A 272,359-nucleotide genomic window follows, 5' to 3' on the forward strand; every position below is an offset into this window, starting at 1 on the left:
ATATGTACTGTAGTCATGATACCAACTCATCTATTCATATGTACTGTAGTCATGATACCAGCTCATCTATTCATATGTACTGTAGTCATGGTACCAACTCATCTATTCATATGTACTGTAGTCATGGTACCAGCTCATCTATTCATATGTACTGTAGTCATGGTACCAACTCATCTATTCATATGAACTGTAGTCATGGTACCAACTCATCTATTCATATAAACTGTAGTCATGGTACCAACTCATCTATTCATATGTACTGTAGTCATGGTACCAACTCATCTATTCATATGTACTGTAGTCATGGTACCAACTCATCTATTCATATGTACTGTAGTCATGGTACCAACTCATCTATTCATATGTACTGTAGTCATGGTACCAACTCATCTATTCATATGTACTGTAGTCATGGTACCAGCTCATCTATTCATATGTACTGTAGTCATGGTACCAGCTCATCTATTCCTGCTACAATTGTGATATCTTGTTATCTTGTTATCTTTCTACCTTCTTGCCCTTTGTGCTGTTGTCTGTGCCCAACAATGATTTTACCCTGTTTTGTGCTTCTTCCACGTTGTGTTGCTACCATGTTGTCATGTTGTGTTGCTACCATGTTGTTGCCATGTTGTGTTGCTACCATGTTGTCATGTTGTGTTGCTACCATGTTGTCACCATGTTGTGTTGCTACCATGTTGTCATGTTGTGTTTCTACCATGTTGTTGTGTTGCTACCATGTTGTTGTGTTTCTACCATGTTGTTGTGTTTCTACCATGTTGTTGTGTTTCTACCATGTTGTCATGTTGTGTTTCTACCATGTTGTTGTGTTTCTACCATGTTGTTGTGTTTCTACCATGTTGTTGTGTTTCTACCATGTTGTTGTGTTGCTACCATGTTGTTGTGTTGTGTTGCTACCATGTTGTTGTGTTGCTACCATGTTGTTGTGTTGCTACCATGTTGTGTTGCTACCATGTTGTGTTGCTACCATGTTGTCATGTTGTGTTGCTACCATGTTGTTGTGTTGCTACCATGTTGTCGACATGTTGTGTTGCTATCATGTTGTCGCCATGTTGTGTTTCTACCATGTTACGTTGTGTTGCTACCATGTTGTTGTGTTTCTACCATGTTGTGTTGCTACCATGTTGTTGCCATGTTGTGTTGCTATCATGTTGTCGCCATGTTGTGTTTCTACCATGTTACGTTGTGTTGCTACCATGTTGTTGTGTTGCTACCATGTTGTCGCCATGTTGTGTTTCTACCATGTTGTCGCCATGTTGTGTTGCTACCATGTTGTCGTGTTGCTGCCATGCTGTGGTCATGTGTTGCTACCATGTTGTCGTGTTGCTGCCATGCTGTGGTCATGTGTTTCTACCATGCTGTGTGTGTTTTGTCCTATATTTCTATTAAATGAAATAAAACAGTAATCCCGTCCCACAGGGGCCTTTTGTTAGGCCGTCATTGGAAATAACAATTTGTTGTTAACTGACTTGCCTAGTTAAATAAAGGTTACATAAAACATGTAAAAAATACCAATACACACTATTAAAATGACCATTGTAGGCCTTTAAATCTGACATGTCTGTTCAGTCTAGTCTGTGTTGTCCCCATCTCAGCAGGATGTATTAGCTGCATCTTGAGATGCTGGAGGAAATTCAAACCCTTTTCCTTTTTCCTGCCGATTCAGAGAAACTCCACTGTTTACCGTACACACGGTCACACAGGCCAGCTTTTTCCATGTTGCCTTGGCAGCGAACTTTGTTTTGAAACTCCCGACAGAGGTCTTGTGGTGTGTGGGTGACTGACGTCAATGAGCTGGGGATGGGCTACTCAACTTCCCAAACCCAGCAGCCAGCCCATCACCAGGGGTTGAAGCATGTGGTGGTGGAGGGGCCTGTGGAGCTAGGCTCCCAGCTGCCAGTCCTCGCTACCCAGGCTCGGGGCCTCAGGGGTCGGGCCAAGGGGGTGGGGATTGGGGGAAGAGAACCACTTCCAGCAAAACAAACTGTGCATTCTCTGGTTCCACATATGAAAATAAATGTCTTCATAGAGCTCGCCTTGCTAATTGAGATGTTAGCTTAGAGTTAGCTTGACAGGAGAGGATCAAGTCCGCTGTAGTCAGGCAGTGGGACTTCATTGGAATGACTGGCTCAGGAAATGAGTCAGAATTCAACTGAAGGTTTTGACTCAGAGGAACATCCCTTTCATATAAGGCAGGTGTGGGTACTTTACCCCTCTTTACACTCAGATCCAGGTACAAAGAATAAGATTTCTCCCTCCTCACATCATCAGAGCTATCATACTGCAATTCCACCTAAGACTTACACCACACCAGTGTTGTTTCCAGTGGTTTATGTTAATGTCAGCTCCAGTGTTGTTTCCAGTGTTTTATGTTAATGTCAGTGTTGTTTCCAGTGTTTTATGTTAATGTCAGCTCCAGTGTTGTTTCCAGTGGTTTATGTTAATGTCAGCTCCAGTGTTGTGTTTCCAGTGGTTTATGTTAATGTCAGCTCCAGTGTTGTGTTTCCAGTGGTTTATGTTAATGTCAGCTCTAGTGTTGTTTCCAGTGGTTTATGTTAATGTCAGCTCTAGTGTTGTTTCCAGTGTTTTATGTTAATGTCAGTGTTGTTTCCAGTGGTTTATGTTAATGTCAGCTCCAGTGTTGTTTCCAGTGTTTTATGTTATTGTCAGTGTTGTTTCCAGTGTTTTATGTTAATGTCAGCTCCAGTGTTGTTTCCAGTGTTTTATGTTAATGTCAGCTCCAGTGTTGTGTTTCCAGTGTTTTATGTTAATGTCAGCTCCAGTGTTGTTTCCAGTGGTTTATGTTAATGTCAGCTCCAGTGTTGTGTTTCCAGTGGTTTATGTTAATGTCAGCTCCAGTGTTGTTTCCAGTGGTTTATGTTAATGTCAGCTCCAGTGTTGTTTCCAGTGTTTTATGTTAATGTCAGTGTTGTGTTGCCAGTGTTTTATGTTAATGTCAGCTCCAGTGTTGTTTCCAATGGTTTATGTTAATGTCAGCTCCAGTGTTGTGTTTCCAGTGTTTTATGTTAATGTCAGCTCCAGTGTTGTTTCCAGTGGTTTATGTTAATGACAGCTCCAGTGTTGTTTCCAGTGGTTTATGTTAATGTCAGCTCCAGTGTTGTGTTTCCAGTGGTTTATGTTAATGTCAGCTCCAGTGTTATGTTTCCAGTGGTTTATGTTAATGTCAGCTCCAGTGTTGTTTCCAGTGGTTTATGTTAATGTCAGCTCCAGTGTTGTTTCCAGTGGTTTATGTTAATGTCAGCTCCAGTGTTGTTTCCAGTGTTTTATGTTAATGTCAGCTCCAGTGTTGTGTTTCCAGTGTTTTATGTTAATGTCAGCTCCAGTGTTGTGTTTCCAGTGGTTTATGTTAATGTCAGCTCCAGTGTTGTTTCCAGTGGTTTATGTTAATGTCAGCTCCAGTGTTGTGTTTCCAGTGTTTTATGTTAATGTCAGCTCCAGTGTTGTGTTTCCAGTGTTTTATGTTAATGTCAGCTCCAGTGTTGTTTCCAGTGGTTTATGTTAATGTCAGCTCCAGTGTTGTTTCCAGTGTTTTATGTTAATGTCAGCTCTAGTGTTGTTTCCAGTGGTTTATGTTAATGTCAGCTCCAGTGTTGTTTCCAGTGGTTTATGTTAATGTCAGCTCCAGTGTTGTTTCCAGTGTTTTATGTTAATGTCAGCTCCAGTGTTGTTTCCAGTGGTTTATGTTAATGTCAGCTCCAGTGTTGTTTCCAGTGGTTTATGTTAATGTCAGCTCCAGTGTTGTTTCCAGTGTTTTATGTTAATGTCAGCTCTAGTGTTGTGTTTCCAGTGTTTTATGTTAGTGTCAGCTCTAGTGTTGTTTCCAGTGTTTTATGTTAGTGTCAGTGTTGTGTTTCCAGTGGTTTATGTTAATGTCAGCTCCAGTGTTGTGTTTCCAGTGTTTTATGTTAATGTCAGCTCCAGTGTTGTGTTTCCAGTGGTTTATGTTAATGTCAGCTCCAGTGTTGTGTTTCCAGTGGTTTATGTTAATGTCAGCTCCAGTGTTGTGTTTCCAGTGGTTTATGTTAATGTCAGCTCCAGTGTTGTTTCCAGTGGTTTATGTTAATGTCAGCTCCAGTGTTGTGTTTCCAGTGGTTTATGTTAATGTCAGCTCCAGTGTTGTTTCCAGTGGTTTATGTTAATGTCAGCTCCAGTGTTATGTTTCCAGTGGTTTATGTTAATGTCAGCTCCAGTGTTGTGTTTCCAGTGGTTTATGTTAATGTCAGCTCCAGTGTTGTGTTTCCAGTGTTTTATGTTAATGTCAGCTCCAGTGTTGTGTTTCCAGTGTTTTATGTTAATGTCAGCTCCAGTGTTGTTTCCAGTGGTTTATGTTAATGTCAGCTCCAGTGTTGTGTTTCCAGTGGTTTATGTTAATGTCAACAAACAAAGTCGTACCTGCTGGGCTGGTCTGTCTCAGTGTCTATGCTATTGGATAGAGAGCAATCACTGCAGCTGTTCACCCCATGTTAGTTGTGAAATGGACATCCTCAAATCAAAATCCAGCCTTCATTTACCCGTTGTGACGCACAGATGTTTCAAACTCAGTTTTGGACGAGACTGACTTCATGACCAAAATTATCCTATTTAGACTTTGTAGTCAATTTTGACATTAGAATAAGTGTTTCTGACTCATATCGATGCCACACAGGCTGTTTCCAAAGGGATTAGTTGCTTTTTAAAGGCAGTCCTCTTTAACCCCTAGAGTCTATTGACGCACCTGTGTGTTACAAGGTGACATCATTTTGAATATTTAATAGCACCATATGTGTTTATGGTAGAGGCTTGCCGTTTCCATGGGCTACAGCAGTAAATATCAAATTCAATGTTTTATCAAATATATATATATTTTTTATACATACAGGTGTCCTAAAATTCCAAATCAAATGGTAAAATTATACATTTTATGACCATCTTAAAACAATTCCATATGTTAGCTTAGTAGATATTGTAGTCTAGGGGCTTAAACCTACTTAAAGTTCACATTTAGCTGTTGTTATGGAAATGCCAGCTGAAAAGTATCAGTGGCCTGGCTTTGGCCCCAAGTGTGAGCAGGTCCGTCGGAGCCATGGCCAGGGAGACACGGGTGCCGGCCCACGTAGACGGAAAACAAAAGGTCTGAGCTTTTTGGGTAAAACTCTGGGGAATCATAGAAAGCTTGTCTGTCTGTAATGAATGTCTCTGTGCACATGGAATAAAGAGAAGATATCCATGAAAATGAGATACAGGAAATAAAACTACAAACAATCAAAACGTACACAAGGCCTGTTCTGTTGCACCAAGCAAAAATACTTGATTGAATGGCTTTCGAAGAATAGTATATTTGATTCCCATACTAAAAAACATATAGCTGCAATATAAACAGTCTATCCATCCATCAATGGCTCAAAGCTAGGCTAGATGTAGCTAGTAGTAGCCTGCACTGGAAGTGTGCAGTGTAATAGTGGATTGTGTCACTTCAGTACACTCATTCTTTTAGGTTATTGCACCAGTTTGACAGTTGGAGTTTCTTAGGGGCTTCCTGTCCTCAATCGACGGAGAGTCTGGATGTAGAGAGAGAACATCCCTATGAAGATAGAGCAATAGGCGCGCACACACACACACACACACACACACACACACACACACACACACACACACACACACACACACACACACACACACACACACACACACACACACACACACACACACACACTGTCATGGTCGATCAACGAGGACGTGACAATGAACATCACCTCTGGGTTTAAGCATATTATGTACACACACACACACACACACACACACACACACACACACACACACACACACACACACACACACATACACACATAAACACACACACAAACACACGTACAGTAAACACACACACACATACACCTAAAAGGTCATCAAGATCAACAACCACCTGAGCCACAGCCTGTTCACCCCGCTATCATCCAGAAGGTGAGGTCAGTACAGGTGCATCAAAGCTGGGACCGAGAGACTGAAAAACAGCTTCTATCTCAAGGCCATCAGACTGTTAAAAACAGAGAGGCTGCTGCCTATATAAAGACTTGAAATCATTGGCCACTCTAACAAATGGATCACTAGTCACGTTATTAATGCCACTTTAATAATAATGTTTACATATCTTGCATTACTCATCCCGTATGTATATACTGCATTTTATACCATCTATTGCATCTTGCATATGCAGCTCTGTCATTGTTCATCCATATGTTTTTTATGTACATATTCTCATTCCATCCCTTTAGATGTGTGTGTATCGGGTAGTTGTTGTGGAACTGTTAGATTACTTGTTAGATACTGCTGCACTGTCGGGAATTAGAAGCACAAGCATTTCGCTACACTCGCAACAACATCTGCTAACCATGTGTATGTGACCAATAAGATTTGATTTGATTTGACACACATACACACACACATGGAAAATGGAGATGATTTGTGACATATGAGGCTGAAGATGCCTGTTCTTTGTCCTTATAAACTATGGGCAGATTCAGAGAACACAGAGTTTGCTGACAAACATATACTCAGTAAATACTGGCTAGGTTTTAAGTGAAAGTATTGTTTTTTTTATAGCACAAAGTATAATCCCTATCATGCATTCATGGTAAAATTTTACTTGGAATTGCAATTTCTACTTACTCAATTTATTTGAAATATGTTATGAAATATTGCCTTGGCTTTGCGGCTAGCCAGACCTGTAAATCCTACCATTTTTTATGACACTATGACGCTTTTGGCAATCACTAGCAGATGGATGCTTGTTTCACATTAGAAAGAGAGAGAGAGGTACTCTGTGTGTGCAGGACATATATATATACATGGCGTGTGTACGCGTGTGCCTTCGAAAATTATTCAGACCCCTTAACTTATTCCACATTTTGTTACGTTACAGCCTTATTCTAAAATATATTCATTCGTTTTTTTTCTCTCATCAATCTACACACAATACCCCATAATGACAAAGCAAAACAGGTTTTTAGACATTTTTGCTAATTTATTAAAAGTAAAAAACTGGAATTTTACATTTACATAAGTATTCAGACCCTTTATTCAGTACTTTGTTGAAGCACCTTTGGCAGAGATTACAGCCTTGAGTCTTCTTGGGTATGAAGCTACAAGCTTGGCACACCTGTATTTGGGGAGTTTCTCCCATTCTTCTCTGCAGATCCTCTCAAGCTCTGTCAGGTTGGATGGGGAGCTTTGCTACACAGCTATTTTCAGGTCTCTCCAGAGATATTCGATCGGGTTCAAGTCCAGGCTCTGGCTGGGCCACTCAAGGCTCTGGCTGGGCCACTCTGGCTGGGCCACTCTGGCTGTGTGCTTATGGTCGTTGTCGTTTTGGAAGGTCAACCTTCGCCCCAGTCGGAGGTCCTGAGCACGCTGGAGCATGTTTTCATCAAGGATCTCTCTGTACTTTGTTCCGTTCATCTTTCCCTCGATCCTGACTAGTCTCCCAGTCCCTGCCACTAAAAAACATCCCCACAGCATGATGCTGCCACCACCATGCCTCACCGTAGGGATGGTGCCAGGTTTCCTTCAGACGTGACGCTTGGCATTCAGGCCAAAGTATTTTCAATCTTAGTTTCATCAGACCAGAGAATCTTGTTTCTCATGGTCTGACAAACTCCAAGCGGGCTGTCATGTGCCTTTTATTGAGGAGTGGCTTCCGTCTGGCCACTCTACCATAAAGGCTTGACTGGTGGAGTGCTACAGAGATGGTTGTCCTTCTGGAAGGTTCTCCCATCTCCACTGAGGAACTCTAGAGCTCTGTTAAAGTTAATATCGGGTTCTTGGTCACCTCCCTGACCAAAACCCTTCTCCCCCGATAGCTCAGTTTGGCCAGGTGGCCAGCTCTAGGAAGAGTCTTGGTGGTTCCAAACTTCTTCCATTTAAGAATGATGGAAGCCACTGTGTTCTTGGGGACCTTCAATGCTGCAGACATTTTTTGTTACCCTTCCCCAGATCTGTGCCTCGACACAATCCTGTCTCGGAGCTCTACTGACAATTCCTTCTACCTCATGGCTTGGTTTTTGCTCTGTTCATGCACTGTCAACTGTGGGACATTATATAAACAGGTGTGTGCCTTTCTAAATCATGTCCAATCAATTGAATTTACCACAGGTGGACTCCAATCAAGTTGTAGAAACATCTCAAGGATGATCAATGGAAACAGGATGCACCTGAGCTCAATTTCGAGTCTCATAGCAAAGGGTCTGAATACTTACGTAAATCAGGTTTTTCTGTTTCTAATTCTTAATACATTTTCTAACATTTCTAAAAAGTTGTTTTTGTTTTGTCATTATGGGGTATTGTGATGTCATTATGGGGTATTGTGTGTAGATTGCTGAGGATTTAATTTTTTTTTAATCCATTTTAGAATAATGCTGTAACTTAACAAAATGTGGAAAAAGTCAAGGGGTCTGAATACTTTCCCAAGGCACTGTATATGAGGGCTTGTCGCCTATGGAGGCGACTTCACTAGGTAACAGTAAACTTTCTCACTGTTCAACCAGAGTTTCAGCTTTAGTGTAAACTTCTGATGCCATCAACATGACATGCTCCAAAACAAATATGGTATGTAAAATATTATGATGAGATATTGTCTTCTACATGTTCACTGGTGTATTTTCACAGTAAATTATTGAATATGGAGTTACTTCTTTGTTTTTGGTCATACAAAGGATTCACAACATGTTATAAGCCTTTATAATGCCTTGTAATAGAGTACCACAGTATGAGTCATAATACCTATAAAACCTAGTGGTCAAACAGGGAAATGGTTAATTTTTCCATAGGGGATTTTAGAAACACTTAAAATAAGGGCTGTGTTTTGTGTAGGCTTACCCTGGCGTGACATTTTGATAACCGTGTAAATCTCTCTAGGACAAGGTGACTTTTTTTCCCATGTCACGCCAGGGTAAGCCTACACGAAACACAGCCCTTATTTTAAGTGTTTCTAAAATCCCCTATGGAAAAAACGATTGGAACCATTTCCCTGTTTGACCACTAGGTTTTATGGGTATTATGACACCTCCACTGTGGGGCTGTATAAGGCTTATGTTATGTCTCTACAGTGAGGGAAAAAAGTATTTGATCCCCTGCTGATTTTGTACGTTTGCCCACTGACAAAGAAATGATCAATCTATAATTTTAATGGTAGGTTTATTTGAACAGTGAGAGACAGAATAACAACAAAAAAATCCAGAAAAACGCATGTCAAAAATGTTATAAAATTATTTGCATTTTAATGAGGGAAATAAGTATTTGACCCCTCTGCAAAACATGACTTAGTACTTGGTGACAAAACCCTTGTTGCCAATCACAGAGGTCAGACATTTCTTGTAGTTGGCCACCAGGTTTGCACACATCTCAGGAGGGATTTTATCCCACTCCTCTTTGCAGATCTTCTCCAAGTCATTAAGGTTTTGAGGCTGACGTTTGGCAACTCGAACCTTCAGCTCCCTCCACAGATTTTCTATGGGATTAAGGTCTGGAGACTGGCTAGGCCACTCCAGGACCTTAATGTGCTTCTTCTTGAGCCACTCCTTTGTTGCCTTGGCCGTGTGTTTTGGGGTCATTTTCATGCTCGAATACCCATCCACGACCCATTTTCAATGCCCTGGCTGAGGGAAGGAGGTTCTCACCCAAGATTTGACAGTACATGGCCCCGTCCATCTTCCCTTTGATGCGGTGAAGTTGTCCTGTCCCCTTAGTAGAAAAACACCACCAAAGCATTATGTTTCCACCTCCATGTTTGACGGTGGGGATGGTGTTCTTGGGGTCATAGGCTGCATTCCTCCTTCTCCAAACACGGTGAGTTGAGTTGATGCCAAAGAGCTCCATTTTGGTCTCATCCTGACCACAACACTTTCACCCAGTTATCCTCTGAATCATTCAGATGTTCATTGGCAAACTTCAGACGGGCATGTATATGTGCTTTCTTGAGCAGAGGGACCTTGCGGGCGCTGCAGGATTTCAGTCCTTCACAGCGTAGTGTGTTACCAATTGTTTTCTTGGTGACTATGGTCCCAGCTGCCTTGAGATCATTGACAAGATCCTCCCGTGTAGTTCTGGGTTGATTCCTCACCGTTCTCATGATCATTGCAACTCCACGAGGTGAGATCTTGCATGGAGCCCCAGGCCGAGGGATATTGACAGTTCTTTTGTGTTTCTTCCATTTGCGAATAATCGCACCAACTGTTGTCACCTTCTCACCAAGCTGCTTGGCGATGGTCTTGTAGCCCATTCCAGCCTTGTGTAGGTCTACAATCTTGTCCCTGACATCCTTGGAGAGCTCTTTGGTCTTGGCCATGGTGGAGAGTTTGGAATCTGATTGATTGATTGCTTCTGTGAACAGGTGTCTTTTATACAGCTAACAAACTGAGATTAGGAGCACTCCCTTTAAGAGTGTGCTCCTAATCTTAGCTCGTTACCTGTATAAAAGACACCTGGGAGCCAGAAATCTTTCTGATTGAGAGGGAGTCAAATACTTATTTCCCTCATTAAAATGCAAATCAATTTATAACATTTTTGACATGCGTTTTTTGGATTTTTGTTGTTGTTATTCTGTCTCTCACTGTTCAAATAAACCTACCATTAAAATTATAGACTGATCATTTCTTTGTCAGTGGGCAAACGTACAAAATCAGCAGGGGATCAAATAGTTTTTTCCCTCACTGTATGTATTAGAATTTCATCTGACTCAAAATGGCTGTTATTCATTTAATTATGAGATGTATAAGATTAGTTGGAGTTTTATCATTCTGGTTCTTCCCCCTCCACCAAGTCTGCTGACGTCCGTATCCAGCACAGGCTCTAAACGTGGCCCTGGCTGCCCGTTGCTCCCTGGAGTCGATGAGGGATGCAGATTAGATGGCTTGCTGTGACTGGTTTACTCTAAACCCAAACAGATGGGGTCAGATAACTGTGTGACTATTCATTCTGTCGTGTGTATGTGTGTGTGTGTGTGTGTGTGTGTGTGTGTGTGTGTGTGTGTGTGTGTGTGTGTGTGTGTGTGTGCTTGTATCCGTATGTGTGCGTTGTGTGTTTAAGTGTGTGTGTGTGTGTGTGTGTGCTTGTATCCGTATGTGTGCGTTGTGTGTTTATGTGTGTGTGTGTGTGTGTGTGTGTGTGTGTGCTTGTATCCGTATGTGTGCGTTGTGTGTTTAAGTGTGTGTGTGTGTGTGTGTGTGTGTGTGTGTGTGTGTGTGTGTGTGTGTGTGTGTGTGTGTGTGTGTGTGTGTGTGTGTGTGTGTGTGTGTGTGTGTGTGCGCACGCGTGCACAAATGTATATGTGTGTGTGTTTGTGCACATATTAATGTGTGTCAGTTGCTGGGTGTCAGTGGGTAGACTGGCATACCTGGCTAGCCTGCGTGAAGTTCTGAATGCCACTGGCGATGCCATGCCCTGTCTCTCCACTCTGACACAGCAGTCTCGTTAGATGACTGGCAGCTCTCTCTCGCTCTCTATCTTTCAGTATTTTTAGGGGGTTTTCACAGTAATTACAAGCTTATTTTTCCTGCTCTGATGCAGTGGGACCAAGCCCATGTCTGTCAGCTTCTTTGGAGTCTGGATCACTGGCCCCTGTTCCCTACCCTAATGTATATTACACAAAAAATTTAATTATTATTTTTGGGACGTTCCAAATATTACTTCAATATGGCCTCAAGTCACCCAAAACAGATATTTGCATTGAATGAATGTAATTCTAGTCCAATGAAGTTGACATGGGGAAATATTTTGAGCTTTTTTGTTTCTTGGAGGCCAAAGTGGAACGCATTTTATAATGTCTAATGTATAATGTTACTGCCCACTAAGTTGTTTTATAATTACAGTCAGCCTTTAATACTGCTGTAACACTTTGGTAAAGGTCTCACCGTAGATGACGCAAACTACTTTGATCTTGAGGAAATTCTCAGATATTTGGTGCCACCTTGTGGCCAATGAAAAAATGTCATGAAATGGACCCAACGAAGAAAAATGTCCTTCACGCCGCTAAACTTTTCCATTTCTCATTACCGAGGCAAATGTGTTTTCAAATAAGTAATGTAAAATAAACTGTGTTGAAAGTCACAACCGAGACAGAAAAGGAATCGCCTCAAAAGTGATAGGACGAGAGCAACTGGCCATGTTAACCAAAGTGGGCACGTTGTCTGCTACCTACAACAACCTAATCAAACTGCACCCACCATCTCTGGCTTACTACAACAGAGTAGACCTATAGGCCTACCTCAATTTGCCAATAAATTACATTCCTCATATATTTACTCAGGGGCGCAACTTTGGTTTTAGAAGTGGGGGGGCATAATATTATATATACTGCTCAAAAAAATAAAGGGAACACTTAAACAACACAATGTAACTCCAAGTCAATCACACTTCTGTGAAATCAAACTGTCCACTTAGGAAGCAACACTGATTGACAATAAATTGCACATGCTGTTGTGCAAATGGAATAGACAACAGGTGGAAATTATCGGCAATAAGCAAGACACCCCCAATAAAGGAGTGGTTCAGCAGGTGGGGACCACAGACCACTTCTCAGTTCCTATGCTTCCTGGCTGATGTTTTGGTCACTTTTGAATGCTGGCGGTGCTTTCACTCTAGTGGTAGCATGAGACGGAGTCTACAACCCACACAAGTGGCTCAGGTAGTGCAGCTCATCCAGGATGGCACATCAATGCGAGCTGTGGCATGAAGGTTTGCTGTGTCTGTCAGCGTAGTGTCCAGAGCATGGAGGCATTACCAGGAGACAGGCCAGTACATCAGGAGACGTGGAGGAGGCCGTAGGAGGGCAACAACCCAGCAGCAGGACCGCTACCTCTGCCTTTGTGCAAGGAGGAGCAGGAGGAGCACTGCCAGAGCCCTGCAAAATTACCTCCAGCAGGCCACAAATGTGCATGTGTCTGCTCAAATGGTCAGAAACAGACTCCATGAGGGTGGTATGAGGGCCTGACGTCCACAGGTGGGGGTTGTGCTTAGAGCCCAACACCGTGCAGGACGTTTGGCATTTGCCAGAGAACACCAAGATTGGCAAATTCGCCACTGGCGCCCTGTGCTCTTCACAGATGAAAGCAGGTTCACACTGAGCACGTGACAGACGTGACAGAGGCTGGAGACGCCGTGGAGAACGTTCTGCTGCCTGCAACATCCTCCAGCATGACCGGTTTGGCGGTGGGTCAGTCATGGTGTGGGGTGGCATTTTCTTTTGGGGGGCCGCACAGCCCTCCATGTGCTCGCCAGAGGTAGCCTGACTGCCATTAGGTACCGAGATGAGATCCTCAGACCCCTTGTGAGACCATATGCTGGTGCGGTTGGCCCTGGGTTCCTCCTAATGCAAGACAATGCTAGACCTCATGTGGCTGGAGTGTGTTAGCAGTTCCTGCAAGAGGAAGGCATTGATGCTATGGACTGGCCCGCCCGTTCCCCAGACCTGAATCCAATTGAGCACATCTGGGACATCATGTCTCGCTCCATCCACCAACGCCACGTTGCACCACAGACTGTCCAGGAGTTGGCGGATGCTTTAGTCCAGGTCTGGGAGGAGATCCCTCAGGAGACCATCCGCCACCTCATCAGGAGCATGCCCAGGCATTGTAGGGAGGTCATACAGGCATGTGGAGACCACACACACTACTGAGCCTCATTTTGACTTCTTTTAAGGACATTACATCAAAGTTGGATCAGCCTGTAGTGTGGTTTTCCACTTTAATTTTGAGTGTGACTCCAAATCCAGACCTCCATGGGTTGATAAATTGGATTTCCATTGATTATTTTTGTGTGATTTTGTTGTCAGCACATTCAACTATGTAAAGAAAAAAGTATTTAATAACATTATTTCTTTCATTCAGATCTAGGATATGTTGTTTAAGTGTTCCCTTTATTTTTTTGAGCAGTGTATATATATTTTTATATTCTTTCCCCAATACATGTTCCTTTATTATTTTAACCTATCCCTACAATCCCTCCCCTAATTGGAGTAAACTAATGACAACAACACTTAGGCTTCTACTTCCACCTTATACATACTGTATACATTTTACGGACAAAGTATATTTACAATAGTTATCTTTTGATTGTTTTTAGTCCCATCCTTCAGCTCCACTCAACCCCTCCCATCTTTTTCTGAACACAATCCAGTTTTGATTTCTGTTTGCCATATATTTTTCGTAGATTAAAAAAACAGTGCTGTGATGTTTCAGAAAAGTTCTGAACCTTTCTATTCTCATAGATTCTACATTTTGTATAAAAAAAAATTGACAAAAATTTGCTAAGAGTATTATTAGATTATTGATCGATTGACGATGACTTTTTAAATCACCGAGCAGTGCTATTTGCAGAAGGGGACATAACTTGGCAGGGGGTCTGAGGGTCCTCCCATTTTTGGGGGCATCTAAAGCACATTTCCTGCATTTCTACACAATCTAATATGACCTATGACCCATGACCCTTCTAGCCATCTATTTAGAACAACAAAAAGTAAGCAAAAATATAGCGAACACGGAAAAACAATAAACAAAGAACGACAGCTAACAGATTTGCAGGCTATAACTACAAGCAGTGCAAATACAACTATCCACAAAATAACCAAACCAAACACACACCTCTATATAGGACTCTCAATCAGAGGCAACTAGAAACACCTGCCTCCAATTGAGAGTCCAACAAATCTTAAACATAGAAAACTAAACTAGACAGACCATAGAAATGCATACACAACACAAACTCTCTGCCACGCCCTGACCAAAACGAATACAATTACTCCCTCTGCTGGTCAGGACGTGACAGTACCCCCCCTAAAGGTGCAGACCCTGAATGCACCTCAAAAGAAAAACACAGAAAACCCCAAAACAAACAGAAAAATCCCCCTAAACTACAGGGAGGGAAGGGAGGCGCTCGCCTGGTTGCTGACCCTGGTGGCTCCGGCCTGGCTGGCGACTCCGGCCTGGCTGGCGGCTCCGGCCTGGCTGGCGGCACCGGCCTGGCTGGCGGCTCCGGCCAGGCTGGCGGCTCCGGCCTGGCTGGCGGCTCCGGCCAGGCTGGCGGCTCCGGCCTGGCTGGCGACTCCGGACTGGCTGGCGACTCCAGACTGGCTGGCGGCTCTGGCGGCTTCAGACTGGCAGGCGGCTCTGGCGGCTCCAGACTGACTGGCGGCTCCAGACTGGCTGGCGGCTCTGGCAGCTCCAGACTGGCGAGGCTGGGCTGGGCTGACGCACTAGAAGCCTGATGCGTGGGGCTGGTACTGGACGTGCCAGCCTGGAGACACGCACCTCAAGGCTAGTGCGTGTAGCGGGAAACACTGGACCGTAGAGGCGCACTGGGGGTCTCGAGCGCAGGGCTGGTATCACCCCTACTGGCTGGATGCCCACTTTCCCCTGGCACATGCGGGGCGCTGGTACTGCGCGTACCAGCCTGAAAATACCAGGCCTCACCACAGCACCCACCCCAAAGCATGGGCCCTTCCAGTATGTCTCTGCCCAAAAAGGGTACGGGGAGCTGGCCTGGGGCTCCATTCTCGCCCCGCCAAACTGCCCTTGTGCCCCCCAAATTTTTTTTATTGGGGCTGCCTCTCGGGCTCCCTTACCAGCCTTGTTCCCCGGTCCTCGCCAGATTCCCTCCGCTGCTTGGTCCTGTTGTGGTGGGTAGTTCTGTCACAGGTGTCGTAATGTAGAGACCAAGGCGCAGCGGGTTGCGTGCTCATAATTATATTTATTATAGCGAACACGGAAAAACAATAAACAAAGAACGACAGCTAACAGATTTGCAGGCTATAACTACAAGCAGTGCAAATACAACTACCCACAAAATAACCAAACCAAACACACACCTCTATATAGGACTCTCAATCAGAGGCAACTAGAAACACCTGCCTCCAATTGAGAGTCCAACACCCAATCCTAAACATAGAAAACTAAACTAGACAGACCATAGAAATGCATACACAACACAAATCCTCTGCCACGCCCTGACCAAAATTAATACAATTACTCCCTCTACTGGTCAGGACGTGACAGATACTGTACATATACTACCGTTCAAAAGTTTTGGGTCACTTAGAAATGTCCTTGTTTTTGAAAGAAAAGCATTTTTTTGTCAGTTAAAATAACATCAAATTGATCAGAAATACAGTGTAGATATTGTTAATGTTGTAAATGATTATTGTAGCTGGAAACGGTAGATTTTTGATGGAATATCTACATAGGCGTACAGAGGCCCATTATCAGCAACCGTCACTCCTGTGTTCCAATGGCACGTTGTGTTAGCTAATCCAAGTTTATCATTTTAAAAGGCTAATTGATCATTATAAAACCCTTTTGCAATCATGTTAGCACAGATGAAAACTATTGTTCTGACTAAAGAAGCAATAAAACTGGCCTTCTTTAGACCAGTTAAGTATCTGGAGTCACAACAAGACCACAACATATGCAAATATGTCCCCTTTACACCTCCAGTAGAATAATACAATTTCTGAGTGCCTGATATTCAGTTTCACTGGCATATAGTACTTTCTATGGATGGTCTTAAACTGTAGTAATTTATGTCTAAGATTATATGAACATGACTGGGGCATTTTAACATTACATTTACATTACATTTAAGTCATTTAGCAGACGCTCTTATCCAGAGCGACTTACAAATTGGTGCATTCACCTTATAATATCCAGTGGAACAACCACTTACAATAGTGCATCTAAATCTTTTAAGGGGGGGGGTTAGAAGGATAACTTTATCCTATCCCGGGTATTCCTTGAAGAGGTGGGGTTTCAGGTGTCTCCGGAAGGTGGTGATTGACTCCGCTGTCCTGGCGTCGTGAGGGAGCTTGTTCCACCATTGGGGTGCCAGAGCAGCGAACAGTTTTGACTGGGCTGAGCGGGAACTGTGCTTCCTCAGAGGTAGGGAGGCGAGCAGGCCAGAGGTGGATGAACGCAGCGCCCTTGTTTGGGTGTAGGGCCTGATCAGAGCCTGAAGGTACGGAGGTGCCGTTCCCCTCACAGCTCCGTAGGCAAGCACCATGGTCTTGTAGCGGATGCGAGCTTCAACTGGAAGCCAGTGGAGAGAGCGGAGGAGCGGGGTGATGTGAGAGAACTTGGGAAGGTTGAACACCAGACGGGCTGCGGCGTTCTGGATGAGTTGTAGGGGTTTAATGGCACAGGCAGGGAGCCCAGCCAACAGCGAGTTGCAGTAATCCAGGCGGGAGATGACCAGTGCCTGGATTAGGACCTGCGCCGCTTCCTGTGTGAGGCAGGGTCGTACTCTGCGAATGTTGTAGAGCATGAACCTACAGGATCGGGTCACCGCCTTGATGTTAGTGGAGAACGACAGGGTGTTGTCCAGGGTCACTCCAAGGTTCTTAGCACTCTGGGAGGAGGACACAAGGGAGTTGTCAACCGTGATGGCGAGATCATGGAACGGGCAGTCCTTCCCCGGGAGGAAGAGCAGCTCCGTCTTGCCGAGGTTCAGCTTAAGGTGGTGATCCGTCATCCACACTGATATGTCTGCCAGACATGCAGAGATGCGATTCGCCACCTGGTTGTCAGAAGGGGGAAAGGAGAAGATTAATTGTGTGTATCCATTCATCATCATCAATAGCGTCTCCCAGGTCTTCCTCACATTTTTGTTTTACATGTTTTGTGTCATTGGGAAAAGCCTCTATCAACCCTTGATACAGTTTGGAAATCAACTTTGGAGGTTTGTCAGACTGTCTTAAAATAGCATCTGTCTTGTCCAGTGTTTGCTGCACAGAGAAAATAAAGTGTTCTATCTACAAAAATTCACCTCACCTCCGTCACAGATTGGTCTTCCCTGGCTGCCTGACTCTGTTGAGACCCCTGTCACCATCTGACCCTCCTAAAATGAGGCATGACAAATAATTACCTTGGTGTATATTTATACATTATATTATCCAAGAATATAATAAATTGTTAAATAATTGAAATGACCATTATTCCCAGATCCCAGACTGTAGCTTTAAGCTTAAACTGCTGTCATGTAGCTACTGTAGGTCTAGCCATCAACTCAAGATCATTGTGTCATTCACTGAATCTACTGCAAAATTCACCTGAGCTCCGTAGACTGGTCTTCCCTGGCTGTCTGGCCCTGCTGGAAATCTTCCCACTCCTAAAAGGTAGGCTATAAAAATTGCTCAAGAGAAAGTGCAAGTCTCTCCATTTCAGAACTCAGAATACGACCCAGATGCAGACAGTTAGAGTTACAGATGTTTATTGACCCAAACAGGGGGCAGGCAAAAGATAGGTCAAAGACAGGCAGAGGTCCGTAATCTAGGGCAGTCAAATACACTGGGGATAACGAGGACGATGGGCGACACCTGGAGGGAGGTGGAGACAAACGGCGAATACAACAAGTGTAGACTTTACCCTGAAATGCTTACTTAATAGCCCTTTCCCAACAATGCATTTAAAAAGTAAGAACATTTACAAATGGATAAAAATAAAATAGTAACACAATAAATTAACACAATAAATATTTTAAAAGGACTTTTAGCCAAGTCAGTCTCAGAGCCCACAATAAACTTGACAACATCCCTTTCACTGTGTTGCTGTTGCTCTAGGACCCCTATAGCCTGCTAATCCTAGCAGATACGACCTGTGACCCCAACTTGGACTCATGGATAGACGTAACATAGTAAACTTAAATCCGGGACACTCCATTTAGTATATGTTATGTTTTGTATGGTATGTATTCATTTGTGGATGTCCATCATCCATTTTGTATGATATGTTACGAATTGCAATTCATACAAGATGTTGTGAATTTGCTAAACGTATGATACGTTACAAATTCCAATTTGTTGTGGCTAATGTCAGCTAGGTGGCTAGGTGGCTAACGCTAACATTAACTAGGTGGCTAACATTAGCTAGGGATTAAGGTTAAGGTTAGGGGATGGGTTAGCTAACATGCTAAGTAGTTAAAAAGTATTAAGTAGTTGGTAATTAACTGAAACGCTAAAGTTGTCCTTTAGGAGATTCGAACGCACAACCTTTGGGTTACTAGACCTACCCATCCACCCTGACCAACGACCCAACTTTCGTTTTTGCCTTAAGTAACCTTCAGTCTTATGTAACCATACCAAACCTAACATATCATACTCATTTGAGTCTATGAGCCCAGGCTGGTGACCCAAGGATAGCCTGAGATTATAGCCTGGTCTTCCTTATGTAACCAGGTGGTTATTAACAGAGCAGAACCAGTGGCCCGTTGCCAGTCTGTGATGTCTTACGGTAAATTGAATAATCCCTTTAACATGTTACTGAGAGGCTCAGCTACAACATTGTTTATGACCTGACCTGCCGGTAGTGGAGAGGTGAGTGCTGGGTTGTATTATTTATTAAGGCACACTGTTTTAAAATGTTTCTTAACGGAAAGCGAAAACAATCTGTTTATATTGGACAGGTCCAGGTAGTCTCTTCCTGCTTCAGTCCGTTTTCTTCCATTTGGTGCCTAATGAATACCATCTTGGTGAAAGAGTGAGAGAGAGAGAAATGAGAAATGTCCAGTCCCATCCCAGCAGTTTCTCCCCTTGGGTTCTTCATGGGGTCTTCCTGCTGAGGGGTGGGATAGAGTCTCCTGCGCGGGAGGTGGGGTGAGGAGGAAGGTCCGCGGACGGGGTACACCTATGGCATAAATCTATACAAGTGGAGGCTCCTCAGAGGAGGAAAGGGAGTGCATTTCCTCAGTGAAGTGAATTTCATAAAAGTTAAAATAGTGAAACATTAAAAAACGACATTTATTATTCACTTCACCAAATAATTGATTAAAATACAAATAAAATTGCAATGAATGTCTACAGTAGTCACAACAGCACACCTGGGGTAGAACCATGGTGTAGCCAGAGGACAGCTAGTTTATGTCCTCCTCTGAGTACATTGACTTCAATACAAAACCTAGGAGGCTCATGGTTCTCACCCCCTTCCATAGACTTACACAGTAATTATGCGAATGCAGCTAGCTAGTTTAGCCTACTCAAACACCCAGCTCAAACAGAGAGGGATGCTATGTTAGCTAGCTGGCTAAGGCTATCCAACACTGGAACTCTTCCAAGAAAAGGTATTCATTTATTGCCACCGGGGTATTTATTTATCTAGGCAAGTCAGTTAAGAACAAATTCTTATTTACCATGACGGCCTAGGAACAGTGGGTTAACTGCCTTGTCCAGGGGCTGAACAACAGATGGTGGGGTTTGGCTTGGTTATGGCTTGGTTATGGTTTAATTATGGTGGGGTTTGGCTTGGTTATGGTTTGATTATGGTGGGGTTTGGCTTGGTTATGGCTTGGTTATGGTTTGGTTATGGTGGGGTTTGGCTTCGAAAGATTTATTCGCCTGGTCACAGACAGCTGTTGTGTTGTGCACTGAAGTTCACAAGTGAAGGGAAAATGTGAGAGGAGGAGAGCGCGTAGACGCGAGAAGGAATCATGCAATGAGGCAGAGGGAGAAAGAAAGAGGGTCAGAGAGGGAGTGACTGGCAGAGGGAGAAAGAAAGAGGGTCAGAGAGGGAGTGACTGGCAGAGGGAGAAAGAAAGAGGGTCAGAGAGGGAGTGACTGGCAGAGGGAGAAAGAAAGAGGGTCAGAGAGGGAGTGACTGGCAGAGGGAGAAAGAAAGAGGGTCAGAGAGGGAGTGACTGGGAGAAAGAAAGAGGGTCAGAGAGGGAGTGACTGGCAGAGGGAGAAAGAAAGATTAAAATGCAAAGTGGACCAGTTAGAAGGAAAACTGTTCTGTTTGTCAGTCATTGAATACCCCTTGACCTATGACCTCTCTACTCCAGATACCCAACACCCCAGATGACCTGCCCCATCTGTCTCCTCAATACCGCAGAACAATAAGGGTCCCCCCACTCCCCACTCTGCACCTGTCATATAGTAGTTGTCTGCTAGGACCCAGTCAACTGAAGATTAGTAATGTGGGTCTTGGTTAATAGGGCAGGTCTTGGTTAGTAGGGAGGGTCTTGGTTAATAGGGCAGGTCTTGGTTAGTAGGGAGGGTCTTGGTTAGTAGGGAGGGTCTTGGTTAGTAGGGAGGGTCTTGGTTAATAGGGCAGGTCTTGGTTAGTAGGGAGGGTCTTGGTTAGTAGGGAGGGTCTTGGTTAGTAGGGAGGGTCTTGGTTAATAGGGAGGGTCTTGGTTAGTAGGGAGGGTCTTGGTTAATAGGGAGGGTCTTGGTTAATAGGGAGGGTCTTGGTTAGTAGGGAGGGTCTTGGTTAGTAGGGAGGGTCTTGGTTAGTAGGGAGGGTCTTGGTTAATAGGGGAGGGTCTTGGTTAATAGGGAGGGTCTTGGTTAGTAGGGAGGGTCTTGGTTAGTAGGGGAGGGTCTTGGTTAGTAGGGAGGGTCTTGGTTAATAGGGAGGGTCTTGGTTAGTAGGGAGGGTCTTGGTTAGTAGGGAGGGTCTTGGTTAGTAGGGAGGGTCTTGGTTAGTAGGGAGGGTCTTGGTTAGTAGGGAGGGTCTTGGTTAATAGGGTGGGTCTTGGTTAGTAGGGAGGGTCTTGGTTAGTAGGGAGGGTCTTGGTTAGTAGGGCGGGGCTCTTGGTTAGTAGGGCGGGGCTCTTGGTTAGTAGGGCGGGGCTCTTGGTTAGTAGTGCGGGGCTCTTGGTTAGTAGGGCAGGTCTTCGTCAGTAGGGCGGGGCTCTTGGTTAGTAGGGCAGGTCTTCGTCAGTAGGGCGGGGCTCTTGGTTAGTAGGGCAGGTCTTCGTCAGTAGGGCGGGGCTCTTGGTTAGTAGGGCAGGTCTTCGTCAGTAGGGCGGGGCTCTTGGTTAGTAGGGCAGGTCTTCGTCAGTAGGGTGGGGCTCTTGGTTAGTAGGGCAGGTCTTCGTCAGTAGGGCGGGGCTCTTGGTTAGTAGGGCGGGGCTCTTGGTTAGTAGTGCGGGGCTCTTGGTTAGTAGGGCAGGTCTTCGTCAGTAGGGCGGGGCTCTTGGTTAGTAGGGCAGGTCTTCGTCAGTAGGGTGGGGCTCTTGGTTAGTAGGGCAGGTCTTCGTCAGTAGGGTGGGGCTCTTGGTTAGTAGGGCAGGTCTTCGTCAGTAGGGCGGGGCTCTTGGTTAGTAGGGCAGGTCTTCGTCAGTAGGGCGGGGCTCTTGGTTAGTAGGGCAGGTCTTCGTCAGTAGGGTGGGGCTCTTGGTTAGTAGGGCAGGTCTTCGTCAGTAGGGCGGGGCTCTTGGTTAGTAGGGCAGGTCTTCGTCAGTAGGGCGGGGCTCTTGGTTAGTAGGGCAGGTCTTCGTCAGTAGGGTGGGGCTCTTGGTTAGTAGGGGACCTGATCCTAGTTTCTGTCTGATTCTGTCTACTGTATCCACTGAAAAGCAGCTTCTATGTTTTTCCATGTGAGTATTTCAATGGTTATTTTCTTTATAGATGGCCTCTGAACTAAAATGTCCTATGACAATTACCCAGATACCACATAAGAACCCTTATCACTACCTTCACACACATTTTAATCCTTCTTCTATAGCACCTAATTTGTCCTATTTAGCTAGCTTGCTGTTGCTAGCTAATTTGTCCTATTTAGCTAGCTTGTTGTTGCTAGCTAATTTGTCCTGGAATATAAACATGGAGTTGTTATTTTACCTGAAATGCACAAGGTCCTCGACTCCGACAATTAATCCACACATAAAACGGTCAACCAAGTCGTTTCTAGTCATCTCTCCTCCTTCCAGGCTTTTTCTTCTTTGGACTTTATATGGTGATTGGCATCTAACTTTCATAATTAGTTAGATGTATTACCACAACCGACCAACCGACCTCAGTTTGTCTTTCAATCACCCACTTGGGTATAACCAATGAGGAGATGGCACGTGGGTATATGCTTTGAAAAGCCAATGAGGAGACGGGAGAGGCAGGACTTGCATCGCGTTCGACGTCACAAATAGGAGCAACTTCTATTTTAATGCCTGGCAACGCAGACAGTCGTTGGCGCGCGCGAGCAGTGTGGGTGTAATGATTGAATAACATGTATGTGTACATTTATTTTGCAACGCTCGTGCACGCAACGCACCCAGTTTGGGTAGCGTGTTAGATGCATGTAGAATTGTCCACATAACAGTAGACATATTTATAAGCATCCCTGTGCTATGTTGCTGTAGCAGGCACAAAAGGAAAAACCATGCAATGAGTGCGCAATTAATCAATAAGGCCTGAGGGGGTCTAGTATATGGCCAATATACCACGACTAAGGGCTGTTCTTATGTATGACACAACACAGAGTGCCTGGATTACAGCCCTTAGCCGTGGTATATTGGCCATATACCACAAACCCTGAGGTGCTTTATGGCTATTATTAAAATATACCAAATTAACCTTTATTTAACTAGGCAAGTCAGTTACCTGGGGCGACAGTAGTTAGAGCGTTAGGCCAGCAACCGAAAGGTTGCTGGATGGAATCCCCGAGCTGACAAGGTAAAACTTTGTCATTCTGCCCCTGATCAAGGCAGTTAACACACTGTTCCCCGGAAGGCCGTCATTGTAAATAAGAATTTGTTCTTAACTGACTTGCCTGGTTAAATAAAATAACAAATTCTTACTTACAACAGCAACCTACACCGGCCAAACCCGGACGATGATGGTCCAGTTGTGCCCCGCACTATGGGACTCCCAATCATGGCCGGTTTTGATACAGCCTGGATTATAAACTGGTTACCAACGTAATTAGAGAAAAAAAATACATGTTTTGTCATAGCCCTGGTCTGATATACCATGGCTTTCAGCCAATCAGCATTCAGGGCTCGAACCACCCAGTTTATAATTACGCAATAATAAAGCAATAAGGTGTAGTATATGGCCATTATACCAGGGTATATTGGCAGTATATCACAAACGCCTGAGGTGCCTAATTGCTATTATAAACGTAATTTGAGACGCAAAAATAAATGTTTTGTCATACCCGTGGTCTGATATACCACGGCTGTCAGCCAATCAGCATTCAAGGGCTCGAACCACCCAGTTTATAATTGTGTGTATAGTACAGTGTGTCTGCTAACGGACCAATCTGAGGGCACAGAGTTTCTAAGCCCAGATGCGCAACTTCACGAAACTTCCGGGAACCCCTGCGAAACGGACCAGGCCAGGTTTTGACAAGTCAATGAGAGAAGTGAAAAAATATTCCTTAGTTGTTCATTTTCTTGAAATCTAGAGGCACAACCTAGATTCGAGCCAATGTCTTATGTTGTGGAACACGTTATTACTACAACCTCGTGAAAGTGACAAACTGACACGTTTTCAACTTAATATCGAAGGAGTGCCTTTTTTTGCACATGCGCAGTTCGGCGCCAGACGACTGTTAGACCCGATGACGTGTTAATAAGCATGAGCTTAGCAAGACAAAGTCGCCATGACATCCCCCAGAAGTGTGATCGTGGATTTCTATTGGAGAAGCAGTTTTAGCCTACCTTCATACTGTACTTTATTTGGTAAGGCTAAGGCATCAGGGTACAGAAGCCATAGGACAAAGCAGATGATTACCGGAGTGCCGGGATTGGCTCTGCTCAGGTGTGACATCAGCAAGCTTCCGACTCCCTCCTCCCTTGCTCTCTCTCTCTCTCGCTCTCTCTCTCTCTCTCTCTCTCTCTCTATTCAACGGGCTGTATTGGCATGGAAAACATATGTTTACATTGCCAAAGCAAGTCTGCCTCTCTCTCGCTCTCTCTCTCTCTCTCAGTTTTTTTCTCCTTTGCCTTTCCTCCTCAGCATCCACTTCTGATGCGGTGTGTATGTGCTGTTGGGGCGACCGGAGCCTAACGCGCAGGGCCCTTCACCCGATTCGCTGCACCTTCCCTGGGTCTCTGTCTCTTCCACTTCCCCCTGCCTGTCAGCCTGCTTGGATACCTCCCCCACCCCCCGTAGGGAGAAACGACGGGCTGCTTCACTGGGGAGCCGTTCGGGAATTAGCAATGCCCAATCCCGGCATCCTTTAGCCACTTGGAATATCTCGGATTTCTACATCCGTCCGTCTGTCTCGCTATCCATCTGTCTCCGGTCTCCCTCCATCCGTGGCGGGGGACAGAGGAATGAACATCTGCAACCATGATGCAAGGTAATTATTTGTACCCCCACCCCATCCCCTCCTCCTATCCTCCTTTTTATCCTCGACATCCTCCCTCTCTTCTCCTACCCTCTTATGTCCTTCTGAAAGGCAGTATGTTGGGTGCTAGTGCTTGGTAATAAGCTGTTGTGGGTATGAAGGCAGTATGTTGGGTGCTAGTGCTTTGGTAATAAACTGTTGTGGGTATGAAGGCAGTATCTTGGGTGCTAGTGTTTGGTAATAAGCTGTTGTGGGTATGAAGGCAGTATGTTGGGTGCTAGTGCTTGGTAATAAGCTGTTGTGGGTATGAAGGCAGTATGTTGGGTGCTAGTGTTTGGTAATAAGCTGTTGTGGGTATGAAGGCAGTATGTTGGGTGCTAGTGTTTGGTAATAAGCTGTTGTGGGTATGAAGGCAGTATGTTGGGTGCTAGTGTTTGGTAATAAACTGTTGTGGGTACGAAGGCAGTATGTTGGGTGCTAGTGCTTGGTAATAAGCTGTTGTGGGTATGAAGGCAGTATGTTGGGTGCTAGTGTTTGGTAATAAACTGTTGTGGGTATGAAGGCAGTATGTTGGGTGCTAGTGCTTGGTAATAAACTGTTGTGGGTATGAAGGCAGTATGTTGGGTGCTAGTGTTTGGTAATAAGCTGTTGTGGGTATGAAGGCAGTATGTTGGGTGCTAGTGCTTGGTAATAAGCTGTTGTGGGTATGAAGGCAGTATGTTGGGTGCTAGTGCTTGGTAATAAGCTGTTGTGGGTATGAAGGCAGTATGTTGGGTGCTAGTGCTTGGTAATAAGCTGTTGTGGGTATGAAGGCAGTATGTTGGGTGCTAGTGTTTGGTAATAAACTGTTGTGGGTACGAAGGCAGTATGTTGGGTGCTAGTGCTTGGTAATAAGCTGTTGTGGGTATGAAGGCAGTATGTTGGGTGCTAGTGTTTGGTAATAAACTGTTGTGGGTATGAAGGCAGTATGTTGGGTGCTAGTGTTTGGTAATAAGCTGTTGTGGGTATGAAGGCAGTATGTTGGGTGCTAGTGCTTGGTAATAAGCTGTTGTGGGTATGAAGGCAGTATGTTGGGTGCTAGTGTTTGGTAATAAGCTGTTGTGGGTATGAAGGCAGTATGTTGGGTGCTAGTGCTTGGTAATAAGCTGTTGTGGGTATGAAGGCAGTATGTTGGGTGCTAGTGCTTGGTAATAAGCTATTTGGCACATCTGTGTGTTTGTTGCTTAGGCTAGCATATGGGGTTATTTGTAAGGGGAGGATAGATGTTCACTTCACAGCTGTCTGTCTCGGCAGGGTTTCTTGTGTGTGTGTGTGTGTGTGTGTGTGTGTGTGTGTGTGTGTGTGTGTGTGTGTGTGTGTGTGTGTGTGTGTGTGTGTGTGTGTGTGTGTGTGTGTGTGTGTGTGTGTGTCTGGTGATGGTTGTGTGTGTACTCAATATTCTTGTCTCAAGGTTATTCCCATTATTGTGTCTCAATACTAAATGTTCTAGAATTCTGTGAGCTCTAGTGTGTTCTGTTGTAGTCTAATGTGTTGGCTGAAATAATGCATTCTGTGAGCTCTAGTGTGTTCTGTTGTAGTCTAATGTGTTGGCTGAAATAATGCATTCTGTGAGCTCTAGTGTGTTCTGTTCTAGTCTAATGTGTTGGCTGAAATAATGCATTCTGTGAGCTCTAGTGTGTTCTGTTCTAGTCTAATGTGTTGGCTGAAATAATGCATTCTGTGAGCTCTAGTGTGTTCTGTTCTAGTCTAATGTGTTGGCTGAAATAATGCATTCTGTGAGCTCTAGTGTGTTCTGTTCTAGTCTAATGTGTTGGCTGAAATAATGCATTCTGTGAGCTCTAGTGTGTTCTGTTCCAGTCTAATGTGTTGGCTGAAATAATGCATTCTGTGAGCTCTAGTGTGTTCTGTTCCAGTCTAATGTGTTGGCTGAAATAATGCCAGCTCATTTCAGAATGTGTGAATCAGTTACTCATTCTCCGATGATCCTACCCATCATATCAAGAGGACATTATCAAACCATTTGTATTTATTTATTCATTTATTCTCCCGAAATTCATGGTATTCAATTGGTAGTTACAGTCTTGTCTCATCGCTGCAACTCCCGTACAGACTCGGGAGAGCCGCACTGCTTCTTGACACAATGCCTGCTTAACCTGCTTAAGCCAGCCACACCAATGTGTCAGAGGAAACATCGTACACCTGGCGACAGTGTCAGCGTGCACTACACCCGGCCCGCCACAGGAGTCGCTAGAGCGCGACGGGACAAGGACATCCCTGCTGGCCAAACGCTCCCCTAACCCGGACGACGCTGGGCCAATTGTGCACTGCCCCATGGGTCTCCGGGTCGCGGCCCGGCTGCAACAGAGCCTGGACTCAAAACCAGGATCTCTAGTGGCACAGCTAGTACTGCGATGCAGTGCCTTAGACCACTGCACCACTCGGGAGGCACCTAAAACATTTTAATTAGTGTTTTCATTGTGACATTGGTTGGTCTATTCTCCATTTGTTACATTTCTATAACCCAAGCTATCATGGTAATGATAATAAATCATAGATATTGAACAATAGAGTTGCATTCATTCACCATCAACTAATGCTAATACATCTCTTTCAGATCAGACATAATGTCAAGATGGTAGGCATTGCTAACAAAACACATCCATGGTCTAACATGGCTGACTTGCAGGTTTCTTAGGCCTGCTGAATGAATGGCCAAGGAGTGTAAAAGGCTTCATTGACAAATATTATTTGTGAAGCATGCCATCGATAACATGACATGTCAGTGACGACTGAACCATTTGTAGACTTGCATGCCAAGCTGGCAGCTCCTAGGCTCTAATACAATTGAGATTTGAGGCTTTCTTGCCATTCATCAATGAGAGCTATGGTAGTGTAAGCCTCAGTGCCCATGTGCAAGGTCTTAGGTAACAGATAGGCACAATGGACAGAAATAGAGATGGCTGTGAGATACTATCTCTAGTAGAGAGAGGGAGGGCTCATGGCTGTGAGATACTATCTCTAGTAGACAGAGGGAGGGCTCATGGCTGTGAGATACTATCTCTAGTAGACAGAGGGAGGGCTCATGGCTGTGAGATACTATCTCTAGTAGAGAGAGGGAGGGCTCATGGCTGTGAGATACTATCTCTAGTAGACAGAGGGAGGGCTCATGGCTGTGAGATACTATCTCTAGTAGACAGAGGGAGGGCTCATGGCTGTGAGATACTATCTCTAGTAGACAGAGGGAGGGCTCATGGCTGTGAGATACTATCTCTAGCAGAGAGAGGGAGGGCTCATGGCTGTGAGATACTATCTCTAGTAGACAGAGGGAGGGCTCATGGCTGTGAGATACTATCTCTAGTAGAGAGAGGGAGGGCTCATGGCTGTGAGATACTATCTCTAGTAGACAGAGGGAGGGCTCATGGCTGTGAGATACTATCTCTAGTAGACAGAGGGAGGGCTCATGGCTGTGAGATACTATCTCTAGTAGACAGAGGGAGGGCTCATGGCTGTGAGATACTATCCCTAGTAGACAGAGGGAGGGCTCATGGCTGTGAGATACTATCTCTAGTAGAGAGAGGGAGGGCTCATAGCTGTGAGATACTATCTATAATAGAGAGGGGGAGGGCTCATGGCTGTGAGATACTATCTCTAGTAGAGAGAGGGAGGGCTCATGGCTGTGAGATACTATCTCTAGTAGACAGAGGGAGGGCTCATGGCTGTGAGATACTATCTCTAGTAGAGAGAGGGAGGGCTCATGGCTGTGAGATACTATCTCTAGTAGAGAGAGGGAGGGCTCATGGCTGTGAGATACTATCTCTAGTAGAGAGAGGGAGGGCTCATGGCTGTGAGATACTATCTCTAGTAGACAGAGGGAGGGCTCATGGCTGTGAGATACTATCTCTAGTAGAGAGAGGGAGGGCTCATGGCTGTGAGATACTATCTCTAGTAGAGAGAGGGAGGGCTCATGGCTGTGAGATACTATCTCTAGTAGAGAGAGGGAGGGCTCATGGCTGTGAGATACTATCTCTAGTAGAGAGAGGGAGGGCTCATGGCTGTGAGATACTATCTCTAGTAGAGAGAGGGAGGGCTCATGGCTGTGAGATACTATCTCTAGTAGACAGAGGGAGGGCTCATGGCTGTGAGATACTATCTCTAGTAGAGAGATGGAGGGCTCATGGCTGTGAGATACTATCTCTAGTAGAGAGGGGGAGGGCTCATGGCTGTGAGATACTATCTCTAGTAGACAGAGGGAGGGCTCATGGCTGTGAGATACTATCTCTAGTAGACAGAGGGAGGGCTCATGGCTGTGAGATACTATCCCTAGTAGAGAGAGGGAGGGCTCATAGGCTGTGAGATACTATCTCTAGTAGACAGAGGGAGGGCTCATGGCTGTGAGATACTATCTCTAGTAGAGAGGGGGAGGGCTCATGGCTGTGAGATACTATCTCTAGTAGACAGAGGGAGGGCTCATGGCTGTGAGATACTATCTCTAGTAGAGAGAGGGAGGGCTCATGGCTGTGAGATACTATCTCTAGTAGACAGAGGGAGGGCTCATGGCTGTGAGATACTATCTCTAGTAGACAGAGGGAGGGCTCATGGCTGTGAGATACTATCTCTAGTAGAGAGAGGGAGGGCTCATGGCTGTGAGATACTATCTCTAGTAGAGAGGGGGAGGGCTCATGGCTGTGAGATACTTCTCTAGTAGAGAGGGGGAGGGCTCATGGCTGTGAGATACTATCTCTAGTAGACAGAGGGAGGGCTCATGGCTGTGAGATACTATCTCTAGTAGAGAGGGGGAGGGCTCATGGCTGTGAGATACTATCTCTAGTAGAGAGGGGGAGGGCTCATGGCTGTGAGATACTATCTCTAGTAGAGAGAGGGAGGGCTCATGGCTGTGAGATACTATCTCTAGTAGACAGAGGGAGGGCTCATGTCTGTGAGATACTATCTCTAGTAGAGAGGGGGAGGGCTCATGGCTGTGAGATACTATCTCTAGTAGAGAGGGGGAGGGCTCATGGCTGTGAGATACTATCTCTAGTAGAGAGAGGGAGGGCTCATGGCTGTGAGATACTATCTCTAGTAGAGAGAGGGAGGGCTCATGGCTGTGAGATACTATCTCTAGTAGAGAGGGGGAGGGCTCATGGCTGTGAGATACTATCTCTAGTAGAGAGGGGGAGGGCTCATGGCTGTGAGATACTATCTCTAGTAGACAGAGGGAGGGCTCATGGCTGTGAGATACTATCTCTAGTAGAGAGGGGGAGGGCTCATGGCTGTGAGATACTATCTCTAGTAGAGAGAGGGAGGGCTCATGGCTGTGAGATACTATCTCTAGTAGAGAGAGGGAGGGCTCATGGCTGTGAGATACTATCTCTAGTAGAGAGAGGGAGGGCTCATGGCTGTGAGATACTATCTCTAGTAGAGAGAGGGAGGGCTCATGGCTGTGAGATACTATCTCTAGTAGAGAGAGGGAGGGCTCATGGCTGTGAGATACTATCTCTAGTAGAGAGGGGGAGGGCTCATGGCTGTGAGATACTATCTCTAGTAGACAGAGGGAGGGCTCATGGCTGTGAGATACTATCTCTAGTAGAGAGAGGGAGGGCTCATGGCTGTGAGATACTATCTCTAGTAGAGAGGGGGAGGGCTCATGGCTGTGAGATACTATCTCTAGTAGAGAGAGGGAGGGCTCATGGCTGTGAGATACTATCTCTAGTAGAGAGGGGGAGGGCTCTGCCTAGAGTTTCTCTGAGGCCAGTTGACTGCTATTCAGTGCAGTGTTAGTGTACAATGTTTCATTAAGTCGTCCATTAAAGAGTTTGGAGTGGAGAGCGAAAGGGAAAAACTGGGTGCATCTCAATAGTCTAAAGTAGGTTCATCCTCAATAAGTACCCTCTGCATTTGTCACTGTCCAGCTCTTTCACATCAGTGCAAATGAAGGAAAAGAGACAAAGAGAGGAAGCCATGGGAGACTATTGAGATGCGTCCCACCAAGGCTGTTTTTGTCTGCTCGTTGTGCTTGGCGTAAACTAAAATATCAAAACAGCTGAATAAAATTCACCCCAAGAGGTTCCCCAGTAAACATCCGGGGCTGCAGCGCACCATAATTACTATATAGCTAGTTAGTTGGCACAAAATGACAAGTTCCTCTTTCTTGATCCAACCAAAAAATGTAACAAACGAGTTACATACACACATTGCCTTGTTGCTACCTGATCCACTAAACAAAATCACCAGACAACGTTTATTTCCTGTTTATTATTCCTGTTTCCTCTGCTGGTGTTAGCTACATTTGGCTAGCACATCAAATAACCACAGAGTTAGCGTGATGTGAAGGTAGAGAAAGATCAACTTACCTTGTTAACCAGCTAGATAGATACATTTCTCTCACAACAGCCAACAATATAACTAAACTAAATGCAACTGCCATACGAATCCAGTGTTTGATGGCCACATTGTTTACATTCAAAGTTAGCTAGCAGCAGTAATTACCCTGCTATTAACCTTTCCCCCCTCACCAATCTGTCTCTCCTAGCTCTTCTACTGCTTCCTCCAAGAGGCAATTATATTTTACCCAGGTGTATTGCCCACTTAGTTTCAATTAAGAAACATACTGTCATTTTAATGAACCTCTAGCTTGTGCTAGGAATGCATTATGAACCTCACATTACAAGACCTAGCTAGTGGCTTGTTTATATCTAGTAAAGCTAGACTATAATACAAATACTAGCGTTGACACCTTGTGGCTCAGTTTGTAGAGCATGGTGTTTGCAATGCCAGCATGGTGTGTGCAATGCCAGGGTTGTGGGTTCGATTCCCACGGGGGGCCAGTACAAAAGAGCGTCTGCTAAATCGATAAGAGCGTCTGCTATATGACTAAAATGTAAAAAATCATGTTGCACTGCACATTAATTACACCAGGATGATGCATTGACGTTTTTGTCATTTAGCAGACGCTCTTATTCAGAGCGACTTACAGTAGAGTGCTTTTTTATCTTTCATACAGGTCGGGAATCAAACCCATAACCCTGGCGTTGCACGCACCACGCTCTACCAACTGAGCCACACGGGGCCTATACATAACTTTCAAGCAACATGTATTTTAGAAATGAAATCAAAATAACCTTCAATTCCTTTCTGCACATCCTCATGATAGTGATATTTGCTAATACCGTCTGTCTCCTGTGCATGTCATCCTTAATAAGGCCTACCTTCATTACAAGGGTAGTAAACTAAACTACACTCCATGGTGAAGGAAGTTTATGATGAAAGTGGAGTTTAGTCCGCCAGGGTAGGGCTTGTACTAATACATTTCATGATGGCATGTAAAGTACTGTAGTGTATCTGTAGAAGGAAATCTGGTATCCTTCAACATGGTTAGTGTCATTAATTGTCTAATGAAAAGGAAAAACCCACAGACTGATCCAGTATCAGCCTTTTGTTTTCTTTCACGTTATTAGCAAGTGATTCACACACACACACACAAGTTATCTCAGACGTATTAGTGCTTTTCCTATTTTTAATAGTGTCATTTCAAGTGGAGAAAACATCTCAACCAAATGTAAACAATGTGGGAGGATTTGCTAATCCTGTTTCAGTATTGAAATGACAAGCCACATGTACAAGTGCATTGAACATGCCCACGAGGCCAATACTAATCCCATCACATGTCTGCATTGGGCATGCATGCCATAAATAATCTCACATCCACTGTAATCAAGAGGGTAGAGCATGGGTACTGGAGGCAAGAGAAAAATATCCTGGAGAGTGACCACAGTGAAAGGTCACTTTCACAGTATTACTGGGCTGGAATAACAGACTGCACATCCACACACGCCCAATGGGTCCCCAGCCCACCCTATGGGTCCCCAGCCCACCCTATGGGTCCCCAGCCCACCCTATGGGGCCCCAGCCCACCCTATGGGTCCCCAGCCCACCCTATGGGTCCCCAGCCCACCCTATGGGTCTCCAGCCCAACCTATAGGTCCCCAGCCCAACCTAGAGGTCCCCAGACAACCCGATTGGTCTCCAGCCCACCCTATGGGTCCCCAGTACTAGGTTTGTCCACCTGTGCTCCAAAGTCACCTCAAACAGGACTGTACCCAACATGGGTGCCCTCTGGGGGACATATGCCCTGAGTTCTGGGCTGTGGCTGTGTCCACACATTAAACTGTATCAGGGTGTTGGTTTTTCCACTTTGATTACAACACTGTATGATGCCAACTGCCAACCCTGGAGGGGGCTTGGCCTCCGTTTTGGCACAGAATAGCTAGATTCCCCCACAGCACTGGCTCAATGGGGTGTTTCCATTGATCTCTACTGGCTTTTCTTTCCATTCCATTTTGTCTTTGGTTGTACAAATGTGGTGATTGTGTTCCCGTGTCCCACACCCTCATATATATCATCCTGACCAACCTGCCCTCTAAATACACCTCTGCTGTCTTCAAACAGGATCTCAGCGATCACTGCCTCATTGCCTGCGTCCGTAATGGGTCCGCGGTCAAATGACCACCCCTCATCACTGTTAAACGCTCCCTAAAACACTTCAGCGAGCAGGCCTTTCTAATCGACCTGGAAGGATATTGACCTCATTCCGTCAGTAGAGGATGCCTGGTTATTCTTTATAAGTGCTTTCCTCACCATCTTAAATAAGCATGCCCCATTCAAAAAATGTAGAACCAGGAACAGATATAGCCCTTGGTTCACCCCAGACCTGACTGCCCTCGACCAGCACAAAAACATCCTGTGGCATTCTGCATTAGCATCGAATAGCCCCTGCGATGTGCAACTTTTCAGGGAGGTTAGGAACCAATATACACAGGCAGTTAGGAAAGCAAAGGCTAGCATTTTCAAACAGAAATTTGCATCCTGTAGCACAAACTCCAAAAAGTTCTGGGACACTGTTAAGTCCATGGAGAATAAGAGCACCTCCTCCCAGCTGCCCACTGCACTGAGGCTAGGAAACACTGTCACCACCGATAAATCCACCAGAATTGAGAATTTCAAGAAGCATTTTTCTACAACTGGCAATGCTTTCTACCTGGCTACCCCTACCCTGGTCAACAGCTCTGCACCCCCCACAGCAACTTGCCCAAGCCTGCCCCATTTCTCCTTCACCTAAATCCAGATAGCTGATGTTCTGAAAGAGCTGCAAAATCTGGACCCCTACAAATCAGCTAGGCTAGACAATCTGGACCCTCTCGTTCTAAAATGATCTGCCGAAATGGTTGCAACCCCTATTACTAGCCTGTTCAACCTCTCTTTCGTATCATCTGAGATCCCCAAAGATTGGAAAGCTGCCGTGGTCATCCCCCTCTTCAAAGGGGGAGACACTCTAGACCCAAACTGTTACAGACCTATATCTATCCTACCCTGCCTTTCTAAGGTCTTCGAAAACCAGGTTAACAAATAGATCACAGACCATTTAGAATCCCACCGTACCTTCTCCGCTATGCAATCTGGTTTCAGAGCCGGTCATGGGTGCACCTCAGCCACGCTCAAGGTCCTAAACGATATAATAACCACCATCGATAAGAGACATTACTGTGCAGCCGTATTCATCAACCTGGCCAAGGCTTTCGACTCTGTCAATCACCACATTCTTATCGGCAGACTCAATAGCCTTGGTTTCTCAAATGACTGCCTCGCCTGGTTCACCAACTACTTCTCAGACAGAGTTCAGTGTGTCAAATCAGAGGACCTGTTGTCCGGACCTCTGGCAGTCTCTATGGGGGTGCCACAGGGTTCAATTCTTGGGCCGACTCTTTTCTCTGTGTACGTCAATGATGTCGCTCTGCTGCTGGTAATTCTCTGATCCACCTCTACGCAGACAACACCATTCTGTATACTTCTGGCCCTTCTTTGGACACTGTGTTAACTAACCTCCAGACGAGCTTCAATGTCATACAACTCCAGTATCACTACTCTGGACGGTTCTGACTTAGAATACGTGGACAATTACAAATACCTAGGTGTCTGGTTAGACTGTAAACTCTCCTTCCAGACTCACATTATTAAGCATCTCCAATCCAAAATTAAATCTAGAATCGGCTTCCTATTTCGCAACAAAGCATCCTTCACTCATGCTGCCGAACATACCCTCGTAAAACTGACTATCCTTGATCCTTGACTTCGGCGATGTCATTTACAAAATAGCCTCCAACACTCTACTCAGCAAACCCCAAAGCCAATTCCCCCTTTGGCCGCCTTTCCTTCCAGTTCTCTGCTGCCAATGACTGGATCGAATTGCAAAAATCACTGAAGCTGGAGACTCATATCTCCCTCACTAACTTTAAGCATCAGCTGTCAGAGCAGCTTACAGATCATTGCACCTGTACATAGCCCATCTGTAAATAGCCCATCCAACTATCTCATCCCCATATAGTTTTTTTTTTCTTCTCCTTTGCACCCCAGTATCTCTACTTGCACATTCATCTTCTTCACATCTATCACTCCAGTGTTTAATTGCTAAATTGTAATTACTTCGCCACTGCGGCCTATTTATTGCCTTACCTCCCTAATCTTACCTCATTTCCACAAACTGTATATTGACTTTTCTATTGTGTTATTGACTGTATGTTTGTTTATTCCATGTGTAACTCTGTGTGGTTGTTTGTGTCTCACTGCTTTGCTTTATCTTGGCCAGGTCGTAGTTGTAAATGAGAACTTGTTCTCAACTGGCCTACCTGGTTAAATAAAGGTTAAATAAAAATACAATTAAAAAAATCCTACCTTTAAAATGTATTGACTGCAATTGAATCTTCCTCCTTAGTAATTCATTTTATACAACTTTGTAATGATTACGTCTGACATGGTTTGTTGTACAACACTCCCTTCCGAATGTATTTGGACAGTGATGCTAAAATTGTAAAGCACGGCGCTATACTCCACCATTTTGGATTTGAGCTCAAATGTTTCATATGAGGCGACAATCCAGAATGTCACATTTCATTTCAGGGTAGTTTCATACATATCTGTTTTACCGTTTACAAATGAAAGCACTTTATGTATCTAGTCCCCACATTTAAAGAAGTCATAAGTATTTGGTCAAATTCGCTAATAGAGTGAGCTCCAAAAGTATTGGGACAGTGACACATTCTGTTGTTGTTTTGGATCTGTACTCCAGCACTTTAGGTTTGAAATGAAACAATGACTATGAGGTTAAAGTGCAAACTGTCAGCTTTCATTTTAGGGAATTTTCATCAACAGCTTAGAAATTACAGAACTTTTTGTACATAGTCCCCCCCAATTTTAGGGGACCAAAAGTATTGGAACAAATTCACTTAAAATAGTAAAAATGAGGTATTTGGTCCCATATTTATAGCACGCAATGACTACATCAAGCTTGTGTCTGATTGGTAATGGTAAATAATGTATTGTGTCCTTTTGGAGTCACTTTTATTGTAAATAAGAATAGAATAGAGAACCCCCTGTTATTTTAATGATGAGAGGTTAGAATGTCTTGGGGGTATGATATTTGTGTGTCTGTAACTTTCTTAATCATCATTATTCACGGTTCATTCAGGATTATCCGTAATCATGCTAGCATCCACATAAACGTAGAAGTGTTTAAAAACATATTCTATTGTTATTAACACTAAAAGTGACTCCAAAATGACACAATAGATTTATGCAACTCAATATGAGGAAGGTGTTCTTAATGTTTGGTCATACTCAGTGTATAAGTGAATTTGTCCCAATACTTTTGGTCCCCTAAAATGCATAATTCTGCCTCAAATTTACCCCCCACCCCCTCCACTGTAAAACATTAGTTAAATCAACTCAAATGTAACTAATGTTTTACAGCACTTAATTAGCCTACTCTCGCCAACTCACTTTCTCTCCTGCTACCCTTCATTCCTTCTCTTTTAGGACTGAAGAAACGCACCAGGAAGGCCTTTGGGTTACGAAAGAAAGAGAAGGACACAGACTCCACGTGAGTGTTCTCTAGTAGACAGTTTAATGTGAGTGTTCTCCTGTAGACAGTTTATTATGAGTGTTCTCCTGTAGACAGTTTAATGTGAGTGTTCTCTAGTAGACAGTTTAATGTGAGTGTTCTCCTGTAGACAGTTTATTATGAGTGTTCTCCTGTAGACAGTTTAATGTGAGTGTTCTCCTGTAGACAGTTTATTATGAGTGTTCTCCTGTAGACAGTTTATTATGAGTGTTCTCTAGTAGACAGTTTAATGTGAGTGTTCTCTAGTAGACAGTTTAATGTGAGTGTTCTCCTGTAGACAGTTTAATGTGAGTGTTCTCTAGTAGACAGTTTAATGTGAGTGTTCTCTAGTAGACAGTTTAATGTGAGTGTTCTCTAGTAGACAGTTTAATGTGAGTGTTCTCTAGTAGACAGTTTAATGTGAGTGTTCTCCTGTAGACAGTTTAATGTGAGTGTTCTCCTGTAGACAGTTTATTATGAGTGTTCTCCTGTAGACAGTTTAATGTGAGTGTTCTCCTGTAGACAGTTTAATGTGAGTGTTCTCCTGTAGACAGTTTATTATGAGTGTTCTCTAGTAGACAGTTTAATGTGAGTGTTCTCCTGTAGACAGTTTAATGTGAGTGTTCTCCTGTAGACAGTTTATTATGAGTGTTCTCCTGTAGACAGTTTAATGTGAGTGTTCTCCTGTAGACAGTTTAATGTGAGTGTTCTCCTGTAGACAGTTTATTATGAGTGTTCTCCTGTAGACAGTTTAATATGAGTGTTCTCCTGTAGACAGTTTAATGTGCGTGTTCTCCTGTAGACAGTTTATTATGAGTGTTCTCCTGTAGACAGTTTAACGTGAGTGTTCTCCAGTAGACAGTTTAATGTGAGTGTTCTCCAGTAGACAGTTTAATGTGAGTGTTCTCTAGTAGACAGTTTAATGTGAGTGTTCTCCTGTAGACAGTTTATTATGAGTGTTCTCCTGTAGACAGTTTAATGTGAGTGTTCTCTAGTAGACAGTTTAATGTGAGTGTTCTCCAGTAGACAGTTTAATGTGAGTGTTCTCTAGTAGACAGTTTAATGTGAGTGTTCTCCTGTAGACAGTTTATTATGAGTGTTCTCCAGTAGACAGTTTAATGTGAGTGTTCTCTAGTAGACAGTTTAATGTGAGTGTTCTCCTGTAGACAGTTTATTATGAGTGTTCTCCTGTAGACAGTTTATTATGAGCGTTCTCCTGTAGACAGTTTAATGTGAGTGTTCTCCAGTAGACAGTTTAATATGAGTGTTCTCCTGTAGACAGTTTAACGTGAGTGTTCTCCTGTAGACAGTTTAATGTGAGTGTTCTCCTGTAGACAGTTTAATGTGAGTGTTCTCCTGTAGACAGTTTAATGTGAGTCTTCTCCTGTAGACAGTTTATTATGAGTGTTCTCCTGTAGACAGTTTAATGTGAGTGTTCTCCTGTAGACAGTTTAATGTGAGTGTTCTCCAGTAGACAGTTTAATGTGAGTGTTCTCCAGTAGACAGTTTAATATGAGTGTTCTCCTGTAGAGAGTTTATTATGAGTGTTCTCCAGTAGACAGTTTAATATGAGTGTTCTCCTGTAGACAGTTTAACGTGAGTGTTCTCCTGTAGACAGTTTAATATGAGTGTTCTCCTGTAGACAGTTTAACGTGAGTGTTCTCCTGTAGACAGTTTAATGTGAGTGTTCTCCTGTAGACAGTTTATTATGAGTGTTCTCCTGTAGACAGTTTAATGTGAGTGTTCTCCTGCAGACAGTTTAATGTGAGTGTTCTCCAGTAGACAGTTTAATGTGAGTGTTCTCCTGTAGACAGTTTAATGTGAGTGTTCTCCTGTAGACAGTTTATTATGAGTGTTCTCCTGTAGACAGTTTAATGTGAGTGTTCTCCAGTAGACAGTTTAATGTGAGTGTTCTCCTGTAGACAGTTTAATGTGAGTGTTCTCCTGTAGACAGTTTAATGTGAGTGTTCTCCAGTAGACAGTTTAATGTGAGTGATCTCCTGTAGACAGTTTATTATGAGTGTTCTCCTGTAGACAGTTTAATGTGAGTGTTCTCCTGTAGACAGTTTAATGTGAGTGTTCTCCTGTAGACAGTTTAATGTGAGTGTTCTCTAGTAGACAGTTTAATGTGAGTGTTCTCCTGTAGACAGTTTAACGTGAGTGTTCTCCAGTAGACAGTTTAATGTGAGTGTTCTCCAGTAGACAGTTTAATGTGAGTGTTCTCTAGTAGACAGTTTAATGTGAGTGTTCTCCTGTAGACAGTTTAACGTGAGTGTTCTCCAGTAGACAGTTTAATGTGAGTGTTCTCCTGTAGACAGTTTAATGTGAGTGTTCTCCAGTAGACAGTTTAATGTGAGTGTTCTCCTGTAGACAGTTTAATGTGAGTGTTCTCCTGTAGACAGTTTAATAGGAGTGTTCTCCTGTAGACAGTTTAATATGAGTGTTCTCCAGTAGACAGTTTAATATGAGTGTTCTCCTGTAGACAGTTTAATGTGAGTGTTCTCCTGTAGACAGTTTAATGTGAGTGTTCTCCTGTAGACAGTTTAACGTGAGTGTTCTCCTGTAGACAGTTTAATGTGAGTGTTCTCCTGTAGACAGTTTAATGTGAGTGTTCTCCTGTAGACAGTTTAATGTGAGTGTTCTCCTGTAGACAGTTTAATGTGAGTGTTCTCCTGTAGACAGTTTAATGTGAGTGTTCTCCAGTAGACAGTTTAATGTGAGTGTTCTCCAGTAGACAGTTTAATATGAGTGTTCTCCTGTAGACAGTTTATTATGAGTGTTCTCCAGTAGACAGTTTAATATGAGTGTTCTCCTGTAGACAGTTTAACGTGAGTGTTCTCCTGTAGACAGTTTAATGTGAGTGTTCTCCTGTAGACAGTTTAATGTGAGTGTTCTCCTGTAGACAGTTTAATATGAGTGTTCTCCTGTAGACAGTTTAATATGAGTTTTCTTCTGTAGACAGTTTAATGTGAGTGTTCTCCAGTAGACAGTTTAATGTAAGTGTTCTCCTGTAGACAGTTTAACGTGAGTGTTCTCCTGTAGACAGTTTAATGTGAGTGTTCTCCTGTAGACAGTTTAATATGAGTGTTCTCCTGTAGACAGTTTAATATGAGTTTTCTCCTGTAGACAGTTTAATGTGAGTGTTCTCCAGTAGACAGTTTAATGTGAGTGTTCTCCTGTAGACAGTTTAACGTGAGTGTTCTCCAGTAGACAGTTTAATGTAAGTGTTCTCCTGTAGACAGTTTAATGTGAGTGTTCTCCTGTAGACAGTTTAATGTGAGTGTTCTCCAGTAGACAGTTTAATGTGAGTGTTCTCCAGTAGACAGTTTATTATGAGTGTTCTCCTGTAGACAGTTTAATGTGAGTGTTCTCCAGTAGACAGTTTAATGTAAGTGTTCTCCTGTAGACAGTTTATTATGAGTGTTCTCCTGTAGACAGTTTAATGTGAGTGTTCTCCAGTAGACAGTTTAATGTGAGTGTTCTCCTGTAGACAGTTTAATGTGAGTGTTCTCCAGTAGACAGTTTAATATGAGTGTTCTCCAGTAGACAGTTTAATGTGAGTGTTCTCCTGTAGACAGTTTAATGTGAGTGTTCTCCAGTAGACAGTTTAATGTGAGTGTTCTCCTGTAGACCGTTTAATGTGAGTGTTCTCCTGTAGACAGTTTAATATGAGTGTTCTCCTGTAGACAGTTTAATGTGAGTGTTCTCCAGTAGACAGTTTAATGTGAGTGTTCTCCTGTAGACAGTTTAATGTAAGTGTTCTCCTGTAGACAGTTTAATGTGAGTGTTCTCCAGTAGACAGTTTAATGTGAGTGTTCTCCTGTAGACAGTTTAATATGAGTGTTCTCCTGTAGACAGTTTAATGTGAGTGTTCTCCTGTAGACAGTTTAATGTGAGTGTTCTCCTGTAGACAGTTTATTATGAGTGTTCTCCTGTAGACAGTTTAATATGAGTGTTCTCCTGTAGACAGTTTAATGTGCGTGTTCTCCTGTAGACAGTTTATTATGAGTGTTCTCCTGTAGACAGTTTAACGTGAGTGTTCTCCAGTAGACAGTTTAATGTGAGTGTTCTCCAGTAGACAGTTTAATGTGAGTGTTCTCTAGTAGACAGTTTAATGTGAGTGTTCTCCTGTAGACAGTTTATTATGAGTGTTCTCCTGTAGACAGTTTAATGTGAGTGTTCTCTAGTAGACAGTTTAATGTGAGTGTTCTCCAGTAGACAGTTTAATGTGAGTGTTCTCTAGTAGACAGTTTAATGTGAGTGTTCTCCTGTAGACAGTTTATTATGAGTGTTCTCCAGTAGACAGTTTAATGTGAGTGTTCTCTAGTAGACAGTTTAATGTGAGTGTTCTCCTGTAGACAGTTTATTATGAGTGTTCTCCTGTAGACAGTTTATTATGAGCGTTCTCCTGTAGACAGTTTAATGTGAGTGTTCTCCAGTAGACAGTTTAATATGAGTGTTCTCCTTTAGACAGTTTAACGTGAGTGTTCTCCTGTAGACAGTTTAATGTGAGTGTTCTCCTGTAGACAGTTTAATGTGAGTGTTCTCCTGTAGACAGTTTAATGTGAGTCTTCTCCTGTAGACAGTTTATTATGAGTGTTCTCCTGTAGACAGTTTAATGTGAGTGTTCTCCTGTAGACAGTTTAATGTGAGTGTTCTCCAGTAGACAGTTTAATGTGAGTGTTCTCCAGTAGACAGTTTAATATGAGTGTTCTCCTGTAGACAGTTTATTATGAGTGTTCTCCAGTAGACAGTTTAATGTGAGTGTTCTCCTGTAGACAGTTTAACGTGAGTGTTCTCCTGTAGACAGTTTAATATGAGTGTTCTCCTGTAGACAGTTTAACGTGAGTGTTCTCCTGTAGACAGTTTAATGTGAGTGTTCTCCTGTAGACAGTTTATTATGAGTGTTCTCCTGTAGACAGTTTAATGTGAGTGTTCTCCTGCAGACAGTTTATTGTGAGTGTTCTCCTGTAGACAGTTTAATGTGAGTGTTCTCCAGTAGACAGTTTAATGTGAGTGTTCTCCTGTAGACAGTTTAATGTGAGTGTTCTCCTGTAGACAGTTTATTGTGAGTGTTCTCCAGTAGACAGTTTAATGTGAGTGTTCTCCTGTAGACAGTTTAATGTGAGTGTTCTCCTGTAGACAGTTTAATGTGAGTGTTCTCCAGTAGACAGTTTAATGTGAGTGTTCTCCTGTAGACAGTTTAATGTGAGTGTTCTCCTGTAGACAGTTTATTATGAGTGTTCTCCTGTAGACAGTTTAATGTGAGTGTTCTCCAGTAGACAGTTTAATGTGAGTGTTCTCCTGTAGACAGTTTAATGTGAGTGTTCTCCTGTAGACAGTTTAATGTGAATGTTCTCCAGTAGACAGTTTAATGTGAGTGATCTCCTGTAGACAGTTTATTATGAGTGTTCTCCTGTATACAGTTTAATGTGAGTGTTCTCCTGTAGACAGTTTAATGTGAGTGTTCTCCTGTAGACAGTTTAATGTGAGTGTTCTCTAGTAGACAGTTTAATGTGAGTGTTCTCCTGTAGACAGTTTAACGTGAGTGTTCTCCAGTAGACAGTTTAATGTGAGTGTTCTCCAGTAGACAGTTTAATGTGAGTGTTCTCTAGTAGACAGTTTAATGTGAGTGTTCTCCTGTAGACAGTTTAACGTGAGTGTTCTCCAGTAGACAGTTTAATGTGAGTGTTCTCCTGTAGACAGTTTAATGTGAGTGTTCTCCAGTAGACAGTTTAATGTGAGTGTTCTCCTGTAGACAGTTTAATGTGAGTGTTCTCCTGTAGACAGTTTAATAGGAGTGTTCTCCTGTAGACAGTTTAATATGAGTGTTCTCCAGTAGACAGTTTAATATGAGTGTTCTCCTGTAGACAGTTTAATGTGAGTGTTCTCCTGTAGACAGTTTAATGTGAGTGTTCTCCTGTAGACAGTTTAACGTGAGTGTTCTCCTGTAGACAGTTTAATGTGAGTGTTCTCCTGTAGACAGTTTAATGTGAGTGTTCTCCTGTAGACAGTTTAATGTGAGTGTTCTCCTGTAGACAGTTTAATGTGAGTGTTCTCCTGTAGACAGTTTAATGTGAGTGTTCTCCAGTAGACAGTTTAATGTGAGTGTTCTCCAGTAGACAGTTTAATATGAGTGTTCTCCTGTAGACAGTTTATTATGAGTGTTCTCCAGTAGACAGTTTAATATGAGTGTTCTCCTGTAGACAGTTTAACGTGAGTGTTCTCCTGTAGACAGTTTAATGTGAGTGTTCTCCTGTAGACAGTTTAATGTGAGTGTTCTCCTGTAGACAGTTTAATATGAGTGTTCTCCTGTAGACAGTTTAATATGAGTTTTCTCCTGTAGACAGTTTAATGTGAGTGTTCTCCAGTAGACAGTTTAATGTAAGTGTTCTCCTGTAGACAGTTTAACGTGAGTGTTCTCCTGTAGACAGTTTAATGTGAGTGTTCTCCTGTAGACAGTTTAATATGAGTGTTCTCCTGTAGACAGTTTAATATGAGTTTTCTCCTGTAGACAGTTTAATGTGAGTGTTCTCCAGTAGACAGTTTAATGTGAGTGTTCTCCTGTAGACAGTTTAACGTGAGTGTTCTCCAGTAGACAGTTTAATGTAAGTGTTCTCCTGTAGACAGTTTAATGTGAGTGTTCTCCTGTAGACAGTTTAATGTGAGTGTTCTCCAGTAGACAGTTTAATGTGAGTGTTCTCCAGTAGACAGTTTATTATGAGTGTTCTCCTGTAGACAGTTTAATGTGAGTGTTCTCCAGTAGACAGTTTAATGTAAGTGTTCTCCTGTAGACAGTTTATTATGAGTGTTCTCCTGTAGACAGTTTAATGTGAGTGTTCTCCAGTAGACAGTTTAATGTGAGTGTTCTCCTGTAGACAGTTTAATGTGAGTGTTCTCCAGTAGACAGTTTAATATGAGTGTTCTCCAGTAGACAGTTTAATGTGAGTGTTCTCCTGTAGACAGTTTAATGTGAGTGTTCTCCAGTAGACAGTTTAATGTGAGTGTTCTCCTGTAGACCGTTTAATGTGAGTGTTCTCCTGTAGACAGTTTAATATGAGTGTTCTCCTGTAGACAGTTTAATGTGAGTGTTCTCCAGTAGACAGTTTAATGTGAGTGTTCTCCTGTAGACAGTTTAATGTAAGTGTTCTCCTGTAGACAGTTTAATGTGAGTGTTCTCCAGTAGACAGTTTAATGTGAGTGTTCTCCTGTAGACAGTTTAATATGAGTGTTCTCCTGTAGACAGTTTAATGTGAGTGTTCTCCAGTAGACAGTTTAATGTAAGTGTTCTCCTGTAGACAGTTTAACGTGAGTGTTCTCCAGTAGACAGTTTAACGTGAGTGTTCTCCTGTAGACAGTTTAACGTGAGTGTTCTCCAGTAGACAGTTTAATGTTAGTGTTCTCCTGTAGACAGTTTAATGTGAGTGTTCTCCAGTAGACAGTTTAATGTGAGTGTTCTCCTGTAGACAGTTTAATGTGAGTGTTCTCCTGTAGACAGTTTAATGTAAGTGTTCTCCTGTAGACAGTTTAATGTGAGTGTTCTCCTGTAGACAGTTTAACGTGAGTGTTCTCCTGTAGACAGTTTAATGTGAGTGTTCTCCTGTAGACAGTTTAATGTGAGTGTTCTCCTGTAGACAGTTTAATGTGAGTGTTCTCCTGTAGACAGTTTAATGTGAGTGTTCTCCAGTAGACAGTTTAACGTGAGTGTTCTCCAGTAGACAGTTTAATATGAGTGTTCTCCTGTAGACAGTTTAATGTAAGTGTTCTCCTGTAGACAGTTTAATGTGAGTGTTCTCCTGTAGACAGTTTAATGTGAGTGTTCTCCAGTAGACAGTTTAACGTGAGTGTTCTCCTGTAGACAGTTTAATGTGAGTGTTCTCCTGTAGACAGTTTAATGTGAGTGTTCTCCAGTAGAAAGTTTAATGTAAGTGTTCTCCTGTAGACAGTTTAATGTGAGTGTTCTCCTGTAGACAGTTTAATGTGAGTGTTCTCCAGTAGACAGTTTAATGTGAGTGTTCTCCTGTAGACAGTTTAATGTGAATGTTCTCCTGTAGACAGTTTAATGTGAGTGTTCTCCTGTAGACAGTTTAATGTGAGTGTTCTCCTGTAGACAGTTTAACGTGAGTGTTCTCCAGCAGCTACAGCAGGATTTACTTTGGTGACACTTTGGTTGTAAGTCCATAGACCTGCATTTGGTATGTTGCTCTATGTAGAACATCAATAGAGGGGACATCTAAATAAAGTTTGTTTATTTTTATTCGATAACTATTTGAGCTGTCATTGAAAACATATTTTTGACCTTATCGCCCATATTTTCTAAGTAGTCTGATGATTGTGATCTTTCCTCTCTCGTCTCTCTGAACAGTGGCTCCCCTGACAAAGATGGAGTAAGTACGAGAAAGGTAGACTATGGGGTAAAGCATCGATCTGATGTCATTGATACTCTTATCCTCGCTCTTCTTTGTTTGTTTACTTCACTGTAGTTGAATGTATCCCATTCGTGAATAGTGCTGTTCTTGTTGTTGATTCAAGCTGTGGATATACTGTTGAAGTCGGAAGTTTACATACACCTTAGACAAATACATTTAAACTCAGTTTTTTCACAATTCCTGACATTTAATCCTAGTAAAAATTCCCTGTCTTAGGTCAGTTAGGATCACCACTTTATTGTAAGAATGTGAAATGTCAGAATAATAGTAGAGAGAATTATTTATTTCAGCACATTCCCGGTGGGTCGGAAGTTTACATAAACTCAATTAGTATTTGGTAGCATTGCCTTTAAATTGTTTAACTTGGATTAAACGTTTCGGGTAGCCTTCCACAAGCTTCCCACAATAAATTGGATGAATTTTGGCCCATTCCTCCTGACAGAGCCGTGTAACTGAATCAGGTTTGTAGGCCTCCTTGCTCGCACACGCTTTTTCAGTTCTGCCCACACATTTTTCTATAGGATTGAGGTCAGGGCTTTGTGATGGCCACTCCAATACCTTGACTTTGTTGTCCTTAAGCCATTTTGCCACAACTTTGGAAGTATGCCTGGGGTCATTGTCCATTTGGAAGACCCATTTGCGACCAAGCTTTAACTTCCTGACTGATGTCTTGATGCTGCCACTCCCGTGCTTCACGGTTGGGATGGTGTTCTTCGGCTTGCAAGCGTCCCCCTTTTTCCTCCAAACATAATGATGGTCATTATGGCCAAACAGTTCTGTTTTTGTTTCATCAGACCAGAGGACATTTCTCCAAAAAGTACGATCTTTGTCCCCATGTGCAGTTGCAAACCGTAGTCTGGCTTTTTTTATGGCGGTTTTGGAGCAGTGGCTTCTTCCTTGCTGAGCGGCCTTTCAGGTTATGTCGATATAGTACTCGTTTTACTGTGGATATAGATACTGTGGATATAGATACTAGATACTAAAATTATGTCAATTAGCCTATCAGAAGCTTCTAAAGCCATGACATAATTTTCTGGAATTTTCCAAGCTATTTAAAGGCGCTGTCAACTTAGTGTATGTTAACTTCTGACCCAGAGTGAATTATAAGTGAAATAATCTGTCTGTTAACAATTGTTGGAAAAATTACTTGTGTCATGCACAAAGTAGATGTCCTAACCGACTTGCCTAAACTATAGTTTGTTAACAAGAAATTTGTGGAGTGGTTGAAAAACAAGTTTTAATGACTCCAACCTAAGTGTATGTAAACTTCTGACTTCAACTGTATAAAATGCTTGATGGTATGAGAGTTTCTCACTGACACGTTCCATTATCACAGAAAAAGACCAACGGGGCTCCAAATGGCTATTATGGGGAGATTGATTGGGAGCGATATGTAAGTAGATATGTACAGCACAGTGCGGTACGTGATCCCTCTATAGTGTCAGTGATTAGTAGTAATACAATGGGTTAGGGAATAAGCAATAACAGCTATAGGGATAAAAGAGGAAGTGCCGCCCTGGTTGTCAAAACTCAAACTCATGACGTGACTAGTGACTAATGTCTAGTGACTAATAACTAATGAATAGTGACTAATGTCTAGTGACTAATAACTAATGAATAGTGACTAATGTCTAGTGACTAATAACTAATGAATAGTGACTAATGTCTAGTGACTAATAACTAATGAATAGTGACTAATAACTAGTGACTAATAACTAATATATAGTGACTAATGTCTAGTGACTAATAACTAACATCTTGTGACTAATAACTAATGAATAGTGACTAGTGACTAATAACTAATGAATAGTGACTAATGACTAGTGACTAATAACTAATGAATAATGACTAATATCTAGTGACTAATAACTAATGAATAGTGACTAATGTCTAGTGACTAATAACTAATATCTAGTGACTAATAACTAATGAATAGTGACTAATGTCTAGTGACTAATTACTAATGAATAGTGACTAATATCTAGTGACTAATAACTAATGAATAGTGACTGTCTATTGACTAATAACTAATGAATAGTGACTAATGTTTAGTGACAAAAACGAATGACTAATGACTAATGTCTAGTGACTAATATCTAGTGACTAATAACTAATGAATAGTGACTAATGTCTAGTGACTAATTACTAATGAATAGTGACTAATGTCTAGTGACTAATAACTAATGAAGAGTGACTAATAACTAATGAATAGTGACTAGTGACTAATAACTAATGAATAATGAATAGTGACTAATTACTAATGACTAGTGACTAATAACTAATGAATAGTGACTAATGACTAGTGACTAATAACTAATGAATAGTGACTAATGTCTAGTGACTAATAACTAATGAATAGTGACTAATAACTAATGAATAGTGACTAGTGACTAATAACTAATGAATAGTGACTAATAACTAATGAATAGTGACTAATGTCTAGTGACTAATAACTAATGAATAGTGACTAATTACTAATGACTAGTGACTAATAACTAATGAATAGTGACTAATGACTAGTGACTAATAACTAATAAATAATGACTAATGTCTAGTGACTAATAACGAATGAATAGTGACTAATGTCTAGTGACTAATAACTAATGAATAATGACTAATATCTAGTGACTAATAACTAATGAATAGTGACTAATGTCTAGTGACTAATAACTCATGAATAATGACTAATATCTAGTGACTAATAACTAATGAATAGTGACTAATGTCTAGTGACTAATAACTAATATCTTGTGACTAATAACTAATATCTTGTGACTAATAACTAATGAATAGTGACTAATGTCTAGTGACTAATAACTAATGAATAGTGACTAATGACTAGTGACTAATAACTCATGAATAATGACTAATGTCTAGTGACTAATAACTAATATCTTGTGACTAATAACTAATGAATAGTGACTAATGTCTAGTGACTAATAACTAATGAATAGTGACTAATATCTAGTGACTAATAACTAATGAATAGTGACTAATAACTAATGAATAGTGACTAGTGACTAATAACTAATGAATAGTGACTAATATCAAGTGACTAATAACTAATGAATAGTGACTAATAACTAATGAATAGTGACTAATATCTAGTGACTAATAACTAATGAATAGTGACTAATAACTAATGAATAGTGACTAATAACTCATGAATAGTGACTAGTGACTAATAACTAATGAATAGTGACTAATGTCTAGTGACTAATAACTAATGAATAGTGACTAATGTCTAGTGACTAATAACTAATATCTTGTGACTAATAACTAATATCTTGTGACTAATAACTAATGAATAGTGACTAATGTCTAGTGACTAATAACTAATGAATAGTGACTAATGACCAATAACTAATGAATAATGACTAATGTCTAGTGACTAATAACTAATGAATAGTGACTAATGTCTAGTGACTAATAACTAATGAATAGTGACTAGTGACTAATAACTAATGAATAATGACTAATGTCTAGTGACTAATAACTAATGAATAATGACTAATGTCTAGTGACTAATAACTAATGAATAGTGACTAATAACTAATGAATAGTGACTAGTGACTAATAACTAATGAATAGTGACTAATGTCTAGTGACTAATAACTAATGAATAGTGACTAATAACTAATGACTAGTGACTAATAACTAATGAATAGTGACTAATGACTAGTGACTAATAACTAATAAATAATGACTAATGTCTAGTGACTAATAACGAATGAATAGTGACTAATGTCTAGTGACTAATAACTAATGAATAATGACTAATATCTAGTGACTAATAACTAATGAATAGTGACTAATGTCTAGTGACTAATAACTAATGAATAATGACTAATATCTAGTGACTAATAACTAATGAATAGTGACTAATGTCTAGTGACTAATAACTAATGAATAGTGACTAATGTCTAGTGACTAATAACTAATGAAGAGTGACTAATAACTAATGAATAGTGACTGGTGACTAATAACTAATGAATAATGACTAATGTCTAGTGACTAATAACTAATGAATAGTGACTAATGTCTAGTGACTAATAACTAATGAATAGTTACTAATAACTAATGAATAGTGACTAGTTACTAATAACTAATGAATAGTGACTAATATCTAGTGACTAATAACTAATGAATAGTGACTAATGTTTAGTGACAAAAAACGAATGAATAATGACTAATGTCTAGTGACTAATAACTAATATCTTGTGACTAATAACTAATGAATAGTGACTAATATCTAGTGACTAATAACTAATGAATAGTGACTAATAACTAATGAATAGTGACTAATGTCTAGTGACTAATAACTAATGAATAGTGACTAATAACTAATGACTAGTGACTAATAACTAATGAATAGTGACTAATGACTAGTGACTAATAACTAATAAATAATGACTAATGTCTAGTGACTAATAACTAATGAATAGTGACTAATGTCTAGTGACTAATAACTAATGAATAATTTTATTTATTTATTTATTTCACCTTTATTTAACCAGGTAGGCAAGTTGAGAACAAGTTCTCATTTACAATTGCGACCTGGCCAAGATAAAGCAAAGCAGTTCGACAACATACAAAAACACAGAGTTACACATGGAGTAAAACAACATACAATCAATGATGCAGTAGAAAAAAAAATAAGACTATATACAATGTGAGCAAATTATGTGAGATAAGGGAGGTAAAGGCATAGATTTGTAGTTTGAAGAAAGTTCAGAGATAAAATATAAATAACATGGTGCAAAGGAGCAAAATAAATAAAATAAATAAATACAGTAGGGGAAGAGGTAGTAGTTTGGGCTAAATTATAGATGGGCTATGTACAGGTGCAGTGATCTGTGAGCTGCTCTGACAGCTGGTGCTTAAAGCTAGTGAGGGAGATAAGTGTTTCCAGTTTCAGAGATTTTTGTAGTTCGTTCCAGTCATTGGCAGCAGAGAACTGGAAGGAGAGACGACCAAAGGAGGAGTTGGCTTTAGGGGTGACCAGAGAGATATACCTGCTGGAGCGCGTGCTACAGGTGGGTGCTGCTATGGTGACCAGTGAGCGGAGATAAGGGGGGACTTTACCTAGCAGGGTCTTGTAGATGACCTGGAGCCAATGTGTTTGGCGACGATTATGAAGCGAAGGCCAGCCAACGAGAGCGTACAGGTCGCAGTGGTGGGTAGTATATGGGGCTTTGGTGACAAAACGGATGGCACTGTGATAGACTGCATCCAGCTTGTTGAGTAGGGTATTGGAAGCTATTTTGTAAATGACATCGCCGAAGTCGAGGATTGGTAGGATGGTCAGTTTTACGAGGGTATGTTTGGCAGCATGAGTGAAGGATGCTTTGTTGCGAAATAGGAAGCCAATTCGAGATTTCACTTTGGATTGGAGATGATTGATGTAAGTCTGGAAGGAGAGTTTACAGTCTAACCAGACACCTAGGTATTTGTAGTTGTCCACAAATTCTAAGTTAGAACCGTCCAGAGAAGTGATGCTGGACAGGCGGGCAGGTGCAGGCAGCGATCGGTTGAAGAGCATGCATTTAGTTTTACTTGTGTTTAGGAGCAGTTGGAGACCACGGAAGGAGAGTTGAATGGCATTGAAGCTCGTCTGGAGGGTTGTTAACACAGTGTCCAAAGAAGGGCCAGAAGTGTACAGAATGGTGTCGTCTGCGTAGAGGTGGATCAGAGATTCACCAGCAGCAAGAGCGACATCATTTATGTATACAGAGAAAAGAGTTAGCCCAAGAATTGAACCCTGTGGTACCCCCATAGAGACTGCCAGAGGTCCAGACAGTAGGCCCTCCGATTTGACACACTGAACTCTGTCAGAGAAGTAGTTGGTGAACCAGGCGACGCAATCGTTTGAGAAACCAAGGCTACTGAGTCTGCCGATGAGGATGTGGTGATTAACAGAGTCAAAAGCTTTGGCCAGGTCAATGAATACGGCAGCACAGTATTGTTTCTTATCGATGGCGGTTACGATGTCGTTTAGGACCTTGAGCGTGGCTGAGGTGCACCCACCAGCTCTGAAACCAGATTGCATAGCGGAGAGGGTGCGGTGGGATTCGAAATGGTCGGTAATCTGTTTGTTGACTTGGCTTTCGAAGACCTTAGAAAGGCAGGGTAGGATGGATATAGGTCTGTAGCAATTTGGGTCAAGAGTGTCACCTCCTTTGAAGAGGGGGATGACAGCAGCTGCTTTCCAATCTATGGGAATCTCAGACGACACGAAAGAGAGGTTGAACAGGCTAGTAATAGGGGTTGCAATAATTTCGGCAGATAATTTTAGAAAGAAAGGGTCCAGATAGTCAAGCCCAGCTGATTTGTAGGGGTCCAGATTTTGCAGCTCTTTCAGAACATCAGCTGAATGGATTTGGGAGAAGGAGAAATGGGGGAGGCTTGGGCGAGTAGCTGTGGGGGGTGCAGTGCTGTTGAATGCAGTAGGGGTAGTTAGGTGGAAAGCATGGCCAGCCGTAGAAAAATGCTTATTGAAATTCTCAATTATAGTGGGCTTATCGGTGGTGACAGAGTTTCCTATCCTCAGTGCAGTGGGCAGTTGGGAGGAGGTGTTCTTATTCTCCATGGACTTTACAATGTCCCAGAACTTTTTAGAGTTGGAGTTGCACGAAGCGAATTTCTGTTTGAAAAAGCTAGCCTTGGCGTTTCTAACTGCCTGTGTGTATTGGTTTCTAACTTCCCTAAAAAGTTGCATATCGCGGGGGCAGTTCGATGCTAATGCAGAACGCCACAGGATATTTTTGTGTTGGTTAAGGGCAGTCAGGTCTGGGGAGAACCAAGGGCTATATCTGTTCCTGGTTCTAAATTTCTTGAAAGGGGCATGCTTATTTAAGATGGAGAGGAAGGCATTTAAAAAAAATAACCAGGCATCCTCTACTGACGGGATGAGGTCAATATCCTTCCAGGATACCAGGGCCAGGTCGATTAGAAAGGCTTGCTCGTTGAAATGTTTCAGGGAGCGTTTGACAGTGATGAGTGGAGGTCGTTTGACCGCTGACCCATTACGGGTGCAGGCAATGAGGCAGTGATCGCTGAGATCTTGGTTGAAAACAGCAGAGGTGTATTTAGAGGGCACGTTGGTTAGGATGATATGTATGAGGGTGCCAGTGTTTGCGGCTTTGGGGTTGTACCTGGTGGGTTCATTAATAATTTGTGTGAGATTGAGGGCATCAAGCTTGGATTGTAGGATGGCTGGGGTGTTAAGTATGTCCCAGTTTAGGTCACCTAGTAGCACGAGCTCTGAAGATAGATGGGGGGCAATCAGTTCACATATGGTGTCCAGAGCACAACTAGGGGCCGAGGGGGGTCTATAGCAGGCGGCAACGGTGAGAGACTTGTTTTTGGAGAGGTGGATTTTTAAAAGTAGAAGTTCAAATTGTTTGGGTACAGACCTGGATAGCAGGACAGAACTCTGCAGGCTATCTCTGCAGTAGATTGCAACACCGCCCCCTTTGGTCGTTCTATCTTGTCTGAAAACGTTGTAGTTAGGGATGAAGATTTCAGAGTTTTTGGTGGACTTCCTAAGCCAAGATTCAGACACAGCTAGGACATCCGGGTTGGCAGAGTGTGCTAAAGCAGTGAATAAAACAAACTTAGGGAGGAGGCTTCTAATGTTAACATGCATGAAACCAAGGTTATTACGGTTACAGAAGTCATCAAAAGAGAGCGCCTGGGGAGTAGGAGTGGAGCCAGGCACTGCAGGGCCTGGATTCACCTCTACATCCCCAGAGGAGCAGAGAAGAATAAGTATGAGGGTACGGCTAAAAGCTATAAGAATTGGTCGTCTGTGACGTCCAGAATAGAGAGAAAAAGGAGCAGGTTTCTGGGGGCGATAAAATAGCTTCAAGGTATAATGTACAGACAAAGGTATGGTGGGATGTGAGTACAGAGGAGGTAAACCTAGGCATTTCGTGATTATGAGAGAGATATTGTCTCTAGAAACATCATTGAAACCAGAAGATGTCATAGCATGTGTGGGTGGAGGAACTGAGAGGTTGGATAAGGTATAATGAGCAGGGCTAGATAATAATGACTAATATCTAGTGACTAATAACTAATGAATAGTGACAAATGTCTAGTGACTAATAACTAATATCTTGTGACTAATAACTAATGAATAGTGACTAATAACTAATGAATAGTGACTAGTGACTAATAACTAATGAATAGTGACTAATGACTAGTGACTAATAACTAATGAATAGTGACTAATATCTAGTGACTAATAACTAATGAATAGTGACTAATAACTAATGAATAGTGACTAGTGACTAATAACTAATGAATAGTGACTAATGTCTAGTGACTAATAACTAATGAATAGTGACTAATGTCTAGTGACTAATAACTATTATCTTGTGACTAATAACTCATGAATAGTGACTAATGTCTAGTGACTAATAACTAATGAATAGTGACTAATGACTAGTGACTAATAACTAATGAATAATGACTAATGTCTAGTGACTAATAACTAATGAATAGTGACTAATGTCTAGTGACTAATAACTAATGAATAGTGACTAGTGACTAATAACTAATGAATAATGACTAATGTCTAGTGACTAATAACTAATGAATAGTGACTAGTGACTAATAACTAATGAATAATGACTAATGTCTAGTGACTAATAACTAATGAATAGTGACTAATGTCTAGTGACTAATAACTAATGAATAGTGACTAATGTCTAGTGACTAATAACTAATGAATAGTGACTAATATCTAGTGGCTAATAACTAATGAATAGTGACTAATATCTAGTGACTAATAACTAATGAATGTGACTAGTGACTAGTGACTAATGAATAGTGACTAGTGACTAATAACTAATGAATAGTGACTAGTGACTAGTGACTAATGAATAGTGACTAATATCTGACGTGACTAATAAAAATTAAGAAAATATATTACAATTTCAGAACCGCTTATGCAATACTTTGCTTATGAAGATGTTTCAACCACAATGGGGAAACCACATTCTAAACTTTACTTCCCACAACCAGACGTCACTTCCACTTCTGCTCCCAACAACTGTCCTGATTATGGCAATCAATCATCCTCGTGTAACATTGATTTTGGAATCAAAACGTGATGTCTCTTTTCAGAATCGTACATTAAGTTTGTGTGAGTCTTAACAAACAAGCATCTTCAAACCTCTCCAGCTATAAAAACACAGGACTGCAGTTTTTTTATGTGTGCGTTTCTTTCCCCACTAGCAATGAGAGAAGTGAATGTATTTGTTGTTACACGATGTCACAAACAGTCATTTTACCACTTACATATTTACTTCCTGTTACAGGCCGCTCCAGACGTGGACGCTGAGGGCTTCAGTCTCAGACCCGGAGAGGAGAGAGAAAATATCCTTTTAGATGATCAGATGTAGTCCATGTGGAATGGCTAGCTAGTTAGCAGTGAGCTAGTAGCGGGCATAGTGCAAGTGACGTCACCTGCCCTGGGACCTAGAGAGGTACTGTTGTCCTGCCCTGAGACGTAGAGAGGTACTGTTGTCCTGCCCTGAGACCTAGAGAGGTACTGTTGTCCTGCCCTGAGACCTAGAGAGGTACTGTTGTCCTGCCCTGAGACCTAGAGAGGTACTGTTGTCCTGCCCTGAGACCTAGAGAGGTACTGTTGTCCTGCCCTGAGACCTAGAGAGGTACTGTTGTCCTGCCCTGAGACCTAGAGAGGTACTGTTGTCCTGCCCTGAGACCTAGAGAGGTACTGTTGTCCTGCCCTGAGACCTAGAGAGGTCCTGTTATCCTGCCCTGAGACCTAGAGAGGTACTGTTGTCCTGCCCTGAGACCTAGAGAGGTACTGTTGTCCTGCCCTGAGACCTAGAGAGGTACTGTTGTCCTGCCCTGAGACCTAGAGAGGTACTGTTGTCCTGCCCTGAGACCTAGAGAGGTACTGTTGTCCTGCCCTGAGACCTAGAAAGGTACTGTTGTCCTGCCCTGAGACCTAGAGAGGTACTGTTGTCCTGCCCTGAGACCTAGAGAGGTACTGTTGTCCTGCCCTGAGACCTAGAGAGGTACTGTTGTCCTGCCCTGAGACCTAGAGAGGTCCTGTTGTCCTGCCCTGAGACCTAGAGAGGTACTGTTGTCCTGCCCTGAGACCTAGAGAGGTACTGTTGTCCTGCCCTGAGACCTAGAGCGGTACTGTTGTCCTGCCCTGAGACCTAGAGAGGTACTGTTGTCCTGCCCTGAGACCTAGAGAGGTACTGTTGTCCTGCCCTGAGATCTAGAGAGGTACTGTTGTCCTGCCCTGAGACCTAGAGAGGTACTGTTGTCCTACCCTGAGACCTAGAGAGGTACTGTTGTCCTGCCCTGAGACCTACAGAGGTACTGTTGTCCTGCCCTGAGACTTAGAGAGGTACTGTTGTCCTGCCCTGAGACTTAGAGAGGTACTGTTGTCCTGCCCTGAGACTTAGAGAGGTACTGTTGTCCTGCCCTGAGACCTAGAGAGGTACTGTTGTCCTGCCCTGAGACTTAGAGAGGTACTGTTATCCTGCCCTGAGACCTAGAGAGGTACTGTTGTCCTGCCCTGAGACTTAGAGAGGTACTGTTATCCTGCCCTGAGACCTAGAGAGGTACTGTTATCCTGCCCTGAGATCTAGAGAGATACTGTTGTCCTGGTCGGCGTTATTATGCTTCTTTTGGTGATCAGTGTTAATGTGTGCAGAGGGTCCCTGGTTCACGCCCAACTCAGGGCAGACAGGGGTGGAAGCTAAGCTGTTACACAGGCAACCGTCTTGGGACACTGACTGCTAAGCTATCGACCTGTTTAGCTAGCTGAGTGACATATTGGCCCAGTGGATCTCTATGTTAAATAGGCCAAATCACTCAGACACCCTCTCTATCTTTATGCTCTACATTTGAGTGAACCTGACCTGCAGGACCAAAAGAGTGAAAACAGTCTAGAGTCACATAAGAGTGTTTCCCCTCGCTATCTCTGTTGCATCCTGCCTAGAACGTTTTTAATACCATTGGTTTCAATTGAACATGTAGGTTTGTGTAACCCCTAATCACTGGCCTAGGATCAAATCAGCAATTGAGCCTCATGATGATGTGAGATATTCTAGTTTTCAGCAGTGAGATACACTACCGGTCAAAAGTTTTAGAATACCTTTCTTTATTTTTACTATTTTCTACATTGTAGAATAATAGTGAAGACATCAAAACTATGAAATAACACATATGGAATCATGTAGTAACCAAAAAAGTGTTAAACAAATCTAAATATATTTTATATTTGAGATCCTTCAAATAGCCACCATTTGCCTTGATGACAGCTTTGCACCCTCTTGGCATTCTCTCAACCATCTTCACCTGGAATATTTTTCCAACAGTCTTGAAGGAGTTTCCACATATGATGAGCACCTGTTGGCTGCTTTTACTTTACTATGCGGCCCAACTCATCCCAAATCATCTTAATTTGGTTGAGGTCGAGGGAGTGTGGAGGCCAGGTCATCTGATGTAGCACTCCGTCACTCTCCTTCTTGGTCAATTATCTCTTACACAGCCTGGAGGTGTGTTGGGTCATTGTCCTGTTGAGAAACAAATGATAGTCCCACTAAGCCCAAACCAGATGGGATGGCGTATCGCTGCAGAATGCTGTGGTAGCCATGCTGGTTAAGTGTGCCTTGAATTCTAAATAAATCACAGGCAGTGTCACCAGCAAAGCACCCCCACACCATAACACCTCCTCCTCCATGCTTTACGGTGGGAAATACACATGCGAAGATCATCCTTTCACCCACACCGCATCTCACAAAGACACAGCGGTTGGAACCAAAAATCTCAAATTTGGACTCATCAGACCAAAGGACAAATTTCCACCGGAAATGCAAACTTGTAATGTATTCAAGATTGAAAAAGGCTTCTAAAGTTTGTAATTTCCACTTTAAAATGACAGACTTGATTTTCCCTAACGAAAAATGTACGAACCCCTACAAAAAAATATACATTTATTATAATCCACATAATAATTCACATTTCCTTTTGCTGCAGGATTATTTTCCTTCTGTAGCAAACTGGCTCAAATTAAGATCCTACATCTGTATGTAAAAGATCTTCTTACTTAATGAGTGTTCACCAGCTCCCAAAGGCAAGCAGCACTTCTCCTCCAGCGACACTGAGGATGAGGACGACAACAGGAAGTTCAAGATCAAGATCAAGCCGTTGCCCTCCGACACTGCCAAGTGTGCCGTCCCCTCCATGGATGAACTGAAAGCTTCCGTTGGGGGTTTGGCTCTATCTCCCTCTTTGGTGAGTCCTTGCTGTTCTAACTGTATGTAACTGGAGTAGGGTGAAGTTGTCCCTAGACGGTGATTTTGGGTCAGTTTAGCATTTTCCCCACTAATTGTTAAGGGAATGCTGACCCTAGATCTGTACCTAGTGAAGTAGGATAAAGTGCAATGTCCCTGACTGAACTTGAACTTAAACTTGGGTCATTGTAACTGCTACTCCAAGAAAGCTAGCTCTCTCTGGTGTTATATTAAGTATTATATGAATCGGTTTGTTGAAACTGGAGACAGCTACAGCTAATTCTAGCCAGTGATATGATCTGGAATGTACTAAACATCTGAATATCTGTTCCTCCTCTCACTTCCTCCCCCTCTTCATCTCCCCCTCTTCCCTTTCTCTCTCCATCTTCCCTTTCTCTCTCCATCTTCCCTTTCTCTCTCCATCTTCCCTTTCTCTCCATCTTCCCTTTATCTCCCTCTCTCTCCATCTTCCCTTTCTCTCTCCATCTTCCCTTTCTCTCTCCATCTTCCCTTTCTCTCTCCATCTTCCCTTTCTCTCCATCTTCCCTTTATCTCCCTCTCTCTCCATCTTCCCTTTCTCTCTCCATCTTCCCTTTCTCTCTCCATCTTCCCTTTCTCTCTCCATCTTCCCTTTCTCTCTCCATCTTCCCTTTCTCTCTCCATCTTCCCTTTCTCTCCATCTTCCCTTTATCTCCCTCTCTCTCCATCTTCCCTTTCTCTCTCCATCTTCCCTTTCTCTCTCAATCTTCCCTTTCTCTCTCCATCTTCCCTTTCTCTCCATCTTCCCTTTATCTCCCTCTCTCTCCATCTTCCCTTTCTCTCTCCATCTTCCCTTTCTCTCTCAATCTTCCCTTTCTCTCTCCATCTTCCCTTTCTCTCCATCTTCCCTTTATCTCCCTCTCTCTCCATCTTCCCTTTCTCTCTCCATCTTCCCTTTCTCTCTCAATCTTCCCTTTCTCTCTCCATCTTCCCTTTCTCTCTCAATCTTCCCTTTCTCTCTCCATCTTCCCTTTCTCTCCATCTTCCCTTTATCTCCCTCTCTCTCCATCTTCCCTTTCTCTCTCCATCTTCCCTTTCTCTCTCCATCTTCCCTTTCTCTCTCAATCTTTCCTTTCTCTCTCCTCCCTTTCTCTCTCCATCTCCCTCTCTCTCCTACATCTGTTACTCTTGTAGAGGAGAAGTCCGGTAAGCCAGTCTTTTTTAAATGTAATTTCTTTATCTGTTTCAGTATAAAGAAAAGGCATGGCATGGATTCACTTGGCTGTGGATTCTTTTCTCACTTGGATTCTCTTTCCCCTGCTGTAGCTAAAAAATCCCCAACGGGCAAAATGTTGCATGTGATGTGACGTCACATTTTTGTTGTTGTTATAAACAGATTCTCTGTCATATCACCAGATTAGAACTAAACAATCATTGTTTTCACGACGACATAAAGAAAGACATCGTATTTTGGTTGTTATCTGGTCAGCTATAACCCGTATTACAACCAGATGAAGATGTATTTTTCTGGTTGCTAAAAAGATATTTACGAAATGTTTTTTTTACAAACCATAATGATGTCAGTGATGTCATTACAACCAGTTTGGCTGCTGGGATAGGCTCTTCTATTTGAGATGTTTAGCTATTCCTCCCTCTGCATGTCATGTATGCTTTATGGTACTAACTCATTCACACTGCATGCCTTTAACACATTTTATTTTGCTTAATAACTTTAGTTGAATCTCCCTTGCAAAAGCTTGCATCGTATATAATGCACAATCCTTCGCATAACACCTGTTCATAGCCTATTGATTCTGTTTGACCAAAGCTAATTGGCGCTGGCGTAATGCAGCATCTCTGGACCCCCTCCCCCCCCCGCAAGGTCGGAATACCCCCCCATTTAAAAAAAGACAAACGAATGCGTCAGCCAGATAGCCACTCAAAAAGTATAGACTACCGATCTCTGCCCTTGGTGCTGAAATTGCAACAAGTTGATGTGAATCGATTATAGAGTTTCTGTGGTGCCAGGGCATGTAGCCTATAGCTTTGCTTTAGCTAATGGATAAATGTTTATTAGGCCTAATTGATTGTAATTTTCTCATGTTAAGTCAAACATTTCACAAAGCTATCCACAGTGTTACAAGCCTGCCATTTAGACTGCTGGCTGGCAGCAATAATGTCATTATTTGTTCAGTAATTCAAGTTGGAAATTCAAACATTGCAGATTTATGAAATACATGTTCGATACAACAGAATACTAATAACAAACCAATTGCTAAAAAAAATACAACTGTCCTGTATAGCCTACCTGAACCTGCATGACATGAGCCGTCCTCGCACTCTCCCAGCTTGGATAGAAAGTTGTGCGTAAAACCAGTCTATTAATGCCAAATAATAGTCAGCACACCCTCAAAACACCAGCTTACGTTGTTTCATTATGCAGTGTAGCCTACTATCTATAGCTATATACAGTATTTAGCTACTATTTAGTTGCTATTTAGAAACTCTTCATAAAAATTACACATCAAATAGCCTAAACATTTTGGAAAAAGGTAGTCGGCTTTGGTAGCTACAGTATGAGCCTGGCCTCTAGCAGCTACAGTATGAGCCTGGCCTCTAGCAGCTACAGTATGAGCCTGGCCTCTAGTAGCTACAGTATGAGCCTGGCCTCTACTAGCTACAGTATGAGCCTGGCCTCTAGTAGCTACAGTATGAGCCTGTCCTCTACTAGCTACAGTATGAGCCTGGCCTCTAGTAGCTACAGTATGAGCCTTTTCTCTAGTAGCTACAGTATGAGCCTGGCCTCTAGCAGCTACAGTATGAGCCTGGCCTCTAGCAGCTACAGTATGAGGCTGGTCTCTAGTAGCTACAGTATGAGCCTGGCCTCTAGTAGCTACAGTATGAGCCTGGCCTCTACTAGCTACAGTATGAGCCTGGCCTCTAGCAGCTACAGTATGAGCCTGTCCTCTAGTAGCTACAGTATGAGGCTGGCCTCTAGTAGCTACAGTATGAGCCTGGCCTCTACTAGCTACAGTATGAGCCTGGCCTCTAGTAGCTACAGTATGAGCCTGGCCTCTAGTAGCTACAGTATGAGCCTGGCCTCTAGCAGCTACAGTATGAGCCTGGCCTCTACTAGCTACAGTATGAGCCTGGCCTCTAGCAGCTACAGTATGAGTCTGGCCTCTAGTAGCTACAGTATGAGCCTGGCCTCTAGCAGCTACAGTATGAGCCTGTCCTCTACTAGCTACAGTATGAGCCTGGCCTCTAGTAGCTACAGTATGAGCCTGGCCTCTAGTAGCTACAGTATGAGCCTGCCCTCTACTAGCTACAGTATGAGCCTGGCCTCTAGTAGCTACAGTATGAGCCTGGCCTCTAGCAGCTACAGTATGAGGCTGGCCTCTAGTAGCTACAGTATGAGCCTGGCCTCTACTAGCTACAGTATGAGCCTGGCCTCTAGTAGCTACAGTATGAGCCTGGCCTCTACTAGCTACAGTATGAGCCTGGCCTCTAGTAGCTACAGTATGAGCCTGCCCTCTAGTAGCTACAGTATGAGCCTGGCCTCTAGCAGCTACAGTATGAGCCTGGCCTCTAGCAGCTACAGTATGAGACTGGCCTCTAGTAGCTACAGTATGAGCCTGGCCTCTACTAGCTACAGTATGAGCCTGGCCTCTAGTAGCTACAGTATGAGCCTTGCCTCTAGTAGCTACAGTATGAGCCTGGCCTCTAGCAGCTACAGTATGAGCCTGGCCTCTACTAGCTACAGTATGAGCCTGGCCTCTAGCAGCTACAGTATGAGCCTGGCCTCTAGTAGCTACAGTATGAGCCTGGCCTCTAGCAGCTACAGTATGAGTCTGGCCTCTAGCAGCTACAGTATGAGCCTGGCCTATAGTAGCTACAGTATGTGACTGTGTCGCCTTGCATGTTTGTGTGCTAATGTTTTCACCACGGCCTGTAGATCCAATTTGCGGATCCGACTGTTTTCTATACCGAGTATTGACAACCCAGTCTTTCCTGAGACATTGTACATTATATGTCCATTGGGCTGGACACAATATAAACTCAGTCTTGAATGATGTATGCCAAGTTATACCAGAGATAAGACTTGATATTGTTACCACACAACTCAAACGCCGGTTCACCGGTATGAACAAAATCACAAATCGTTTTTTTTGTTGAGCCCCCAAGAACTGTTAATCTGTTAATCTGCTAAAGATAATGAGTTTGAGTTTATTTATTCTTGCTCACAGATGAAACTTCAAGAAATGCAGACTTTACATTACTAATAATAAAACACTCATTTAAAATACATAACACATAATACGTGACATAAATAGAATATTGAACAATTGTAAACATTACAGTACATTTTTCATGATGGAAAGAAATGTAAATATTGAAATGTGATTAAAAAAAATAGAATTTTTGGGAGAACCATTTAAGGGTAGAGTTATTATAGAGTGATAGTAGTGGGTAGAGTAGCGTTTCACAGGTGGTTCGTACGGGCAGTTATACAGGACAGTTTGTGGCTGTTTCTCAGGAGCCTGGTGGTACCTCTTGTTGGAGGGAGCAGGTCATTCAGTGGATGGTCAAAAGTGTGCATGTCCTTCACCAGATGCACTGCAGCCTGCTCTCGCCTGCTCTGCAGTGAGGGGAGCTGTGGTTGGACTGCTCCACCTCTGGAGATGTTCCTCAAGGACCTCCTCTGCACCCTGCATAGTTGGACCTGCTGCTTTTTACTGCATCCAACTTCACTTCACCGTATTCCAGACAAGGCTTTACCAGTGTAGTATAGATTGTGACCAGATTTTCAGTGGGTATGCCTTTTCTGGCAAGAACTGTCAAAAAGTGAAGGTGTTTTGAGGCCTTTCTCACTGACTGCTCCACATGTGTGTCACCACTGAGGTTAGAGTCTAGATGAAAACCAAGATACTTAGTTGTTGTTACCACTCCAAAAAAACAACAATGGTGAGGGTGTTACTGGCTGATATGTCAAAGCCTTTGATTGAGTAGATCACGCAAAGCTCCTGCAACATCTATCTGACATTGTGTCCAAGGTTACTAGCCTGGCTCCACAGCTACACCACAGGAAGAAGACAGAGGGTGATGGTTACTAGCCTGGCTCCACAGCTACACCACAGGAAGAAGAAGACAGAGGGTGATGGTTACTAGCCTGGCTCCACAGCTACACCACAGGAAGAAGACAGAGGGTGATGGTTACTAGCCTGGCTCCACAGCTACACCACAGGAAGAAGACAGAGGGTGATGGTTACTAGCCTGGCTCCACAGCTACACCACAGGAAGAAGACAGAGGGTGATGGTTACTAGCCTGGCTCCACAGCTACACCACAGGAAGAAGACAGAGGGTGATGGTTACTAGCCTGGCTCCACAGCTACACCACAGGAAGAAGACAGAGGGTGATGGTTACTAGCCTGGCTCCACAGCTACACCACAGGAAGAAGACAGAGGGTGATGGTTACTAGCCTGGCTCCACAGCTACACCACAGGAAGAAGGCAGAGGGTGATGGTTACTAGCCTGGCTCCACAGCTACACCACAGGAAGAAGACAGAGGGTGATGGTTACTAGCCTGGCTCCACAGCTACACCACAGGAAGAAGAAGACAGAGGGTGATGGTTACTAGCCTGGCTCCACAGCTACACCACAGGAAGAAGAAGACAGAGGGTGATGGTTACTAGCCTGGCTCCACAGCTACACCACAGGAAGAAGACAGAGGGTGATGGTTACTAGCCTGGCTCCACAGCTACACCACAGGAAGAAGACAGAGGGTGATGGTTACTAGCCTGGCTCCACAGCTACACCACAGGAAGAAGACAGAGGGTGATGGTTACTAGCCTGGCTCCACAGCTACACCACAGGAAGAAGACAGAGGGTGATGGTTACTAGCCTGGCTCCACAGCTACACCACAGGAAGAAGGCAGAGGGTGATGGTTACTACCCTGGCTCCACAGCTACACCACAGGAAGAAGACAGAGGGTGATGGTTACTAGCCTGGCTCCACAGCTACACCACAGGAAGAAGACAGAGGGTGATGGTTACTAGCCTGGCTCCACAGCTACACCACAGGAAGAAGAAGACAGAGGGTGATGGTTTCTAGCCTGGCTCCACAGCTACACCACAGGAAGAAGACAGAGGGTGATGGTTACTAGCCTGGCTCCACAGCTACACCACAGGAAGAAGACAGAGGGTGATGGTTACTAGCCTGGCTCCACAGCTACACCACAGGAAGAAGACAGAGGGTGATGGTTACTAGCCTGGCTCCACAGCTACACCACAGGAAGAAGACAGAGGGTGATGGTTACTAGCCTGGCTCCACAGCTACACCACAGGAAGAAGACAGAGGGTGATGGTTACTAGCCTGGCTCCACAGCTACACCACAGAAGAAGAAGACAGAGGGTGATGGTTACTAGCCTGGCTCCACAGCTACACCACAGGAGAAGAAGACAGAGGGTGATGGTTACTAGCCTGGCTCCACAGCTACACCACAGGAAGAAGGCAGAGGGTGATGGTTACTAGCCTGGCTCCACAGCTACACCACAGGAAGAAGACAGAGGGTGATGGTTACTAGCCCTGGCTCCACAGCTACACCACAGGAAGAAGGCAGAGGGTGATGGTTACTAGCCTGGCTCCACAGCTACACCACAGGAAGAAGGCAGAGGGTGATGGTTACTAGCCTGGCTCCACAGCTACACCACAGGAAGAAGACAGAGGGTGATGGTTACTAGCCTGGCTCCACAGCTACACCACAGGAAGAAGGCAGAGGGTGATGGTTACTAGCCTGGCTCCACAGCTACACCACAGGAAGAAGACAGAGGGTGATGGTTACTAGCCTGGCTCCACAGCTACACCACAGGAAGAAGGCAGAGGGTGATGGTTACTAGCCTGGCTCTACAGCTACACCACAGGAAGAAGACAGAAAGTGATGGTTACTAGCCTGGCTCCACAGCTACACCACAGGAAGAAGACAGAAAGTGATGGTTACTAGCCTGTGGCTTTCACAAGGGTGGTAGTAGTGCTGGACTTTGGTAGGTAGGCATACTGATTTGTGCACTGTTGGCATGAGTTTTTTTGTTGTTGATGAAGTTCTCCTGGATTTTTCCAAGGCATGAAGTTAGAGAGATGGGCCTCCAGTCGACCGTTGTACATGGGTTTGACACTTTAGGTATGGGGACACACATTGTCAGTGTTCCAGGCAGCAGGAACAGTCTCCTGCCAGTAGGTGGTGTTAACTATGTGTGTGATGACAGGGGCTAGATCTTCTGCATGCTCTTTTAGTACTGTTGGGTTCAGGGTAAACTTTGAACATTGAGATACTAAAGGCATGATAGATCAGAAGCATAGTATATAAAGGAGTGAAAGATACAGGCTTTTACGTCAGAAGTGAATGGTTCTCTGTAGAAAGACAGATGGCTGTGGAATGTGTTGGGTGGACAGGAGGAAGTCACAGGATTGCTATAGGGGAAGCAGATGGACATCTGTGGATTCGGCGAAGGAGGGGTTGAGGTCAGGAGTTCAGGTCAGATCCCCTGAAGGGAGTAATAAGGGTTTAGTATCCTGTTACCCTCTTCCTGTGGAACCATAAGATGTAAGGATTGGAGAGAAGGAGGAGTGCCTAAAGTGGAGTATATACAGTCGTGGCCAAAAGTTTTGAGAATGACACAAATATTATTTTCACAAAGTCTGCTGCCTCAGTTTGTATGATGGCAATTTGCATGTACTCCAGAATGTTATGAAGAGTGACCAGATGAATTGCAATTAATTGCAAAGTCCCTCTTTGCCATGCAAATGAACTGAATCCCAAAAAAACATTTCCACTGCATTTCAGCCCTGCCACAAAAGTACCAGCTGACATCATGTCAGTGATTCTCTCGTTAACACAGGTGTGAGTGTTGACGAGGACAAGGCTGGAGATCACTCTGTCATGCTGATTGAGTTTGAATAACAGACTGGAAGCTTCAAAAGGAGGGTGGTACTTGGAATCATTGTTCTTCCTCTGTCAAACATGGTTACCTGCAAGGAAACACGTGCCGTCATCATTGCTTTGCACAAAAAGGGCTTCACAGGCAAGGATATAGCTGCCAGTAAGACTGCACCTAAATCAACCATTTATCGGATCATCAAGAAATTCAAGGAGAGCGGTTCAATTGTTGTGAAGAAGGCTTCAGGGCACCCAAGAAAGTCCAGCAAGCGCCAGGACCGTCTCCTAAAGTTGATTCAGCTGCGGGATCGGGGCACCACCAGTACAGTGCTTGCTCAGGAATGGCAGCAGGCAGGTGTGAGTGCATCTGCACGCACAGTGAGGTGAAGACTTTTGGGGGATGGCCTGGTGTCAAGAAGGGCAGCAAAGAAGCCACTTCTCTCCAGGAAAACATCAGGGACAGACTGATATTCTGCAAAAGGTACAGGGATTGGACTGCTGAAGACTGGGGTAAAAAAAGCTTGTCCGGAGAAGACAAGGTGAGCGCTACCATCAGTCCTGTGTCATGCCAACAGTAAAGCATCCTGAGACCATTCATGTGTGGGGTTGCTTCTCAGCCAAGGGAGTGGGCTCACTCACAATTTTGCCTAAGAACACAGCCATGAATAAAGAATGGTACCAACACATCCTCCGAGTGCAACTTCTCCCAACCATCCAGGAACAGTTTGGTGACAAACAATACCTTTTCCAGCATGATGGAGCACCTTGCCATAAGACAAAAGTGATAACTTAGTGGCTCGGGGAACAAAACATCAATATTTTGGGTCCATGGCCAATAAACTCCCCAGACCTTAATCCCATTGAGAACTTGTGGTCAATCCTCAAGAGGCGGGTGGACAAACAAAAACCCACATATTCTGACAAACTCCAAGCATTGATTATGCAAGAATGGGCTGCCATCAGTCAGGATGTGGACCAGAAGTTAATTGACAGCATGCCAGGGCAGATTGCAGAGGTCTTGAAAAAGAAGGGTCAACACTTCATGTAATTGTCAATAAAAGCCTTTGACACTTATGAAATGCTTGTAATTATACTTCAGTATTCCATAGTAACATCTGACAAAAATATCTAAAGACACTGAAGCAGCAAACTTTGTGGAAATTAATATTTGTGTCATTCTCAAAACGTTTGGCCACGACTGTATACTTGTAGTGGTGGAAACATGTCTTTGTCTGAATTACAGCTGTGTCGACCCTTTGGGAAGAATTCAACTTGGTTAAGCTTCTCTAGTGTCCGTGTGTTATTTACTCGGAAAAAGAAGAACCTAACAGTACCCAGGCTGGAATGACATCAGGCCCACACGCTTTACGTGGGCTCAGTCTGGTCAGAGCTTGCTTTATCTGGCCAATGCTGCACAGCTCAACCTGCCTTGTAGGCACGGGCAGGGGGAAGATGGCAAGAGGTGTGTTGCTTGTCCATGCTTCAGCAAAAAATACATTAAAAACATCAGCCACATCGTTGTCTTCAATTCCCTCCACCTGTATTCTCCCTCCTGATGTTTTCTTTCGTCCCAGTCCTTAGTTAATGAAGTCCCGTCATTCCTTAGGGCTTTTCTTCTTTAGGTCCTGGATTTCAGTTTTGTAGTAGTTTGTCTTTGTGTAAGGCTCGGGCGTAGTGGCGGAGGAAACAGACGCAGGAAGCAGCGAGAAGGGTTATAGCTTTTAATGCTCGAAAAGCAAAACACCTGCCAACCCAACATGCGAACTTAGCGCACACAAAATGAAAGTGCCCCAAACACAGGGGACAAAATACAGTGAGCGCAACACGATGCACTAGCGCAAAATACAGACAGCGCTTACCCAAGCAACACACAGAGGAAACAATCCCGCACAAAGAGCAGGTGGGCCAGCTAGCTCATATAGCCCCGCTAATCAACCCAACTACGGACAGGTGCAAACAATAACAGAAAGGGGGAAAACAAAAAAGGAATCAGTGGCAGCTAGTAGGCCGGTGACGACGACCGCCGAGCGCCACCCGAGCAGGAGGGGGCGCCACCTTCGGTGGGAGCCGTGACACTTTGCTTCTTTGATAAACGTTTGCAAATACTTTCTGTATTTCCTCCATTTCAATGTTTTCTGTTGAAAATCATCTGTCTTTTCCTGATGGTGGTCTTTATTCGTTCAGTCATCCAGGGCTTGTCCAGTGTTGCTGTTTTCTTATTTCTTATTGGCATGTATACATCAAGTGCAGTTTGAATGCAGGAGTTGAACATCTCCACCTTTGCATCAATGCTCTGAGCCTCATATTTGGCAGACCAGTCAGTGCTGGCCATACATCGTGCCAAGGCCTCCTTTCTGTTCAGACGTTCTTTTTTCCGCTGCACCTCGCTCCTCCCTCCTGATGTTGTGTTTGGGGAGAACAGCAGACATTTGTGATCACTGGATCCAAGAGGAGCAAGTACAGTGGGGGTGTTGTAGTGATTCTTCATATTTGTAAGGATCAGATCTAGGATGGAGTCCCCTCTGGTCTTGTCTTTGACCACTTGTTTCATGTCTGGATGGGAGTTTGTCAGCATCTTGATGGGCAGGTGATTAAAGTCTCCACACAGGATGAGCCCCATTTGGGGATAGGACACCCTGATCACATGGACAGTGTTGATGAGATAATTCACAGTATTCTGCTGAAGTGTTTTCTCATTTGCCCATAGTGGATGGTAGAGTTCTCCCACTAACAGAGTTGAAACTGAGCTGGGGAGTCGTTTAGGACGGAGCTGAAGCTACATACACTCAAACTCCTCTTTCTCTAGGTCAGTTCTTCTCTTTGCCTGCATACTGTGGTTCACATACATAGCCACGTCCCCACCTCTCATCCCCTCTGGACCTGTCATTTCTCAACAGCAGATAGTTATATATGAAAAGAGATTCATCTGGGATATTTTCATTGCGTCCAAAGTTTCAGTGACACATCCAATGTCTGCATTTACTAATTGAAGAAGCAGTTCAAATTCATCCACTTTGTTTATCAATGATCTTGAATTACAAACAAGCACATTTGGAGTCTCTGGGGAATTTTTGGACAAATTTGCGACATCACAAAATTCAGTTAAAACTCTGCATTCACGTGAGCAATTGTGTTTTTGATGTATTTTAGGTCTGTTACCTTCTATTGTCAGTATTTTCCTCCGTCTGCCCTTACCAGCTGTAGTCCCTGTCACCCGATTTCTTGCACGCATTATCCCGAAGCACTGAAGTTTGTCTCGGATATGCGGTGCCAGTGAAGGTGCGTGTTTTTGTATATCTGTTAGAAAATGTGATGAGTATTCCACAACGGTTGTACAATTCATCATTGTCAAAGCCATGCTTGATCCATTAAAAGAGCAGGGAAAAGTATGCAGTGTGACACAACAACAAAAACAACACCAACAAACATTTCAAACGTTGTAACACATGTTACTCTCGAGAGGCTGCCTGTCAATGACAACAGCTCCGAATCGTAAGTATAATCTGTTTGCATCTACCAATTTATTGGCTGTCCGGTATGCAGACGACCTGTCTCCAGAGCTTCCTATACAGTTAATCTCTTTCCGGAACATCTTGAGGCCGGCAATTAAGGATAATGAGAGGCTCAATTAAAGATGTTGCAGAACTGCTGTATTTGAAGCACCACTCCCTTCTGCACAGTTTCCCTGATGTTACTACGGCAATCAAGCTGTTTTTAACCATCCCTGTAACTTTTGCTTCTACCAATTTATTGGCTGTCCGGTATGCAGACGACCTGTCTCCAGAGCTTCCTATACAGTTAATCTCTTTCCGGAACATCTTGAGGCCGGCAACTAAGGATAATGAGAGGCTCAATTAAAGATGTTGCAGAACTGCTGTATTTGAAGCACCACTCCCTTCTGCACAGTTTCCCTGATGTTACTACGGCAATCAAGCTGTTTTTAACCATCCCTGTAACTTTTGCTTCTACAGATAGTTTGTTTTCTGAACTAAAACTCATAAAGAACTTCCTAAGAAGCATTAGGCTCTCGGTCTGATTTGAGCTTTAAAACATCTGAGTAAGCTCCACTCATTGTACTGGCACCATCGTAGCCTTGACCACTGCATTTATTCACCGATATCTCTTTACTTTACAATCAGTTCAATTCTTATTTTTCAAGGCCTGAGGCACTTTGATCAGTCACATTCTTGAAACCCAAGACACAAATACTTAGCTTCCTAGTACATATGGAAATTAAAAAGGTTTATGAATTACGTTTTGGAGATTTACTGTCAAAATGCTTAATTAAATGTTTAAAAAAATTATAAAAAGTCTGATTAAAAGGTGCATGGGCCCCCATAGCTGTGTTGACAAGCTGAGCTAATGTAACCTACCAGGTGCTATGTTGTGTTGACAAGCTGAGGTAATGTAACCTACCAGGTGCTATGTTGTATTGACAAGCTGAGGTAATGTAACCTACCAGGTGCTATGTTGTATTGACAAGCTGAGGTAATGTAACCTACCAGGTGCTATGTTGTATTGACAAGCTGAGGTAATGTAACCTACCAGGTGCTATGTTGTATTGCCAAGCTGAGGTAATGTAACCTACCAGGTGCTATGTTGTGTTGACAAGCTGAGGTAATGTAACCTACCAGGTGCTATGTTGTATAAAGTGAGGTAATGTAACTACCAGGTGCTATGTTGTGTTGACAAGCTGAGGTAATGTAACCTACCAGGTGCTATGTTGTGTTGACAAGCTGAGGTAATGTAACCTACCAGGTGCTATGTTGTATTGCCAAGCTGAGGTAATGTAACCTACCAGGTGCTATGTTGTATTGCCAAGCTGAGGTAATGTAACCAACCAGGTGCTATGTTGTATTGACAAGCTGAGGTAATGTAAACTACCAGGTGCTATGTTGTATTGCCAAGCTGAGGTAATGTAACCTACCAGGTGCTATGTTGTATTGCTGCATTACTATATGTAGGCTTTATTGCACAGTGTTGAAGTAGAGGGGTGTTACATTCTTTTCGGTTCTATTTGCCTGATATGTCACTCACTCTCTGACCAGGTCTGTTCTCTCTTCCTTTTTGTTGGTCTCAGAGACGCAGCCCGGTAAGTCGCCACCTGGTGGCTCATTTTAAAAGTGTCTGCACCCAAAGCACTTGCAAGGAAATAAATGAATTATGAATATTATTGTTTGGAGTGCTGTTCATTTCATTCTTTATACACCCAAACACTCTATTTTATTTCAATGCCAATGACATTTACTGATGGCCTCACAAAATATTGTAATTTTCCAGTTTCTATATATACTTCCAGTTTCACTCTTCTTTCACATTAGCAATTGTACAGGGAGACTAATCTAGGACCTATACTGTAATTATTGGTTGAACTGTTTATATTCATGTTTTGTATGTTAGGTTACGAATCCTTTTTACTGGTATACTGAAAAGCACTTTGTTTTTGTTGCAGGGCTCGATAAAGAGACACCTGTCTTGTAAGTACATTGTTTGTGGATGTAGTGTGATGCTATTTGTAATTTCTTTTAAAGTCTGTCAGTGTAAACTGCATACATGTACAGTACAGTATCTTGTCATAGTTCTACACCATCAGTTAAGCTAATTGTTTGAGGTTGGGATGCATACTATAGTTTCAATAGTTTGAGTTAAGATGCACATTCAGTGGCTGTCAGTATATATAAATATTATATTATGATATATAATCTAATATCACTGGTTGTTCTTTCCAGGTGAGGAGATCGCCAGACCCAGACGCTCCACCCCTACGCCAAGCCCCGCACCCGAGACACAAAGGTCAAAACTCTGCTAAGGCTAACATTGCTAACAGGCTAGCATATTTTCTATGTACAGTATTGATATAATTTGTGTTGGGTCTGCTAAATGTTCTGTTTGGGGAAAGAATAAAGCTTTTATATTCAATTCAATTACAAAGTATAAGTACATTGCTGAAATCTTGATTATCAGAGTTGTAAAATCATATTTACATATCTTGACTTTACTATCTCTTGCAGTGAGAGAGTATCCCAGAATCGTAGGGCATCCCCAGCTTTCTTCGGGCTTCCTCCTGAGACGACCTATGAGACACACAGATACGATAGTAACAGAAATGATGGTAACTCTCACAAGATTAGTCTTTCTGACAGAATGTGTGTGTTGCATGGGTCTTAGCTATGTGTTAGTACAGTCAGGGGTATGTTGGTTGGTTGCTCCTAATCACAATAATACTATCTGTAGCTGTATTATCACTATACTATCTGTAGCTGTATTATCACTATACTATCTGTAGCTGTATTATCACTATACTATCTGTAGCTGTATTATCACCAGTTCTTGACTTGGACTGAAATAGGTGTCGGTGCTCATTTTGAGTGCTGGTACTGTTTAAATACCCCATTAATGACAAAGTTGAAAACATGTTTTTAAATGTATTGAAAAAGAAATACAAAAATATCTAAATTACATAAGTATTCACACACCTGAGTCAATACATGTTAGAATCACCTTTGGCAGTGTTTACAGCTGTGAGTCTTTCTGGGTAAATCTCTAAGAGCTTTGCACACCTGGATTGTACAATATTTGCACATTATTATTTTCAAAATTCTTCCAGCTCTGTTAAATTGGTTGTTGGTCGTTGCTAGACAACCATTTTCAAGTCTTGCCATAGATTTTCAAGCAGATTTAAGTCAAAACGGTAACTCGCCCACTCAGGAACATTGTGAAAATTCTATGCAACTTCTGGCGCGCATTTACTGTGAAGACTGAGGCTGTACCCGCTTTAAGTTAGTTTTAACAGTGGTCAAGTAGGCTACTGTGGGTATTTGATCATAATGCAGGCCTACCTCCTGCAGCAAAGCACCCCCACAACATGATGCTACCATCCCCGTGCTTCACGGTTGGAATGGTGTTCTTCAGCTGGCAAGCCTCCCCCTTTTTCCTCCAAACATAACGATGGTCATTATGGCCAAACAGTTATATTTTTGTTTCATCAGACCAGAGGACATTTCTCCAAAAGTACGATCTTTGTCCCCATGTGCAGTTGCAAACAGTAGTCTGGCTTTTTTATGGCGATTTTGGAGCAGTGGCTTCTTCGTTGCTGAGCGGCCTTTCAGGTTATGTCGATATAGGACTCATTTTACTGTGGATATAGATACTTTTGTACCTGTTTCCTCCAGCATCTTCACAAGGTCCTTTGCTGTTGTTTTGGGATTGATTTGCACTTTTCGCACCAAAGTACGTTCGTCACTAGGAGACAGAACGCGTCTCCTTCCTGAGCGGTTTGACGGCTGCGTGGTCCCATTGCAACGTTCGTCGTAAGGATTAGACCAAAATGCAGCGGGAATGTGTATGCTCATCTTCTTTATTGTGAAGAAAACCAAAATAAATACTTCAACAAAAACAACGATGAGAAACAGTCCTGAAAGGCACACAGCTACACAAGGAACAACTACCCACAAAAACCCATGGAAAAACACCCCTACTAAATAGGACCTTCAATTAGAGGCAACGAGAAACAGCTGCCTCCAATTGAAGGTCAACCCAAATAAACTAAACATAGAAATAGAAAAATTAGAACGAACATAGAAATATACTAACATAGAACATTAACAAAAAAAAAAGAAACACATAAAACAAACACCCCCTGCCACGTCCTGACCAAACTACAATTACAAATAACCCCTTTACTGGTCAGGACGTGACAGTACCCCCCCCCCAAAGGTGCAGACCCCGGATGCACCTCAAACAAAAAACACAAAAATAAACCCCAAAACCAAAATAATCCCAAACTAAAGGGAGGGAAGGGAGGGTGGCCACTGTCACCGATGGTTCTTGTGCTACACCCCCTCCCCAATCCTCCACAATGGAGGTGGCTCAGGCTCCGGCCTTAGTCCCCAACCTAACCTGTCCACCCCCGCAGAAGGCTCAGGGCTAAGGCGCGTCGCTGGAGACCTCGGGCTGATGCGCATTGCTGGAGACCTCGGGCTGATGGGCGACTCTGGGAGCTCTGGACTGAAGGGCGACTCTGGGAGCTCCGGACTGAAGGGCGACTCTGGCTGCGCCGGTTCCGGACTGTCGGGAAACTCTGGCTGCGCCGGTTCCGGACTGTAGGTCGACTCTGGCTGCGCTGGTTCCGGACTGTAGGGCGCCTCTGGCTGCGCCGGTTCCGGACTGTCGGGAAACTCTGGCTGCGCCTCTGGCTGCGCCGGTTCCGGACTGTAGGGCGACTCTGGCTGCGCCGGTTCCGGACTGTAGGGCGACTCTGGCTGTGCCGGTTCCGGACTGTAGGGCGACTCTGCAGGCTCCGGACTGTGGGCCGTCTCTGCAGGCTCCGGACTGTGGGCCGTCTCTGCAGGCTCCGGACTGTGGGCCGTCTCTGCAGGCTCCGGACTGTGGGCCGTCTCTGCAGGCTCCGGACTGTGGGCCGTCTCAGTCGGTTCCGGACTGTGGGCCTTCTCAGTCGGTTCCGGACTGTGGGCCATCTCTGTCGGTTCCGGACTGTAGGACGTCGCCGGAAGCACTGGACGGGGCACTGTCGCCAGAAGCTCTAGACGGGGCACTGTCGCCGGAAGCTCTAGACGGGGCACTGTCGCCGGAAGCTCTAGACGGGGAACTGTCGTCGGAAGCTCTGGACGGGGTACTGTCGTTGGAAGCTCTGGACGGGGACTGCGCACTGCAGGCCTGGTGCGTGGAGCTGGCTTTGGAGGCGCCAGACTGGTAACACGCACCTCAAGGCCAGTGCGAGGAGCAGGAGCAGGACGAACTGGACTGGGCTGAAGCACTGGAGGCGTGGTGCTGGTACTGGAGGTACCAGACTGGAGACACGCACCCCAAGGCTAGTGCGAGGAGCGGGAACAGGACATACTGGACTGGGCTGACGCACTGGAGGTCTGGTGCGTGGTGCTGGCTTTGGAGGCGCCAGACTGGAGAGACGCACCTCAAGGCTAGTGCGAGGAGCAGGAACTGGATACACCGGGCCATGAACAAGCACTGGAGGTCTGGAGCGCACAGCCTGCACAACCCGTCCTGGCTGGGTGGTAACAGTAGCCCTGCACGGGCGGAGTGCTGGCACAGGGCGAACTGGGCTGTGCAGAGGCCTGATGGCTGCCGTGCGTAGAGCAGGCGTAGGGTAGCCTGGGACCAGGAGACGCACTGGTGGCCAGATGTGCTGCACAGGCATACTCCTACCTGGCTGGATGCCCACTCTAGCACGGCACTTGCGAGGGCTGGGATCGCTCGCACCGGACTGTGCGTGCGCATGGGCGAGATCGTGCACACTTCCGCATAGACCGGCGCTCTCATGATCCGCTGCTCCCCATAATAAGCACGGGGAGTTGGCTTAGGGCTCACCCTTGGCCCAGCCAAACTACCTGTGTGCCCCCCCCCCCAAGAAATTATTATTGGGGGTGCCTCTCGTGCTTCTGTCGTTGGGCACGCTCTTCGTAATGTCGCCGTTCCTCCCTCGCTGTCTCCACCTGTTTCCATGGCAGGGTCTTGTCCCCTGCCATACACTCCTCCCATGTCCATGACGTCCTCCACTCCCTTCTTTCCCTGGCCCAGGATCCTTGCTCCTCCTGGGCCTGCTGCTTGGTCCGTTGGTGGTGGGTAGTTCTGTAACGTTCGTCGTAAGGATTAGACCAAAATGCAGCGGGAATGTGTATGCTCATCTTCTTTATTGTGAACAAAACCAAAATAAATACTTAAACAAAAACAACGACGAGAAACAGTCCTGCAAGGCACACAGCTACACAAGGAACAACTACCCACAAAATCCCATGGAAAAACACCCCTACTAAATAGGACCTTCAATTAGAGGCAACGAGGAACAGCTGCCTCCAATTGAAGGTCAACCCAAATAAACTAAACATAGAAATAGAAAAACTAGAACGAACATAGAAATATAGTAACATAGAACATTAACCAAAAAAACCCGAAACACATAAAACAAACACCCCCTGACACGTCCTGACCGAACTACAATAACAAATAACCCCTTTACTGGTCAGGACGTGACACCCATGGTGTTTATACTTGCGTACTATTGTTTGTACAGATGAACGTGGTACCTTCAGGTGTTTGGAAATTGCTCCCAAGGATGAACCAAACTTGTGGAGGGCTACAATTTTTTTTCTGAGGTCTTGGCTATTTTTCCATGATGTCAATCAAAGAGGCACTGAGTTTGAAGGTAGGCCTTGAAATACATCCACAGGTACACCTCCAATTGACTCAAATTATGTTCAATTAGCATATCAAAAGCTTCTAAAACCATGACATCATTTTCTGGAATTTTCCAAGCTGTTAAGGCACAGTCAACTTAGTGTATGTAAACTTCTGACCCACTGGAATTGTGATACAGTGAATTATAAGTGAAATAATCGGTCTGTAAACAATTGTTGGAACAATCACTTGTGTCATGCACAAAGTAGATGTCCTAATCAACTTGCCAAAACTATAGTTTGTTAACAAGAAATTTGTGAAGTGGTTGAATAACGAGTTTTAATGACTCCAACTTAAGTGTATGTAAACTTCCGACTTCAACTGTATGTATTAATATGAAGCACATATTCAGATTAACTTCACAGTACAGAACAAGTTTGTAAAGGAAAAAGATGTTCCTACCTTAGTTTTTCAAAACTTCCCACAACACAGCCATTTCCTGTTGCGTCTTTTCCTCCCCATTTCTGGTTTTGTTCCTGTTGTCTGTGACACATCTGCGTCCTTTAGCAATCCATGACCTCACATAGGGGACTTGGTTGAATTTGGTCAGAGAGGCGCGGGTTGAGGTGCAAATCAGATTAATTTGAGAAAGTCCCCGCTCGCATTCTGCACTGTAGATGGGGATGGTGCTGAGCGCCATCAACAGCTCTTTACGTCCATCTGTAAGGTTCTTTCATCATTACCATCAGTGTCCCTGTACTGCCTGTAGGTCCGTATAACCTTACGTGGACTGTCAATGCCAAACCGCTGCCAGAGAGATTCTATTCTACACCTTAAGCTCCTCTATGAACTGGCTGTTTCCTGTATTGTCCACCGCTCGTCCTCCTTGAGAGAACATTCCAGCCTCCATGTTCCTCGCCAAGCTCTCGAAAAAACTCCCTCTGATTAAGGACTCTGGGTCACTGGGTCTTCCACCATTCAGTTTGACACCTTGGAAAGAGTTTACGGACAATTCCAGCAGATAAATTCTCCAGTTCCACAAGATCAAGAAAAATGTTTGCTGGTACATCCATATCTGCCAGCTGAAGTCTGGTGTATACAATCAAGGCACTCTTTTTATTCAAACTAGTAGCCTCATTAAGCATTAGGCTGATTTTGGGAGATCACTGTACTATTCTTTCAAATAGTTTTTGCTTCATTTCGGATTAAATATGTTGCTGTATGTTGGAGCAAGCAACATTGGAAATCGAGAATTCTCCCCATGTCAAGTCCATTTAACTCCTGACAGTCAATTTGTTGCTCAAAACTGTGAGCGGGCCTGTGACGTTTAGTCTCCTTCTGAAGACTCTGGCTGTAGTGTCTATGTTTTTATTTGAAGTGTTAACTACAACCTGTGTTAAGGTGTCCTCTTTAACCTTGTCTACAATGCGTGCTGCTGCTAAATGGGCCTTGGATTGGGCATGTTCAGAAACCTTTTTTCTGAGGGCTCTTTGTTGCTTTTTTTACGGCAGAGGATGTTACTGTACATTTGCTAGTTTCATCCCTCCAGTCTTTTCTGGGACCCAAACTCTCTACCTTTTTGAATGTTGTACAACCCAGCTTTGAATTTTGCTTGACAAGCCAGGGGTTATAAATTTGCTTGGTCTTGAACTGAGCCTCCGTCCAAATTGAACCTGCTCTGGGCACTTTGTCGGTGGATGCTCTGTCCCCCTGCTCCCTGACCGCCTCTCCCAGCAAGTCTGACTCGCTAGTAGGCCTACTAGCTAGTGGAGGTCCCGGTTGTGATGCTGAACTGGCGGGATAAGCAGCCCTGCTAGCTAAGACAACGCCATCAGGAGCAGTTTGCTTCTCAATCCTCTCATCCGGCACTGACAGTTCTCTGGCTTGTTTCGGGTTCGATTCATCATATTTGTAAGGATTTTTGGACATGAAAAACTTTATCAAAGTTGATTCCCTTTTCTTATTCATTTCTGATTTGGCTTTCCCTCAGTTTACCTACAGACCTCTTCACTAGCTGACCACCACTGCCAAGACCTGTTTCAAGATCAGTTACTTACCCCGCCGGCCCGCCCCAAACCTATATGTACAAATAAGAGAGCAGGTCTGAAATCAGTGTGGAAGGATTAGGATGATTGCACACAAGGATCACCGCGCATTTACATGATGGTTTTTCTGGAAGGCAGGAGAAATAACCAGGAGGCAACTTGATTTAACTCTGGTTGGTGACCACTGCTCTAGAAAGTTGAGTGTTCAATCTCGTGCTTCTCTCTGTGGGCTGATATTTCTGTGAGGCAGTTCTGGGGTGTAAGGACCAACGCTGGAGACGAGAAGCAAGTACAGGGAGTGAACATTTAATGGAAAACGGACATCAAACAAAACACGGACAGCATCTGGACAGGGGGATTAAAACGACATTACGACAATAATGCTGACACAGGGAACAAAACAGAGGAACAGACAGATATAGAGGGGGCAATCAACAACATGAAGGAGTCCAGGTGAGTCCAATGAGCGCAGATGCTCGTAATGATGGTGACAGGTGTGCGTAATGAAGGGCAGCCTGGCCCCCTCGAACGCCAGAGAGGGGAAGCGGGAGCAGGCGTGACATGGGGAGCTGCACAGCAGCCTCGGGGATACTGAGCTTAAGCGCAGCTTGGAGGGAACATTGGTACTCAGTAATGTGTTGTATTGGATTTTCCGCGAACATAACACTTTGTATTCAGGACAAAAAGTTAATTGCTTTGCCTAATTTTTTTGCAGTATTTCTTTAGTGCCTTGTTGCACACAGGATGCATGCTTTGGGAAAAAAAAGTGTTCTGTACAGGCTTCCTTCTTTTCACTCTGTCAATTAGGTTAGTATTGTGGAGTATCTTCAATGTTGTTGATCCGTCATCAGTTTTCTCCGATCACAGCCATTAAACTCTATAACTGTTAAAGTCCCCATTGGCCTCATGCTGAAATCCCTGAGGGGTTTCCATCCTTTTGTTTTACCCAATGGGTGGCCTTCTTTGCGTGGCATTGGAAAACTTCCCTGGTCTTTGTGGTTTAATCTGCACTATTATTCCACGCAGAGTGAGTCCATGCAACTTATTATGTGACTTGTTTAGCACATTTTTCGTCCTGAACTTATTTAGTCTTGCCATAACAAAGGGGTTGAATACTTATTGACTCAAGACATTTCAGATAAAAAAAATTTATGACTTTGTAAAAATTCTGAAAAACATTATTATTCCACTTTGACATTATGGGGTATTGTGTGTAGTAGTTCAGTGACCAAAAAAATCTAAATTGAATCCATTATAATTTCAGGATGTAACACAACAAAATGTGGAAAAAGTCAAGGGGTGTGATTACTTTCAGGCATTGTACTTAGGTGCAGAAACTCCACAATACTTTTGAGATATTCTATAAGAGATGAAGAACTCAAGCAGTGAAGACCTCAGTATAAGGATATTAATATAGGATACAGTATAATATGATGATATACTGTATATAATTTAATATCACTGGTTGTTCTTTCCAGGAGAGGAGATTGCCAGACCCAGACGCTCCACCCCTACGCCAAGACCCGCCCCTGAGACACAAAGGTCAGAGTTCAAAACTGTGCCAACGCTGACACAACAAACAGGCTACCATATTTGCTATGTACTCTATTGATAGAATTTGTGTTGGGTCTGATAAATGTTTTGTTTGGGAAAACAATTAGGCTATTAAATTCAATTAAGTAACAAAATACAAGTACATCGCTGAAATCTTGAATATCACAGTTTTAAAATCACATTTACTTACCATCTCTTCCAGTGAGAGAGTATCCCAGAATCACAGAGCATCCCCAGCTTTCTTCGGGCCTCCTCATGAGACGACCTATGAGACACACAGATACGATAGTAACAGAAATGATGGTAACTCTCATAAGATTAGTCTTTCTGACTGGATGTGTGTGTTGTGTGTCTTTGTGTTTTTACATAAGGGTATCTGAATGTGTGTCAGTTGTTTGTTACCACTGAGGTGTGATTAACCATGTTTATATCCTTTCTTTGTGTATCATAGTAGTCTATATAGAGGCTGATGCATGGTGTGACTCCAGACCAGACTCTGACTCCCCTTTGATCAGAAACTTTCCAACAGGAGGTAAGCCCCCACTATATCATTTATATCAGTCATGATTGTGGTATTATATGACATTTGCTAACACAACGGCGTGCCGCATTTAAATCAGCTTGTTGTCCGCATATGGCCCACAGGCCACCAGTTTGAGACCAATGTTATAGTCAATAGTGTGTTACTAAGTGTTAACACCCTTTAGTGCCGTAGTACTGTAGACTAACTGTTGTACAAAATGCAAGTCGTTTGACCAAGTCAAATCAAATCAAATTGTATTTGTCACATGCGCCGAATACAACAGGTGTAGACTTTACCGTGAAATGCTTACTTACAAGCCCTTAATCAACAATGCCGTTCAAGAAATAGAGTTAAGAAAATATTTACTAAATAAACCAAAAAAATCTAAAAGTAACACAAGAAAATTCCATAACGGAGGCTATATACAGGGAGTACCGGCACCGAGTCAATGTGCGGGGGTACAGGTTAGTCGAGGTTAATTTGTAAAGTGACTATGCATAGGTAATAAACAGTTAGTAGCAGCAGTGTAAAAACAAAGGGGGGGGGGGGTCAATGTAAATTGTCCGGGTGGCCATTTTATTAATTGTTCAGCAGTCTTATGGCTTGGGGGTAGAAGCTGTTAATTAAGGAGCCTTTTGGTCCTAGACTTGGCACTCCTGTACTGCTTGCCATGCGGTAGCAGGGAGAACAATCTATGACTTGGGTGACGGGAGTCTTTGACAATTTTTTTGGGCCTTCCTCTGACACTGCCTAGTATATAGGTCCTGGATGTCAGGAAGCTTGGCCCCAGTGATGTACTGGGCGTACGCACTACCCTCTGTAGCGCCTTACGGTCGGATGCAAAGCAGTTGCCATACCAGGCGGTGATGCAACCGGTCAGGATGCTCTTAATGGTGCAGCTGTAGATCTTTTTGAGGATCTGGGGACCCATGCCAAATCTTGTCAGTCTCCTGAGGGGGAAAAGCTGTTGTCTTGCCCTCTTCACAACTGTTTTGGTGTGTTTGGACCATGATAGTTTGTTGGTGATGTGGACACCAAGGAACTTGAAACTCTCGACCCGCTCCACTTAAGCCCCGTCGATGTTAATGGGGGCCTGTTCGGCCCTCCTTTTCCTATAGTCCACGATCAGCACCTTTGTCTTGCTCACATTGAGGGAGAGGTTGTTGTCCTGGCACCACACTGCCAGGTCTCTGACTTCTTCCGTATAGACTGTCTCATCGTTGTGTCATCAGCAAACTTAATGATGGTGTTGGAGTCGTGCTTGGCCACGCAGTCGTGGGTGAACAGGGAGTACAGGAGGGGACTGAGCACGCACCCCTGAGGGGCCCCAGTGTTGAGGATCAGCGTGGCAGATGAGTTGTTGCCTACCACCTGGGGGAGGGAGTCCAGGATCCAGTTGCAGAGGGTGGTGTTTAGTCCCAGGATCCTTAGCTTAGTGATGAGCTTTGAGGGCACTATGGTGTTGAACGCTGAGCTGTAGTCAATGAATAGCATTCTCACATAAGTGTTCCTTTTGTCCAGGTGGGAAAGGGCAGTGTGGAGTGCAATATAGATTGCATCATCTGTGGATCTGTTGGGGAGGTATGCGAATTGGAGTGGGTCTAGGGTTTCCGGCATGATGGTGTTGATGTGAGCCAGGGGGTGGTAATCATTTAAGCAGGTTACATTTGCTTTCTTGGGTACAGGGACTATGGTGGTCTGTTTGAAACATGTTGTTATTACAGACTTGGTCAGGGAGAGGTTGAAAATATCAGTGAAGACACTTGCCAGTTGGTCCGCACATGCTTTGAGTACACATCCTGGTAATCCGTTAGGCCCCGCGGCTTTGTGAATGTTGACCTGTTTAAAGGTCTTGCTCACATTGTCTACGGAGAGCGTGATCACACAGTCGTCCGGAACAGCTGATGCTCTCATACATGCTTAAGTGTTGCTTGCCTCGAACTAATTATAAAAGGCATTTAGTTTGTCTGGTAAGCTCGTGTCACTGGGCAGCTCGCGGATGGGTTTCCCTTTGTAGTCCGTAATATTTTTCAAGCCCTGCTACATCTGACGAGCGTCAGAGCCGATGTAGTAGGATTCAATCTTAGTCCTGTATTGACGCTTTGCCAGTTTGAAGGTTTGTCTGAGGGCATAGCGGGATTTCTTAATAGCGTCCGGATAGTGTCCCACTCCTTGAAAGCGGCAGCTCTAGCCTTTAGCTCTGTGCGGATGTTGCCTGTAATCCATGGCTTCTGGTTGGGAAATGTACATACGGTCACTTTGGGGACGACGTCGTCGATGCACTTATTGATGAAGCCGGTGACTGAGGTGGTATACTCCTCAATGCATTGGATGAATCCCGGAACATATTCTGTGGTAGTGCAATCTGTGATAGTCCTGTCTGTGACAATCCAGACAGTCCTGTAGCGTAGCATCCGCGTCATCTGATCACTTCTGTATTGAGCGAGTCACTGGTACTGCCTGCTTTAAAATTTGGCTTGTAAGCAGGAGTCAGGAGGATAGAATTATGGTCAAATTTGCCAAATGGAGCGCAAGGGAGAGCTTTGTATGCGTCTCTGTCTGTGGAGTAAAGGTGGTCTAGAGTTTTTTTTCCTCTGGTTGCACATGTGACAGGCTGGTAGAAATTAAGTAAAGTTTTCCTGCATTAAAGTCACGGGCCACTAGGAGCGCCACTTCTGGATGAGCATTTTCTTGTTTGCTTATGGCCTTATACAGCTCGTTGAGTGCGGTCTTAGTTCCAGCATCAGTTTGTGGTGGTAAATAGACGGCTATGAATAATATAGATGAGAACTCTAGGTAGATCGTGTGATCTACAGCTTATCATGAGGTATTCTACCTCATGCGAGCAATTCGTCAAGACTTCTTTAATGTTAGACATCGCGCACCAGCAGTTATTGACAAATAGACACACACCCCACCCTCGTCTTACCAGACGTAGCTGCTCTGTCCTGCCGATGCACGTAGAAGCCAGCTAGCTCTATATTATCCGTGTCGTCGATCAGCCACGTCTCGGTTAAACATAAGATATTTCCGTTTTTAATTTCCCGTTGGTAGGATTGTCTTAATTGTACATTTTCCGGTTTGTTTTCCAAGGATTGCACGTTGGCCAATAATACAGAGAGAACTAATGGTTTACCTATTCGTCTGCAAAATCTTATAAGGCACCCCATCTTCCTCCCCCTTTTCCTCCGTCTTTTCTTCATGCTGATGACGGGGATTTGGGCCTTGTCTTTGCAAAGCAATAAATCCTTCGCATCGGACTCATTAAATAAAAAATATTTGTCCAGTTCAAAGTGTGTAATCGCTATTCTGATATCCAGAAGCTCTTTTCGGTCACAAGAGACAGTAGCAGCAACATTATGTACCAAATGAGTTACAAACAATGCGAAAAAGCATCAAAATAGCACAGTTGGTTAGGAGCCCGTATAACGGCAGCAATCCCCTCCGGCAACATTATATAACAGTGTCACTCTCTTTGTAGCTCCTCCTCCACTTCCTCCCAAGAACGTCCAAGCAGCTAGTCAAGGCTATTCTTCGTCTGATTCTTCCGGTAATATTATTTTTTCTAGTAACCATAATTCCCATATGGAAGCAGATTCATGCCAAAACCTCAATGGTTTTATTTGTATTTGTTTTGGCATGAATCAGCTTCCATATTCCCATGCCTCGTGCACACTTGCCATTGTTCTTTGGACAGCATTGATAGAAGTGAACTCAGGAAGATCTCTGAACTTTTATTTTCCCACAGCTGATTTACACAATGGGAGAATAGTCTCAAGCCCCGCCCCCATCTACCTGAACGTCCAATCGCCAGCCTCATACAGAGGTTCCCCCTTGCCTGACCTGGAAGATGTGTTCGGCCCCATGGAATCCTCCCGGATCAATGAGGGCAGGGCCTCGCCCCGATGGGTCAGCTTCAACAATGAGAGACCACCCCCACCGGACGAACCGGCCCCGCCTCCGCCCCCTGCCTATCCTCCTCCTGACTCGCCCAACTCCCTCTCCTCCACCCCAGACTCCCCCTGCCTCTCCCCGGGCCCTCCTCCGGATGAGCCTCCCCCCTCCCCGCCGCCCTTTTCCTCTCCCCCCGACTCGCCCATCTCCATCATCTCCATTCCCCCTCCAAATGAACCCGTTCCTCCCCTGCCTCCCGACTTCTTGCCCCCAGACTCACCGCCATGCATCGCCATCAATCCTAGTCTGTTTTTGGATGATGATGAGATACTGGAGTACTCCCTGCTCCCTCTGCCCCTGCTGCCCCATTGGAGTACTCCCCTGCCCCTACCAGTCCCATCCCTCCCCCCCTGCCTGCGGAGCGCTCCCTTCGGGCAGGCATCCCTTCCCCTCTGGTGTTCCTTAGGGAGGAGCAGCCTGACTTTATGTCCTGGCCCGTGGTGCTGAACCCGGGCTTCAGGGGCATGCCGTCCCCCCTCCTCCCGCCCACCTACAGGCCCATGGTGTCTTCCCCCGGACCATGCCCAGGCAGTGGTGAGTACATAGAAATAGAATGGGTAGATTACCACTGTAGGAAAACATAGAAATAAAATGGGTAGATTACCACCATAGGAAAACATAGAAATACAAGGGGTAGATTACCACTCTAGGAAACCATAGAAATGCAATACAAGTAGAATGGGTAATGCCATCATTGTGAAAATGGAATTTGTTGACATCGCTCTATTACAATTGCTATTGGATCTAGAGGTCATAGCTGGTCATAATCTTAATAGGGGTCATAGGTCCTCCCTTTTCCTTTTACAGGCCCCTCCTCTCCACCTCGCCCTGCCACGCCCCTGTCAGGAGGTAGTCCAATCCCTCCCCCTCTTCCTACAAGGCCCTCCTCTCGACCCAAACTGCCCCCTGGGAAACCAATGGGAGACCTGGTATGGCACACTTTTACATGTGTTAGACTTGTGATAGATACTATTAGAATGTTAGTAATGTGATAGATACTATTAGAATGTTAGTAATGTGATAGATACTATTAGAATGTTAGTAATGTGATAGATACTATTAGAATGTTAGTAATGTGATAGATACTATTAGAATGTTAGACTTGTGATAGATACTATTAGAATGTTAGTAATGTGATAGATACTATTAGAATGTTAGTAATGTGATAGATACTATTAGAATGTTAGTAATGTGATAGATACTATTAGAATGTTAGTAATGTGATAGATACTATTAGAATGTTAGTAATGTCATAGATACTATTAGAATGTTAGTAATGTCATAGATACTATTAGAATGTTAGTAATGTCATAGATACTATTAGAATGTTAGTAATGTGATAGATACTATTAGAATGTTAGTAATGTCATAGATACTATTAGAATGTTAGTAATGTCATAGATAGTATTAGAATGTTAGACTTGTGATAGATACTATTAGAATGTTAGTAATGTGATAGATAGTATTAGAATGTTAGACTTGTGATAGATACTATTAGAATGTTAGTAATGTCATAGATACTATTAGAATGTTAGTAATGTGATAGATACTGTTAGAATGTTAGTAATGTGATAGATACTATTAGAATGTTAGACTTGTGATAGATACTATTAGAATGTTAGTAATGTGATAGATACTGTTAGAATGTTAGTAATGTGATAGATACTATTAGAATGTTAGTAATGTGATAGATAGTATTAGAATGTTAGACTTGTGATAGATACTATTAGAATGTTAGTAATGTCATAGATACTATTAGAATGTTAGTAATGTGATAGATACTGTTAGAATGTTAGTAATGTGATAGATACTATTACAATGTTAGTAATGTCATAGATACTATTAGAATGTTAGTAATGTCATAGATACTATTAGAATGTTAGTAATGTGATAGATACTGTTAGAATGTTAGTAATGTGATAGATACTATTAGAATGTTAGTAATGTGATAGATACTATTAGAATGTTAGACTTGTGATAGATACTATTAGAATGTTAGTAATGTGATAGATACTATTAGAATGTTAGTAATGTGATAGATACTATTAGAATGTTAGTAATGTGATAGATACTATTAGAATGTTAGACTTGTGATAGATACTATTAGAATGTTAGTAATGTCATAGATACTATTAGAATGTTAGTAATGTCATAGATACTATTAGAATGTTAGTAATGTCATAGATACTATTAGAATGTCAGTAATGTGATAGATACTATTAGAATGTTAGTAATGTCATAGATACTATTAGAATGTCAGTAATGTGATAGATACTATTAGAATGTTAGTAATGTCATAGATACTATTAGAATGTTAGTAATGTCATAGATACTATTAGAATGTTAGTAATGTGATAGATACTATTAGAATGTTAGTAATGTGATAGATACTATTAGAATGTTAGTAATGTCATAGATACTATTAGAATGTTAGTAATGTCATAGATAGTATTAGAATGTTAGTAATGTGATAGATACTATTAGAATGTCAGTAATGTGATAGATACTATTAGAATGTCAGTAATGTGATAGATACTATTAGAATGTTAGTAATGTCATAGATACTATTAGAATGTTAGTAATGTCATAGATACTATTAGAATGTCAGTAATGTGATAGATACTATTAGAATGTTAGTAATGTCATAGATACTATTAGAATGTTAGTAATGTCATAGATACTATTAGAATGTCAGTAATGTGATAGATACTATTAGAATGTTAGTAATGTGATAGATACTATTAGAATGTTAGACTTGTGACTCTTATTAGTTTTCTTCAACTGATTTACACAAAGTTAGAGATACTACTAAACCTAACTGTGACTGCTTTGCTAACATTACATTGTGTTGGGAAAATGTGTGGTACAGCAACAGGCTACTGATATTCTCCTCCCCCCCAGGCTCGGCCCTTCAGCCCCCCAGTCTCCGGCAGCCCCCCTCCCTTCGCCCCCCTGGCCCGAGCCGAGAGCTCCTCCTCCATCACCTTGCTGAGCGCAGCCTCCACCCCCACCCTGGGGAGAGAGCTCACCGTATCCACTACAGGTACTACCATCCTCCATAACACCTGATTCACCTGTGTATGCCTCTGGGGTTAACACATTCAATGGTAGTATGCACACATTTGAAGCCTGTAATAGGACTTTTGTGAAACAGGTTTTTTCACCATCAAATCAAATCAAATTGTATTAGTCACATGCGCCGAATATGCGCCGGTGTAAACCTTACAGTGAAATGCTTACTTACAAGCCCCTAACCAACAATGCCGTTTCAAAAAAATATGGCTAAGAATAAGAGATAAAAGTAATTAAAGAGCAGCAGTATTGGGACAAACTGGTTAGTATGATGAATACACACACCTCTCTCGTCATTTTTTAAATTGTTTTTATTTAACATTTATTTAACTAGGCAAGTCAGTTAAGAACAAATTCTTATTTTCAATGACGGCCTAGGAACAGTGGGTTAACTACCTTGTTCAGGGGCAGAACAACAGATTTTTACCTTGTCAGCTTGGGATTCGATCCAGCAACCTTCCGGTTACTGGCCCAATGATCTAACTACTAGGCTACCTGCCGCCCCGTCATCTTCACTCTGCTAAACACACAGTCATCTACACTTCCCATGTTCCAATCAGACACTACAAGGCTGCTTTCTTTCTATCCATCCATCATGCTCCCTCTGGCCTTGCCCTCTGTCTTGTGATGGGGTTATACCTCCATTAACTATCCACCTCTCCTCTTCTCCTCTTCCTCTGCTCCTGCCTGCCTCTCATCCCCCTCTCCCTCCCTCCCTCCCCCTCTCCCTCCCTCCATGTCCTCTACCCCTCTCCACATGAACAGAGGAAAAACTGACAACCATGGTATGGTTTTACCATGGCCGGTTTTATTTGTCTTTTGAAGGTGAGTCGTACCAGGGTCGTATTCATTAGGACACAATGCGGGAAAAAAACGTTCTGCAGTGGAAACGGAAAATTAGCATTTCTTATTGGACAAGTTCAGGTAGTCCCTTTCAGTCCGTTTGGTGCCTAACGAACATGACCTAGTACCAGTGCATGGAGGCTATCGTACTGTACTGCACTACCCTGGCTGTCCATGTTTCTCTGGTCTCACTATCTATGATCTCTCCAATCTTCTATCTTGTCATTTCTATGCTCTTCCCCACTCCCTCCCTTACGCATGTCTGCTCATCTGACCACGTCTGTAGGCCGTTACAGACACAGGAAGGGATGTTGCTACTGAGATAGTGCCTTTTATGTGGTGATCAACCTTGTGTGTGTGTGTGTGTGTGTGTGTGTGTGTGTGTGTGTGTGTGTGTGTGTGTGTGTGTGTGTGTGTGTGTGTGTGTGTGTGTGTGTGTGTGTGTGTGTGTGTGTGTGTGTGTGTGTGTGTGTGTGTGTGTGTGTGTCAGGATGTTCCAGAGGACCCAGCCCACTGACCATGGGAGCCCAGGACACTCTGCCCGTGGCGGCTGCCTTCACCGAGACCATCAACGCCTATTTCAAAGGAGCCGACCCCAGCAAGTAAGGCTAGCTATTCCTATCGATGCTAGGCTATTCCTCTCAATGCTAGGCTAATGCTAACACAAGTAGAAATGTTGATATTGATATGAATAACAACATTGATGTCAAATTTATATCAAAGTTAATACTGATGTGAATGCAAATTCATGACAACATGATGTTTCAGCCGGCAAAGCGACCCTCATCAGAATAAATGCAACAAGTAAGATGGCTATGATATTGTTGATATATATCATATTGCAACTACTGTATGACTATTTCATTTCAATTTCAAACTGTATTGTCTCCTTTTGTTGTCCCCACAGGGAAATACAATGTGCCTAGGCTATATATTGTTCTGTGGATATTTCTGTGGGAAATGTAGTTTGTTTGTGGCACCCCTATGGATTCTGGGTACTGTAGTTTTTCATTTCTGAAAAACTGAGCTGGCTCTGTTCTCCATGATCCAGGTGTGTGGTGAAGATCACTGGGGAGATGGTGCTGTCTTTCCCAGCAGGCATCACCAGGCACTTTGCCAGCCACCCGTCTGCCCCCGTGCTCACCTTCAGCATCAGCAACTACTACCGGCTAGAGCAGGTCCTCCCCAACCCACACCTACTGTGCTGGTAAGGCTGATTATACAGTACACTGACTCAATATTGTGTTTTTGGGCATGTTCCAAACGATGTCCCATAGTGGCCAGGATTGGAGCTACACATTGACTCTTGGTGGATTCCCCTAAACATAGTAGACATTCACAGGACCAATAGCAACATGTTTTAATAATTACATTTAAGCAATAAGGTCTGTGCTTTATCATGAATGTAGTCACAGGTAAATGTGTTGTTCAGCCTGACACGCTGGCTCAGATTGGTTAGGGAGAGACACCCCTGGGATTGGTTAGAGAGAGACACCTCTGTTATTGGTTATGGAGAGACACCTCTGTTATTGGTTAGAGAGAGACACCTCTGTGATTCATTAGGGAGAGACACCTCTGTGATTGGTTAGGGAGAGACACCCCTGTGATTGGTTAGGGAGAGACACCCCTGTGATTGGTAAGGGAGAGACATCCCTGTGATTGGTTAGGGAGAGACACCCCTGTGATTGGTTAGGGAGAGACATCCCTGTGATTGGTTAGGGAGAGACACCCCTGTGATTGGTTAGGGAGAGACATCCCTGTGATTGGTTAGGGAGAGACATCCCTGTGATTTGAAAACCTGGTTAAACCACTTACCAGGATCACCAAACAAATTCTTGGAAAACATGCACGATAATGTGAAAATATACCTGAATCAGATAAAGTCATTGTAATATTGCACCATCAGCAAACCCAAAATGCCCATGTCATGTATTTGTTTTTAGTGACACCACCATGTCCAATGTGGACACCAAGGAATTCTGGGTAAATATGCCAAACCTGATGAGCCACCTGAGGAGAGTGGCTGACCAGAAGCCTCAAGCAACCTACTACAATGTGGACATGATCAAATATCAGGTGAGACTGTCTGCATAGTACACATTATTACATGTAATTCCATACAGTGTATACTGTATAGTCACAATGGCATGTAATTCCATACAGTGTATACTGTATAGTCACAATGGAATGTAATTCCATACAGTGTATACTGTATAGTCACAATGGAATGTAATTCCATACAGTGTATACTGTATAGTCACAATGGAATGGAATTCCATACGGTGTATACTGTATAGTCACAATGGAATGGAATTCCATACGGTGTATACTGTATAGTCACAATGGAATGTAATTCCATACGGTGTATACTGTATAGTCACAATGGAATGTAATTCCATACAGTGTATACTGTATAGTCACAATGGCATGTAATTCCATACGGTGTATACTGTATAGTCACAATGGAATGGAATTCCATACAGTGTATACTGTATAGTCACAATGGCATGTAATTGTTAAACAAATGCAATGAAGTGCGTGCTTACGTATGTGTGTGTGTGTGTATGCTTATGCGTGTTTACATGTGTGTGTGCTTATGTGTGCTTGTGTGTGTGTCTTAGGTGGCAGCTGAGGGGATCCAGTCTACTCCCCTGAACCTGGCGGTGAGTTGGCGTGGCGACACCACCAGCACGGACCTCAGAATAGACTACAAATACAACATGGAGGCCATGGCCGCCACCCCCTCCCCCCTCCACAACATCCACTTCCTGGTCCCTGTGGACGGGGGCGTGGCCAAACTCCAAGCCATGATCCCCACTGCCACCTGGTGAGGATAATTAATTGCTGACTTAGATTGTTTTTAAATGTATTTAATCTTAGTGTCACTGAAATAATAAAGGCAACTATAACTTTATTTTATTTTCTCTGTAAGGAACCCAGAACAGCAGAACATTCTATGGAAGATATCAAGCCTTTCCCAAAGGTCTGAAAATGGAGGTAGGTGATCTTCCTCTTTCACTTTTCCTGTGACTTCTTCCTCCTCTTTCTCCTCTCCTTCCTCATCTGTATCCTCCTCCTCTTGTCTTCCTCCTATTTCTCCTCTCCTCCCTCCTCTTTCTCCTCTCATTCTTCCTCTTTCTCCTTATCTTCCTCCTCTCCTGTCTTCCTCCTCTTTCTCCTGTCCTTCTTCCTCTTTCTCCTCATCTTCCTCCTCTCCTGTCTTCCTCCTCTTTCTCCTCATCTTCCTCCTCTCCTGTCTCCCTCCTCTTCCTCCTCTCCTGTCTCCCTCCTTTCTCCTCTCCTGTCTTCCTCCTCTTTCTCCTCTCCTCTCTCCTCTTTCTCCTCTCATTCTTCCTCCTCTCCTGTCTCCCACATCTTTCTCCTCTCCTGTCTTCCTCCTCTTTCTCCTCTCCTCTCTCCTCTTTCTCCTCTCATTCTTCCTTTTTCTCCATATCTTTCTCCTCTCCTGTCTCCCTCCTCTTTCTCCTCTCCTGTCTTCCTCCTCTTTCTCCTAATCTTCCTCCTCTCCTGTCTCCCTCCTTTCTCCTCTCCTGTCTTCCTCCTCTTTCTCCTCTCCTCTCTCCTCTTTCTCCTCTCATTCTTCCTCCTCTCCTGTCTTCCTCATCTTTCTCCTCTCCTGTCTTCCTCCTCTTTCTCCTCTCCTCTCTCCTCTTTCTCCTCTCATTCTTCCTCCTCTCCTGTCTTCCTCATCTTTCTCCTCTCCTGTCTTCCTCCTCTTTCTCCTTCTCTTCCTCCTTTTTCTCCTCTCCTGTCTTCCTCCTCTTTCTCCTCTTCCTCCTCATCGTCTTTGTTATCATCTGCCTCAACTTTGTCATCATCTTCATCACCATCATCATTATTCTCTCTCCTATAGGAGTGGGGGCTCTACTGGGTAGGTTCCAGTTGACAGAGGGTCCCAGTAAGCCGTCCCAGTTGGCGGTGCAGTTCACCAGCGAGGGCAGCACTCTGTCAGGCTGTGACATCCAGCTGGTGGGGACTGGCTACAGGCTCTCGCTGGTCAAAAAGAGATTTGCAGCAGGTCAGTGTCTGTGTGTGAGGGAAGCATGAAAATACTAGCCTGGTCCCAGATCGGTTTGTGCTGTCTTGCCAACTTCCATGGTCATTGTCACACGTTCTGGGATCATGGGCCCCGTTTGAAACTGAACTGAAATTGTATTGATTCTAGCCCTGACAACAACACTTTGCAAGACAACAACACTTTAGCAATAGCAAACAGTTGGAATTCCCCTGACTGAATACTCTGCTTGTGTTTCCGTTACAGGGAAATATCTGGCGGACAACTAGTCACCACTGTTGTAAAATGGAACCCTTTCAACCATATGATGGCTTTTGACTGTGAGGATGATGATAGACTTTTTATGGATTGTTCATTCGATACAAGTTACCAACTGAGAAACGTCTGAAACCTAACGCTTAAGCAGGGAGGGGTAACTGATGACATAGCAGCAACAACAGGATGTGATGTAATACGCACTGTCCACAAGGGTTCACCAGGGTATTGCTTTATGTTTTAACACACTCAAATACAGTAGTCGCACTGTTGGAGTTTATGCAAGTAGTCACCGCTTTTTTTTCGTTTTGTGCACCTTGAGGGTTGTTGAGGTCAATTGTAAAATCTTTTGTCTGTAATGTTTTCGTTATGTGTCGGACCCCAGTAAGACTAGCTGTCGCCATTGGCGTCGGCTATTGGACGTCCTAATCAATAAAACATTTAGAAATCATAATGAAAGATAATGGATTCAACACATTTACTCCCGTTTAGCAAAGTCAATTATCATTGGCAGCACATACAGTAATCCAGCCTTATTTGTGAGAAGAATTCTATGTGAATGGGTGATGGATGGAAGATGCACTGGACAGATTTATGTGAATAGATAGACACTGTTATCATTCATTGATAATTCAATTGATTATGACAAGAACAATTGATTATGACATAACAATTGATTATGACAAGAACAATTGATTATGACATAACAATTGATTATGACAAAAACAATTGATTATGACATAACAATTGATTATGACAAGGACAATTGATTATGACAAAAACAATTGATTATGACATAACAATTGATTATGACAAAAACAATTGATTATGACATAACAATTGATTATGACAAGAACAATTGATTATGACATAACAATTGATTATGACAAGAACAATTGATTATGACATAACAATTGATTATGACAAGAACTCCACGTGCAGGGTTAGGATGACATTTTGATGTTTTTCTTTTATTTATTGGGTTGATTCAACTGATATGGTACCAGCTGGTACTGCACCAGCATGTTGAGGCCCACAACTTGGAGTTAACGTACAGACAACGTTATTATGTATGTGGTGGTTGTGTGTTTTGCTGGGAGGTCAAGTGGTTCATGTAATGTAATTGTTCATATTGTTTTCCTGATTTGTGGATGACAAAAACAAAGCAGTTGACCTTACAGGCTGAATAGCAGAGTTGCCTTGGACCAGATTACATTTCTTTCTGGATTCTGTTTGTCCCTTAGAGTTGTTGTGTCCAGGAGTCCTAATCAAGAATAACTGGTTGAAATGACATCATTACAACTGGTTAGGGTGGCAGGTAGCTTAGCGGTTAAGAGTGTTGGGCCAGTAACCGAAAGGTCACTGGTTTGAATCCCTAGTCAACTAGGTGAAAAATCTGCAGATGTGCCCTTGAGCAAGGCACTTAACCCTAATTGCTCCTGTAAGTCGCTCTGGATAAGAGCGTCAGCTAAATGTAAATGCTAGAATTACATCAATTACTGGTTAGAAGTAGGTCTTTATGAGGTCATTTCAACCAGTTTTGCCCGCTGGGAAGTATAACCGGGGGACATCAAAGAAGATGGAAAAGTGCTTGAAGAATGATTTATCTAAAATAGAATAATAATGAATATTTATCGATGGCCCCTAATGTTATGTTTCTTGTTTTTCCACCATGTGGAGTTAATAGATGTTTTATCATTTTCTAATAGCAGTATATTGAAAATCAATTTGTAAAAAAGTGTAAATATGAAAGAAGCGTCTTCATATATCCCTTTGGACATATGGGTGATTCTGTGTACTGTCAAATCAGATTTATGTTATACGGTTGGTGATAGCCTTTACAATACATTACAGAACACATTTTTGTTTTGCTTTTATTTCTAATGTGGATTTCTTGTAAAATACTGACTGTCCAAATCTGCGTTACTCAAAAGTATAATTTTTTTTGGTTACCTTTTTTTACTCTACAATGCTAGTTCATTTATTTCAAGACATTTAGGATGTCCAGCAGCACACAAAAGAGTCCCCCCTCCCCTCCTAATCCAATGCTATTCTGACCAAGACTGGGTAAAGAAAACAGTAGTGAGTGTAGAGTTCAGTCTAATGTAACCAGGTTCATTCAGACCTACGTCTGTTATAGTACGTGTGCTATGTGATTGTTTTTACTGTAACTTCTAGTCATGTCATCGTGTTTGACCTTTCACCTGAAGATTTAACCTTTAAACCTTTGACCTTTGGCATGAATCCACAACAACATTATCACACTTCCATGATACTATTGCGGTAACGTCCTCCTATGTTTCCTCCCGACTTGCACACCAACAACAAATAGTTTTGTGTAACTGTAATTGTTTTGCTCCTGCCCATCTCTCAAGGAGAAAAATGTTTGTGTATTATTTTCACTTTATGACAATGGTAATAGAATTACCTCACGTTTTGTTACTTATTTCCAAATCAGTATATTCAAAATGAGTCACGACCAATGACAAAAGAGCCTTTTTATCCTTGATATTATCAATAACTATGGTAAATGTATTTCAACTTTACTTTTTTAGTCCTGGTTGCAATATTTAATTTATTTGTTTGAGCCTTACTGGTCCTTTAAAAATATTCACAAATACAAATGAACGTTTTTTCTGTCAGTATTTTATTCACTGCATAGGACACTGAATATGCAAACATACCATGTACATTTCCCATCCAAAGATTTTAAGAGTAAATATATAAAAAGTTAATATAATGTAATACCTGTTTTACTTGGTAATAAAGAATGGGAGAATATTGGAAATGAAAATGGATGTCTTTATTATTATTTTATACATTTTCCAATGTTACAGGCGCAGATGAATATACACTACTCTTTTGGATAGTCTATTGAATGTGCATTGCGTTGTTGTTGTTGTTGTTGTTGTCAGTTGTATTGCGCGCGCCAAACTGTACAGGGTCCTTTTAAAACCCGATGAATGCAGTTGGTGCAGGATAGGAAACCCCTCCTCCAAAACGGACGGTTGTCAGGACAACACAATGCGCTGGATCGCTACAATGTTTCTGCTTTGACTCGTGAATTCTGAATAGGTAAGAGTGTTATTTTGAGTGTTGTTATTTTCAGCTGAACAAAAAGGTTTCAATGTTTCTGCTTGTCGAACTTTGGAATACACAGGTTGTAACATTCTGCTGCTGTCGTGTAGCTGGGCTAAAGGGTGAAATGTTGCACTTGGGGGTGTATTCATTACGACGATTATGTTGCAAAAATATATATATGTTCAAAACGTTTTGTAGCAAAAACCGTTTACGCCAAACGGAAAACGTTTTGCAACGAAAACGAGAGTTTATATTGGACAAATTCGGGTAGGTCCCTCACCGTTTCGGTTCGTTTGTTCTCCTTGCTTCCATTTGGTTTATAACGGTGTGTTCGGAAATTCACTCTGGCTATCTACTCCGATTTCAGAGCACTCTCGTCTGAGTGTGCCAGAGCGCAGACTAATTTACGAGTTGACGAACCCCTGTTGAATATGGCCGGTGTTAGTAAACGTCGGCAAAAAAAGCGTAATGAATCATTGCTGCAAGCAGCACAGTTAGTCACCGACGCTCTGGATAACATGAAAACAGCCTAAACAGCTCTGCTTAGGGCGAGTAGAGTAAAATGGTCAGAGTGAGATGTTCTCTCATTCCTGTCTGGAAGTAGCTCGGATCAAGCGTCCAGTGTGCGCTCTGAACACTCCGAGAGAGAAACGCTCTGAAATTACAAACGGACAATATGACAACACTCTGAATTTTCAAACGCCCAGAGCACACTCTGAGAGCTCTCTGGTACTCCAGATTGAATTTACGAACACACCCTTAATGGTTAGACAGTAAACGGTTTCCGTTGCAAGTCATAATGAATACACTCCTGATCAGTTGTCGTACAACTGAGCAAGTTTGCCCATTTTGGGAGAAACCATTTTCCAAGTAGGCACAACAGTAGGTCTGTATTGCCCTGTTCAGTGCATTCTGCATTACATACATTCTATCAGGAGACTGAATTCTCCTAATGTCTCATTTAAGCCTATAGCTACTATACTATTTACTTAGTTGGAACTGATAAATGTCTTGTATGTGTTATTATTTATCTGTTTGTGTTGACATGGTTACCATCAACCACACTATAAGATACACAAATCTTTTTAGCCTTGAATGTGCTTAGGTGCTTAATACAAATCTTCTCCCTTATAATGATTAGCTAGACAACAGGCAGAGCCATGTCTGATTTAGCTAAAGAAAAGGCAGCTCGTCTTCTGAAGAAGAGAGGTAGTGTGTCATCCCTTGGCAGCCATGATGTCAGAGCCAAGGAAACAGGGGGCAAGATCAAGGAGTGAGTACTCTTTTGAAGTTGAGCATTTAGCACAAATTATTGAAGAATTTTCGACTTCTTTTATTTATCCAGATCAATTAGTTATTCAATTTTTTTCTGATGGGAGATTTTTCCTCATGATATTAAAGTTGCATTGAAATTCTTGAGGTAGAAGTTGCCGTAGCCAAATATCTAGGATCAGATCAGTAGATGCCCTACTCCCAGTCCTAACCTAATTCAACCTTCAGGGAGATGGAAAACTATCTGACCCTCTATCAGTGGTTGAGGACAACTTCTCAAACACAGACCTTTTGATGTTCTTCCACTGTATCTGAATACATATCGATCTTGACTCGCAGTTCTATAAGCACCGTATCCTATATCGATGAGCCTGGTCACCATGACGATAACCCTCGACCCGCAGTACAGATGGAGAACACCTTCCAATTGGGTGAGGCCTTTATTTTCACCACATGTTAACCAGTGCTAGCCTGGTCCCAGATCTGTCTCTGTTCGGCATGACAATGACCATAGGAGTTGGCAAGACAGACTTGGGATCAGGCTAATAATGACATTCCTATTTGAAGGAGTTGTTAGCCTTACATTACCATAATTCCAAGTCTCGTTCATCACTCGGTGAGGAAGCCTGGAAGCTACTTGGATTATAATTGAGTAATTCCATTGTGGTTACTCAGTAACTACATGGCATTAGTGTAACAGTGTATGAAACGTTATGCCCCCCCTCTTGAATAGCACCACATAGACGCTTCCCTGTTCTCACGGTCAATGACATCCTGAAGGATGTGCTCGCCAGTTACCTGCAAGAGGAGAAGTATGAAGCTGAGCTCTGTCGGCAGATGACAAAGACCATATCCGAGGTAATATTGATTGTCATTAAATAATGCCTTTGCTTATGCAGAGGAATACATTAAATTATTCATGAGTTTTTATTTTGTTATTATTTCAGACACGAGTGGTATCGGTACAATTTGGTGGTAACTGGTAGCCTAAATGCCAGACTGCTTCTACATTCACCAACCCCTATATCATTGCCCTAGCCAGATCTGCTATCTTGCCAACTCCTATGGTCATATCGTAGCAAAAGCTAAAACCGTTGCCCTACCGTTGCCCTAGTGGTTGGAGCGTTGGGCCAGTAACCGAAAGGTTGCTAGATCGAATCCCCGAGCTGACAAGGTCTGTCGTTCTGCCCCTGGACAAGGCAGTTAACCCACTGTTCCTAGGACGTCATTGTAAATAAGAATTTGTTGTTAACTGACTTGCCTAGTTAAATAAAACAATTATGACAAATTGTCAGGCACCAGTCTTGCATCTTTTGGCTTCAATTTTCATGCAGTTTCTTTATTGTCATGTATGGTTGATCTTAACATAGAAATAGAAATAGCTTAATCAACAGCTCTCTGATAGTGTATATGGCCACAGTCATGCCACAAAAAAACACCCGCTTATGGCCACAGTCATGCCACATAAAAACACCCGCTTGCCAAAAAGTGTCCGGCTGAGATTTAAATAGCTGCTAGAGTTCCTTTTTCCCTTTCAGTCTGTGACTCTTCCTTGTCCTGTAGGTGATCAAAGCCAGGGTGAAGGATCTGATGGTTCCCCGTTATAAGATCATTGTTCTGATCAGCATCGGACAGCTCAGTGACCAGAACATGCGCATCGGGAGCCGCTGCCTGTGGGACTCCTCCAACGATACCTTCTCCTCACACTCCTTCAAGAACAGCTCTCTCTTCGCCGTGGCCAACGTCTACGCTGTTTACTTTGAGTGAGTCATCACCCATGGTCACAGATGACTGTCTTGGACTGTGGGTACTCAAGTCCTATATAGTCTTATGTAGTCTGTCATAAGGGCTACATAACAGTGTTATAAGCATGACATAATAGATTTGATAAAAAATCACGACTGTTGGTGTCAGTTTATGACAACTGTGATGACACAAATAATGTTTCGATCAGCTAATTGGGCAGGCTTAAAGCTAGCCAACTGGCTTGTGTCGTGACAGTGTTAAGTCAATTGCCATAAAGTGACACCGGCTGTAATGTCATTGTCACGACAGTCTTATGTAACCCCTATGGCCGAGCTTTCAAATAAAGCGTAACCAAATGGCCTATGTTCTATTTCTGTATTTGTACCATAGACTGTGGGTATTCTAAATGGTCTATCATGTGTATGAAGTTAATTTGCATATCATGGAGAATGGTTGTGTGGAAGTGCTGGGAAACCTTCAAATGAAGGTCATGCCTAGAGCATTGTGATAAAACATCAAACATACTGTACGAATCAAGGAAGTATCAGAGGCAATAAGAATATAATCTCAGGTAAAAGGAAATAAGTTCATACCATAGTCTGAATATCTTTCTGGGAATTATTCATTTTGGTTACATATGTTCTTGTCTGTGTAATAATGTACAAATACTGTATAATACAGCATTTCCTGATCATTTAAATCTCAAATAGATTTTGCAATCACTGTGGCACATCGTCACACACTGTCTTGTCTTCTAGCATATTTTGAATATTGTTCTCAGATTTTGTAGAGCATGTTTTATATTTTTAAGAAACTTAGACTAAAGAAATAGTCTAAGTTTCATCCTGAGAGGTAAAGTCTGTTCAATTCTCATATAGACCTAATTTAGTGGAAATGTTATTGAACTGATGACCCATATGGGTTTTCAGTGTCATAAATTGTTGAAATAATTTGCTGGTCTTGTCATAACTTGCTGAATAGTTTATTGATTTTGTACAGTTGTCCAGTCAAATGTCTACTTCCTGAATGTAACCCATTCGCTTTGGTTAGCTAAAATGCCCCATTTGTACAACATGTATTGCCTCTTGTTGAATGAATAAAAGTCAGGTCAACCGTAATAAAGAAATCTGAGGAGATGTCACAATGGTTACAAGTCCAGTGTTTATTGCTAATAAGATCAATAAGGGAATTTAATTGAAAGTAATGATAAAAGTAAATGAAAGTAATGATATCTTTAGCTGACATCCATTGAAGCCAACCAACTATATTGAATAAGGACTATTTTCCAACAAACATTAATGCCAAGTCGCCAATGCCTGCACATTGGCCCCTAGCACATGATTGTAAGGTCACTCTTCCGACAGCCCAGTTGACAGCACACGGTGGTCAGGGCTTCGTTCAAGTCTCGTCGTCTCCGGTCCATCACAGGCTCGGCCCCCCATGGTTTCAGACCATTCTGGTCCACCCTTCCTGGACAACCAGAACACCAACTGTTATCAATGTTTCAGAATATTTTCTAAACTGTTAATGTACATATTGCAATGGGCAACCAGTGTCTGTTCTTGCTTCATTCTATGGCAAACTATTATAAAACTTCACAAACATCTACAAGCACACATCATAGCTGCAGGTTGTATGATGATTTATCATTCAAGTTTACATTATGGCATATAGCAAAAGACTTGAGATATATTTCTAATCTTGTAACAGATCCTACTACTATACCACTGATTTTCAAATAATGAGTACAACCATAGAGATACAATATCATGCAGTTCTATGTAATTCTGTGATACTGACCATTTATGTCCTCTACTGGAAGCCTTCTCCACCTTGACCCACCACAGGTGTACACTACGGCCCTCAGGAACTCCCGTCCACAGAGCCGCACAGCTCTCACAGTCGCAGCGTCCTCCATTTGAACCTCCCCTACACACAGCACACACAGCAGCAGCAGAGAGAACAACTGGGACTTCATGGTGGCTCCGTGGATCAAGATGCTGTAGATTGTCGATTCACTACACACCGTTTCTGTCTCTCTGACGACACCTGTGTGGTCTCCCTTTTTATATAGGCTCTCTAGTCATGCTTTCCTACAGTCTTTTCAGATGTGTCATACGTACTGTGATGGTGACATGCCTCCTATCTGGTAATCATTATCTGCAGATGAGATTTTGTTTTTTGATAGTGGGAGACAGTTTATTGCCATGCTCTGGTAAAGTGTTCCTTAATGAGGGTATCTTGATATAGATACAGATATAGATATCCGGCCATCGTAAAAACAGATTCAGGCAATGTCCTTCCACATAGCAACATAGTGGTATTTGTGGCAATTTTCTCATCACAATGTCAACACTTCCAAGAAAGGACTTCACAGCATTTTTGGATCTCACAATATTTGGTCTGTTTTCTGAGTTACTCATGTTTGCTCCTCAATTATGGTAAATTAAATGCAGGTAATTGTAGGCAATTACCTTTTCCTAGCAATAAGAAACATAGGTAGAACTATAATGCCTTGAAATTATGACAACCACACTTCTGTGAAAGACGGTCCCCTTTACCACTATTTCACAGTTTTTTCAGTTTTAGTTAAATCAAGTTTCAATAAAAACAAAAGCAATAAACTTGTATTTCTCCTCCAAAAAGGTAACAGTCTACGTGAAACCCTATGAGTATAACATCAAATTATGGTCTGCTAATTTTGTTGATAGCTAAATTACACCAACATTTGTAGCTACATTATTTTTCTTATACTCTCTCGGGAAGAATATTGTAAATCAAGATAGTAACCCTAACTCCTACCCTTACACTAACCTTAACCATTTTAAATTCCAACTTCAATGGAGAATGGATTTGTGCGGCACAAGTCTATCCGGGAAATCGCTGACCCCCAGTGTGACCCTACAGGATTTCAAACATGGCGGAGGTAGGACGCAAAGTCCAATAAATATTCGGGAAAATAAGAATGTTTTTTAGGTTTATAGAGTTGATTCTGTCGGGTGCACAGGCCCCAAACGAGAAGCGATAAATATGTACTAAAATACGTAGAAGCGATATACATTTAAAAATATTAAACTTGTCTCATTTCCATAAATTCTATTTTGCAAACTTCAGTTTTAGCAATGATGCCTGGCTAGTTAGCGCGATGGCTATGCTAAGCTAGCTACGTAGCTATTGTTGGGAAAGCTTGGCTGACTACGAGCGTTAACATTACCCGCTCGAAAAAGATTAAAGTTCATATTTTAGAATGCTATTGCATTTTTTGTTGTTGTTGACCTGGTGGTATTCTGCGTACTGAAAGCGACATTATGTAGCTAAGTAATTATGTGATTAGTTAACTGAGGCAGGGGGCTAGCAAATAGCTATCTATCATTCAAAGTGTTCACATTGTGAGAGAACAATCCATTTGATTATCGCTCACTTGAAATGTATGATTTGACTTGTTTCAATGCTGGTCTGATCATCAGAGGTCTCCTTGTTAGAACCACAAAAAAAAGCTACTGTCACTGATATCAATTTTTACGTCGGCGTTAGCCAACAAGGAGCCAGTCGTAAGTTTCAGGCGCGCTTTTACTTTGCCTTCCATCCACTACCCTACTAACGTTAGCAGACGGATGATCAGTTTACTGTATGGTACTTCCTATTTATGTTTTTGTTCAGGCCTTTTGTCTGTAGACGACGATTGGCCTCGTCCAGAAAAACCGCACAATTTACTAAAAGTATCTCTGAACCGAAAAGTTATAGCAAAGTTACAGCTACGTGTGTTGTACTTGTGTATGTGGTTCTGACTAATCTTGAGTGTTTTGTTTTAGCCCTCCGTTGGGAGTACGAGCCCAGGTAAATATTATTGTGTGTTTTCTAATGAATGTGCCATTTTTTTTTATCCCTCATTAGAACATTAACACATATGAAGTAAAATTGGTCCGAACAAATCCCACTGTCATAATAATATTTTCGTTATAAACCATGAAGCACTATATCATCGACTATCTCCTCTTAAAATTTCCTGGTGTGTTTTTCCTCAGGAGGTTCAGCAGAGGACCATGAGTTTGGTTTTTCAGCAGATATCCTCGTCCACGACTTTGACGACGAACGTACACTGGAAGAGGAGGAGAGGCTCGAGGGAGAGACCAACTTTAGCAATGAGATCGACGACCTTGCCCGGGTGCGTCTCAAAATCATTTCATTTAGTGGTTTGAAAGTTATCCTGGGTTGTATTCATGCACTGGAAGAAGATGAACTGAAACAGGGAGAGACTACCTGAATTTGTCCAAGATGAAACACTTTTTGTTTTACGTTGCAAACCTTTTTGCTACAGTATTCATGTTCTAATGAATATGGCTCTGTGAACAGTAACCTGTTAGTTATATACAGTACCAGTCAAAAGTTTCCACACACCTACTCATTCAAGGGTTTGTCTTTATTTGTACTATGTTTTACATTGTAAAATAATAGTGAAGACATCACAACTATGAGACAACACATGGAATCATGTAGTAACCAAATAAAGTGTTAAACAAATCAAAATATTTTAGATTCTTCAAAGTAGACACCCTTTGCCTTTGACAGTTTTGCACACTCTTTGCATTCTCTCAACCAGCTTCATGAGGTAGTCACTTGGAATGCTTTTCCAACAGTCTTGAAGGAGTTCTCACATACTATATGTTAAGCACTTGGAGGCTGCTTTTTCTTCACTCTGCGGTCCAACTCATCCCAAACCATCTCAATTGGGTTGAGATCGGGTAATTGTGGAGGCCAGGTCATCTGATGCAGCACTTCATCACTCTCCTTGGTCAAATAGCCCTTACACAGCCTGGAGGTGTGTTTTGGGTCATTGTCCTGTAGAAAAACAAATGATAGTCCCATTAAGCGCAAACCAGACGGGATGGTGTATCGAATTCTAAATGAATCACAGACAATGTCACCAGCAAAGCACTATCACACCACCTCTATGCTTCATGGTGGGAATCACATGTGGAGATCATCCATTCACCTACTCTCAGGCATGCAAACTAGTCACTATTCAGTGAAATTCGTGACCTACGTGATTCATGTAGATCCGATGAGAAGTTTTGGGGGGGGGTTGGATCACTACTGGCTGTATGTGAACGAGTGATGGCGTTTGGAGCAATACTGGCTGTAAGCGAACGAGTGATGCACGCTTGTATCCAAGGCTCAGCCAGTTGTTCACATAACAGAGAATGCAGCACGCGACTGAAGAGAGAAGAGACAACCAACTTGCTAGTTACAGCATCAGCGCGCGCTCTGGAAAGACAGCGGGAGAGTGGAATGGCAGTTTCCCAGCTACAGCAGCGCGTCCCCTGAACGATAATGAAGAGGTAGCGTAAGTGAGAAGCGTGACCACGGAGACGGGGGCTAGAAGGTGATGAAGCGTACCTCATGAGCTGTAACCGAAAAACAACTGGCTTTTGGAAAGTTTGAGGTGAGGGAGAAAGTGTGGTGGAACAAGTATTGTTAGCATTGTTAAGTATCTTGCTAGCTGGATCTAATTCTTCATTACCTAGCCAGAGAAATGTTGAGCAACATTATCAAATCAAAGTTTATTTGTCACGTGCGCCGAATACAACAGGTGTAGACTTTACAGTGAAATGCTTACTTACAGGCTCTAACCAATAGTGCAAAAAAGGTATTAGGTGAACAGTAGGTAGGTAAAGAAATAGGCTATATACAGTAGCGAGGCTATAAAGGTAGCGAGGCTACATACAGACACCGGTTAGTCAGGCTGATTGAGGTAGTATGTACATGTAGATATGGTTGAAGTGACTATGCATATATGATGAACAGAGTAGCAGTAGCGTAAAAGGGGTTGGCGGGTGGTGGGCGGGACACAATGCAGATAGCCCGGTTAGCCAATGTGCGGGAGCACTGGTTGGTCGGCCCAGTTGTGGTAGTATGTACATGAATGTATAGTTAAAGTGACTATGCATATATGATAAACAGTGAGTAGCAGCAGCGTAAAAAGAGGGGTTGGGGGGGGGGGGGGCACTCAATGCAAATAGTCCAGGTAGCCATTTTATTACCTGTTTAGGACTCTTATGGCTTGGGGATAAAAACTGTTGAGAAGCCTTTTTGTCCTAGACTTGGCACTCCGGTACCGCTTGCCATGCGGTAGTAGAGGGAACAGTCTATGACTGGGGTGGCTGGGGTCTTTGACAATTTTTAGGGCCTTCCTCTGACACCGCCTGGTGATGTACTGGGCCGTACGCACTACCCTCTGTAGTGCCTAGCAGTCAGAGGCCGAGCAATTGCCCTACCAGGCAGTGATGCAACCAGTCAGGAAGCTCTCGATGTTGCAGCTGTAGAACCTTTTGAGGATCTCAGGACCCATGCCAAATCTTTTTAGTTTCCTGAGGTGGAACAGGCTTTGTCGTGCCCTCTTCACGACTGTCTTGATGTGTTTGGACCATTCTAGTTTGTTGTTGATGTGGACCCCGAGGAACTTGAAGCTCTTAACCTGCTCCACTACATCCCCGTCGATGAGAATGGGGGCGTGCTCAGTCCTCCTTTTCCTGTAGTCCACAATCATTTCCTTAGTCTTGGTTACGTTGAGGGAAAGGTTGTTGTCCTGGCACCACCCGGCCAGGTCTCTGACCTCCTCCCTATAGGCTGTCTCGTCGTTGTCAGTGATCAGGACTACCACTGTTGTGTCGTCTGCAAACTTAATGATGGTGTTGGAGTCGTGCCTGGCCATGCAGCCGTGGGTGAACAGGGAGTACAGGAGGGGGACTGAGCACGCACCCCTGGGTAGCTCCAGTGTTGAGGATCAGCGTTACAGATGTGTTGCTACCTAACCTCACCACCTGGGGGCGGCCCGTCAGGAAGTCCAGGATCCAGTTGCAGAGGGAGGTGTTTAGTCCCAGGATCCTTAGCTTAGTGATGAGCTTTGAGGGTACTATGGTGTTGAACGCTGAGCTGTAGTCAATGAATAGCATTCTCACATAAGTGTTCCTTTTGTCCAGGTGGGAAAGGGCAGTGTGGAGTGCAATATAGATTGCATCATCTGTGGATCTGTTTGGGCGCTATGCAAATTAGAGTGGGTCTAGGGTTTCTGGGATAATGGTGTTGATGTGAATCATTACCAACCTTTCAAAGCACTTCCTGGCTATGGACGTGAGTGCTACGGGTCTGTAGTAATTTAGGCAGGTTGCCTTTGTGTTCTTGTGCACATGGACTATGGTGGTCTGTTTGAAACATGTTGGTATTACAGACTCAATCAGGGACATGTTGAAAATGTCAGTGAAGACACCTGCCAGTTGGTCAGCGCATGCCCAGAGCACACGTCCTGGTTATCCGTCAGGCCCCGCAGCCTTGTGTATGTTGACCTGTTTAAAGGTCTCACTCACGTCGGCCAACTTAACTGATCAAATAATTTAGTTTAGGGTGTGAAAATTAGCTGGCTAATAAAGTCAGACAGCTAACGTGAGCTAGCTAACGTTACAACATCAGATGAGCTAACATTAGTAACCTAACCATTTCACTATAGTATTCACTGGTATACGACTCCTTGCCGTTCCTCAAGTTATAACGCGTTAGTAGCTTACTGGACCCTGGGAATCTGTGTGAAATGTTAACTAGCTAACGAACTAACTACTATCTGTGAACTAATGTTTTCCCTCTACAGTATGTGGTTAATATTCGTAATGAGAGAATTAGGTGAAAATCAGGTGTTGCTTGTTAAACAAGTGGATTCATGGATGAAGTGTAGCTGGAGCTGGGCCTGGTTTAAGCTGGATGCCACCATGTACTCTCTGCCCGAAAGAGATCAATTATGCCAACAAAGGGTATCATGCTCTGCTGGCACATTGTAGAACAGATGTCCACAGGTAGAAAGTGTAATAATGTGCCGTGTAGCCCAAAGATATTGCTTTTGTTGCATTGAACTTGACAGTAACACATGTGAGTAGGGATTATTACATGTTTTACTCATTGGAACGTTTTTGCACACGTGTAGCCTTGTGCACTTGATCGACGTCTACTTTAGTGGCCACTATAATAGAGCAAAAATAGAATGCCTGTTTGTTTCATTCTATTTGAATATGTTTTTTTCCCAAGTGCAATATTTAGATGTGTGTGTGTGGTCACAAGTATTCTATATTAAAGGCTGTCATGGCTAACTGCAATATTAGTGTATTGTTTTTTTTCTCAGGACTTAATTAAGTGTCATTTGCAGTAAAGTTTAGGCAACAAATAACATTGGATTGCTTTCTTTAAAAATTTTTTTTAGCTGTGAGTTTGGTTCACATGAACCACTTTTTATTTTTTACGCACAGACTGATCATGTAGATCATATTTGTTGTTGTTTTAATTAGTTCAAACCTGCATTTTCCCTTAGCAGGGATTTTTTTGCATGTTTCAGTGGGGGGAAAAAAGGCACCTTTTTGGGCCCTCAGCAGTTTGCATCCCTGCTACTCTGCGTCTCACAAAGACAGCGGCTGTTGTAACCAAAAATCTAAAATTTGGACTCATCAGGCCAAAGGACAGATTTCCACAGGTTTAATGTCCATTGCTCGTGTTTCTTGGCCCAAGCAAGTCTCTTATTCTTCATGGTGTCCTTTAGTAGTGGTTTCTTTGCAATGGATATCATAAGGTGAATGCACCAATTTGTAAGTCGCTCTGGATAAGAGCGTCTGCTAAATGACGTAAATGCAATTCGACCATGAAGGCCTGATTCACGCAGTCTCCTCTGAACAGTTGATGTTGATGTGTCTGTTACTTGAACTCCGTGAAGAATTTATTTGGGCTGCAATCTGAGGTGGAGTTATTTGCTAATTTCTGAGGCTGGTAACTCCATTAACTTATCCTCTGCAGCAGAGGTAACTCTGGGTCTTCCTTTCCTGTGGTGGTCCTCATGAGAGCCAGTTTCATCATAGCGCTTGATGGTTTTTGCGACTGCACTTGAAGATACTTTCAAAGTTCTTGTCATTTTCCGTATTGACTGACCTTCATGTCTTAAATCTTTTTGCTTATTTGAGCTGTTCTTGCCATAATAATATGGACTTGGTCTTTTACCAAATAGTGCTATCTTCTGTATACCACCCCTACCTTGTCACAACACAACAGATTGGCTCAAGGGCATTAAGAAGGAAATAAACTTTTAATAAGGCACACCTGTTAATTGAAATGCGTTCCAGGTGACTACCTCATGAAGCTGCAAAGCTGTCGAGGCAAAGGGTTGCTACTTTGAAGAATATAAAATACATTTTTATTTAACATTTTTTGGTTACTACATGATTCCATATGTGTTATTTCATAGTTTTGATGTTTTCACTATTATTCTACAATGTAGAAAATAGTAAAAATAAAGAAAAACCCTTGAATGAGTAGGTGTGTCCAAACTTTTGACTGGTACTGTATATATAGACTATTTGATCCCTATTATTGCAAAGTTTTACCGGTGATTTATGTTAGTCTATTTTTAAGTGAAATCCACTAAATTCAGTGTGTAACAAAAGGGATTTTTTTGTTGTTGTTCCATTTGTGCCATAGGAGGGAGAGATGCCCATTCATGAGTTGTTGAGTATGTACGGATGTGGCGGCGGTTCACCTGCAGATGGAGAGGATGAAGAAGAGGATGAGGAAGACTTTGAGGATGAAGAGGAGTTGGAGGATGAGGAAGAGGAGGAAGAGGAGGATCTGGACAATGATGAAAGCAGTAGAAACACTGGCGAGCTGAAGAGGAATAAGGTGGGTGCCATGAATCTCCTGAAATAACAGGATATTAACCAACACAGTCATAAAGAAGGAATGCTTGTTTGCACCTTACTGTTGTAATTTGATTGTTATAAAGCTACACTACATATTCTACAGCCAACATGGTTGACACATTCAGTCAGAAATGTATAGTTGTTTCAAATTTGCTGATGATAGATACATCTAGTCAGCGTTGATGCTGATGCCGCTATTTCATTCATGAGTAATGAATGTTGATTTTGTTGTTTCAAAGGTAGGATGTCCAATCAAAAATGCATCTTTTGACCAATGGGTAATATAATGTTAGTTATATACATTGTCTAAAAGACAATGGTCCAAAGCTCATGTCATAATCCGTTCAAAAGTGATTGGAGTTTTTAGCCTTGTAGGATGGCCAAAATTGGGGTGACTAAATCAATGGAGGCCAGAAAAACAAAATAGTCAAAAATCAGGAAAATAGCATTGTGTCAACTAGGCTGGATGCTGTGCTACAATTAAGGCCAACTGACAGGCTCACCGTTGAACTCCTCATTCTTCTCAAATCCAGAGGATATAAAAAATTATCGGATGTAAACTCAGCAAAAAAAGAAACGCCCTCACTGTCAACTGTGTTTATTTTCAGCAAACTTAACATGTTTAAATATTTGTATGAACATAACAACATTCAACAACTGAGACATAAACTGAGCAAGTTCCACAGACATGTGACTAACGGAAATGGAATAATGTGTCCCAGAACAAAGGGGGGGTCAAAATCAAAAATCACCCTCCACTCCAGCAGGTCCCAGACGTGCTCAATGGGATTGAGATCCGGGCTCTTCGCTGGCCATGGCAGAACACTGACATTCCTGTCTTGCAGGAAATCACGCACAGAACGAGCAGTATGGCTGGTGGCATTGTCATACTGGAGGGTCATGTCAGGATGAGCCTGCAGGAAGGGTACCACATGAGAGAGGAGGATGTCTTCCCTCTAACGCACAGCGTTGAGATTGCCTTCAATGACAACAAGCTCAGTCCGATGATGCTGTGACACACCGCCCCAGACCATGACGGACCCTCCACCTCCAAATCGATCCCGCTCCAGAGTACAGGCCTCGGTGTAACGCTCATTCCTTCAACGATAAACGCGAATCTGACCATCACCCCTGGTGAGACAAAACCGTGACTCGTCAGTGAAGAGCACTTTTTGCCAGTCCTGTCTGGTCCAGCGACGGTGGGTTTGTGCCCATAGGCGACATTGTTGCCGGTGATGTCTGGTGAGGACCTGCCTTAGAACAGGCCTACAAGCCCTCAGTCCAGCCTCTCTCAGCTTATTTCGGACAGTCTGAGCACTGATGGAGGGATTGTCCGTTCCTGGTGCAACTCGGGCAGTTGTTGTTGCCATCCTGTACCTGTCCCACAGGTGTGATATTCGGATGTACCGATCCTGTGCAGGTGTTGTTACACGCGGTCTGCCACCGCAAGGACGATTAGCTATCCGTCCTGTCTCCCTGTAGCTCTGTCTTAGGCGTCTCACTGTACGGACATTGCAATTTATTGCCCTGGCCACATCTGTAGTCCTCATGCCTAAGGCACGTTCACGCAGATGAGCAGGGACCCTGGGCATCTTCCTTTTTGTGTTTTTCAGAATCAGTAGAAAGGCCTCTTTAGTGTCCTAAGTTTTCAAAACTGTGACCTTAATTGTCTACTGTCTGTAAGCTGTTAGTTTCTTAATGACCGTTCCACAGGTGCATGTTCATTAATTATGGTTCATTGAACAAGCATGGGAAACAGTGTTTAAACCCTTTACAATGAAGATCTGTGAAGTTATTTGGAGTTTTACGAATTATCTTTGAAAGACAGGGTCCTGAAAAAGGGATGTTTATTTTTTTGCTGAGTTTATTAGGTTATGAAATCAGACTTTTTGCATATACTATTAATGATATGTTAGAAATTCAGGTCATGAAGAATCATATTTGTCTTGGTAAAATTTATTTTATAATAGGATAAAAAAACAAGCTGGCGCCCACCCAGAATAATGACTTTGTGTGGAGGTGCTGACTAATGGCGAATAAACGATAAAAATAGTCGCACTCTCCATATATAAACTCCCAATCATTTGTAAATCACCAACGTTTCAGCATCACTGTGCCTTTTTATAGTTTATAACATAAGGAAGGGAAAGTGTGTTTTCTCCCACTCTGGGCAGAGTGGGTGGACACCCTGCAAAGGGGCTTCTTTCAATGTACCATTGGGGGAAAAATTATGTGTAATGCTTTGGGGTGTGTGTTCAGACTGAGAGGGTGAAGATCTCGTCAGGAATGGGGAACGAGAACCAGTTGTCCAGCGAGGGTCGCACGCGCTCAGTCAAATCCCACGGCACGGCAGAGCTGATACGCGGATCACAGACGCTCAAGTACTTTGAAAGTATGCACCTTTGCCTCCATCACCGAGACACGCTTTTTATTCAAAATGGACTAAATAGATTTTCACCCATCTACACACAATACCCGATAATGACAAAGTGAAAACATGTTAGTAAATGTATTGAAAATGAAATGCATAAAGTACCAGTCAAAAGTTTGGACACACCTACTCATTCAAGGGTCTTTATTTTTTTAAACTATTTTCTACATTGTACAATAATATTGAAGACATCAAAACTATGAAATAACACATATGGAATCATGTAGTAACCAAAAAAGTGTTAAACAAATCAAAATATATATATCTTTTTTTGAGATTCTTCAAAGTAGCCACCCTTTGCCTTGATGACAGCATTGCAGACTCTTCATTCTTTCAACCACCTTCATGAGGTAGTCACCTGGAATGCATTTCAATTAACAGGTGTGCATTAAAGTTAATTTGTGGGATTTCTTTCCTTAATGTGTTTGCGACATTTCAGTTGTGTTGTGACAAGGTAGGGTTGGTATACAGAAGATAGCCCTAGTTGGCAAAAGACCAAGTCCATATTATGGCAAGAACAGCTAAAATAAACAAAGAGAAATGACAGTCCATCATTACTTTAAGACATGAAGGTCAGTCAATCCGGAAAATGTCAAGAACTTTGAAAGTATCTTCAAGTGCAATTGCAAAAACCATCAAGCGCTATGATGAAACTGGCTCTCATGAGGACTGCCACAGGAAAGGAAGACCCAGAGTTACCTCTGCTGCAGAAGATAAGTTCTTTAGAGTTACCAGCCTCAGAAATCAGCAATTAACTGCACCTCAAATTGCACCTCAGAGTTCAAGTAAAACACATCTCAACATCAATTGTTCAGAGGAGACCGTGTGAATCAGGCCTTCTTGGTTGAATTGCTGCAAAGACACCACTACTAAAGGATACTAATAATAATAAGAGACTTGATGGGACGAAGACACATGAGCAATGGACATTAGACCGGTCAGTGGAAATCTGTCCTTTGGTCTGATGAGTCCAAATTTTTGGTTTCAACCGCTGTGTCTTTGTGAGATGCAGAGTAGGTGAACGGATGATCTCCGCATGTGTGGTTCCCACCGTGAAGCATGGAGGAGGAGGTGTGGGGGTACTTTGCTGATGACACTGGGCTTAGTGGGACTATCATTTTTTTTTCAACAGGACAATGACCCAAAACACACCTCCAGACTGTATAAGGGCTATTTGACCAAGAAGGAGAGTGATGGAGTGCTGCCACAGATAACATGGCCTCCATAATCACCCGACCTCAAACCAATTGAGACAGTTTGGGATGAGTTGGACCGCAGAGTGAAGGAAAAGCAGCCAACATGTGCTTAGCATATGTTGGAACTCCTTCAAGACTGTTGAAAATGCATTCCAGGTGAATGCAGCTGGTTGAGAGAATGCCAAAGTGTGCAAGGCTGTCATCAAATCAAATTTATTTGTCACATACACATGGTTAGCAGGTGTTAATGCAAGTGTAGCGAAATGCTTGTGCTTCTAGTTCTGACCATGCAGTAATATCTAACAAGTAATCTACCAATTCCACAACAACTACCTTATACACACAAGTGTAAAGGAATGAATACGAATATGTACATAAAAATATATAAATGAGTGATGGCCGAACGGCATAGGCAAGATGTAATAGATGGTATGGAGTACAGTATATACATATGAGATGAATAATGTAGGTTATGTAAACATGATCTAATATAAAGTAGCAAGTGATAAATTGATTACATCAATTTTCCAATTATTAAAGTGGCTTGAGTTGAGTCAGTATGTTGGCAGCAGCCACTCAATGTTAGTGATGGCTGTTTAACAGTCTGATGGCCTTGAGATAGAAGCTGTTTTTCAGTCTCTCGGTTCCAGCTTTGATGCACCTGTACTGACCTCGCCTTCTGGATGGTAGCCGGGTGAACAGGCTGTGGCTCGGGTGGTTGCTGTCCTTGATGATCTTTTTGGCCTTCCTGTGACATCGGGTGGTGTAGGTGTCCTGGAGGGCAGGTAGTTTGCACCCGGTGATGCGTTGTGCAGACCTCACTACCCTCTGGAGAGCGTTCCGGTTATGGGCGGAGCAGCTGCCGTACCAGGCGGTGATGCAGCCCGACAGGATGCTCTCGATTGTGCATCTGTAAAAGTTTGAGTGTTTTTGGTGACAAGCCGAATTTCTTCAGCTTCCTGAGGTTGAAGAGGCGCTGCTTCGCCTTCTTCACCACGCTGTCTGTGTGGGTGGACCATTTCGGTTTGTCCGTGATGTGTACGCCGAGGAACTTAAAACTCTCCACCCTCTCCACTACTGTCCCGTCAATGTAGATAGGGGGCTGCTCCCTCTGCTGTTTCCTGAAGTCCACGATCATCTCTTTTGTTTTGTTGACATTGAGTGCGAGGTTATTTTCCTGAACACCACACTCCGAGGGCCCTCACCACCTCCCTGTAGGCCATCTCGTCGTTGTTGGTAATCAAGCCTACCACTGTAGTGTCGTCTGCAAACTTGATGATTGAGTTGGATGCGTGCATGGCCACGCAGTCGTGGGTGAACAGGGAGTACAAGGCAAAGGGTGGCTACTTTGAAGAATCTAAAATATATTTGGATTTGTTAAACTTTTTTTGGTTAATACATTATTCCATATGTGTTATTTCATAGTTTTGATGTCTTCACTATTATTCTACAATGTAGAAAATAATACAAATAAAGAAAAACCCTTGAATGAGTAGGTGTGTACAAACTTTTGACTGGTACTATAAGTATTCACACCCCTTACTCTGTACATGTTAGAATCACCTTTGTCAGCAATTGCAGCTAAGAGTCCTTTTGGATCTCTAAGAGCTTTGCACACATGGATTGTACAGTATTGGCACATTATTATTTTTCAAATTCTTCAAGCTCTGTCAAGTTGGTTGTTGATCATTGCTAGAAATCCATTTTCAAGATATTTTAAGTCAAAACTGTAACAATTAGGCCACTCGGGGAACATTCGATGTCATCTTGGTAAGCAACTCCGGTGAATATTTGGCCTTTGGTTTTAGGTTATTGACCTGCTGAAATGAGTCTTTCGGAAAGCAGACTGAAACAGGTTCTCCTCTAGGATTTTGCCTGTGCTTAGCTCTGTTCCGTTTCTTTTTATCCTAGAAAACTCCCTAGTCCTTGCCGATGACAAGCATACCTATAACATGATGCAGCCACCACTATGCTTGATAATATGGAGAATGGTACTCCGTGATGTTGTTTGATTTGCCCCAAACATTTGTATTCATGACATTAAGTACATTTTTGTGCCACATTTTTTTGCAGTTTTACTGTAGTGCCTTATTGCAAACAGGATGCATGTTTTGGAATATTTTTATTCTGTACAATATTCCTTTTCACTGTCAGTTAGGTTATTATTGTGGAGTTACTATAATGTTGCTGATCCATCCTCAGTTTTCTCCTATCACAGCCATTAAACTATGTAACATGTTTTAAAGTCACTATTGGCCTCATGGTGAAATCCCTGAGCGATTTCCTTCCTCTCCGGCAACTGAGTTAGGATGGACGTCTATCTTTGTAGTGACTGGGCGTATTGATACTCCATCCAAAGTGTAATCAATAACTTCACCATGCTCAAAGGGATATTCAATGTCTGCTTTATTTTTTTATTTTACTCATCTCCCTGGTTTTTGTAGTTGAATCTGTGTTTGAAATTCACTGCTTGACTGAGGGACCTTAGAGATGATTTGATGTGTGGGGTACGGAGATGAGGTCGTCATTCAAAAGTAATGTTCAACACTATTATTGCACACAGTGAGTCCATGCAACTTATGTGAATTGTTAAGCTGTTTTTTTTTCACTCCTGAACTTATTTAAGATTGCTGTAACAAAGGGCTTGAATACTTATTGACTCCAGACATTTCAGCTTTTCATTTGTTATTAATTTGTAAAAAAAAATCTAAACATAATTCCACTTTGACATTATGGGGTATTGTGTGTAGGCCAGTGTCACAATTTCAATTTAATCCATTTAAAATTCAGGCTGTAACACAACAAAATTTGGAAAGTCAAGTGGTTCAAAATGAGAACTGACGTGTGGAAAAAGTGACAGTCAAGCTGCCAAATGTTGTTTCAGATAAGGATGCAGAGGAAGAGTCAGAAGAAGATGAAAATTATGTCCCTTCTGAGGATTGGAAAAAGGTAAATATATTGTTTAATCATTCGTTAGATATGGTAGTTCCAGTGGCGATTTTAGCATGTAAATCTCGATGTGGCGAACTCAACTTTTTGTTTTTAGATGCATGCCAGCAAAGCCAATACACCAATGTTCCCACCTAAAAAAAAAATTGGGCACTGAGCAAATTTCAGATCTGCTGAAGACAAACTTAAACGTTGTGAAAATCCTGTGGAACTTCCAGTGCGCGTTTACTGTGAACACTGAGGCTGTAACTGCTTTTAACAGTGGCCAAGTAGGCTACTGTGGTTATTTGCTCATAGTGTAGGTCTACCAGAGTGGCCTACCATAAAAAAACAATGTCTGGATGCCTTATATGGAATACAGTATGACGAAAGGAGTCTGAATTGAAAACATGCCGACGGCAATCCCTAGCTGCTTGGCTGCTCAGTCCTGGCCCTGGGGGTCTGCTGTACTGTTGTTACTCTGGCCTTGGCCTAACACACCTGAAACCAATAATGAATGTTTCTCTAAGATCCTAAAGCTGAGTGGGGCAATCCAGCTATATTGTGTGCAAGTAAAAATAGCTCTACAGTACCATTAGGTCTGAGATTTATTATATGTAGGGTTTACTGTGTCTGTGTGTTAATGTGTAGGTGTATGTGTGTTTTCATTTAACTTTTGTTAAAAAATACATTTAAATACATTTAAAAAAAGATGGGAAGGAAGTTGTATTGGGGGGAGAGTTTAATTATTGACTAGACTGGTGGGGGTTGGGCGTGTAGGCGGCTCGGGTTGGATGGGCAGTCTTTTTATTATTATATTTTTTTTGTACTTTTGTTTCCAAGCCTTAAAAAAAAAGCGGGGGGTGTTGGAAGAGTTGAGTTATGTACTAGACTGGTGGGGGTCGGGCGTGCAGGCGGCTTGGGCTGGCTGGGTGTTCTGGCTGAAATTTGATATCGAGTAGGTCTTTAATAAAACCTATCAATTTTATTTTTAGAGTTCATTTGTTAGGCTATTCGTTAAAGGTGTAACACAATATTGATTATTGAATTACATTTGATCTAGTTCAGTCTTATCAATCACTTAAACATATTTAATAATGACCTCTTACTAAGCTTGATGACTGTGGGCATTTTTACTTACTTTTTGTTGTTCTAAATAGAGATGGCATAATGGATTGTGTGGAAATGCAAAAAATTTGCTTTAGCTGGCCAAAACAATTCTGGGGGTTGACCCCCAGACCCACCGCCAGGTTAAGAGCTAGGCTGAAACACCTGTATTTTGGTGCTGCTTTACTCAAGAGACCATGTTTGTATGCGGCTTTATTAACTCAAGGGATTATTTCATTTTAGCTAAACAGGTGGGGCTCTGCCCTGAATGATGGGTCGCCACAACCTTAAAGACATGCTATTCATTTGAAGCACACTTTTGATTTTTGAAACTAAGTGAAGTGTGTGTTTTGATCTGGACAGGAAATCATGGTTGGGTCCATGTATCAGGCTGAAACACCGCCTGGCCTTTGTAAATATAAAGACTATGAGAAAGGTAAGGTGTTCTATTTGCAATTGCGATGCACTAATGAAGTTGAAGTGAAATATCTTACAATCACAGAGGTAAATAGGAAATAAAATGACTTTCTCTCTCTGCTTCCCCCCTCTCGCTCCTTTTTCCTCTCTCTCCTTCCAGTATATGAAAACGATGACCAGCTTTTATGGGACCCCGAGTTCCTTCCCGAGGGCAAGGTTGTGGAGTTTTTGTCTCAGGCGTCAAAACGAACAGGAGAGGAGAAAGGAGTGGATGCCATCCCTGAGGGATCCCATATCAAAGACAATGAACAGGTATGAAGACCACCACAGTCGAGCAGATCAGTGTTCAAACAGACTGGCGTTCAGGGTTGTGTTCAGTTAGCCGAGAGGCAGTTTAATGCAATATTTGCTCAGAAATTGTGCGACGGGTTTGATTGGTTCTCTTGTTTTTTCCTTGGGGGTTGAGAACTCGTTGTTTTGGATTTGAAAATCCAACCATTGTATAATGGAAGAGGGTGGCGCTCGGGGGCTTTGTGTGGCTGTAGGTGTTCGAGTGAGAAAGACAGGAGAGTCAACCAGTAAAAGCACAGCCCCCTTCATTGTGCCGCATTATCAAAGAGCCATTCCAGACTCTGAAGTCAGAATGACTTTGAGAGTTAGGTATTACTTGTTTTCATATGCTCAAGTAGTACCTCCACATTTCACTGTTTCAAAACGCATGCCACCTACTGAACACAAGCCATTACCATAAAGACTGTAGTATGCACTTATGTCTGTAACCGTCTTCTTTACAATCTCACCGTTGTCTTTCCACAGGCACTTTATGAGTTGGTCAGGTGTGAATTTGACACAGAGGAAGCTTTAAGAAGACTGAAGTTTAATGTGAAGGCAGCTAGAGGTAACACCTGCAGTGAACTAGTGTTGACTTTCGCTCTTGATTTCACTCATATATCTGGCATATTTTCTCTCAATATCTAACCAGTCATGTTTGGTGTATTTGAAATATTTTGATGATAAAAGCTGTCCTTGACTTATATGGGTCCTGGTTTGTGTCTGTGTGTTGTTGATGGCGTCTGAGACCTGTAACATGGTCATAGTTGAATTATATTTTATTTGAACGGAGCAGTGGTTGTGGTACTTAATAACCCTTTGCCCTCTGTCACAGAAGAGCTGTCTGTGTGGACAGAAGACGAATGTAGATATTTTGAACAAGGACTAAAAGGTTATGGGAAAGACTTTCATTCAATACAAGCCAACAAGGTAAGCAATGTCTATCTTATACAGTGCTTCCCCTATATTAATGTAGCAGCGGCAGGCCTCGGGCTGCGAAATCATTGCCGCCACTCCAAAATATATGTAAAACATACAGTGCCTTCGGAAAGTATTCAGACCCCTTGACTTTTTCTAAATTTTGTTACGTTACAGCCTTATTCTAAAATGAATTAAATCAATGTTTTTCCTCATCAATCTACACACAATACCCCATAATGATGAATAAAAAACAGAAATACCTTATTTACATAAGTATTCAGACCTTTTCTATGAGACTCGAAATTGAGCTCAGGTGCATCCTGTTTCCATTGATCATCCTTGATGTTTCTACATTTTCATTGTAGTCCACCTGTGGTAAATTCAATTGATTGTAAATTATTTGGAAAGGCACACACCTGTTTATATAAGGTGTAAGGAATTGAGCTCTGAGACAGGATTGGGTCGAGGCACAGATCTGGGGAAGGGTGCCAAAGCATTTCTGCAGCATTGAAGGTCTCCAAGAACACAGTGGCCTCCATCATTCGTAAATGGAAGAAGTTTGGAACCACCAAGACTCTTCATAGAGCTGCCCGCCTGCCAAACTGAGCTATCGGGGGAGAAGAGCCTTGGTTAGGGAGGTGACCAAGAACCCGATGGCCACCTTGACAGAGCTCTAGAGTTCCTCTGTGGAGATGGGAGAACCTTCCAGAAGGACAACCATCTCTGCAGCCCTCCACCATTCAGGCCTTTATGGCAGAGTGGCCAGACAGAAGACAGTCAGTAAAAGGCACATGACAGCCCGCTCGGAGTTTGCTAAAAGGCACCTAAAGGATTCTGACTATGAGAAACAAGATTCTCTGGTCTGATGAAACCAAGTTTGAACTCTTTGGCTTGAAAGCCAAGCGTCACGTCTGGAGGAAACCTGACACCATCTCTACAGTGAAGCATAGTGGTGGCAGCATCATGCTGTGGGGATGTTTCTCAGTGGCAGGGACTGGGAGACTAGTCTGGCTCGAGGGAAAGATGAATGGAGCAAAGTACAGATAGATCCTTGATGAAAACCTGCTCCAGAGTGCTCAGGACCTCAGACTGGAGCAAATATTCACTTTCCAACAGGACAACAACCCTAAGCACACAGCCAAGACAACACAGGAGTGGCTTCGGGACTCTAAATGTCCTTGAGTGGCACAGCCAGAGCTCAGACTTGAACCTGATCGAACATCTCTGGAGAGACCTGAAAATAGCTGTGCAGCGACGCTCCACATCCAACCTGACAGAGCTTGAGAGAATCTGCAGAGAAGAATGGGAGAAACTCCCCAAATACATGTATGGTTTTTCAACGCCGATACCGATTTTATTGGAGGACCCAAAAAAAAGCCGATACCGATTAATCGGCCAATTTTTTAACAATATATATTTGTAATAATGACAATTACAACAATACTGAATGAACAATGAACACTTTTATTTTAACTTAATATAATACAGAAATAAATGTAGTCTCAAATAAATAATGAAACATGTTCAATTTGGTTTAAATAATGCAAAAACATGTTGACTGTACCTACTTTTTGAAATGTGGTCACGGGATTTAGGGAATGTAATACATATGGAAAGATTCTATACAATACCGCCAATAGAAGTCCAATGTTTTACAAAATATGGCAGCCGATACTGGATAAATGGTCTAGTCCCGCTTCATAACTGGGTTGATGATCTGCTGCTACTCTGTACTCTACTCCACTCAATATTTATTTTTGGCTTAACTACACTGCTTGTAATGACTATATGCTGTCTTCTTATACATGTACCACCTAATAGGATTTAGTTTTATTTTGTGTATGTGTGTTTTGTTAAGTTTTGTTTTGGTCCTCTAAATTGGCCATCCCATTCAACAGTGTAGTGAATGTCAATGTTTGTATCGCTGTCTTTTTAAATGTATTTTTTATTGGAAAATAATAAACATATTATAAACAAACAAATAAATAATGCAAAAACAGTGTTGGAGAAGTAAGTAAAAGCGCAATATGTGCCATGTAAAAAAGCTAAAGTTTAAGTTCCTTGCTCAAAACATGAACATATGAAAGCTGGTGGTTCCTTTTAACATGAGTCTTCAATATTCCCAGTTAAGAAGTTTTAGGTTGTAGTTATTATAGGAATTGTGACGCGTCGACTATTTATCTCTATGCCATTTGTATTTCATATACCTTTGACTATTGGATGTTCTTATAGGGACTTTAGTATTGCCAGCCTAATCTCGAGAGTTGATAGGCTTGAAGTCATAAACAGCGCTGCGCTTCAAGCATTGCTAAGAGCTGCTGGCAAACGCAGTAAAGTGCTGTTTGAATGAATACTTACGAGCCTGCTGGTGCCAACCACCGCTAAGTCAGACTGCTCTATCAAATCATAGACTTAATTATAATAAACACATAGAAATACGAGCCTTTGGTCATTAAATCCAGAAACTATCATTTCGAAAACAAAACATTCATTCTTTCAGTGAAATACGGAACCGTTCCGTATTTTATTGAACGGGTGGCAACCCTAAGTCTAAATATTGCTGTTACATTGCACAACCTTCAATGTTATGTCATAATTATTGAAAATTCTGGCAAATTAATTACGATCTTTGTTAAGAAGGAATGGTCTTCACACAGTTCGCAACGAGCCAGGCGGCCCAAACTGCTGCATATACCCTGACTCTGCTTGCACTGAACACAAGAGAAGTGACACAATTTCCCTAGTTAATATTACCTGCTAACATTAATTTATTTTAACTAAATATGCAGGTTTAAAAATATACTTCTGTGTATTGATTTTAAGAAAGGCTCATGGTTAGGTACATTTGTGCAACGATTGTGCTTTTTTCGCGAATGCGCCTTTGTTAAATCATCACCTATTTGGCGAAGCTGTGATTTGATGATAAATTAACAAGCACCGCATTGATTATATGCAACGCAGGATAAGCTAGTAATATCATCAACCATGTGTAGTTAACTAGTGATTATGTGAAGATTGATAGTTTTTTTATAAGATAAGTTTAATGCTAGCTAGCAACTTACCTTGGCTCCTTGCAGCCACAAGCTCCTTTTGATGCTGCACTCGCGTAACAGGAGGTCAGCCTGCCACGCAGTCTCCTCGTGTATTGCAATGTAATCGGCGTCCAAAAAGACCGATTATGAAAACTTGAAATCGGCCTTAGTTAATCGGCCATGCCGATTTAATCGGCCGACCTCTAGTGCCAAGCTTGTAGCGTCATACCCATGAAGACTCGAGGCTGTAATCACTGCCAAAGGTGCTTCAACAAAGTACTGAGTAAAGGGTCTGAATACTTATGTAAATGTGATATTTCAGGATTTTCTAAATTTGCAAAAAATTCTAAACCTGTTTTTGCTTTGGCATTATGGGGTATATTGTGTGTAGATTGAGGGGATTCTTTTTTTTAAATCCATTTTCGAATAAGGCTGTAGCGTAACAAAATGTGGAAGTCATGGTGTCTGGATACTTCCCGGATGCACTGTATATATTTTATATTTTGAAAATGTCTCTCTGCCCATGGCAAAATGTGTAGAATTGCAGGAAATTAGCTTTAAAACGGCAAGACCACGACATTGGCCATGCCCACTACCAAGTCCCTCCCCCACTAACTTTGCCACCGCTGCTGAAAATAATCCTAGGGGAAACACTGTATTATATATCAGATTGTATTAAATACTATGGTATCTTATTTAAAAAGTATGTTTATTTTCAGAATATTTATCTTCATGTTGATTTAGCATGTGTTTTGAAGTGGTCAGGGTTGGGGTCAGTTCCATTTTAACCTCCAACTCTCGTGAGGATTTGAAATTCAGTTCATGAATTGAAAAGCAAAAATAAAAAGGCTTGTATTTTCAATTCACAAATTGCATTTCGACTCATCCCTCGTAGACTTGACTGGGGAGTTCAAATTGAATTGAGTTCAACTCTGGAAGGCGATGGTAATAATGTCTCTCGTTGTCTGCTGATATTACATTTTTCAGGTGAGAACTAGGTCAGTAGGAGAATGTGTGGCCTTTTATTACATGTGGAAGAAGTCTGAGCGTTATGATTTCTTTGCACAGCAAACCAGGCTGGGGAAAAGGAAATACAGCCTTCACCCAGGGGTCACGTAAGTCTCTTTTCACCAGACCAAGCTAATTGTTTTGAATATTGAATTACGTCGACAAATGTGTTTATGTTATACAAATGTTTTTTTTATATATAGAAATTATATATATTCGAGATTTTTGTTTACCTGATTTTGAAATGTATTTTAAAACGCCAATCAGCAGTAGACAAAATGAAGAGTACTCCCCGCCCCGTTTCGGTAAAAGCTGAGGGATGGGGCTGAAGAAATGTAACCCCTCTCAAATTCATAGACCGAGCTATGCATGCAAACTGACCAGCCATGATACCAGATGTATAGTTCTAACCATGTTTTGAGGCTATACAGTGTTTGGTTACGTTGTTTACAAACATTGGCGTAAAACAAGCTTATATTTGGGGTTCTGGTGGGACTGTTGAACATCGGTTATATTCTTAAAAAATCAATGTGTACATATCATTAATTTATAAGTCCAAAAAACGATGTAGCAACTGCTGATTGCCCCTTTTTTAAACATATAACGGAAAATATTATTTGAAATGAAATGTAACTTGTCATGAACGGGTATTCCCTGTGACCAATACACACTCAGTATGTGTGATCACCTTAGTTTTGGGAACCATTGCTACTGTTGACACTATGTTCCAGGGGTGTGAATCTAATACCCTTTTATCACAATCTTGCCAAGCTCATCTGTACTATGTGGTCTTGGACGTTTCTTTTCACATGTTCCTGGACGCGTAACCAGGCCAGCCCAGTATGGCTTAGTAGTGTGAAAGGGGTATACAGTGGGGGGAAAAAGTATTTGATCCCCTGCTGATTTTGTACGTTTGCCCACTGATAAAGAAAGGATCAGTCTATAATTTTAATGGTAGGTTTATTTGAACAGTGAGTGACAGAATAACGCATGTCAAAAATGTTATAAATTGATTTGCATTTTAATGAGGGAAATAAGTATTTGACCCCCCTCTCAATCAGAAAGACTTCTGGCTCCCAGGTGTCTTTTATACAGGTAACGAGCTGAGATTAGGAGCACACTCTTAAAGGGAGTGCTCCTCATCTCAGTTTGTTACCTGTATAAAAGACACCTGTCCACAGAAGCAATCAATCAATCAGATTCCAAACTCTCCACCATGGCTAAGAATGGGCTACAAGACCATCTGGAATGGGCTACAAGACCATCGCTACAAGACCAATGGGCTACAAGACCATCGCCAAGCAGCTTGGTGAGAAGGTGACAACATTTGGTGCGATTATTCGCAAATGGAAGAAACACAAAATAACTGTCAATATCCCTCGGCCTGGGGCTCCATGCAAGATCTCACCTCGTGGGGTTGCAATGATCATGAGAACGGTGAGGAATCAGCCCAGAACTACATGGGAGGATCTTGTAAATGATCTCAAGGCAGCTGGGACCATAGTCACCAAGAAAACAATTGGTAACACACTATGCCGTGAAGGACTGAAATCCTGCAGCGCCCGCAAGGTCCCCCTGCTCAAGAATACATATACATGCCCGTCTGAAGTTTGCCAATGAACATCTGAATGATTCAGAGGACAACTGGGTGAAAGTGTTGTGGTCAGATGAGACCAAAATGGAGCTATTTGGCATCAACTCAACTCGCCGTGTTTGGAGGAGGAGGAATGCTGCCTATGACCCCAAGAACACCATCCCCACCGTCAAACATGGAGGTGGAAACATTATGCTTTGGGTGTGTTTTTCTGCTAAGGGGACAGGACAACTTCACCGCATCATTTGACGGGGCCATGTACTGTCAAATCTTGGGTGAGAACCTCCTTCCCTCAGCCAGGGCATTGAAAATGGGTCGTGGATGGGTATTCCAGCATGACAATGACCCAAAACACACGGCCAAGGCAACAAAGGAGTGGCTCAAGAAGAAGCACATTAAGGTCCTGGAGTGGCCTAGCCAGTCTCCAGACCTTAATCCCATAGAAAATCTGTTGAGGGAGCTCAAGGTTCGAGTTGCCAAACGTCAGCCTCGAAACCTTAATGACTTGGAGAAGATCTGCAAAGAGGAGTGGGATAAAATCCCTCCTGAGATGTGTGCAAACCTGGTGGCCAACTACAAGAAACGTCTGACCTCTGTGATTGCCAACAAGGGTTTTGCCACCAAGTACTAAGTCATGTTTTGCAGAGGGGTCAAATACTTATTTCCCTCATCAAAATGCTAATCAATTCATAACATTTTTGACATGCGTTTTTCTGGATCTTTTTGTTGTTATTCTGTCTCTCACTGTTCAAATAAACCTACCATTAAAATTATAGACTGATCATTTCTTTATAAGTGGGCAAACGTTCAAAATCAGCAGGGGATCAAATACTTTTTTCCCCCACTGTACATGTGGTGTGATTAGTGTAAGGGCTGAACTGGCAGGCTGTAGTTAGTGCTGACTGAATTGTTTAAAATAATGTTATTTATTTTATCCCTGTGTGTCTCAGGGACTACATGGACCGGCTGCTGGACGAGACGGAGAGCGCTACGTCCAGCCGGGCGGCCTCGCCCCCTCCCACCACCTCCAACAGCAGCACCAGCCACTCTGAGAGGGAGGATGGCAGTAGCAGCCACAATGGTAAGGGAACACACACAATCCCTGAGCGATTGTGGAAGGGAGAAATACACTCAGGGAACATCAATTCAAGTAGCTACATGAAATGCTGTTACAATGACTGAGAACATTTCTCATGTGAATTCTAGTGGAGACCCTTGTGTGCCTCTATATTGACAGACATGATTCATGATGTCTCAGCTCACTCGGTTTATCTTTCCTCCAACAGGTTTAGTGAGTCACAGCTCTTTATCTTTCCTCCAACAGGTTTAGTGAGTCACAACTTGGGCTCGGGAGAAGCTTCCCAATCATCCACAGGGGCGAACGAAGTCAAAGCAGAATCCGTCCAGTTCAACGGGCTCACCTCCCCCCACCCCTCTCTGGATGTTCTCCCTCCTCCCACTGACCCCCACCCCTCTCTGGATGTTCTCCCTCCTCCCACTGACCCCCACCCCTCTCTGGATGTTTTCCCTCCTCCCACTGACCCCCACCCCTCTCTGGATGTTTTCCCTCCTCCCACTGACCCCCACCCCTCTCTGGATGTTCTCCCTCCTCCCACTGCCCCCCACCCCTCTCTGGATGTTCTCCCTCCTCCCACTGACCCCCACCCCTCTCTGGATGTTCTCCCTCCTCCCACTGACCCCCCACCCCTCTCTGGATGTTCTCCCTCCTCCCACTGACCCCCCACCCCTCTCTGGATGTTCTCCCTCCTCCCACTGACCCCCACCCCTCTCTGGATGTTCTCCCTCCTCCCACTGACCCCCACCCCTCTCTGGATGTTCTCCCTCCTCCCACTGCCCCCCACCCATCTCTGGAGGCTCTCCCTCCTCCCACCACCTTGGACAATGAGTCCAACGGCTGCGAGGCAGTGGCCGCCACTCCAAGCCACGACAGGAACGGCTCCCTGGAGCCCCACTGTGGCAACGGTCACTACGATGACAGGCCGGCCAAAAGGTGCCGGACACAGGCGGAGCCACCGGAACCCTCCAGAACATTGACGACCCTCCAGCAAGAGGACAAATGATAATGATGACCTCTTCTCAGAGAGGTCAAAGTGCACAGAACCAAACCTAAAAAAAATAACATGGTTGTATTCATTAGTGCGCAGCAATATGTTTTGCAACAGAAAAATGAAACTAGATTTTCTTATTGGACAAGTTCAGGTAGTCCATCCCTGTTGGTCTGTTTTTTTTCTCGTTTCGGGCCTAGTGAATACAACCTATACCAACCAACCAAACACGGCTGGGCCACACCAGCAAACGGAGGGAAGGCAGCGGCCTGATTGTAACGGGGCACAACATACAGCCCTGCCTCATCCCCCATCCAACAAAACCTTGTCCCCCATCCAGCAAAACCTCCAACGCTCCACACATCCAAAGTACCACAGTTTCTGAACCCCTCCCTTCCCCCTACCTGCTACCACCTCATTATAATTCATACTGATTCTTGTACTCATTCACTTTTTTGGAGACCGATCTCGAAAATTTCTACGGAAATAATTTTTGCCCCCCCTATTTGTATTAGAATAAAAATCGGCTGTGGTATTTTTTTACTTGAAAAATATGTATATATTTTTTCAATAAATGTACTATGATTGATGGGTATTTTGCTTTCCAAGCCATTTGAAACAAAGAAATGAAAGGGCCGATGTTGAGGGTTCTTGGTCTTCGAAGGGACGATCGATATGCAGGCAGATTGGCGCTGTTGCAGGCACACTAATGCCTAGTTTTTACCTAGCGCTAACATACATTCTTTATTCTTATCTACACATAGTATTACAATGGGATAATGATTTAAATGTTTTCACTGTCCAGATCTGTCTACACTTTTTAAGATATACAAACACAATGGGTGCCTGACTATCTCCGGAGGTGGTCAGAAAGATCTGATCACAATCTGTCTTTTAATCATCTACAGCTGTCCAAAAATGTGGGCACAATCATAATGTGGACAAGAACACAGCATACCACCCTGCAGCCCACTGCTGGCTTACCTCTGAAGCTAAGCAGGGTTGTTCCTGGTTGGGAGACCAGGTGCTGCTGGAAGTGGTGTTGGCGGGCACTCTTTCCTCTGGTCTAAAATATATCAACGCCCCAGGGTAGTGATTGGGGACATTGCCCTGTGTAGGGTGCAGTCTTTCGGATTTGACGTTAAACGGGTGTCCTGTCTGGGGTCACTAAAAATCCAATGGCACTTATCATAAGAGTAGGGGTGTTAACCCTGGTGTCCTGGCTAAATTCCTAATCTGACCCACATACCATCATGGCCACCTAATCATCCCCAGCTTCCAATAGGCTCATTTGTCGTCGTAGTCCCCCCTCTCCCCTCTAACTATTCCCCAGGTTGTTGCTGTGAATGAGAATGTGTTCTCAGTCAACTTACCTGGTAAAATAAGGGTTAAAATTAAAATCCGGACAAAGGACTGATTGTGATCTGAGAACCAGGTATAAACGGGGCTTATGTTGCACTTTCATCCTTTGTGTTCTTTCTTTGGTGATAGAGTGGATAAAGCAACACTGCTGCATGACATCATTGCTTATTTGAAACCTGTGGTGTGTTCAGTTCGATTGAAGTTTGCTATGTTGCGTAACGGTTTGTACTGAACGACACGTTTCCCCAAAACATTCCAATGTTCTTTGAATGGGCTTTGAGGTACGTTTGCTCCGTTTGGTGGGTGTGGCTTGAAGCAATGGGGGACATATTTAACGAGCAGCGGCCATGCTGATCCCCAACCTCTGGTTTTTTGAGCTGGCCGTTCAGAACAGCACCGTTTCTGTTTAATTGAATGTTGCACTGTTTTTTTTTTCTGTACTGAACGTAGCCCTGACCATGGAAACATTTTAATTGCAAGAAATGAACTAATGGGAGTGTCTGTCCCTGAGGTTTGTGTAAAGCGTCTGACATCAGTGATGTCCTGTATTATAACTCATTGGTTAGAACGCTGTATTTTTTTATTAGTCAGCGTTTTCCTATTGTTTCCTTTCTCTTGTTTTTGCTAGACAGTACTTCTGTGACTTTGTGTAAAGTTTGTAAAGATTTTCTTATCTTGTACACTTCTTACACTTTTTGATAAGTCTCTTTAATCTGTGTATTTTACCATCTTTCTTGTAAGCTTTTGTTAAGGATTTATTTCCTAGGCGTTCCGAGTGGAGCTGTTCTGAAAGTAGTCATTCCTATTTCTCTGCATTTCCCTGACCCGTTTGGACATGTATTTGCAGCAAAAAGATGTTTGATTACTTGATCATGTTTCCATCTAAAAGAGAGATGCAGTGTAGTGACACTTGTCTTTTTAGGTTGAAAACGCTTTTCGAAATTGGAGACAATGTGTTACCAGTAACGTTTCTTGTCACCTCTCGTTATTAGGAACCGTAAGCTTCAATGTGAAGAACCTCCATTAGTTCCAGTGGAGGCTTAATAACGCATCGTTTTGTGTTACTGTAGCTTTTTTCATTTTTGTCTCAACATTTTACTTTGTAAGCTACTCCTGCTTTGGTCTACATTCACAAATGGTTTGTAAAACAAAAAAAAAAGCAGTTTTTTTTTGTTCTTTAAAAGCACAGCCTCGAATAATGTTGATTCAAGTAGTTTATTTGTATTTTTTATTACGTGCTGTAAGTAGTCGTCCGAAAATGACAACATTAATTAAAGTGAAGCGTATACCAAGACTGGCTGTGAATGAATAATGGTGACTATATTTAATAAATTTATTCACACTGATGTTCTGTGTTGTATTATGTCATGTTTTAGTGTGCCCTAACTGCAAAATATGCACTTTATCAATGATTTGAGGGCGGGTTAATGATTTGAAATGATTTTACTGTCCAGATCCGTCTACACTCGTATCCAAACACGTGCGCCTGACTATTTCCAGAGGTGGTCTAAAAGAACTGATCAAAATCAGAATCCATCTTTTAATTGCCCCCTGTCTAAACATGGGGCACAATCTGAATGTGGACAAGATCAGGACAAATGAGGCATATTAACACCAGGTATAAACAGGTATTTTGACACAATGTACTGACATAGTTTTACATAATTATGTGAGGACAAATTGGTCATTCTTACATTGGACAAGGTAACTAACAATGGTGTAATTTTCATACATTTTTCATCAGTATGGCAGGAAATGAAACCTAGACCATATTTCAACAACTTACATTTGAGGTTGAAATATTGGGCCTTACAAAATGTTGAACAAATGATTTTTTTTTTTTTAAAGAACTTTGCTTAGAAATTAGATTCACAAAATAAACAAAAAATAATCAAATGCATAAAACGACTCATTTCCATTGAAGAATTAAAATATGTGAAAACGCCAGGAATCAGAGGCACATTGTCGACTGCGCCTTTTAAAGGCAATTTCCACAACATTTGCAGAGATTGCATGAATTCATGGTAAGCGCTGCAGATGGCTCAAGTGGAAATAACTTTTACAGCGCTTCAACACACCTTTGATTTAATTGCGGCCAGAGTTACTGTAGAATGACTTGATTAGGCACAAATCTTCCGAAACACTTGATCCAGTCTTATGATTGTATGATTAAACAGTGGCCTTCAAATGTTTGACATAGAGTACATGTTTTACATCTCAAGCTCCAACCTTCCAGTGCACTCCCATTTAAGGCTTCTCTGTTGAAATTACAAGTAAACATTTCAGAGATGTTTATTCAGTCCAGTGAAATGAGGATAAACAGATGAATGTTATTATGCCTTGGACATAGAATGGGTCACTTTTCACTGCCATTTTGCGAAGCCAAGTATGAGCCAATGAGAAAGTTGAACAGCTGTTATTACACAACAGTATCATATGAACATTTAGATTTTTACAAGTTCTGTCAAAAATGAAGAACAATACCCCCAAGTTCATCTGTTTTCACCCTCACACACAATGAATGGCACACGTAGGATTTGCAATCCCAATTTCCTGGCTAATCTTTTTACTTTGCTTACTTGATTGTTCATCTGTGAACGTGATTATAAACACGTAGCCTTGACGATCTAAGGCCAAATCACTGCTGTAAAAAGACCAAGTGAGAGATGTTTTTTTCTGTCATGTAGTTCCGCACTGGTGGGGACCATTTCCTTTTCAACAGTTTAACTTTCTACTAAAAACTTTGCAATGGTAACAAACTGAACCTGCTTGGCGAGACACGTGCTTAACCTTAGAGCCCGACACGTTGTGACCCTTGGTGTTTGTTCCATCAATCACAGTTTATTCAGTAACCTGACCTAGACCCCAAAAGACCATCAAGCAAAACTTACCTTGCAACTACAAAAAATGCTCCAAAGATCATGGCAAACCCTGTTGCCTCGATAGGCCCAGAGAATGGATTTCTGTGGGGAATGAATGATATCCACAAAATGAAACATATTATGTAATCTAATTTTCAAAAATTATATTGGTTTCTAACAATTGAAGAGAACTTACTTCAGTAGGATTCCATCAGCCAAAATGGTTAACAAAATAGAGAATCTTCTTAAAAGTGTAAGCATGGCATAGACTGGAAGAGATTAGAGGATGCACCATACATTGGACATAATAGCCAGGACATGACGTACAATCATACCACTGTGATCTCTATGATTCACATGCATTGATCATAGAAATAAAGTGGTGAATATTCAATATCGCGGTCAATGAACAAGAAAGAGGTCATACTTGAGTCGTTTGGTTCCTAGAAGTCTTGATAGCTGATTCCGAACATACAGAAGAGGTAGGGGAAAAATCTGCAAAGACTATAGACATATATCATGTTGAAACAGGCATACTGTTTTCATTGCCTGATGCAAGACTCAGTGTACATTCCACTCCCGTTGAATACAGCTTGGGGATCCCCATTCCATTTTCACTAGAGGCCTCTTTACCATTCCCTAAGGGTTTTCCCTTGAACTTGCACATGTTCACGTTTCAGAAATTTGATGTCGGAGGGGTTGTCTTCCAATGATTTGCTACAATGTCTCCACCTTGTGGGATGCAGAAGTACACTACATGACCAAATGTATGTGGACACCTGATTGTTGAACATCTAATTCCAAAATCATGGGCATTAAGATGGAGCCCCCCCTTTGCTGCCATAACAGCCTCCACTCTTCTGGGAAGGCTTTCCACTAGATGTTGGAACATTGCATATTGTTATTTTTTTGCTCCTTTGCACCCCAGTATCTCTACTTACACATTCATCTTCTGCACGTCTATCACTCCAGTGTTAATTGCTAAATCGTAATTATTTTGTCACTATGGCCTATTTATTGCCTTACCTCCCTAATCTTATTACATTTGCACACACTGTATATAGATTTTTCTATTGTGTTATTGACTGTACGTTTGTTTATCCCTTGTGTAACTCTGTGTTGTTTGTGTCGCACTGCTTTGCTTTATCTTAGCCAGGTCGCAGTTGTAAATGAGAACTTGTTCTCAACTGGCCTAGCTGGTTAAATAAAGGTGAAATTTAAAAATAAAAAAAATAAAAAATTGCATCAGGGACTTGCTTCCATTCAGCCACAAGAGCTTTATTGAGGTTGGGCACTGACGTCGCCGTTCCAATTCATCCCAAAGGTGTTCGATTGGGTTGAGGTCAGGGCTCTGTGCAGGCCAGTCAAGTTCTTCCACATCGACCTCAAACCATTTCTGTATGGACCTCGCTTTGTGCACGGGGGCATTGTCATGCTGGAACAGGAAAGGGCCTTCCCCAAACTGTTGCCACAAAGTTGGAAGCACAGAATCGTCTGGAATGTCATTCTATGCTGTAAGATTTCCCTTCACTGGAACTAAGGGGCCTAGCCCGAACCATGAAAAACAGCCTCAGACCATTATTCCTCTTCCACCAAACTTTACAGCTGGCACTATGCATTGTGGCAGGTAGTATTCTCCTGGCATCCATCAAACTCAGATTCGTCCATCGGACTGCCAGAGGGTGAAAACGTGATTCATAACTCCGGAGAACGTGTTTCGACTGCTCCAGTGTCCAATGGCGGTGAGCTTTACACCACTCCAGCCGATGCTTGGCATTGCGCATGGTGATCTTAGGCTTGTGTGCGGCTGCTCGGCCATGGAAATCCATTTCATGAAGCTCCCGACAAACAGCTATTGTGCTGATGTTGCTTCCAGAGGCAGTTTGGAAATCTGTAGTTAGTGTTGCAAACGAGGACAGACTATGTTTACACGATACGTGCTTCAGCACTCACCGCTCCTGTTCTGTGAGCTTGTGTAGCCTACCACTTTGCGGCTGAGCCATTGTTGCTCTTAGACATTTCCACTTCACAATAACAACACTTGCAGTTGACCGGAACAGCTCTACAGGGCAGAACTTTTACGAACTGACTTGTTGGAAAAGTGGCACGTTGAAAGTCAGAGCTCTTCAGTAAGGCCTTTCTACTGCCAATGTTTGTCTATGGAGATTGCATGGCTGTGTGCTCGATTTTATACACCTGTCAGCAACAGTTGTGGCTGAAATAGCCAAATCCACTCATTTGAAGGGATGTCCACATACTTTTTTCATATAATAGCACTCACAGCTTTCAAAGAAAACAAAATCTGAGACATTATTGTCTGTTCACATTTTCGATTATATTTATACTGAAAATGTGTATAAAACCTGTATAAACAATATTTATTATTATATGATAATATTTTAGGTTGACTACAACTGATATAATCACATGCTTTACTTTTATTTTCCTGCATTTAGTGAAATCAGGAAACGCATCACCTATGCCTCCATTGCCATTCATTCCAACTAGACTGGTTTATGATTTCTCCCTGACCAAGATGGCTGCCATTTTGGCCCCATTATGGAACTTTGAGGGTTTATAACATAGATCCTATTAAATTACTGTAGGGGCTCTATGGACATAACATTGAAATAATGCCAACGTCACACAGCTTGAATATAGAAAAGCAATACAGTTCGTTCTTTTTCCTTTTAAATCACAGTAATGATTTCACACAACTCACTTCCGTGGGCAGAATACATTTAACACCTCTTAAGTAATTTATTAGAACAGGGATGTTTGCAGAGAAGTCTACCATCAAGTGGCTCAAACAGTACTACAAAAGGCTTGCGCCAGTCACCTGTGTCCATGCATTACCAGCAAGTCTTTCCAGAGCATTGTAATATAAAGCTTTCAGTCTTTCAGCCTTAAATGTACCTCTTCCCCAACCCAAATGTGTGAAGCACAGGAGGTTGGTGGCAGCTTCATTGAGGAGAACGGGCTCATGGTAATGACTGGAGCGGAATCAGTGGAATTAAATACATCTAACACATGCTTTCCAGGTGTTTGATGCCATTCCATTAGTTCCGCTCCAGTCATTATTATGAGCAGTCCTCCCATCCTGTGGTGTGAAGTATACCCACTTCGTTCAAATAAATCCTCTACTGGAAATGCTAGACACAGACGACTATACGCAAGGTTAGCAGTCATACATTCTGTAGCACTCGATTGCTCCACATTGAACGGTCCATTTCTTTCAGACAAATTATGCAGTAGTGCTGCTGTAGTAATGATAATAATAATAATAATAACAATAATAATAACAATAATAGAACAGTAACAGCAAAGATGATCACCAGGGAAAAAATAAAATACAAATTACGTTTCAGAGTACTGGTGCTGATAGAAACAAGATATGTCCACAGTCGACCATCTTCCCTAGTATGAAACAACGATGTTCTCAGAAATAACAAGTACTTCAGGCAAGATAGAGCTGCTTTTGAACTTGTGGTCAAGTGCCCGGAAGATGTCAAGGTCATGACAGGGGAGTACTTTAAGTCCTATAAGTAACTATTGTTCCCGTTTACAATGAACCCAATCAATTTCACATGCACGCACACACACAAACACACACAAAGATTTGGTCACACAAAAAATACAATATATTCGTATAGTGGTCCTAAGGTTACTAGTAGTAAAGCCTGTACGACCTTCAAGGACCAGCCTAGAAATACATTTGGGCCATGGCTGCCCTGAAGACACAGGCAGTTAAGGACCAGGGACAAAGCACATGAACCACTGGTCAAGAAAAATAAGAGCTTATCAATAGGAAAATAAAGGAAATTCCCTTTCACTGCATGACAAGCAGAAGAATATTAAGATCAAGGGGTCACTCGAATACAGGTACATTTTTAAAACACAGTAAAAGATTTAGTACAAAGGTACTCAAATGTATTGAGTTTAACATCAGAGTAATACATGACTTAAAAGTCACCCCTTTCAAAATAAAAGCTCGTCTAAGATGACCCCAAAATAGTCAGATAAAGTCATGAGGAAAACCAGCCAAAGCCTCGGGGTTAAAACACACACACACACACACACACACACACACACACACACACACACACACACACACACACACACACACACACACCTCTGAAATGCATTTTTTCAAGCAGCAATACAAAAACAATATCCATGAAGTACGCATAATATCTGAAGAAAAAAAACATACTGTATGAAAACATCCCTGCTATCATGTCTCTAAATACAAAACTTTTACCAATAATTTGCTTCAGTTCAACAAGAAGTCCATTTTCCGCTTTTTTTTTGTCTTTTATCTGTCATTTTAAAACAGGTACAAATTTCAGTCCTCAGGTGTGATGACAGTCTTTTTTTTCTCGTATACTTGAAGAAGTTGTAAGCATGCAAGCCTCGTAGAGGAGGGGCCCGGAGGGGCTGATGGGGCGGGCTAGTGGCGGTGCTAGAGTATTAAGCCAGGGCCGGGAAAGCCTCTGGGTCGTCGACATTGGGAACGGACACTCCACCTGGCTGGGGACAAAGAGAGAGAGAGAAATCAGAGAATACTGGGTCGTGTTCAGTAGGGATTGGGAGGTACTACATGAACAACACAACTCAACAAGTAGAAGAACAATGATCACAGTCAACTTGAGCACCCAATTTGACTTTTTGTGGTCAGTGAAAACAGCTTTTTATGGTCACTAACCATTAAGGTTGAATGGTGGGAACCCGGTTACCGAGATTTACCAACCAAAACCACTCCCTTTTTACCCAGGATAAATAACAGAGAAACTGGTATATTCTAATAAATTATTTATATGAACACCATGGCGTGAAACAGAACTATTAAAATATATGCAATGTCTAAATCTGGCTTCTCTATGGACTGTGCATGATGAATCAGGGTGGGGACAGACAGCCCATCTCAGCATGGAGCACAGTTCTCAATGTTTGTAGACCTATCATCTCATCTTGGTAACTTTTTGTTCTTGTGACCTAGGCCTAAATTTGCTGCAGCATACTACAGTAATATTAAGACCGAATGCATGTCTAATTTACCCATCTTCAGCTGGCTTTTGGGGGTTACCTTGTTTTAGATGTGTAACGATTATCATTTTTTCAATTCTCCAGAGTTTTAAAAACAGCCCATCACTCGAATATCGTTGCTTTAAAATCAGTGCATGCATGAGCATTCACTAAGTCTTTCTCTCTCTCTCTCTCTTCATCAACTCCATTCAAATTGCATCCAAAATAGATAATCCTGAATCTAGATTGATATATAGCCCTATATATAGGATGTCCTAGCCTACCTCTTTCAGGTACATTTAATGCAGTATTAGCCTTATATTTAGCTAATTACTGATTACTGACTAATTACTAACAAGCTTCTAACTTATAGCCTCTGTCTCTTGCTCAATATGCAACCACCTGTGCTCCGCTGGCCTCTCCTTAAAAAAAGTTCCTTAGCTCTTGGAGTTCCATGCAGGAAAAGCTAGACTAGAATAACTTGTTGGACATCATTTCTTTTTAGAGGAGCGCAAGCTCTTTTTTGTTTAATGTTAAATACAGCAGCCAAGAGAACTCACGGATAGTTTGAAATAAGGGCGAACGTGCGATGGTGGTTGGCTATAGAAGTTATTTATTCAGACCCATAACCATTCAATCATTGTGAAGAGAAGTGAAAGCCTTCTACATCTAATTCTAGTCCAACATTATTAAAAGACGACATTAGAATGATGACGATAATTTAACCGTTGAACGCGAGGAAGGAATGAAGCAATAGAGAGAAAGAGGATGTAGGCTAATAACATTAGGGGAAATATTATGAAAGGTATATATGCGTCAGCCTACTAATTATACAAATAGGCCCCATTATATTTCAAACTTAAAATCAAATTCAGTAGCTTGTAACTTTGTAGACAGCTTGTGCTGCACCAGAATCGCAAGTTCTCTTCTGCTTTATCATGGTTTAACGATGTGTGTAATTCCAGTCCATGTAATATAATACAGTACAGTAATACAGTTCACGCTCAAAAAGATTAGCCTACTGGTGCTAGATTCATTTATTTACCCAAGAGAGCACATAGCTAGATACATCTATTGGTTTTTATGTGTTTCTGTCATGCGTAATGTGCAATAACCTATATCATATATGTATTGGATAATGGCACAATCATTTGGGCTTTTTTGTGCTTGGGTTCATTAAATGTGGTTAATGTAGGGCTCATAAAATGCATTTAATATATGTCTCATCAGGCTCAGGTAACATCAGGTTTGAATTTTCATGCTGATCAAAGCTATAATCAAATCCAGATTTATAATGCCACTCCCGGTTTTGGAGGGAAATACCTGGTTACCTGGGAGAAAAGTGATTTATTCTCGGGATGGAACATTTGTACAATACCGGGAAAATATTCAACCCTAGTAACCACAGCCTTTTGTGATCAACATTTACATCTATTTGTGTTCAGTGACAACAGTCTCCATTAGCGTTACCTTTTCAGATCGGCCTCCTCCCGCACCGCGACCTCCCCTTCCTCCACGGGTTCCCCCCCGCCCGCGCCGGCCCAGGTCTCCGAAGTTGATCTCCAGCTGGGCTGTAATGTCGTTGGCGGGCTTGCGGAAGTGGTGGTCCGGGCCAACTTCGTCAGGATTTCCCTGATGGAGGAAGAGTTGACGTTGTTTACATTTAGCCAGAGACCACTGATAGCAACCATCTCAACTAGCCAACATGCTAACTACTGTTTGACAGAATTTAACTCTTGATATACTATGCCAATGTGTATGAGTGTGTAGATAAAGGCTTGTTTTATCAGAATTGTATAGGGGTGAATATGTGAAACAACAGGCACCTTGAACAGAGGGGTTGTGTCTGCTTCAATCTCTGGAGCATCAATCACAGCCGGTCTCTGTAACAGCCAAGAGAAAGGACCAACAATAAGGATGAACACTTCAGTCACATTTGTAATGACATAGCCTCTTGGAGAGGGTTGTTAGCTGGTTAACATTACTATCTGGCTTATATCAGCCCTTTTGTTGGTAAATGCATAAAAAAGACCACCACAGTTATTAACAATCTTTATTAACCTTAAAGATTGTTTAGTATTGATCCGTTGACAGGAATCAATCATCAAACTTCTTTCTAACTTAAAACTTTTTTCCCAAAACTTGAAATGACACAGTTCACCAATATCACTTGAGTAGAGTACTGTATATCTGAAAATGTTCTGTAACTTAAATTGAAATCAAATTTATTTGAAATTAAAAACAAATTATTTAATTGAGTCGGTCACATCCTAAATGTAAATAACACAGAATTTTCTCAAATACGGCATGAAAACATAATGAAATATGCAAAACACAACTAGGGCTGTCACAATTACTGTATAACTGACGGTAATGAATGAAGACCGTCATAAAAATAAAATAACCATATATATATATATATATAACATAAATATATATAACATAACATATATATGGTTATTTTATTGTCATGACGGTCTTCATTCATTACCGTCAGTTATACAGTAATTGTGACAGCCCTAGATGTTTTTTGGGGGGAGGGGGGAATGAACAGCTGATTGAAGACTTTCTGCGATAACATGGACTCTTAACAACGTGATAAAACTTTGTTGCCCTTGCTGGAACAAGCAAGGTGTTGTAGCAAACTATGAATATAAGGAGCTTGGAACCTCTAACCCTGGCAATAGATGCAGTAAAGAGGTCAATTGAACTCGACCAAAACAATGGAATTGCCATGGAAACAAGTAGGGGGAAATGCCGTGGGAGAAAGATCCCGAGTCTCCTCATTGCCCCCCAGCAAAATTAGCCTACATTTAGGCTATTGTTTACACGTGTATTTTTCACTATGTTGAGGTAAAAATCATTTTATAATGCTTGTATGGATGTCAACCCAAATACATGTTCATGTCATCGTTACTAATCAACTGCATTACAGTTAAAACTACCACCACTTATTTCTGTATGCTAGCTGTGCTAACCAGCTTATATGAACAGGAGTTAGCATTTAGCAGTCACTTCTTCTAAACCTAAAAAAGGGACAACCTCTACATGTTTTGCAGCGAAAACTGCAAAATATATCCACATAGGACTTAAGTAACCACAGTGGCCTGTTCCATGACATAAATCATGAAGTATTTGACAAATATCCACTTTGTTATATCAGATTTGTTGAACTTGCGCCAATCTGGTCGTTCAATTGACTCCTTCACCCCATATAGCTGAATGGTAAACTCATGGGTACACTGGCAATGGATGTCTGCTATTGTAATGCAATCATTTCCATGGTAATGTAGAATGTTCACTCAAATGATAACTGAGGTGGCTCATGCTATGGAATGTATTTTTTGTAATGTAAATTGAGTTTAATCAACAAATCACAGCACATATTGATGGGTACACTTCCTGTTTTACTCCTATGGCTACACTTGTAATGGTCAGTCCACTCATTATGCCTTCATTGACTTGAATGGGGATGCCTGTTCTATTAATTCTATTTCTATGTCAGCCATGCAGTCAGGAGCGGAGGAAAGCAGAAAATGTGGGTCCAAATTTTTTTTCAATAATAATAATAATAATTTTACATTTGACATTTTAGTCATTTAGCAGACGCTCTTATCCAGAGCGACTTACAGTAGTGAATGCATACATTTCATACATTTTTTTCCCATACTGGTCCCCCGTGGGAATCGAACCCACAACCCTGGCGTGGCAAACACCATGCTCTACCAACTGAGCCACACGGGACCATAATAATACAAAAATATTCCTATTCGAACGGTTAATACGGAGACCCTGGTCATTTGGCTGGACAATTACGTCACCCAGAATTCCATGACCATCACAGTCCTAAACTACAACCAAATACAATGGCAAAACATCTATATACACACCTAACAGTGCACTGCACAACTACAGGTAAGCAAAAAGCAACAACAATTTTTTTTTAATATAAATTATATATACACACACACGGCTTGTGTCACTTACGTCTTTCAGCTTCTCGTCACTTACATCTTCGCTCTTGGACTTGTGCAGAACGTAGCCTTTGTTCCACTTGCTGTCGGCGCCCTCGTTGGGCTTGCGGATGTTGAACTCCACTTTGGCGCGTTCCTTGTCCTGCATGGCTTTCCATTCGTCCAGGGTCATCTCCTTGGGGCCCTCCTCCTTTGGTTCCTCCACCTCGTTCTCCCTGGAGGAGACAGAGACGCATTTGTTATTGAAAGCTATTACCATACATTGTCTGCTAGCTTTCACATTTCTGTTGTTTTGGATTTCTTCTAGATTGACTGTAGGGCTGCTTGCATTGTGGACCACGGGATGATCTGAATGTTGAGAACAGCACAAATCAGCATAAATGCAGCACCATAGAGAACCAGTACAGTGTGATGTTAACTCCAAGAACAGGTCTCCCTGGCAAAAATTGGACTAACCTGTGTGTGTGTGTGTGTGTGTGTGTGTGTGTGTGTGTGTGTGTGTGTATGTATGCATCTCATGCGTCTTGGCATGCTCTCCACCAGTCTTTCACATTGATGTTGGGTGACTTTATGCCACTCTTGGCGCAAAAATTCAAGCAGCTCAGCTCTTCCTCTTGATCACATTCAAGAGGTTTTCAATGGGTTTCAGGTCTGGAGATTGGGCTTGATTCAAGTGTCCTTCACAAAAACAAATCTGCCCGATTCCAGCCTTGCCGATTCCACCAAATTTCACAGTGGGTGTGAGACCTGGAGAGGCCTACAAGCCAGTGTGAAAATCAGGGTTATTCCATCAAATATTGATTTCTGAACTCTTCCTAAGTTAAAACATTAGTATTGTGTTGTTTAAAAATGAATATGAACTTATTTTCTTTGCATTATTCAAGGTCTGACAACACTGCATCTTTTTGTTATTTTGACCAGTTGTCATTTTCTGCAAATAAATATTTTTATTTGGAATTTAGGAGAAATGTTGTCAGTAGGTTATAGAATAAAAAAAATTAAAAATAAATAATTTTACCCAAACACTTACCTATAAACAGTAAAACCAGAGAAACTGATAATTTTGCAGTGGTCTCTTACTTTTTTCCAGAGCTGTATATGTACAGTTGAAGTCGGAAGTTTACTCCTTAGCCAAATACATTTAAACTCAGTTTTTCACAATTCCTGACATTTAATCAGAGTAAAAATTCCCTGTTTTAGGTCAGTTAGGATCACCAATTTATTTTAAGAATGTGAAATGTCAGAAAAATAGTAGAGAGAATGATTTATATCAGCTTTTATTTCTTTCATCACATTCCCAGTGGGTCAGAAGTTTACATACACCCAATTAGTATTTGGTTGCATTGCCTTTAAATTGTTTCACTTGGGGCAAACGTTTCGGGTAGCCTTCCACAAGCTTCCCACAATAATTTGGGTGAGTTTTGGCCGATTCCTCCTGACAGAGCTGGTGTAACTGAGTCAGGTTTGTAGGCCTCCTTGCTCGCACACGCTTTTTCAGTTCTGCCCACACATTTTTCTATAGGATTGAGGTCAGGGCTTTGTGATGGCCACTCCAATTCCTTGAATTTGTTGTCCTTAAGCCATTTTGCCACAACTTTGAAAGTAAGCTTGGGGTCATTGTCCATTTGGGAGATCCATTTGCGACCAAGCTTTAACTTCCTGACTGATGCCATGAGACTCCAACCTAACTGTATGTAAACTTCCGACTTCAACTGTATATGTATAAATAAAGGTTAAATGAAATGGAGCGAAATGGGTTGGTTGTCCCGTTTGGGGTTTGGGGTGTTTTGCACCGAGGTGTGCAGGGAAGTTAACTGGACAGGTCCAGGAAGGTGCTCACTTGTTCTCAGAGTCAGCAGGGGGGTGTGCCACTCCCTCAGGGGTTCCCTCGGGTGCAGCAGTCTGTTCAGCATCACCACTGGGAACAGAAATTCAACACAGCGAAGGAACAAACCAGTTAATATCAACAAAGGACCTGTGTCCTTGCCTACACATAATGGTCATCTCATTTAAGGGAGTAGGTAATGATTGTTTGAACACCAACCTTGTTTCGTCCTTGGGGTTCCCCCAGTTGTGAGAGCCACTCCCGCCACGCTTCTCCTCGGATTTCTGACTGTTGAGGGGAAAAAAATGGAAACCAAAAGCTCCACCATACCACTAATCACAGAGCATCTGAAGATCTAATCCCTCCAAAAGACCATCACTACCACTAATCACAGAGCATCTGAAGATCTAATCCCTCCAAAAGACCATCACTACCACTAATCACAGAGCATCTGAAGATCTAATCCCTCCAAAAGACCATCACTACCACTAATCACAGAGCATCTGAAGATCTAATCCCTCCAAAAGACCATCACTACCACTAATCACAGAGCATCTGAAGATCTAATCCCTCCAAAAGACCATCACTACCACTAATCACAGAGCATCTGAAGATCTAATCCCTCCAAAAGACCATCACTACCACTAATCACAGAGCATCTGAAGATCTAATCCCTCCAAAAGACCATCACTACCACTAATCACAGAGCATCTGAAGATCTAATCCCTCCAAAAGACCATCACTACCACTAATCACAGAGCATCTGAAGATCTAATCCCTCCAAAAGACCATCACTACCACTAATCACAGAGCATCTGAAGATCTAATCCCTCCAAAAGACCATCACTACCACTTGTCCTTTAAGGACTCTGAGCAGAAATTACTCACGGTTTGTCACCGCCGCCACTGTGTCTGTCGAAGTCCCGTTTGCCCCGGGAGTCGAAGCTGTCACCCCGGCCCATGCCCCGGCCCCGTCCACCACGCCCACCACGGCCGCCGCCACGCCCTCTGGGGGGCCGGTCTCCGAAAGGTCTAAGGAGGCACACACACACACACACACACACACACACAGGCTCAGCATCAAGCAGCACAGATACAGAATGAGCAGCTCAGAACTACGAATACTACTTCATTGAACGTTTTAAAAACATGCAAGGATATATACCTTGCCTTCAGAAAGTAGTCATATAGCCCTTCACTTATTACACATTTTGTTGTTTTACAGCCTGAATTCAAAATGGATTAAATAAAATAAAAAAATCTCACCCATCTACACACAATACCCCATTATGACAAAGTTGAAAACATGTCTTTTAGAACATTTATTGAAAATGAAATACAGATCTAATTTACATAGGTCTGTATTTCATTTTCAATAAATTTGCTACAATTCCTAAAAACATGTAACAAGTACTCACACCCCTTTGCTATGCCACTACACCATGAGCTCAGGTGCATCCAATTCATTTTGATCATCCTTGAGATGCCACTACAACTTGGGAGTCCACCTGTGGTCAATTCAATTGTTTGGACATGATTTAGAAAGAAACACATCTGTCTATATAAGGTCCCACAGTTGACAGTGTATGTCAGAGCAGAAACGATACCATGAAATCCAAGGAACTGTCCCGAGATCTCTGATAGAATTGTAATGAGGCATATATCTGGGATATAAAACAATTTCTATAGTATCGATAGTATAGAGAACTGTGATCTCCGTCATCGGGAAATAGAAAAAAATATGGAACTACCCAGACTCTGCATAGAGCTGGCCTTCCGACCAAACTGAGTAACTGGACAAGAAGGACCTTGGTCAGGGAGGTGACCAAGAACCCAATGACCACTCTGACAGAACTACAGAGTTCCTTGGCTGAGATGGGAGAACCTGCCAGAAGGACAACAGTTTCTACAGCACTTCACCAATCTGGACTTTATGGGAGAGTGGCCAGACAGAAGCCACTCCAGAGAAAAAAGGCACTTGACAGCACGCCTGGAGTTTAAAAAACGCACGTGAAAGACAGAGGCAAAAGATTCTGTGGTCTAATGAGACAAAAATTTAACTAAATGTAAAGCACAATGTCTGGAGAAAAACAGGCACAGATGATCATCCGTCTAACACCATCCCTACATTGAAGCATGGTGGTGACAGCATCATGCTATGGGAATGCTTTACAACGGCAGAGACTGTGAGACTGGTATGGATAGAGGGAACAATGAATGGAGCCAAATACAGGCAAATCCTTGATGAGAACCTGCTTCAGAGTGCAGAAAACCTAAACTGGGGTGAAGATTTACATTCCAACAGGACAAGCATACAACCAAAGCAAAACTGGAATGGCTTCAGAACAAGCATGTGAAAGTCCTTGAGTGGCCCAGCCAAAGACCAGACTTGAATCCCATTGAAAATCTGTGGAAAGACGAAGATTGCTGTTCACCACTGCTCCCAATCTAACTTAACAGAGCTTGAGAAAAATCCGCAAGGAAGAATGAGAGAAAATCCCCAAATCCAGATGTGCAAAGCTGATACAAGTCGACTCAAAGCTGTAATCGCCGCCAAAAGTGCTTCTACAAAGTAATGACTCAGGGGTGTGAATACTTAAGATATTTCTGTATTTCATTTACAATAAATTTGCAAAGATTTCTAAAAACATGTTTTCACTAATTTTATCCATTTTGAATACAGGCTATAACAACAAAATAAGTCACGTTGTATGAATACTTTCTGAAGGCAATGTTGGTTATAGGTTGTGAGGATAATAGGTGTGATTTTGACAGGTTTGTTTGCATTGCTTTAGCTAGTAGTGAGCACAAACTACAGTCAACGGCAAGAGAGAAGTGTCATCTGACACTTAGAAATAACGAACTGAAGCATACAGTGTGTCCCGGACATCTGTCTATCCCACGATTCCCAGACGGCCAGATTTCATCAACGATAATAATTATAATTAACAAACAATGTCTCTAAGCATTGTCATTTAGTACAGCAACTACTCACTTGTCTGCAGAGAACTCTCCTCTCTCTCCGACGTCGGGCTTGTCCTCGAGGGGTTTATCGAAACGGCGCTCACGTGGGGGTCTCCTGTTGTCTGGCCTCCTCTCGGCGGCGGGCCGCCCCTCGCCCTGCCCGGCCTGGTGCTGGGAGCCAGGTTGGCCCTGCTGGTCCGGCCTCCGGTCCACCCGCCTGATACCTGCCACCACAACAACAACACATGGAGGCTTTAGAGGTGGACACCGATATGACTACAGACTAATTAGGAGGGCGGTGCAGACAAAACCCACATGAGCACCACTCTTTCAATAATACTTTTTGATCAAATGTTATTTATCACATGCGCCGAATACAACAAATGTAGACCTTACCGTGAAATGCTACTTACAATCCCTTAACCAACAATGCAGTTCAAGAAATAAAGTTCAGAAAAGATTTACTACATAAACTAAAGTATAAAATAAAAGTTAGACAAAATAACAATAACGAGGCTATATACACAGGAGGTACCGGTACTGAGTCAATGTGCGGGAGTACAGGTTACTCAAGGTAATGTGTACATGTAGGTAGGGGTAAAGTGACTATAAACAGAGAGTAGCAGCAGTTTAAGGGGGGGGGTGTCAATGCAAATCGTCTGGATAACCTTTTAATTGTTCAGGAGTCTTATGGCTTGGGGGTAGAAGCTGTTTAGAAGCCTCTTGGACCTAGACTTGGCGCTCCAGTATCGCTTGCCATGCGGTAGCAGAGAGAACAGTCATTGACAAGAGTGGCTGGAGTCTGACAATTTTTAGGGCCTTCCTCTGACCTGGTATAGATGTCCTGGATGGCAGGAAGCTTGGCCCCAGTGATGTACTGGGCCATACACACTACCCTCTGTAATGCCTTGCGGTCGGAGGCCGAGCAGTTGCCATACCAGGTGGTGATGCAACCAGTCAGGATGCTCTTGATGGTGCAGCTGTAGAACATTTTGAAGATATGAGGACCCATGCCAAATCTTTTCAGTATTTCACATCTGATGAGCGTCGGAGCCGGTGTAGTACAATTCGATCTTAGTGCTGTATTTACGATTTGCCTGTTTGATTGTTCGTCGACGGGCATAGCGGGATTTCTTATAAGCTTCCGGGTTACAGTCCCGCTCCTTGAAAGCGTCAGCTCTACCCTTTAGCTCAGTGCGAATGTTGCCTGTAATCCTAGGCCTCTGGTTGGGGTATGTACGTACAGTCACTGTGGGGACGACATCATCGATGCACTTATTGAATGTGGTGTACTCCTCAATGCCATTGGAAGAATCCCGGAACATATTCCAGTCTGTGCTAGCAAAACAGTCCTGTAGCTTAGCATCTGCTTCATCTGACCACTTTTATATTGACCGAGTCATTGGTGCTCCCTGCTTTAATATTTGCTTGTATGCAGGAATCAGGAGGATAGCATTATGGTCAGATTTGCCAAATGGAGGGCGAGCTTTGTACATCTCTGTGTGTGGAGTAAAGGTGGTCTAGAGTTTTCTTTTCCCCTCTGGTTGCACATTTAACATGCTGGTGGAAATTTGGTAAAACGGATTTAAGTTTCCCTGCATTAAAGTCCCCGGCCACTCTGGCCTGCTCGCCTCCCTACCTCTGAGGAAGCACAGTTCCCGCTCAGCCCAGTCAAAACTGTTCGCTGCTCTGGCACCCCAATGGTGGAACAAGCTCCCTCACGACGCCAGGACAGCGGAGTCAATCACCACCTTCCGGAGACACCTGAAACCCCACCTCTTTAAGGAATACCTGGGATTGGATAAAGTAATCCTTCTAACCCCCCCCTTAAAAGATTTAGATGCACTATTGTAAAGTGGTTGTTCCACTGGATATCATAAGGTGAATGCACCAATTTGTAAGTCGCTCTGGATAAGAGCGTCTGCTAAATGACTTAAATGTAAATGTAGGAGCACCGCCTCCGGATGAGCGTTTTTCTGTTTGCTTACGGCGGTATACAGCTCATTGCGTGCGGTCTTAGTGCCAGCTTCGGTCTGTGGTGGTATGTAGACAGCTATGAAAAATACAGATGAAAACTCTCTAGGTAGATAGTGTGAGATACTCTACCTCAAGCAAGCAAAACCTCGAGACTTCCTTAGATATCGTGCACCAGCTGTTGTTTACCAATATACATAGACTGCTGCCCCATGTCTTACCAGAGGCTGCTGTTCTATCCTGCTGATACAGTGTAAAACCCGGCAGCTGTATGATGTTCATGTCATCGTTTAGCCACGACTCGGTGAAACACAAGATATTATAGTTAATGTCCCGTTGGTAGTTTAATCTTGCTCATAGGTCATCGATTTTATTTTCAATTGGTTTTACACGCTCGCCTACGAATTCTCAGAAGGCAGCCCGACCTCCGCCCCCTTTTTCTCCGTCTTCTCTTCACACAAATGACAGGGATTTTAGCCTGTTCCCGGGAAAGCAGTATATCCTTCACGTCGGACTTGTTAAAGGAAAAAGCTTCTACCAGTTCATGGTGAGTAACCGCTTTTCTGATGTCAATAAGTTATTTTCGGTCTTAAGAGACAGTAGCAGCAACATTATGAACAAAATAACTTACAAACACACACACACACACACACACAAAAAAATAACACAGTTGGTTAAACAAATCAAAATATATTTTATATTCTTCAAAATAGCCATCCTTTACCTTGATGACAGCTTTGCACACTCTTGGCATTCTCTCAACCCGCTTCATGAGGAATGCTTTTCCAACATTCTTGAAGGGGTTCCCACATATGCTGAGCACTTGTTGGCTGCTCTGGGTCTTCAGTTCCTGTGGCGGTCCTCATGAGAGCCAGTTTCATCATAGCACTTGATGGTTTTTGCGACTGCATTTGAAGAAACTTTCAAAGTTCTTGAAATTTTCTGGATTGACTGACCTTCATGTCAAAGTAATGATGGACTGTCATTTCCCTTTGCCTATTTGAGCTATTTGAGCTGTTCTTGCCATAATATGGACTTGGTATTTTAGAAAATAGGGCTGTCTTCTGTATACCACCCCTACCTTGTCACAACATAACTGATTGGCTCAAACGCATTAAGGAAAGAAATTCCACAAATTAACTTAACAAATCACACCTGTTGATTGAAATGCATTCCAGGTGACTACCTCATGAGGCTGGTTGAGAGAATGCCAAGAGTGTGCAAAGCTGTCAACGCGGGAGAAAGTGCATGTTATAAAATAATATTTAATAGTGTTGCACCATTATTCTTACTAGAGGTCGACCGATTATGATTTTTCAACGCCGATACCGATAATTGGAGGACCAAAAAAAGCCGATACCGATACTTGGAGGACCAAAAAATCCGATACCGATTAATCGGCCGATTTTTTTAATGTATATATTTGTAATAATGACAATTACAACAATACTGAATGAACACATAATACATCAATAAAATCAATTTAGTCTAAAATAATTAATGAAACATGTTCAATTTTGTTTAAATAATGCATAAACAAAGTGTTGGAGAAGAAAGTAAAAGTGCAATATGTGCCATGTAAGAAAGCTAACGTTTAAGTTCCTTCCTCAGAACATATGAAAGCTGGTGGTTCCTTTTAACATGAGTCTTCAATATTCCCAGGTAAGAAGTATTAGGTTGTAGTTATTATAGGACTATTTCTCTCTATATGATTTGCATTTCATATACCTTTGACTATTGGATGTTCTTATAGGCACTTTAGTATTGCCAGTGTAACAGTATAGCTTCCGTCCCTCTCCTCGCTCCTACCTGGGCTCGAACCAGGAACACATCAACAACAGCCACCCTCGTTGCAGCGTTACCCATGCAGAGCAAGGGGAACAACTACTCCAAGTCTCAGAGCGAGTGACGTTTGAAACGCTATTAGCGCGCACCCCGCTAACTAGCTACCATTTCACATCGGTTACACCAGCCTAATCTTGGGAGTTGATAGGCTTGAAGTCATAAACAGCGCAATGCTTGAAGCATTGCGAAGAGCTGCTGGCAAAACGCACGAAAGTGCTGTTTGAATGAATGCTTACGAGCCTGCTGGTGCCAACCATCGCTCAGTCAGACTGCTCTATCAAATCATAGACTTAATTATAATATAATAAAACACACAGAAATACGAGCCTTAGGTCATTAATATGGTCGAATCCGGAAACTATCATCTCGAAAACAAAACGTTTATTCTTTCAGTGAAATACGGAACCGTTCCGTATTTTATCTAACGGGTGGCATCCCTAAGTCTAAGTATTGCTGTTACATTGCACAACCTTCAATGTTATGTCATAGTTCGCAACGAGCCAGGCAGCCCAAACTGTTGCATATACCCTGACTCTGCATGCAATGAACGCAAGAGAAGTGGCACAATTTCACCTGGTTAATATTGCCTGCTAACCTGGATTTATTTTAGCTAAATATGCAGGTTTAAAAATATATACTTGTGTATTGATTTTAAGAAAGACATTGATGTTTATGGTTAGGTACAAGTTGGAGCAATGACAGTCCTTTTTCGCGAATGCGCACCGCATCGATTATATGCAACGCAGGACAGGCTAGATAAACTAGTAATATCATCAACTAGTGATTATGATTGATTGATTGTTTTTTATAAGATAAGTTTAATGCTAGCTAGCAACTTACCTTGGCTTCTTACTGCATTCGCGTAACAGGCAGGCTCCTCGTGGAGTGCAATGTAAAGCAGGTGGTTAGAGCATTGGACTAGTTAACCGTAAGGTTGCAAGATTGAATCCCCAAGCTGACAAGGAAAAAAAATCTGTCGTTCTGCCCCTGAACAAGGCAGTTAACCCACTGTTCCTAGGCCGTCATTGAAAATAAGAATGTGTTCTTAACTGACTTGCCTAGTTAAATAAAAAATTATTATAATAATAATAATAAGAATAATCATCATTCGGCAAATCGGTGTCCAAAAATACCGATTACCGATTGTTATGAAAACTTGAAATCGGCCCTAATTAAATCGGCCATTCCGATTAATCGGTCGACCTCTATTCTATTGTTCTGTGAATGATTGGATACAGCCAGTATTGCTCCAAAGGCACATCACTTATTCGCATACAGCCAGTAGTCATCCAAAGCCCCACCCCCCTCGCCCAAACTTTTCTCATCGGATCTACACGACTCACGTAGGTCACCTATTTTGGATTCAAAACGGCGAATTTCACCTAAAGGTGACTAGTTTGCATCCCTGTAGCTAACGTCAGCTAACCGGCGAAAAAGCTTGGGGTAAACAAACAGTGATGCAAGTATTGTGCGACAGCTTTACTAACTTCACTGTCAGTCTTAGCAGGTCGGGAAACAAATTAGAGTGACAGAATAAGTATCACGCAAATAATTTGTTGTTGTGACAGCCAAGTATGTTAATAACGACAAGTGAGGCTGCTGAAAACATTTATTGAAACAACAAAAAAGTGTCAGTAGTTTGCTTTGGATGATGACAAAGTTAGCCTAATTACATGGGAGTAACAGGGATATCCTATGGCTGTACCCTGTACCCTGCAGAAATATGCAGAAATTGCTCAACCATTTTCTGGTTACTAAAATTGTAATAGTTTGCCTAATTTCAATATGTGACAAAACAAGCAAGTATGTTTTAGAGAAACATTGTGGCATCTAAACCATTGAGAAATATATTTTCCATAAACAAAAATATTGTTTTCAGCTGTTTGAAGCTAGTGTGCAAAACCGAAAGTAAAAGGAAGCATAGAAAAAGCATAGAAATAAAGCACATTGAAATCAAGTCTAAGAAGCCGTAGATATTTTCTATGTAATGACAGATCTGTAACTAATATTTATATGTGAATTTGTTACAAAAAGTTACATATAACAGCTAACAACATGAACTATGGGCCAGCTGTCAGTAAAGGTGTTAGGGTTACTCCAGAGGAAGTTGCTGAGCTAGTTCATGAGGGTGTTGTGTTACCCTGTCATTCTTACTTTGACAGCATGCACCTTTGATTCCAGGCAGACACGCTTCGTTCAATGCATTTAGTTAGTGATAATATTTAGAGGGGCCTTAGCTAGCTAATGTTACTTTGGTTGTGGTGGACATCTGGCCAGATGCACCCGTTCACAAAAACATTGCGCATGCACTTCGAGGAAATAACAGCTTGTTAGCTATAAAGTGAAGTACAGTAACATCTGTTTAGAAAAGCGGATGCGCAGATGAAAACAAACGCCAACACGCTAGTTCCACTGTCATAACACTTCACGGAATAAGCTACCTACATGAAAACAGTACTATGCAATAACTTGATAGTCAGCTTGTACCGTTTATCCACCTGCACCGGACTTTGGTTGGCTAGGTCGCGCGAACTACCTAGCTTGCTAATGATGCAGGTGCAGCATCACGCACGGGCCTCATTCAACTCGATATTTCTGACAGTTCAGTAGCATCACTGTTGTTTTGAAGAATAGCTAGTTAACTACGCAGCTTGTCCCGCAAATCCCTAGAAGAGACAGATAGCCATCTTCTTTCTTAGCTAAATACAAAGCTAACTAGCTAGCTATATTATGAATATGTGCACCAAGCTCAAGCTGTTTCACAACAAAAACATTAACCTGCGCAGCAACCACAGCGCCATCATTTACAACGTCCACATCCTGCAGGTGGAATGGATTTCAGCGAGAGGCGGGCCAGAGTGCACAGGTGGATGCTATCCAATGCATGATTAACCCGTCTAATAATGCATTGGATATGTGCATGTTTGCAATGGGTTCTTCTGTTGCCCTCTAAATTGATCGCAACAGGACAGAACCCATGTTGTTGTTAGCAAACTGGCTAGGTTTTTGCAGGTTTTGAAATACACGCACCACCAATTTGTCAGCGTGCACCTTTACCTTCTTTCTTCAGAGGTACTGCAGCCTGTGTTTCATCTTTCTTGTCAAGGAGCGGATTCTTCCTGTCCTTCTGTGACTCCTTCTTGGGCTGCTTGGCGGCTTGGGCTGCAGACTTGGTGAGACCAGCTGCAGCCGCCTCTTTCTTCTTATTCTCCGCCGCCTTTAACACCTCGAAAGGGTCTGATTCATCGTCCAAGAGCTGGTCGAACCGATTGGTTACGATGCAGCCGAAGCTTTCTTGCAGATGCCCGGGCATGATCGCGCCCCTTCAGCGGAATTCACCTCCGATTCTACGAGGCTTGGTGCGAACAATTCGCTAGATACTACCTACCACAAGATGGCTGGGAAATGTACCTCTTCTCTTCCGGCGCGAGGAATATCCGTTATATTCAGTAGTGCGATATGGGGCATGTAGTCGTCTAGTCCAGGATTTTCCAAACTCGGTCCAGCTTGTAAACAATTGCATATATCGTGTAAGGTGACAACTGTTTGATTATTCATTAATCCCATTAGCCATTAAATACTATTGCTATTAAAATGCATGTTCATTGACAAAACAAAATGCCTTTACACTGCTGACTGGTTAAGAAATCAAATCAAACTTTATTTGTCACATGCGCCGAATACAACAAGTGTAGACCTTACCGTGAAATGCTTACTTACAAGCCCTTTTAACCAACAGTGCAGTTCAAGAAGAGTTTAAGTAAATATTCGCGCTCTAGCGACTCCTTGTGGCGGCCGGGCACATGAACACTGACTTCGGTTGCCAGCTGAATGGTGTTTCCCGACAGACACACTGGTGCGACTGGCTTCCTGGTTAAGCGAGCAGTGTGTCAAGAAGTAGTGCGGCTTGGAGGGGTCGTACGGCTCTTGACCTTCGCCTCTCACGAGTCCGTACAGGAGTTGCAGCGATGGGACAAGACTGTAACTACCAATTGGATATCACGAAAGGGGTAAAAAAGACCCCAAATAATAAAATAATTCATGTTCTATAAGGCTACACCACACCGTAGCAGCCTGTGTGTAGAATGATGAAGCTATCAGGTAAAGAGACATGGCTGGTGTCTTAGTTACACCAGTGAGCTTGGCTATTTCAGTTCACACACTCAGCAATACAGACCACACCAACTGTTGTTGCTCTAACATTTTAGTTCTAACAAATGAAACGAGATGGGCAAAAATCGTTCATTTTAAACGTACAGTTTAATAAAAGTTCTACAGCTCACAAGTAGCTCTTCATCTTACCATAAGGCAGCACCTGTGAACCTAACACTCACAGAAAATGAATGCTTTGGCATCATTTATCTATCTAATTTTGGTCAAATTATTACCATGTGTGCTTTATTATTCACAAAAGGTCTTCATAGCATAGAGCCACCACATTTAGATCAATGAGTTAGCAGCAGGAATTTACAGCCTAGTCCCTTTCAAAGTGACAATAACAAATGACCCCTATTCAATTCTATTTTAATAGCGTTGCAGTATAGGTGCTATTTGGAACCAGAAAGAGATCCATCTGATCTTTGTTAGAGGGTTTCTCCATTGTCTTACGTCAGATAGCGCGACGATTCCACTTGCACTGATTGGTTGCCATCTGACGTAAGACAATGAAAGTGTAGTGCCTCATGGCGATGGTTAATTTATACAGAGGACACTGTTTCCTTATATTCACACCTGAGTAAAACCGTTTCATCCATATAGATTCTATGTTATAGAATAAAAGTCAAGTGGTTAAACTAGTCAGTCAAGGAGAATAGCTGGACAAAAGACTACTCTGTCTGGTGGAGGTACTTTTTGTAAGCTTGTTTATCATCATCCTCCTCTTTTAATCTCTTATGAGTAGCTTTTTCCATTTCCAGCAGTTTCACATACAGGGCCTCTGACACGTCGTCATCTACGTCCATCTGAAAAACACAAAACAGCAAAGCCATGGAAGAACAGCCTAGATAACCTTACCTTTTAAACGCTATAACATAACATGAAAATGTCTAGATAAGCTTTTTTCTTTCAATTTGAAAGAAAGAGGCATATAATTTGAATTAAATCCCCCTGTATTTGTATTTATTATGGATCCCCACTCTTCCTGGGGTCCAGCAAAATTAAGGCAGTTTATACAATTTAAAAAATATTAAAAACAGGCCCCTACTCTACTACCACATATCTACAACACAAAATCTGTGTGTACGTGTGTGTATAGTGCGTGTGTGAACGTAAAACTATGACATCAACCCTTATCAGACTGAAATATTCATATAGAACCTGTTCACACCTTCACAGATGTTTATCTTGGGCCTTGCTTTCCAAAAACTTTTTACGAGACACTCTCACTTGTCGAGGTTGCGTGTAGTTGCTCCCCATGCATGACGTCAAACTGTGGTACTTTGGATCCAGGGACTCCGGTTTTTGCACAAACAGCAAGTGCTATAAAAGACAGGATTAAATTTCCCATTATGAAAAATCACTGAAAGGAATTAGAATCAAAACATTTTAAGCTGTTGAGAGTGACATATTCAACTGTAAAATCAGCTTCTGTATAAACACACCAAAATCACCAGATAAGTATGTGATAATGCAGTAATCCCATGAATACCCAGCGCCGCCTGAATACCCAGCGCCGTCTGAATGCCCAGTGCCGTCTGAATTCCCAGTGCCGTCTGAATGCCCAGTGCCGTCTGAATGCCCAGCGCCGTCTGAATGCCCAGCGCCGTCTGAATACCCAGCGCCGTCTGAATACCCAGCGCCGTCTGAATACCCAGTGCCGTCTGAATGCCCAGTGCCGTCTGACTGCCCAGTGCCGTCTGAATGCCCAGCGCCTTCTGAATGCCCAGTGCCGTCTGAATGCCCAGTGCTGTCTGAATGCCCAGCGCCGTCTGACTGCCCAGCTCCGTCTGAATGCCCAGTGCCGTCTGAATGCCCAGTGCCGTCTGAATGCCCAGTGCCGTCTGAATGCCCAGCGCCGTCTGACTGCCCAGCTCCGTCTGAATGCCCAGTGCCGTCTGAATGCCCAGTGCCGTCTGAATGCCCAGCGCCGTCTGACTGCCCAGCTCCGTCTGAATGCCCAGTGCCGTCTGAATGCCCAGTGCTGTCTGTACTGGTGCATCAAGGCTCAGACCAAAAGACTCCTAAACAGCTTCTATTTATATATTCCTGCTATCAGTCACTTTTCAGCCCTGTTTACATGTACAGTGCATTTGGAAAGTATTCTGACCCTTGGACATTTTCCACATTTTGTTACTTTAAAGCAGGGGTGGGCAACTCCAGTCCTCGAGGGCCTGATTGATTAGATATCATCCTGACCAACCTGCCCTCTAAATACACCTCTGCTGTCTTCAACCAGAATCTCAGCGATCACTGCCTCATTGCCTGTGTGCGTACTGGGTCCTCGGTCAAATGACCACCCCTCATCACTGTTAAATGCTCCCTAAAACACTTCAGCGAGCAGGCCTTTCTAATCGACCTGGCCCGGATATCCTGGAAGGATACTGACCTCATCCCGTCAGTAGAGGATGCCTGGTTCCTCTTCAAAAGTGCTTTCCTCTCCATCTTAAATAAGCATGCCCCATTAAAAAAATGTAGAACCAGGAACAGATATAGCCCTTGGTTCACCCCAGACCTGAGTGCCCTTGACCAGCACAAAAACATCCTGTGGCATTCTGCATTAGCATTGAATAGTCCCCGCAATATGCAACTTTTCAGGGAAGTCAGGAACCAATATACTCAGTCAGTTAGGAAAGCTAAGGCTAGCTTTTTCAAACAGAAATTTGCTTCCTGTAGCACTAATTCCAAAAAGTTTTGGGACACTGTAAAGTCCATGGAGAATAAGAGCACCTCCTCCCAGCTGCCCACTGCACTGAGGATAGGAAACACTGTCACCACCGATAAACCTCCGATAATCGATAATTTCAATAAGCATTTTTCCACCTGGCTACCCCTACCCTGGCCAACATCTCAGCACCCAATGCAGCAACTTGCTCAAACCCCTCCCGCTTCTCCTTCACCCAAATCCAGACAGCTGATGTTCTGAAAGAACTGCAAAATCTGGATCCCTACAAATCAGCCGGGCTAGACAATCTGGACCCTCTCTTTCTAAAATGATCAGCCGAAATTGTTGCAACCCCTATTACTAGCCTATTCAACCTCTCTTTCATCTCGTCTGAGATCCCCAAAGATTGGAAAGCTGCCACGGTCATCCCCCTCTTCAAAGGGGGAGACACTCTAGACCTGAAGTTGGAATCTTATATCTCCCTCTCTAACTTTAAGCATCCGCTGTCAGAGCAGCTTACCGATCACTGTACCTGTACACAGCCAATCTGAAAATAGCACACCCGACTACCTCATCCCCATATTATTGCTTACCCTCTTGCTCTTCTGCACCCCAGTATCTCTACTTGCACATCATCATCTGCACATCTATCACTCCAGTATTAATGCTAAATTGTAATTATTTCACCTCTATGGCCAATTTATTGCCTACCCCCCTACTCTTCTACATTTGCACACACTGTACATAGATTTTTCTATTTTTCTTTTCTATTGTGTTATTGACTGTACGTTTGTTTATGTGTAATTCTGTGTTGTTGTTTTTGTCACACTGCTTTGCTTTATCTTGGCCAGGTCGCAGTTGTAAATGAGAACTTGTTCTCAACTGGCCTACCTGGTTAAATAAAGGTGAAACAAATAAAAAATTAAATAAAAAATGGTGTCACACTTTTTCTCCATCCCTAGAAAACACAGCTGATTAATCTGATTACATTCTGAACTGAAGATCATGATTAGGTGTGTTAGCTGGGGCAAAACTGTGACACCAATCAGGCCCTCGAGGACTGGAGTTGACCACCCCTGCTTTAAAGCTTTATTCTAAAATGTATTAAATCTATGTTTTCCCTCATCAATCTACACACAGTACCCCATAATGACAAAGCAAAAACAGGTTTTAAGAAATGTTTGCAAATGTATAACATTTTTTATAAAAATACCTTATTTACGTAAGTATTCAGACCCTTTGTTATGAGACTCGTAATTGAGCTCAGGTGCATCCTGTTTCCATTGATCATCCTTGAGATGTTTCTACAACTTGATTGGAGTCTATGATTGGGAAAGGCACACACCTCTCTATATAAGGTCCCACAGTTGACAGTGCATGTCAGAGCAAAAACCAAGCCATGAGGTTGAAGGAATTGTCTGTAGAGTTCCGAGACAGGATTATATCGAGGCACAGATCTGGGAAAGGGTAACTAAAAATGTATGTAGCATTGAAGGTCCCCAAGAACACGGTGGCGTCCATCATTTCTAAATGGAAGAAGTTTGGAACCACCAAGACTCTTCTTAGAGCTGGCCGCAATCGGGGGAGAAGGGCCTTGATCAGGGAGGTGACCAAGAACCCGATGGTCACTCTGACAGAGCTCCAGAGTTCCTCTGTGGAGATGGGAGAACTTTCCAAAAGGACAACCATCTCTGCAGCACTCCACCAATCAGGCCTTTATGGTAGAGTGGCCAGATGGAAGCCACTCCTCATAAAAAGGCACATGACAGCCCGCTTGGAGTTTGCCTAAAGGCACCTAAAGGACTCAGGAAATAAGGTTTGAGCTGCACACTCTAGGAGCTAAGATGCAAAAATGTTATATCCAACGCTTCGACAGCCAAGCTGTCTTCATCAGGGTATGATCACAAACACGGCGAGATGACTCATTTATATAGTGTCAAAAGACACACAGGTGTCTGTAATCATGGCCAAGTGTGGCCTAATATCATTGGTTAATTCTCAAATATAAAAATGGCATCCAAAGAACAGCATACAAAAACCAAACGGATAGCATACGATCATAGATTCATTTTAGACTACACAAGCTTACAAACAATTACAATGGCAAAGTCACAATAATCACAAGAATGGGTTAAGATCAAAGTCTATGTTGAGACCGAAGGGTGCAAGGGTCTTTAAATTAAAGATCCAGGCAGCCTCTCGTTTTAACAATAAATTATCAAGGTCACCCCCTCTCCTAGGGAGGGTGACATGTTCGAATCCAATATAATGCAGAGACGAAATCGAGTGGTTTGCTTCCAAAACGTGGGCCGCAACTGGGTACGTTTAGTTTTTGCACCTAATGGTGCTACGATGCTCTGAGATACATACTTTTAATTCACGCTTTGTTTTACCCACACATTTTTACCACAAGGACAAGTTATAAGATAAATAACTGCCTTAGTGGAGCACGTAATAACACCTTTGATTGGGATCGATTTCCCTGTTTGTGGGTGTTTGAAGGATCTACATTTATAAGTGCCATTGCATTGAGTACAGTCATTACACTTGTAATTTCCATCCAGTAGGGGCGCAAATAGACGTTGTTCAGGAATATCTTGGGGTGGTAAATCAGAGTGAATGTGACGATCGTCACATCACGATCGAGCAATACAAAAACAAGATCCCACAACCCAGGTGGGAAAAAACCCCTACTTAAGTATGATCTCCAATTAGAGACAACGAGGACCAGCTGCCTCTAATTGGAGATCATCCCAAACAAAACCAACATAGAAATACAAAACTAGAAAATGAACATAGAAATACAAAACATAGAAAAACACCCCCTGTCACGCCCTGACCTACTCTACCATAGAAAATAACATCTTACTATAGTCAGGACGTGACAGTAACCCCCCAAAGGTGCGGACTCCGACCGCACCTAAACAACCCCCCCCCAAAACAAAAAAAACTGTAGGGTGGGTAACTAATGTCTATGGCGGCTCTGGTGCAGTACCCAGAACCTTATCATCCAGCGAATCCTCCAGTAGAGGAGGCAGCTCTGGTTCGGGGTGTAACCCCCGCTCTGCCCGCTGATCCCTCTGCTTCTGTGCCACCGGACCGTGGATCATCGCCGGAGGCTCTGTACTGCAGACTGCCGCTGGAGGTTCCGGGCTGCGGGCCGTCTCAGTAGGTTCCGGGCTGCGGGCCGTCTCAGTAGGTTCCGGGCTGCGGGCCGTCTCAGGAGGTTCCAGACTGGGGACCGTCGCTACAGGCTCCATGCCATGGATCATCACTGCAGGCTCCGCGCCTTAGATCACCACTGGAGGCTTTGTTCCATGAATCATCACTGGAGGCTCAGGGGCATGGATTATCACTGGAGGCTTCGTGCCATGGATCATCTCTACAGGCTCCGGGCCATGGATCATCCCTACAGGCTTCTTGCCATGGATTATCCCTACAGGCTCCGGGCCATGGATCATCACTGGAGGCTTCGTACGTGGAGCCGGAACAGGTCTCACCGGACTAGGGAACGTCGCTGGAGGCTCCGGACTGGGGAATGTCGCTTAGAGCTCTGGACTAAGGAACGTCGCTTAGAGCTCTGGACTAAGGAACGTCGCTGGAGGCCGGGTGCGCAGAGCAGGCACAGGGTATACTGGGCCGTGGAGGAGCTTATGGAGCTTATGGCTGGCACAACCCGTCCTGGCTGGATGCTTACTTTAGTCCGGCAAGGGCGGGTTGCTGGCACAGGACGAACTGGGCTGTGCAGGCGCACTGGCGACACAGTGCGTAGCGCCGGCGCAGGATATCCTGGACTGAGAAGGCGAACTGGAGACCAGGAGCACTGAGCTGGCACCACCCGTCCTGGCTGAATGCTCAACCTAGCACGGCGAATGCGGGGCGCGGGCACAGATTGCACCGGGCTGTGAATGCGCACTGGCGACACAGTGCGCATCACCGCATAACACGGTGCTTGCTTCTTCACTCGCTCCCCATGGTAAGCACAGGGAGTTGGCTCAGGTCTCCACCCTGACTCTGCCAAACTCCCCGTGTGCCTCTCGTGCTTCCGTCGTTGCCGTGCTCGTTCCTCGTAACGTTGCCGTTCTGCTCTCGCTGCCTCCACCTGTTCCCATGGGAGGCGATCCCATCCAGCCTGGATCTCCTCCCACGTCCAGGATCCAGGTCCACTCCTGATCATGCTGCTTGGTCCTTTTGTGGTGGGATCTTCTGTGACGATCGTCGTAAGGAGTAGACCAAGGTGCAACGTGTTGAGTGATCATGATAAATATTTATTATTATACTCAGAACACTATACAAAAACAATAAACAAAGAAACACGAACGTCACGTTCTGCAGGGTTCACTGAGCAATACAAAAATAAGATCCCACAACCCAGGTGGAAAAAAACCCTACTTAAGTATGATCTTCAATTAGAGACAATGAGGACCAGCTGCCTCTAATTGGAGATCATCCCAAACAAAACCAACATAGAAATACAAAACTAGAAAATGAACATAGAAATACAAAACATAGAAAAACACCCCCTGTCACGCCCTGACCTACTCTACCATAGAAAATAACATCTTACTATGGTCAGGACGTGACAGTGTACCAATTGGTCCCTGAGATTTCTGCCCCGCGAGAATACGACCAAGGGAAGGTCCGAAAACACATTACCGAGACTATCATCGTATTTTAGAATGTGCCAATGTTTGTGAACGATTCCCTTAATTTGTTCAGAGCGCTTTGAATAGCGGGTAGTTAGAACGCAAGAATGCCTCTTTTTGCGAGACTGACCTTGAAAAAGGTCATGTCTCGTTTTGTTTTGAATTTTATTAATGGCAATATTAATCTGATCATTTTTGTACCCCCTCTCCTTGAACTTTCTTTGCGTCTCAGCCATATTTCTGTCGAAATCTGATTGTTTTTTGCAAATTCTTTTGATTCGACAGAATTGGCTGTAGGGCAAACAATTTTTCAAGGGAAGTGAGTGACAACTGTCAGCCCTCAACAAACTGTTACGATCAGTATGTTTCCTGTAACGATCAGTGTATAGAACATTATTACCTAAAGGACTCAGACCATGAGAAACAAGATTCTCTGGTCTGATGAAACTCTTTTGCCTGAATGCCAAGCGTCACGTCTGGAGGAAATGTCTGGATGTTTTTCTGCGGCAGGGACTGGGAGACTTGTCAGGATCGAGGGAAAGATGAACGGAGCAAAGTACAGAGAGATCCTTGATGAAAACCTGCTCCAGAGCGCTCAGGACTTCAGACTGTGGTGAAGCTTCACACGATCTAACATCTCGGGAGAGACCTAAAAATAGCTGTGCAGCAACGCTACCCATCCAACCTGACAGAGCTTGAGAGGATCTGCAGAGAAGAATGGGAGAAACTCCCCAAATACAGGTGTGCCAAGCTTGTAGCGTCATACCCAAGAAGTCTCGAGGCTATAATCGCTGCCAAAGGTGCTTCAACAAAGTACTTAATAAAGGGTCTGAATACTTATGTCAATGTGATATTTCAGTTTTTAATTTTTTAATACATTTGCTAAAATTTCTATAAAACCAGTTTTTGCTTTGTCATTATGGGGTATTGTGTGTAGATTGATAAGGGAAAAAAACTATTTAATACATTTTAGAATAAGGCTGTAATGTAACAAAATGTGTAAAAAGTCAAGGGGTCTGAATACTTTCCGAATGCACTGTATATCTGCCAATCACACCTACACTCCCAGTCTTTCACAAACACCCACCACTTATAATGCTGCCATTCGGTTTACTACTATTATTAATCCTGATACCAGTCACTTTCTCCTAATCCCTGCCAACATGTACATATCTACCTCAATACTCCAGTGTCCCTGCACATTGTACAGTTGGTATTTGCATTAACCCTGTATCTAGCTTCCTCTCTTATTTCTTGAGTTTTCTTTATTATATACAGTATAAGGACGTAGTGGTAATTAACTGTAAAATACTAAGAAAATACTGTAAAATACTGATTTCATATTTAAATATTCTTATACTGTAAACTATCCAATAACTGCCAAAACAGGTTCATAGATTGTAAAAACAAGTTAATTGATGGTAAATATTACAGAAATGTAATATATGGCTGGTTTCCCAGACACAGATTAAGCCTGGTCCTTTTTAGTCCAGGGCTATGTTGTGTATGGGAAACCAACCCACAAAGATATTTCACAAACTGTTAATATGTAAATAATACATATCTGAACTGTTTAGATTGGTTTCTGCGATACATACCATGGCTCCCGCTCCATTGTATGGTGTCAATGGGAACGTGTTGGTGAAGATTCTTGTCTGTTCATGAAGACAAACATGTTGAGTAACAATACAAGTCTACACAAATCTGCTTTTCTGGGGAAATCACAAGACCACAACAAATAATGTCAATACAGTACTACCGTTACAGTAAGGTACTAACAAATAATGACAATACAGAACTACCGTTACAGTAAGGTACTAAAAAATGACAATACAGAACTACCGTTACAGTAAGGTACTACCAAATAATGTCAATACAGTAATGGAGTAAAAGAAGACTAAAGAGTAAAACCAACTTACGAGACACATGATAGGCATGATGAGGGTCCAGAGGAAGGAGGGGAGGATTCCATAGGTCAGATTGGTCATGACCAGCCCTGGACAAATCACTGACGAGTACAGCCCCTGTCAATCATGTAAAACATGTATGATTATTGGTTATCAGATACATGACCTGACTTATGATGTAGAGTTGAACTAAATACTGTATAAGTGTCATGAAGCTTGACATTATGAACAATGACAGAGGACATCATTCGCAACTCCATGAGGCTCTAGCACAAACAATCCAGTCTCTCACCAAGTCAGGAGCCAGAATGGATCCGTCACAACCCACCACTGAATGTGTACCTCACCTAGTACACGTCTCTTGCCAGGACCCAAAATAGATCAGCCACAGTCCGCCAGTTTCTCCTGATTTACCAATAAGTGAACACTGACATGTGCAACAGAATAAGCATGTGGCTGTTGTTGTGTATGTTGAGTGCTAGGCTGAGGAAATCGGAGGCATACTTGGAGGAGGTGTAGGGCTCAGTCCCTCTTCTATGCTGAACATCATCTAGATTGAAGGCTGAGCGTCTGGCATTGCTGGACGAAGTCCACACTACCTGGGAGGTCTGACCAGCTTGGCACAGGACTGGCTCTAACTCCCTGACCTGGATCATAGGGACAAATAATACAACATAATATTATGGAGGGACACAACCTGCACCAAGGTGAGATTATTTTCCCTTATAAACTGGCCCTGAATGCTGATTGGCTGACAGCCGTAGTATATCAGACCGTATAGCATGGGTATGACAAAACATTTATTTTTACTGCTCTAATTACATTGGCAACCAGTTTATAATAGCAATAAGGAATCTCAGGGGTGTGTGGTATATGGCCATTATACCACGGTTAAGGGCTGTATCCAGGCACTCCACGTTGTGTTGCGCATAAGAACAGCCCTTAGCCGTGGTATATTGGCCATATATCACACCCCCTTGGGCCAAGGAATTGTCTGTAGAGTTTTGAGACAGGATTGTGTCGAGGCACAGATCTGGGGAAGGGTACCAAAAAATGTATGCGGCATTGCAGGTCCCCAAGAACACGGTGGCCTCCATCATTCTTATTTAAAAAACAACGAGTCGCTAGATGGGACAAGGACATCCCAGCCGGCCAAACCCTCCCCTAACCTGTTCGACACTGGGCCACTCATGGGTCTCCCGGTCGCAACACAGCACGGGATCGAACCCGGATCTGTAGTGACGCCTCTAGCACTGCGATGCAGTGCCTTAGACCGCTGCACCACTCGGGAGGTCCCCTCCATCATTCTTAAATGGAAGAAGTTTGGAAGCACCAAGACTCTTCCTAGAGCTGGCCACCTGGCCAAACTGAGCAGTCGGGGGAGAAGGGCCTTGGTCAGGGAGGTGACCAAGAACCTGATGGTCACTCTGACAGAGCTCCAGAGTTCCTCTGTGGAGATGGGAGAACCTTCCAGAAGGACACCCATCTCTGCAGCACCCCACCAATCAGGCCTTTATGGTAGAGTGGCCAGACAGAAGTCACTCCTCAATAAAAGGCACATGACAGCCCGCTTGGAGTTTGCCAAATGGCACCTAAAGGACTCTAAGACCATGATAAACAAGATTCTCTGGTCTGATGAAACCAAGATTGAACTCTTTGGCCTGAATGCCATGCGACACGTCTGGAGGAAACCTGGCACCATCCCTACGGGGAAGCATGGTGGTGGCAACATCATGCTATGGAGATGTTTCTCAGTGGCAGGGACTGGGAGACTAGTCAGGGTCGAGGGAAAGATGAATGAAGCAAAATACAGAGAGATCCTTGATGAAAACCTGCTCCACAGCACTCAGGACCTCAGACTGGGGCGAAGGTTCACCTTCCAACAGGACAACGATCCTAAGCACGCAGCCAAGATAGCGCAGGAGTGGCTTCGGGACAGTGCGGAATGGAAACAAAATGGACAAGATGGAAACAAAGATGTTTAATAGTTAATGTTGTCAGTCTCTAGATGTTACTACCCGTTACAGTGAGCTGGGTATCAATTTACCTTCGGCTGGTAAAACTACCTTTATGTGGGTAAGGAAAAACTCCTGGCCCTTATGTTTGAATTTCCAGGCTCTGTTTCCATTTGAGACAAACCTCTCTCTGTTGAGAAATGTTACGATAAGATCAGATAAGACGTGACTCACCAGCATGAAATGACCGAAGAGGTTTGTGGCGAACACTTCCTGTAGTCCGTCTTTGTTGACGCAGTCCTGCTGGGTTAGGAGGCCCTCTGCTGTGGCAAACATGTTGACAGCGTTGCTGCAGCACAAAGATGACATCACATCATAGCCAGTGGTGGAAAAATAACCAATTATCATACTTGAGTAAAAGTATAGATACCTTAATAGAAAGTTACTCAAGTAAAAGTGAAAGTCACCCAGGAAAATGACTTGAGTAAAAGTCTAAAAGTATTTGGTTCTAAATATACTTAACTATCAAAAGTAAAAGTAAAAGTATAAGTCATTTCAAATTCCTTATATTAAGCAAAGCATACAGCACCATTTTCTTGTTTTAAAAATGTACGGATTCAGACATAATTTACAAAAGATGCTTTTGTGTTTAGTGAGTCCGCCAGATCAGAGGCAGTAGGGATGACCAGGGATGTTCTCTTGATAAGTGCGTGAATTTGACCATTTTCCTGTCCTGTTAAGCATTCAAAATGTAACAAATACTTTTGGGTGTTAGGTAAAATGTATGGATGAAAAAGTATGTTATTTTCTTTAGGAATGTAGTGAAGTAAAAGTAAAATTTGTCAGAAATATAAATAGTAAGGTAAAGTACAGTACCCCAAAAAACGACTTATGTAAAAATACTTTAAAGTACTACTTAAGTACTTTACACCACTGATCAGAGCACTTAATGGACATCGTGTCTGAAGAAGGGTTCAAACGTTGTTTTGTTGCGGTCATTTTAAAGGTCAAATTGAAACTGATTTGTACTTGAGGAGTGTAGTTTTGCAGTAGTTAAGAAATTAAATGGTGTGTGTTTAAGTTGAGAGATGGCTTGAAGGTTCATTTGAACATTACCTAGAAAATAGGCCCTTGAAAAAAGCTTTGATGTCAACCTGTGGATTGGGCATGATCCCGGCATTAAGGTATAGGTAGTCCAGTCTGGTGTACCTGTGGAATGAGTATTAGTAAAAGTATTTATTGATGTCACATCGAACAGGATGTAGAGTGTGTATTACGCCTCGATCACTGCATTTTGGTACACCAGAAGTACATTCAAGTACATGCATTGGGTTGCAGAGGAAGTTGCAGTGCGTTCTGTGTAGTGCATACTGTACATTGGATGTATTGAACGTATGCATCAAACTGTATGTGTAGACGGTTTGACAGAAATGGTAGCAGAAGGTGAATGTTGAACTGTTGTTGCACACATCCAGATGATGCTGCGTACCATTTTACGCAATGATGCTGTCAGAGTGATAGAGGCGTAAGGTGTGTGTGTGTGTGTGTGTGTGTGTGTGTGTGTGTGTGTGTGTGTGTGTGTGTGTGTGTGTGTGTGTGTGTGTGTGTGTGTGTGTGTGTGTGTGTGTGTGTGCTATAAGTATGTGTGAGGGGGTAATAACTATTACTCCCAATGTGTGGCAGCGCAGATCACCAAGCAGACAGAGCCCATGTCCAGGTGTGTGTGTGTACTGTGTGTGTATGTCTGTGAGGGGTTAACAGGTCAATGGTCTGATGGTCTATACCTAGCCTTGACCTCGTGGGCGGCGCAGAGCACCGAGCGGACAGAGCCAACGTCCAGGTGCAGCAGGTCTATGTGGGCGTCGGGGTGAGAGGTTAGTAGGGCGGGCGGGCAGCATCAGCCCTCTGCATGTTCCTGCAGGCCAGACAAAGCTGCAGCCCAGCGTCCTCACAGAGCAGCCGCTCACACGGGGACAGGCCGATACCACTGTGGAGATGGAGATCACATAGGAGAAGGATATGGACTTCTACTCTCCAACGGACACACTCACACACACACACTTATGTACACGCTGCACACATGCATACACACACAGACACACACACACACTCACATTCTGATACTCACACTGCTACATAAATTCTTATTTCAATTCTATAGGTTAACTGTTAATACACAGTCAGTGGGACAATCAGTGTATCATTAGACTGAATGACGACAAGCCATATATATAACGTTTTATATATATATATAGCTTGTCGTTGTCGTCATTCAGTCTAATCCATAAACTGACGGTGATACACTGATTGTCCACTGACTGTAATAACATGAGTATGTGAGGGCTTGTGATTTACAGTGTAAACGTGCCAGTGTATTGCTATAGTTTCACTACATGTGAAACAAGTCAAGTGAATGGAACTTACCAGTTGCCCCTCACAGCAACTCTCTGTCATTACAACGTAATATATTACAATATATGAAGTAGACACACGTTCTTTTGAAAAAATTTAGACTTTTCTAGACTTTTTCAACACATTAATTCGCTGCTATGCAGTGATTTGCAACATGGTATCGCTAATAATTAATTTATCGTAGGGGTCGTAATATTCATTACCTGACAGTGACGGTCAGCCAATTTATAAATAATGTACGTACCTGTTCGCACCAGTCACTACAATCACTTTCTTCATGATGGCTTTTCTTCTATAGTGAAAAACTGGTAAAGGGTGAACGATAGCAGAAACTAATGCAAGTAAAATGTACAGCCCTCTGGTTCGATGGCATGAACACAACCGTAGCCTATGCATACACCGCTACGTCGTGTGATTGGATGACGACACACTACTATTGGCCAATCAGATTTAACTACAGAGAGCGAAGAGGATCGTGGTTCCCAAGCAGCAGAAAGATTGAAAATCTTGAATGTGGAGTTGGACATTTACAATAGCTTTCTGCAAGACGAGGCAAACTTGACATTGACTGTGCTAATGGCAAAATTTGAGGAGTACTTTGTACCAAGCAAGAACGTCACGTTTGAGAGATACAAGTTTCTCTCATGATCAGAAACAGGGAGTCAGTTTTGACCAGTATTTCGCTGAGCTGAACACACTGAGCAAAACGTGTGAATTTGAAAATCTGAAAGACTCACTAGTGAAAGACAGGATACTCTGTGGCATACTTGATAATGGACTCAAGGAGAGATTGCTGCATGAGCAAGATTTAACTTTGGATAAAGCAGTGAATATGTGTCGAGCAGCTGAAACCACCAGAGTGCAAGCTAAAGAGCTGTGCAGGGATGAGACGTCAGTGCATGCAATAAAAAGAGAGGAGCACCACACACAACACCTTACAAAACAAAAACAAGCAAAAGAGAGAAATCAAAACACTACATGTGGATTTATCCACAAGCCCAAAAATTGCCCTGCATATGGCAAATTATGTAACATCTGTGGGAAAAATAATAATTTCTCAAAATGCTGCAAAGCTGAGGCTGCAAAGAAAAAGGTTCACACAGTCAAGGAGGAGATTGAGTAATTCTTTGTTGATTCTGTGGAAATATGCAATGCAGTAAAAGCTGAATGGATTGTGCCATTGACTGTGAATGAAACTATAATACCATTCAAGCTTGATACTGGAGCACAGGTAAACCTGTTGTCGCTGGAGGACTACAAAACACTGAAGGTGAAGAGCAAAATACACCCGGTGAAAATTAAGGTTACTGGTTATAATGACCAAGAATCACTACTGGCTGAGTATGAGGACGTGTTTGAGGGTCTTCAACGTTTACCAGGAGAACACAAAATATGTACTGATGACAATTACTCTAGTTGTGCATGCATGCAGAAAAGTTCCATTTGCACTGAGGAAAAAGCTCAAGGAGGAACACGGACGCATGGAAAAGATGGACGTCATCACAAAAATGGATGAACCTACAGACTGGGTAAGCTCACTGGTTATTGTGGTAAAAAAGAACGGCGATCTCAGGATATGTCTAGACCCGAGAGATCTCAACAAAGCAATCAAGAGAGAGCATTTCAAGTTGCCAACCAGAGAAGAGATAATGTCGCAGTTTGCTGGAGCAAAGTGGTTCAGTAAACTTGATGCCTCATCAGGATTCTGGCAAATGAAGCTAGAAGATGCAAGCTCAAGGCTATGCACATTCAACACACCTGAGGGCAGGTACAGATTTCTTCATCTACCATATGGGATTCTCTCAGCACCAGAGGTCTACCACAAGACATTCCACATGATCTTCGAGCACATTCCAGGAGTGGAAACCATGATGGATGACATCATCGTCTGGGTGTCCACAAAAGAAGAACACAACGCGAGAGTGAGACAAGTGCTGGACCTGACACGGAAAGTCAACCTAAAACTAAACAAGGACAAATGCGAGTTTGGTGTGAAAACACTTACCTTCGTGGGAGATGTACTTTCAGAGGATGGAGTCAAACCAGACCTGAGAAAAACATCAGCCATCAACAACATGGAGCACCTTCCTTGCAAAGTTCATACCTCAACTGTCAGCACAGTCCGCTCCACTCAGATGTCTTCTGGAACAGAAGAAGGAATGGGAATGGTCCCATGAACAGGAAAACTACTTCAAAAACCTAAAGAAGACAATCACAGAAGAGCCAGTGCTCAGGTTCTATTATCCAGAGAAAAACACAAGGATTTCTGCAGACGCGTCACAGTTTGGCCTGGGAGAAGATCTTCTGCAACAGCATGATGACACATGGCAACCCGTCGCTTATGCGTCCAGAGCCTTGAAAGGCGCAGAGACAAGGTATGCACAAATAGAGAAAGAACTACTGGCGAGCACATACGCTTGCGAAAGGTTTTACCAATACATCTGCACACGAGACTTCGAAGTAGAAACTGACCACAAACCATTGGTGTCAATCATGTCTAAGCCACTGAATGATTGTCCAATGAGAATCCAGAGAATGTTGATCAGACTGCAAAAGTATGATGTGAAGATGATCTATACCCCAGGAAAGTTCATGTTCGCCACCGACACTCTTTCTCGAGCAGTCGACCAGAAAGAAAGCTTTGACACACAGAAGAACACTGAGAATCAGGCCTACGTCGACATGATCGTAGCGTCACTTCCTGTGTCTTCTGAGAGAATGGAGCAGATCAAAAGAGAGATCACAGCTGACCAAACAATGACAGAGTTGAAAGAAACAACACTGATAGGATGGCCCGCACAGAAAAACAACTGTCCAAGGAGAACACAGGATTACTGGATGTGCAGAGCAGAGCTCACCGTTGTGGATGACATAGTGTTCAAAGGCAACAAGATTGTCATTCCCATGACATTACACAAAGAAATGCTACAGAAAATACACGAGGGCCACTTGGGTGAGGAAAAATGCAAACAACGAGCACGAGAAGTAATGTACTGGCCAAGAATGAACCAGGAAATCAGCCAGACCACTGCTTCATGTGAACTGTGTTTGACCAACAGGCCAAAGCAGCAAGCAGAGCCACTAATGCCTCATCCAGTACCCAACAGACCCTACTACAAAGTTGGAGTTGATCTTTTTGACTGCAATGGCAAAAGTCACATTGTTGTTACTGTAATAAAGATAAATCTAACGTTTTACCTAATGATATATAAGGAGGGCATTTGCACAACATGTTTCACAACAGCAGACAACAAAACTCCAGAGACATATTGAGCAACCAACTGATACCAATCACGACCACACCCAGAGACAGATGGCTGACTTAAGCACTCACACAAACATGTCAAGACATGAAAGCGCCCTAGCCACACGAACTGACCACTGGTGTAAAGAACAACATTCCATGAATATCGCAAGCACCCAGACACGAATTACCAGAAATACACACACACACACACACACACACACACTTAGGTGTGTTGGACTCCGAGGACAAAGGACACTGCCAAGGGCCAATGGGAAGTCGACACCACCTGGAGAGTGGACCGTCCCTCCACTCATCGACCAGTCAGGAGAGCGGACCTACTAGACTCAACCTACGTCAACACACTGTTATTCCATTGTATAAATTAAATGCACACCATGTTTCGGGGCTCTCTTCTGCTAGTTCCCTATGAGCTAAACGAAGGAGTCCGTGCACGCTTTGCCAAATATCTTTGTCTCATAATAAACTGCCTTACTATAAACTGAATCCACCTGGTACAGCGTCTTGACTTGGTCTCCTTCTCAAGTAACTGATCATCAACATTACCGACTACTACTCAGACTACCCTGACGTAGCAACACTGCCAACTACCTCCAGCAAAGCTGTAATCACCTACCTGAAATCAGTCTTTGCAAGACATGGGGTTGCGTCTGAACTGTACTCGGACAATGGCCCGCAGTTCTCAAGTTCCAAATTCCGATAGTTCGCTAACAACCGGGGATTCTGACACAACACCTCCAGCCCCAACTATCCAAGATCCAACGGCTTAGCAGAGAGTTCAGTCAAAATTGTCAAAGGTCTGATGAAAAGGTACACGATGGAAAGGAGGATTTCCTAAAAAATCTGATCTACCGCAGCGCACCGCTGCAGAACGGACTTTCACCTGTACAAATGTTGATGGGACGTCGCATCAGAACCAACCTACCCATCCATGAGGACTTGCTAACACCCAGAGGTGCTCACAAAGTCAAACTCGCGAAGGGAAAACAGAAAGACAAACAAAAACAGCGACATGACAAAAGTGCAAGACACTTACCTGAACTGAAACCTGGAGATCATGTACCATTCACTCAATGGACTGAGGAACATCAGGAGGATACTGCTGAAGCATCAAATGCCTTTAGAAATGGACAATTCAGTCAGAACACCCTGACTGACAACGAACGCTGTCCTACTGTTTCAGGAAGCACTTCAGCAGAACGACCAAAAAGGACTGTCAGAGCCCCTGAAAGGCTTATTGAGAATTGCTAAAAAAAAAAAAGGGAGCACCTCGACTGAATGTTTTGTTTATGTGAAAATAAATAGAGCCACAATAGATAAACTATATTTAGTTGAAAAAAATATATAATACATCGGAATATGTTTATTGCCTCTTAAGTGATGAGAGCAATGTAAAAAATATACTATATATATATATATATATATATATATATATTTAAATTGGGGGAAAGAAATGTGTGTTATTGAAAATTGCGTGTTATGCAGGTTGAGTGAACAAATGTGATGTGACATGTGTAGTTACATAGAAAAGTAGTTTTCTTTTAAAGGAAGGAAGATGTGTTGTTATGCGTTAATAACATTTAGACTACGTTACCCAGCAGGCTATGCGGTGGGGCAGGTGGTTAATGAATGCCTTGCATGGCTAAACAAGGAGTTTTCTAGCTGAAGTATATGTTCATTAAAAGTAGTTAAACCTACGCCCCGGTTTGTCATTATACAAGGAACAAACATAACAGAGAGGGGGCAGAAGAAAGACACTTAGCTTTTCTTTCCATCATTTCCAAGTCTTGTTTCATTTCAATTTCTAGCAACAAGTTAAAGATATCAAATATAAATGTAGAACATATGTGGAATTCAAAATATGTTTTATTTTATGAAAATGTTTTCTTTGTTGCACAATTTTGTTTTGATGTACGGTATCACTGTGGGCCTAAAACACTTTTATTGAAAAGTAGGCTAGTTTTTTTTGCATGTTATTCTTGTAAAGTGCCATTTTGATTTTTCATTTCAATTTTGCTTGGTATGTAGGCATGTTAGCCTTTGTACCAGTATGTTTAGCTAACATTGAATCCTTACTCCATGTCATGTACCATTAGCATGTGTCATTAGCAATGACACTGAGTACAAGGAGTGGAATGTTAGCGAAACAGACTGGTACCCAGGCTGGGCCTATGTCGCAATACTGAGCAGTCAAACTCATGGATAGAATAAGAAATCGGAATGATAGAGGGCCGTCAGAATTATATTAGGCTACGATGACCATCACAATCAGGAATGGAATCTTTGAGTAGGCTACAGAACTCTCAAAAAAATGAATAGTCCATAACTCTAGAAATACAATGGAGAGGATATCTAAGATGCAAAGTGTGAAAAATTAGGCCCAGGTATCTGTTGGCTGTGTTTGACGTTAACTATACCACATGTATTTTAAGTTTTGTATGTGCTCTTGTAGCCTTAATATTTGTCAATACCTTTTTCAGTTGATAATATCTGAAAATGAAACAAACCATGTCATAAATGAGAATATCTCTTGCTTATAATGCCAAAAATAAATTAAAATATCCAGCTTTTTGTTTGTGTTTCCATGTAGGGGGAGTGTCTCATCGGAGACACTCACCCCTACAAACTGGAAAGTTTCTTACCTTGATGAGTTCACATGTGGCAATCAGAAGGAACCAATGAACTTCCGAAAATACAACTGAAACTGGTGACCATGGACCTGAATCTGAGGTCCCAGATGGCATCATGCTCTCTCTCACCAATAAGATCATGGGTGATGAGTATGCTGCATATGACAGCGACCGCTCCCAGTCCTCATCACTCAGTGGAAGCTTCACTTCAATAAGCAGCATCGACACTGTGTCATCGTTTTTCATTCATAACTAGGCATAGTGTTTAATAAGAGTAAGCGCATACAAACCAGTGGAGGCTGCTGAGGGGAGGACGGCTCATAATAATGGCTGGAACGGCGCAAATGGAATGGCATCAAACACATGGAAACCATGTGTTTGATGTGTTTGATACCATTCCACTAATTCCGCTCCAGCCCATCCTCCCCAATTAAGATGCCTCCAACCTCCTGTGATAAACATATATTAAACTCACACATACAAAATAAACCAGGTTTTAAGAAAGAAATGGCAATATTCCAAGGGACAAATTGAACTCAAAATACTAGTTTATCTTTGACAAAATACAAAACATTTCACAACATAAACTGAATAAAGAAATATCTAGCAAACAGATACATTGTTGAATATCTGACTTTCTAAACATTATTATTATCTTAATAATCAAATAACTTTATTATAAACAAAATTATATTTCTAGTGTGCACTCTGACAGAGCATCACAGACAAAATCAATCATCTTTACAAAACTGTCCCCACCCAAAATCTAGATGTGACGGAGAGAGAGAGAGAGATACACTGTAGGTTATTTGAGCTGTTCTTGCTATAATATGGACTTTGTCTTTTGCCAAATAGGGCTGTCTTCTGTATACCACCCCTACCTTGTCACAACACAACTGATTGGCTCAAACGCATTAAGAAGGAAAGAAATTCCACAAATGAACTTTTAACAAGGCACACCTGTTAATTGAAATGCATTCCAGGTGACTACCTCATGAAGCTGGTTGAGAGAAAGCCAAGAGTGTGCAAAGCTGTCTTCAAGGCAAAGGGTGGCTACTTTGAAGAATCTGAAATATATTTTGATTTGTTTAACACATTTTTGGTTACTACATGATTCAATATGTGTTATTTCATAGTTTTGATGTTATCACTATTATTCTTCAATGTAGAAAATATAAAAAATAATGAGCAGGTGGGTCCAAACTTTTGACTTGTACGGTATAGATAGATAAAGAGTTGGGTATCTCAGAGTGTGCAATATTGTTAATAGAAATGTTCATGTCTCTGGCGATAGGGAGTGAACTAGAATTAAGAGAGAAAAAGAGAACATCACATTCAGTTGTCAGTCAGTTTCCAAGTGCTAGTTTTAATTTGCGGGGTCCTCAAAGGAGGAAGAACCATAATTAGCCGACCATTGACTAAAGAACCATAGATGCCGGTCCATGTCACAAAAAAGGGTGAAGTGTAGTATGAAGTTGCACCTAAACACTGATCTTGGATCAGTTCTGCGTTTTCCCCACTAATGGTTAGGGTTGTGGAAGCTGATCCTAGATCTGTACCAAGGGGAGCTTTCTTCTCGGAGCACTTTATATGACTGGTCTATGTGTGGTGCTACTCCTGGCTCCCACTAAGCTGGCTGTATGTCTCCTGGAAGTTGGGTCTCTGTTTGACGTTTCTCCTCCAGCAACCCATCTTCAGGCTGCTATAGACCGCATCAGGGCAACAGGCAGGCCTCGGCAGGTACCACTGAGAAGAAACCATTTTTTTTAAAGGAAATGACAGGATATGGGATGTTTTGTCACCTGTAATTGACCCATATTACTGTCATAAAACAAAATGGTCAAGAGGAAGACTTGAGCTAGATACACCAGATATTGTCTTGGCTTTTAGCTTAGCAGGCTAACACAATCTTTAATTACGCAGCAGACAAACCTGGTTTAATACCTGTCTTGGTTCGTTACAAATACACATATTGCAGCCATAAAACAGTGCTGATAGCATGCCTAGTAAACGTATGGTAATTATATAGTATTCACCCGTTTGCCCTGGTCCCTGAAGAACTGGCCGGTGTTCTCGATGACCTGTTCGTCCGAGATCTGAGCGTAGGGCTGCTCTTCACACAGGGTCAGAATCTCCCACAGAGTCACGCCAAAAGCCCACACGTCGCTGGCCATAGTGAACTTACCCTGAGAAAAACAGTCTTTTGTAAACACGTTTGGTCAAACACTACACGCCACATGATATTCTATTAAATTACCTGTGTTGGTGTTTTTAGTGTGTGTGTGTGTGTGTGTGTGTATGTGTGTGTGTGTGTGTGTGTGTGTGTGTGTGCATGTGTGTGCCTGCATACGTGCGTGCGAGTGTGTGTGTGTGCAGACAGAATTTATTCTGATTGGTGGATCCAGACAAAATCTGCAGGGAGATTTATTTCATATCAATACATTACTGTTTCCTAAAATTACACTAACTGATAATTAGTCATATTTGGGATCACATTGTAAATCATTGTTATTGATTTGGATACATTTCACTGATAACTCTTATTTTACAACCTTCTTTATTCACAACATCACAACAATAAACACACCCACAAAAATCTGTGGCCCTCACCAATAGGATGCTCTCCCACGACATCCAGCGAATGGTAAGTACGGGCCGCCCCTGGATACGGTAGTAGTTGCCGCGGTACAGGTTCCGGCTCATGTCTAAGTCAGCTATCTTGATGTCATATTCCTTACCCACCAGACAGTTGCGTGTGGCCAGATCACAGTGGACAAAGTTGAAAAAGGAAAGGTACCTCATATCAGGTTGCTGTAGCTAAGAGTACATATCATATCAAAGTGATGCAGTGACAAAGGTTTTGATGACATGTGTTATTGCATTGGTTCCTGTATAATGTAATGAACTAGATAGATGGGTGAAAAAAAAGCCTAGCAAAATAACCCTAAATCGGTGATGCCAGTATTGTGTAAAAATAATGCAGATGTAATGTACTTGACCGTGGCTTTATCACTATAGTGTGTTGCCTCTACTTCGTCCAGTTGATGGCTGGACAGGAACTGGTTGAGGTCTCCATCCTCCATGTACTCTGTGATCATGCAGGCTGACAATGTTAGGGTCCTTCATCCCCACTCAACTCCTCTCTGTTCTCATGGATGCTAGAGCACTAGACTGCCGCTCCATTGGAAGAGTTACCCACAGCACTTCCTGAAGAAGAAACTATCCCTGAAACTCAAAGTAAAGTGTGAATAGCAGGTGTCATTACCGTTTACGTCAAACGTTAGTTACAAGAATGACTTTGTGAAGGATTAACTAGGTCTGCAACTTAATGTTAAGTGTGGCAGGTGTCACAGCCATTACCCTCCCATTTAACAGGAACGGTTTCCTTGAATGAGAAACGACATGTTTTACTTAATTTAAATTGTGACTGGCAGGTGTCATAACCGTTACCATCCCGTGTTACAGGAATTACTTCCTAATGGAGAAACTAGGGTAGCGTCCATAAAACTGTCATCCGCACCAGAGTCAATGAGCACCCGGAGAGACTTAGACTGGTCTCCCCACAGCAGTATCACAAAAAAGGAGTGCGGGTGATGGGAATTAGAAGATTCCCAGTCTGGCTCACCAGAGTACTTGTATCTACTAAAGACATAGGTCTCTTAACCCGGGCAATTGGCTATATAATGTCCCGCAGCCCCACAGTACAGACAACAGTTGGAGCCCAGCTTAAAAATTAGGGAGCACTGGGAAAGAAACGCCAGGCAGATTCCAGGATTGCCAGCATATCGCTCCGGAGGAGGTAAGCGGGGTTCTCGGGGAGCCAGGGTAGGCTGAACAAACACACCACTAGTAGGGAAGTTACTGAGTGGCTGGGAGGTCTCAGACGTGGCGTGCTGCTTGCGAGCTAATTCACAGAATTGCTCCGTCAACGCCTTGAACCCCAGGTCGTGGCGTTCCGCCAGAGATCGGAACCCTTCCATCAGGTTCTGAAGTAGCTCCTCCTGTCTCTTAATGGTAGCTCCCTGCAGGGAGACAGTGTGATGGAGCTGGTCCAAGTCTGCTGAGTCAGTCACAGCCAGACTGTATTATAACGACACAAGTCTAGACACAAATGCAGACACAGGAGGCAGATAGTTTGAGCTCTGATATTTATTATAGTCCAAGGGGTAGGCAAAAGGCAGGTCAGGGACAGGCAAGAGTTCATAGCCAGGGCAGAGTCTAAAACGGTAGGCAGGCTTGAGGTCAGGGGCAGGCAGAGTGGTCAGGCAGGCAGGCTCAGAGTCAGGACAGGAACGGGTCAAAACCAGGTGGATGAGAAAAAGAGAGACTGGGGAAAAACCAGGAGCTGAGAGAAAACCGCTGGTTGACTTGGCAAACATGACGAACTGGCACATACAGACAGAAAACACAGGTATAAATACCCATCATGGAAACATTGTTTGCACCCATAGGTTTTAGGCCTGGTTATAATAATCCATGCCTTCTGGGAATGTTTAAAAGTCCAAAGGTTATGGGTGGAGTTACAATTTTGGCTGTCAGAAGTATTAAAATCAACCAATGTCAATCTTTAAATGCTTTATTATCCAAAAGTTTAAAGTGTGTGTGGGTGACAGAGATAATGCATTTGACTGGTTTTAATATTAGGACTTTCAAGAGGAAAACGGAAAATTGCGTGTCAATTCATAAACCATGTGCCATAGAATCGGTACATTGAAAATCTCTTCCCAACTATTTCGCAATTTGTGCCTGTGGCTCAGTTGGTAGAGCATGGTGTTTGCAACGCCAGCATGGTGTGCGCAACGCCAGGGTTGTGGGTTCAATTCCCACGGGGGGCCAGTACAAAAAAAAAAAATGCATGAAATGTATGCATTCACTACTGTAAGTCACTCTGGATAAGAGCGTCTGCTAAATGACTAAAATGTATATGGCACAGCTGTACATTTTTGGGTGAAACTGGTATATATTTTTATTTATCACAATTTTCTTTAACCAATTTTGGTCTTTAATGCAGGGCCGACAGACAAGTTCCTTACTTCTGTCTTTTCTAGTGGATTAAACTGAAATTGCAACCAACTTTCTATGGCTTGTTTAAAACATAACGATATTTTGGAGATGATTTCATTTCAAATAACCAAAAGTGAGCGGTTGTAAAAAAGGTAATTCTTGAACATGGGGTGAGATATTCTTACTAATTTGTAAATAAAGCCAGTTTGTTATTTAGAATGATTAATTTCTGTTTTTAGAGGGAGAGAAACCAAAAGCCCATTGTACCTATTTTTCGATAAATCGTCAGTCCACATGTCAAGTGAAATTCCCCCATTGTATTTACCCAAGTTCTTTCTTAACTCCAGGACCACCGAATGTTTTTGTTGTTGTTGCCTAATGCAGGACTCTAGTGCCAGAGAAGAGAGACTGTCAGACTGAAAACGGCTCCATTAATTGCCACAGTTTAGACTACCGATAGATCAGCGTTCTAACTCCCCCTTGTGATAGTGTGGTGCAATGACAGAATGACACCATATACCACTAACGGTCACGGTATAAGCGCATAACTTTTAAAGGAAGAACCACTGTTCTTAAATTCACTTTCGAAGATACTTTACCTAGGACAGCTAATCAGCCGTACCAGTGACTTTCCGGGAGGTGAGTTTATCGTCTCCACCTCGTGTTGAGATTCAAAGTTCAAACCATTTTAAACGTGTACTTCTGCTTCACGCTTTTCTGTTGTAATGTGTTTTTTTCTTAACCCATCATTTATACCTTTTGCTCGAAAGGGACGGTTCTGGCAGGCTGACACTCTCTCAGACCTAACTTCGGGGCGGTGACTCCTCATGGTGCAAAGTTATGGAAAAGTATCTCTTATAGCTTCTCACATCACATCCCTCTCTTAACAAAAACACTCATAATTTTTCATATTACATGCACAACGCATACGTTGGAAACATCATATGTAGTGGGTATATTTTCCAAGTTACAGTATTTCCTTTATAACATTTTTAATGACAAACAAAATAACAAACAAATGGACATTAGTCTTCTATAGATCGCCTCTGACCATTCCCCACGTTCTACATTAGAAATATTGTTCCAGTATTCGTTTTTGAACGTGTTAGAGTTTCAGCGGGAAAAAGGTCTGTTGGGACAAAGCACATTCCTTCAGTGAATTTGGAGAGCGAAAGATTTATAACAGGACGTGAGATGTTAATCCCCAATAGTTCTTTCCTTCCCCCTCTACGGTTGAGAGGGGGTCTGATTGAAGTTATTCATTGCAAGCCTGATCTGACCTATTTGGATTGTCGTGGTCAGTCATGACACTTACTTATCGTGTATAACTGTTGACTCTGTCCTACTGTTACTGTACCTGTCTACAGTATTACCCTGCATTCTGTAACTGCTTACAGCTCAAAGTAACACTGAAACATGGAAATAGACTTTGAGAGCTTGAGAATAAAATATGCTTTATACAGTGAAACTATTTCAAGTGGAAAAGTCCAGGAGATGTGTATGAGTGAGTCCCTCTCCTGTCACACGCACGAACGCGCACACACACACACACACACACACACACACACACACACACACACACACACACACACACACACACACACACACACACACACACACACACACACACACACACACACACCAGATGTGAGGCTCAACAGCAACTAACTCTCCGTACCTCCAGCAGCCTTTTTTACTATGAGCCTCTCCTCTCCTCTCCTCTCCTCTCCTCTCCTCTCCTCTCCTCTCCTCTCCTCTCCTCTCCTCTCCTCTCCTCTCCTCTCCTCTCCCTCTCTCCTCTCCTCTCCTCTCCTCTCCTCTCCTCTCCTCTCCTCTCCTCCTCTCCTCTCCTCTCCTCTCCTCTCCTCTCCTCTCCTCTCCTCTCCTCTCCTCTCCTCTCCTCTCCTCTCCTCTCCTCTCCTCTCCTCTCCTCCACCTACAGCTTTTCAGACATTTCCTGAAAGCCCCCAGCCTGTGAATGGCCTGCCTGTTCACACATATTTGCTGTCTGACCAATGGCTAAACCACACATACATAAGCATACATAAACACACACACGCACTCACATGCACATTGATGGTGATGGCCTACCCAGGCCACCTAGCTATCACGGCGTGTCGGTATCTCAGTCATGCCAACAATTTGACTTGACTAGAATCCAGTAATATCCCCTTCAGTTAGACTGTACTACATCAATACATTCGAGCCAAGTCAAAGCTGCACTGTCTTGGCCTGGTTACACATCCACTCTGGTTGCTGGAACAATCTGGAACATCTGAGCCAGTACAGTAACGTTCCTCTTGGCTTGTCTGGAGTTTTGAGGGAGCGTGCAATTGGCATGCTGACTGCAAGAATGTCCACCAGAGCTGTTGCCTGAGAATTGAATGTTTGTTTCTCTACCATAAGCCGCCTCCAATGTTGTTTTAGAGAATTTGGCAGTACGTCCAACCGGCCTCGCAACCGCAGACCACGTGTATGGCGTCGTGTGGGAGACTGGTTTTCTGATGTCAACGTTGTGAACAGAGCGCCCCATGGTGGCGGTGGCATTATGGTATGGATAGGCTTAAGCTACGGACAATGAACACAATGTGCATTCAAGTTGCCATCGATAAAATGCAAGAGATACCGTGACAAGATCCTGAGGTCCATTGTTGTGACATTTATCCGCAGCCATCACCTCATGTTTCAGCATGATAATGCATGGCCCCATGTTGCAAGGATCTGTACATGAAAATGTCCCAATTCTTCCATGGCCTGCAAACTCACTAGACATATCACCCATTGAGCGTTCCAGTTCCCGCCAATATTCAGCAACTTCACACAGCCATTGAAGAGGAGTGGGACAACATTCCACATACCACAATCAACAGCCTGATCAACTCTATGCTAAGGAGATATGTCGCGCTGCATGAGGCAAGTGGTGGGCATGCCAGATACTGACTGGTTTTCTGATCCACACCCCTAACTTTTTTTTAAGGTATCTGTGACCAACAGATGCATATCTGTATTCCCAATTATGTAAAATCCATAGATTAGGACCTAAAGAATTGATTTAAATTGACTGACGAATTGAAATTAAATTCAAGAAATAAAAAGGGGCATCCATTCGCAATGAGGATTTTCAATTCACTTCCTTAATTCATGGAGTTGAAATGGAATTGACCCCAACCACACAATGCACACAGTATGAATACACTACACACAGTGCATTCGGAAAGTATTCAGACCCTTTGACTTTTTCCACGTTGTTGTTACAGCCTTATTCAAAAATTGATTACATTGTCCGCCCCCCCCCCCTCATCAATCTACACACAATACCCCATAATGACAAAGCAAAAAGAGGTTTATAGAAATGTGTGCAACATTTATAAAAAATAAAAATGGAAATATCACATTTACATAAGTATTCGAGTCTTCTTGGGTATGACTCTGCAAGCATGGCACACCTGTATTTGGGGAGTTTCTCCCAATCTTCTCTGCAGATCCTCTCAAGCTCTGTCAGGTTGGATGGGGAGCGTAGCTCCACAGCTATTTTCAGGTCTCTCTAGAGATGTTCGATCGGGTTCAAGTCCGGGCTCTGGCTGGGCCACTCAAGGACATTCAGAGACTTGTCCCAAAGCCACTCCTGCGTTGTCTTGGCTGTGTGCTTAGGGTTAGGGTTGTTGTCCTGTTGGAAGGTGAACCTTCACCCCAGTCTGAGGTCCTGAGCGCTCTGGAGCAGGTTTTCAAGGATCTCTCTGTACTTTGCTCCGTTCATCTTTCCCTCAATCCTGACTAGTCTCCCAGTTCCTGCTGCTGATAAACATCCCCATACCATGATGTTGCCACCACCATGCTTCCCCGCAGGGATGGTGGCAGGTTTCTTCCAGACGTGTCGCATGGCATTCAGGCCAAAGAGTTCAATCTTGGTTTCATCAGACCAGAGAATCTTGTTTCTCATGGTCACAGAGTCCTTTAGGAACCTTTTGGCAACTCCAAGCGGGCTGTCATGCGCCTTTTATTGAGGAGTGGCTTCCGTCTGGCCACTCTACGATAAAGGCCTGATTGGTAGAGTGCTGCAATGATGGTTGTCCTTCTGGAAGGTTCTCCCATCTCCAGAGAGGAACTCTGGAGCTCTGTCAGAGTGACCATCGGTTTCTTGGTCACCTCCCTGACCAAGGCCCTTCTCCCCCGATTGCGCAGTTTGGCTGGGCAGCCAGATCTAGGAAGAGTCTTGGTGGTTCTAAACTTCTTCCATTTAAGATTAATGGAGGCCTCTGTGTTCTTGGGGACCTTCAATGCTACAGAAACGTTTTGGTGCAGAGGATATGTTAATTAGAATTACCAGCCTCAGAAATTGCAGCCCCAATAAATGCTTCACAGAGTTCAAGTAACAGACACATCTCAACATCAACTGTTCAGAGGAGATTTCGAGAATCAAGCCTTCATGGTTGAATTGTTGCAAAGAAACCACTACTAAAGGACACCAATAAGAAGAGACTTGCTTGGGCCAAGAAACACGAGCAATGGACATTAGACCGGTGGAAATTTGTCCTTTGATCTGGAGTCCAAATTGGAGATTTTTGGTTCCAATGTCTTTGTGAGATGCAGTGTGGGTGAACTGATGAACTCTGCATGTATATTTCCCACCGTGAAGCACGGAGGAGGAGGTGTTATGGTGTGGGGGTGCTTTGCTGGTGACACTGTCTGTGATTTATTTATTTAGAACACACTTAACCAGCATGGCTACCACAGCATTCTGCAGCGATACGCCATCCCATCTGGTTTGGGCTTAGCGGGACTATCATTTGTTTTTCAACAGGACAATGACCCAACACACCTCCAGGCTATGTAAGGGCTATTTTACCAAGAAGGAGAGTGATGGAGTGTTGCTTCAGATGACCTGGCCTCCACAAAATTGAGATGGTTTGGGATGAGTCAGACTACAGAGTGAAGGAAAAGCTGCCAACAAGTGCTCAGCATATGTGGGAACTCCTTCAAGACTGTTGGAAAAGCATTCCAGGTGAAGAGAATGGTTGAGAGAATGCCAAGAGTGTTTCATCAAGGCAAAGGATGGCTATTTGAAGAATCTCAAATATATATAAATATATACAGTGAGCACCATAATTCATTGGACCTTGACCATTTGTTTTGTTATTTTGGTTCTGTACTCTAGCACTTTGAGTTTGAAAGGATACAATGACAATGAGGGTGAAGAGGAGACTGTCAGCTTTAATTTGAGGGTATTTTCATACATATCCTCTCTAGGCTAGGCGGGACGAATTCGTCCCACCTACGTAACAGCCACTGCCAGCCTGTGGCGCGATTTTCAAAACCTTAAAAATCCTATTACTTCAATTTCTCAAACATATGACTATTTTACAGCCATTTAAAGACAAGACTCTCGTTAATCTAACCACACTGTCCGATTTCAAAAAGGCTTTACAACGAAAGCAAAACTTTAGATTGTGTCAGCAGAGTACCAAGCCAGAAATAATCAGACACCCATTTTTCAAGCCAGCATATAATGTCACCAAAACCCAGAAGACAGCTAAATGCAGCACTCACCTTTGATGATCTTCATCAGATGACAACCCTAGGACATTATGTTATACAATACATGCATGTTTTGTTCAATCAAGTTCATATTTATATAAAAAACCAGCTTTTTACATTAGCATGTGACGTTCAGAACTAGCATACCCCCCGCGAACTTCCGGGGAATTCGCTAACATTTTACTAAATTACTCACGATAAACGTTCACAAAAAGCATAACAATTATTTTAAGAATTATAGATACAGAACTCCTCTATGCACTCGATATGTCCGATTTTAAAATAGCTTTTTGGTGAAAGCACATTTTGCAATATTCTAAGTACATAGCCCAGGCATCACGGGCTCGCTATTTAGACACCCGGCAAGTTTAGCACTCACCATAATCATATTTACTATTATAAAAGTTTGATTACCTTTTGTTGTCTTCGTCAGAATGCACACCCAGGACTGCTACTTCAATAACAAATGTTGGTTTGGTCCAAAATAATCCATCGTTATATCCGAATAGCGGCGTTTTGTTCGTGCGTTCCAGACACTATCCGAAATAGTAAAGAAGTGCCGCGCGCATGGCGCAATTCGTGACAATAAAATTCTAAGTATTCCATTACCGTACTTCGAAGCATGTCAACCGCTGTTTAAAATCAATTTCTACGACATTTTTCTCGTAGAAAAGCGATAATATTCCGACAGTGAATCTCCTTTTCGGCAAACAGAGGAAAAAATCCCAAAGGCGGGGGCGGTCGGGGTCATGTGCATAAGCCCAGTGTCCCTTGATCGGCCACTTGAGAAAGGCGATAATGTGTTTCAGCCTGGGGCTGGAATGACGACATTCTGTTTTTTCCCGCTCTCTGAGAGCCTATGGACGACGTGGGAAGTGTCACGTTAGAGCAGAGATCCTTAGTAAATGATAGAGATGGAAAAGAAGTTCAAGAAATGGTCAGACAGGCCACTTCCTGTAAAGGAATCTCTCAGGTTTTGACCTGCCATTTGAGTTCTGTTATACTCACAGACACCATTCAAACAGTTTTAGAAAATTTAGGGTGTTTTCTATCCGTATGTAATAAGTATATGCATATTCTAGTTACTGGGTAGGAGTGGTAACCAGATTAAATCGGGTATGTTTTTTATCCAGCCGTGTCAATACTGCCCCCTATCCTAAACAGGATATCGGATGAACCGTTTAGAAATGACAACACCTTTTGTTCATGGTCCCCCCATTTTAAGGTTCTACAAGTATTTGATGAATTGGCTTCACAGATGTGTGTCGTTAGGCAGGTGTATTCATTTGTGTCGTTAGTGAATACAGGAGAGCTGTTGATGAATAGTATTGATTCTAAACTTTGCTATTGCCTTTGGAGGTTGTTGTTACATTACATTACATTTAAGTCATTTAGCAGACGCTCTTATCCAGAGCGACTTACAAAATGGTGCATTCACCTTATGATATCCAGTGGAACAACCACTTTACAATAGTGCATCTAAATCTTTTAAGGGGGGGGGTTAGAAGGATTACTTTATCCTATCCTAGGTATTCCTTAAAGAGGTGGGGTTTCAGGTGTCTCCGGAAGGTGGTGATTGACTCCGCTGTCCTGGCGTCGTGAGGGAGCTTGTTCCACCATTGGGGTGCCAGAGCAGCGAACAGTTTTGACTGGGCTGAGCGGGAACTGTGGTTCCTCAGAGGTAGGGGGGCCAGCAGGCCAGTGGTGGATGAACGCAGTGCCCTTGTTTGGGTGTAGGGCCTGATCAGAGCCTGAAGGTATGGAGGTGCCGTTCCCTTCACAGCTCCGTAGGCAATCACCATGGTCTTGTAGCGGATGCGAGCTTCAACTGGAAGCCAGTGGAGAGAGCGGAGGAGCGGGGTGACGTGAGAGAACTTGGGAAGGTTGAACACCAGAAGGGCTTCGGCGTTCTGGATGAGTTGTAGGGGTTTAATGGCACAGGCAGGGAGCCCAGCCAACAGCGAGTTGCAGTAATCCAGACGGGAGATGACAAGTGCCTGGATTAGGACCTGCGCCGCTTCCTGTGTGAGGCAGGGTCGTACTCTGCGAATGTTGTAGAGCATGAACCTACAGGATCGGGTCACCGCCTTGATGTTAGTGGAGAACGACAGGGTGTTGTCCAGGATCACGCCAAGGTTCTTAGCACTCTGGGAGGAGGACACAAGGGAGTTGTCAACCGTGATGGCGAGATCATGGAACGGGCAGTCCTTCCCCGGGAGGAAGAGCAGCTCCGTCTTGCCGAGGTTCAGCTTGAGCTGGTGATCCGTCATCCACACTGATATGTCTGACAGACATGCAGAGATGCGATTCGCCGCCTGGTTATCAGAAGGGGGAAAGGAGAAGATTAATTGTGTGTCGTCTGCATAGCAATGATAGGAGAGACCATGTGAGGATATGACAGAGCCAAGTGACTTGGTGTATAGCGAGAATAGGAGAGGGCCTAGAACAGAGCCCTGGGGGACACCAGTGGTGAGAGCGCATGGTGCGGAGACAGATTCTCGCCACGCCACCTGGTAGGAGCGACCTGTCAGGTAGGACGCAATCCAAGCGTGGGCCGCGCCGGAGATGCCCAACTCGGAGAGGGTGGAGAGGAGGATCTGATGGTTCACAGTATCAAAGGCAGCAGATAGGTCTAGAAGGATGAGAGCAGAGGAGAGAGAGTTAGCTTTAGCAGTGCGGAGAGCCTCCGTGACACAGAGAAGAGCAGTCTCAGTTGAATGCCCAGTCTTGAAACCTGACTGATTAGGTTCAAGAAGGTCATTCTGAGAGAGATAGCAGGAGAGCTGGCCAAGGACGGCAAGAGTTTTGGAGAGAAAAGAAAGAAGGGATACTGGTCTGTAGTTGTTGACATCGTTGTTAATAGTTAATAGTTGTTGTTGGGGTGTGACAACATGAGGAAGACAGCAGGGTCGATGCAAATTAAGCTGGCTGTCATAAGGCTCAGAAATGAAAAACAATCAATCAGGAACATTGCAAAAACCCTGGGCATGCCCAAGTCCACAATTTGGTTCATCATTATCAAGAAAAAAACAACCGGTGAACTCAATTATGTCAAAAGACCCGGTAGACTGGTGGTGAAGAAAACCCCTCTAACAGCCCAACAGATCAAAAACACTCTCCTGGATGCAGGTGTAGATGTGTCAAAGTCTACCATACGTAGAAGACTACACCAGCAGGACTACAGATGGTACACTACAAGATGCAAACCACTGATAAGCCTGAAGAACAGAAAGGCGAGATTACAATTTGCTAAAAAGCACCTAAAAGAGCCCCAAGAGTTCTGGAAAAAAGTATTGTGTATAGATGAGACAAAGATTAACAATTACCAGAGTGATGGAAAGTGTGGAGAATAAAAAGACATGCCCATGATCCAAAGCATACCACCTCATCCGTGAAACATGGTGGATGGGGTGTTATGGCTTGGGCCTGTATGGCTGCCAGTGGAACAGGCTCACATGTCTTCATCGATGATGTGACTGCAGACAGAAGAAGAACAATGAATTCTGAAGTCTACAGAAATATTTTATCTGCTCAGATAAAACCAAATGCCTCCAAACTCATTGGATGGCACTTCATCATGCAACAAGACAATGACCCTAAACATACTGCTAGAGCAACGAAGGGGTTTTTGGTGGCCATAAAGTGGAAAATCCTTGACTGGCCGGGTCAATAATCGAATCTGAATCCAATTGAACATGCATTTTACATCCTGAAGAGGAGACTGAAGGCAATAAGTCCCCGAAACAAGCAGGAACTGAAGATGGCTGCAGTACAGGGCTGGCAGAGCATCACCAGGGAAGATACACAGCGTCTGGGGATGTCGATGCATCGCAGACTTCAAGCAGTCATTGCATGCAAAGGATATGTGACCAAATATTAACAATGATTACTTTATTCTACAGTATGTTAAACTGTCCAATGTTTTTGAATGCCCGAAAATGGGGGGGACTATGTACAAAAGCTTCTATAATTTCTAAACGGTTCATCCGATATGTATGAAAAGACCCTCAAATTAAAGCTGACAGCCTGCATTATGGTGCTCACTGTATACTGTATAATGATCTGTAATTAGAAAAATAACTTAACGTTTAGGTTATATGCACCGTGGCTAATATACTGATAGTTTTTCCTTTTTACCCCTTTTTCTCCCCAATTGGTATTTACAGTCTTGTCCCATCGCTGCAACTCCCAAATGGACTTTGGAGAGGCAATGTTCGAGAGCCAAGCGTCCTCTGAAACATGACCCCGCTTAACCCAGAAGCACCAATGTGTCAGAGGAAACACAGTTCAGCTGGTGACCGAAATCAGCATACATGCACCTGGCCACCACAAGGAGTCACTAGAGTGCAATGGGACAAGGGCATCCCTGCTGGCCAAACCCTCCCCTAACCTGGATGACGCTGGGCCAATTGTGCACCGCCTCATGGGTCTCCTGGTCGCGGCCGGCTGCAACACAGCTCGGGATCGAACCCGGCTCTGTAGTGACGCCTCTAGCACTGAGATGCAGTGCCTTAGACCGCTGCGCCACTCGGAAGGCCCAATGTACTGATTATGTTAATGACCTTATATCACTTACAGAATGTCAGGTTACCAATGTAATCAATCAAATAAAGTCTAGCATTTAAAAAAATTAAGTAAATCATTAGAAGAGCACAGAAAGGGATTCCACTCTTTCCTCAAATTAATGAAATGAATGGAAAATGATGAAGTATTATCTAATGGAAAATATCTTATTTTTGTTTAATAACTTATTTCTATTTATTTGTCAATTAAGTTGCAAGGTAATAGTTAAACTTTCCTCAGCTTTCAATGTGATTGATAACAAACCCATACCCATAGCTGTCACTGAAACGTGGCTACTACCAGTGTCAAAATACAGCGTCACATGACTGTCTATAAAAGTAAGAGTTATCGAAGAGAAAATAATGACCACACTTAGTTTTCAACAGCCCCACTCCCTTTCCAAAATCATTAGTAGTCCAGGGGAATATTATTCCAAAATTGACTGGATACAATTCCAGATCTGGGAATGCTGCAACAAACTCCTACCCTCTTCCCGGGAACGACTTTCTGGAAAAGGAGGAAGAGAAGGGCTGATGTAAAAAGCAAGCTCTCTCGCTGAAGGATGGAGAAATGGAAAAAACATAAGAAAATAACATATTCTGGGATTTTTTGGGACGTCGCCAAAAATCCCCAGAATTCCACCTGATCCACATAAGGTTCCAATTAGGGGCTGGAGAGCTGAAGGGGCCGTTAGTTTAACGCAGGCCTCTGTTGGGCAGCCAAGGGCTACTGAAGTAGGACCCGAGTTAACATTCCTCCTCTGAAAAACCTGTTCATAACTGTGGGAGTGATGATGTTTTATATGTTTTCTAAAATTAACACAAATTATGTTGACCAGAAATGAACAATTGTTGAACATAGAAGTAAAATAATGTCTGACTGAACTTGGATGCTCCTTGTATTGCTCTTTATTGACTGTTTGAAATAGTCAGCAAACAGACATCATTCTTTTTTTATGAAACACTTTTTCAACATCCAACAGTTTCCATTGAATGCCTAAAGCAGGGTTTCTCAAACTGAGTCCTGGGGCCCACCCTGGGTGCACGTTTTGCCCTAGCTGATTCAAATAACAAAGCTCAATGCTGAGTTATTTGAATCAGCTGTGTAGTGCTAGGGCAAGAAACTAAATGTGCACCCGGGGGGTGCCAGGACCGAGTTTGGGAAACCCTGGCCTAAAGGATAAGGATTAATTAAGATAAACCATATTACCTCCACCTGCCAAGTCCTGACAGATCAATGATGAAGCATAGAGAAAAGAACACTGGGAAAGGTAGTGCATTCAGATCAACTGCTATTGAATTGGTTTACTACTATAATACATATGTCCTAAAGGGCTCATATCCTACATTTGCAATGGCCACTTCTGTGACAGAATGGGCAGTGCCATTGAGGAATACCTTTAATTTAATAAAGTAGTCCATTTCTTATTTTTCTACTTCTATGATTGTATTGGCAGTTTGTAAATGACCTGAAAAGGTGCTTACCACCACCTGCTGTGCTGGAGTGTGGGTAGTCTAAATAGGTATAAAACCAAGGTTGGTGATTTACTGCCACCTGCAGTTATGGAATGCTTGCCAAGATGTATAATTAATTGGTCGACCCTCCTGCTGACCTGGATGGAATTGTGTGATCCTTCCTTAACCTATAGCAAGTCCTGACAGATATATTCATAAAAGGAAGATGCTGGCGATGAATGGAGAAAAGCAAAAAGCTCAGAGCATGGGGATTCTTGACCAATCACATTCACGCTGTCATGCTGTGTCATGCAGTACCTTCTAGAAAGTCAAGGTATGAGTTGAGAAACGGCTCCTTTTTTATGTCAAGATAACACAAAGAACAAGGTAATAATCTGTGTTTCAGGTTTTTGGGGGTCTCTGGATATGCCACTTATCACTCTTATTCTCAACCCCAAAGCATTTAAAAAACTCCCATATTTCTTTTAGGATCATGGTGTACCACCTGTGAAACTCACTCCTCAGCCTGAATAAGGCCTTTTGCAATAGAGCACTGGGTAGGAGCGCTTCATTAGGACTATTTGAAAGGATTCGCGGGTTAGTTTAAGAGTTAGGGAAAACAGGGCAGCTACAGGGCCATGAGATATATGTCGTATTTGGGAGTGGACACCTTTTAACCTCCAACACCTGTTTTGAGGGGTGATACAGTTTGGTCATTGAGGTTTTTACCAAAAGCATTATGACACAGCCATTTATGACGCATGTACATGACATCACATGTAATGGTAGCAGATAGACTTATGGGGAACGTAGTCATTCTACAGTTTCCAAATTGGCCTACAAATGGCTACAGAATATGCATTGTGACATCATTGTTGCTCAGGGCCACAAAGATTCCAATAATTAAAAAAAAACTGGAAAATAAACCAAAATACAAAGCACAGCGGAATATAAAGCGGCCAATGGCATGTTCCTGGACAACACACTCATTTTGAACCATCTCTGACTCTGCCCCTCTTGGCCTCGAGCAAATAAGGCCGGGACAAGTACATTAGACCATGCCGGGATCAGAAGTCATTATCACTTTTCCAAAGAAATGAGTACTCCACAAACAACTGGACCCTTTCTCCATGAGCCACTCTTTCCCAAACTGAATTCCATGAACCCTGAAAGTCCCTGGTGTGGTGTGAATGCATCAATGACATAACACCGTTCATTCGCACCATAAAGCCGTGTGTGGCAAAACTGGGCATTGTAATTCATATACCAAATGTTGTGTTTATGGGGAAACAAAACTGGGGGGGGCACAAATTCGATCTGGGGGGGTCCATGCCCGGCTTTGCCACCCCATAGAGCGCTGTAGACCTCACGTAGTAAATAAGCAATACATTTTCATGCTGACCAAATTATCCCATTGCTTTTCTTTAAAAAAGCCTGAAGAAACGTACACTGCTTCATGCTTTAGTCAGACCCCTCTGATTTCACCATGAGAGGGCAGTAAAAGTCCATGATGATCTCATATTGGCTTGTCTTGTACAGAACAACACCAAATATGAATGTATCTCAATAATTGTCTTACATGGCTCCCTCTCTTGTCGCCACTCATTCATATTCACTAATAAAGAAAAATCTAATAAATAATGGACAGGTGAAAGCATTATGGTGGATCCTTACCTGGAATTGAATTCACGTGCCCAATTTCTTTCCCATCAGTGCAGATTAATGTACAGACAGGAGAGGAAACCACTTTAAAATAATGAACACAGAAGAGAAATCCACTTTATGCTACTATAATGAACACAGAAGAGAAATCCACTTTATGCTACTATAATGAACACAGAAGAGAAATCCACTTTATGCTACTATAATGAACACAGAAGAGAAATCCACTTCATGCTACTATAATGAACACAGAAGAGAAATCCACTTCATGCTACTATAATGAACACAGAAGAGAAATCCACTTCATGCTACTATTATGAACACAGAAGAGAAATCCACTTTATGCTACTATAATGAACACAGAAGAGAAATCCACTTTATGCTACTATAATGAACACAGAAGAGAAATCCACTTTATGCTACTATAATGAACACAGAAGAGAAATCCACTTTATGCTACTATAATGAACACAGAAGAGAAATCCACTTTATGCTACTATAATGAACACAGAAGAGAAATCCACTTTATGCTACTATAATGAACACAGAAGAGAAATCCACTTTATGCTACTATAATGAACACAGAAGAGAAATCCACTTTATGCTACTATAATGAACACAGAAGAGAAATCCACTTTATGCTACTATAATGAACACAGAAGAGAAATCCACTTTATGCTACTATAATGAACACACAATATGACTTATCATGCCAACATACCTCACAGGTTCAGTTATGAGACAGAGTTCCAAAGATTACAGCTGCAATTTAGAGAAAGATAGTTTAATCACTATATGCACAGGTCTCCCATCTCAACATAACACACGTTGCTCTGTATGAAAGACTCCATGTCTGAATCACCATATTATCATTGAAAGAAAATAAGTGACGCTTGCATGTAAGTGAGGGGTGTCAAACTCATTTCACGGGAGGGCCGAGTGTCTGCTGGTTTTGGGTTTTTCCTTTCAGTTAAGACCAAGACAACCAGGTGAGGGGAGTTCCTTACTGAGACCCAGACAACCAGGTGAGGAGTTCCTTACTGAGACCTAGACAACCAGGTGTGGGGAGTTCCTTACTGAGACCTAGACAACCAGCTGAGGGGAGTTCCTTACTGAGACCTAGACAACCAGGTGAGGAGAGTTCCTTACTGAGACCTAGACAACCAGGTGAGGGGAGTTCCATATTGAGACCTAGACAACCAGGTGAGGAGAGTTCCTTACTGAGACCTAGACAACCAGGTGAGGGGAGTTCCATATTGAGACCTAGACAACCAGGTGAGGAGAGTTCCTTACTGAGACCTAGACAACCAGGTGAGGGGAGTTCCATATTGAGACCTAGACAACCAGGTGAGGGGAGTTCCTTACTGAGACCTAGACAACCAGGTGAGGGGAGTTCCATATTGAGACCTAGACAACCAGGTGAGGAGAGTTCCTTACTGAGACCTAGACAACCAGGTGAGGGGAGTTCCATATTGAGACCTAGACAACCAGGTGAGGAGAGTTCCTTACTGAGACCTAGACAACCAGGTGAGGGGAGTTCCTTATTGAGACCTAGACAACCAGGTGAGGGGAGTTCCTTACTGAGACCTAGACAACCAGGTGAGGGGAGTTCCTTACTGAGACCTAGACAACCAGGTGAGGGGAGTTCCTTACTGAGACCTAGACAACCAGGTGAGGGGAGTTCCTTATTGAGACCTAGACAACCAGGTGAGGGGAGTTCCTTACTGAGACCTAGACAACCAGGTGAGGGGAGTTCCTTACTGAGACCTAGACAACCAGGTGAGGGGAGTTCCTTACTGAGACCCAGACAACCAGGTGAGGAGTTCCTTACTGAGACCTAGACAACCAGGTGTGGGGAGTTCCTTACTGAGACCTAGACAACCAGCTGAGGGGAGTTCCTTACTGAGACCCAGACAACCAGGTGAGGAGTTCCTTACTGAGACCTAGACAACCAGGTGAGGGGAGTTCCTTACTGATACCTAGACAACCAGGTGAGGAGAGTTCCTTACTGAGACCTAGACAACCAGGTGAGGGGATTTCCTTACTGAGACCTAGACAACCAGGTGAGGGGAGTTCCTTACTGAGACCTAGACAACCAGGTGAGGGGAGTTCCTTACTGAGACCTAGACAACCAGGTGAGGGGAGTTCCTTACTGAGACCTAGACAACCAGGTGAGGGGAGTTCCTTACTGAGACCTAGACAACCAGGTGAGGGGAGTTCCTTACTGAGACCTAGACAACCAGGTGAGGGGAGTTCCTTACTGAGACCTAGACAACCAGGTGAGGAGAGTTCCTTTTCTAATTAGTGACCTTAATTCATCAATCGAGTACAAGGGTGGAGCGAAAAACCACAGACACTCAGCACTCCATGGAATGAGTTTGACACATGATGTATGTGAAGTACAACAAGCTGTAATAAAATTTACATTTTTATCTGATATAAAATTGATGAATACATAATATATGAAGAACATGCAGATTCTCGCACGTGGGTAGAATACATTAACACCAACCAAGTAATAACAACAACAGCTCCAAATAGGATAAAGATCATGTAGGATTCAGATCATGTAGGATAAAGATCATGTAGGATTCAGATCATGTAGGATAAAGATCATGTAGGATTCAGATCATGTAGGATTTAGATCACGTAGGATTCAGATCATGTAGGATTTAGATCATGTAGGATTCAGCTCATGTAGGATTCAGATTATGTAGGATTCAGCTCATGTAGGATTCAGATCATGTAGGATTCAGCTCATGTAGAATTCAGATTATTTAGGATTCAGCTCGTGTAGGATTCAGATTATGTAGGATTCAGCTCATGTAGGATTCAGCTCATGTAGGATATTGATTGTGTAGGATAATGATAATGTAGGATAAAGATAATGTAGAATACAGATCATGTAGGATTCAGATTATGTAGGATTCAGCTCATGTAGGATACAGATCGTGTAGGATATTGATTATGTAGGATAAAGATAATGTAGAATACAGATCATGTAGAATACAGATCATGTAGAATACAGTAGTCTAAGTCTTGGAGTCACAAAGCAATATACCTTCCCAGTTTCCATAATCAATTGAATAATCAAATCAAATTGTATTTGTCACATGTGCCGAATACAACAGGTGTAGACCTTACAGTGAAATGCTTACAGACGCAAAGACTGTGTCCTCATGTTCAGTACAGTGATGAAATGTGCTACAAGGCTTGGAGTAATTAAACAGTACATTAGGTTACAGAGAGCGAGAGAGCTACTGTAGAGTTACCAAGTGCCCAATTTCTCCATGATCAACTTAATGAACACTAGCATGTACAGTGGTGGAAGCAATTGACTGTATATGGAGTGTGGTCATTATCACAAGGCTTGGAGTCATAAAAAGTTGTAGACAGCGAGCTACTGTAGAGTTCCAAGTGCCCAACTTCTCCATCAGATATAGTTCAGGAGTAGTACCCGGCTTAACAAATCACATATGTTACGTGGACTCACTGTGTGAGAAATAATAGGGGGTTGATATGATTTTTTAATGACTACTCCTTCCTCTGTCCTCCATACATACTGTACAACAACTGTAAGTTCCCTCAGTTAAGTTTTCAGTTTAAAGCACAGATTCAACTACAAAGACCAGGGACCAAAGCCTCATAAAGAAGGGCAGTGATTGGTACATACCAATACATAACAATTATTTTAAGAATTATAGATACAGAACTCCTTTATGCAATCGCGGTGTCAGATTTTAAAATAGCTTTTCGGCGAAAGCACATTTTGCAATATTTTGAGTACATAGCCCGGCCATCACGGCTAGCTATTTTGACACCCACCAAGTTTGGCCCTCACCAAACTCAGATTTACTATAAGAAAAATTGGATTACCTTTGCTGTTCTTCGTCAGAATGCACTCCCAGGACTTCTACTTCAACAACAAATGTTGTTTTGGTTCCAAATAATCCATAGTTATATTCAAATACCTCCGTTTTGTTCGTGCGTTCAGGTCACTATCTGAAGGGTGATGCGCAAGCGCATTTCGTGACAAAAAAATTAAAAATATTCCATTACCGTACTTCGAAGCATGTCAAACGCTGTTTAAAATCCATTTTTATGCTATTTTTCTCGTAAAATAGCGATAATATTCCAACCGGGCGACGTTGTATTCATTCAAAGGCTGAAAGAAAAAAAAGGAGAATTGTCATGAATATGCTTCTCAGTCTCACTGTTCCCAGGCTGACCACTCACAAACAGAGCTGCTGTACATCGTCCAGAGACTGCAGACACCCCATTACACTTTCTGGCGCCTTCTGAGAGCCAATGGAAGCCTTAGAAAATGTCACGTTACAGCAGAGATGCTGTATTTTCGACAGAGATGCAACTGAAGGACAACAAATTGTCAGACAGGGCACTTCCTGTATGGAATCTTCTCAGGTTTTGGCCTGCCATATGAGTTCTGTTATACTCACAGACACCATTCAAACAATTTTAGAAACTTTAGAGTGTTTTCTATCCAAATCTACTAATTATATGCATATTCTTGTTTCTGGGCAAGAGTAGTAACCAGTTTAAATCGGGTACGTTTTTTTATCCGGCCGTGCAAATACTGCCCCCTAGCCCCAACAGGTTAAAAGGTCATTTGTGGAATTTCTTTCATTCTTAATGCATTTGAGCCAATCAGTTGTGTTGTGACAAGGTAGGGGTGGTATACAGAAGATAGCCCATTTTTATCTCCTTTTTTTACCCAATTCAATTGGTAGTTAGTCTTGTCCCATCGTTGCAACTCCCGTACAGACTCGGGAGAGGCAAAGGTCAAGAGCCATGCGTCCTCCGAAACACAACCCTGCCAAGCCGCACTACTTCTAGACACAACGCACAATGTGTCGGAGGAAACACTGTACACCTGGTGACCGTGTCAGCATGCATGTGCCCGGCCCGCCACAGGAGTCACTAGAGTGTGATGGGACAAGGACATCCGGCCAGCCAAACCCTCCCCTGACCCAGATGACGCTGGGCCAATTGTGTAGTAGCGGCCGGCTGTGACACAGCCCAGTATCGAACCAGGATCTGTAGTAATGCAGCTAGCACTGCGATGCAGTGCCTTAGACCACGATGCAGTGCCTTGGACCGCTGCGCCACTCGCCACATGGCTTTTTTTTTTTTCAAATTATGTCCCCAAAAATCAATTTAAAAGGCAGTGCATGGAGGCATACTATGTTTTGATTGTAAGGGAAAGAAACACATAATAATCTGCATCAGAATGATTTCAATGGCATTTTCACCAAAAACAACACACAAGTCACTGTAATGTACAGCTATTAATGCTCCCAGTGTTTAAGTACTATAGGCCTACTCACTCTTATCAATGATCTTGAAGTTTAACACACACACTAGTATTGTTGAAGCTTCAGGCATTTTAAGGTTGTGTTCGTACATTCATCTGGAGTGCCAGAGTGCGCTCAGAGTGTGCTCTGGGCGTTCGTAAATTCAGAGTGTTGTCATATTGTCCATTTGTAAATGCAGAGCGTTTCGCTCTCAGAGCGTTCAGAGCTCACACTGGACACTCTGGCCGAGGAGTAGGGTTGATCTGAGCGTTCTGACCTCACAACGGCAGTCAAGCACCCAAGCTAACTAGCTAACGTTGGCTAGCTTGACAGCTACTTCCAGGCATAAATGAGAGAACACCTCCTTCTGACCATTTTACTCGCTCCAGCAGAGCTGGTTAGGCTGTTTTCATGTTATCCAGAGCGTTGGTGACTGTAACTGTGCTGCTGGCAACAATTGAATTATGCTTTTTTACCGACGTTTACTTACACCGGCCGTATTCAACAGGTGTTGAGCGTTCGTAAATTCATCAGTTATTCTGCGCTCTGGCACACTCAGACGAGAGTGCTCTGATGTCGGAGTAGATAGCCAGAGTGAATTTACGAACTCACCCTAAATGAGTGTTCTCCCAATTGCTGATTGGAGGGTTGACTATAGGAAAAAAGAACTGTCTCTATAGATACAAAGAGCTTCTAAACCTTCCACCGTAGACAATAACAACAGCTCAGCCAGGTCTGAGTTCATGTCAAATATAACACAACTATTAGATATAGCCTAGGCTGCTTATCCATGTTCTTCAACATGAACAAGTCACAAGCTGCTGCTACTAGCCTACTAGAATTGGGAAAATTTGCTTCAATCTTCTCACCTGAGAACTATAACAAAAACAGTAGCTAAATGGAATGGATTTCTTGTTCTGATTAAAATCAGCTTGCAGATGTGCTTCTCTTTGTAGTCTGTCATAGTTTGCAAGCCCTGCCATATCCGACGAGCACCAGAGCCAGTGAAGTACGATTCGATTTTAGTCCTGTATTACTCTTTGCCTGTTAGATGGTTTGTTGGAGGGCATAGCGGGATTTCTTATAAGCTTTCGGGTTAGAGTCCCTCTCCTTGAAAGCGGCAGTTCTACCCTTTAGCTCAGTGCGGCTGTTGCCTGTAATCCAAGGCTTCTGGTTGGGGTATGTACGTACAGTCACTGTGGGTACGATGTCCTTGATGCACTTATTGATAAAGCCAGTGACAGATGTGGTGTACTCCTCAATGCCATCGGAAGAATCCCGGAACATATTCCAGTCTGTGCTAGCAAAACAGTCCTGTAGTTTTGCATCTGCTTCATCTGACCACTTTTCAGGAGGATAGAGTTATGGTCCGATTTGCCAAATGGAGGGTGAGGGAGATCTTTGTACGCGTCTCTGTGTGTGGAGTAAATGTGGTCTAGAAGGTTTTACTCTTGTTGCACATTTAACCTGGTGGTAGAAATTGAGTAAAACCAAGATGGGGACTTCTAAAATTCAGCCGCGCCAACAGGCCGACAGCGCACATTGCCATGTCCCCTGCTAGTGGTTAGAGCGCTATGCCAGTAACCCGAAAGGTTAACAGATTGAATCCCGGAGCTGACAAGGTAAAAATCTGTCATTCTGCCCCTGAACAAGGCAGTTAACCCACTGTTCCTAGGCCGTCATTGTAAATAAGAATTTGTTCTTAACTGACTTGCCTAGTTAAATAAAGCTTAAATAGAATTATAATTTCTGTGTGATTCCTTATGTTTGTGTTTCAAACCAAAGTCCCAGAGTTCAAAACTATCTATGTCAATTATTACCTGAGACCAGAGGAAGTTGGTGTATTGAGGAGGATGGTTCTCCTGAGACAATCAAATCAATCAAATATAACAACGGCCAGCAAAACTCTTAGGCCATAGTTGTTGAAGCCTTAAAGCCTTAAAGGCTTAGGTGGTGGGTGTGAACCACTAGGCTACCTGTCTCCCCCAATGTCCCGAGGAGATAGATAGCACACTAACAACCCTTGGTAAACCCTAGCCCCCATCATAACAGCCCCCCATCATAACAGGCCCCATCATAACAGGCCCCATCATAACAGGCCCCATCATAACAGGCCCCCACCACAACAGCCCCCCACCACAACAGCCCCCAATCATAACAGCCCCCATCATAACAGCCCCCCATCATAACAGGTCCCCATCATAACAGCCCCCATCATAACAGCCCCCACCACAACAGCCCCCCACCACAACAGCCCCCAATCATAACAGCCCCCATCATAACAGCCCCCCATCATAACAGGTCCCCACCACAACAGCCCCCAATCATAACAGCCCCCATCATAACAGGTCCCATCATAACAGCCCCCCACCACAACAGCCCCCCATCATAACAGCCCCCCATCATAACAGCCCCCATCATAACAGCCCCCATCATAACAGCCCCCATCATAACAACCCCCATCATAACAGCCCTCATAATAACAGCCCCCATCATAACAGCCCCCCATCATAACAGCCCCCATCATAACAGCCCCCATCATAACAGCCCCCATCATAACAACCCCCATCATAACAGGCCCCCACCACAACAGCCCCCCACCATAACAGCCCCCATCATAACAGCCCTCATAATAACAGCCCCCCATCATGACAGCCCCCATCATAACAGCCCCCATCATAACAGCCCCCATCACAACAGCCCCCATCACAACAGCCCCCATCATAACAGCCCCCATCATAACAGCCTCCATCATAACAGTCCCCATCACAACAGCGTAATTACACGTGGAAACTTGTCTGTTGAAACAAATGAACCAGTTTTGAATCCTATAGGACAAGGTGTATCTGGTCCTGTGTTGTGTCATTAGAGTGTTACTGATCTGTTTGTGCTGTCTTAGCAGTTGGTAACACAGCACAGGCGGTTCTGAGACCAGGTTGCAATGTCTGTGGGTCCCTGAAGAAGGGAATGGGAAATGCTGAGTGACACTCCAACAACAATCATAGCTACAGGAAGTAGGGGTGCAGAGGGTGCTGCAGCAACCGCTGAAAAATCAGACAAAAATTATTATATATCTATGTTTTTTGTTGTTGTTGAAAAAAATATATTTTCACAAAACTAGTGCACTGGGCCTTTAATAGTCCTGTATCAGCAGAGGAATATATCCGTCTGCAGAGCCAGCGCCCTGTATTTGTAAGAAAACACTATAGCCTCAAAACATGGTAGTAACTATCATTTTGATCTCATGAATGGTCAGTCCTTGCATCCTTAGCTTGGTCTATGAATTTGAGAGTGGTTACATTTCTTCAGTTTCATCCCTCAGCTGTTTACCAAACTTTACCAATTTTATCAAACTGTTTATTAACTTTTTTTATAGTTTGAAAAAAAGAACACATAAGGCTAGGGTCCTTGCCATCCGGGATCCTTGGGACATCCAAACTCTGATGTTACCCCATGTCACACTCTGATCTGTTTCACCTGTCCTTCTGCTTGTCTCCACCCCTCTACAGGTGTCGCCCATCTTCCCCATTATCCCCTGGGTATTTATACCTGTGTTTTCTGTCTGTCTGTGCCAGTTCGTCTTGTATGCCAAGTCAACCAGCGGGTTTCTCCTAGCTCCTGGTTTTCCCCCCAGTTGCTGTTTCTCTCATCCTCCTTGTTCTGACTCTGAGCCTTCCTGCCCCTGACTTCGAGCCTGCTGCCCTGTACCGTTTTGGACTCTGACCTGGTTATGAACTCTTGCCTGTCCCTGACCTGCCCTTTTCCAACCCCTTGGACTATAATAAATATCAGAGCTCAAACCATCTGCCTCCGTGTCTGCATCTGGATCTCGCCTTGTGCTGTTAAACCCCATTGAAGTTGACCTTTAAATTGGTTAAGGTTTGGGTTAGGGTTAGGGTTAGGGTTTAGGGTAGGGATGTCCCAAGGATCCCAGATAGTGCTAACCATAGCAAGTTTTGTTATAGATGCTCAATGTATATTGTGATAGAAAATGTTCATCCTGATTTTGTGTAACAGTAGGAGAAATGCTGAGCTGCCTGATCTTTATTGGATATAACTTGCAGGATATCATGGTGGCCAATGTTTGTGTTAGCCATTACACACTGCTCAAAAAATAAAGGGAACACTTAAACAACACAATGTAACTCCAAGTCAATCACACTTCTGTGAAATCAAACTGTCCACTTAGGAAGCAACACTGATTGACAATACATTTCACATGCTGTTGTGCAAATGGAATAGACAACAGGTGGAAATTATAGGCAATTAGCAAGACACCCCCAATAAAGGAGTGGTTCTGCAGGTGGGGACCACAGACCACTTCTCAGTTCCTATGCTTCCTGGCTGATGTTTTGGTCACTTTTGAATGCTGGAGTGCTTTCACTCTAGTGGTAGCATGAGACAGAGTCTACAACCCACACAAGTGGCTCAGGTAGTGCAGCTCATCCAGGATGGCACATCAATGCGAGCTGTGGCAAGAAGGTTTGCTGTGTCTGTCAGTGTAGTGTCCAGAGCATGGAGGCGCTACCAGGAGACAGGCCAGTACATCAGGAGACATGGAGGAGGCCGTAGGAGGGCAACAACCCAGCAGCAGGACCGCTACCTCCGCCTTTGTGCAAGGAGGAGCAGGAGAAGCACTGCCAGAGCCCTGCAAAATGACCTCCAGCAGGCCACAAATGTGCATGTGTCTGCTCAAACAGTCAGAAACAGACTCCATGAGGGTGGTATGAGGGCCCGACGTCCACAGGTGGGGGTTGTGCTTACAGCCCAACACCGTGCAGGATGTTTGGCATTTGCCAGAGAACACCAAGATTGGCAAATTTGCCAAATCTGTGCTCTTCACAGATGAAAGCAGGTTCACACTGAGCACATGTGACAGATGTGACAGAGTCTGGAGACGCGGTGGAGAACGTTCTGCTGCCTGCAACATCCTCCAGCATGACCGGTTTGGCGGTGGGTCAGTCATGGTGTGGGGTGGCATTTCTTTGGGGGGCCGCACAGCCCTCCATGTGTTCGCCAGACGTAGCCTGACTGCCATTAGGTACCGAGATGAGATCCTCAGACCCCTTGTGAGACCATATGCTGGTGCGGTTGGCCCTGGGTTCCTCCTAATGCAAGACAATGCTAGACCTCATGTGGCTGGAGTGTGTCAGCAGTTCCTGCAAGAGGAAGGCATTGATGCTATGGACTGGCCCGCCCGTTCCCCAGACCTGAATCCAATTGAGCACATCTGGGACATCATGTCTCACTCCATCCACCAACGCCACGTTGCACCACAGACTGTCCAGGAATTGCTTTAGTCCAGGTCTGGGAGGAGATCCCTCAGGAGACCATCCGCCACCTCATCAGGAGCATGCCCAGGCGTTGTAGGGAGGTCATACAGGCACGTGGAGGCCACACACACTACTGAGCCTCATTTTGACTTGTTTTAAGGACATTACATCAAAGTTGGATCAGCCTGTAGTGTGGTTTTCCACTTTAATTTTGAGTGTGACTCCAAATCCAGACCTCCATGGGTTGATAAAATGGATTTTCATTGATTATTTTTGTGTGATTTTGTTGTCAGCACATTCAACTATGTAAAGAAAAAAGTATTTAGTAAGATTATTTCATTCATTCAGATCTAGGATGTGTTATTTTAGTGTTCCCTTTATTTTTTTGAGCAGTATATATGGATTTACTGCTGCTAGTAGCAGCAGCTCTCAGGTTAGCATGTGGGTAGCTATAGCTACCATTGGCCAACAACAGAGTTTTAGCCAGTTTGGTCATAGACGTTCAATGTACATTGTGATAGAAAATGTTCATCTTGATTTTGTGTAACAGTAGGAGAAATGCTGAACTGCTAATAAGTGATGTGTTTCAAGGCTGCTAGTGGTTAGCTAGTAGGGGGAAGCCAGCGGTGGAAAAGGGGCTATGATAAAAGCCTAACCGCTGTATTGTGATCAAACATTTTTAACTGATATAGAATATATGGTCAGATGATAAGTTGGCTTTATTCAGAGTGCCAAAATATTTTTTTGTGTTAAGATGAGGACTTGGTACGAAGTGGGTCTTATGTGGGAAGTGGCTTCACACCTTCTGTGTATTCACTCGTGTGTTCTTCTCTTGATTTCACTTTTCCAAAATCACTTTTTTTCCCAAAATACAAATGTAAAATTATACAGTATGTTGTATGTTGTATTGGGACTTTTAGTTGGAAGGATGAAACCAATCAGAATCTTTAACAGCAACCTAATACTGCAATATTTTCTTTAAAGGTACTGTAAGTGTTACACAAAGAGTATATGTAGGCTGCTACAATTTCTCTCTCTTTACTCTGTCGTCTCAATACACGGGCTGTCATTCCTACAGAGTTGTGCTTTTTTTTGACAAGAATGCTCTGACAACCTGAAAAAACAGGTGCAGGTGTGACTCTCGGTCAATATCAAATGTTGATGTATTGTTACATTAAATGGTTAAAGACATGTTTAATTTTAGAAATGTTAAAATGTTACATGTTTTTAATCTGTTAATGTAGGCCAAATGAAGCCAAGAATATAGGATTTGTTGCACAAGCGTCACACCTATTTTCTTAATATTCATGTCACTGTTGGCTGAAGCGCTGAAATTGGGATTTAGAAATGAGCGTTTGAATCAGCTATATGAAGTCAACAATCAGACAGTGAAACATACCCTCAAATTATTTTGTAACTCTGATTATCAAGGCACAAGGAGAGACCCAGATGCAGACACAGGAGGCAGATGGTTGGAGTCTTACAATGTTTAATAATCCAAAAGGAGTAGGCAAGAGAATGGTCGTGGACAGGCAAAAGGTCAAAACCAGATCAGAGTCCAGGAGGTACAAAGTGGCAGACAGGCTCGTGGTCAAGGCAGGCAGAATGGTCAGGCAGGCGGGTACAGAGTCCAGAAACAGGCAAGGGTCAAAACCGGGAGGACTAGAAAAAGGAGAATAGCAAAAAGCAGGCGAACGGGAAAAACGCTGTTTGACTTGGAACATACAAGACGAACTGGCACAGAAACACAGGAAACACAGGGATAAATACACTGGGGAAAACAAGCGACACCTGGAGGTGGTGGAGACAATAATGAGGACAGGTGAAACAGATCAGGGTGTGACACTGATGATGAGTCAGAACACTAGATTCCATATTCAGCAAATGTATTTTAGCATGTCCAACATGTATGTGCTGTACCGCGTTAGCTACCCAGAGTTAGGAAACAGCGGTGTCAGTATTCTTGTCACATTGATCTTAAGGAATGCTCCCACAGGTGCTGATCCCATCCGAAGACCAGCACTGTTGGGCTCTTGCTCTCCCAGTCAGGCCAGCACCTTTCAAAATGCTCTCAACACAGTCCACTGTGTCCAGACAGCTAATGGCTATAAATACCGACAGAGAAAGACATTTTGAAAAGGTCAATGTTAGATGGAGCACAGAAAGTCGTAACCAGAGGAGAGCCGGTGCTGAATATGATAAGAGGAGACCTGGGTTCAAATACTATTTGAAATCATTTAAAATACTTCAGCTGTGCTTGATTTGAGCTTGATTGAGCTTGCCTGTTGCAATGAAACTAATAGAACAGTCCCAAAAGTGCACCTGGCACTCCAGGCAGGTTAAAGCGATTGCTCAAAGTATTTAAAATATTTGAAATAGTATTTGAACCCAGGTCTGGATAAGCGCTTCACAGGAGGATGAGGCAAACTAATTATGCATCCCAAATGGCACGCTATTCACTACGTAGTGCACGACTGGTCAAAAGCAGTGCACTACTGGTCAAAAATAGTGCACTACGTAGTGAATAGTGTGCCATTTTGGATGCATTCTAAAACAGCAGGCTATTTATCATTCCTTCACATGACCTAAAAGAGGAGATACATTGAACATGGCATTTGAGAAAGGGCATTTAATTCAACGAGGAGAGCGCCGGTGACATCACGTCAAAATGAGTGCACTTCCACTTGTTGTACACTTTCATATCAGAAAAGACATGATAGAGAGAGGGGGAGAGAGAGAAGAGAGAGAGAAGAGAGGGGAGAGAGAGAAGAGAGGGGAGAGAGGGGGGAGAGAGAGGAGAGAGAGAGAGAAGAGAGGGGGAGAGAGTAAAAGACAAGAAGAGAGGGCACCAGAGAAATAGAAAGAGAGAGGTGTGTGTGTGTGTGTGTGTGTGTGTGTGTGTGTGTGTGTGTGTGTGTGTGTGTGTGTGTGTGTGTGTGTGTGTGTGTGAGGGAGAGCGAGAGAGTCAGAGAGCGAAAGAGAGTAAAACACACACAAAAAAGTAAGAGAGCAAGAGAGAGAGATTTATGGATTAGGAGAGTGCTCAAAGACACGGCCCACCAATACATTGAGTCAGAGGCTTGGCGCCGAGTCAAGAAGTCCTGCTGTTTGACAGCTGGGCCATTACAATATGAAACGGCTGTTGTGGTGCAATACAGTGACACGAGGGAGTAGTGACAACCATGTTGCAGAGAGTAGCACCTGCTAAATATGATGCTGTTTTTGCAACACACCTCTCCGCTGCAAACAACATTTTGATTCGGGGACGATAATCAGTAAACGTCTTAAGACTAGTGAAATATTGAAATAGTGAATCCTAACATGCCTCGCCTTGGGAGAGAGAGAAAATAGCTATGTTGAGCTACTGTAGAAATAGACGTAATAACATTTTGACTGCATGATATTCAATTGGCTCAAAACCTCTCCTTTACAGAGAGTAGTGATAGATTATTGGCTCAAAATCTCAAAAACCTCTCCTTTACAGAGTAGTGATAGATTATTGGCTCAAACCTCTCCTCTACAGAGTAGTGATAGATTATTGGCTCAAACCTCTCCTTTACAGAGAGTAGTGATAGATTATTGGCTCAAAACCTCTCCTTTACAGAGTAGTGATAGATTATTGGCTCAAAACCTCTCCTCTACAGAGTAGTGATAGATTATTGGCTCAAAACCTCTCCTTTACAGAGTAGTGATAGATTATTGGCTCAAAACCTCTCCTCTACAGAGTAGTGATAGATTATTGGCTCAAAACCTCTCCTCTACAGAGTAGTGATAGATTATTGGCCCCAAAGTCAATCTAAATCCTATCTTGGGAGAGATGGGAAACAATGTAGCTATGGTGAGTTGAGCTGTTGACATTATGGTTAATAACATTTTGGTTGTGCTGTATGATATTCAGTTGGCACAAAAGTTAATCGTACCATAGTCTAGGGGAAAAGGACATATTGCATGTTGCAATGTGGTGGATAAAAACTTGAATATAAACTGTTTTGAATCACTTGTCCATCGCAAATGAGATCCAGTCAAATGTACTGTAACACAGTATTAGTACAGCAGGCGTTTGCAGTTCACAGTTCAAAACAATATCAAGTCTAGTTTAGTCCTTTCTAACCCATTTAAAGTCTTTCAATAAAAAAAACCCATCAAGACTGATGACTGGCCATGCTGTGTGGGTGTGTTTCACTGTTACACAATGGTCCAATAACACAGACCAGAGCCATATATTTAGATATATGACACAGACCAGAGCCATATATTTAGATATATGACACAGACCAGAGCTATATATTTAGATATATGACACAGACTACAACTACACTGCAATAAGCCCAGGGGAGTAGAAACAGCAGCAGGAAGTCAAGTGCTGAGACAAAATATATGAAAAAATATAAACAAATTCAACAAACCCATGTAAACAACTGCATCAAATATAAACAAATGTGACCAAATATAAACAAAAATGGCAAAAATAAACAAATAATAAAATATCCAACATATGTACACAATGCAACAAAAAACATATTTACGCAAGTATAACAAATATAAACAAATATCAAATACATCTAGACAAATATAAAATAAATATAAACAAATATCAAATACATCTAAACAAATATCTAATAAATATACATACATATAATCAAATATCAAATAAATATAAACAAATATATAATAAATATAAACAAATATCTAATAAATATACATACATATAAACAAATATCAAATATATATAAACAAATATATAATAAATATAAACAAATATAAATATCTAATAAATATAAACAAATATCAAATAAATATAAACAAATATCAAATAAATATAAACAAATATCTAATAAATATAAACAAATATCAAATAAATATAAACAAATACCTAATAAATATAAACAAATATCAAATAAATATAAATAAATATCAAATAAATATACATACATATAAACAAATATCAAATAAATATAAACAAATATCTAATAAATATAAACAAATATCAAATAAATATAAATAAATATAAACAAATATCTAATAAATATACATACATATAAACAAATATCAAATAAAAATAAACAAATATCTAATAAATATAAACACATATCTAATAAATATAAACCATTATCAAATAAATATACATACATATAAAGAAATATCTAATAAATATAAAGAAATATCAAATAAATATAAAGAAATATCTAATAAATATAAACAAATATCTAATACATATAAACAAATAACAAATAACTATAAACAAATATCTAATAAATATAAACAAATATCAAACAAAAGTACTGTGAGCAGATTTGGAGGGAGGAACTGTCAACAACACTATAGTACTACAGTATATGATATGACTGAGTGAAGCACAGCTGCGGAGGGCTACACAGCCATCTCATCATCCAGGCAGTCTGAAGGGCTCTCTGCGTTCAGCACGTTGAAGAGGCGTGCCGCGCCCTCAGGCCCCGCCCCCTCGCCCTGCCCCCAGCTGTCCCTGTCACTGCTCTCGTCCGTGTTGGACTCATATTCCGAACCGATCCCTGACTCCCGGAACCGGAGGAGCTCCAGGGCTCCAAGGACCTCCTCTCTACCCACAGGGGAGTCCCCGTCTGGGCCGCCTGAGCTTGGACTCTCCCCCTCCTGGTCTTGGTTCTGGTGGGGCTCCTCTCCTCCGCGGCGGGGGAAGCGGAAGCACTCCAGCCTCACGGCACTGCCGCCAGGCCCCAGAGAGAGGCTCTCCGGGGCCCTGGTCCCTGGTGGAGAGGACCCTGTTAGGGTGGAGGCCCATGGGCCGCTGTTGATCTGGGGCTGACCCTGCTGGGGGCCCATGAAGGTGGGGGTTGTGGGGGCGTCACGCAGGGGGGGCTTGGCACGGAAGGTGATCTCCAGCAAACTGTCCTGGGAGCCCACTGTGGAGAAAACAGAGAAGAGAGAGAGTGAGATTGAGAGGGATAAATAATGAAAGATACTAATAAAATAAAAAAAAGACAATTATTGGGAATGGAGGAAAGAAGATGAGTGAGGGAATAGAGAGAGGCGAGAGAGGAGGTGATTTGAGGAGAAAATTGAGAGCGGAAATTATGATAAACTTGAAAGGTCAAGATGACAGGCAGGATGACAGGTAAGATGACAGGCAGGTAACAGGTAAGATGACAGGCAAGATGACAGGCAAGATGACAGGCAGGATGACAGGCAGATAACAGGCAGATAACAGGCAAGATGACAGGCAAGATGACAGGCAGTTAACAGGCAAGATGACAGGCAGATGACAGGCAAGATGACAGGCAAGATGACAGGCAAGATGACAGGCAGTTAACAGGCAAGATGACAGGCAGATAACAGGCAAGATGACAGGCAAGATGATAGGCAGATAACAGGCAAGATGATAGGCAGATAACAGGCAAGATGACAGGTAAGATGACAGGCAGGTAACGGGTAAGATGACAGGCAAGATGACAGGCAGATGACAGGCAGATAACAGGCAAGATGACAGGCAGGTAACAGGCAAGATGACAGGCAAGATGACAGGCAAGATGACAGGCAGATAACAGGCAAGATGACAGGCAACATGACAGGCAGATAACAGGCAAGATGACAGGCAAGATGACAGGCAGATAACAGGCAACATGACAGGCAACATGACAGGCAGATAACAGGCAAGATGACAGGCAAGATGACAGCGTTGCTGATGAGCTGTGATGTCAATGTTGATGATTACATGACAGTACAGAAGGAGGAGAAGAAAGGGATGAATGATGAGAAGTGAGAGATGAGAAAAGAGACAGTGATGAGAGGGGAGAGATGAGAAGAGAAACAGAAAGAGAGGAGAGAGGGGAGAGATGAAAAGATAAACAGGGATGAGAGGAGAGAGATGAGAAAAGAGACAGGGATGAGAGGAGAGAGAGGAGAGAGATGAGAAGACAAACAGGGATGAGATGGGAGAGAAGAGAAGAGAAACAGGGATGAGGGGGGAGAGATGAGAAGAGAAACAGAAAGAGAGGAGAGAGGAGAGAGATGAGAAAAGAGACAGGGATGAGAGGGGAGAGAGGAGAAGAGAGACAGGGATGAGAGGGGGGAGGTGAGAAGAGAAACAGGGATGAGAGGGGAGAGATGAGAAGGGAAACAGGGATGAGAGGGGAGAGATGAGAAGAGAAACAGGGATGAGGGGGAGAGATGAGAAGAGAAACAGGGATGAGAGGGGAGAGGGGAGAGATGAGAAGAGAAACAGGGATGAGGGGGAGAGATGAGAAGGGAAACAGGGATGAGAGGGGAGAGATGAGAAGGGAAACAGGGATGAGAGGGGAGAGATGAGAAGGGAAACAGGGATGAGAGGGGAGAGATGAGAAGGGAAACAGGGATGAGGGGAGAGATGTGAAGAGAAAGAGGGATGCGAGGGGAGAGATGTGAAGAGAAAGAGGGATGAAGAGAGAGGGGGAGAAGAAGCAAAGCGAGGGATAAGAGAAGAGAGAATGGATAAAGAAGCAGAGCCAGTTACTGGAGCTGAGTCCTCCAGCAGCCTTGAGCTCCAGCTCCTGGATCTGTTTGACCAGTAGGGAGATGTGCTGCAGCAGGTCAGTGTTCTGCAGCAGGAGTCTCTGGACCCGGGCCTGGGCGTCTGTCCTTGCACGCACCTCCACTGACAGCTGGTCCTGGAGCACACACGTCTAGGTAGACACACACCACACACACACACTGGGAAGTGAGAGTGTTTACACACACGTTTGCAGGTATGTAGATACTGTACGTAGATACTGTACGTAGGTACTGTACCTAGGTACTGCATGTAGATACTGTATGTAGGTACTGTACGTAGATACTGTATGTAGGTACTGTATGTAGATACTGTATGTAGGTACTGTACGTAGGTACTGTATGTAGATACTGTATGTAGATACTGTATGTAGATACTGTACGTAGGTACTGTATGTAGATACTGTATGTAGGTACTGTATGTAGATACTGTACGTAGGTACTGTATGTAGATACTGTATGTAGGTACTGTATGTAGGTACTGTATGTAGGTACTGTATGTAGATACTGTACGTAGATACTGTATGTAGATACTGTATGTAGATACTGTATGTAGATACTGAATATGTAGATACTGTATGTCGGTACTGTATGTAGGTACTGTATGTAGATACTGTATGTAGGTACTGTATGTAGATACTGTATGTAGGTACTGTATGTAGGTACTGTATGTAGGTACTGTACGTAGATACTGTACGTAGATACTGTATGTAGATACTGAATATATAGATACTGAATATATAGATACTGTATGTAGATACTGAATATGTAGATACTGTATGTAGGTACTGTATGTGGGTACTGTATGTAGATACTGTATGTAGGTACTGTATGTCGGTACTGTATGTAGATACTGAATATGTAGATACTGTATGTAGATACTGAATATGTTGATACTGAATATGTAGATACTGCATGTCGGTACTGCGTAGGTACTGTACGTAGGTACTGTATGTAGGTACTGTATGTCGATACTGTATGTAGGTACTGTATGTAGATACTGTATGTAGGTACTGTATGTAGATACTGTATGTAGATACTGTATGTGGGTACTGTATGTAGGTACTGTATGTCGTTACTGTATGTAGAGACTGTATGTAGGTACTGTATGTAGATACTGTATGTAGGTACTGTATGTAGAAACTGTATGTAGGTACTGTATGTAGATACTGTATGTGGGTACTGTATGTAGGTACTGAATATGTAGAGACTGTATGTAGGTACTGTATGTGGGTACTGTATGTAGATACTGAATATGTAGATACTGTATGTAGGTACTGTATGTAGATACTGTATGTAAGTACTGTATGTAGATACTGTATGTAGGTACTGTATGTAGGTACTGTATGTCGGTACTGTATGTAGATACTGAATATGTAGATACTGTATGTAGATACTGAATATGTTGATACTGAATATGTAGATACTGCATGTCGGTACTGCGTAGGTACTGTACGTAGGTACTGTATGTAGGTACTGTACGTAGATACTGTATGTAGATACTGTATGTAGGTACTGTATGTAGATACTGTACGTAGATACTGTATGTAGATACTGTATGTAGGTACTGTATGTAGGTACTGTATGTAGATACTGTACGTAGATACTGTATGTAGATACTGTATGTCGGTACTGTATGTAGATACTGTATGTCGGTACTGTATGTAGGTACTGTATGTAGATATTGTACGTATATACTGTATGTAGATACTGTATGTCGGTACTGTATATAGATACTGTATGTAGGTACTGTATGTAGATACTGTATGTAGGTACTGTATGTAGGTACTGTATGTAGATACTGTATGTAGGTACTGTATGTAGATACTGTACGTAGGTACTGTATGTAGATACTGTATGTCGGTACTGTATGTAGATACTGTATGTAGGTACTGTATGTCGGTACTGTATGTAGATACTGTATGTAGATACTGTATGTAGATACTGTATGTCGGTACTGTATGTCGGTACTGTATGTCGATACTGTATGTCGGTACTGTATGTAGGTACTGTATGTAGATACTGTACGTAGGTACTCTACGTAGATACTGTATGTAGGTACTGTATGTAGAAACTGTATGTAGATACTGTATGTAGAGACTGTATGTAGGTACTGTATGTAGATACTGTATGTAGATACTGAATATGTAGAGACTGTATGTAGGTACTGTATGTAGATACTGTATGTAGGTACTGTATGTAGATACTGTATGTAGGTACTGTATGTAGATACTGTATGTAGATACTGTATGTAGATACTGTATGTAGGTACTGTATGTGCGTACTGTATGTAGGTACTGAATATGTAGGTACTGTATGTGGGTACTGTATGTAGATACTGTACGTAGATACTGTACGTAGATACTGCATGTCGGTACTGCGTAGGTACTGTATGTAGGTGCTGTATGTAGGTACTGTATGTCGGTACTCTATGTCGGTACTGTACGTAGATACTGTATGTAGGTACTGTATGTAGATACTGTATGTAGGTACTGAATATGTAGATACTGTACGTAGATACAGTATGTAGATACTTTATGTAGATACTGTATGTAGATACTGTATGTAGGTACTGAATATGTAGATACTGTATGTAGGTACTGTATGTCAATACTGCGTAGGTACTGTATGTAGATACTGTATGTCGGTACTGCGTAGGTACTGTATGTAGGTACTGTACGTAGGTACTGTATGTCGGTACTGTATGTAGATACTGTATGTAGGTACTGTATGTAGATACTGTATGTAGATACTGTATTTAGATACTGTACGTAGATACTGTATGTAGGTACTGAATGTAGGTACTGAATATGTAGATACTGTACATAGATACTGTATGTAGATACTGTATGTCGGTACTGTATGTCGGTACTGTATGTCGGTACTGTATGTAGGTACTTTATGTAGTTACTGTATGTAGGTACTGTATGTAGATAATGTATGTAGGTACTGTATGTAGATACTGTATGTGGGTACTGTATGTAGGTACTGTATGTAGATACTGTACGTAGACACTGTACGTAGATACTGCATGTCGGTACTGCGTAGGTACTGTATGTAGGTACTGTACGTAGATACTGTATTTAGATACTGTACGTAGATACTGTATGTAGGTACTGTATGTAGGTACTGAATATGTAGATACTGTACATAGATACTGTATGTAGATACTGTATGTAGGTACTGTATGTGGGTACTGTATGTAGATACTGTATGTAGGTACTGTATGTAGATACTGTATGTCGGTACTGTATGTAGATACTGTATGTAGGTACTGTATGTCGGTACTGTATGTAGATACTGTATGTAGATACTGTATGTAGATACTGTATGTCGGTACTGTATGTCGGTACTGTATGTCGATACTGTATGTCGGTACTGTATGTAGGTACTGTATGTAGATACTGTACGTAGGTACTCTACGTAGATACTGTATGTAGGTACTGTATGTAGAAACTGTATGTAGATACTGTATGTAGTGACTGTATGTAGGTACTGTATGTAGATACTGTATGTAGGTACTGTATGTAGATACTGTATGTAGGTACTGTATGTAGATACTGTATGTAGATACTGTATGTGGGTACTGTATGTAGGTACTGTATGTCGTTACTGTATGTAGGTACTGTATGTAGATACTTTATGTAGGTACTGTATGTAGATACTGTATGTGGGTACTGTATGTAGGTACTGAATATGTAGAGACTGTATGTAGGTACTGTATGTGGGTACTGTATTTAGATACTGAATATGTAGATACTGTATGTATGTACTGAATGTAGATACTGTATGTAGATACTGAATATGTAGAGACTGTATGTAGGTACTGTATGTAGATACTGTATGTAGGTACTGTATGTAGATACTGTATGTAGGTACTGTATGTAGATACTGTATGTAGATACTGTATGTAGATACTGTATGAAGGTACTGTATGTGCGTACTGTATGTAGGTACTGAATATGTAGGTACTGTATGTGGGTACTGTATGTAGATACTGTACGTAGATACTGTACGTAGATACTGCATGTCGGTACTGCGTAGGTACTGTATGTAGGTGCTGTACGTAGGTACTGTATGTCGGTACTCTATGTCGGTACTGTACGTAGATACTGTATGTAGGTACTGTATGTAGATACTGTATGTAGGTACTGAATATGTAGATACTGTACGTAGATACAGTATGTAGATACTTTATGTAGATACTGTATGTAGATACTGTATGTAGGTACTGAATATGTAGATACTGTATGTAGGTACTGTATGTCAATACTGCGTAGGTACTGTATGTAGATACTGTATGTCGGTACTGCGTAGGTACTGTATGTAGGTACTGTACGTAGGTACTGTATGTCGGTACTGTATGTAGATACTGTATGTAGGTACTGTATGTAGATACTGTATGTAGATACTGTATTTAGATACTGTACGTAGATACTGTATGTAGGTACTGAATGTAGGTACTGAATATGTAAATACTGTACATAGATACTGTATGTAGATACTGTATGTAGGTACTGTATGTCGGTACTGTATGTCGGTACTGTATGTAGGTACTGTATGTAGTTACTGTATGTAGATACTGTATGTAGGTACTGTATGTAGATACTGTATGTGGGTACTGTATGTAGGTACTGTATGTAGATACTGTACGTAGACACTGTACGTAGATACTGCATGTCGGTACTGCGTAGGTACTGTATGTAGGTACTGTACGTAGATACTGTATTTAGATACTGTACGTAGATACTGTATGTAGGTACTGTATGTAGGTACTGAATATGTAGATACTGTACATAGATACTGTATGTAGATACTGTATGTAGGTACTGTATGTGGGTACTGTATGTAGATACTGTATGTAGGTACTGTATGTAGATACTGTATGTCGGTACTGTATGTAGATACTGTATGTAGGTACTGTATGTCGGTACTGTATGTAGATACTGTATGTAGATACTGTATGTAGATACTGTATGTCGGTACTGTATGTCGGTACTGTATGTCGATACTGTATGTCGGTACTGTATGTAGGTACTGTATGTAGATACTGTACGTAGGTACTCTACGTAGATACTGTATGTAGGTACTGTATGTAGAAACTGTATGTAGATACTGTATGTAGAGACTGTATGTAGGTACTGTATGTAGATACTGTATGTAGATACTGAATATGTAGAGACTGTATGTAGGTACTGTATGTAGATACTGTATGTAGGTACTGTATGTAGATACTGTATGTAGGTACTGTATGTAGATACTGTATGTAGATACTGTATGTAGATACTGTATGTAGGTACTGTATGTGCGTACTGTATGTAGGTACTGAATATGTAGGTACTGTATGTGGGTACTGTATGTAGATACTGTACGTAGATACTGTACGTAGATACTGCATGTCGGTACCGCGTAGGTACTGTATGTAGGTGCTGTATGTAGGTACTGTATGTCGGTACTCTATGTCGGTACTGTACGTAGATACTGTATGTAGGTACTGTATGTAGATACTGTATGTAGGTACTGAATATGTAGATACTGTACGTAGATACAGTATGTAGATACTTTATGTAGATACTGTATGTAGATACTGTATGTAGGTACTGAATATGTAGATACTGTATGTAGGTACTGTATGTCAATACTGCGTAGGTACTGTATGTAGATACTGTATGTCGGTACTGCGTAGGTACTGTATGTAGGTACTGTACGTAGGTACTGTATGTCGGTACTGTATGTAGATACTGTATGTAGGTACTGTATGTAGATACTGTATGTAGATACTGTATTTAGATACTGTACGTAGATACTGTATGTAGGTACTGAATGTAGGTACTGAATATGTAGATACTGTACATAGATACTGTATGTAGATACTGTATGTAGGTACTGTATGTCGGTACTGTATGTCGGTACTGTATGTAGGTACTTTATGTAGTTACTGTATGTAGGTACTGTATGTAGATAATGTATGTAGGTACTGTATGTAGATACTGTATGTGGGTACTGTATGTAGGTACTGTATGTAGATACTGTACGTAGACACTGTACGTAGATACTGCATGTCGGTACTGCGTAGGTACTGTATGTAGGTACTGTACGTAGATACTGTATTTAGATACTGTACGTAGATACTGTATGTAGGTACTGTATGTAGGTACTGAATATGTAGATACTGTACATAGATACTGTATGTAGATACTGTATGTAGGTACTGTATGTGGGTACTGTATGTAGATACTGTATGTAGGTACTGTATGTAGATACTGTATGTCGGTACTGTATGTAGATACTGTATGTAGGTACTGTATGTCGGTACTGTATGTAGATACTGTATGTAGATACTGTATGTAGATACTGTATGTCGGTACTGTATGTCGGTACTGTATGTCGATACTGTATGTCGGGTACTGTATGTAGGTACTGTATGTAGATACTGTACGTAGGTACTCTACGTAGATACTGTATGTAGGTACTGTATGTAGAAACTGTATGTAGATACTGTATGTAGTGACTGTATGTAGGTACTGTATGTAGATACTGTATGTAGGTACTGTATGTAGATACTGTATGTAGGTACTGTATGTAGATACTGTATGTAGATACTGTATGTGGGTACTGTATGTAGGTACTGTATGTCGTTACTGTATGTAGGTACTGTATGTAGATACTGTATGTAGGTACTGTATGTAGATACTGTATGTGGGTACTGTATGTAGGTACTGAATATGTAGAGACTGTATGTAGGTACTGTATGTGGGTACTGTATTTAGATACTGAATATGTAGATACTGTATGTATGTACTGAATGTAGATACTGTATGTAGATACTGAATATGTAGAGACTGTATGTAGGTACTGTATGTAGATACTGTATGTAGGTACTGTATGTAGATACTGTATGTAGGTACTGTATGTAGATACTGTATGTAGATACTGTATGTAGATACTGTATGAAGGTACTGTATGTGCGTACTGTATGTAGGTACTGAATATGTAGGTACTGTATGTGGGTACTGTATGTAGATACTGTACGTAGATACTGTACGTAGATACTGCATGTCGGTACTGCGTAGGTACTGTATGTAGGTGCTGTACGTAGGTACTGTATGTCGGTACTCTATGTCGGTACTGTACGTAGATACTGTATGTAGGTACTGTATGTAGATACTGTATGTAGGTACTGAATATGTAGATACTGTACGTAGATACAGTATGTAGATACTTTATGTAGATACTGTATGTAGATACTGTATGTAGGTACTGAATATGTAGATACTGTATGTAGGTACTGTATGTCAATACTGCGTAGGTACTGTATGTAGATACTGTATGTCGGTACTGCGTAGGTACTGTATGTAGGTACTGTACGTAGGTACTGTATGTCGGTACTGTATGTAGATACTGTATGTAGGTACTGTATGTAGATACTGTATGTAGATACTGTATTTAGATACTGTACGTAGATACTGTATGTAGGTACTGAATGTAGGTACTGAATATGTAAATACTGTGCATAGATACTGTATGTAGATACTGTATGTAGGTACTGTATGTCGGTACTGTATGTCGGTACTGTATGTAGGTACTGTATGTAGTTACTGTATGTAGATACTGTATGTAGGTACTGTATGTAGATACTGTATGTGGGTACTGTATGTAGGTACTGTATGTAGATACTGTACGTAGACACTGTACGTAGATACTGCATGTCGGTACTGCGTAGGTACTGTATGTAGGTACTGTACGTAGATACTGTATTTAGATACTGTATGTAGATACTGTATGTAGGTACTGTATGTAGGTACTGAATATGTAGATACTGTACATAGATACTGTATGTAGATACTGTATGTAGGTACTGTATGTGGGTACTGTATGTAGATACTGTATGTAGGTACTGTATGTAGATACTGTATGTCGGTACTGTATGTAGATACTGTATGTAGGTACTGTATGTCGGTACTGTATGTAGATACTGTATGTAGATACTGTATGTAGATACTGTATGTCGGTACTGTATGTCGGTACTGTATGTCGATACTGTATGTCGGTACTGTATGTAGGTACTGTATGTAGATACTGTACGTAGGTACTCTACGTAGATACTGTATGTAGGTACTGTATGTAGAAACTGTATGTAGATACTGTATGTAGAGACTGTATTTAGGTACTGTATGTAGATACTGTATGTAGGTACTGTATGTAGATACTGTATGTGGGTACTGTATGTAGGTACTGAATATGTAGAGACTGTATGTAGGTACTGTATGTGGGTACTGTATTTAGATACTGAATATGTAGATACTGTATGTATGTACTGAATGTAGATACTGTATGTAGGTACTGTATGTAGATACTGTATGTAGGTACTGTATGTAGATACTGTATGTAGGTACTGTATGTAGATACTGTATGTAGGTACTGTATGTCGGTACTGTATGTAGGTACTGTATGTCGGTACTGTATGTAGATACTGAATATGTAGATACTGTATGTAGATACTGAATATGTTGATACTGAATATGTAGATACTGCATGTCGGTACTGCGTAGGTACTGTACGTAGGTACTGTATGTAGGTACTTTATGTAGATACTGTATGTAGGTACTGTATGTAGATACTGTATGTAGGTACTGTATGTAGATACTGTATGTAGATACTGTATGTGGGTACTGTATGTAGGTACTGTATGTCGTTACTGTATGTAGAGACTGTATGTAGGTACTGTATGTAGATACTGTATGTAGGTACTGTATGTAGAAACTGTATGTAGGTACTGTATGTAGATACTGTATGTGGGTACTGTATGTAGGTACTGAATATGTAGAGACTGTATGTAGGTACTGTATGTGGGTACTGTATGTAGATACTGAATATGTAGATACTGTATGTAGGTACTGTATGTAGATACTGTATGTAAGTACTGTATGTAGATACTGTATGTAGGTACTGTATGTAGGTACTGTATGTCGGTACTGTATGTAGATACTGAATATGTAGATACTGTATGTAGATACTGAATATGTTGATACTGAATATGTAGATACTGCATGTCGGTACTGCGTAGGTACTGTACGTAGGTACTGTATGTAGGTACTGTACGTAGATACTGTATGTAGATACTGTATGTAGGTACTGTATGTAGATACTGTACGTAGATACTGTATGTAGATACTGTATGTAGGTACTGTATGTAAATACTGTACGTAGATACTGTATGTAGATACTGTATGTCGGTACTGTATGTAGATACTGTACTTCGGTACTGTATGTAGGTACTGTATGTAGATATTGTACGTATATACTGTATGTAGATACTGTATGTCGGTACTGTATATAGATACTGTATGTAGATACTGTACGTAGATACTGTATGTAGATACTGTATGTCGGTACTGTATGTAGATACTGTATGTAGGTACTGTATGTCGGTACTGTATGTAGATACTGAATATGTAGATACTGTATGTAGATACTGAATATGTTGATACTGAATATGTAGATACTGCATGTCGGTACTGCGTAGGTACTGTACGTAGGTACTGTATGTAGGTACTTTATGTAGATACTGTATGTAGGTACTGTATGTAGATACTGTATGTAGGTACTGTATGTAGATACTGTATGTAGATACTGTATGTGGGTACTGTATGTAGGTACTGTATGTCGTTACTGTATGTAGAGACTGTATGTAGGTACTGTATGTAGATACTGTATGTAGGTACTGTATGTAGAAACTGTATGTAGGTACTGTATGTAGATACTGTATGTGGGTACTGTATGTAGGTACTGAATATGTAGAGACTGTATGTAGGTACTGTATGTGGGTACTGTATGTAGATACTGAATATGTAGATACTGTATGTAGGTACTGTATGTAGATACTGTATGTAAGTACTGTATGTAGATACTGTATGTAGGTACTGTATGTAGGTACTGTATGTCGGTACTGTATGTAGATACTGAATATGTAGATACTGTATGTAGATACTGAATATGTTGATACTGAATATGTAGATACTGCATGTCGGTACTGCGTAGGTACTGTACGTAGGTACTGTATGTAGGTACTGTACGTAGATACTGTATGTAGATACTGTATGTAGGTACTGTATGTAGATACTGTACGTAGATACTGTATGTAGATACTGTATGTAGGTACTGTATGTAGGTACTGTATGTAAATACTGTACGTAGATACTGTATGTAGATACTGTATGTCGGTACTGTATGTAGATACTGTACTTCGGTACTGTATGTAGGTACTGTATGTAGATATTGTACGTATATACTGTATGTAGATACTGTATGTCGGTACTGTATATAGATACTGTATGTAGATACTGTACGTAGATACTGTATGTAGATACTGTATGTCGGTACTGTATGTAGATACTGTATGTAGGTACTGTATGTCGGTACTGTATGTAGATACTGTATGTAGATACTGTATGTAGATACTGTATGTCGGTACTGTATGTCGGTACTGTATGTCGATACTGTATGTCGGTACTGTATGTAGGTACTGTATGTAGATACTGTACGTAGGTACTCTACGTAGATACTGTATGTAGGTACTGTATGTAGAAACTGTATGTAGATACTGTATGTAGAGACTGTATGTAGGTACTGTATGTAGATACTGTATGTAGATACTGAATATGTAGAGACTGTATGTAGGTACTGTATGTAGATACTGTATGTAGGTACTGTATGTAGATACTGTATGTAGGTACTGTATGTAGATACTGTATGTAGATACTGTATGTAGATACTGTATGTAGGTACTGTATGTGCGTACTGTATGTAGGTACTGAATATGTAGGTACTGTATGTGGGTACTGTATGTAGATACTGTACGTAGATACTGTACGTAGATACTGCATGTCGGTACCGCGAGGTACTGTATGTAGGTGCTGTATGTAGGTACTGTATGTCGGTACTCTATGTCGGTACTGTACGTAGATACTGTATGTAGGTACTGTATGTAGATACTGTATGTAGGTACTGAATATGTAGATACTGTCACGTAGATACAGTATGTAGATACTTTATGTAGATACTGTATGTAGATACTGTATGTAGGTACTGAATATGTAGATACTGTATGTAGGTACTGTATGTCAATACTGCGTAGGTACTGTATGTAGATACTGTATGTCGGTACTGCGTAGGTACTGTATGTAGGTACTGTACGTAGGTACTGTATGTCGGTACTGTATGTAGATACTGTATGTAGGTACTGTATGTAGATACTGTATGTAGATACTGTATTTAGATACTGTACGTAGATACTGTATGTAGGTACTGAATGTAGGTACTGAATATGTAGATACTGTACATAGATACTGTATGTAGATACTGTATGTAGGTACTGTATGTCGGTACTGTATGTCGGTACTGTATGTAGATACTGTATGTAGGTACTGTATGTCGGTACTGTATGTAGATACTGTATGTAGGTACTGTATGTAGATACTCTATGTAGATACTGTATTTAGATACTGTACGTAGATACTGTTTGTAGGTACTGTATGTAGGTACTGAATATGTAGATACTGTACATAGATACTGTATGTAGGTACTGTATGTGGGTACTGTATGTAGATACTGTATGTAGGTACTGTATGTGGGTACTGTATGTAGGTACTGTATGTAGATACTGAATATGTAGATACTGTATGTCGGTACTGTATGTAGGTACTGTATGTAGATACTGTACGTAGGTACTGTATGTAGGTACTGTACGTAGGTACTGTATTTAGGTACTGTACGTAGATACTGTATGTAGATACTGTATGTAGGTACTGTATGTAGATACTGTACGTAGATACTGTATGTAGGTTCTGTATGTAGGTACTGTATGTAGATACTGTACGTAGATACTGTATGTAGATACTGTATGTCGGTACTGTATGTAGATACTGTATGTAGGTACTGTATGTCGGTACTGTATGTAGATACTGTATGTAGATACTGTATGTCGGTACTGTATGTCGGTACTGTATGTAGGTACTGTATGTAGAGACTGTATGTAGAGACTGTATGTAGATACTGTATGTAGATACTGTATTTAGACACTTTATGTAGATACTGTATGTAGATACTGAATATGTAGAGACTGTATGTAGGTACTGTATGTAGATACTGTATGTAGGTACTGTATGTAGGTACTGTATGTAGATACTGTATGTAGGTACTGTATGTAGATACTGTATGTAGATACTGTATGTAGGTACTGTATGTGCGTACTGTATGTAGGTACTGAATATGTAGGTACTGTATGTGGGTACTGTATGTAGATACTGTACGTAGATACGTTATGTAGATACTGCATGTCGGTACTGCGTAGGTACTGTATGTAGGTACTGTATGTAGATACTGTATGTAGGTACTGTATGTCGGTACTGTATGTCGGTACTGTATGTAGATACTGTATGTAGGTACTGTATGTAGAGACTGTATGTAAATACTGTATGTAGATACTGTATTTAGATACTTTATGTAGATACTGTATGTAGATACTGAATATGTAGAGACTGTATGTAGGTACTGTATGTAGATACTGTATGTAGGTACTGTATGTAGATACTGTATGTAGGTACTGTATGTAGATACTGTATGTAGATACTGTATGTAGATACTGTATGTAGGTACTGTATGTGCGTACTGTATGTAGGTACTGAATATGTAGGTACTGTATGTGGGTACTGTATGTAGATACTGTACGTAGATACTGTACGTAGATACTGCATGTCGGTACTGTGTAGGTACTGGATGTAGGTACTGTATGTAGGTACTGTATGTAGATACTGTATGTAGGTACTGAATATGTAGATACTGTACGTAGATACAGTATGTAGATACTTTATGTAGATACTGTATGTAGATACTGTATGTCAGTACTGCGTAGGTACTGTATGTAGGTACTGAATATGTAGATACTGTATGTTGGTACTGTATGTCAGTACTGCGTAGGTACTGTATGTAGATACTGTATGTCGGTACTGCGTAGGTACTGTTTGTAGATACTGTATGTAGATACTGTATGTAGGTACTGTATGTAGATACTGTATGTAGATACTGTATGTAGATACTGAATATGTAGATACTGTATGTAGGTACTGTATGTAGATACTGTATGTAGGTACTGTATGTAGATACTGTATGTAGGTACTGTATGTAGATACTGTATGTAGATACTGTATGTAGATACTGTAAAATAATATAAATGAATATGCACCCATAGGTTATTAAACGTACACACACAGAAATACCAAATAATATCTAACTAAAATTCACAGACACACATCGACTGATCCAGGATCAAAGTGAACGTTTCTTCACTGCTGTGATTCTGCCTCTGTTCACTCAGCATTAGAAAGAATCCGTCGTTATAACCAAAAACCAGCCCAAACCTCATTAGACCAAGCCATGTGATTACAGGAAAGACAAGAGAGAATGAGAAACAGAGAGTGTAGAGTGACACCGTTGAGCCGGCTTGCTCGTTAGTCATAAGGAATGTCTTATTACACCAGCTGAGCTGAGAGCTACCTTTGATGACGAGCACTGTCTTGTCTTTCCTTACAGACCCAGCAGCAAAAGGCAATGCCTCTCCCTTGTTGAACTGTCAGTCATTAGAGTGGTAGCTCAGGGTAGCACGAACCAATTCAACAAAATAAACACTAATTGAACTACTTAAAAGGTTTCCAGAGGTGTGTGGTGCGTTCAATAACGTAAACACATTCGGAAATATCTACAAAAACCTCAATATATAAAATGTGGTATTTATATTACACACGTTACTGTTTATAATGATGGTTCAGACACATTATGAAATAGCCACTTGTGCTCACCACAGAAAACGCTGTAAGAGGTTTCTAGCTAGCTAATAACCTGCCAAGGTACTGTGGCTCAAGTTTAATTGTCTCTTTTTGATCTAAACTACCATAACAAACAGTGAAATGTACAGTATTTTGGCTAATCAAACTATGCCAATGTTACTCATAAGCTGCATTCAACAAGACAAACTGTAATTTGGAAAAGTTTGAAAACGTGTCTACCTGTGCTGCAGCAGCCTGGGCCTGCTGCTCCTGCTGCTGGAGCTGTCTCTGGAGCAGCTGCACCTGGTGCTCCACTGAGCGGGGGGAGTCCACGGCCAACAGGTCCGACACGGATGGCCCCGTGCTGGGGGAGGTCAGCTGCAGGGCTGGGTCCTTGGATGGGGAATAAAGAGGACCAGGTCAGTTGTTAGTGATCTATAATGAATGAGGATAGGACGTTACATTACATATTGTTAGGGTGCCAGATTCTAGTAACTTTTCCCCAAATCTCCAGTTTTTTCCAGAAATCCCGGTTGAAGGATTCCCAGATTGCCTGTTTATTCCCTCCTGATTCTGGGAATCTTCAAATCGGGATTTCAGAAAAAACAGTACATTTTGGTGAAGTTACTGAAATTTTACAAGCCCATACTGTTTTTTGTTGTATGTTCATGCAGGCAGGAATTAGTTACTAATACTGTTATCTTTATGTTGAGCAAAACTGTCATGATTTCTATTCCATCTGATAGTATTAGCCTTGATTTCCCCATTGGTGAACAGTGTCACTATGTTACTGCCTGTTATAATTGTGTATACCACAATAGTGAAAGCTCAATTTGGAAACCTATTGGACTTCATTTAGCACTTCCCTTAATATGCCTACCATCATAAAGAAATAACGACACAGCACCAAGGACAGCTCCATACTAGAAGTAATTATCTCTGTGCTATGAATACACAGGGCTGGGATTCAACACAATACGGTTCAATACAATAGGCTACAAAAGAGGTTGATACAATCAGACAGGCAAAATGAAGTTATTAACAAAGAGTTAGAGAGAGAAAGAGAGAGAGAGATGGGAAGATAGGAAGATAGAAAGTTATTGACAAGCAGAAAGAGAAAGGGAAAGAATACCTTTTACAAGGGAGACTTGTCAGGCAGTGGTTAACTGGTGCAGTGAATCAGGCGCAGGAGAGCAGAAATGAGTGTACAAGGTATTTAATTCCATGACAGCACCAGTATACAGACAATACTCAAAGTGCGGAGAAATACCGGTCACTCAAAAATAACTGGCGTAAATACATAACCCGGCAAACATAACCAGCCGACAACTACCGCCATGAACAATCAATATACGCGCACACTAACATGTGGGAAACAGGGTTAAATAATGAACATGTAATTGGGGAATAGAAACCAGGTGTGTAGAAAACAAAGACAAAACAAATGGAAAATGAAAAGTGGATCGGCGATGGCTAAAAGACCGGTGACGTCGACCGCCGAACGCCGCCCGACCAAGGAGAGGGACCGACTTCGGCGGAAGTCGTGACAAGACTATAAATAGCGGTCTGGAAGAGAGTGGTTGTTATGCCTGACAGTATTTATGGGGTCTTTGAGTACCTTCTTGTGTTGTACAGCATGTTAGCTTTTGTGACAGACATTTACATTTACATTTAAGTCATTTAGCAGACGCTCTTATCCAGAGCGACTTACTGCATGTTACAGTACAAAGACAATCTGGTTTGATGGAGTTTAGGGTCTATCTCAGCTCATAGAGGATTATCATTAGATTATTAGTTCATTACTTAAGTATATTGATGGTATACAGTAGAGACAGACCAGACCATTCAACTGTCCTCTACTGTAAGTGCATCGATGACATTGTCCCACAGTGACCGTACATACATATCCCAAACAGAAGCCATGGATTACAGGTAACATCTACACCGAGCTAAAGGCTAGAGCTGCAGCTTTCAAGGAAAGGCACACTAATCCGGACGCTTATAAGAAATCTGAATAATCATCAAACAGGCAAACCATCAATAGAGGACTAAGACTGCATCTTACTACACTGGCTTTGATGCTCGTCAGATATGGCAGGGCTTGAAAACCATTACGGACCACAAAGGGAAACCCAGCTGTGAGCTGCCTAGTAACGCGAGCCTATCAGACATGCATGAGAGCACCAGCTGTTCCAGAAGACTGTGTGATCACACTCTCCATAGCCAATGTGAGCAAGACCTTTAAACAGGTCAACATTCACAAAGTCGCGGGTCCAGACAGATTACCAGGACCTGTACTCATAGGATGCGTGGACCATCTGGCAAGTGTTTTCACTGACATTTTCTACCTCGCCCTGACCTAATACCTACATGTTTCAAAGAGACTACCATAGACCCTGTGCCCAAGAAAGCAAAGGTAACCTGCCTAAGTGATTACTGGCCTGTGGCACTCACGTCGGTAGTCATGAAGTGCTTTGAAAGGCTGGTCATGGCTCACATCAACACCATCATGCCAGGAAATCCTAGACCCACTCCAATATGCATACCACCACAACAGATCAAGAGATCCTCAATCGCACTCCACCCTGCTCTTTCCCACCTGGACAAAAGGAACACCTATGTGAGAATGCTGTTCGTTGACTACAGCTCAGCGTTCAACACCATAGTGCCCAAAAAATGCTCATCACTAAGCTAAGGACCCTAGGACTAGACACCTCCCTCTGCAACTAGATCCTGGTCTTCCTGACAGGCCACCCCCAGCTGATAAGGGTAGGTAACAACACATCTGCCACGCTGATCCTCAACACTGGGGCCCCTCAGGGGTGCATGCTTAGTCCCCTCCTGTACTCCCTGTTCACCCACGACTGCGTGGTCAAGCACGACTCCAACACCATCATTAAGTTTACTGACGACACAACAATGGTGGTGCCAGGACAAAAACCTCTCCTTCAATGTGAGCAAGACAAATTAGCTGATCGTGGACTATAGGAAAAGGAGTGGAAACAGGCCCCCATTAACATCAACAGTGGAGCGGGTCGAGAGTTTCAAGTTCCTTGGTGTCCACATCACCAACAAACTATCATGGTTCAAATACACCAAGACAGTTTTGAAGAGGGCACAACAACACCTTTTCCCCCTCAGGAGACTGACAAGATTTGGCATGGGTCCCCAGATTCTCAAAAAGTTCAACAGCTGCACCATTAAGAGCATCCTGACTGGTTGCATCACCACCTGGTATGGCAACTGCTCGGCATCTGACCGTAAGGTGCTACAGAGTTACTGTGTACGGCCCAGTACATTACTGGGGCCAAGCTTTCTGACATCCAGGACCTTTATGCTAGGCGTGTCAGTGGAAGTCCCAAACAATTGTCAAAGACTCCAGTCACCCAAGTCATAGACTGTTTAAAAAAAAGTCACCTTTATTTAACCAGGTAGGCCAGTTGAGAACAAGTTCTCATTTACAACTGCGACCTGGCCAAGATAAAGCAAAGCAGTGCGACACAAACAACAAAACAGAGTTACACATGGAATAAACAAATGTACACTCAATAACACAATAGAAAAAGAAAGTCTATATACAGTGTGTGCAAATGGAGTGAGGAGGTAAGGCAATAAATTATTTAGCAAATTAACACTGGAGTGATAGATGTGCAGATGATGATGTGCAAGTAGAAATACTGGTGTGCAAGAGAGCAAAAAAGTAAATAAAAACAATATGGGGATGAGGTAGGGAGATTGGATGGGCTATTTACAGATGGGCTGTGTACAGCTGCAGCGATTGGTTAGCTGCTCAAATAGCTGATGTTACATCGCCGAAGTCGAAGATCGGTAGGATAGTTTTCCGAGGGTATTTTTTGCGGCGTGAGTGAAGGAGGCTTTGTTGCGAAATAGGAAGCCGATCCTTGACTTCAGCAATGTAATTTACAAAATAGCCTCGAACACACTACTCAGCAAATTGGATGCAGTCTATCACAGTGCCATCCGTTTTGTCACCAAAGCCCCATATACTACCCACCACTGCGACCTGTATGCTCTCGTTGGCTGGGCCTCGCTTCATATTCGTCGCCAAACCTACTGGCTCCAGGTCATCTATAAGTCTGCTCGGTAAAGCCCTGCCTTATCTCAGCTCACTGGTCACCATAGCAGCACCCACCCGTAGCACGGGCTCCAGCAGGTATATTTCACTGGTCACCCCCAAATCCAATTCCTCCTTTGGCTGCCTTTCCTTCCAGTTCTCTGCTGCCAATGACTGGAACGAACTGCAAAAATCACTGAAGCTGGAGACTCATGTCCCTCACTAACTTTAAGCACCAGCTGTCAGAGCAGCTCACAGATCACTGCACCTGTACACAGCCCATCTGTAAATAGCCCATCCAACTATCTCATCCCCATATTGTTATTTATTTTGCTCCTTTGCACCACAGTATCTCTACTTGCACACTCATCTTCTGCACATCTATCACTCCAGTGTTTAATTGCTATATTGTAATTATTTCGCCACTATGGCCATATTCATTGCCTTACATTCCTTATCCTACCTCATTTGCAAGCACTGTATATAGACTTTTTCTATTGTATTATTGACTGTATGTTTGTTTATTCCATGTGTAACTCTGTGTTGTTGTTTGTGTTGCACTGCTTTGCTTTATCTTGGCCAGGTCGCAGTTGTAAATGAGAACTTGCTCTCAACTGGCCTACCTGGTTAAATAAAGGTGAAATAAAACCAAAAATTAATTTAATTTTGGATTGGAGATGTTTAATATGAGTCTGGAAGGAGAGTTTACAGTCTAGCCAGACACCTAGGTATTTGTAGTTGTCCACATATTCTAAGTCAGAACCGTCCAGAGTAGTGATGCTAGTCGGACGGGCAGGTGCGGGTGTAACCGATGTGAAATGGCTAGCTACTTAGCGGGGTGTGCGCTAATAGCGTTTCAATCGGTGACGTCACTCGCTCTGAGACCTTGAAGTAGTTGTTCCCCTTGCTCTGTAAGGGCTGCGGCTTTTGTGGCGCGATGGGTGCTATACTGTTACATGGGCAGCGATCGGTTGAAAAGCATGCATTTAGTTTTACTAGCATTTAAGAGCAGTTGGAGGCCACGGAAGGAGTGTTGTATGGCATTGAAGCTCATTTGGAGGTTTGTTAACACAGTGTCCAAAGAAAGGCCAGATGTATAAAGAATGGTGTCGTCTGCGTAGAGGTTGTTTGCTGTTCACTCTGCTACTGCACGGCAATTGATACCGGAGCGCCAAGTCTAGGACCAAAAGGCTCCTTAACAGCTTCTACCCCCAAGCCATAAGACTGCTGAACAATTAATCAAATAGCCACAATGTATGCCCCCCCCTTTGTGTTTACATTGCTGCTACTTGCTGTTTATTATCTACGCTGTCGTGTCTTTGGCATCATTAAAACTGAAGACATATTTATCAAATAACTCTGTAATTATTATTACGCGACTAAACTGATTAATCGTGTAACTGTAATTAACTAGGAAGTCGGGGCACCAAGGAAAATATTCAGATTACAAAGTTATAATTTTCCTAATATAACTTTCAGATATCATAATATCTGATCTATGAGTCTTCTGATTAATGATGTATTCGTTTACCTCGTCAGTCTCATTCCAAACGTCATAAATTGTTGGTTATCTGCACGAACCCAGTCTTCACTATGAGTCATCCATACATCAGTTGTCTTAAAATCATTTATTTACTAACTAAGTAATTCACAGAAATGCATAACAAACAGTAGATACGGTTAAAAGGAAATGATAGGAGAATGTGCCCTAGTGGGCTAAACCGGCATGGCGGCTTGTTAGACAAAAGGGTTGATAAGAGTTGCTAATTATAACAATTGAAATGCTAATCCTTTGCACATGAACGCTCACTCATTCGGGAACAATTGCAATCAATATATATATTTAAGCTCAGTGTGTCGTCGGGATCTTTGTTGAAAAGTCCGTTCTGTTGGAGAGTTTGTCCTCGCGTTCTCTCTCTCTCTCTCTCTCTCTCTCTCTCGGTTAGAATGGATATTTCAAAGTGACATTCATTAATGTCGTTATAGGACAGCTGTTTCGTCGGTCTTCGCATTCAATGATACCGAATTCCTAGCTGCAGACTAGTAATTAATATCAAAGACTTGTTCTTATTCTGTCGGTATCAATAGTCTAAGAGTTTAACCACGTGGTATGGTTAACGTTCAGAAATAGGAATGCATGGTCAAACCTTGGCCCTCTCGTTATCGAGGTAAGCTGGTCTGGTGATAGAAACCCTGGGTGGGGGTTATATTCGGAATAACAGAAAAAGGCTGTCTCATGACGCCAGGTCCCGTCTGTTCATGGGGGCGTGCCGATGACTTGGTGAAACTTTAAACAGAAATACAATTCTCTCACATTAACATCTTACAAGCATCCCAACATATTCCCTATTGCTTTATCCTTATTCATTCATTTTTATACAACCATTAGATATAAGTGTCACAACTGAGGCTATTATATAAACAGATCCATGGTAATGTGGCCGTATTGTCTCTCATGAGCTTCACAAAATTGTACCAAACGGACCAGTTCGTAGCTGGATTCTTCACCGATTTTTTATACCTTCTCCAGAACATAAATGTTGTTCGGTTCTCCAGTCCTGTGAGGTGGAAGAATCCCTTGGTTCTTTCTATGAAACCCACTCTGTCTCAAACCTGTGGCCATGAGGCAGGACATTCTTTTAGGAATTTACGACCGCTCTCACAGAGCCTGTGTGTGAGAGACAGAGGTAGGGGGATGGTGCATAGAAAACCCAAAGAGGGCAACGTCATGACAATGCATAGTCACTTCGACTAACCTGTACCCCCACACATTGACCTGATACTGGTACCCCCTGTATAAAGCCTCGTTATTGTTATGTCATTTTCTTGTGTTACTTTTTGACTTTATTAAATTTGTCTACTTTAGTTTATTTGTAAATGTTTTCTGAACTCTATTTCTTGAACTCCATTGTTATATAAGACGTTTACTGTAAAACAAGACATCTAGAATACACAATACTATCATCATCTTGCTAACAACCATTGGCTCAAACACAGATGTCCCCCACCATAGACCTTATCAGATCAATATGGAATGAAAGAGAGAGAGAGAGAGAGAGAGAGAGAGAGAGAGAGAGAGAGAGAGAGAGAGAGAGAGAGAGAGAGAGAGAGAGAGAGAGAGAGAGAGAGAAAATAGATAGTGAGTGGGTTGTATGACACACTGGTTAGGAGAGCACTGGAGAGCATCATGCTGTGTTTTCATCAATAAAACATAGGAATACATTAATATTATAGCACCACCCTATGAAATATTTCTCGACCTTATGACAACAAACACAAGATAACGACAAACAGGAGATAACATCTCAGTTCCACACTAGATCCTTCAGTAGTCTGTTAATCTGCAAAAAGCTTCAACGTGGGACCGTCATAGGATGCCACCTTTCCAACAAGTCAGTTCGTGAAATTTCTGCCCTGCTAGAGCTTCCCCGGTAAACTGTAAGTGCTGTTATTGTGAAGTGGAAATGTCTAGGAGTAACAATGGCTCAGCCGTGAAGTGGTAGGCCACCCAACCTCACAGAACGAGACTGGCGAGTGCTGAAGTCCGTAGCGCGTAAAAATCGTCAGTCCTCGGTTCCAACACCGAGTTCCAAACTGCCTCTGGAAGCAATGTCAGCACAAGAACTGTTCATTGGGAGCTTCATGAAATGGGTTTCCAAGGCCGAGGAGCCGCACACAAGCCTAAGATCACCATGTGCAATGCCAAGCGTCGGCTGGAGTGGTGTAAAGCTTGCCGCCATTGGACTCTGGAGCAGTGGAAACGCATTCTCTGGAGGGATGAATCACGCTTCACCATCTGGCAGTCCAACGGACTAATCTGGGTTGCGCGGATGCCAGAAGAACGCTACCTGCCACAATGCATAGAGACAACTGTAAAGTTTGGTGGAGGAGGAATAATAGCCTGGGGCTGTTTTTCATAGTTCAGGCTAGACCCCTTCGTTCCAGTGAATGGAAATCTTAACGCTACAGAATACATTGATGTTATAGATTCTGTGCTTCCAACTTTGAGGCAACAATTTGGGGAAGGCCCTTTCATGTTTCAGCATGACAACGTATCATGCCCTGATCTGTTTCACCTGTCCTTGTGCTTGTCTCCACCCCCCTCCAGGTGTCGCTTATTATCCCCGGTGTATTTCTCCCTGTGTTTCCTGTCCCTCTGTGCCAGTTCATCTTGTTTTGCCAAGTCAACTGGTGTTTGTCCTGGCTCCTATTTTTCCCAGTCTCAGTTTTTTCCTAGTCTTCCTGGTTTATGAACTCTCGCCTGTCTCCGACCTGCCTTTTACCTACCCCTTTTGTTCTAATAAATATCGGAGTGTCACGACTTCCGCCGATGTCGGTCCCTCTTCTTGCGGCGTTCGGCGGTCAACGTCACCGGCCTTTGAGCCATCGCCGATCCACTTTTCATTTACACACCTCGTTTCAATTCCCCAATTACATGTTAATTATTTAACCCTCGGTTTTCCCCATGGTTTTTGTGAGTGATTGTTTTATTTGTAAATTCGGTCCGATGTCTGTGGGCTTGGTATTACTTCATGTATTTGGAAATTTTGAGTAAAGTTCATTGTGTTACTCAACTCTGCTGTTCTACGCCTGACTCCTCTGCACCAGCTACACCCAGAACCTTACACGGAGGTCAATCATTTGCCTCCTTTCTCTGCATTTGGGTCTCGCCTTGTGCCCTTATACAATGCCCACGTGCACAAAGCGAGGTCCACAGAGAAATGGTTTGTTGAGATCGGTGTGGAAGAACTTGACTGGCCTGCACAGAGCCCTGACCTCAACCCCATTGAACACCTTTGGGATAAATTGGAACACCGACTGCGAGCCAGGTCTAATCACCCAACATCAGTACCCGAACACATTACTGTTCTTGTGGCTGAATCGAAGCAAGTCCCTGCAGCAATGTTCCAAAATCTAGTGGAAAGCCTTCCCAGAAGAGTTTGCTGTTACAGCAGCAAAGGGGTGACCAACTCCATATTAATGCCCATGATTTTGGAATGAGATGTTTGATGAGCAGGTGTTCACATACATTTTCTGTTGCAAAACGTTTCGTTACAATGTGATGTAATGAATAAGACTCAGGTCATACAGTACCTTCCCATCTTTACCAAGAAGGTCCTGGCTTTTGGTCTTGTCCAGGTCAGATGACAAACAGTCGATGCTCTCCTCTGTGGTGGCTTCAAGGTCGGTCGATTCAGACAATGCCAACCTCGTCTTGGCTGAATGAGAGAGATGGATGGAGAGAGATGGATGGAGAGAGAGATGGATGGAGAGAGAGATGGATGGATGGAGAGAGAGAGATGGATGGAGAGAGAGAGATGGATGGAGAGACAGGAAGATTGATGGAGAGAGATGGATGGCGAGAGAGAAAATAAATCACAAACATACTAACATAGGCAAAAACGCATAACATAACCAATTTTTTTTATACAAACTAATTGTATTTTAGAGATTTTCTCAGATCCAAAGACGCTTGAAACATCGAATCAGAATTTGGCTACTCTCCACTCTCTCTAGAGTCCCGACACACTCTAACTGATTGAGTCTCAGAAGAGAATGTCCCCACTGTGCAAATATAGAACAGTATGTACTAGGTAATAGGACGCTACTAGGTAATAAGATGGTTCTAGGTAATAAGATTGTTCTAGGTAATAAGATGGTTCTAGGTAATAAGACAGTACTAGGTAATAAGATGGATCTAGGTAATAAGATTGATCTAGGTAATAAGATGGATCTAGGCAATAGGACAGTTCTAGGTAATACGATGGTTCTAGGTAATAAGACAGTACTAGGTAATAAGATGGCTCTAGGTAATAAGATGGCTCTAGGTAATAAGATGGCTCTAGGTAATAAGATGGCTCTAGGTAATAAGATGGTATTGGGTAATAAAATGGTATAAGGTAATAAGACAGTATGGTGCGTGGGAAAGTGAGTCACACCTGGCACGGCGTCTTCCCCATCTGCATCGGCAGCATTGGTGTCCAGTCCATCCTCAGAGCTCTGCTCCCCTGTCTGCTGCAGGGTCAGCTGGTGGCACACGTCAAAGGCCTGGCCCACTGTCCGCACAATGCGCATGGCCTGGGACTAGAGGGGTGGGGGGTGGAAGAAAAGGTGAGAGGGAGGGAGGGAGGGAGGGAGGGAGGGAGGGATGGAGGGAGGGAGGGAGGGAGGGAGGGAGGGAGGGAGGGAGGGAGGGAGGGAGGGAGGGAGGGAGGGAGGGAGGGAGGGAAGAGGAGGTTTTGACGGCACAGTAATTCAGTAGGTGCATGTTGTCGTTGTAATGGATTGGTTCATTCCAGAGCCGTAGGAGCTCAAGCTTTTCCTTTAGACCCTACAAGGCACAACGAACTAAAATCTCCATTGATTATATAGCCAAAATAATTAAATATTTCCAACGTTATACATTCTTGCCCTTAGAGCAATAATGCCGCAAGGCCCGAAGGTGGGTTGTCTTGTGCACTCAGTGGCACATTGACAAGGTGCTTTTAAAATGCCTCACATTCATACTGTGGAGGAATGCTGCCACACGGCTGTCAATCACTACTGTATGTCGGTAAGCACAGGGCAAGTGTTGTGTGTGTGAGACGGTGTGCTCCTATGGTGCAACAATAATAACATCGTTATATGTTTATGATATTCTATGTTACCTGTTACCAGTAAGTACCATACTGTACCGTATGACGATCATTTGGGCTATTTCCAGTAGATGCCTCAATCCAAAAACATCACCACTAATTTTAATTGTACATGGCTCAACCGGAAGTGAACTCATGACCTTTGACCTGCTCTCAAAAAATAACCATCTGGACCACAAGGCCAATTTAGGAATTTCAGGATTCTATAAACCCAACAGTGATCAACGGGAGCCAGGGTTACCAAACTCAGTATCAGCAGTTTACCCTCCACTCCTCTGGACAAAGTTTGATCTGGAAGTCCGAGATAAGAGGTTCAGGGCTGGTGTCATAAGCGTCGTAGTGAGTGGACCAAAACGCAGCAGGTATATATGTATGCTCATCTTCTTTTATTGAAGAAAACCAAAACCAAAAACACTTATACTAAACAAACAACGAAAAACAGTCCTGTAAGGTACACTGACAATACATGGAAACAACTACCCACAAAACCCATGGAAAAACACCCCTACTAAATAGGACCTTCAATTAGAGGCAACGAGGAACAGCTGCCTCCAATTGAAGGTCAACCCAAGAAACTTAAACATAGAAATAGCCACACTAGAACAAACATAGAAATATACTAACATAGAACATAAACCAAAAACCCCGAAACACATAAAACAAACACCCCCAGCCATGCCCTGACCAAACTACAATAACAAATAACCCTCTTTACTGGTCAGGACGTGACAGCTGGAGGCATCTGAGAAGCGTGACTACACCATATATAGGATTATATCCTGTGTCTTTACTTTCTGGCACAGATCACAGGTGGTACAGGTTGCAAATTAAAAGCTTCTTTCAATCTGACTGCATCCCTATTTAGTGCTCTACTTTTGACCAGGGCCAATAGGGAATAGGGTGTCATTTGTGACTAATTAGTATGCTGCTTCAATCAGTCACTGTCAACGGTACATGCCTGGTATCCATGGTGAAGGGATGGGAGTCAACCTCACTGGAAGGGTTGTTATCCAGGCTTTTGTAATGAAGAACATTTCCGCTGTTTGATATGCAGCTATGGGGTAGTCGCGTGCCATTCTTTTCTACCAGCATTTTTCTATCGTGTTGAAAGTCATCAGATGTGTGTACTGTGTGCAACTGTGATCTTGTAGATGAGACAATGTGTGTGTGTGTGTGTGTGTGTGTGTGTGTGTGTGTGTGTGTGTGTGTGTGTGTGTAGACAAAGCTCTCGATTGATCCAAGAGTCCCAAGGCTCCTTTAATGCATCATGGCACAGTCCCTATACCCAGCCCCCTTCCCTAAGCAGCTGCTGCCACTGTCATGGGCGTCATAAGGATTGGACCAAGGCGCAGCGGGTAAAGTGCTCATCTTCTTAATTTATTTAAAGAAAACACTTAAACAAAATTAACAAAACGACGAAACAGTTCCGTAAGGCAACACAGGCTATACAGGAAAACAACCACCCACAAAACACAAGTGAAACGAACACAACTAAATATGGCCTCCAATTAGAGACAACGACAACCAGTTGTCTCTAATTGGAGGTCCTACCAAAAACCCAACATAGAAATAGAAAACTAGATTTAAACATAGAAATAGAAAACATAGAACCGAAGCCAAAAACACCGAAACACACAAAACAAACACCCCCTGCCATGCCCTGACCAAACTACAATGACAAATAACCCCTTTTACTGGTCAGACGTGACAGCCACATATCTGATACCCTGTAGAGATAAATGGATTATACACCACAGATTATATACCACGGATTATATACCATGGATTATATACCACAGATTATATACCACTGATTATATACCATGGATTATATACCACGGATTATATACCATGGATTACATACCACGTATTATATACCACTGATTATATACCACTAATTATATACAACAGATTATATACCATGGATTATTTACCACAGATTAAATACCATGGATTATGTACCACGGATTATACACCACTGATTATATGCCACTGATCTGGATCCTGTGGATAATTTACATCTCATACCCAGCACACTCCCACAGCGATACACACCGTCTTAACCATAGAATTACATAGAAGATATATAGAAAGTATTCACACCCCTTGACTTTTTCAAAAAAAATTGTTACAGCCTGAATTTAAAATCGATTAAATTTAGATGTTTTTGTCACTGGCCTACACACAAAGTGGAATTATGTTTTTAGAAATGTTTACAAATTAATGAACAATTTAAAGCTGAAATGTCTTGAGCCAATAAGTATTCAACCCCTTTGTTATGGCAAGCCTAAATAAATTCAGGAGTACAAATGTGCTTAACAAGTCACATAATAAATTGCATGGATTCACTCTTGTGTGCAATAATAATTTTTAACATGATTTTTGAATGACTATCTCATCTCTGTACACCACACATACAATTATCTGTAAGGTCCCTCAGTCGAGCAGTGAATCTCAAACACAGATTCAACCACAAAGACCAGGGAGGTTTTCCAATGCCTCGCTAGGAAGGGCACCTATTGGTAGATGGGTAAAAATTAAAAAGCAGACATTGAATATGCCTTTGAGCATGGTGAAGTTATTAATTACACTATGGATGGTGTATCAAGACACCGAGTCACTACAACAATACAGGCGTCCTACATAACTCAATTGCTGGAGAGGAAGGAAACCACTCAGGGATTTCACCATGTGGCCAATGGTGACTTTAAAACAGTTACAGAGTTTAATGGCTGTGATAGGAGAAAACTGAGGATGGATCAACAACATTGTAGTTACTCCACAATACTAACTTAATTTACAGAGTGAAAAGAAGGAAGTCTGTACAGAATACAAATATTACAAGATATGCATCCTATTTGCAATTAGCCATTAAAGTAAATATTTTAAAAAATGTGGCAAAGAAATGAACTTTTTGTCCTGAATACAAAGCATTATGTTTGGGGCAAATCTAACACAACACATCTCTAAGTACCACTCTTCATATTTTCAAGCATGGTGGTGGCTGCATCATGTTATGGGTATTCTTGTCATCGGCAAGGACTAGGGAGTTTTTTATGATAAAAATAAACAGAATAGAGCTTAGCAAAGGCAAAATCCTAGAGGAAAGCGTTACAACAGTTGCTTTCCAACAGACACTGGGAGACATATTCACCTTTCAGCAGGACAATAACCTAAAATACAAGGCCAAATATACACTGGAGTTGCTTACCAAGATGACATTGAATGTTCCTGAGTGGTCTACTTGTTACAGTTTTGACTTAAATCGGCTTGAAAATCTGTGGAAAGACTTGAAAGTGGCTGTCTAGCAATGATCAACAACCAACTTGACAGAGCTTGATTTTTTTTTTAAAGAAATAATGTGCAAATATTGTACAATCTAAACTCAGCAAAAAAGAAACGTCTTCTCACTGTCAACTGCGTTCATTTTCAGCAAACTTAACATGTGTAAATATTTGTATGAACATAACAAGATTCAACAACTGAGACATAAACTGAACAAGTTCCAGAGACATGTGACTAACAGAAATCGAATAATGTGTCCCTGAACGAAAGGGGGGTCAAAATCAAAAGTAACAGTCAGTATCTGGTGTGGATTTGCCAGTTCTTGCTGTGAGATGTTACCCCACTCTTCCACCAAGGCACCTGCAAGTTCCCGGACATTTCTGTGGGGAATGGCCCTAGCTATCACCCTCCGATCCAACAGGTCCAAGACGTGCTCAATGGGATTGAGATCCGGGCTCTTCGCTGGCCATAGAAGAACACTGACATTCCTGTCTTGCAGGAAATCATGCACAGAACGAGCAGTATGGCTGGTGGTATTGTCATGCTGGAGGGTCATGTCAGGATGAGCCTGCAGGAAGAGTACCACATGAGGGAGAAGGATGTCTTCCCTGTAATGCACAGCGTTGAGATTGCCTGCAATGACAACAAGCTCAGTCCGATGATGCTGTGACACACCGCCCCAGACCATGAAGGACCCTCCACTTCCAAATCAATCCCGCTCCAGAGTACAGGCCTCAGTGTAACGCTCATTCCTTCAACGATAAACGCGAATCCAACCATAACCCCTGGTGAGACAAAACCGTGACTCGTCAGTGAAGAGCACTTTTTGCCAGTCCTGTCTGGTCCAGCGACGGTGGGTTTGTGCCCATAGGCGACGCTGTTGCCAGTGATGTCTGGTGAGGACCTGCCTTACAACAGGCCTACAAGCCCTCAGCCCAGCCTCTCATGGGAAACAGTGTTTAAACCCTTTACAAAGAAGATCTGTGAAGTTATTTGGATTTTTGAGAATTATCTTTGAAAGACAGGGCCCTGAAAAAGGGATTTTTTTGTTGTTGCTGAGTTTAGGTGTACAAAGCTCTTAGACTCACAGTCGCCAAAGGTGATTCTAACATGTATTGGCTCAAGGGGGTGAATACTTATGTAATCAATATACAGTATATTAGTGTTTTATTTTTCATTAATGTTTTACAAAAGTTATAATTTTTCTTATAATTTTTCTTCCACTTTGACATTACAGAGTATTTTATGTAGAGCGTTGACACAAAATTCCATTTAAATAAATGTTAATCCCGCTTTGTAACACAACAAAATGTCAAGGCAGTGTGAATACTTTCTGAAGGCACTGTAGAATTACAGGATCTCTATGGTCTTACCTTCCTCTTGGATTTGAAGACATTACAACGGAACATGTTGCTCTGTCCATCTCTCGCAATGTAACTGAAGATCTTCAATTCCTGGGCGTCATGTGACACATAGAAAATCCTAAATGAGATGGGGAAAATGTCTTGATAATGAGAATTTGATTGATTTCACTTTTAAAGGCCCAATGCAGCCATTTTAAATCAATATCAAGTCATTTCTCTGTAATAATTAAGTAACTTACTGTAAAAGTTTTCCATTAAAATTCACAAAAATATATTTTTAGCAAAAACTATTTCTCAATAAATAATTTTGCTAGGACTGCCTGGGAGTGGTCTGAGTGGGGAAGGGGAAAACTGAAAAGTAGCTGTTACTCTCTTGGTTATTGGTCTACTAACCAATTTACTGCCTGGTGATGTCACCTGGCAAGCCAAAATCTTCCGCCCATGCAAGCTGTTGATTAGAACGTCCTATGTAGATTGTATTTTCAGGGGCCTCCTGAGTGGTGCAGCGGTCTAAGGCACTGCATTGCAGTGCTAAAGGCATCATTACAGATCTGGGTTCAATCCTGTGACCGGGAGACCAATGAGGTGGTGCACAATTGGCCCAGCGTTGTCTGCGTTAGGTGAGGGTTTGGCTGGCTGGGATGTCCTTGTCCCGTCACACTCTAGTGACTTCATGTGGCGGCCGGGTGCATGCATGCTGACATCGGTCGCAGGCTATACAATGTTTTCATCGACACATTGGTGTGGCTGGCTTCAGGGTTAAGCAAGCAGTGCGACTTGTTAGGGTCATGTTTCGGAGGACGCATGACTCTCGATCTTCGCCTCTCCCGAGTCCGTACGGGAGTTGGAGCGATGGGACAAGACTGTAACTACCAATTGGATATCATGAAAATGGGGTAAAATGTACCCCCACCCCCAAAAAATATTATATTTTCTACCAGGAAATAACACTGATCACATTTTCATACTTTTACAGTGTTAGTCAAGAAAACTGAATGTTGACCTTACTGGGCCTTTAACTACTCAACCAAAAGTCATCAATGTATAAATATACCCCCCCAAAAATGTTCAAGGCTCAGTGCAGTGAAAAACAAGATTTTCCTGTGTGTTATATATATTTCCTTTCTACACTGTGAGGTTGGAATAATACTATGAAATTGTGAAAATTATGATAAAGACTTCCTGTAAATTAGGTTATAGACCAATAGGAAAGAGACTTCCCAACTTCTCTTTTTTGACCATTTTAATTGAAAACAATCTCAGTAAGGTACTTCATTATTACCCAGAAAGGATTTGATATTGAGATTTAAAAAAATGGCTGCATTGTACTTTTAAAAAGAGTGTTATGTTTGAGGACACTTGACCATGTTCTTACCTATAGATGGGGTCTTGTGTTATCATGACTGTGTTGTCATCCCATGACCACTCTTTCCTCTGGAAGACAACCAGAGAACAACACATGCTGCAATTCACTGCTATGACTTATGACTTAGGGACAGATTTATGAAGTGTTTCACCTAAAATAAATATGGAATTAAACTTTTTTCCGTCTGCAGAGAAACTCAATATGGAGGACCTTGCAGCTTCCATGAAGGACAGAGAGCTATGGCATTCAATCTTTTGGCAAATCAACACATTCCGCATCCATAAGCCGTTCCGCCTCCATATGCAAAGAATGTTGATCAGAAAACTGTATTTTTACATTTTAGGATACATTTTTAAATGACATATTTTTGTTTGCTGCTGGAAGGAACACACTTCACACTGTTGAAAACATATAGCATAACTTTTCTTCACGCGGAAACTGTAGATGTACGGTGCATTCAGAAAGTATTCAGACTCCTTCACTATTTCCACATTTTGTTTCGTTACAGCCTTATTCCTAAATTAATTCAATCGTTTTTTCCCCCTCATCCATCTGCACACAATACCCCATAATGACAATGCAAAAACAGGTTTTTAGAAATGTTTGCAAATTTATATAAAAAAATACCCAGAGATATACCATTTACATACAGTAAGTATTTAGGCCCTTTACTCAGTACCTTGTTGAAGCACTTTTGGCAGCAATTACAGCCTTGAGTCTTCTTGGGTATGATGCTACATGCTTGGCACAACTGTATTTGAGAAGTTTCTCCCATTCTTCTCTGCAGATCCTCTCAAGCTCTGTCAGGTTGGATGGGGTGTGTCGCTGTACAGCTATATTCAGGTCTCTCCAGAGATGTTCAATCAGGTTCAAGTCTGGGCCATTCAAAGACATGGAGAGACATACATTTATTTTTTAACTAGGCAAGTCAGTTAAGAACTAATTCTTATTTACAATGAGGAACAGGAACAGTGGATTAACTGCCTTGCTCAGGGGCAGAAGGACAGAGTTTTACCTTGTCAGGCCAAAGAGTTCAATCTTGGTTTCATTAAACCAGAGAATCTTGTTTCTCATGGTCTGAGAGTCATTTAGGTGCATTTTGGCAAACTCCAAGCGGGCTGTCATGTACCTTTTATTGAGGAGTGGCTTCCATCTGGCCACTCTACCATAAAGGCCTGATTGGTGGAGTGCTGCAGAGATGGTTGTCCTTCTGGAAGGTTCTCCCATCTCCACAGAGTAACTCTGGAGCTCTGTCAGAGTGACCATCGGGTTATTGGTCACCTCCCTGACCAAAGCCCTTCTCCCCCGATTGCTCAGTTTTGCCGGGCAGCCAGCTCTAGGAAGAGTTTTGGTGGTTACAAACTTCTTCCATTTAAGGATGATGGATGCCACTGTGTTCTTGGGGACCTTCAATACTGCAGAAAGTTTTTGGTACCCTTCTCCAGATCTGTGCCACAATCCTGTCTCACAGCTCTACGAACAATTCCTTCGACCTCATGGCTTGGTTTTTGCTCTGACATGCACTGTCAACTGTGGGACCTTATATAGACAGGTGTGTGCCTTTCCATATCATGTCCAATCAATTGAATTGACCAAAAGTGGACTCCAATCGAGTTGTATAAACATCTCAAGAATGATCAATGGAAACAGGATGGACCTCAGCTCAATTTTGAGTCTCACAGCAAAGGGTCTGATACTTATGTAAATAAGGTATTTCTGTTAACAATTCTAAAAACCTGCTTTCGCTTTGTCATTATTGGGTATTGTGTGTAGATTGCTGAAGACATTTTTTTTATTTAATCCATTTTAGAATATGGCTGTAACGTAACAAAATGTGAAAAGGTCAAGGGGTCTGAATACTTTCCGAATGCACTGTATGTATCATTGACTTCAGTGTAATATAATAATTGATGTTAGTGTGCATTATGGACACTACACAAGACAGCCAAACTCATACAATGTAAATTGAAGGGGACTAAGAAAAGGTCTCCAATACAATGATAGAATAATTCCTAATAAAAAATAACGTTTTGACATTCTGTCTTCATCAGGGTTTCTCATCTGTCGAAGGGGCCTTACCTTTTTCTTTTTTCTCAAAACCACCCTTACACCATCCGCAGACACAATGATGTTGACCTTCTTCTTCTTCATGTTCTTCAATTTGAATTCATACTGTAGGGGTGGGGGGGATGTCAATTAGATAGATTTGTACATGAAATTGGAATGTCAAATAACCCATACAATGATATGCTATACAGTATGGACTACCATGGACTTTGGTGTCCATTCCTATTCAAGAAGTCAACTGAAATGTCAATTCCTCAACCTTGTCCAGAGATACAGTACCTGATGTAATGGAATGAAAACATGTACCACTAACAGGGAGTGAGTACTAACAAGCAGTGAGTACTAACAGGGAGTGAGTACTAACAAGCAGTGAGTGCAAACAGGTAGTGAGTACTAACAGGGAGTGAGTACTAACAAGCAGTGAGTGCAAACAGGTAGTGAGTACTAACAGGTAGTGAGTACTAACAGTTAGTGATTACTAACAGGTAGTGAGTACTAACTGGGAGTGAGTGGTAACAGGTAGTGAGTACTAACAGTTAGTGATTACTAACAGGTAGTGAGTACTAACTGGGAGTGAGTGGTAACAGGTAGTGAGTACTAACAGGTAGTGAGTACTAACAGGTAGTGAGTGGTAACAGGTAGTGAGTACTAACAGGTAGTGAGTACTAACAGATAGTGAGTACTAACTGGGAGTGAGTGGTAACAGGTAGTGAGTACTAACAGGTAGTGAGTACTAACAGGTAGTGAGTACTAACAGGTAGTGAGTGGTAACAGGTAGTGAGTACTAACAGGTAGTGAGTACTAACAGGTAGTGAGTGGTAACAGGTAGTGAGTACTAACAGGTAGTGAGTACTAACAGATAGTGAGTACTAACAGGTAGTGAGTACTAACAGGTCGTGAGTGGTAACAGGTAGTGAGTACTAACAGGTAGTGAGTACTAACTGGGAGTGAGTGGTAACAGGTAGTGAGTACTAACAGGTAGTGAGTACTAACAGGTAGTGAGTACTAACAGGTAGTGAGTCCTAACAGTTAGTGAGTAGTACCAGGTAGTGAGTGGTAACAGGTAGTGAGTACTAACAGGTAGTGAGTACTAAGGGACAGATCGAAATTGACAACTCACGGTGTCATAAAAAAAGCACCCCCCTCCCCAAAGTTACAAATATTTCCACATGACCCTCCCCTTGTACTAAAAAATAAAATCAACACCCTCCCTCCTCATAGAATTAACTCTAAATAATGTTTACCACCACAAATAACAATAACTGTAGCGACCCTGTGTTTATAAACGTGGATATCGATTTTTCCACTTCAGCAAGCTTTTGTGGCACAGTCAATACCACACACTGCTACGGGCCAGAAAGTTGAGGGTTCTCCGACCACCACAGACGAGCTCACTCTACCTGCCTGTTTCATTACAGAACGATCAGAGACGGCTGCCGACAATGATCAGCTCTGGGGAAATCAGTTTTTCAACATTTTGATGCCATATTTATAATCATATAAAATATATGCAATGAATTTTCCACCAACAGGTTTCTGTGCCAGTGCACTACACAACCAATAAACAAAGCATACTGACATTGGGCACTTCAAATCAAATGTTATTGGTCACCTACACATGGTTAGCAGATGTTATTGTGAGTGTAGCGAAATGCTTATGCTTCTAGATCCAACAGTGCAACAGTATCTAATAGGTAATATGTAACACATTCCACAACTAAACCTAATACACACAATCTAGTAAAGGAATGGGATGAGAATATATAAGTATAAAATATATGGATGAGCAGTGACAGAGTGGCTAAGATGCAATAGATAGTAAAGAATAGATAGTGAAGGATACAGTACATATGAGATGAGTAATGCGAGTTATGTAAACATTCTTAAAGTGGCATTATTAAAGTGACTAGCGTTCCATTTATTAATGTGGCCGATGATATCAAGTCTGTAGGTAGGCAGCCGCCTCTCTGTGCTATTCGTGGATGTTTCCGTTTTCAACACTACAATAAATAGACCAGATCAATCTTGACCTTGTAGGTTTACCCAGTATCGAAGGCTTGGCTTGGCAATCTCTAAATGTCATTCAACTTTCTTGTGTTTTGTAACAGGTGTCTCTTTCCTGTACAGTTTGAATTGATTGATTTTATTTGTTAGATTTAAAAATATACATATATACACAAAGATTATTTAAAGTAACCGGAATTTCCATAGTTAAAAAAAATAAATTAAAAATACATATACAATTACAATTACAGAGATACAGACACATTACATAGATACAGACACATTACAGAGATACAGACACATTACAGAGATAGAGATTCATTAGAAAGATAGAGACACATTACAGAGATACAGACACATTACATAGATACAGACACATTACAGAGATACAGACACATTACATAGATACAGACACGTTACAGAGATACAGACACATTACAGAGATACAGACACATTACATAGATACAGACACATTACAGAGATACAGACACATTACAGAGATAGAGATTCATTAGAAAGATAGAGACACATTACAGAGATACAGACACATTACATAGATACAGACACATTACATAGATAGAGATTCATTACAGAGATACAGACACATTACATAGATACAGACACATTACATAGATACAGACACGTTACAGAGATACAGACACATTACAGAGATACAGACACATTACATAGATACAGACACATTACATAGATACAGACACATTACAGAGATACAGACACATTACAGAGATAGAGATTCATTAGAAAGATAGAGACACATTACAGAGATACAGACACATTACATAGATACAGACACATTACAGAGATACAGACACATTACATAGATACAGACACGTTACAGAGATACAGACACATTACAGAGATACAGACACATTACATAGATACAGACACGTTACAGAGATACAGACACATTACAGAGATACAGACACATTACATAGATACAGACACGTTACAGAGATACAGACACATTACAGAGATACAGACACATTACATAGATACAGACACGTTACAGAGATACAGACACATTACAGAGATACAGACACATTACAGAGATACAGACACATTACAGAGATACAGACACGTTACAGAGATACAGACACATTACAGAGATACAGACACATTACAGAGATACAGACACATTACATAGATACAGACACATTACATAGATACAGACACATTACAGAGATACAGACACATTACATAGATACAGACACATTACATAGATACAGACACATTACATAGATACAGACACGTTACAGAGATAGAGACGAAAAAATGCTCAACTTCCAGATGAGTATGAGGGGGGAGTTTAAGTACAATTCTTACAAGCTTGTTTGGCTGGTAGCTTATTCTTTAGATGTTTGGGGCTGCTGGTGAACTATGACGTGCAGCATAATCAAAGTGACACTGGACTAGTGCACTTGCCAGAGTCTTTAGGGTGTCTATGGCACGGTTTCCATCCAACTGGCGACAGATTTTCATGTGAATATGAAACAATCTTCATAACAACAATATGCCCTTTCAGAGTTTCCTTTAAGCATATGGTCATCCATATGCATTCACATCCAACCTGGCACAGCAAGCAACATCAATAAACAATGGATATTGGCCAAATGAGACACATTTACATGTCCTTAAAAACAACCTATAACAAATGACAAAACCACTAATCCTTGTGTTTCGATGTGTAGCATACGCAAAACTTTATAGCACTTTTTTTATTTGTATATATTTTTTTGGCTACTTACCTAAAACAATAACTGTCCACCTCACGGCTCAGCTGATATGAGCACTAAATGTATCAGGACACTGTATGGTGTCACGTCCTGACCAGTAAAGGGGTTATTTGTTATTATAGTTTGGTCAGGACGTGGCAGGGGGTATTTGTTTAGAGTGTTTCGGGGTTTGTTGGGATATGTGTTTATGTAGACGGGTGTTTGTTTAGAGTGTTCCGGGGTTTTTGGTTATGTTCTATGTCAGTATATTTCTATGTTCTGGTCTAGTCTTTCTAGTTCTATGTTTAGGGTTATTGGTTTGACCTTCAATTGGAGGCAGCTGTTCTTCGTTGCCTCTGATTGAAGGTCCTATATAGAGGGGTGTTTTTTGTAATGGGTTTTGGTGGGAAGTTGTTTTTGCATAGCTGTGTGTAACCTGCATTACTGTTTGTTTTCTTGTTTTGTTTTTTCAGTGTTCAAATAAAAGTTAAAATGAGCACTCAACCCGCTGCGCCTTGGTCCACTTCATACGACGACCGTTACAGAACTTCCCACCACCAACGGACCAAGCAGCGGGGGAAGGAGCAGCAGAGGAACTATATGGACTACAAGGAATCATGGACATGGGAGGAAATTCTGGACGGGGCTGGACCATGGCACCAGGCTGGTGAATACCGTCGCCCATCGGAGGAGATAGAGGCAGCCAAGGTGGAGCGGCTCCGGTATGAGGCTTTATACTCGCCGATTGGGAAGCACGAGAGGCACCCCCGAGAAAGTTTTTTGGGGGGGCACACGGGTAGTTTGGCTGGGCCAAGGGTGAGCCCTAAGCCAACTCCCCGTGCTTATTATGGGGAGCATAGGGAGTGGAGAGCGCCGGAGTATGCGGAAGTGCGCACGATCTCGCCCATGCGCACGCACAGTCTGGTGCGAGCGATCCCAGCCCCTCGCAAGTGCCGTGCTAGAGTAGGCATCCAGCCTGGAAGGAGGATGCCTGCGCAGCGCATCTGGTCACCGGTGTGCCTCCTAGGCCCAGGCTACCCTACGTCTGCTCTACGCACGGCAACCATCAGGCCTCTGCACAGCCCAGTTCGCCCTGTGCCAGCACTCCGCTCGTGCAGGGCTGCTATTACCATCCAGCCAGGATGGGTTGTGCAGGAGGTACACTCCAGACCTCCAGTGCTTACCCATGGCCCGGTGTATCCAGTTCCCGCTCCTCGCACTAGCCCTGAGGTGCGTGTCTCCAGTCTGGCGTGTCCAAAGCCAGCACCACGCACCAGGCCTACAGTGCGTCAGCCCAGTCTAGTACGTCCTGTTCCCGTTCCTCGCACTAGCCTTGGGGTGCGTGTCACCAGTCTGGTACCTCCACTACCAGCCCCACGCACCAGGCCTCCAGTGCCTCAGCACAGTCCAGCTCGTCCTGCTCCTGCTCCTCGCACTAGCCCTGTGGTGCGTGTCCTTAGTCTGGCGCGTCCTAAGCCAGCCCCACGCATCAGGCCTTCAGTGCGCAGTCCCCGTCCAGAGCTTCCGATGACAGCGCCCCGTCCAGAGTGTCCGGCGACAGCGCCCCGTCCAGAGTGTCTGGCGACAGTGCCCCGTCCAGAGTGTCTGGCGACAGTGCCCCGTCCAGAGTGTCTGGCGACAGTGCCCCGTCCAGAGTGTCTGGCGACAGTGCCCCGTCCAGAGTGTCCGGCGACAGTGCCCCCTCCAGAGTGTCCGCGCGCAGTGCCCCCTCCAGAGTGTCCGCGTGCAGTGCCCCGTCCAGAGTGTCCGGCGACAGTGCCCCGTCCAGAGTGTCCGACGACAGTGCCCCGTCCAGAGTGTCTGACGACAGTGCCCCGTCCAGAGTGTCCGGCGACAGTGCCCCGTCCAGAGCTTCCGGCGACAGTCCGGAGCCGAGAGAGACGGCCCACAGTCCGGAGCCGAGAGAGACGGCCCACAGTCCGGAGCCGAGAGAGACGGCCCACAGTCCGGAGCCGAGAGAGACGGCCCACAGTCCGGCCGAGAGAGACAGCCCACAGTCCGGAATCGGCGCAGCGAGAGTCGCCCTACAGTCCGGAATCGGCACAGCTAGAGTTGCCCTACAGTCCGGAATCGGCGCAGCCAGAGACGTGCTTCAGCCCGAGGTCTACAGCGACGCGCTTCAGCCCGAGGTATTCAGCGGGGGTGGACAGGTTAGGTGGGGGACTAAGGCCAGAGCCTGAGCCACCTCCACAGTAGGAGGATTGGGGAGGGGGGGTGTAGCACGGGAACCGTCGGTGACGGTAGCCAGCCTCCCTTCCCTCCCTTTAGTTTGGGGGGTTTATTTTTGTGTTTATTTTTTGTGTGAGGTGCATCCGGGGTCTGCACCTTTGGGGGGGGGGGGTACTGTCACGTCCTGACCAGTAAAGGGGTTATTTGTTATTATAGTTTGGTCAGGACGTGGCAGGGGGTATTTGTTTAGAGTGTTTCGGGGTTTGTTGGGATATGTGTTTATGTAGAGGGATGTTTGTTTAGAGTGTTCCGGGGTTTTTGGTTATGTTCTATGTTAGTATATTTCTATGTTCTGGTCTAGTCTTTCTAGTTCTATGTTTAGGGTTATTGGTTTGACCTTCAATTGGAGGCAGCTGTTCTTCGTTGCCTCTGATTGAAGGTCCTATATAGAGGGGTGTTTTTTGTAATGGGTTTTGGTGGGAAGTTGTTTTTGCATAGCTGTGTGTAACCTGCATTACTGTTTGTTTTCTTGTTTTGTTTTTTCAGTGTTCAAATAAAAGTTAAAATGAGCACTCAACCCGCTGCGCCTTGGTCCACTTCATACGACGACCGTTACATATGGATAGGCCTGTAGGCTTAGATGTCCACTGTATGATATTAATATTTCAATAAATACATTTAAAAAAAGGAAGAGACCTTTGGCCTAACCCCAGAGAGATAGAGATACTGTTTGCCGGTGGCATGCTACCACACCGACAATTATTTCTTTATGTCAGACAGCTATTGCGTCTGCTATGCAGATATAGACGTATAGAAGGTAAGCATTATATTGTTAGATTATAGGAGTAACTCTGGTAGGCCTGAAAAAGTATTCCTCAAGTTCAACTGTTGGAGTCATTTGGAGCGCCGGGGCCAACTGCCTTCGTATCATAGGCCTACAGTAGCTAAAGCTTAATAATAGCCACACCATACCAAACTTTCACCAACATCTCTAAACGCTATTAAGGTAATATCAAAAGTAAGTCAAGCCATTGTTTACAGGGAAAATACGAGCAGAAGAGCGAATGTAAACCAGGGAAATGAACACACTACCCTCCCTGTGTCCACCAGAATAAACACACTACCCTCCCTGTGTCCACCAGAATAAACACACTGCCCTCCCTGTGTCCACCAGAATAAACACATTAATCTCCCTGTGTCTACCAGAATAAACAAACTGCCCTCCCTGTGTCCACCAGAATAAACACATTAATCTCCCTGTGTCCACCAGAATAAACACATTAATCTCCCTGTGTCCACCAGAATAAACACACTGCCCTCCCTGTGTCCACCAGAATAAACACATTAATCTCCCTGTGTCCACCAGAATAAACACATTAATCTCCCTGTGTCCACCAGAATAAACACATTAATCTCCCTGTGTCCACCAGAATAAACACATTAATCTCCCTGTGTCCACCAGAATAAACACACTGCCCTCCCTGTGTCCACCAGAATAAACACATTAATCTCCCTGTGTCCACCAGAATAAACACATTAATCTCCCTGTGTCCACCAGAATAAACACACTGCCCTCCCTGTGTCCACCAGAATAAACACATTAATCTCCCTGTGTCCACCAGAATAAACACATTAATCTCCCTGTGTCCACCAGAATAAACACATTAATCTCCCTGTGTCCACCAGAATAAACACATTTATCTCCCTGTGTCCACCAGAATAAACACACTGCCCTCCCTGTGTCCACCAGAATAAACACATTAATCTCCGTGTGTCCACCAGAATAAACACACTGCCCTCCCTGTGTCCACCAGAATAAACACACTGCCCTCCCTGTGTCCAGCAGAATAAACACATTAATCTCCCTGTGTCCACCAGAATAAACACATTTATCTCCCTGTGTCCACCAGAATAAACACACTACCCTCCCTGTGTCCAGCAGAATAAACACATTAATCTCCCTGTGTCCACCAGAATAAACACATTTATCTCCCTGTGTCCACCAGAATAAACACACTACCCTCCCTGTGTCCACCAGAATAAACACACTACCCTCCCTGTGTCCACCAGAATAAACACATTAATCTCCCTGTGTCCACCAGAATAAACACATTTATCTCCCTGTGTCCACCTGAATAAACACACTACCCTCCCTGTGTCCACCAGAATAAACACACTACCCTCCCTGTGTCCACCAGAATAAACACATTTATCTCCCTGTGTCCACCAGAATAAACACACTACCCTCCCTGTGTCCACCAGAATAAACACATTAATCTCCCTGTGTCCACCAGAATAAACACATTTATCTCCCTGTGTCCACCAGAATAAACACACTACCCTCCCTGTGTCCACCTGAATAAACACATTAATCTCCCTGTGTCCACCAGAATAAACACATTAATCTCCCTGTGTCCACCAGAATAAACACATTTATCTCCCTGTGTCCACCAGAATAAACACACTACCCTCCCTGTGTCCACCAGAATAAACACATTAATCTCCCTGTGTCCACCAGAATAAACACATTTATCTCCCTGTGTCCACCAGAATAAACACATTAATCTCCCTGTGTCCACCAGAATAAACACAATAATCTCCCTGTGTCCACCAGAATAAACACACTACCCTCCCTGTGTCCACCAGAATAAACACACTGCCCTCCCTGTGTCCACCAGAATAAACACATTAATCTCCCTGTGTCCACCAGAATAAACACATTAATCTCCCTGTGTCCACCAGAATAAACACATTAATCTCCCTGTGTCCACCAGAATAAACACATTTATCTCCCTGTGTCCACCAGAATAAACACACTACCCTCCCTGTGTCCACCTGAATAAACACATTAATCTCCCTGTGTCCACCAGAATAAACACATTAATCTCCCTGTGTCCACCAGAATAAACACACTACCCTCCCTGTGTCCACCAGAATAAACACACTGCCCTCCCTGTGTCCACCAGAATAAACACACTACCCGCCCTGTGTCCACCAGAATAAACTCATTAATCTCCCTGTGTCCAACCGGAATAAACACATTAATCTCCCTGTGTCCACCAGAATAAACACACTGCCCTCCCTGTGTCCACCTGAATAAACACATTAATCTCCCTGTGTCCACCAGAATAAACACATTAATCTCCCTGTGTCCACCGGAATAAACACATTAATCTCCCTGTGTCCACCAGAATAAACACACTGCCCTCCCTGTGTCCACCAGAATAAACACACTACCCTCCCTGTGTCCACCAGAATAAACACATTAATCTCCCTGTGTCCAACCGGAATAAACACATTCATCTCCCTGTGTCCACCAGAATAAACACATTCATCTCCCTGTGTCCAACCGGAATAAACACACTGCCCTCCCCAAAGAGAAAAAGTGCGTTTGACAACCCTTCCCTATTTTGGACCACCCCTCCCCCAGTAAATTTCGATCTGTCCCTAACAGGTAGTGAGTACTAACAGGTAGTGAGTACTAACAGTTAGTGAGTACTAACAGGTAGTAAGTACTAACAGGGAGTGAGTGCTAACAGGTAGTAAGTACTAACAGGTAGTGAGTACTAACAGGGAGTGAGTACTAACAGGGAGTGAGTACTAAAAGGGAATGAGTACTAACAGGTAGTAAGTACTAACAGGTAGTGAGTACTAACAGGGAGTGAGTACTAACAGGGAGTGAGTGGTAACAGGTAGTGAGTACTAACAGGTAGTGAGTACTAACAGGGAGTGAGTACTAACAGGTAGTGAGTACTAACAGGGAGTGAGTACTAACAGGGAGTGAGTACTAACAGGGAGTTAGTACTAACAGGTAGTAAGTACTAACAGGGAGTGAGTACTAACAGGTAGTGAGTACTAACAGGTAGTAAGTACTAACAGGGAGTGAGTACTAAAGTATTTTGCATTGATATCCCTACAAGACACCATCTGCTGCTGAGAGTAAATCAAAGTTTGAGTCAACACAAAGGCTGAAGAAAAGTGTCAAAGTCAGATTGTAGAGCTGGTAAAGTCTCCAACAAAAAAGTTCCCCGTTCCCCCCCCAGAGTGCATTAGAAATGAAGAAAGACTCAGTAGTGTGCACCACTTTTATCCTTCCCCTTCATTAGTTAGACTTGTTAGAAGTGTTCCTTCTGCCTGTACTGTAATCTAAGGGACCAGACATCAGGACCCGACATCTAAAAGAAACATGTTTTTCCCCAAATTAGGAAATATATCAGAAGTCCAATTGATCAAGTGAGGACTTTTATCAAATTAGCATTTTTCCACCTCTGATCTTCAACCAGAAGACGAATCAGGATCCTCTCATGTCAGAGGTTTGAAGCTATGTCCTACTGCCTTTCTCTCCCTGTAAAATAGAATGATATTCAGACTGTTTTTTTTACACTAATTGGTTGACTTTTTATCTCCTTTTTAGTATCGGACTATGGACTATTTCATGGACTGTACTACTGTTTGAAATATTTCACTGTATTGCTGTTTGACTGTATTGTCTTGCTGGCTATATTATTGTATTTTAATATATCCTGTGCCTACCAGCAATAAATGCCCCACTGGGATGAAAAAAAGTGTATTAAATTTGTAACCTACAAAGATCCACGGTTCCTTCCTTTACGTTGTAGATAGCACCGTTTTCCCTAAGAATGTAGTGAATACACTGTAAAAGCCATTTTTTTTCACCCAATCAAGTGAAATTTACAATCAAATGTATTTACAAAGCCCTTTTTACATGAGCAGGTGTCACAAAGTGCTTCTACAGAAACCACAGGAGGTTGGTGGCATCTTAATTGGGGAGGACCGGCTTGTGGCAATGGCTGGAGCTGAATAGGTGGAATGGTATCAAATACATCAAGCACTTGGTTTCTATGGGTCCTCAGATCATCAAAAGGTTCAACAGCTGCACCATCGAGAGCATCCTGACTGGTTGCATTACTTATGGCAACTACTCAGCCTCCGACCGCAAGGCGCTACAGAGGGAAGTGTGTTCAACCCAGTACATCACTGGGGCCAACCTTTCTGCCATCCAGGACCTCTATATCAGGCGGTGTCAGAGGAATGCCCTAAAAATTGTCAAAGACTCCAGGTATCCTAGTCATAGACTGTTCTCTCTGCTACCGCACAGCAAGTGGTACCTGAGCGCCAAGTCTAGGTCCAAGAAGCTTCTTAACAGCTTCTACCCCCAAACCATAAGACTCCTGAACAGCTAATCAAAGAGCAACCCAGACCCCTCTTTTATGCTGCTGCTACTCTCTATTATCTATGCATAGTTACTTTAACTCTACCTACATGTACATATTACCTCAATTACCTCAACTAACCTGTGCCCCCGCACATTGACTCTTTACCGGTACCCCCTGTATATAGCGCCCTTGTTATTTTACTGCTGCTGTTAAATTATTTGTTACTTTTATTTTCTATTTTCTATTTTTTACTAAACACTTATTATTGAATTTTTTTCTTAACTTCTTAAAGCATTGTTGGTTAAGGGCTCGTAAGTAAGCATTTCATTGTAAGGTCTACACCTGTTGTATTTGGCGCATGTGACTAATAACGTTTGATTTGATTTGATTGTGATGCCATTCCATTTGCTCCGTTCCAGCCGTTATTATGAGCCGTCCTCCCCTCAGCAGCCTCCTGTGACAGAAACCCAGCCTAAAACCCCAAAGAGCAAGCAATGCAGATGTAGAAGCACGTGGCTAGGAAAAACACCCTAGAACGGCTGGGACCTAGGAAGAAACCAAGAGAGGAAGCAGGCTCTGAGGGGTGGCCAGTCCTCTTCTGGCTGTGCCGGGTAGAGATTATAAGAGTACATGGCCATTAAGGCCAGATTGTTCTTCAAGATGTTCAAACGTTCATAGATGACCAGCAGGGTCAAATAATAATCACAGTGATTGCAGAGGGTGCAACAGATCAGCACCTCAGGAGTAAATGTCAGTTGGCTTTTCTTAGCCAAGCATTCAGAGGTTGAGACAGAAGGTGCGGTAGAGAGGAAGAGAGAGAGAGGGAGGGAGAGACTTCTCAACGATATTGTATTGATCATCAAGAGAAGTTCCCTTTCTGTGTACTACTGACAATCCGTTACATTTACTAGTTGCCTGTCCGAAATTGTAATCCGTAACGTAACTTCTGGATTACCCAAACTCAGTAACGTAATCTGATTACTTTCCTTTAAGAGGCATTAGAAGACAAAGGATCCATCAAACACATTTGGTGTGTCACCATAGTGGTCTCTGACTTGTGGTCAGACTCGATTAAGAGGAACAAACGCATTTTTCAACGCTGAATTGAATGTCATTGAGAAAACAGAAAGATGTCATATAATGTCTTTTTTTTGCAAACATCGTTTCTGAATTGAAAAGTAATCCAAGAAGTAATCATCTAGTTTTTCAAAAGTGTCTGTAATTTGATTACAATATTTTAGCTGTTAATGTAATTGATTACTGTTAGAGTTTTTAGTTATCAGATTACATATAACCCTGACTATTGATTACCAGGACCCAAACTGTGGAAGGCTATTTCTAAAGGCTACTATATTTTGGGGTTTGCTCTCTGGACAATTTTATACTGAACAAAAACATAAATGTATTTCCCGAGTGGCGCAGCGGTCTAAGGCACTGCATCGCAGAGGTTTCACTACAGACCATGGTTCGATCCCAGGCTGTGATGGAGCCGACCGGGAGACGCATGAGGCGGTGCACAATTGGCCCAGCGTCATTAGGGGAGGTTTTGGCCGCCCGAGATGCACTAAATCAAATTTTATTGGTCACATACACATACTTAGCAGATGTTATTGCAGGTGTAGCGAAATGCTTTTGGCGGGCCGGTTGCATGCACGCTGACTACGGTCACCAGTTGTACGGTGTTTCCTCCGACACATTGGTGCGGCTGGCTTCCGGGTTAGGTGAGCAGTCTCAAGAAGCAGTGTGGCTTGGCAGGGTCGTGTTTTGGAGGACGCATAGCTCTCGACCTTCGCCTCGCCCGAGTACGTATGGGAGTTGCAGCGATGGGACAAGACTGTAACTACCAATTGGATATGATGAAAAAGTACAACAAAAAATATATATACATATAAACGCAACATGTAAGTGTTGGTCCCATGTTTCATGAGCTGAAATTAAAGATCCCCAAAATGTTCCATTGGCACAAAAGCTTATTTCTCTCAAATGTTGTGCACAAATATTTTTGCATCCCTGTTAGTGAGCATTTCTCCTTTGACAAGATAATCCATCCACCTGACAGGTGTGGCATATCAAGAAGCTGATTAAACCGCTTTACACAGGTGATTAAACAGCATTACACAGGTGCACCTTGTGCTGGGGACAATAAAAGCCCACTCTAAAATGTGCAGTTTTGTCAAACAACACCAACATGCTGACTGCAGGAATGTCCACTAGAGCTGCTGCCAGAGAATTGAATGTTCATTTCTCTACCATAAGCCGCATCCAACTTCGTTTTAGAGAATTTGTCAGTACTTCTGACCGTCCTCACAACCGCAAACCATGTGTAACCACCTCAGCCCAGGACCTCCACATCCAGGTTTCTTCACCCACGGATGGTCGGGGGGGGGAATACACTGTCTGTAATAAATCCCTTTTGTGGGGAAAAACACATTCTGTTTGGCTGGGACTGGCTTCCCAAGTGGGTGGGCCTATGCCCTCCCAGGATCACCCATAGCTGCGCCCCTTCACAGTCATGTGAAATCCATAGATTAGGGCCTAATGAATTTATTGCAATTTACTGATTTCTTTCTATAACGTGTAACTCAGTAAAATCTTTGAAATTGTTGCAAATTACGTTTATATTTATGTCAGTAAAGTTTGATTATTACACAGACTAACAGCTAAACTGGTAGAACTCTTTCCTCATTTCATTTTCATTTAGGCTCGATTATTTAGTTAATTTTGGGGGGGACTGAAGTTAATTGAACATTACAACTAACTAAAACAGAGACTTGATTTAGAATGTTCAGAGACTGTAAGTTGTTTGGATTCTGATTGTTTTGATTCTGAATCAGCTGATTCAGTGAATAAACGTGATTATTTTCATGACATTCTTGTCTTATTTTTCTATTAACTGTATGTGTTTAGTGCTAGCTGACTAATATAGTTTGACCTGAGTAGTGCAGTAGACATGAAGACTTAGGTTAGCCTTTAGCTCAACAGGTTAACAGAGACAAAAGAAAGCTTCTATTACCATCAGACTGTTGATCAGCCATCACTAACCGTCTACCAGGGGATGCACACACACTCATTCACAAAAACACACAAACAAGCTATCACAAACACACGTACACGCACGCACGCACACACACAAAAACACACAGCCATATTATAGACAAATGAAAACCACTGGACACTTCCCGTTTCACACTGTGTATTTAAATATCTTATTCTTGACATTGCTCATTCTATTATTTATACTACTGTACATTGTATTTTAGTTACTGTTTTATATACACCACATATACTGGACTCTGGACATAGCTCACTAACATATCTACTGCTGCATATATCATTCTTAGTATATCTACTGCTGTATATATATCATTATTACTATATCTACTGCTGTATATATCATTCTTAGTATATCTACTAGTGTATATGTCATTCTTAGTATATCTTGTGTAAATTCATCTGGTGTATATATGTATAGACTGCATCTGGATCACTGTTACAGTGCTATCTTTACTTATCTATTGTTCACCTAATACCTTTTAATAACTTAGAAATTGCATTGTTGGTTAGAGCCTGTAAGTAAGCATTTCAGTTTAAAACCTTAGGGCCTTGGTGAGGTGATTGGGTCGAGAAGGGAGAGACATGTCTCGGCGCACGTGAGAAATACATTTTGATTTGATTTGAGTTGTTATTTAGGTTCGTTACGATTTCTCTCTCTTCTTTGTGTTCTCCCTTGACATTTCACGGCATTGTTAGGATCCATTCGTTTTTTTCAATTGTTTAAGCACAATTTTGAAAACAGGGCCCGGTTTGTCAAAACACTACACACAATTTGCACAACCCTACACCAAAGTAGCACAACACTTCAGATCATTTGCAAAATGGAACACTTGTCAAAACTATACACGACTTCATAAAAACAATATTTTGTTACCATACGAAACACACATTTCATATGACTTCAATCTTTTTGAACCAGTTACACACTGCTGTTGCTAACCTAAAACACTTTTAGCAAGTCTAATTGTCAGTGATTAGAGTGCTGTAAATGAAGTACAGAGAGAAAGTGCAACTATACAAAACACTACACAAGACCAATGCTGCAGACTGAGGAAAATATCATTTATTTCTCTCCATATACCCACATCAAGTCAACATGTCAACATGGAGAATCACAACAAAACATGTCCCAGTTTCCATGCTACTACAATAGTGTGCATAACACTGTTAGCTCAGCAAACAGACAAACGAAAAATACTGTATCCAGTACAGGTTACTATTACAGTAAATAACAACAAACATAAAAATTAATCTGAAAAAAACTGACAATATTGTACAGAAAATACTACAGTAAACATACTATACATTATCTCTTCGCCTAGCTGGATCTGGCCAGAGAATTTCATCAACATCACAAGCAATATCCTCATTAGCAAGACAACGCGGGAAGAACCGTCTTGAATGTCGAATCCATCCTTGCACAGCTGCGGTGTCGACTTGGTCACAGGCGTCCTCCATGGCCTGAATGAGGGGTACCTGAGCCTGGGGCTGGAGATCGTAAGCCTTCCACCGCCATGCAGAGAAAAACTCTTCCATAGGGTTTAGAAACGGAGAGTATGGTGGAAGGTATAGTACTGTGAACTGTGGATGGTGTTGAAACCAGTTCTGGACCAAAGCAGAGCGGTGGAATGACACATTGTCCCAGATGACAGTGTATTGCATCTGGTGCATTTCATTACCTGCTGTGACGATGTGGTGCAATCGGTCCAAAAATGCGAGAATGTGAGGTGTGTTGTAAGGGCCCATTTTGGCATGACGGAGGAGAACCCCATGCTGTGAAATGGCAGCGCAAAGGTTGATGTTACACCCATGTTGCCCTGGGACATTGATTATAGCCCTGTGGCCAATGATACTTCTGCCTCTCCTTCTTGCTTCTGTGAGGTTGAACCCTGCCTCATCAATATTTATGAATTCATGCATGATTTCCTCAGCATCCATCTGCAAACTCCCTGAAATACAGTGAAAGACAAGATTGTGTAGTTCAGGATAGGTCTAGTATACAGTCAATGTAAAAAAGTCATGTGTGCAGTATGTAACATCACAGTGCTAAAGTGAACAATACAAACCTCCACATATTCATGCCGCAGCCGTTTGACCCTCTCTGAATTCCGCTCAAAAGGCACTCGATAAAGTTGTTTCATTTGAACCTGATGTCTTTTCAGGATGTGTGCCAGTGTTGACTGAGAGACCTGATGGACATTATTGAAAATGGCATGGTCACCGATAATGTTGGCTTGTAGTTCTCTGAACCTGATAGCATTATTGGCCAAAACCATGTTTATTATCTCTCTCTTGTTCTTGCGTGAATATGGGCCCCCTTCCTCCTTGTCGTTCCCGACCCTCAATCCTATGTAGAGAATAATACATGTAAATTACTGTACAATGTAACAGGAAGGGGTATCACAAGCGCTGATATGGTGCATACAATAAGCGGCTGATTACTGTAACTGTAGACAGATCTTCTTTTACCTGTTTTCCTGTCAAAGTCCTTATGACAGATGCCACTGTATATCTGCTAAGATTTGGCTGAACTCTCAGTCCAGCCTCCCTCAGCGTCAATCCGTGGTTCACAACATGGTCCACTAGTGTTGCACGAATGTCATTTGATAAGTTTGGTCCTCTTCTTCTTTGTGCACGTTCTCCTCCTGCTTCAGGTCTTCCTCGACCTCTGGCTCACCCTCACTCTTCTTCTGACTCCTTCCATTTTGGTTGAAGGCAGGTGTACCTACCTGCTGCATTTTTATAGTGCTTAAACCTGATTGGTGTGTCTACAATTTATCAATCATGTGTTTGTGCACCTGATGGCTGTGTTTAACAGATTGGCTCATAGGTGTGGTAATTTGACAGTCAGTGCTTTGGAATTGCAAGGTAGTGACATCATGATATACTTCTGTGTCTGATGTATACAAGTGTGTTTAGTGTTTTGCAAATCACTGTGTCTAATGTTTTGTAAATAGTGTGAAGCTGACAATGTGCTTACAGTTGTGCAAATCTAGCCTTGTGTTTTGCTCCTTGAGTGTAAGGTTTTGCTAATTGTGGGAAAAGTAACATTTTTGTGTGTAAGCAATCGTAAAAAACTGTAACATAAGCACTTCGCTGCACCGGCTATAACACCAGCTAAACTGTGTAACCCACCGATAAGCTTTGATTTGATAACACCGTTTTCTTGTACACAGGAGATCCGGGTTAGGAACCTGGTCAGAGAGAGATGCGCAAACATGCCAGCACAGTACAGCTTGGCTCAGCTCAGCTCAGCTCGGTTCAGTGGTGTGAAAAGGGTATTATACCAGAGTCTGAGGTGGGGGACGGGATGGAAAACCAGATACACGCCCACCATCCACCCCAACACAGCCCTATAGAAACTGGGCCTATACACCACCATCCACCCCCACACAGCCCTATAGAAACTGGGGCTACACACTACCATCCACCCCCACACAGCTCTATAGAAACTGGGGCTACACACCACCATCCACCCCCACACAGCTCTATAGAAACTGGGGCTATACACCACCATCCACCCCCACACAGCCCTATAGAAACTGGGGCTATACACCACCATCCACCCCCACACAGCCCTATAGAAACTGGGGCTACACACCACCATCCACCCCCACACAGCTCTATAGAAACTGGGGCTACACACTACCATCCACCCCCACACAGCTCTATAGAAACTGGGCCTATACACCACCATCCACCCCCACACAGCCCTATAGAAACTGGGCCTACACACCACCATCCACCCCACACAGCTCTATAGAAACTGGGGCTACACACCACCATCCACCCCCACACAGCTCTATAGAAACTGGGCCTATACACCACCATCCACCCCCACACAGCCCTATAGAAACTGGGCCTATACACCACCATCCACCCCCACACAGCTCTATAGAAACTGGGCCTATACACCACCATCCACCCCCACACAGCTCTATAGAAACTGGGGCTACACACCACCATCCACCCCACACAGCTATATAGAAACTGGGCCTACACACCACCATCCACCCCCACACAGCCCTATAGAAACTGGGCCTATACACCACCATCCACCCCACACAGCCCTATAGAATCTGGGCCTACACACCACCATCCACCCCCACACAGCTCTATAGAAACTGGGCCTATACCCCACCATCCACCCCCACACAGCCCTATAGAAACTGGGGCTACACACCACCATCCACCCCCATACAGCCCTATAGAATCTGGGCCTACACACCACCATCCACCCCCACACAGCTCTATAGAAACTGGGCCTATACCCCACCATCCACCCCCACACAGCCCTATAGAAACTGGGGCTACACACCACCATCCACCCCCACACAGCCCTATAGGAACTGGGGCTACACACCACCATCCACCCCCACACAGCCCTATAGAAACTGGGCCTATACACCACCATCCACCCCCACACAGCTCTATAGAAACTGGGGCCTATACACCACCATCCACCCCACACAGCCCTATAGAAACTGGGCCTATGCACCACTATCCACCCCCACACAGCTCTATAGAAACTGGGCCTATACACCACCATCCACCCCCACACAGCCCTATAGAAACTGGGGCCTATGCACCACCATCCACCCCCACACAGCCCTATAGAAACTGGGCCTATACACCACCATCCACCCCCACACAGCCCTATAGAAACTGGGCCTATACACCACCATCCACCCCCCACACAGCTCTATAGAAACTGGGCCTACACACCACCATCCACCCCCACACAGCCCTATAGAAACTGGGCCTATACACCACTATCCACCCCCACACAGCTCTATAGAAACTGGGCCTATACACCACCATCCACCTCCACACAGCCCTATAGAAACTGGGCCTACACACCACCATCCACCCCCACACAGCCCTATAGAAACTGGGCCTATACACCACCATCCACCCCACACAGCCCTATAGAAACTGGGCCTATACACCACCATCCACCCCCACACAGCTCTATAGAAACTGGGCCTATACACCACCATCCACCCCCACACAGCCCTATAGAAACTGGGGCTACACACCACCATCCACCCCACACAGCTCTATAGAAACTGGGCCTACACACCACCATCCATCCCCACACAGCTCTATAGAAACTGGGGCTATACACCACCATCCACCCCCACACAGCTCTATAGAAACTGGGGCTACACACCACCATCCACCCCACAGAGATCTATAGAAACTGGGCCTACACACCACCATCCACCCCCACACAGCTCTATAGAAACTGGGGCTACACACCACCATCCACCCCCACACAGCTCTATAGAAACTGGGGCTATACACCACCATCCACCCCCACACAGCTCTATAGAAACTGGGGCTATACACCACCATCCACCCCCACACAGCTCTATAGAAACTGGGGCTACACACCACCATCCACCCCCACACAGCTCTATAGAAACTGGGCCTATACACCACCATCCACCCCCACACAGCCCTATAGAAACTGGGCCTACACACCACCATCCACCCCCACACAGCTCTATAGAAACTGGGGCTACACACCACCATCCACCCCCACACAGCTCTATAGAAACTGGGGCTACACACCACCATCCACCCCCACACAGCTCTATAGAAACTGGGCCTATACACCACCATCCACCCCCACACAGCCCTATAGAAACTGGGGCTACACACCACCATCCACCCCCACACAGCTCTATAGAAACTGGGGCTATACACCACCATCCACCCCCACACAGCTCTATAGAAACTGGGGCTACACACCACCATCCACCCCCACACAGCTCTATAGAAACTGGGGCTACACACCTGACAGTGGGAAATGAGGGGAAACATAGAGAGGACGGTTCTCATTATTTTCATTTGCATCAACAAAGCTCTGCCTCCCGAAGCCTAGAAAGAGAGAATAAAGCAAACTGGGTATTCCCCTCTCTCTTTATGCTATTGTACGGGATTTGGAAGGCAGCAATGCCTGAAGAATGGATGTGGAGTTTTTTTTGTCTGAGCTGATGCAGTCTTTACTAGTCCGGTTTCAGATATGTATACGCTGTCTTGACAAAAATGAACGTAGGAGTCGGCAGCACAAAGAGATCTGGGACCAGGCTAACTTTTCCGCCATAAAGTAGAGTAGGCCATGTACTCCACTGTACACCAACAAGGGAACTTGGCCCAAGAAGGACGGCTTTGATAAACAGTAAACGCTCATTGAGCCCAATTCCATTATGTTCCCAGAGGACACTGACTTTCCTCTGATCCAATAAGGACGACTTCAATAAACACTTGTTGGGCCCCGTGCCACTATGTTTACAAAGGATATGTTCCACTTCACTTTCTTCAGAAGTTGTCTCTCGGATGACCTCAATCAACATTTACTGGGCCTAATTGTATTATTTTCCTACAGGATACTCAACTTGACTTTTCTATGACTTTGATAAACACTTACATTATTCTATTGCGGATGTAGGATCTAGATTGTGGCTTCTGTCAATGTAATTGTCTGCATCATTTTCAATCCCCTGTATATATTAATCTAAATATATATTTAAAAAAATATTTTCCTTCTTTATTACTTTCCCCTAACCCTACCACCCCTCGACTACTTGGAGTAAACTAATGGACAACAACACTTAGGCTTCCACTTCCAGCTTATACATACTACATACATTTCACGGACAGTATATTTTACAATAGTTATCTTTGTTTGTTTTTAGTCCTAGCCTTCAGCTACCCTCAACCCCTCCCATCTATCTCTGAAGACCATCCAGTTTTGACTTCTAGCTGCCATGCATTTTTCCACTATGCTGTGATGTTTCACAAAAGTTATGAACCTTTCTATTCTCATAGTTTCTACAGATTGTAAATGAAAGATAAACACCTTTGCTAAGAGTTATTATTATCACCCAGCAGTGGTATTTGCAGAGTTAGTGCCAAGTAAATGTTGCATTTTCTCTGCCATTCCTGAACCTGCGACCAAAAACAAGCTACATATGGGCACTACCAAAACAAGTGATATGATGATTCTGTCTCTTCGCCAAAAAATCTGCAGAGCTGGGATGGTTGTATTCCCCATATATATAACATTCTATTGGTTGCAAGAATTTTGTATAATAATTTAAATTGAAAAAGTCAAAGTTTTGAATCTGGTGTCGTTTTGTGTATCACTTAGCAACTATTTTGCAACCTCTATGGTGCAGCTGTCAATGTTTTGGTCCCTTTTTTTTATTTATCACAATTTTCTTTAGCCAAATTTGGTCTTTAATGCAGGCCGACAGACAACTTCCTTACCTTCTCCCCTTTCCACTTGCCTCCTCAATTTTTACGGTAATGCTGCAATCAGGTTGTTTTAATTTTGGATAGAGCAGACATTTCCATATATTTCTGTAAGCTGCATGTGTGACATAACTCCCCCGTCCTATTTATGATATCATTTACAAAGATTATACTGTTTCTAAAAAATGTTTTCCAAAGGTAATGTTTTTTTTAATCAATTAGTATATTTGAGTTTAACCATAATATTTGTTCTGTTACTTGTTCTGTCTTCTGGTGGATTAAACTGAAATAGCTTTCTATTGCTTGTTTTAAAATAGTGATATTTTGGAGATGATTTCCTTTTCAAATAACCTAATGTGAGAGGTTGTAATCTGAATGAAGGAAAAAGGCCATTCTTGAACACGGGGTGAGACATTCTTACTAATCTGCTAGAGAACCAGTTTGGATTTAAGTATAGTTTTTGTGTGACTGAAATCTTTAGTGAGAGGTCCAATGCTTTAATATTTAATCGTTTCTGCCCTCCAAATTCATATTCATTATATAAATAGACCCGCTTAATTTTGTCTGGCTTGTTGTTCCAAATAAAGTGGAATATTTTTTGCTCATACAATTCAAAAACAAGTCGTTAGGTGAAGGTAGAGCCATAAGTAAATAGGTAAACTGGGATATGACTAAATAATTAATCAAATGCTTTTTCCACAAATAGACAGGTGTTGTCCTTTCCATAGTAGCAAAATCTTATCTAATTTGGCAAAAGTTCTATTAAAATGTATTGTAGTGAGGTAATTTCTTTCTTTGAATACCTAGAATGTCCACTTCACTGTCTGACCATTTCATTGGTAAACTACACGGTAATGTAAAAGTTGTATTTTTTTAGAGATCCAATACGTAATATGGTGCACTTATCATAATTCAGTTTTAACCGAGAGAGGTAAGAAAAACTATCTAGACCCTCTATGGGGCTGTGCAGGGATCCAAATTGTGGATTTAAAAGAAAACATGAATCGTCAGCGTACAATGAAACATTTGTTTTTAAGTCCTGGATTTCTAGCCCCTTGATTTTATTGTTGGATCTGATTTTAATAGCTAACATTTCGATGGCCATAATAAATAGATATGCTGATAGTGGACAACCTTGTTTTACTCCTCTTGACAGTTTAATACATTCTGAGAAGTAGCCATTATTTAAAATTTTACACCTAGGGTTACTATACATAACTTTAACCCACTGTATAAGCGATTCTCCAAAATTGAAGTAGTCCAGGCTTTTGTATGTAAATTCCCAGTTGTACTTTTAAAAGTCAGCTCAATTAATTTTTCATAGTGTTCTTTTGTTTCCAGTACCTGTCTTGTATTATATCCAATGCACTGTTGGAGCTAGGAACACAAGCATTTCGCTACACCCGCAATAACATCTGCTAAATATGTGTATGTGACCAATAAAATTTGATTTGATGTATCGTCCATGTAAAAAAAACCTGTCTGATTAGGATGAATAATATCCAACAATACCTTTTTAATTATATGGGCTATGCATTTTGCTAGGATTTTGGCATCATAACACTAAAGTGTAAGGAGTCTCCAGTTTTTCAGGTGGACTGGATCTTTATATTTACCATCAGGGTCCTGTTTCAGTAATAGTAAAATCAGACCTTTTTGGTGAGTATCTAATAGTCTACCATTTTTATAGGAGTGGTTAAAATATGTTAATAACGGACCTTTGTGTACATTGAAAAATATTTGATTTACAGTACCAGTCAAAGGTTTGGACACACCTACTCATTCAAGGGTTTCCTTTATTTTTTTATTACTATTTTCTACATTGTAGAATAATAGTGAAGACATTAAACTATGAAATAACACATATGGAATCATGTAGTGTTAAACAAAGTGTTAAACAAATCAAAATATATTTTAGATTTTAAATTCTTCAAAGTAGCCACCTTTTGCCTTGATGACAGCTTTGCACACTCTTGGCATTATCTCAACCAGCTTTACGAGGAATGCTTTTCCAACAGTCTTGATGAAGTTCCCACATATGCTGAGCACTTTTTGACTGCTTTTCCTTCACTCTGCGGTCCAACTCATCCCAAACCATCTCAATTGGGTTGAGGTCAGGTGATTGTGGAGGCCAAGTCATCTGATGCAGTACTCCATCACTCTCCTGGGTCAAATAGCCCTTACTCAGCCTGGAGGTGTGTTTTGGTCATTGTCCTACTGAAAAACAAATGATAGTCCCACTAAGCACAAACCAGATGGGATGGCGTATCGTAGCAAAATGCTGTGGTAGCCATGCTGGTTAAGTGCACCTTGAATTCTAAATAAATTACTGACAGTGTCACCAGCAAAACACCCCCACACCATCACACTTCCAAACTCCATGCTACACGATGGGAACCACACATGAAGAGATCATCCGTTCACCTACCCAGTGTCTCACAAAGACACGGCGGTTGGAACCAAAAATCTAAAATCTTCACTCATCAAACCAAAGGACAGATTTCGACAGGTCTAATGTTCATTGCTTGTGTTTCTTGCCACAAGCAAGTCTCTTCTTATTATTGGTGTCCTTTAGTAGTGGTTTCTTTGCAGCAGTTCAACCATGAAGCCCTGTTTCGTGCAGTCTCCTCTGAACAGTTGATGTTGAGATGTGTCCGTTACTTGAACTCTGTGAAGCATTTATTTGAGCTGCAATCTGAGGTGCAGTTAACTCTGATGAACTTATCCTCTGCAGCAGAGGTAACTCTGGGTCTTCCTTTCCTATGGCAGTCCTCATGAGAGCCAGTTTCAGCATAGCGCTTGATGATTTTTGCGACGCCACTTGAAGAAAATTTCAAAGTCCTTGAAATGTTCCGTATTGACTGACCATGTCTTAAAGTAAAGATGGACTGTCGTTTATCTTTGCTTATTTGAGCTGTTCTTGCCATAATATGGACTTGGTCTTATACCAAATAGTATGAGTGGACGGAATGAGTGGACCAAAGCGCAGCGTGGAAAGTGTTAATGATTTTTATTTATCAAAAAGCACACAAAACAAAGTAACAAAACGAAAAGCAAACAGTTCTGTCAGGTAACAGAAATACTAAACAGAAAATAACCTCCCACAAAACTCAGGTGGAAAACAGGCTGCCTAAGTATGATTCCCAATCAGAGACAACGATAGACATCTGCCTTTGATTGGGAACCACACTCGGCTCAAAAACAAAGAAATAGAAAACATAGATATTCCCACCCGAGTCACACCCTGACCTAACCAAACATAGAGAATAAATAAGATCTCTAAGGTCAGGGCATGACAGTACCCCCCCCCAAAGGTGCGGACTCTGGCCGCAAACTTGAACCTATAGGGGAGGGTCTGGGTGGGCATCTCCACTTGGTGGAGGCTCTGGTGCGGGACGCCGATCCCCCTCCGCTTGGGGCTCCCCCAACTTTCGTGGAACCGGACTGTGGATCGTCGCCGGGGGCTCCGGACCCTGGATCGTCGCCGGAGGAACCGGACCGTAGATCGTCGCCGGAGGCTCTGGACTGGGAACCCCCGCTGGAGACTCCGGACTGCCGACCGCCGCAGGAGGCTCCAGGCTGTAGGCCGTCTCAGGAGGTTCCGGACTGTAGGCCGTCTCAGGAGGTTCCGGACTGTGAAACGTCGCTGGAAGCTCCGGACTGTGAAACGTCGCTGGAAGCTCTGGACTGGGAACTGTCGGCAGAAGCTCTGGACTGGGAACTGTCGCCAGAAGCTCTGGACTGGGAACTGTCGCCGGAAGCTCTGGACTGGGAACTGTCGCCGGAAGCTCTGGACTGGGAACTGTCGCCAGAAGCTCTGGACAGGGGACCGTCGCTGCAGGCTCCGTGCCATGGATCGTCACTACAGGCTCCGGGCCATGGATTATCACTGGAGGCTTCGTGCCATGGATCATCACTGGAGGCTTCGTGCCATGGATCATCACTGGAGGCTTCGTGCCATGGATTATCACTGGAGGCTTCGTGCCATGGATCATCACTGGAGGCTCCGGGCCATGGATCATCACTGGAGGCTTCGTGCCATGGATCATCACTGGAGGCTTCGTGCCATGGATCATCACTGGAGGCTTCGTGCCATGGATCATCACTGGAGGCTTCGTGCCATGGATTATCACTGGAGGCTTCGTGCCATGGATCATCACTGGAGGCTCCGGGCCATGGATTATCACTGGAGGCTTCGTGCCATGGATCATCACTGGAGGCTTCGTGCCATGGATCATCACTGGAGGCTTCGTGCCATGGATTATCACTGGAGGCTCCGGGCCATGGATTATCACTGGAGGCTTCGTGCCATGGATCATCAATACAGGCTCTGGGCCATGGATCATCACTGGAGGCTTCGTGCCATGGATCCTCATTGGAGGCTTTGGACCATGGATCATCACTGGAGGCTTCATACGTGGAGCCGGAACAGGTCTCACCGGACTGGGGAGATGCACTGGAGGCCGGGTGCGTGGAGCAGGCACAGGGCGTACCAGGCTGGAGAGACACACTGGAGACCGGGTGTGCTGAGCTGGCCCAGGATATACTGGGCCGTGGAGGCGCACTGGAGGTCTGGAGCGTAGGGCTGGCACAACCCGTCCTGGCTGGATGCTCACTTTAGCCCGGCAAGTGCGGGGCGCTGGCACAGGACGAACTGGGTTGTTAAGGCGCACTGGCAACACAGTGCGTAGAGCTGGCGCAGGATATCCTGGACCGAGGAGGTGTACTGGAGACCAGGAGCGCTGAGCCGGCACAACCCGTCTTGGCTGAATGCTCACTTTAGCCCGGCAAATGCGGGGCGCAGGCAATGAGCGCACCTGTCTGTGAACGCGCACCGGAGATACGGTGCTGTTACAAAGACCTGCCCTCTAATATTGAGGGTTCATTTCAGGCCCCTGGTGAACTGGAACGTGACAGAAAACGGTGACGAGATCTAACCAAAATTATAACTCAGCTCTAAGGAAAGGGTCAGTAATCTTTATTCATTAGTTTGGGGGTTAAGTTAAAAAACTCGCTTAAAAAATGTACTTTGCATTAGTCAAAATAGAGTGGGAAAAGGCTTGATTCTAAAACCAAATGGGATTGATTGGTATCGGGTATACCGTCCATATAATCTAACATAGAGAAATTCTAATTACAAAAGTATCTATGTTAGTGTTGGCGGCAACGGGTAACAGATCATTCAAAGGAGTCGAACGGAGACGGTCGGGTCCGTAATGACTCGTAGTAGTTGAGGCCATTACTAAAAATAAACTACCCTGTGTTGAAAAGTATTCAGGGAGAGGTATTAACACCTAAAAGCTATGGGACAAAGGAGTACTATGAAAATTTTATATAGAAGGCGAAATATAAAGTAACAACGATTGAAAGTATATTAGGAGGGAAACCCAAAATAGAGCGTGTGAGATATGAGATATTAACTGAGTCAAAAGTCATAAGAAGCGGTAACTCGTATGCGTGTAAGACCTAATAGTCTATTGTCTAAAAGTAGAGATAGATATATTATATTAATCAGTCGTGACACAATGATCATTCGCTCACGTGTGAGACCTAATATTCGATAAAAGATCACCTCTATAGATAAGTTTCAAGAAAGTAGGTCAGAGACATAATGGTATGAATATAGATCGCCTATCAAAATACGTTTCAGGGGGATAGTCGAGATCTTCCGGAGGCACACAAATAGGTCTGACTATTCCAAGAGGGAGGAATTAATGGTTAATTATTTGAGTCAGTCAGAGAGGGAGACAGTTAGTCAATATTTGGAAAGTGTAAGGGGTCGTGTTCAAGGTGTAATAAAAAGGGACATATCTCATGGGACTGTAAGGCACCTCCGAGAGAAGGAAGGCAAGAACAGAAAGAAGGAGAGCATCTGATAGTAACTCTCGAGATAATCGTAGATAAGCATAAAGGAGGCTTCAAGGAAAAGAAAAGTAAGAAAGAACAGACAGGAGCAGAATATTTGATCGCCACTCTTGGGGAAATTGCAGGAAAGAACAGGAAAGATTTTAAAGAGAAGGGGGAAACAGGGAGAGTAGAAAATGGATAGAACCAGACGATAGAAAGTGTTTCAATTGCAATAAGACAGGATATTTCGCCCGGGAGTATAAAGCTCCCTGTAAACATTGTGACCGAGTAGGACACAACCACCAAAATTGCAACCCTGAGCAATAGCATTGGTGGTTCAGAGGTAGAATTCTTGCCTGCCATGCGGGAGGCCTGGGTTTGTTTCCCAGCCTATGGGCTAAAATCAGGGTTTTTAATTGTAATTTTAACAATTGGTATGTTTTGCCTGGAAAGATAAGGTAGTTAGTGTTTGTTTAAGATAAACCGAACGTATTGATAGCTTGTTTAGTTTAAATTGAAGGACTAATTCATTCAAAATAATAGTGAGGCGAATTCGATGTAGTACGTTGCCTAAATGGTCGGCTGAAATGAAATAAAGGGACTGGAGTTGTATTTAAGTATCTGAATCAAAGAAGAGACAGTTACCTGAATCTAATTAATTATAATAATGAGCGGAGAGGTGATTGCGATAGAGTTGTACCCACCGAAATGTGTTTTTTATTCTAAAAGATTTGAATGAAGTATTTTATAAATTTGGCGATTTACATGGTACTTTTAAAGTCTTGGACATTTCATAAGTGTGAAGCCGAAAGAGAGGAGAAAGTTGTAACATATGTTTTAATCTTACGATAGAGGTAAGGTAGAACGTTGTTTGAGTAGGGGTTATATTTTTGCCTACTGGTAAAAATAGGAGAGTTGGTTGTGCGCTCTGGGCTATGTATTGGCTGTAAGCAATTCAGGTCTGGATAGTTGAATCGTAAAAGTTTTGTGATAGTTTCTGGTTATTGATTCTTGGTTTGATTGTTTAGTAACACCAGTGAATTGAACAGGAAGTTAATGTATTCTAACATTATAATCTGTTTCCATTACGTGGAACAATGTCAGGTCAGTGAAGTGGATTGCAGGTGGAGTTAATTTTATTTTACAGGGACAGTGCACATTAATCACAGTTGTGTGTGTCTAATGGCCTCTATAATGGCTCTCCTTTGTGGTCTGATCAGCCTCATGGGAGGGGCATTTGGATAGTGAATTTAAGGTCATTTGTGATACTGATTTTAAGGAAATGTGTATAACTGATAATTATGATGGAGTTTAGAGTTCTTAGACATATTTGTAATTTAAGCACATGAGAAGGCAGTGTAAGAAATTGAACACAACAAGGCTGTGAAATTGATATACTAAGTATTATTATATTTTGTTGTTGAACAAGATTATAAAGTTAGCAAGAATAAGTTTAATAATGGTAGACTTATTTTAAGTATTTAGGATATATTTTAAGCCTGAAGGAGTAAGTACAAATGAGGAAAAGATTTTGGACGTTCAGCTTCCGGACATCAGACAGTGGAAAGACTGTCTGCTCCAGTGGTTATGAAACATGAAATGTCGGGAGAACAGGCATGCATTCCAATCCTGAACTCCAGGTTATGTCTAGATAACCTGTTGAATGATTCTGTTGAATGTGGTTGTCACCCCCACAGAAAGCCCGAGGCCATAAAAGAGATGACTCCTACCTTTGAAGACTTGGTAGAGCGGGGTGTAATTAGAGAAAGAGATGCACAGTGCAATTCTCCAAGGTTTTGGCAAAGAGAGCAGCTCCAGTTGAGAATTCTGCCACAAGAGGAATGGTAACCATTTCTGGTAAACCTATTACACATGCTCAGTTGATTTAGAATTTATTAGATGCTGTACAGCTGCTAGAAAAGATAGCTATTTGTAAGTGTGAAGCACACTCTAAGGTAACGGATAAAATTAGCAATGGCAACAGAAAGGCAGATGAAGAAGAGAAAAAGGCAGGCCTTAAACCACAGACACCTACACAGCAATATTTGAAAGAGAAAGTAAACATAGACAAGACCCTACTAAAAAGATGGTCAATCTAGAGCACCAGTAAAGGAGATTTCTAAATGGGAAAAACTAGGAGCGGTGAATAAGGATGGTATTTGGTATCAGGGTAATTTACCTATATTACCGAAGTCTCTGTTTAGGTATGCAGAGCCATGTATCAACAGGGGGATGATGGAAATAATTAGGAAACATTTCGTAGCATACGGGATAACAAATTATTTTAAAAAATAATAATTTTGTTCAAGGTGTGTTATTTGTACATAGAATAATCATCAAGGTAGAGAAAGAGCACCACTGGGAGAATACCCCCCAGGTAGAATATCCATTCCAACAATTGGAAATGGACTTCATTGATATATTTTATAACCTATTCCAAAGTGAGGGAAAGAAGTGGGGTTAGCAATAATAGATAAGAATAGTAAATGGGTTGAAGCATTCCCAACTTACTTGGTGGACACGATTAGGGTAGCTAAAATATTAGGTCAAGATATTATCCCTAGAGTTGGTTTACTAGGATCTATTTCTTTAAAAAATGGATTACAATTTAGCTAATCAGGTAGAGCCTATAGAATGCCAGAGTTAGGGAGATTAGAACAGGCAGACATAGAAGTTGAAGATATACTAGCAGAACACATGAGAAGACTGTTTGTTAACCATACCCGCATGTCCAAGATTTTGTGTCCAACAGGTGAATTACAGGAGAAGGTGATTCACACAATACAGCCTGGAGACTGGGTGTGGATCCAATCGTTGAAACGAAAAGACTGGAAACAGCCCCGTTGGGAAGGACCTTACCAGGTTCTGTTAACCGTCGCCTTTGCCGTTAGAATAGCTGAGAGAGCCACTTGGGTCTCTGTTACCCACTGAAAGAAGGTAGGAACACATACGAGGACTAATGATCACACACAGAGTTATGAGAAGAACCGATTACCAATAGGGTTCGGGGGTTACCTCCTTAACGAAGTTTCCTAACCCGACCTGTCATCACTGAGTGTGAGTATGGAATGTGGTTCCAGGCAGATAGCTACAGGCAGGAGAGGGTTGGCAATATTTTGGGAAAATGGGGGACCCTAAGCTGCATCATAGTACTAATAATATTCTTGATACATCCAGATCCACCACCAGTCGGCATAAATCGTACCGAATCTTTACCATTGTTGAGAAGCAAAAGACAAACTACTCAAAATAAGGACAGGCAAGGAAGAGTAACATATAAAATAGGGGTTAGAGAAAGACAAAAGGCGAGATTTAAGATGAGGATACTAAATATGACTAACGGGAGGGGACACAGTTATAAGGAGATAACTGACAACAACACCCCCTTATACATTTTACTCATTTAGCAGATGCTCTTATCCAGAGCGACTTGTATGAATGCATACATTTCAATTCATTCCATAGATTTTTTTCTCCAGTAGTGGCCCCCCGTGGGAATCAAACCCACAACCCTGGCGTTGCAAACACCACGCTCTACCAACTGAGCCACCGGGAGGCCACAGGGAGGCCTGTGTCAACCAACTATGTCCATGTGTTCCTGGTCCCAGGTGTTTAAACACACATGGGGCAGGGAATATGAGACTAATATCTGGAAATGGAGTGCACGGTGGGGTGTTGAACGGAATAAGGATATTCCCTCATGTATGTTGGGAATAGTAGTAACTACAAAATGTGACTAGGAATGACATGTAAATGAAGTATATGGCATGCGCTGATGAGTGTGGCAAGGATACCTGCATATCATTTCAGTTGACAGACACTACAGTGAAATACACTGTAGTAAATCCGTTATTAGGAATTGATAATTCAGGTGGAAAATCCACTAGTCTACCTGATGTGAAGGATTTCCTTCTCCAAGAAATGAACCAAGGGGAGATAGAAGGAATACCAGATGAAAATCTCTGGTTAAGATGGATGAATTACACGGCCAGGGCTCTGGGCCAAACTAATTGTTATGCATGTTCTACTGGGCGACCAACTATGTTGACTGCTCCAATGCCACAGACGATGCTCTCTTGTGTGTTAGACTTAGGATCTAATCAGGAAGAAGTTAACTGTTACAGGGATGGGGTTGGCCAAATTAAAGAGCGCAGCCAATCCACCTCAGTTCACTCTAACTCCTGCAGAGTATCAATGTTATAGACACAGGAATGGCAGTAGGGATTTGGGAGATTTTAATGGATGTAAGACAGTTGTGAATGTGACAGACTTAGATTTGGAAGTACAGGAGAAAATTCTGGGCCTCACAGCACCTATAACTGATGTATGGTGGGCATGTACCGACCAAGGACGTATAAGGCAGATGTTACCAAAAGGGTGGGTAGGTACTTGCGCCCCGGTGTTATTGGTTCAACCAGTGAGGATTAGTCATTAACGTCTAGCGGTGAGTAAAATAAGAGAAGTCTGGTCCTAGATGAGGAAAGCCCCATATGGTTGGATTCCATAGGAATCCCTAGAGGAGTACCAGATAAATACAAGCCGTTGAATCAAATAGGTGAAGGGTTCACAACTACTTTCTTTTGGTGGGTTACGATAAATAAGAATGTGGATTGGATAAACTATATCTATAATAATCAACAAAGATTGGTAAATCAGACTAGAGATGCAGTGAAGGGAATCTCTGACCAATTATCCGCCACCTCCCTCATGACTTGGCAAAATAGTTTGGCTCTTGATATGTTATTGGCAGAGAAGGGCGGGGTTTGTAGAATGGTGGGGGGGGTCATTGTTGTACTTTTATTCCAAATAATACATCACCAGAGGGGACTGTAACTAGAGCCATGGCTGGGTTGACCGCACTAAGTGAAGAATGGGCTGAGAACTCAGGGGTTAATACATCTGTGACAGGGTGGTTTGATGAAATGTTTGGCAAATGGAAAACCATAGTAGCTACTATTGTGGGGGCTGCTATTGTTTGTATGGGTATGCTGGTATTATGTGGTTGTTGTTTTATTCCCTGTGTACGAGGTTTGGTGAGTAAGGCGTTAGAGAATGCAGTGACTCAGCAGATGGTGAGGTACGGGCCCATCCCAGAGTCTGACCAATTGAATGAATGATATACAGATCCAGACCTGATGGACACCGTTGATACATTCATTCCCGAGGTGCCGGAACTTAATGAGACGATTTTCAATGTTTAGAGACTGTTTATTCAATGAAGATCATTATGAAAATCCTGAACAGAAGAGTTATGATTGGAAGTAGTACTAAACAGCCATCGATGAGTAGATGATGCATATACATTTAACGGTTTGACTTGGTATGATTTTATTTTCTAATAAAAATTGAAGTATCAGTGTGTAACATTTAGTCAAAGGGTGGATTGTTAGAATAATTTGTATGTGTTAGAATAATGACTTAAGTGTTCCACTCTGAAATTGTAGGATAGGGTGAAATGTTTAATAATTATGAGAAGATAAAACCAGGATGTGGGTAGATCTGTTAGTATTGTAATACTATGATGTTATATTATTTAGTAGGGATGTAAACAGAGTGAAGTTGTAGAGTAGATAATAGAAAATCATTAGAGGGTTTCAAACCAAGAGGGTCCCAACGGGGGATGGGAGGTGAAAGCCTTGAAGAATTTTATCGTTCTTTGTGGTTAGTGGAAAAGTACTGGTTGTTTGAGAAGGGAGTGGTCTAAAAATAGGAATGTGTGTGTGTATTATAAAAGGACTGAGTCCTCATTTGACTTTAGAGCTCTCATGAATAAAGATTTGT

At 42.6% G+C, this 272,359-nt stretch overlaps 6 protein-coding genes and 1 pseudogene across 10 annotated transcripts; 3 read left to right on the plus strand and 4 right to left on the minus strand.

Moving 5' to 3' along the window:
- The first annotated feature begins 24,145 nt into the window (after positions 1-24,145).
- On the plus strand, positions 24,146-94,849 carry LOC106598456 (SH3-containing GRB2-like protein 3-interacting protein 1). The gene is made up of 25 exons (XM_045714911.1): positions 24,146-24,529; positions 24,728-25,073; positions 36,927-36,990; positions 45,356-45,377; positions 46,756-46,812; positions 54,746-54,803; positions 57,535-57,707; positions 71,074-71,098; positions 71,351-71,414; positions 71,633-71,733; positions 79,297-79,360; positions 79,575-79,675; positions 79,824-79,904; positions 83,377-83,445; positions 83,644-84,282; positions 84,324-84,383; positions 84,657-84,778; positions 86,751-86,892; positions 88,255-88,366; positions 88,816-88,971; positions 89,708-89,840; positions 90,386-90,591; positions 90,697-90,761; positions 91,639-91,803; positions 92,047-94,849. The coding sequence occupies exons 2-25, from the start codon at positions 25,064-25,066 to the stop codon at positions 92,067-92,069; spliced, it is 2,712 nt and encodes a 903-aa protein (XP_045570867.1). The 5' UTR covers positions 24,146-24,529; positions 24,728-25,063; the 3' UTR covers positions 92,070-94,849.
- Positions 94,850-94,995: 146 nt separating this feature from the next.
- On the plus strand, positions 94,996-99,304 carry dynlt5 (dynein light chain Tctex-type family member 5). Its single transcript, XM_014189539.2, has 5 exons — positions 94,996-95,130; positions 96,278-96,409; positions 96,748-96,839; positions 97,142-97,266; positions 97,972-99,304. Exons 2-5 carry the CDS (start codon positions 96,297-96,299, stop codon positions 98,173-98,175), a joined length of 534 nt encoding a protein of 177 aa, XP_014045014.1. The 5' UTR covers positions 94,996-95,130; positions 96,278-96,296; the 3' UTR covers positions 98,176-99,304.
- LOC106598496 (relaxin) lies at positions 99,296-100,255 on the minus strand. Its single transcript, XM_014189543.2, has 2 exons — positions 99,955-100,255; positions 99,296-99,624 (listed from the first exon to the last, which is right to left on the minus strand). Exons 1-2 carry the CDS (start codon positions 100,130-100,132, stop codon positions 99,485-99,487), a joined length of 318 nt encoding a protein of 105 aa, XP_014045018.1. The 5' UTR covers positions 100,133-100,255; the 3' UTR covers positions 99,296-99,484.
- An 801-nt stretch (positions 100,256-101,056) lies between these two features.
- On the plus strand, positions 101,057-127,617 carry LOC106598474 (mesoderm induction early response protein 1). 2 transcript variants are annotated; one of them, XM_045714498.1, is made up of 14 exons: positions 101,057-101,080; positions 101,967-101,991; positions 102,180-102,319; positions 107,662-107,859; positions 110,139-110,271; positions 114,391-114,455; positions 115,905-115,977; positions 116,119-116,270; positions 116,775-116,856; positions 117,124-117,218; positions 121,229-121,356; positions 123,794-123,924; positions 124,168-124,286; positions 124,718-127,617. In XM_045714498.1, exons 1-14 carry the CDS (start codon positions 101,072-101,074, stop codon positions 124,922-124,924), a joined length of 1,557 nt encoding a protein of 518 aa, XP_045570454.1. In that variant the 5' UTR covers positions 101,057-101,071; the 3' UTR covers positions 124,925-127,617. The 2 variants fall into 2 exon arrangements, with proteins under 2 accessions (XP_045570454.1, XP_014045008.1); XM_014189533.2 differs by lacking the exon at positions 124,718-127,617 and having other exon boundaries at positions 124,130-124,266.
- A 4,251-nt stretch (positions 127,618-131,868) lies between these two features.
- LOC106598504 (plasminogen activator inhibitor 1 RNA-binding protein) lies at positions 131,869-150,163 on the minus strand. 4 transcript variants are annotated; one of them, XM_014189557.2, is made up of 9 exons: positions 149,797-150,163; positions 142,952-143,144; positions 140,845-140,988; positions 140,176-140,244; positions 139,972-140,064; positions 138,169-138,346; positions 135,984-136,040; positions 135,628-135,789; positions 131,869-133,662 (listed from the first exon to the last, which is right to left on the minus strand). In XM_014189557.2, exons 1-9 carry the CDS (start codon positions 150,050-150,052, stop codon positions 133,603-133,605), a joined length of 1,212 nt encoding a protein of 403 aa, XP_014045032.1. In that variant the 5' UTR covers positions 150,053-150,163; the 3' UTR covers positions 131,869-133,602. The 4 variants fall into 4 exon arrangements, with proteins under 4 accessions (XP_014045032.1, XP_014045034.1, XP_014045025.1 ...); XM_014189559.2 differs by having other exon boundaries at positions 139,972-140,049; positions 149,797-150,162; XM_014189550.2 differs by having other exon boundaries at positions 138,145-138,346; positions 149,797-150,161.
- A 995-nt stretch (positions 150,164-151,158) lies between these two features.
- On the minus strand, positions 151,159-164,758 carry LOC106598095 (3-keto-steroid reductase/17-beta-hydroxysteroid dehydrogenase 7-like; annotated as a pseudogene).
- A 39,658-nt stretch (positions 164,759-204,416) lies between these two features.
- Positions 204,417-239,414, minus strand: LOC106598614 (carboxyl-terminal PDZ ligand of neuronal nitric oxide synthase protein). Its single transcript, XM_014189645.2, has 8 exons — positions 239,323-239,414; positions 237,253-237,311; positions 235,887-235,995; positions 230,533-230,677; positions 229,688-229,812; positions 220,759-220,911; positions 206,661-206,829; positions 204,417-205,074 (listed from the first exon to the last, which is right to left on the minus strand). Exons 1-8 carry the CDS (start codon positions 239,392-239,394, stop codon positions 204,548-204,550), a joined length of 1,359 nt encoding a protein of 452 aa, XP_014045120.2. The 5' UTR covers positions 239,395-239,414; the 3' UTR covers positions 204,417-204,547.
- Between the last annotated feature and the right edge of the window lie 32,945 nt (positions 239,415-272,359).

Source organism: Salmo salar, chromosome ssa03 (genome assembly GCF_905237065.1).
Source record: "Salmo salar chromosome ssa03, Ssal_v3.1, whole genome shotgun sequence".
NCBI classification, from domain to species: Eukaryota; Metazoa; Chordata; class Actinopteri; order Salmoniformes; family Salmonidae; genus Salmo; species Salmo salar.

Coding starts and splice junctions, on each gene's coding strand:
- LOC106598456 (XM_045714911.1), top strand. Junction 45,378..46,755: donor GCTCCCCTGACAAAGATGGA/GTAAGTACGAGA, acceptor CCATTATCACAG/AAAAAGACCAACGGGGCTCC. Junction 90,762..91,638: donor CCAAAGGTCTGAAAATGGAG/GTAGGTGATCTT, acceptor TCTCTCCTATAG/GAGTGGGGGCTCTACTGGGT.
- dynlt5 (XM_014189539.2), top strand. CDS start 96,297: ATGTCTGATTTAGCTAAAGAAAAGGCAGCTCGTCTTCTGAAGAAGAGA. Junction 96,410..96,747: donor ACAGGGGGCAAGATCAAGGA/GTGAGTACTCTT, acceptor CTTGACTCGCAG/TTCTATAAGCACCGTATCCT. Junction 96,840..97,141: donor GGAGAACACCTTCCAATTGG/GTGAGGCCTTTA, acceptor CCTCTTGAATAG/CACCACATAGACGCTTCCCT.
- LOC106598496 (XM_014189543.2), bottom strand. CDS start 100,132: ATGAAGTCCCAGTTGTTCTCTCTGCTGCTGCTGTGTGTGCTGTGTGTA. Junction 99,625..99,954: donor TCCAGTAGAGGACATAAATG/GTCAGTATCACA, acceptor CTGGTTGTCCAG/GAAGGGTGGACCAGAATGGT.
- LOC106598474 (XM_045714498.1), top strand. Junction 101,992..102,179: donor CGTTGGGAGTACGAGCCCAG/GTAAATATTATT, acceptor GTTTTTCCTCAG/GAGGTTCAGCAGAGGACCAT. Junction 123,925..124,167: donor TGGCAGTAGCAGCCACAATG/GTAAGGGAACAC, acceptor TTCCTCCAACAG/GTTTAGTGAGTCACAACTTG.
- LOC106598504 (XM_014189550.2), bottom strand. CDS start 150,052: ATGCCCGGGCATCTGCAAGAAAGCTTCGGCTGCATCGTAACCAATCGG. Junction 140,065..140,175: donor AACCCCAAGGACGAAACAAG/GTTGGTGTTCAA, acceptor TTCGCTGTGTTG/AATTTCTGTTCCCAGTGGTG. Junction 138,347..139,971: donor CCTGCTGACTCTGAGAACAA/GTGAGCACCTTC, acceptor TGTCTCCTCCAG/GGAGAACGAGGTGGAGGAAC.
- LOC106598614 (XM_014189645.2), bottom strand. CDS start 239,394: ATGAAGAAGAAGAAGGTCAACATCATTGTGTCTGCGGATGGTGTAAGG. Junction 230,678..235,886: donor TCTTCAAATCCAAGAGGAAG/GTAAGACCATAG, acceptor CCACCCCTCTAG/TCCCAGGCCATGCGCATTGT. Junction 206,830..220,758: donor CCCAGGCTGCTGCAGCACAG/GTAGACACGTTT, acceptor GTGTCTACCTAG/ACGTGTGTGCTCCAGGACCA.